The 208,606-nt window shown below is 39.5% G+C and overlaps 11 protein-coding genes and 1 long non-coding RNA gene across 28 annotated transcripts; 8 read left to right on the top strand and 4 right to left on the bottom strand.

Annotated features, from left to right (window-relative positions):
* Nucleotides 1-26,287: 26,287 nt before the first annotated feature.
* On the top strand, nucleotides 26,288-30,340 carry sp7 (Sp7 transcription factor). 2 transcript variants are annotated; one of them, XM_075461433.1, is made up of 2 exons: nucleotides 26,288-26,378; nucleotides 27,620-30,340. In XM_075461433.1, exons 1-2 carry the CDS (start codon nucleotides 26,358-26,360, stop codon nucleotides 28,964-28,966), a joined length of 1,368 nt encoding a protein of 455 aa, XP_075317548.1. In that variant the 5' UTR covers nucleotides 26,288-26,357; the 3' UTR covers nucleotides 28,967-30,340. The 2 variants fall into 2 exon arrangements, with proteins under 2 accessions (XP_075317548.1, XP_075317547.1); XM_075461432.1 differs by having other exon boundaries at nucleotides 26,288-26,393.
* An 8,138-nt stretch (nucleotides 30,341-38,478) lies between these two features.
* Nucleotides 38,479-44,395, top strand: tarbp2 (TAR (HIV) RNA binding protein 2). Of its 2 annotated transcripts, none has more exons than XM_075461436.1 (7): nucleotides 38,479-38,691; nucleotides 40,100-40,414; nucleotides 40,607-40,676; nucleotides 40,836-40,953; nucleotides 41,262-41,389; nucleotides 41,659-41,857; nucleotides 42,664-44,395. In XM_075461436.1, exons 1-7 carry the CDS (start codon nucleotides 38,639-38,641, stop codon nucleotides 42,816-42,818), a joined length of 1,038 nt encoding a protein of 345 aa, XP_075317551.1. In that variant the 5' UTR covers nucleotides 38,479-38,638; the 3' UTR covers nucleotides 42,819-44,395. The 2 variants fall into 2 exon arrangements, with proteins under 2 accessions (XP_075317551.1, XP_075317550.1); XM_075461435.1 differs by having other exon boundaries at nucleotides 42,661-44,395.
* On the bottom strand, nucleotides 43,264-55,350 carry tespa1 (thymocyte expressed, positive selection associated 1). 3 transcript variants are annotated; one of them, XM_075461430.1, is made up of 12 exons: nucleotides 54,959-55,350; nucleotides 53,733-53,917; nucleotides 53,475-53,517; nucleotides 52,597-52,637; nucleotides 51,998-52,051; nucleotides 50,741-50,780; nucleotides 50,213-50,263; nucleotides 49,927-50,022; nucleotides 49,430-49,638; nucleotides 47,164-48,323; nucleotides 45,271-45,358; nucleotides 43,264-44,790 (listed from the first exon to the last, which is right to left on the bottom strand). In XM_075461430.1, the coding sequence occupies exons 2-12, from the start codon at nucleotides 53,869-53,871 to the stop codon at nucleotides 44,660-44,662; spliced, it is 2,052 nt and encodes a 683-aa protein (XP_075317545.1). In that variant the 5' UTR covers nucleotides 53,872-53,917; nucleotides 54,959-55,350; the 3' UTR covers nucleotides 43,264-44,659. The 3 variants fall into 3 exon arrangements, with proteins under 3 accessions (XP_075317545.1, XP_075317544.1, XP_075317546.1); XM_075461429.1 differs by having other exon boundaries at nucleotides 53,733-53,914; XM_075461431.1 differs by having other exon boundaries at nucleotides 53,733-53,890.
* Nucleotides 55,351-57,071: 1,721 nt separating this feature from the next.
* On the top strand, nucleotides 57,072-64,210 carry sp1 (sp1 transcription factor). Its single transcript, XM_075461428.1, has 6 exons — nucleotides 57,072-57,339; nucleotides 57,934-58,007; nucleotides 58,878-60,276; nucleotides 61,403-61,544; nucleotides 61,870-62,060; nucleotides 62,260-64,210. The coding sequence occupies exons 1-6, from the start codon at nucleotides 57,333-57,335 to the stop codon at nucleotides 62,562-62,564; spliced, it is 2,118 nt and encodes a 705-aa protein (XP_075317543.1). The 5' UTR covers nucleotides 57,072-57,332; the 3' UTR covers nucleotides 62,565-64,210.
* A 95-nt stretch (nucleotides 64,211-64,305) lies between these two features.
* Nucleotides 64,306-70,323, bottom strand: LOC142377380 (cell division cycle-associated protein 7-like). Of its 5 annotated transcripts, none has more exons than XM_075461422.1 (10): nucleotides 70,049-70,323; nucleotides 69,833-69,949; nucleotides 69,356-69,718; nucleotides 68,971-69,066; nucleotides 68,695-68,844; nucleotides 67,242-67,385; nucleotides 66,137-66,286; nucleotides 65,001-65,071; nucleotides 64,657-64,793; nucleotides 64,306-64,410 (listed from the first exon to the last, which is right to left on the bottom strand). In XM_075461422.1, exons 1-10 carry the CDS (start codon nucleotides 70,058-70,060, stop codon nucleotides 64,394-64,396), a joined length of 1,257 nt encoding a protein of 418 aa, XP_075317537.1. In that variant the 5' UTR covers nucleotides 70,061-70,323; the 3' UTR covers nucleotides 64,306-64,393. The 5 variants fall into 5 exon arrangements, with proteins under 5 accessions (XP_075317537.1, XP_075317541.1, XP_075317539.1 ...); XM_075461423.1 differs by having other exon boundaries at nucleotides 64,319-64,410; nucleotides 64,652-64,793; XM_075461426.1 differs by lacking the exon at nucleotides 65,001-65,071 and having other exon boundaries at nucleotides 64,652-64,793.
* Nucleotides 70,324-75,057: 4,734 nt separating this feature from the next.
* prr13 (proline rich 13) lies at nucleotides 75,058-78,546 on the top strand. Of its 2 annotated transcripts, none has more exons than XM_075462205.1 (4): nucleotides 75,058-75,302; nucleotides 76,289-76,356; nucleotides 76,462-76,967; nucleotides 77,940-78,546. In XM_075462205.1, the coding sequence occupies exons 2-4, from the start codon at nucleotides 76,341-76,343 to the stop codon at nucleotides 77,985-77,987; spliced, it is 570 nt and encodes a 189-aa protein (XP_075318320.1). In that variant the 5' UTR covers nucleotides 75,058-75,302; nucleotides 76,289-76,340; the 3' UTR covers nucleotides 77,988-78,546. The 2 variants fall into 2 exon arrangements, with proteins under 2 accessions (XP_075318320.1, XP_075318321.1); XM_075462206.1 differs by having other exon boundaries at nucleotides 75,058-75,315.
* Nucleotides 78,547-78,880: 334 nt separating this feature from the next.
* LOC142377376 (poly(rC)-binding protein 2) lies at nucleotides 78,881-92,072 on the top strand. Of its 6 annotated transcripts, none has more exons than XM_075461415.1 (13): nucleotides 78,882-79,129; nucleotides 80,484-80,607; nucleotides 82,068-82,091; nucleotides 82,201-82,233; nucleotides 82,379-82,495; nucleotides 82,577-82,708; nucleotides 82,865-82,993; nucleotides 83,439-83,513; nucleotides 84,217-84,258; nucleotides 85,422-85,521; nucleotides 86,217-86,269; nucleotides 87,568-87,737; nucleotides 88,372-90,787. In XM_075461415.1, the coding sequence occupies exons 2-13, from the start codon at nucleotides 80,539-80,541 to the stop codon at nucleotides 88,820-88,822; spliced, it is 1,395 nt and encodes a 464-aa protein (XP_075317530.1). In that variant the 5' UTR covers nucleotides 78,882-79,129; nucleotides 80,484-80,538; the 3' UTR covers nucleotides 88,823-90,787. The 6 variants fall into 6 exon arrangements, with proteins under 6 accessions (XP_075317533.1, XP_075317532.1, XP_075317530.1 ...); XM_075461416.1 differs by having other exon boundaries at nucleotides 78,885-79,129; nucleotides 85,449-85,521; XM_075461419.1 differs by lacking the exon at nucleotides 88,372-90,787 and adding an exon at nucleotides 90,794-92,072 and having other exon boundaries at nucleotides 78,923-79,129.
* A 41-nt stretch (nucleotides 92,073-92,113) lies between these two features.
* On the bottom strand, nucleotides 92,114-121,113 carry LOC142377375 (mitogen-activated protein kinase kinase kinase 12-like). 2 transcript variants are annotated; one of them, XM_075461414.1, is made up of 14 exons: nucleotides 120,960-121,113; nucleotides 108,542-109,075; nucleotides 105,696-105,879; nucleotides 105,212-105,403; nucleotides 104,458-104,616; nucleotides 101,003-101,161; nucleotides 100,698-100,806; nucleotides 98,461-98,570; nucleotides 97,866-97,982; nucleotides 97,364-97,501; nucleotides 96,137-96,848; nucleotides 95,687-95,754; nucleotides 94,478-94,778; nucleotides 92,114-94,360 (listed from the first exon to the last, which is right to left on the bottom strand). In XM_075461414.1, exons 2-14 carry the CDS (start codon nucleotides 109,032-109,034, stop codon nucleotides 94,274-94,276), a joined length of 2,829 nt encoding a protein of 942 aa, XP_075317529.1. In that variant the 5' UTR covers nucleotides 109,035-109,075; nucleotides 120,960-121,113; the 3' UTR covers nucleotides 92,114-94,273. The 2 variants fall into 2 exon arrangements, with proteins under 2 accessions (XP_075317529.1, XP_075317528.1); XM_075461413.1 differs by lacking the exon at nucleotides 120,960-121,113 and adding an exon at nucleotides 110,899-111,247.
* Nucleotides 96,022-100,413, top strand: LOC142377379 (uncharacterized). The gene is made up of 3 exons (XR_012769508.1): nucleotides 96,022-98,169; nucleotides 98,490-98,594; nucleotides 99,942-100,413. It is a non-coding gene; the product is annotated as an uncharacterized LOC142377379 (long non-coding RNA).
* Nucleotides 121,114-122,895: 1,782 nt separating the features above from the next.
* On the top strand, nucleotides 122,896-149,121 carry myg1 (myg1 exonuclease). Its single transcript, XM_075461421.1, has 7 exons — nucleotides 122,896-123,207; nucleotides 124,254-124,366; nucleotides 128,734-128,893; nucleotides 129,886-130,035; nucleotides 132,897-133,019; nucleotides 137,956-138,137; nucleotides 148,556-149,121. Exons 1-7 carry the CDS (start codon nucleotides 122,947-122,949, stop codon nucleotides 148,743-148,745), a joined length of 1,179 nt encoding a protein of 392 aa, XP_075317536.1. The 5' UTR covers nucleotides 122,896-122,946; the 3' UTR covers nucleotides 148,746-149,121.
* A 5,377-nt stretch (nucleotides 149,122-154,498) lies between these two features.
* On the top strand, nucleotides 154,499-160,637 carry LOC142377374 (leucine-rich repeat-containing protein 3-like). The gene is made up of 2 exons (XM_075461411.1): nucleotides 154,499-154,658; nucleotides 156,544-160,637. The coding sequence occupies exon 2, from the start codon at nucleotides 156,611-156,613 to the stop codon at nucleotides 157,472-157,474; it is 864 nt and encodes a 287-aa protein (XP_075317526.1). The 5' UTR covers nucleotides 154,499-154,658; nucleotides 156,544-156,610; the 3' UTR covers nucleotides 157,475-160,637.
* col2a1b (collagen, type II, alpha 1b) lies at nucleotides 159,882-206,905 on the bottom strand. 2 transcript variants are annotated; one of them, XM_075461409.1, is made up of 54 exons: nucleotides 206,591-206,905; nucleotides 203,074-203,280; nucleotides 201,600-201,616; nucleotides 201,160-201,192; nucleotides 200,298-200,330; nucleotides 199,997-200,050; nucleotides 198,582-198,683; nucleotides 197,878-197,955; nucleotides 195,955-195,999; nucleotides 194,784-194,837; nucleotides 192,916-192,969; nucleotides 191,834-191,887; nucleotides 191,103-191,156; nucleotides 190,955-191,008; nucleotides 190,793-190,837; nucleotides 190,615-190,668; nucleotides 190,415-190,459; nucleotides 190,192-190,245; nucleotides 185,264-185,362; nucleotides 184,890-184,934; nucleotides 184,191-184,289; nucleotides 183,899-183,952; nucleotides 183,644-183,751; nucleotides 183,400-183,453; nucleotides 182,120-182,218; nucleotides 180,844-180,897; nucleotides 179,695-179,793; nucleotides 179,402-179,455; nucleotides 178,844-178,897; nucleotides 178,383-178,436; nucleotides 177,890-177,943; nucleotides 177,411-177,455; nucleotides 177,230-177,328; nucleotides 175,153-175,260; nucleotides 174,986-175,039; nucleotides 174,790-174,843; nucleotides 174,584-174,637; nucleotides 174,250-174,303; nucleotides 171,377-171,484; nucleotides 170,965-171,018; nucleotides 170,743-170,796; nucleotides 169,755-169,916; nucleotides 168,819-168,926; nucleotides 166,743-166,850; nucleotides 166,521-166,574; nucleotides 165,863-165,970; nucleotides 165,353-165,406; nucleotides 165,082-165,189; nucleotides 164,923-164,976; nucleotides 164,549-164,656; nucleotides 163,336-163,624; nucleotides 162,858-163,045; nucleotides 162,351-162,593; nucleotides 159,882-162,185 (listed from the first exon to the last, which is right to left on the bottom strand). In XM_075461409.1, exons 1-54 carry the CDS (start codon nucleotides 206,682-206,684, stop codon nucleotides 162,039-162,041), a joined length of 4,473 nt encoding a protein of 1,490 aa, XP_075317524.1. In that variant the 5' UTR covers nucleotides 206,685-206,905; the 3' UTR covers nucleotides 159,882-162,038. The 2 variants fall into 2 exon arrangements, with proteins under 2 accessions (XP_075317524.1, XP_075317525.1); XM_075461410.1 differs by lacking the exon at nucleotides 203,074-203,280 and having other exon boundaries at nucleotides 159,901-162,185.
* Nucleotides 206,906-208,606: the final 1,701 nt, after the last annotated feature.

The raw sequence follows: 208,606 nt of genomic DNA, 5'->3' as shown, positions 1-208,606 counted from the left end.
GGCGCTATTTTCTCTCCCTTCGTATCACTGCGTGCTGCCACCTGCCGACAGCCGCGCCTGTAACGGTGTTTGCTGCTCAGAAGCAGGGAACTGCTCGGTCTGCATTTCGGTCTGCACGGTCTACACAGCACGCAGTGATACAAAGGGAGAGAAAATAGCGCCAAGTGATTGTGAGGTCTGACTTTTTCCTGGGGAACGATTTTGTGATGCAAATGTATTACTCTTTTGAACGCATATTGAAGTTATAATCCTTATTTTTTAACTCTAGAGCTTTAGCATCAGTTCATGGCTTCACCAAAAAGACAATGATCTAAAAAAAAAAAGAAAATGTCTAAACCAGCTAAGAATGAATGAGAATAACAGTGCCCTACTTGAGTCCTGATCTTAGTCCAGTTTAAACTATAAAAAAGAGCATATTCAGTGTACAAAAGACAAGAGTTTGTTACATTTGGTAATCACATTTTTTGTGAACAGTTTTTCCATTTTTTAAGAGGAAACAGATCATTTTGTGATCTCAAATCTGCTGGCACAACTCAAGACCACAAAAAAACAAAATTATGGGTGTATGTGTTTTTAAGTGTGTTCATGAATTCATGTCTCATTTCATAGTTTGGAGAAATAGCATACAGCACATGAAATATTACACTGGGGCACAGTTGTATTCACCCACAAGACATTCAGTTGCCATATTGAGAGCTTCAAGAATCAACATCATGTGTGTGAATTGTCCAGCAAACTTCTAAATGACGTAAGTAAAAATATTACCAGTACTTCGATATTAGTAAACAGATTATGATTGGGCAGATAAAATTGATTTTAAATGTGCACTCAAGGTTCTGAAACACTTTTCCTCTGTACTAAAGACATTTTAGTGATATCCTACTTCAGCATTTTTTAAATCTTAGCTCTTAAAACCTGAAAAATCCAGATGTGAGGTTTTTTGCAACATCAATCTTTAAAAGCTGACAGTTAGCGAACGCCAGATAACATTTCTGTGGCCTGCAAAGGCAGCTCTCCTACAAACTCATGCCTTCTCTACCTCTTTTTTGTGCTTCTCTGATCCATTTTGATATATCTTTCACAGGAGATACTGAAGCAAAGAGTAGAGAAACTGATACACTTTGTAGCTGATGAGGGCAAGACAGTCCAACAGCCTGTGAGGTTATGAGTAAAATGTATCTTGGCATGTTTATTAGTGGGGAAAGACATTCAGATGCGTCTCCCTCTTTAAAGAGGATTTATGACATCAGAGCAACACATCATTAGTGATACAAGCGACAGGCTCCTCCACCCTGTCTAGCTCCCTTTTCTCCTCATTCTCCTCTTCTCCTCACTTTAAGCTACATAAAAACAAGGATGACTTCACAGCATGGCTCTGCAGCTACAGAGGGGAAGTCATTAAGGTATTCTGGGTTAACGAGTAGGCCAGCAGGATATGCAGACTTCAGCAGAAGCCTCAACCAGCAATGAGGGATGGCACGCATGCAGAGTAAACTTCCTCGGTCTCATTGCTTCAAATGTATTGCAGTTTTAACCAAGTTGGACAGTCAAAGCACGATGTGGTGTGATCCACTTCCAGAGATATAAACCTCCAAAAGCTGCACTGATCTGCACATTGCATTATGCCCATATATTACTCATGACAGACAATCCTAAGATTTATTAGGACTTATTACTAATGGTTGTCTTCTTTAGTTTTTACAGTTTTTGGCCTATCAAATGCAGGATACTAGTTTTATGCCTCCATATTCCTTTTTGGAAAATGACCATACTAAGTTTCTGTGTTTCAGTTTTGGGGTATTTAACTGGCATTAATCCGTAAAACTCTATCCTACAAGGACGTAGAAGTGTAGTGTACAGTTGCAGCTCATTAGTTATTTTGGTTAGCTATGTTTCATAATGACATTTTATGACATCTATACATACAAAGTTTTTTATTTTATTTATCTGCAGCGACAAGACAAGTGACATTCTTTTTGTTTGATAAACAATCAGTTTAAAAAGAGTGAAGTTAAAAACTGTTAAAATTCACTTTGGTCACCTAAAAAAATAAAAAAGGTTGAGATGCTGATAGCAAATGCATTATGCTGTGTAACAAACAATGTATGATGAAGCTTGTCATGATAGTTATAATATATTTGTTATTAAAAAAAATTGATTAATTGTAGAAGTTTTTGGGGGGTTTTTTCCACAACTTTGCATTTGTTTGTGTAGGTAGTTTTTTGACCACATGGGGACAGTAGAGCTTGGTGAAACATCTAACATTTTAAGAACAGCTTACAAAGAAGTGTATATAAAGCTATGTAGCATCATTAGTATAGATTTGTAGATGTTTGGCCAATCTAAGTCCAAATCATTTTAGCTTTGTTTAAGCTTCCATCAACTCCTAAGGAAAACGTTTGTCACAAGACATTTTTTATGCTTCTTTGTCTGCTGTTTGGGAGTGAACAGCATAAAATAGTATAAAATCAGTTTAGCAGATTTCTTTGTTGAAAACAGCTGCCTGTTGCTGGTAATTAAACTTGTATGAGAGATTGTCCTCCTCTCCAAAACGTGCCCGTGGGTCTTAGCCTATGTTGATGCAGACAGAAATGACTGATAATTGTGCTTATGCAGAATATGCGACCTCTAGTAGTCGTGAGAGCAACTACAAGTGAAGTGTAAAAATGGTGTCCACGTAGGTAACAGTCACATTACAAAAATGTATTTTTTAGCCCTTATCACGATTGTTTTCCAACTACACAAGTGGGAGCTTTAGTCTGAAAATACTCAGATATATGCTCGTATATCCTTTCTGCCATTTGTAGGGGCAGTATTTTAGAGGACACTGTTACGGGTCATATTTTAGTAGTATCAAACTATTATACTTATTTGTATGTATATGCTAGTGGAATTTGTTGTAATACCATTAAAATTTGTCATGAAAAGGCAATCCAATCCTAATCTAAGATATATTAATTAGTACAGTTTTAATTAAAGATCAAACTACTGACTCCATCACGAATGATGACTGCACTCCAGGATGAAGGATCTTTATTCTGTCCTCCTCCTTCTCACCTTCCTCTCTTTGCACTCACTCCCACTCTGTCTCTTTTAAGGTCACTATAGACTAAACTGTGACTTAGTGGAGACCGTCTCTAATTACTTTGTAGTACAGTCACTACACCCCTGTCATCGCAGGGACCTCACCATGACTGTGGAGAGAATCCTTTCACTGTGTGTGGCACTGACTCATACTGTAGGTATATACATAGATTCTCACCTTTTGCCTTTTGTTCATTCATTTTGTTAATCTTGCTCTGAGATTATTTTCATTGGCAAAGTGAGTGATGGTTTCTGTCTCTTGGTGTTTGCTTCTTTCTCCACATTTCCATCCTTTCTCCTCATCTCCAGTCAACCACAGTTTATGAGCATGACTTGAATCCTTCCTTGGTTTATTTCTCTCACCTATGGATACATTACATATATAAATACATACACCTACTGAGTATAGATCATCTTAAACTGAGCATAAGTAAAGTACATGTACTATGTATACCCTCTGTTTTTTCCCATCCCTGTCAGCAGTTTTATGTCCACGATGTCTCAGTCGTACCAGTTATGGGGACACTCACACTCAGTGAGCAGTGGTGATGGAAGGACTATGGCTAGACAAAACAAAAGAAAGGAACAAGGACATGTAAAGCTAATTTACTGCTGACAGGATATTAATAACTTTTCCTCAGAGGACTTTGGTTTCTTAGGTTTCCTCTCTTTATTACAGAATGCAACAACAATGTTTAGCTAAGCATTTGACCACATCGTTTGACTTCTCTTGGTTGCCGTCTTGGACTGGAAATGTGTGAAGCTGATCAGTCAGTTTTTCTTGGAACATATGAGTCATTGGTTTTTTTAAACGTCTCTTAAAAAACAAGCAAAAAAAATAAAACCTTTAGCACACATATAGGACATATATGTAAGACTCAGTGAGAGTAAAATCAAATTTCATATTAGATACTTATGAATCCTTAATTTCTGACACACAATGTAGCTTCTATTCACCAGACAGTATGTTCTTTTATTCGGTGGTAAAATAATGCAGTGGAGCATGTGCGGATATATGTCCTGTTCTGACAATAAATCGTGCGTGTGCATAGAAAATACATAGTTGGCAACTATGTAACATAAAATGTTGGAAGTGGTCTTCTATGGTGTATTTGGCATACACCGGAGGATAGTTTTAGCTGGCTGTTACGCCACAGACAGGCAACGCTTTTGCTAGATAAACAGAGAGTCTAATGGGTAATTTGGTGGACATAAAGAGAAAGAAAGAAGGAGAGGAATGGGGAAGGGAGATGGAAGGGCAAGAAGAGGCCAAAAGAGGAGAAGGGAGGTCTGCAAGGGGGGATTGAAAACATATGCCGTGGTCTGACTGCTGGTCTTCCCCCCTTTGCTTCATCCAGACAACCACACACAACAAAGAAGGGAGATGGGCCAAAAATGGTGTGAGGCTAAGTGCGAAGGTGATGATACATGGGCAGTGACTGGCAGTATTTTATGGAAGAAAGATGGCAGCTAACAGATGCTAAACAAATGCAGATGACTGAATGGGCCCTTATTGCAACATGCATGAACTTTATGTTTTACGTTTGATATGTATACATATGTTGATGACAGAATAAAACCAAATAGGGCTTGTGTAAGTTTGCCACTAAATTCTACTCCTTGTATATCGAGGGGCAAAGCAATACGGTTGTCTAATCCTGAAGTTATAAATGTGATATAAGTACAGCAAATAACATTAAGTAACACACAGTACATATATTATTTTCCCTCTATCTTGTGGATTTCTATACTAACAGCATTCTAATAAAGATCTGTGATATTTTCCAGAGGATTTTCATTTTTAGCCAGATGAGATCAAAGCTGACTCCACTCAGTGCTTGAGCAACACATACTTAATATGACAAACTGGCCAAATGACAAAATCAAGCTCTTTTTTATAGTTAGTTTGATGTGATCCCTGATGTCAGCATTTCTTTTTGTGCTCTGCCAGAAGAAAGTCAAACCAGTCTGGATTGTGTGGCTATGTTGCCCAAAACTAACCAACAAAGTGGTGATTCAAAGGTATTTCTCAACAACAATAAAAAATAAAGAAAACCACAGCTAAGGATGAAGATGACACATTACACTTTGATTAAGTTGGATCACGACACACAATATGGTAAACGTGTCAGGGACAGCAAGTTACTTTCCAGCAAACTAAGGATGCCATTTAAAATGTTATTCAAATCAGCTTAAACTTCATAACCAGTTGATAATATGTCAAATACCGAAACAAAGAAATTGTACTTGAAAAATATATGCTCATTGTGAAGTTGGGGCAGAGGCATTAATATTACTGTGATTTATCTCCTTCTCTTTAACAACAATCTTTAAGTGTTTGAGTACTGAAGAGACCAGCTGCTGGAGTTATGAAATTCAAATGTTTTATTGCTCTTACTTGATAGAGGATTCAAGCTGCCTGTTGTTTTTTCTTTGTTTTGCCATGTACTAAATGTTTTCAGTGACAGATCTGGACTCCAGGCAAGCTATTTTAGCACCCATACTCATTGCTGTTATATGTTATATGTTATATGTTATATGTGCAGTGTGGTAATTTTCTTGCTGAAATAAGCAAGACAATACCCTCTGAGGGCTAGAGGATCATGGCCATTTTCCCTTGTATGAATAGAATTCTCTGGATTCTCTGAAACTTGAATGACTGTAGAGGATAAAAAAAAATAGTATATACTTAAAAAGGAAGAAAAAAACATGAAGTTTCTCAGTTTCAGCAGTTTATGTTTGATGTATGATGTCTTTACATAATTTCCATTAACATTTTATATGGAACTGTTCAATATAAACTCTTTAAACTTCAGATCATCATGGCTCAGAACTGAAATCTCTAAGATTTAAGGCAGTGAAGTTGCTCAACAAAAAATGAATTCTTTGTCTAAACTTCATGGGAATTGCTGCTGCACTGAGTGAATCTTGCAAGCTGACCAAAAGCTCACCTACCATGGAAGCTGCAACCTCCGGGAGTGCTGGGTGAGCCCAGGAGCTGGCCTCGCAAAGTCTCGGCCAGACTGCAAACCAACCGGAAGCTCACATGCGATGGAAGCCAATCGCTCCGGGAGCTTACCCTGTTCCCAGCACTATTTTGCCTGGTGCTCCTAGAGTTAGCAGCCACAATCTGCACTACTGAATGCTAAAGCTTCTCATTTGACCTTGCTTATTTGCTGTGTTCTCTACCCAGCTTGTTCTAACTTCTTTGCTTACTGTGCTTGCAAATTAGCTGTACAGCCACACCCTGCAAGCTGTCAGGGTTGGTTCCTCCAAATAGTCTATGGAACATACAAGCTGTCTGATCTCACCTTTCTGAGGCTTTAAGTGGTGATGTGATTCAAAGCAAATATCCACAGCCACAGTATTTGCTTATGATATGTCTTGTAACACATGAATAAAACTTGTGTTACAAGAAAAAGGTTAAAAAAGGTTAAAAACTTTATTTTTTAGTAGAGGGAGACTTCAAATAAAGAGATGTCCCCACTCTAGGTTTTGGTGGAACACGTTAAAATGCCGCTAAATTACAATGAATTTGTCATTAAAAATGTTTTTGAAATCAAATTATGTGTAGATAAGTATGTATGGATGAATACTTTGTGATCAAACTATTTTTTTTTTCATCCCACTTTTCAATTATGTTAAATCAGAACATATTTTCTCAAGATTTGAAAATGCATTGCTGGAGTTGAATAACAAAACACAATGTCAGCCTCAACTGTTATAAAAATGTGTTCTTTGTACCAACGACTCACTCCATTCATGTCATTTATTGTGGTACTTTTCTTGATTCACTACAAAAAAAAAATCAATTATTAATGTATGTCCAAGTAAAACTGTGCCAACATGCGCATGTCTTCATGAGTACGTATGAAAAAATGTGGCAGTTTGGAAGTTGCCCACCTGTGTAACGATTTTGCTTTTGTGTGTGCATGCACTTGCACAAGTGTGGCCAAAGTGTGTTTGTGTGCTTGCAGTGATTAAAGTCATGATCTGCAGCAACAGTGAGAGAGTGTATGTATCATCAGCGTGGTAATGGTAGTGGTGGTTAGAAAAGCATGGGGGAGAAGGGGGAGGAAGGGGTCGGACACAGAGAGACAGACGCCAGCCTCGGTTTGGATCTGAGCCTGAGGAGGGACTGTGGCTGACGGAGAGTGGAGGGACGGGGGAACGAGGGAGAGAGGGAGAAGAGGAAAGAGCTTTTATAGATTGAAATACTGAATTTTGGACACAAGACGAGAGAGGGAGGCTGTGTTAGCAATATTAAAGTTGATAAAGTTGAAGCTGCAGAAAGAGGTGGCAGCAAAGCAGATGAGTTACATGGGAATGGCACACTGATGTGTAGAGAGGCAGAAGGAAAGAGGAAGTAAGGAGGGAAGGAGAAAAGGGGAAAAGAGAAAGAAGGAAGGGGGATTGTGTATGTGCTTGCTGATGGAGGGATGCCGGACCTGGAGAGTGAGGAAGGAGAGGAGGAGGAAGAAAGAAGGATAGGGGAGGCTCATTAACCAGCACGAGATTGGAGCCTCAGTGGCTTGCTCTCATTCAACCACACTCCGCCTTTGATGAGGGCTGGATCCTCAAGCTCAATCAGTCCCACATGAGTCCAACTGTGAGGAGAGGGAGACAGAGAGGCCAGGAAGACTGTAAGAGGGAGACAGAGGGGGTGGTAGGGATGGAGATAGAGAAAACTGAAGGAAGGAGAGAGCACAGGAAAAGAAAGAGAACACATCAGATGGTGTAGAGCTTGAGGGGGAACGAAAAAAGCAGTAGAGAAAACAAACATCAGGACACGGGTGAGCGGTCTTTTGAAAAGCAAACTACTGTCCAGAATAAAATTGTTTTTATAACACAAAAATATTTGAGTGGATACATGCGTCATTGTGAGGAGGAAAGAATCATAAAAAGAAAATACACGGCGATGTTTGTGACTGTGTATATATTTCCTACACCCTGAACATCACCACTGTGACCTGAATGTTTGCACCTCTCTGTGTTGTTTACTGTGCGTCAGATATTCTATATTTTGTACTTGTGTGTGTGCGTGTGTTTAACTCAGCAATGCCATTTTAAAAATTAGAAACAACTATATGAATCCATATAAGGAAGAAGGATGTAGTGTCTTATGAAAATTCAGTTGTATTAAGCAAGGAAGTAAATACATTTTTTTGTATTTCTATTTTCCCACCACCCCACCAGGATCTTGGATAAGTTTGCCCGGTTTCATATAATGGGTACGTTTGCCGACTTGTCCAAAATGTAAAAATGTCAGAGTTCACAGTGGTAAATTCTGGGATGGCCACGTATCCGTTGGCTGTTGTTTTGTTTTTTTTGTTGGGCCACGTTCTTGTGACACGACAGGAATCACAAGCCATGAATAGAAAAATATGTAAACAATAACAAGCCATGTATGTTTTCGCAACTGCAAGCCAAGAATTTGTAACACTTAAACCTAGCCATGCACATTCACTCTAACTTTATCTATATGCTTTTAACCTGAACCATTTTCGGTTGAGAATGGAGTTAAAAAGTTAAGAATCACAAGTTGAAGTTGAATAAGAAATGTCGGATAAGTCTTTCAGTAATGATCTGCCGCATAAGGACACATGGACTGGCAGCTTCCCCCGTGCCCTTCTCCATCCTTATATATGCCCCATATATTACCTTTAAATGGGCAGAGCATGGACAAGATGCAGCCCCAAGCACCGTTTACCCTGTTTCTTAAGTGTAAATATATGGTTCTTTTCCAGTGTCATAAGACAATCCTGGCAGCTGTGCTCAGACAATATGCAATGAACCTTTGATGACAACTGAACATTTGGTTGTATTAGTTTTTCTTTAAATATGGCACTTTTAGCGCTTGTTGCTCAAGATAGATTTAAGAAAAATACATTTTTACTCTTTTCTTGACTTTATAGTGTGGGGTGTGATAGTAAAGCAAAGTGCGCCATGAGTTGGGATTTCTGTTTTGTTAAACTTTTTCTGTCGTATCAAGCTTCTGCATATTTCAGTATGTCCTGTATGCTTTCTCAAATATGTTGATCATCTCTAACAGGGTGAAATCTTTGGTGAGACTTTAGTGATGCCTGAATTGAAAAATATTTGAATTATAGACAGGCTTCCTTTCGTCCATAAATAATGAATGCATGCCGTGCATCAACTGAGGTAACAGAACAAACAAATTACCGTCACGTTAAATTCATGAACATTTTAACTAACCCATTGAGGAGAATAGCCACTTACGTTCAGGACCTCAGACGCAACTGACATACTTTCAGAGAAACGCTTCAGAGGTTTTGTGCCGTTGCGGCTGGTAGCTGAAACAGAGCTTTGGAGAACAAAAGACAGAAGATTTGTGGAGGTGAAATGTGAAGAACTAGCTGAAACAACTACTGTACACGATTATGGCTTACTCATTTTAATATTCATGCATCGCCTTATAGTAATGTCACAAGGACACTACCCTTCACAAAAAACAGTAGAGACATATGTTACCATCTACTAATTTTGACACTGTATTTTGAACATGTGGACAAAGTTGCTATTGCAGGTTCTACTCAAATATCCAACACAAAAGTCAAAAGTGTAATTCCTGAGGGGATAAATGTAAGGAGAGAGTTTCACACACCTGTCGGAGATTAGCAGTGTCAAATTCCATTTAAACAAGCACATTACTAAACATCACTCAAATTAAGAAATATGTTGTTTGAATGCACTGAATAATCTAGGATCATTTTGACGGTGTCCAAGAATGTCATGCATTAATCAAGAACTAAGACCTCCCGTCAATCTTTGTAATATGAACATGCAGTGACACACACATTTAACCCAGAACTGAAACAAATCACTGTTGGGGCATCATAAGACAGGGCTAGCTGTACTTTAAAACTTAAATGTGCTTTCTTTGATCTGTGTAGGGCTGCATGTGCTTTAAGAGCTTATAAACACGGAGAATTCTGTCAATGGTTTCTCAACTTGCAATCATTTTATTTGTTTTCAGTGAGCGAAAAATTGGGCTTTTGACCCTCACCGAGCTCTCTCGCTCACTGTCTGTGTGGGTGTTTTTGTAGGCAACTAAGTTTGTGCTCTCTTGTATAAGAGTAAGAAGAGAGATATTGTTTGTGTGTGTGGGTGTGTGTGTGTGTGTGTTTAGTGAATGTGACTGAGTGTACGCCTGATCGTGCGACTGGCGTGTGGCATGGCGTCACTGCTGTGGATGAATGTGGCAACATTTAGTGGCTCTCTCGAAGCTCAGGTCTCTTTCTCTTTTTCCTTTCTCTTTTTCTCTCTTTCAACACCACATCAGCACTAGAGCGCTGAGGCATCATTACCCCATTACTGCGTCTCTGCCAGAATTAAACTTACCATCTGCTCCCTTCCTTTTTTTGTCTTCGACGCAGTGTTCTGCAGGAACCAATTAATTGCAGCAGCCATGAGGGTTGCAATTAGTAAGTGTTTAACTAACTGAAAACATGTTTTTCATTCTGCTCTATTGTTTGCTGCCCTGTCAGTGGATGTAAATGTTGATTTATCTAATGAAAGACGATGAATACGCCCACATCAGATTGTCTTGTAGAGGAAAACTTAAAGATAATCAACCATTACATCAGCCATCAACAAGCTAATATCCAGTCATAAGATATCTGTTTTATATGTTGTGCTGCTTCTGTATAGTCAGAGAGGAAGGCTATGAACTGGATGGTGTTATCTGGATGATAACCTAAAGGCTTCATGGTTGTAACTCTATATTCTCCTGCTGAATCCCCTCGACCACTTGGCAGACGTATAGAACTGAGGTTACTTTATTGGTTTTCCTAATTGGTGCCAGTTTCCATTTTCATTTCCAAAAATTACACTGGCCTCCTGTGTACTCTGCATGCATCCACACTGTGTGCATGTTAAAGAGACACTGACAGACAAAGAAAGGGCGAAAAAGAAACACCGAGCTAGAGGTAGAAGAGAGAAACTCTTCTGTGCTGCATATGTAAACGTATGCAGCAACTCTGTGATGACTGTTTGTGCTTTGTTCTGTTTATGTGTATATAATGAGTCATCAGTGATTGGCCAAGTTGATGTGGTCAGCAATGGAGGCTGAGGGAACACTTTAGAGTAAGTGCATCAATGGAAAAGAACCTCACTGGGAGGGAAAAGGAGGGGAGGGGTGCAGGGGGAGCACAGCAGATGAGCACATCATTCCTCCAATTGTAGGAGTAAATTACACAAAAATACACAAAACTCACCACAGTTGAGCACAAAAGCCACCATGATGGGGATTCGAAAAAAGAATATGTTAGATTTAGATAAACACACGTGCAGGGGCTGCAGGAAAAGTAAACAGGGTAAAGAATTTTCTGGGATTTACTTCTGGAAATGGTGAAGTTGAAATGGTGGAACTTAAAAAAGCATTAGGAAAGATGTATCAAAAACAAAATGTGATCTGTTGCTGCTCGCCAAGTATTAGCTCGTTTTGGGATGTAGTACATACACACACAATAGGAGGGGCTGAATAAAGGAGGATCCACTGCCCCACTGCTACACCCACTATGACCCATTATTCACTAGCTCTTCCCCGTAAATGTGATAATTATATGCTTGCCCATTCTTATAACAACACAAATATACAAACCATGCTGCTTCTGTTTATCCCTCCTTGTAATTCCTCCTTTATTTCCTCCAGCACTTGTAGTTAATCCATTATAAACCAACACTATTATGCTATTAAGCAGTTCTGTTTTATGGTGGCTTGTCAGGGGGGACATCTACTGATCTCAAACTCCAAAAAGCAAGAAAATCAAAAACATAAATCAATCATGTGAACTTAAAAAAAAAAAAAAAAAGAATTTTCTGGACACACGTGTGCGTCTGGGCCTCTTTGCTTGCATTAAAATATGTGTACGTGTGCATGCGCGTGCATCAGTGTGTTTGTGTGCGTGTGTGCTGGCAAGCCAATGCGCCATTGTGCAGCAGCAACCACAGGGCCTCCTCCCCCCCACCCACCCACCACAACAAAGAGCAATTAAACGCCGCTGCCTTGCCAGCTGAGGAGCCAACCGCCAGCCACACTTCCACAAACAGGCAGATCTGTTTAAAAACCAAAGGGGAGAAGCAATAAAAGCCAACCTACTGAGAGCAAGCCCCTACCATCCCATTCCACTGATTCAAACCAGAGGGTGGCTGGCAGGGTTCACCCTATCAGTCACTATCACTGTTCAGGCCGGATTACCGGCAGATGTGCAGGTTTACATGCAAAACCTGACCAGTTTGATACTATGTTAATGTTAAGTGTATATAGCCGCCAGAGGGTTGAAAATAAACTTTACCAGCAACTGAGAAACACACTTAATCGGGTGCGCTAACACTACATATCAAAGATACACCCAGCTGCATTACAGGGTTTTAAACAGGAAAAAGGAGCTCAGATGGACAGTGTTCCTCAGCATTTGTTCCTGTATGTTTCTGTCAATGACAGACTGCTGGATGCGTACATGGAGCTGTACTGTTTGTTTGACCTGCTAAAGATCTATTTAAGGATTAAAGCCTTTTCTCAACCACATTAAAACTGTGGAAATGGTAGCACACAGTGTACCAGCTCGTTTCGTTCTCTCATTTTTTGGCGTCAGGCACCTACTATCGACTGCATAATCTGTCTGTGTTTTGCATAATCCTAGTGTCCCTTTTATGTTGTTACTCACTTGTTGCTCATATTTTCAGTGGTGGAAGGAGATCCTGTGTAATGTTTAGGTTACTTAATTAAAATGTAATTTACTGAAGGTAAACTGCCGAGTAATGTTATCATCAAAATGTATAAAATGTATTATATCGATATAGATTGGATTAATATTATCAACGTGTTGAAGTGTGACTCTTGGCTATTGAAGCTGGCCGTTTTTAGCTCTTTTATATACTGGAGTATCATTCATTCATTTAGATGTAGTTTAACCTATTCATTCCCAAGACTTTGTTTGAGGAAGCCTTCATTTTTCAGCCTCTTAATAAACAAGAAACATGAAATAAAAAACACGTTGATGTCACATCTGGTGTCGCTCCAGGCCTGAAAGGTTTAAGGACATATGACCCTCTCAGGTCATAGTAGTTTAAAAGAACTACAGTCATTTTCTGAAATGGGTTGGAGTTTACAACGAAGAAACAAAGAGTAAATGCATTCCACCATGTTGTAGTTGTACATATCTGCAATCGTATTACAAGATTATTTATATATATTTTTTTTAATTAAAAAGATTTATGAAGTGTTGTATTATTTTCTAAAATGTTGTTGATAATTCTATTTGATTTTAAGGGAACACCATGATGTCCATCTGCAGTCAGAAACATGGAGATGAATACATTTAAAATAAAAATCACAAAAAAGACGTAGCTTTTAGTTTCAATACTTTTTAATATGTGGTGTTATTTATCAACATCCCAAACATTTTCAGTTTTACAGACACGGCTTTGCGCAACTCCTCTAGTTTGTTTTTGGACTTCTTGTTCCCCTTTGACCCCAGTAGAGGGCAGGAGTGCAGGGACCTGCCATGAGGCAGCTGTGGAGCCTGTCCTTGCCCTGGACTAGCCCAGCCCACTATAGCCCGGCTCGGCCTGGGTTCAGCGTGGGCCGCATCGCGGTGTCTCTGGTCAGGCAGCCTGGAGCCCTTGGGCGCTGGCAAGGGGTGCGGGCGTCCGGGAGGGGCCCCCTCAAAAGCCATCTACGAGGGGCCACACCCACACGGCCATTACGGTGGAAGCTGTTCTGGGCTTCTCCCGAGGCCGCCCGCCTGCCATTTTTAGAGCAGCAACAGAGTAGACCACATGCTGTGGCTTCAGGCAAGTGGGGGGAAGGAAGGTTTCTTCTTTATTTTCAGTCAAAGCGCAATGGGCTTTGGGAGAATTTCTACATTTGCACTCCAGTAGAAAGAGTCAGTGTGGAGCCATTGTTTATCTCTTAGATTAGCTTGAAAAAAAGAGACCTCCTGATTAAGTTTATACCCCTTGTTCAGCAGTGAGGTACTTTTCATTCTGAGGATATAAAATTCCCAGTACCTTTAATTCATCTGTTTTACTTGTGTGGTTTGGTGTTTCTCCCAATCATAAAATAATGAGATGAACTGTAAGTATTTAACTTAGTTCCAAGATTTTGTGAAATAGGTTAAGGTTGGTTTATACAGTCCTGCACAGTCTCAGTGTTTTTCAGGCAAGTGTGTGGGTGAAGCGTTGGGTGGTCTAAAAGAGAGAAGACTTGAGCTTCCTCTTGCACACATATGGTGCGGCTTGGCCTTTTTGTTTTCATTTTAGGGGTTTTAGCTTATAAGAAAGTTTGTGCCCTTTAGGTAAGACATGCTTATTTTACCTGCCTATAATATCATTCTATTTCTGTATATGTATTTTTCAGCCCTGTCCTCTCACCATTTGTCTAAGTACTTTCAGACTTTGTCCAGTGTAGCCTTGCTCTGCATTAAAATTTGTTCCTTTTGAATTATCAAACTATAGTTTTGACAATCTCGATCTAGTCTACAGCCACTCCCATTCTAACCCTGTTTTTGCTTATCTTGATCTCCTCTTGCTTATTGATAAGTACTGCCAGGAAGTCACCACATCAGTCTCCTCTCCAAAAGAGGAAATACAAGTCAAAAACACTTCACTTCTGTTCCACACAATCACTCAGAAGACGGGGACATCTGATACTCTTGGTCACCCGACTCAAACATGGAGGAAAAACGTACTCTTTTGACCCACTTGAAGATATTATCCCTCTACTGCAGTGCAGCCTCTCATAAATAAACGATTGTTCCAGATCTCCAAACCACATCATTATGGCACTAAAAAATCTAATGTAAAGCTTTGAACGCTCCTCTGTAAGGAGTAAAGGAGCTGTAGAGATGGAGGCTTTGTCTTGTGAGTTTCAGACCACAGAGCTGGAATGGAACTCACAAGGGAGCAAAAAATGCAAAACAGACAGAAACAATCATAGTTATGCTACAGGCTCTCACAATGTGAGATTGTGTTGTGAAAAGTTTACTCCATAAAATCTAAAAGAATACAGATTATTATCATTTACATTTTATCAGTTGTTTTATAAGGATGATTGTCATCATTATCATGAGACAATTAACTTCGCCTGTTGGGAAATGTCATGATAAAAAGATTTGAAAGGTGAGGTATTGATAGAACTTCTGTTATAAGGTAGGACACTTTGATAAGCACAGAATGAGAATCGGGTTATATCACTGCAATAAAGAGGGGAGTTCATTAGATAAAAGAGAACGGAAGTTATTTCCAGGGTGACGGGAGACCAGAGTTGACTGCTAGTGGCACACACACGACACATGGAACAGATCACACGACGCATGGAGTTGGATTTGCCCATACAAAATAAAGAAACCCAAAAGAGAAAACCTCAATTTACTCCCTTTAAAAATCCCTTCCTTCTTTTTGGCAGGGCTCCACCATAGAGTAATGAGCTCCCACCCAAACCTCAGCACCAGCTGCTGTCGGGGTCTGGGGGCACTGACTAAATATGTAAAAACCAGCGGGGGTAGAGGGTAAGGCGGTCTGCTGTCCTGGTGGGTACAAATCAGTAGCTTCTGATATGACAGTGTTTAAAGAAAACATTGAATATCTAACAGCAAAAAGCAGCTAATTGACCTGAGGGATCACAACATGTAAACAGGCTTCACTGATAATTCTGAGTTATTTCTACCCCCTGAACACAACCACACTTCACTTAATCATCTAAAACGTGAATTAATGCAATGGTGTTTTCACATGCGGCTGCTTTGCTCCTTTTTCCTAACAGTCTTTACTAGTCAATTTTCGGGAACAGATTTTTAACATTAGCTGCAATATGAATTACATTTTTAATCTTTTAACACAGTAAGAGGGAATTTGTACTTTAAGACCAAACAGTTCTGAGGACATGATGAGAAAAACAGGGACTGCAGAGCTCCCCAAAATACCAAGAACCTTTAAGGGCTTTTCTCTGGTCGCATTCACAATGTTGAAGGGACATAACATCACATTGTGATTCACATTCTTAAGACACCTTAGATTTTTTTTGTTGTAGATGTTGTTTTATTTATGATGGATTTAAGCAACTTATCTTTAAAAGCAGTTGGGTCTTTGAAAGCTTTGCGACATTCTGAACACTGAAGAATCCATTTTGGCAAGTTTAATTCTAGCCACAATGATTCATCATCCTATACAGGTGAGCTTTAAGTTTGATGACAGACAGAAATGGTGGCTCGCAGAAACCTCAAATGGATGCTGATTTAACATCAATAATCAGAACTGGCAACCAGTTTACTCTTCTCCAGACTCCCAAGAGTTTCAGTTATAGATGGTACCACTAAGTCTAAACCAGACTTCCCAAAAACGATCATTATGGGACGACTCCCAGGTCGCATGAGGGAGTCAAACAGTTTATAGTCTGATACCGGAAACAATATTTTCCTTATGACTTTATAGTCTCAGGTGCTGTTTACACATACCCGGGTATTTTGATAAACGAAGACCTTTCCCTTCGTTTGTGCCTTTCGTTTATACACAAACGGAGTTTTTTCCTCCGAAAACGAGGCATAAAAAAAACTCCGGCAAAAGTGGAAATTTTTTAAAAACTCCGTTTAGCGTTTGTGTATAAACTGGTTGAAAGAGACAAAAACGGAGTTTTGGGCAATAGGAGGGTTTCACGTGACGTCACAGTGCTGCATCGCGAACGCGCGAAATCCAGATGGATGTCAGGAAGTGAATTCTGCCCATACAACTGCAAGCAAGATGACCGTGTTTTGTGCTGTTTACGGCTGCTCCAACCGTTCTACCCGAGAAAAGGACAAAAGTTTTTTTTAGAATACCAAAGGTGTTCGTACACAAAGGTGAGAAATATAAAAAGCTAACAGAACAACGCCGTAAAAAATGGATTTTAAACCTCCGTCTGCAGTCGGGAGGAGCAGAGTCTGTTTACTCTCGTGTCTGCAGCGACCACTTCGTCAGAGGTATGTTAGCTAACTGCTAACTTTGTTTTTGTGGCTGTGTTTATATAGCATTGGGGTGTTTTTAAATACTCATTTACTTAGTAATGATTATTAAGTTTACGGTAGTCTAATATGGGCTTCATTGTGACTTTTTAGGCGTCCCTAGCGCTTTGGGTGACGTTGAGTCGGTAGACTGGGCTCCGACGGTCAAGCTCGGTTACGAAATCACTAAGCCAAAATCCGAGCCATCTCTTCAACGAGAGCAAAGGATGATCTAATGTTCCATTCCCACTGATGCCCTCTGATTGTGGGTTGTCAGCTGGATGCTCGGCTGTCTGCATCAGACCCGGGCTCTCAGCTGTCTCAGCTGGAGATCCAACATAGCCAATGCACATGCCGACCGTGTTTGTTGGTCCTCCTTGAGCTTCATCCTTTAATAATCATTACTAAGTAAATGAGTATTTAACAACAACCCAATGCTATACAAACACAGCCACAAAAACAAAGTTAGCAGTTAGCTAACATACCTCTGACGAAGTGGTCGCTGCAGACACGAGAGTAAACAAACTCTGCTCCTCCCGACTGCAGACGGAGGTTTAAAATCCATTTTTTACGGCGTTGTTCTGTTAGCTTTTTATATTTCTCACCTTTGTGTACGACCACCTTTGGTATTCTAAAAAAAACTTTTGTCCTTTTCTCGGGTAGAACGGTTGGAGTAGCCGTAAACAGCACAAAACACTGTCATCTTGCTTGCAGTTCTATGGGCAGAATTCACTTCCTGACATCCATCTGAAAACCGCGCCCCCTTACGACCACGTGACTGAAACCAAGCCCCTATCCGCCATGTTGGCAGGATGCTAGCGAGAAAACGCCATTCTCTCCGTTCGTTTACAGTGTACGCGTGTGTTTTTAAATCAGTAAGTTTAAACATTCCGGAATTGCAAGAACATGCCTGGAAATCACTGCGTGAAGAACTGTACAGTACCTCACATAATACGTTTGGGAAACATAGGAACAACGAAACACATTTTTTCGAAGTCCTTCCTGTCAGCGGTTCTCTATTAGGCTTCTGATTAGCTTGTGTGGAATTCTCATTGTTCTAACACTGCCACCGTCAGGCTTGGCGTAATTTAACAGCTCTTGATAGCGTTTTTATGCTGATCAATGTAGACATGTTTTTTTTTTAAAACGGGGCTGTGTGCACCTAGTTATTTTTGCAAACGAAGGTTAGAAAATATGCGTTTATCAAAATACCCGGGTATGTGTAAACAGCACCTCAGTCACAATATTTCAAACTCTTCTTTAATACGGTATCATGTCATTTTTGAAAGTAATGACTGCACTTGGAATAAAAACAGAAGATCAAACAAGGATTGCAAAAATCAAGGCTATAATCCGATTGACCATCCCAGTCTCACAGCAAAACAGGAAATAGACATGAAATAGAAAGCTATGTATTTGAGTGAATTCTGTATTTTTTTTTCTTGCTATTCAGCACGGCTTTCAAATAATTGTATTTCAGTAGAACACATACGTAGTATGTTCAATACGGGCAGGACTGGTGTATGTGCACTAACCATGAATATTTTTCTGACCCCAATAATATATATTTTAACATCTAACCTTAATTTTTGTATGACTGAAAACAGAGGAAAACAGTGACAGGATTGTTAAAAACATTGTCTCGGATTGTCTTTTCTGTAAGAGTCAGTGGCCTAACATCATCCCTCTATTTCATATTTAATAAAACCAATAGTATGCAACATGTTTACATTGTCATGGAGCGTGACGTCACAGGTGAACAATGTCATCAAGCAGTGGCACCTGGCAGTTGAGTATTATTGCTTCGCAAGAACATGAGTGGACATTAAACGCATCACGTAAGCTGTGTCTCTGCATAAATAAAGAGAAAAAAGAGTGAAAATTATGGCCATGGTATGTGATATATTTGGTATAAACTTCAATGTTCTCCATGGTGAACCAATGAAGCTATTATACATTCCGTCATGAGATTCAGTTCGGATTTACAGCAACGTTTTTTTTCGTGACATACAATGCTTGTTGTTACATGTTGCTTACCAGGCACCCTGCAGTGTCCATTCAAAGGAGTAGCATCTTAAGAGTCCCTCTCATTTAACAAAACATGTATAACGAGATATTGAAAGACACTGTCATTGCTGGCATTTGCGCAATCCTGAGCAATTGGATGCATGACGCCTGCTGGGGTCATTAGGTGGCCACAGGTCTCCTCGACAGACGGGGAGATTACAGGCCAGATGTCTTCTTGTATACAGCATGAAGGCGGTGGACTGGGATTTGTTTGGGAGTAAATGGACTTCTGTATTTTCTAGAGCTGATACTTGTGCGTAATACTCAGAATGACAAACAGCATAGTCAGCATGTTGACCAATATAATAACTCATTTGTCATTCTGGAAACAGTAAAAGTTTCACATAGAGGAAAACAATTATATCTCCCAGTACAATGTGGGATTATTTCTGAGATGTGCGGTCACAGACACAACACAATGATATGGAAACATACTAGACATCACTGGGGGTGGGGATGTTGTTTTAGAAACAAGGACGAAGAAACATTTTGCCTCTTTTTTCATTTGCATTTACACGCACTGGGTTACTGGTCTGTGTCCTCATTGTTACATGTGATTGCCACCACGTCTGGGGCCTGAACATGTTGTGTCCACTGGCTGAAATGCAGTCTGCTGGAGGTTGAATTACTCAAAAACCACCAACATGCCCCAAAGTAGAGACAGATCACTCAAGACAGGAAGGTCATTTTATTAAAACCATGTTGCCGTTTTTCATGTTTGACTCTTAAAGGAATAAGTGACCAACATCTAATGCCAGAATCAGCAGCATCTACAGCCATACAAATGAATATGATATTCACAAGTCCGTTGTATAACTCGCTCTGTCTCTCTTCCTCCCAGTCTTGCTGTCTATATGTCTCCCTCTTTCTCTCTTCTCCCCCACTTCTCTTGCTTTCCCATTTTCCGTTGACAAGCTCTCTGAATCTTTGACCACACAGCCTGGAAAAATAGCACGAAGTCATGCTGCACGGCAAGTCTATCCCTGACCCTGATTCCCTTTCACCACATTTCCATCAGCAGCAAAGTAAAACACATCTAATCATTTCAATTTTCCCCCTCTGTCGCAGTATTATTAACATTGTTAATTTTCTGAGGGTTGCAGCCTGGAGGGGAATGTCAAGGGAAATGCATTATGGCAAAATATTCCATTGATCCACCATTATACACACTTTCATGGTTGCTGTAATGGCCTAATGATACAGAGAGGGCAATTTAAAACCAATGTAGAAAACAGAAGGCTATTCAACATGAAAAAAAAGATGCACTAAAAACGTTCATGTAGTGTTAATGTATAGACTTTGTCTAATATCTTAGGAGCTACTTTGTTTTTTGCCTGCAAGCACAATACAGACATGCCTAGCAAGATATCCTGATACTTTATACATCTATACAGTAGCATCTGTATATATATATATATATATATGTGTGTGTGTGTGTGTGTGTGTGTGTGTGTAGCACATCAACGCATTTTAGGGGTTTTGAGTGCCATTTCATTACATTAAATAGAACCAAAAAGGGTTAGGATCAAGTCTAGCACAGAATATAGTTCTCCAAGAATACATGACAATAAAACAAACAAACAAACAAAATTCATCATATTAACACACAACACATCTTGAAGCATTATAAGCTATTTCATGTGACTAGCATCCGTGCTGTACGAGAAAGATTTAGATCATCTTACAATCTTTAGACAGCTTTTCCATGTAATGAAAATCTGAAAATCACTAAAGCTGAAACAAAGATGACCTCTTTTTATGTTTTCTGGCAGAATACTCATTATAGGCTATCTCAAAATGATCCAGGGTCTGAACCTTCAATAATTCTCTTGAAAGCCCCTTTTTTTAACTTGAGAAATAAGCCAAACTTCTCGAATATACATGTTTAATGCTGCTCCAACATAACTTGGTATTTATTTATACTTGAATGCCAGTGGTGATGGTGATGCTACAAACAAATTTCGTTGTAAACTCTGTTTAACAATGACAATAAATAATATATCTATCTATATCTAAAATGAACAAAAACATGGGCGGTGAAATATTCGTCATTCTTCTGCACGTTTGTCTCAGCGTAAGAAGATCACTGGTTTGAACCTCAGCTGCAGAACATTATATGTGGAGGTTGGAAGTTCTTCCTGTGCCAGCACAGGTTTTCTCTGTTATTTCTCCCAAAGTCCAAAAAACCTAATCGATATCTTAACTGCAGATTCCAAATCAGGTGCGACTTTAAGCATGAAAAGTTGTTATGTTGTGTCTATGTTGTGTTACACTCATGATGGACCGGCATCCAGTCCAGGTGCTGTTTATCTCTCGCTGATGGGAGCTGGGTAAAGCCCAAACAGGATGCCTTAAGTTGAGTTCAGACAAGATTTTCTCAATTAGATGAAATTAAAAAATACTTTCTTTATCACAAAGGGATATTCTATGATATTGATATATATATAAAGATATCAAGATAGAAGATTGTTGTATTGGTCACACTACTCAGCTGTCAGTGTTAGCAGAAAGACTCTCTCATGTCATTAACATTACAATATTAAACAAATAGCTCCAGGTGATTTTGAGGGTTTCACCCTGTCGTGTCCCCTGACCATCTCCTACGCTCTCATTGGCTGCAGCTTCTCACTAATGACTCCCCCAACAACTCATCCACCGCTGACCCCTTAAAAATATCAAATACATTCGAAAATATCAAATTGACTAGGAGGTCTCTGCAAGCCTCACAAATCACTTCTTTGTAGCATTCACACACAGCGATTGCTGACCACTGATCTAACCACAAATCTGCTTCAAATCTGGGCCGTTTATCTGTAGCCTCAAACATTTGTCTGCAATGCTAAAGTTGGACATGAAATTCTGAAGTTAGCGTGTAGTATGGGGGAAAGATCTAATAAAAAAATAAAATAAAAAAACGGTTGATAAGAAGAAATTTTTTTTTTTTAAATAGGACCAAGCACTCATCCAAGCTTTTCCTACCTCAGACACATCTCAGAATTCAGTGCAGATTTGTAAACTAGCAATCATTTTTAAAGCTAAGTTTACGGTTGCTATTCTCAGCCTCTCAAATGGTGGCACGTGCCATAACTGACATACTGCCGCTTTGGTACTATCATGCATCTCCTGATTTTTGTAACTTGTTGTGCACTGTATGAGGTGCGTGTTTGACAAATGTCTGTTTAGTAAGCCAGTTATCTGTCTGCTTTAAAGTCCATGTAAGGTTAATGCTCCAAACTTGGTGACTCAGCCAAATAGTTAAAAAAAATACCACACAGCAACTTCCATGAGAATGAAAAAATGTGTTTTTTGTGGCCCAAAATTATTTTCGATCATAAACACTGGCAAAACTATAATCACTCAATTTGAATAAGAAAGTATTTAAGCTACAAGCCAGCCACTGAAAAATAGGCTGTAGTTAAACTAATAGTTTAAAAAGTAGTTAGTTCACATTTTAGGTCCCCAGAACGTTAAAAGGTAAACTTGTACATCCCTGACAAAGGGGAGTTTATATGCTTAGGTATGCATCTTTGCATGATTGACAACATCTATCCTTTGATTGGTCGAGAAGACATCTCCACTCACGAAAACACTGGATGTAAGCGAATACTGGGAGGAGTTTTTTTCCTATGGAGTAGAACAACCAACAATAAACAACTTGACTTGTTTTGCACAGAAATGTGGATCTGTCCTGAATATGATTGAGAGTGTTTGTAATGGACTGAGTCACATGACTTCCTGTTTTCTTTCTTGCTTTCTTTCTTTCTTTCTTTCCTTCTTTTTTCTTCCTTTCTTTCTTTCTTTCTTTCTTTCTTTCTTTCTTTCTTTCTTTCTTTCTTTCTTTCTTTCTTTCCCAAAGTGAAGTATTGTCTGGGGAAAAAAAGGTTTGAAATTCTGCCAGCGGTATTCAAAATGAAGACGAGCTGGATGCCAAAGCTTGGGAACAAACTCAGAACTGTCTGTAATTGATGATCATGAAATGTTGTCTGTTATGTACAATAATATATAGCCTCCTGCCTACAAAAACAAACAAGACCAGAAGAGGTCAAGAAATGAGTTAGTTACAAAACTGTATGTGCATTATGGATAACATTTCAGTAACAAAGTTTTTTTTTTGTCAAAGATTAGGTTCATTTATAATGTCAAACACAATAAATATTGCTACTTATATCTGAGATTTTAAATTGTCCTGAGAAACCAAGTTTCACACTTTCCTACTGTAGATCAACTGCACACTGGTAAACTGAAGCTCTACTGAGGCAATAAAATAATCAGTCTGATGTAGCTCTGGATCTGTTCTGAGGCCACTTTTTCAGGTGAAAAAGATCAATAGGCAAGCCAAGTTTGAAGTTTTTCAGTTAGAAGCCCATCTAACTACCAAACACACTGGTAAAGTCAAACATATGTTGGCATTTTTGGTTACTTGAAACACAGACATCTTTGGTAAAGCTGAGATCCTCCCACTGTGACCTTCACCCAGAACATTCTGAGGGCAACAGGCCACTTGGTATGACAAAGAAGCAAAATTTTTACATGCAGTTTCAGTCAGAATTAACTAGAAAGGCACCAGCAAATTTGCAAAAACACAGAAGTCGCAGGGATTAAACTTAACATGACAAGTGATAACTTTCGTTCATTCACCAATCACATGGTAGCCTATTTGTTGTATCCCTACCGTCTGGTGCTAATGATGCAGCTTTGCTATAAAAACCACCTGACACATCTGATAGCTGTCAGATGGACAATAACTATCCGTATAAACATGCCCACCCAACGCTCGTAGGTTCATCAAGCCTACATTGCCTATACCCCAAAATCTCAACCACACGGGGTAGAAAATAGCATATAGAGCAGAGAAAGCTTTTTGAAGAGGCTGTTAAGAACGTAACGCATTCTCTAATTATAGATCTCACTTAGTCTCTTTTGAAGAGACTGTAAAGAGGAACACGCCAAAGTTTTAGATTACTACAAGTCTTATAAAAATGAGGAAAAGCAGCCCATTGCAGACCACTTTGCAACAACCTAGAAGCCTTTTTTTTATACCTCCCCTGTCATTTCACTTAAACGTAAAACATTAATGAACACTAAGAAGAAAAAGAACATTTCACTTAAAGGCTTGTACCATTGACAGGCCATGTGTCAAATGAGAGGGAAGGGAAATGCCTCAGAAAGTGTGAAATGCCACGTAACGTAAGATAGATAGATAGATAGATAGATAGATAGATAGATAGATAGATAGATAGATAGATAGATAGATAGATAGATAGATAGATAGATAGATAGATAGATAGATAGATAGATAGATAGATAGATAGGTTCATGTGACTGCAAGAGTGTGAATGACTTCAGAAACCTTTGTTCTTCCACTCACACCCCTTCTGGAATAAGAAAATAAAGCAATGAAGGTCAGTTGGAGAGCAGACTGCCAAATATAGCCGCTGTGTTCATGTGAGGGCCAGACTCTCCAGAACGACAAGCCCTGTTCTGACCATGCCCTGTAATTGAGGAGAAAATAAGGACAGAAATTATATGTTTATTTTTGACAACAATTTTAATCTTCTGTGCTCTCCTTCAGAAAACGAGACGCCCACAAAAAGGCGCTGAGAATCTGTTTTATGCTGGAGGCTAAGACTTGAGTTTTTTTTTTTTACCTTTTTAGTATTACAATAAATGAAATTCTAAAATGAAAAGTATCCTTCATTTGAGAAACCTTAAGTGAATCTCAAAGAAAACAAACTGAGATACATCCACACCGTATACATCACACTGTAAGCATTACTTTGTTTGGCATTAAGTATAAACTCTGTAAATCCTCTAATTAGACACAAAGTCAGTTTATGCGGTTTTACTTTTCTGTTAGTAAAAAGCTCCATGCAAATGATTTGCCATAAAACAGGATATCTTTTGCCATAATATCTTTAATATGATATTTCTAACAGGTTTCTTTTTGTTTCTATATGAATATTTGATGAAAAGAGAAGTATTACGTGACAGAAAAGAAGGGAATAAATGTTAGAAAGCTTGTCATATTCCAATGTTGAATATAATATTTTCAATATAGATCAGATTTGAATAATTTTCTGGAGTTTTAAATAAAACATTAAGGCAGTAACATTTATAAATAATAGATAAATGTAGATTTATGATTCTTGTCACGGTTTACAAAAGTTTTATGGACCACTCCAACTGGTTAACTCTCATGGAAAGTATTCTGAACAGTTTTACCAGCATTATTTTTTATATTCTTCTGCTAAAAGTCTGGATATGTTGCAGCTTTATTTTGCATTTCTAGAATTTTTTTCCATCTTTCTGTTCAAACTCTTCTTTTTTTTCCAACAAAGTTTGACTTCAGGAAACTATCCTGGGCTGTCATTTCCCCTCCTCATTGTTTAAATTCATTTAATTTGATGTGATAATCTCTTATTTATTTTATCCACCGAGTTAATCCTTTTCTTCTTCGCTTCCCTCTGTAGTTCAGGCTCTTAAACCATCACACTAAAGTCTAAAAAGGCAGTTAACTGCATTTAAGAATATTGGAAACAGAGACAGGGTTGAAACCAGAATAATAAAATCTCGGATATAGAAACCACAAACTCGCTCAGTTTAATTTCTCTCATTTATGTGGCGTAGGCCAAGGTTTAGTGTTCTTTTGTTATTTCTCCTCACAGAGAGAAAAACCGGGAAGACATTTTTTTAGTCGTTTACTTCTATCATCCTAGTTACTGTTCACTAATTGTGATATGACGAATAGCATTTGTGTCATTATGAAAATGCTCTAAATCGTCAAACTGAGTAAAGAAATCAGTGCGGATCATTATCTGAAGACATTAAATGTAATCTTTTCCGTCGGACTCCGCAGGACTAATCCTAGTGGAAAGAAAATAAACTCAGGGAAATTGAAATAGCGCATGGTGATTGATGAGTGACCCATTCATGCATTTGTACTAAAAAACGATTCGACACTCTCGTTTGGGGAGGTGGGATGTCCTCGTTTTAGCCACCAATCTCCGTCCATTTTCCTCCATCTTTGGGATTTTATTGCTTCTTAGCGAGTCTTCAAAGAGCCCATAGCCTATAATTAGGGGGCGGGCCCCCAGTGCCTCAAAACACTTCGCCGCGTTAGAGCCCGACTTCTTCCAAACTGTCCCGGGACTCAGAGCAGCGCCTCTCCCACTCCCCTCAGTTTCCTAAGGATTTTGTTTCTCAGGGATGGCCGCATCTATTCTGGAGGTAGGGAATGTAATTGTAAGTAAATTCGGTTTTTTTTCTTCTTCTCTTTAAGACAAATTAAACTTTTTTCAGTGAATAATACATTTTCAGTTTGACTTCATAATAAAGTCGTGCTGTGGGCAAACTTTGTTCAGTTTGAGGGTATTTAGTGTAGGATCGAAATATAACGGGAAAAGTGTAACGATATTAGGATGTGCGTTGAGATGGATCTCAGATTTAAAGAAAGATGACATAGTTTCACTCAGGATGAAACTTTACAACTCACATTTGAACCTGTTAGTCTCTGTCAAAGCCTGTGATTAACATTTCCTCCAGGGATTCCATTTCTGAGAGCGAACAGAACATTATGTAAAGAAGAATGTAAAGAAACATAGAATGTAATGTAACAGAATGTAAAGTATTTTAGTAAAAGAAGATTATGACCAATCACCTCTGGATGGGAAGTCAGACCGCTCTGAAAGATTATCATTTACATCGAAACAAAATTTAGGGAATATTTGAGATTATTGTACATAGAATATACAGTTTTATGCTACAATTGAAAAATAAAAAGTGCTGTACGTTAGAGTTGAAAGAAATCCCACCATACTTAAATGAAATTCAAGAGTGAGAGATTACAAGTATGTAAACTCAGAAATACAGATACTGTAATGTTTTGTTTGTTATATCCATGTGTAGTTTGTGGCAAAAGCCAAGAGATAATGAATCTGATAGGTTTTGCTATATTGTGTGTAGCCTGTCAACGAAGGGAAGTAGAATCAAGAGAATAAGGAACAATATATGAAAGTTTTTCACTTCAAAAGTGGTAAATATTTTGCTTTTGAATAGGACACATGAACATGTTTTATATGTGTAACAAAAATTATCATAAACAGATTATTGTGACGCATTTTACAATATTTCATCTAACGTATTTTAAACAGTCAATGTATTGGGTATGTATGCATGTTGGAAATGATCTTACAAAGAGTTGGGGAAATATTTAATTAATGTACACTTAAGTATAGCTGGTCAAAATCATTTAAGTTCAAACACTCAGTGAGTGAATTACTTCTTTTCTGAGCAAAGCAGAACATCCACCGCTTGAAACCACTTTTAAAATTTGGAGAGCAGGGAAAACCAGCGGTGGCAGTCAGACATAAGTTTTTTATTAGAGTTGACACTGACAGAAGTAGCAGTGGCAAGCAGCCATTTCCTGCAGACAGACAGGCTCATTTTTCCTCTTGTCTCCTCCTTCCCAGGAAGACTCACGCTATGGCTCCAGTCCTCTGGCTATGTTAACTGCTACCTGTAACAAGTTTGGCAGCACAAGCCCTATCAGAGATTCAGCTACACCCAGCAAAACCAGCAGCAACACTCCAGTAAAAAAGCCTTACGCCATGACCTCTGACCTTCAGACAGCGAAGAACGGGCGGACGACAGACGGCAGCAGCCTGGCGGACTCTTACACTGGCTCTTTCACCACAGCTGGAGGAGGAGGTGGTGGGCTGCTTACTCCCACTGGAAGCCCTCCTCATTCGGCCGGAGGCTACACTACAGAATATAACCCTTTCTCCCACTCCTTCCAGACTTCGGTCTCCCAGGACCCGTCTCTTTTAGTGTCAAAGGCCCACGCTACGGCCGACTGTCTTACCAGTGTCTATACGTCGCTGGACATGACACACCCTTATGGCTCCTGGTACAAGGCTGGAATCCACCCTGGCATAACTGCTGCTCCAGCTAATGCCACTTCTTCTTGGTGGGACGTTCACCCCAACTCCAACTGGCTGTCAGCAACACAGCCCCAAGCTGATGGGGGTCTCCAGGCTTCTCTGCAGCCTGTGGCACCGCAAGCATCCCTTAGCCCGCAGCTTCCAAGTTACAGCACCGACTTTACACCACTCAACCCAGCTCCATACCCCTCTGTGGGACTGGGCTCCTCTTCACATCTCCTTCAACCTTCCCAGCACATGCTGCCCCAGGACATGTACAAGCCTAAGCCTGTGCCAAGTGCAGGGCTTATTGACAGTCCCATGGGCCTCAAGCCTGCTCGGGGATCAGGAGGCTACAGTGGAGGGGCTACACCCAGCAGGTCATCATGTGACTGCCCCAACTGCCAGGAGCTGGAGAGGCTGGGAGCCTCAGCTGCATCCCTGAGGAAGAAACCGGTCCATAGCTGTCACATCCCAGGCTGCGGGAAGGTCTACGGCAAGGCCTCCCACCTAAAAGCTCACCTGCGCTGGCACACCGGCGAGCGGCCCTTTGTTTGCAACTGGCTGTTCTGTGGGAAGCGTTTCACCCGCTCTGACGAATTGGAGAGGCATGTGCGCACCCACACGCGGGAGAAGAAATTCACTTGCCTACTGTGTAACAAACGTTTCACACGTAGTGATCACCTCTCAAAGCATCAGAAGACCCACGCAGATTCTGCACTGCAGGGTAAAGCTGTAGCTGTGGAGGGAGACACAGATCCTCGGAGTGAAGAGACCGCAGAGCTTAACTCCAGCGCTGTAACCGCCAATCCTGTCGCTGACCAAATCACCAATGGAGATGAGAAGACTGCCACACCTAATGGAGTAGAGAACAGCAGTGGATTGTTGGAGATCTGACTGCATTAAGTCTTCTACGCAATGTTATTTTGTGACATTATAGGCTTGATTTTTATGAAGAAAGATTTGCCTTACAGTTAAAAAAAACAAATTTTCTCCCAAACATACAAAGGATATGTTGTGTGGAAAGACTTGATTTGATAAATGACTGAACATGTTGCAGGTAGCAATCACTTCATTTTCTCTGGACCACACACACACACAGAACAAATATGAGTCAGTCTGCAAGCAAACAAGCACAAAAGTAGACAGACATACAATCAAATACGCACAAAGTACACAGCCTAGCCCTGATGTATATGAGCATGAATATAACATACATATGTGCACATTTGCATGCACAGAAATAACTATGAGCAAATGTGCAAGCATATATTATGTATTCATGCATACAAGGGTACCCACAAAAGTATGCCTGTTCAGACACACATACAAGTAAACATGCTCATGCACACATTTTGTAGTCTGCACACATTTTCTGCCTTTCAAATGAGACAAACCACTGGGGAAATTTAATCTGCAAAAGCAGAAGGAAAAGAGTTCTGAGGCTGCAAAAGGAAAGTAGTTTTACAACAAGACTTATGGTTGGGATGACGGAGCTGATGGAGCATTGCATGCCTGGAGAAAAATCTGATTTACAGCCGTATTTTGATACTTATCCATTATTCTTGAAACAACCAATGGACAGTGTTACTTGCAGCTTGTACTTGTCAAAGACATCCTGATGTAAAAGATACTGCATTTTTCTTTTGTTTGCTTCTTACTTACTGTCTAATTTAATTTCGTATTTACACAATTAATCTAATTTATGTCTTAAATTATGCACATGGAAGATTATCTTGCACCCTGCAGGAAATATTATACCTAAACAAAATGAATGGTTGAAGTTAAAAATAAAAATAAAAATAAAATGCATTAAATTAAGACTTTTTTTCTTATTTATTAGTTATTAGGTGGAGTTTTGGGAGTATATTTTTAAAGTTCTATTTATAGATACTGAAGCTTAATGTGCGTGGTAACTAAATTTGTATTATCTTTTAATTGTGAAATCTTCTACACCTGGCAAAGTAATGATTAACAAGCGATTCCTACTTTGTAAATACTATATGTTGACAACAATATATAGATTTTTGTTAGGTGTGCTATTTTTCAATTTTTTTTTAGGTTTTGCCTATGTTATGTCTAACTTTTCACCATGAAATGATGTCTATCTTACTTCATTTAATAGACAATAATCATAAGGGCTTAATTTCTATTTGATTGCTGACTTGTTATCGAATGAGTGTAAAAAAAAAAAAGTAAATAGTAATGAAGCAATGCAACTTTTAAAGGGACTCAAGTTGTGAGATTTATGACATGGAATCATGAACATTTTGGTGCTTTCAAGAGTAAAGAAACTTTTAAAAAAAAGATCATCTTTGTTGTTATTTCCTACACAGAAGCTTTCTGAGACAACTGTTTGATTTTTATATTTTAAAGAATGAAAAGCAGTCATTCTGGGCATGAACTTCTCTCTTATCCTGATCTCCTCACTCACTGTCCTTTTCCTATCTTTCTACCTCACCATGGCCAAGCAAATACTTTCATTATCTTTTGCAGCACAAACAAAGCTGCTCACTGAATTGAAGTCTAAACTCCACACAATGACCCCCTTTCAGGCATCCACTGTAGTTACACTCAAGACAATTACTCCACTCTCCTGCTTCAGAGGGGTAATTACTGAGAGTGATGTTCCAGCAGAGTCAGGGGAGAGGAGAAGAAGGGATTAGGACAGGGGAGATGTGGCTGCATTGTTTATGGAGGGAGGCGGTCAAACAAAGGACCCCGATTAGGTCAGGATGCATGACCAAAGAGGTGATGTAGGGATACAAATGCTGTAAAGACGCTGAGCCAAACATCAGCTATGTTTAAGATTTTGTATATGGTATTTCCGTATGTTTCTGAAAGAGTTAACAGTCACAACAAGTGGCACTTGCATGTCTTTCTGTGCAACGTTTCTGTCAGGCTTTTCCAGACTAATAAAAATACCAAAGGTGGGAGGACTTCCCACGCTGCTTTAAAAGTAAGATAGCCTTAGGACAGCCTAAATGAGCCCACAGACAGATGTGTTTTGCCATGGAGTTGCATCAGATATGGTCAGAGTGACTCTATGACTTGTTAATGACCTTGTTGGTAGCAGGTGATGTAAAAGGATGTCAAGAAAGGCAAGCATAAGAGACAAATCAATGCAAATATTCTATGTCACTTTGGTAAAATTTTTGATTTACCTTGCAGTCCAAAGAAATAAAACTGCAAGGAAAAAAAGAAACACTGGCTAAATCACAGAAATGAAGAAGAGACAGAGCAGCTGGAACCCCCCTGAAGCTACAACTCTCCTGTTGTAACATTTACACTTCCCAGGCTGCATGGTTCCAATTTAGGGCATCTAATGAGCTGTAGTTGAGGTCAATTTATATAAAATGTCCCGGGGCCGAGTCTGTCATCAAGGACCAACATGTTTATGGTGGTCTGAAGTGGGCGCACGGTCGAGTCCACAACATAAAAAGGCAAACATGGGGAATGGGTATGGGAGGGTGTGTCAGGCCAAGGGTTGAGGGGGGGGTTAAGAAGATGGTCAGTGGCTTTTAAAACCTCTGCAGCTACTGGTATTTTCGCCTTTTAAAAATACACTCCAACTGCTGTGGTGGTGGCATACTGTAGCCTTAACTTTATTTTTACTTCTTTTATTTAGAAAGCCAGGAAACATTAAGTGTTGCTTCAAATAAGATCATAAAAAAGAAAATATACATGCAGTGACACAGAGAGGCAAAAGCAGAAACTGGACAATGTGTTCCATATGGTTTGCCCACAAGTTCCCATTTAGTCCATTCACACAGTCAAATCATTGCAGACTTAAAAGAACAAAAAAGGTTATTGAAGTGGTTCCCAGATCTACCTGTTTAAGCCATCAAATATCTCATTTCCAGTCTAATGCAAAGAGGATACTTTAAAACATGCTCTCATGGTGTGTTTTGTTAAGCTGTTAAACTTGCTGAGTCACACAAACTTACTCTTAATGAGTTACTCCTGAGAGAGACTCGGATTGCATCTCTTTAGAATAAAAGACCTCATCATGATGTATTGAACAAAATGCTAATTAACCCCATTTCCCGCTGTTATCTGGTCCTAACTGAGTAGTCAAGTAAAACAATTGACTGTGTTCTGACATAGCCACAGGCATGGGTGCCTGTCCTTCCTTCCAGTGTGTGCAAGGCGGAGGTACCATTTGAGGCATAGGAGAGGACAAAAGCACAGGTGTCTGCAGGTGTGACTGGGTTTTTGTGGCAGAGTTCGATAGGGTAAAGAATGTCAGTATAGCCAGAGGCTCAGTAGCCAGGTAGTAAGTAAAAGCAAGATAAGGCTTTTCTGGCAAAGGGGAAGGTACACTGATCGCAGTAAACCATAACATGACCTGGAGAACAGAAGGGGTCAGGTTAAATAAAACAAAGGTTAAAGAGGAAAACAAAATAGATAAGAAAGGACAAGGGGTAAAAAGGTAAAGCTATCTTGCAAGTGCACTTTATGTCCTCTTTTCTTATCAATTTTAACCATCATTTACATGTCAGGGGAAGGAAGCAGCAGCATGTCACAAAACAATGTGCCTCTGTGATTAAGTATCATTGGGTGTTTTTTCTCATTTCATCTCAAAAATCCTTTTTTTCTGGCTTTCCTTTAATGCATTCTACATTGAATGACAGACAGATATAACATTATAATAAAGGTATGATAATGAGGATTTGTTAAGGGACTTTCTATCAGTTACACTGCATTATATTCATCTCATATTCATGCATGTTTATCTGTGTGTGTGTGTGTGTGTGTGTGTGTGTGTGTGTGTGTGTGTGTGTGTGTGTGTGTGTGTGTGTGTGTGTGTGTGTGTGTGTATGTCTGTGTGTGCTTATGTTCACATGCCTAGAAGTGACAAACCACACATATGGAAAACAGACAAATGAAAAACCATACAAATATGGTGGCTACAAACTCAACACAGGTTTTCTGACCTTCTGTATGTGCTTTTGAGTAAAACAGGTGGAGCTGGCAACAGCTGGCAAATAACAATTACATATTTCTATCAGACTGAAAAGTAACACAGCTGCTGCAGCCAAAGCAGAAAGGAAAGCTAGCAAAAAAAGAAAAAGAATGCTGACTGTGTGAATGCGTAAATTGATCTGATTAATGCCACTGCCCCATCACTGATGCACAATATTCCAGATCTGATGATGTACAACTTCAATAAATGAAGTTTGAAGCATGAGATAAAGTTTTATTCTGTGAGAATGTGCAATTCTGGTTATTGTTGTTGCTCTTTGTACCAAATAAAGAACAAACAGAAAAGCAATTATGAGAGAATGGAATTAGTGTAAATGTCCAAAAGACCATTTTTACTATAATTAAATGATTAAAATGGTTTCAGTAATAAATTGTCCAGTGATTTTCATTAGCCTAGTTTTAAAGGTTTTCTTAAAGCAGATGTGAACATGAACATGAACATACATCTTTCGATGTGAGTCTGCCACGCTGTGCACACATTCTCTTAGAAAACAGCAAGTAGAGCAGGTTGACCACTCTTTGGGTCACTTTAAACCTCTCCAAAACAGCCTCAAGACCTCCAGGAAGAGGCTGTTTATTTGAGGTTTTGAATTCATTGTGAACATAAATAAATGGTACAAAAGTGAACTCTCTATCCTTGCACTGAGTTCCATTCATATTGTGGCAAATGTGCACTAGCTTGAGACATTACCTCCTGCCTCTCCTCATGGTCCAATATGATTTATTATTACATTGGTGATTAGGTTTCGGCTACCTTCATTTTTAACTAAACAAATAGCAGTCCCTTTGTCTTGCATCATCAAACTTGAAGTGATTTTCATACTTCTAATCGTATAATGTTACAGCATTTTCTGGCCTGAAAATTGTCTTTAAAGTTTAAATTCATCTCTTGCTGCCCAGTGCACCAAATGCACCACTAAATGAGACCATTTTGTTTATAGGAACTGTGGGAAGGTTGTGGGTGACTCTATGCCCCTTTAAAAAGATAATATGCTTCCCATTTAATGGCCTCCGGATGACAAATTGCTTCCAGGGGAAATTTAGGTTTAGAAAATTGCATGTGTGACACGTAAAGACATATCTACTCAACTTAAGATGTTTGACATCCATAATTCAATTATACACAGAAGTAGGTGCAGTTTGAGTTCTCAGAAAAACCACATTTGCTCAAGAGGGCTGAAGCAAGTAAACACGCTGTTTATTTATAAATGTGTATTTTTCACCCTGTTGTGTTCATGTATGAAATTAACATTAAATGCAAATTTTGGGTAGATTAACAAAAATACAGCAAGAGTGCCTACTGTAAAGCTAGTTGGTTTACGCAATTTTCACCACAATGGAAAGTTTCTGTCTCTCACAAGACAAGTAGTTTGATATCTCTTGGACATAGAATTGGAAAACCACTCAGAAAATTAATGGCCCATAATAACCTAATAACTTTACGTATATCTAAAGCATCATTAAAGTTTTCTTTCCTTTTGAAAATGCTTACTATCTTGATGGTATTCTGACTGACGAACAGCCCAAACCATTCCTGTTTTCTTTTTTCTTTTTTGTTTTCTTTTAGCGCAAGCCACTAAATACTTCCTTGGAACAGTTATAGGGAAGGGTTTTAAGAGACACAGTGAAAGGAGGGTGCAAAAACACAAAATCATCAGGAGAAAAGGTAGAGAAAACACAGTCAGAGTGTCCTGCCACTAACAGCTCAGCGGTAAGTGAGAAAAAGAGAGCAGCCAAATAGCAAATTAATCTGGATCAAGATCAACAGAATGAGGAAACTGAAGAAAAAAAAAAAGACAGTCAGGGAGGAAGGAGGGAGAATGGAGGGAGAGACAAAATGCAGAGAGAGAAGTGAGTGATTTGCGTTGGAAGCGGGAGCAGGGAGCCAGGGTTGGCAGGGTTTTGGTGGAGGAGTGTGGTGGTTCAGAAGTCCTCCAGCGCGAGGCGCCAGTGTGTCCGGCGGGGGCCCTGACCATGAGCTGCCTCACCCCCCCAGAGCCATGGCCACAAAACCCCTTCCCCCCTTCACCACCAGCACCACCACCCATCCAGCCCGAAACCCACTGGCAGGCAGTGCTTCACTGAAGCTGCTGCTGCATGTTTATTTAATATTCTGAAGAAATTGAAATATCTTTGTGGCTTCACACACATACATGCACAATTACGTATACACATACATACATGCACACATGCATTCACACACATTACCACCACAATATATAAATAAATAAAGTAGAGTAATAATGTTCTCTTGATCTGTGGCCAAGAAAAGAGCTGGAGAAAATCTTTTTCAAATGGTGTTTTCAGAAACGTAGAGGGAGGAGCATAAATGTCTGACACTGCATGTTGCGAGAGCAGGCGGCATGTCTTCCAGTCTAACTCCCACAGAGAGGAGAGCGCATTAACATAGTGGTTGACAAACAAGAAATAGTTTCCATGTGACAAGAACAGGGAAAATTAACTGTATTTAGTGAAGTCGATGTTATTCATTTATCTTTCTTAAAAAGTAAGAATTGCACATGTTAAGCAGTTTAGCAACTCAGAGTGTGTGGTCTGTGAATGAGAACGTGTATATGAGGTGTTTGTGAAGTGTTAAGGGAACAAATGTGCATGCCAGCCCTTTTCAGTTTGTCTGCGTGTAAATGCATGAGGGCACGTACACGCACACATACACAAATACACATCCATAATGAGTCTCTGATCATTACAAAGCAATTCCTGCAGACAGAAATCCCTTAAACAGCCTTGGTTTTGGTCTCCATGCTATCCCCCCTCTGTCTCCTCTCTCCTCAACAGCCACCAACCACTGCTGCTGCCAAAAATAACACAGGAGCGCCACTCGAACCCGCGCCTCACCACAGCACAGCTTGGCCACAAGAGAGGGATCAAAACACACACAAAAAGGGAAACACATCATATTGTGGAAGGAGGGAAGAAGAACATTCATACAACTCTGTTCTTGAAGATATCTACTGATGATTTTGGCGACCAAAGAACCACACATACTAATGCACCAGGCCAAGACGGGGAAAAGGAAAGTGTGTTTGGGGATGTGTGCGTGTCCATGTGTGCATGGCTGCTAAGACGGCATTCATGTCTGATCTCATTCAGTCAATGATTTAACCACCAGCTCAATAAAAAACACTTACATTATCATGTTATAGGCCAATAAATTAGGGCCTCCAGACGACAAATGAAGGCGCATCAAGGCTGAAACTATATGTAATGAGTAGGAGGGGTACACTCTGGTCACATATTAATCATGCTGCTTCGATTGGAGGTTTGAGAGTTCAAATGGGAGACAGCTTTACTCACTGTCATGGCCAGTTCATTCAGTGTTGCATTTGGCAAAATGTGCTTATCCACACTGACACATTGATGCCAGCAGATGAAGCCATCAAAATTTTAGCTCTATTTCAATGGTGGCCAACAGGGATTTATGAGCAAAGCATCATGGGATTAATTGTCAAGCCACAGATATAAAAGAAAATCAGGGGAAGGTGGAAAATGTACAGAAATATTTTATGGAAGTGCTGTTGCATTCATTGGAAACGTTGTGGGTCCAAAGGATTTAGAGGGTCTGCATGGTTCCTTTCACAGAGGCAAACAGATCCAAACTAAACAGAGAAACTGGACTTTATGGTGCTGTCAGCCTGTAATATTATTAAATCATGAATGAAATATAAAATATGATTTCCTCACAATCAAATTAAGCTGGCTTTAATTATAAATTGACGGAATCTTCCCTTTCAGCCCACATAACTCACATAAGTTAAGTTTGGTCAGACATCCAAGGACTGTTGCCTTTTTAAAAACATCTGCTAATGACATATTATTTTATTCTTTTTTTTGTTTTGTCTTGTATTTTATCAAACACTACACTTCTCTGGTTTGTTGTTTAAAGATGATGATATTCAACTCATATTTGTGGTAATTTAATTCATGTTCATGGGAATCGCAGTAATGAAATTTTTTTGTATTTTATGCACCTTTGAACTTTGCGTGAAAAGTGGCTTTATAAGAAAAGAGTTACTATTGTTATTGTAGTATGTACTACAGAGAGCTGTAACTCTATTAGCTTTTTGAACAGATATCCTGCAGCGTTAGCTTTGTCGGTCCACTAAACCACTGACATTTCCCTGTTTCTACACTTGTCTTCAGTGGAGAAGAAGACAGGTGCGTAACAACTCAAGGACCTTCACAGTCACACGGACCAAACACAGTCTTGACAGCAACTGGGAAGATCAGTGACTGAATGTCGCCCTCCTCTGGTTCACTTCAGGCATGTTAAGTTTTGCACACGAGTCTGATAAGAATAAAAGTCATCAAGCAAAACAACAAAAACATTTGCATTCAAAAAACTGTAGGCAGAAAAAAAATATAAACTGTTGAACAATTGCTTTCATTATACAACGAACAAAGCATCTATTAAGCAATGCAAGCATTTATTTAAAAACCAGGTAGATTAAAAAAAACTATATCTTCTTTATCTATTTATTTATTAATTTAGTTATTTTTACTTTTTGACATACTGCAGTTGTCTGCCAGCTATAATTTCTATGTTTTAGCTGTCTAAGTAGCTGTGAAAAGGATGACTTATAAAAGTATGTTAGCAATTCATTTTGTTGCAGTTTAATTCGGCAACATTTTGATAACAGCTGTGCCAACGACTGTGGCACAAATTTACATTATTGTAAAATAATCTGTTTCGTGTCAATATTGATTCTTGCTGTTGTGATGTGAAAATTGTCTGTAAGGTATCTGCCCATATACCTGCACTGAGAACATGCATGTAAGCAAGAGATAGTTTTAGTCGGTAATGAAATGTCAGCGTTGAAACCACATGTACACTACCCAGTGAGGGTAAAATGTCCTTACACAAAATATAAAGCAGTAGCGCTTTAGCTAAATTAAATCAGCAATTGTTTAAAATATATTTAAACTGTTGATCAATTACTATTGAAAAAACAGATTTCTGACAGAGAGAAAATTCTAGTATTCTTCTTTTCTCAATTGTTCTATTATCAGCATTACTATATCCTTGTTTAAATACATATATATATATATATATATATATATATATACATAATATTTTTTCTTAGATGGGCTATAGTCGGAAGTTGCTGTTACAGAATCTACCTTTTCCTTTTTGTTTACTGATCCTGTGTTGTTGTGTGTCCTCCTAAAGCTGGTGGGATGAGATATCTCAAAGAAGATGAAGAAGGAAAAAGGACCTTTGAATAATGTTCAAAAATGTATTTATACTGGATTTACTTTTATATTTGTTGTGTTTTAACACAACACAAGCCTCTTCCATGCTCATTGTTCCGTGTTATTTGGTGTACCGTTTCTGCATGGTGCGCCTTGCTTTGAGCCACTCAGGAGTCGAGGAAGTCATTACGTCATATTTGTGGGCCGAAGTCTGTCGGAGCGAAGGGGGCTTTCTTCTTCTGCCATTCGTATGCCGTAGCCTCGTCATCTGTTTGGGACAATAATAAATGCCATCTAATGAAAGCAAGTGTTAATTTTGGTGTGGGGATTCGCCATCCGAAACAAACCGGCTCTGTCTGCGTGAAATAGGGAATGAACGACGAGACAGCATCGGACAGCTGGAAGAGAAACTCCGGGTGCTCCAGGTGAGGCTGCTCAGAGGCTAAGATAGCGTAGCACATTCCCAAGTAAGCCTCCGGAATTAGATAGGTCCTGTTATTTGGAGATTTTCTGCCCTTTCGAGGCCCCTGATGTTAATTCTGGTTACCATAGTTCTAAACCATATGGTAAAATGTCACATACAGTAGCCCTGCCTTCAATAACCTCCATCTTAACAACGACAGTCTGCTTTTAATCACTTAGTTAACTTGAATTATAGTTGATTACTGTTTCTTATGATATGTACTGTAAACGATTGCTCATTCCATAAATTATGATGTCCTTGTTGGTCATAAGTGTGTTGTAACCTGAAGAGCTTCAGGTGGTCAAACACCGAGGATAAACTTAATACACGAATTCTGATTCACACTATTGAGATGAAACCATTCAAACGTCAAAACATTCAGCTCATTTAGGAGAAAGGTTTCTACGTTCAACTCTCTCATGTCTAGGATCATTTTTAACATCTAGGTCATTTAAATTAATTGACAGAATCTTCAAATCGTCTTTTCTCAACTACAAAATGTGTCTCCCTCCACATACTTCGAGTTAGAGACACTATTCAAACTTGTAAAAATGTTTCAAATGTTCACAAAACATTGGGTTCTCCATCGTTCAGACAAATTACACTGCAGGTTTGATAACTGATTCAGTCAAATTCAGTGTTTATAATGGCACTCAATGGGGAAGGACTCTATAGTGCTAAAGTTACAGTTAACTGGTAGATTGAAAAAAGCTAAAATCCCAAAAAACAACGACAATACCACACTTCAGATCAAATGTTTCACAGATGATTTGGTAGGATTATAACATGTTTTATACCTTTTTTGCAGTAACTAGCCACAGATTCTGTCACTACTAATATTAGAGGACATTTACCATATTCATACAATTCCATTCAGGTCTTCAATGAGTTTTTAAAAATGACATATTTTTTAGCAAGTTTAGCTAAGATCATTCAGCTGCCATAATCCAGAAATCTGTATTAACACTGTTTTTGTCCAATAAAACGCATTCTGTAGTTTATGTTAGGTTAATTTATGAAGAGTTCTTTACGGTGATGACTTTATACATTTAACTGTTTTCTATAATGATTTGATGTGCTTGCATGTAAATCTGAATGCAAAGACTTGGCCACCATGCAATCCTGCCTTTTTAGATCTGTGTAAATTGTTTTTGGAATGAGATTGGCTAACTCCCACCATCCAGAAACATGCAGGTTAAGTTAATTGGTGATTCTAAACTGACCCTAGGAGTCAGTGTCAGTGTGTATGCTTGTTTGTCTCGTTTCTCTCTGTGGGGCTCTGAGATGGACTGGCGGCCCGCCTCTCTCCCAATGGTAGCTGGAACAGCTATTTTAGCTCGTCTCATGCAGGTTTTCTTTCCTCCATGTAGTATTGAGCAAATGCTGGCTGTGAATCCCGGAAAGACGCCCATCAGTCTGCTGCAGGAGTATGGAACGCGGATAGGTAAAACCCCAGTGTATGACCTGCTGAAGGCCGAGGGACAGGCCCACCAGCCCAACTTCACATTCCGCGTCTCCGTCGGAGAGATCAGCTGCACCGGCCAAGGGCCCAGCAAGAAGGCAGCCAAGCACAAAGCAGCTGAGGCTGCTCTGAAGATGCTCAAAGGAAGTCTTGGAGGTCCAGTTGGAGTCGCTGTTGTTGTGGACGGATTTATTGGGGTCGACGTGTCAACTGATGGAGACTGGTCAGTGTCGTACTTTCTTTTGAGTTTTTTAAGAAGAAAAAAATGTTGATCTAGCCATTTTTGACAATGCTCTACGCATCTAATGACTAACTGATACGCAGGATGTTTCGACACTGAGCAATTGCAAGACAGAGGTTTGTGCGGTTTCAGTATTTCGAAACAGTGTTTTCTTTTATCTCAACTTCTGTGTAGCTCCCCGTCAGACATGAAGACCTCGAGCAGTTCTCAGCAGTCTGAATGTAACCCTGTAGGGGCTCTTCAGGTAAATAAACTCATTTTGTTAGGGTTAATGTATTGTTATTTGCTGTCTATTAGTACATGCTCAATTTTTTTCGTGTCATGACAATTTTTGTATAGTTTACAGTTTTTTGTACACTTTCTTCTTCTTTTTTTTTTTTTCTTTTTCTTGTTGATTTGTCAGGAATTGGTGGTGCAGAAAGGATGGCGATTGCCAGAGTACACGGTCACCCAAGAGTCTGGTCCAGCACATCGCAAAGAGTTCACTATGACCTGCAGAGTCGAGAGATTTGTAGAAATTGGTACTTTCCATAATGTAAAATTCGTACATTATATTTAACATGTCATATACACCCTGTCCTCATGGATTCCACAGACATGACCATCACTAATGAACAATTAAAGTAACCGCGCTACTGATGAAATAATATTAATGGAAAACGACTAATTGAAACGGAAGAAAGTCACGTCTTTAATGTTAGCTCTCTACTCTGATAAAATTATACCAGTTAGATTGGAGGAGATATGAAATCTGATATGTTCTTTAGGATTTTATGTCTTACTGAATGACAGTCAGTGAGTTGATCAGTAATCTCCTGTTTCTCTTCAGGAAGCGGTACATCTAAGAAGTTAGCCAAGAGAAATGCAGCTGCTAAGATGCTGTCGCGTATCCATGATGTCCCAGTAGACCTGAGGAGCAGCAATGATGCTGACACTGAAGAGGATACGTTTAACGTGGTGAGAGCCAAATACAAGTTACCACAGTTAATTATGAAGCATCGTTAAAGGAAACGATGCACAACTTCTCATATAAAGTTACAGGTCGAAACAACATTCTCATACAAAATCTATTTTTTATTTATTCTTTTGCTAAAGTTGATTCTCCCTTGAATACTATTTTAGCAATGTAGATTATACCCTGTTCACACATTTATACCTCATTCATTTTGCTGCCCGTATTTTGAAAAATGTCTGTTAACTGCTGTACCCTCAACCCATACGCACAGCACTTGGGGAACAGCAGAGCAGAGTTGGGCAAAAGTAAAGGCTTTAGCTGCACATGGGACTCTCTGCGTAATTCAGCTGGAGAGAAGATCCTCCAGCTTCGCAGCCACCCTCTTGGTATGCCCTCTGACTCCAACTTCTGCTCTTTGCTGAGTGACCTGTCTCTGGAGCAACGCTTTGATGTCAGTTACCTGGATCTAGGTGAGCTCACAATCTGTTGCTCACTTTCACTTGTGCAGAGCACCACATTCCTGCCAGACTGACGGTTGATACTGACAGAAATAAAGAGACTTGGATATCTTGTCTGTTTTGCAAGAAGTTCTAGATTGGAGTTATTAGCACGTAAAAGTGAGCTTTGGAAACTCCTAAGTCAGTGGAGGTGTCTCGCTGCTGTAACATTTTGTTTACACAAGAGCTGGGCTGTCATCGGTTCCCAGATTTATTGCTGCCTCCCCAATCTCCACCAGTCAGACACGGGCAAAAACGTTTGGAGTGTTTTATCATTTTTTTTGTTATGATTAACATCCTGTTTTCTTTATCTGTGTTTATTAATTTGCAAAGTACGTGCTGTCATTAATCTTATCGCGTTTTTGGTGAAATAACTTGCAATGTTTTGAGCACGTATCACTCACAACACGGAACGTGACCTGGCTTTGTCCCTCAACCAAAAAGTTCATCATCTTCTTTTAATTCTGTTTCGACTGGTTACCTAGGGTATGATATGTATTGCTAAATGCTGCAAAACCTCAGATAGGAAGTAAAAGCATTTAAGAAGCATACATGTCATCGTAAGTCGACTAAGATTTGCAAACGCCAGTGAAATCTGAATCTGAATCTGGTCTAAGTAGGAATACGTCTGTTCATACCCACTGATGTTGGAGACGCCTTCTCCTTTATCCAAAGCAGTGATGATGTTGGAAATATATATTTTCTGCTAAAAATCTGACAGAATCCCAGCGTTTAGAACATGTACTTTAGACTAATTTTGTTCCGTCTTGTTTCAGAAGAGCGCAGTCTCAGCGGCCTGTGTCAGTGTCTGGTAGAACTGTCCACACAACCAATCACTGTGTGCCACGGCTTTGCTCCGAACGTGGACGCTGCTCGAGCCAATGCAGCTCACAATGCACTGCAGTACCTCAAAATCATGGCAGGAGGGAAATGATGGACCTTGTTGATTTCCTCCTCACAGACTCCTACTCCCGACAACACATTGCCATCATATGTTACCTCTTTGGACAACAGAGGCGTTTTGTGATGAATATAGACAAACGTAAATTACCTCAGATTGGAAAATAGACACTTTATCTGCACTGAAATTAACACCAGTTCTTTTTTTTACTCCTTCTGATGTCTGATAGGTGCCAGTGAAGATTTAGTTGCTTATGAACTCATGAATTTGTCACAAATTGAGTGCTTTTAAAAAAAAAAAAATCATTTTTACATTTATTATCCATATCCTCCATGGTATTTTCTTAATTGTAATGTTTTAAAAGGTATGTATTTGAAAATATGCACGGTGCTTTTTCAGTGAATTTTATGTCTCAAACAACAACGAAACACATTCTGTTGCAGCAAAGAACTGTAAAGCTCAGAGGGGGTGCTTGTAGATAATTGGGTATAGGAATCACTGTTTATTGGTGTTTTTTTTTTACATCAATGGAATTGATGTAAAAGAAACTCCAGCATTCCTTTTGTGGCGAGAGACTGCTAAATAAATCAATTATTTCAAAATGATTTAACAAATGACTTTGCATGAGTCTTTACAAATGCAACTTGGTAATTCATTCGAACTGTAGACACTCAAACCGTTTGTCACTGTCGTGTTCTTACTCTTTAGCCATGGTTTCTTTGAGATTATAAAGTCAAATTAGTTGTATATTTTTGGAAATCGAATCGTCCTTGTCACGTTTCACAGTCATTAAAGTTGCGCACTTGTGCCTACTTCTTTGTATTGGAGTGCGGTATTTGCATTAGGGGTACTATTTATTAACTATCTTTTTCTGTTGAACAAAGACACAATTCAGCTGAAACAGGAAGAGGTACAGTGCATCTTATGAGGGAGCTTTGTATCGCTAAAATCATTAAACATACTAAAATCTCTTTTTAGCTTCCATGTCATACAACAGACAAATAAGGATATCACGTGTTCTCATGTGGAGTTGAATTATTATTACCTCAGTAATTCTTTTTGTGTGCAATGCCCAACACAGACCCGCCATTTTCCAGATTATTCTTTATGTCAATTTGATGATGAATATTTCAAACTGACAGTGATTTTCCCAGATTCTATTCTGCCTACCTGGTGTGACTCGATGTAAGGTTTTACTACTACTAACTTACCTGACTGTAGTTTCGTGTCGGTTGATTTAAAAGAAAACTTACACTCGGCTGCATTAAGTACTGGAAATAAAGTCTGGACTACTTACAGTAAGAAACTATCTTTCTGCACTGCAGGCTTAACACATTTCTTTACATCACACTTCTGCAGGATGTGACAATAATTTTGTTCCAAGAAGAGGAAAGGAATTTTTTTTTCTCAGATTACTGAGACAAGGAAGTTAAGTGTTTGTTTTTTTATTTAACTTTGGGTGCTGACACTAGTAATGTGAATGCTTACATTCAATTTGAGAGACCACATTGTACTGACAGATGCAAATGTTGGACAAAAAGAGATGTAAATGATCATATTAGCTCCACGGGAAATTGTTGCTGTTTTCAATAAAACATTTTTGTAAGTATTACAGTTGTGCTTCACTTTATTAAAGTAGTCCTCTTAAGATATAGTCCACACTGCGTTGCATCAAAATGTTTACTTATTCACAATATTCTATGATTAGTACGAGCACTTTCTCCCGAAGTTGAAAATCTTCAGACTGTGTCCTCTGAAAACTGCACATTTGAAGATATTTTATTCATTTGGAGATTTTTTGTTTGTTTGTTTAAGTCCCAACTTGGATCCACTGTCATTAAAAAAAATTAAATGTATAAACAGTAAAAAGGTTCTCAGGTATTGCTGTACACACTGGCCTCATTGTTTTTCCATAATCTACTGTGTCTGTCTGCTGAGGGGCTGATGTCTTCGTCTGCGTAGCCGCTGCTGTCGGACTGCATGCTGTCACCCCGAACCACTTCACCTATAGAAACACACAAACACAGTCAGTTGTGCTCCATGTGCTGCAAACTACAAAACAAATCCAGCTGCAGTCTGACCTGAATTGGCGCAGGAATGAATACACCTGCACAGCGACCTGTATATGCACGTGCCTGTCAGAAAGCTCCTCTCTGGAGCTCACATGTACATCTGTTTTTACATCAGTTTGTCTGAAACCTTCTACAGTGAGCCCAAAGTGAAGTATCACTTTGTATAGCACGAAAGAAGAAGTATGACGAGAAACATTGTGTATTTTCAGATAATGCATGGGTGGCTGGTGTTAGCTGCTTACACCCTTCTCTTCACACATTTATAATGGTTTTAACTATGGTTTTTGCTAATTAAGTCAGCAGTGTGATGACCCCACAGACTGCACTTGCGCCTAAAGTTAAGTTATGTTTCTGTGAAATGTGATCATGAAAAACACATACAGTTGCACAAACAGAATATTGACATGCTCTACCTCTGTTATGATGTCTTTGGGACAGTGGTGAGCTGGCTGTTCTTGTAGCTTCTGACTGTCCAAAATCTTCCTCTCCTGCACTATGCACCTGTGGACACAGAAGGTATGAAGTTTATTTTACATACTGTATATCTGGTTTAAGCCTCCTCCACCAAAGAGACTACACCATGAGGAATTGTAAACCATTGGAGCTGAACAACATATCATTTCATCATCAAGATCACATTGTGCACTTATACATAAACTGACAGATGCTCTGTGGCCCATCATGGAGCTCTGAATAAACCTATTTACAGAGACGGAGTTTCAGTAAGTGTTTCATTTTCCTGTCCCTGATGTATTTACATAGGAGGTTTTGCAAGCATGTCAGTACAATGATCCTGCAGTACCAAACACATTTCAGAAAACACAAAGCCAAATTCTGAACTACATAACTGAAAACAAAGTTACATTACAGAACAGATAACCATGAAAAGCTGTCCCTTATTTTCCGTAAAGTTGGAGTGCCGGGCCACTTCTCTAATCACCTTGCAAGCCTTTCTTATACCTTCTTCACCCTCTCAGCACTGTTTGTCTTGTACCCTCTTTCTCTAATCCATCCATTCATCCACCCATCCATCCAACCTCCCCAACATCTCATCCCTAAACCATCACATCTCTCATCATCCAAGTTGGCTCAGGTCATTCATCTCCTAACATGGAACCCTCCAAGCCCAAGTTCAAAACTTCAAGTCCATCTGCTGCTCCATTCACTCGAGCCAATACTCTTTATTAAACCAGTAAATTCACATTGTTGTGGCACGGTCCTTACAATTGAAGTGTTTCCTGTTTTGTGTTTTTAATTCTGTTTTCTATGAGCCGTGGAACTAACACAATGTGATAATAAATTTTATATAATATAATAGAGGTGATGAAGATGGATGTGAGTTAAAAAATTTAAAAAAAGATAGATGATCGAGATTGCTTTCAGGCTTAGTTTTCTTTGTTTTACAACTCACTCATTATGATGTGGCGCAACATATGTTTGAAATTTCAAGCCTGGAGTGACACACATGGCACATCAACATTTTCAAGGCAGATTATTTTATCATTTTAAATATAAATCAGCTTTAAATTAAATATAACATGATAATTCATCACTCTGTTTTTCAATTTGCATTCATTCTTGCTCCACTTTTAACTGACGTCCACTGTTATCATTCATAGTTTTGTTAGTTTGAGCCCTCATACCCTTTTGGGTTGTATTTTGTCAAATGTTGTGCCACCATATTGTCTAACTGCGTGACAATGACCAATTAAAGTCTCTATGACATAAAAAAATGTTTAACTTTAAAAAAAAAAAAAAAACGTTTTAGCTCATAACTAAGAACAGTCTTAAGAAACAGTGTAAAAGCAAAATATGATAAAGCAACTGTGCTGGCTGTTCCTGGAACATCAGGACACACTACTGTTACTTTTGACCACGTCTTTTTTACACATCTGATCACACCATAAAGCCATGCTTGACAACGCAGTAAACAAAACCAGCTGTGAAAGGAGCATATTTCATGTTTAAATATGACTGTTTTTTCAATTTCATTAGTTTGAACCCATTTACAGAGTTGGCCTTTTCTTGTCTTTTCTGTTATGTTTACTATGTACTTTAGCCCATATTCACGTATAGCTATCAATTTGTCACGTTGATTCATCTATGAAATTTAAGAATGATCTTTGTTCCACCAAAATCAACCTGACCATCGTGTGAGTGATACAATAAAGCCACACAAAAAGCTGTTCGGTGATACTGTGCAACTTATCATCACATTGTGAGTGATGTTATATATCTTTCAACATCATTCAGGCTTAGATTTCATACATATTCTAAATGTGAAGTGCTGCTGTGAAACACTTTACCTCCTCCAGCTCGAACGAGTTAACCTGCTGACGGTTACTGGGGATGTGGCCCAGGCCAGGATGTGTCATTGGATTCAGGTACTGTCTCTCCCCTTTTTTAAATGACTCCTCACACGCCTGCATCAATGAGACAGGTGAAGCATGACTGGAATCTGCTGAAGACAAAGACACATCTTCCCCTTCCAAGCCGGTCACAGTGATGCAGTAATGAGGATAGCTGCTGTTCTCCTGAACGTCAACAGCACCTCCAGAAGAGGCAACGTCATCCGTCTGCGAGTCCTCTTTAGTTTCAGAGATTAGGATTTCTGTACACTGTTTGTGTGATGCAAAGCACGATTTATCTATGCTTTCTGTCACAGAGGAAATTTTAAATGAACTGTTCGTGCTGTGTGTGTTTTGACAGAAGAAAGGTGCCTGGTGTACACTCTCGACTATCTGCGGGCAGATTAGATCATAGGTAACCATGGCAACAGGACTTAGCTCTGTTGTCTTTGTGTCACTTTGAATCGCATATGGGCCTGGCTCCAGCTGACATGAGGGCAGATGTTCTATTTCTATCACAGTATCTCCTGATAATGATGACGCCAGAGATGTTCTTATACTGTTACTCATGCCGTCAAGACTTGTTTCTATGACACTGGTCTCCCCAATATCAGCATTATCTGTTTGTTTTTTGTCCTGCAGCTCTTTATGATAGATTTCATTTTCATTCTGATGAATGTCTCCATTCTCCACAGTCTGCTGTGCTTGCTCCTTTTGTCCACCACCTGTAAACAGCCTCACATCCACATCTGAATTACTCCTTTTATGTTCTCCCAAATCCAGCTTTTTGGCAGGTCCAGTTTTGACTTTCAGGACAATATCCACAACTTCAGGAAGACTAGATCTTTTCCTGGGTGAGGGCTGCGGAGAGGTGGAGTCTGACCCACGGGGAGAGCCAGTGTAGAGACACATCTTGTTGACAGTGTCTTTCAGCCTCTCCACTGGAGAGCGCGGCTCACTGCGAACGCCGGTCCTAAACCGTTCGATCTTCTCCAATGGAGAAGAGAAGTTAAACTCCGGCGTGGCCAGTTTCTGCAAAGGAGTGCGCGACACGTGGGAGTAGAGAGAATAGAAAGCATTGGCCATAGCTGTGAGCACTTGAACTTGTCTGAATCGACCTGTGAAAAGAAAAAGAAAAAAAAAGAAATAGAATTAGTTCAAATATCTCATTATCAAGCAATATCATAAAGAGACTCTCATGTCCAGAGGTTGGAAGTAATGAAGTACAAATATTTGTCATTGTGATTAAATGGAATTTTCACGTATCTGTACTTTATTTGAGTAGTAATTTTTTTAACACAAATATCAGTATTTCATATTCCTTATATTTTCAGTAGAAGCGTCTTACTTAAGTTTTAATTAGAGCTGTATGTTCAACATGTGACTTCTTAGTGTCAGTGTCGGGGTAAATGTAAGAGTGGGTCTGTGAACCATTTAAACAGCTTTTCGCTAGCCTACTTTAAGAAATGTTAAAAACTGGACTAAAGATTCATTGTTTTGTTTGTAACTGTTATGTTATATATAAAAATGTATTGTCCCTAAATTGAATGGTTATCCAAGAATGCATCCTTGGTTTTAATATATTAGAAGGAAATAATCAATTATTATAATTTCTTTGCTTCACTGTGTACCTTTCCAACATCAAGATCAGTTTTAACTAATATAGAGGGAACCGTGACATGAAATGAGTTGACATAACAATCTCCTCTCCTATTCACTGACACTCTACAGATGTAACAGGCGGTAACGATGACACATATCTAAACACAGAGGAGAGATGCAATTTGTCATTTCTGTGACAAGAAGAGCCAATAACTTTTGACTTAGATGAAACTTATCCAGAAAACACTGCAGATGGCGCAGATTTGATGCAGTGAGTTGTTCGTCATCCATGGCCTCATTTGAGCTGTCTGGTGAGATGTGAGGATCAGTTGGCATAGCTCTCCAAAGCTAAGCTAAGATGTGGAATGTTATTTATTTTTTTGTTTTTTTTCTTTTTGCTTTTAATCAAACTTACAATTAAAGTACATTTCAGAGCCTTCTCTTTTTCCTTTTACTTAAGTAAAAAATTTGATTCAGTACTTCTACTTTAGTCAGTCTTTTCTTTTTTTTTTTTTACAAGGGTATATGTACTTCTGCTCAGGTAAAGATTTTCTAATGTTTTTTTTCAACCTCTGCCCTTGACAAAGTCCTACTGAGAAGTGTAATAACTCATTAGTATTACTGGCAAGAGATAGGCTGGGGTCTTCCTCTCGAATCCGCCGTATCTGTGAATCCAGGAAGAGGCGGAAGTTGATGCCCTGAGCCTGAGACGGAAAGGTGAAGAAGCGAGGAGGGATGCGCACTGTGACCTGTGGCTCTTCGCAGCCAAAACCCAGCTCATACAGAGTATCCTCTGCATTCTCTGAATACAGCTCCAGGACCTCTGGCACACTAAGAGGGGGCGATCAAATGTTTTGCACACAATTGTAAAAGTTGTAACCAGTAAGGTCTAATGCAAACACTGAAAAGAAGAAAACTGTGGAATAGAACAGAACAACCATGCTATGGTTATCAAGGTAAAAAGAAAAGAAAAAAAGCCGGCAAAAAGACTGATACTAATGAAGATTATTAATTTAAGAAGCTTCAAATAATCAAATAGGCCATTCAGAGACAAAGAGCCTGGGCACTAGTTTTCATATCTTTAGAATGATAAGTCTTTTTAAAATATTGAAGCCTCACCTTGACACAGTTTTCCAGGTGGAGGAGGAGAGGCAGCTGGAGGCCATGCTGTGGCCCAAGTTCAGTGATGGCAGACATAGTCTCTGACGAGGGGTACTACACACAGGACACGTGAAAGAAGTTGTGATGCCTATAACCTTCAAATTAGTTGAGGGACAAATGCCTCGCTCTGATTTCGGCTTACATCATCAAAAGCAAATTTAGATAAACTGTATGCCAGAGGAACAATGCCAAAAAAAATCATTTGGTCTCTTCATTTTGAGTAAAGGAGGGGTTAACAACCGACCTGCTGGCGAGTCTGCTGCGCTGCGTTTTGAAGGAAGGATGCCGTGCCAGGCTTTGTTGTCAGTGCAGAGGAAGAAAAAGAAGAACAGACATTTTATTTAAGATTCTTAAGACTTATTTAGTCAATTCAGGGGGTCATGTGTCTTGTGCACAAAAGGTCTTCTTTGAAATCCTTAAACAGTTAAAGAGCATTATCAAATCTGCAACTCATTATTCAACAGAACCAGCATCAATATGCAGGGATGTGAAGAAACTGGACATGTGCTTTTAACTGGAGTAGTAGTTCCCATTTCTCCGGGTTTTAACAAAGCAAAATGTAAGAAATCGCTCATTTGAATGAATTATGTTGTTGTGAGGTCATCGGGAAATGGAGGTAAACCTGTAAAAGGTGGATATCAGCACAGTGACCATGCCTTCATATGTAATCGATGGGAATGTTTACTAGTTTCAGAGTAAAACATTCTCCTTGTTTCATGTTGTATGTTATTTCATTGTTATATGATAACAGCTCATTACGGTTGCTACTCACCCAGCTTCAGGTATAATTTCTTCACTGCTTAAAACAGAAGCTGGAACAAAAGAAAAAAAAAGGTTTCATGATTAAATAGATGTATGTAAGTTTATTTCCAAATCTACATAAAGTATATGTCTTTATGCATGAAATCAGTTTGTTGCCTTGGTCATTTTGAGCCGTCATGTTCACAGGAGCTGAAACATTAGAACCAGGTACGTTAGGTTTCATTCACGCGCCGTGCTTATGAAAGATAAGGTGATAAGAGGTTATGCAGGTATTTTCATACCACAAAACTTCCCCTCTATCCTAACCTTCCTTAATTTGCAATTCCACTATCAGCCTTTAGCTCATGCATAAAAGCCAAATAAACACCAAATTCCTGTTTCCTGATTCAATACAATGTTATTAGTTATGACTTCTTTGCATTGTATCAAAGTGCAACCAAAATGCTATCCAGGCAGTCTGCTATCTCTGTTCATGTTCGAGCCTACTTTTTTAAATAACAAGTACTCTGAAAACATAACAGTAACAGATGTTACTTTAGAATGGTTATATTGCAGTTACTATAAACCAAACATTAAATAACCATAACCAAATCACTCCAAATTTTAGACGGAAAACATGCTGCAGTTTCAAAGCTGTAATTTGAATTCAACTAAATAAACGACTGTTTACTCTATTTATTAACAGATTGAAAGTTTCGATGAAATGTGATATTGTTGAGCTAACATCCACAGTTTTGACGGTGAGATCCAGGCATTTCCCATCAGGCCCTGAGACTTTGCAGTCAGTGCAGCCACCTTCATCTTATCATCAGCTTTGTTTACATCGACAAATATTTCTTCAATCTGGTTAAAATAATTTTGATTAGATATTCCACCTTAAAAAGTATACATGGACACTGAGTAATGAGATTTCTCTTTCATGTGCAATGTTCTGCATGCTAATGCACCAGCAGAGAACAATTAAAATTCAACACCAGATTTTCTAAAAAAAAACATTTCCTGCCTCATGCCTCATTTGTTTCCCTCATGTGTGTTTGTGTTTATGTGTGTGTGTATTATTCATGTCATGATGACATAAAGATGAAGATTTCATTTAAAGTTAGGTCTAAATCATGCTTTGGATAAGTGTTAGACAAGTTGTGGTTATGATTAGGAATTTATATATGTCAACTTAATTTCCTTTGAAGTGACGGAAACTTTATGCTGCCTGAGAGCATGTGTGTTTGTGTGTATGCATGAGCTGTGTTTGCAGTGTTTGTGAGCTCACCATCAGCTCCAAGACTCAGGTCATCGGCAAAGTTGTTGGCTTGCAGCACAGACTCTAAAGAAACACATAATCAGTGATTTAAATTTGTGTGAATAATAACACGCACATTTTTGGTGTGAAAGTACAAATGAACGAATACTGAATACTTCCACTTTTCCTTTGAGTATTTGTGTTAATTTATACTCCACCGTAACTCTAAAAGAAACAGTGTGCTTTTTTTTTCTAGGGGTTATTAGCTTTGGATAAGATATACTGTTAGAGGTTTGAGAACTAAGTTGAATAAAAAATCTGCTCCACCACAACCAATGATAACAGTAAATGTAATTAACCTTCCAATTATATATTCTGTACTTTACAGGAGACATTCCTCAGACTTATGAAGTCACTTACTCTGGATATTTGCAAGGAAATTGCAAATAATGCATTTTAAGCAACATTTTCAAGGCTTTGACACTGTAGTGTAAGTAAAGAACCTTTAGACCTTCAACACATAAAAAGTGCAACATTAAACTATACAGAGTTGAATTTCATTGACCTCATCAACGGTGTTACAGTAACAAGGGTCATTTGTGACAATGTTCGTGTCGGTTCATACTCACCAAAACTGAGCTGGCCAATGTTCTTCGAGCAGGGATCTGACCTGTAAAACATATCTCAATTTTTAACATTTTAACACAGTCAGTGTCATTTGCATGATTCTATCGAATATGTGACTGTGTTTGCATGACTGGTTTCATCTGGCAAATGATAGCAGGCTAGTTACAGTGCAAGTTTGTTAGACCTTGTAATCAGCTTTTAATATGCTGTTAAAGTCTGTCAACTTCCTCCTGTAGAAATCTTGCCATAACCACTGGTTACTCCTTTTGCTGTACCTACTCTATCTGAGTATTACAAGACATCTTGGTGTGGATACAAAGTATGTAGCACCTCAACGGCTACCATGATTGCAGCTTCCTTGTCAGTGACTGACATAAGAAACCAAAGAAATAGTTCCTTCTTCCTCCAGTTGTTTCATAACAGAAAAGAAGGATCTGGTATTTCCTATTGTCTTGCTTTAAACCACAATCAAATTTTAGAAACATGAAATGGCTCAATCTGCCTTTTTTACTCAAGGGCTTGCATCTATGTCCTGACACTTTTAGCTCATAAATAATGATAATGAGACAGATCACATGAGAACAAACTGCCAACTTTTCAACAAAAGGTCAGATCAGTGCACTCAGTTTGTGGTTTTACAGACTGAAATCTATTTTCCCCGATGGAAATATAAGTATGCATCATCTAAGACTATTATGGTGAACAACAGCACTGTGGCTACCATGCAGAACTGTCTTCCTGTAGCAGCTGACTTCAGAGTTTCCACTCTCTGTTTGTTATATGTTATCTACTTTCCAGTGAATTACACCTTGTCCTTCAGCACCTGTGACAGTCAGGGTTCAGAAAATGTTATCTTACAACAAAAAACAAGGTGACTCACCCACAACCAAGGAGCCAGCTCTCAATCTTTCCTGTAAAGCATCCTGTGGAAATAACACACATGAGCAATCCTCATTAAAGAATCATGTTTTTTAAACTGTGATTACGACTTAGGATTTTTACATATATGATGTTTCAGTATGTATTTGTAATAGTTAGACATTTCAGTGAAAGGAAACAGAGCACAAAACACTAATTGGGGGTGTCTTCAAGGAGATGTGTGGTAGGATTCCTCAGAGAACCCTGAGTTTGCTCTCACCGTCAGAGAAGACATCGTCGTCTGCTATAGAGGCAGAGGGGAGGTCGCACAGCAGCCCATCAGGCTCCTCCACAGTGGGCCACTGTCGGCTGCTGTTGATCCAGGCTCGCCGCCTCACTGTGGAGGATGAGCTTTCCATCGCCTCAGTTCACTGTTAGCTAAGAAGCATGGTATGGTTGAAGCTACTGAGACACAAGGACAGACATGTAATGTAGCTTCAGGTTTTCCTTAACTTTGAGACTGATGGCATTTTTTATACTGGCTTCTATTATATTGAGTTTTTTTTCTGCTAGCATCCTTTAACATTAATTACTAGCTAAATCCATGCACAGGAAGTGCCCTCATCAACTCTACTAACTTAATCTGCTGGCAAAATCTTTAAATGGTTGCCCATAGTGGGACTGTGAAACTCTGACAGATGCATTTTGCATGTATCAGCTGCCTACACTACTCCTCACCATCTTTCAATTAATGTTCTGTCTCATCATTTTGAATAATCACCGGTGTGAAAACATTTCATTGACTCATATTTTGAATGATGGTCCTTTATTTATAAAAGTCAGTCTAACTTCACACTGGATACAATAAATACAGCTCTGTTGCATCAAGCTAAAGGGAGGCTAAATTAAAAAGTGATAACTAAATAATGTTTTTTTTAGGCGGGGAGCCAAACTGACAATGACACATTGCAACAGGTGATAGAAATCTAAGTTACTAAAACTAAACGTTTACAGCAGAGTAAACAGATTGAACTACTCATACACTTAATTAAATGATTATGATAAGGCACATTGAACAGCAATAGAGAGCAGACGTATACGGAGACAGTGACTGATAGATCCAAATCATTTCCAATTAAAACATCCAAGGGATAGACAGCGTATGCGTCATTTAAGCAATGTGCCAAAGAGGCTCCATCAGCGCACACAAGTTTAGGTTAGATAAATACAGCGTTAAGGCACATTGAGGATATAGCTAATGATTAATACTGATAAGGATTATAGGATACAACCGACTTTATCTACATGGCTGCGGATGAATTATTCCGTTTTTTGTTAGTCCATAGCGAAAGCCTCTTAAGAGTATACCTGTGGATCTAACCCATGAAATATGAATTTTTGCGAACCGTTGTAATCATCATGCAGGAGTGTTGGCTGTGTGTAAACATGTTCGGAATTTTGACACTAAATAGCGATAAAATCTTGACAAACAGAAAGGAGCTTTACCTTCATCGAATATGCAGGTCTCCAACCATATAGGCTACTAAGACTGGGTTGAAGTCTCAGTTCTGCGTCTGTGGCGCTCTTTCTGTCGTTTCCTGTAAACGCACTGAGGTATCACAAACTTCATTTGCAGCCTCTGCTGAACTGACTGTCAAACTATAGCGAGCGTGCTGCGGCTTTGTCGATGATGGAGAACGCGATTACGGGTCTCTATTGATTTCTGCTGAAGTGCGTCAGCGTTTAACACGGCGGGCTGAAATTGTGCAGATCACCGCGGGTTGAGCTGGCGCCTGTAGGAAGTGATTTTGCATATAATCTGAAACACAAAAGTTATCAGCGTGGGACGCAGCTGCGACACATCCTGCAGAGACAAACGCACCCTGAAACAGGTTGCTGGAAATGTCAGAAGTAAAAGCTGGCTGAACGAAACAAGTGAAAGCATAATGTAGTGTGCGCAACAGAAACACATGACCCAATTACAGCAAAGCAACTACCAGCAACTTATTATTGCTTCTGCATTTCATTCAGCACGAACAAACGTTATAAGTCTGATTTCTTTTTTCTCACAAGTAGTTGTTCAGTTATGAAAGAAAAACCTTTATTTCTATTTTTTCTTTTCAATAAAAGAGCCTTGTGCTATAACAAGGCTTTGTCAACAACAGTCTGACATAATTTATGTTTTACATGATTAAATAGGCTCATTTTCGGTTATGCTTCAGCAAGAAATTTTGATCAATTACGCCTACTCAGATAAACCAGCGTCATTTGTTGCAGGTTTCCTTTACTAGTCATTTGGAGTGACATTTCAAAATAAGATCTACACTGGAGTAACCCGTTAGTAAATATTTATTGGTGTTTCATCCAGTCTGAGAGTTCCTCAGACATTAAGAATCAATGCTGTGAGGTACACTGAAGCTGAATTTGATACATTTTTTTAAGTTGTTGCAAATGTTTACTTTTATGGAAATGAAAATTGGCCTGAGAATTTCTGCTTTAGGCTGGTTGGATTTTTGCACTGCACAGGGTAAACTGTGACAAGCATAGGAGGTGTGGTGCATAGGTTAGATTACAAAAAAAAAGTGTACAAAACATCAAAAATTAGCTTGGGAATATAACAGTGAAATGCTAATTATAGATACCAACTCACTGCAAAGGACTGATTAAATAATATATAATTATGGGGATATTTCTATGGCTGCCAGGTCAAGAATGTTTTACTTAAAGGCAGGTAGTTTCTTGAAAACAGACCCAATGAAGTTGGTGTTGTGAACAGTAATAACCATGTGTATGACAGACTGAAGAAATGTCAGTGTGTGGCTTCAGACAACTGCAAAAGATTCCTACAGTGGGAATGCGCCTGTTTGGGTGCAGACCTGGCCAAAGGATGGACTCCACCCTCTGGTCTGTTTACATGGGCACATGTGCAGCTTCACTGACAGCCCCCTCACAATTCCCAGTGATAAAAGCCCTCCCACAAAGCAAGCGATTCTCCACTCCCAATGCGGTTGCAGCCAGTGTGAGAGTGTAAAGGGGTTCTTCTCCTCCACCCTGGCTGGCTCCTCGGCTCCTCCCGCCTCCCTACTGTTTAGCTATCCACCGACCGCCATAAGGGAGTGGCCAGCGGCCACGGAGGCAAGACTAATATACCCAGTCCGCCCTCCTTCCTCCTCACATCCTTGTTCAAAGCTAGAAATGAGCCTTGACATCATGTCTCTTTTGAATGATAAACCAGTCTTTCAGATTAAGCAAAGGAAATTATCAGTATGTACGTGGCCTACTAACCCGTGGCGCCGTATGTGGAAAACAGATAACCCAACGTCAATCAGACTCAGGAATGCAACCTACCATGCTTGATCCCGCCCAATTGTCCGCCTTTGGACAAATCACATTGGTTGGTTGAAAGTCATTGACGGAATCGAGATTTACTATTGGAAAGAAGGACCAATCCTTCACGAGTTGCTCTCAAAGGGGAATGCTTCTTTTAATTATTGGCATACTCCGACAGTGCCACTGCTAGCGTATGAAATTAATTCGGAATTTAGACTTTCCAGTTTTTTTCCCCCGTACAATAAATTAGTAAAGGCTTTTTAGGTTTAATTGTTGTACTTTAATAATACCTTGAATAGTCAGTTGAAACTGAATTAAACTAAAATTCAACCTGCGCCATTTACAATTACTACAGGAGGTTGAGTTTTATTGGGATAGCATCGACATTTTTCTTTATCCATCGATCCGAGAAGACATACGCTGCACCGGTGTATAGATTGAACGCACCCTTACTCCTCCTTGAAAGGGAGGGGAACGTCAAGTTTGTGTGAAGTTGTGAAAAGTTGTCAATCCGAAAAAAGAGCAAAGAAACTCCTCCCGTCTTCAAATCATGAGCAGTAAGTGAACTTTTAAAACTCACTGGCATGTTGTGAGAATACCTTTAACTCAACAGTAAGAAGTAATATCAAAGTAGGACGTTTCGTTTGTGTCAACTGTCGTAAATATGATACTGTATTGTTTCCGAGCTGCCGTCTGAAGCAGTTTAAAAGTGACTAACTAACGTTTCTTCAGCGCTACTTGTTGGTACTTAGCTAACAACATTTGGCCAATTGACCAGAGGCTTTTTTCTTTTAACTGACACCACTTCATGTTGAGGTATATAGCTTTATCTCATTACAAGGACACAGATTACTAGTTCTATTTTTCGGAATAGTCGGATCTATGTCGACTACTACAGCTAGTGTTTAGCATTGTTTCTGAACATTACTTGTGGTGAGTACATGTTAGCTTAGCTCAAAAGCTAGTTGGCCCTGTAAGTTCTTGGACATGGATTTCTTTGCATTTCTTGCCAATATCGCCACACAGCAACTACAAAACCGACGAGGGCTAAGTTATTTGAATGATTTTGACCGTTTTTATAGTTTTTTCATGATCAGGGTGGTGCTTTGCTGTTTTTAAAAGTTGGTGATCTTACAACTCTTCTTCCGCAGATCAGCAGCAGGGTGAAATGGCCGCTGTGGAGAGCGGTGGAGGATTCAGTCAAAAGCGAAACACAAATTCACAAGTAGGTTAACCAGTCTAACAGACTTGCTTTGTAGCAAAATCACATGATTGTCAGCCTGATCGGATACGTTTTTGCTTCTTGTTGGATTGATTCGGTGGTTCGTCTGTATCGGGACCTGTGCTGGTTGTTGATTTTCTCCCCAGAGCACATGTCACTGGGGTGGGGAATGGGCAGGTAAATTTCGCCCACACGGGGTGTTCCCGTCAAACCCCGGCACTTAATGTTCGTTTCGCTCGGCCCATTTGGCTGCCCTTGGAGGGGGTGGCTAGAGGAGTGTGGTAGTTTATAGGGCAAAATAAAGTGTGGGAGGGAGATGGGTGGGTTTGGGGGGAGGGGAAGCCGAGCCCGCCGCTGCTCCTAAAAAATGTGGTCCCTCCCATACCCCCCCCTCCTCCCCACATGTCTTCTCTGTAAAGCCCACTCCCCTGGAAGTACTGCACTGAATTAGCAAAGAAGTCTTTAATGCAGCCCTACATCTTTATATTGGAATTTACTATGTGAACCACACATTTTTGTCTTTAATTTAATTCTAAGACACATGATTTTAAATGCATTTTAAAACCAATAAAAACTGTTGTACTTAGAATTAAATTAAATCAAATTAAAATTTCAACCCAGGATCCTTCACTTTTAAAATGATTATTTTAAATCACACATAAAACCCCTTTTGTTTGCTCCTATTTTTTTTCTTTTAAATATTTGACTGTAACTGCTATAATTGTTGCTGTAAATACTTTTTTGTTGTATGGTGACAGCATACTACTTTAGTTTGCTGCCTCGTGTTTCAGAACAGCTTTCAAGTGTGCTTAAAAAAATGTTCTGACCCTATAGATGATAATGTCTCTTGATCTTAATTTATTCTTTCTTTAGGACTCCCAGCAGCCATCCCCTCTCGCTTTGTTGGCAGCCACATGCAGCCGAATTGACACCCCGGGAGAAAACGATTCCCAAGCAGACCAACAACAAAATCAGCAGCAACAGCTTGAAATAAACCAGGGTGTTTTCACTTCCAGTGCCAATGGCTGGCAGGTTGTCCCTCTCAACATGCTACCATCCTCACCATGCTCAGGCTCCAACACTGTTACCACCGATTCCTCAGGAGTGATGACCGGAGGAGACACCGGCAAAAGCAGACAGGTGCTGTCGCCATCAGCAGTTGCTGTAAGCACTCAGGGTCAGCAGCAGCAGCAACAGCAATATGTAGTAGCTCAGGCTCCATCGGTGCCAGGTCAACAGGTGCTCACCACTCTATCAGGCATGATGCCCAATATTCAGTACCAGGTCATACCCCAGTTTCAGACAGTAGATGGCCAACCACTACACTTCACACATGCTCAGCAGGACTCTGCTATATCCACTGCAGCTGGACAAGGGCAGCAGTTTCAGATAGTGTCTTCTCCTAATGGTCAGCAAATCATAGCGGCAACCAACAGAGGTGGTGCAGCAGGAAACATTATAACCATGCCGAGTGTCCTTCAGGGAGCCATCCCCATACAAAATATTAGCTTAGGCAACGGTGTGTTACAAAACCAGACCCAGTTCCTGGCAAATATGCCAGTTTCTCTAAATGGAAACATCACTTTGTTGCCCGTCAGTATGGGTGCTACAGGGGGAGATGCAAGTGGTGGCGCAGATACAGGGGGTAACCAACTCCAGCAATTGCAACTGCCAGTGTCTACCAACAGCGGTGCAGGTTACATGACAAGTGCACCCACTATCACCACGCAGACCTCCTCTTATGGAATTACCCAAGCACAGAAGAGTAATGGATCGATGACGGTGACCTACCAGCAGAACCCAGCAACTTCTCTTGGTGTCCCAATTCAGCCAGACAACAGAGAGGGGCAGCAGCCTCATCAAATTCTTATTCAGCCTCAGCAGATTATCCAAGGTGGAACACCTCTCCAGACCATCCAGGCCGGTACGGTTGCGACGGCAGGTGGTCAGGTTTTTGCTGCTCCAACACTCAGCCAGGAAGGGCTTCAAAATCTTCAAATTATGCCAAACACAGGACCCATCCTTCTGCGCACTGTAGCCCCCAATGGCCAAGTTAGCTTTCAGACCATTCAGATCCAGAGTCCAGCCGGTGCACAAATTACGCTGGCTCCAATGCAGTCTCTACCCCAGCTTGGCCAGACTCAGGGAACTGCTGGTGCTGGAGCAGTACAGATTCCAAGCATTCAAACCATAAATCTCAACACACTTGGAAGCGCTGGGCTGCAGATGCATCATCTGCAGGGAGTTCCCATTACCATCGCCAGCACGTCAGGTGAGTCGGCAGCTTGCTTTTCAAGCTTAATTAGTATTGGGCATAAAAATTGTGATCAGTCTGAGTTATAATAACATGCTGCAAATCAAATCAATAGTTGGGGTGTTAAAGAAGTTTGTGCTCACTAGTTTGTATGCCATTTGGCTTTATTTTTAATTATTACTAAATGTTTCTTCCAATTATTTTTATTTGGATCAGCATTGAAGGTGTGCCAAACTGAGATGAGATTGGATAAGCACCCTCAGAGATTGTAGTACATGCAGTTTCATCTCTTGATTTGATCTAATTTGCACTGCTGTGTATGATGTTTAATTCTGGTTCAACCTGTTCAGCTACCCCAATGTTTTCCTGAACCCTCAACTGCTCTCCATGTGTTCATTTTCTTTTCCTTCTTCTTCATGGTGACACTGCATCCCTTCACATGGTCACATTATACTGTAGTTGTGGATTTGGTATAACTTGTGTGCTGTAGCAGGGGTGTAACTTCATCCCTCCCATCATTTAGGTCTTTATTATGTCCCCTTTAATTCTACCACTAGCCTGTTTGCTTTCTAGTCGGCATTTGATCAAAAACTTAACATTTGTGAGGAATTGCTGAGTCTGCTGGCTTTTATTAGGAAATCATACGCTTCCCATCAGCTACTTATGTAGCAAAGTTAGTTTGATCTACGGCATTACAGAATAGCTGAGTGTTCTCAGTCAGAGCTAACATTAAACTCTGGTTAAAGCCCAGAGGACTCAGGCTAATCAGCAGTAGACCATATATTTATGTTACTTCCAGTATCATGTTTAAATAGTCTGTCATGTTATTTGTGGAGATAAAAGTTTGTTGAAACCCTGGGTTTGATATTTTGGTCTGAGTCTTAAGAATTAGGGAACACACTGAATTCTGTTGTGTCAGATGCAAGTGACAATAATACGTTTTCTTCTTAATAGCATACAATTAAACATTAGAACCGTTTTGGTTAAGCTGCTGTTAATGAAAGCTCCAATTAAGGGTACCTTTAAAGCTCCATGCGGAAAGGGATAGTTTTTTGCAGGGAAGATTGGAAGTTAAAACCAAAAAGTTGTTAAATCACCATCTACATTATCTGACACTTAAGTGTTTACCTCTTCATTACTACAGGCGAGCAGGTGCTGCAGACAGGTGGAGAAAGTTTGGATGACAGTACAGCTATGGATGATGAGGATATAAGCCCACCTCCACAGGGTCGACGTAACCGCAGAGAAGCGTGTACCTGCCCCTTCTGCAAGGATGGAGAGGCACGGTAAGCAACTGATACCTGTTACTACTGCTATGTTGGCTAAATTTAAGGCTTGAGATTGCAATATGTATCGCATTTGAATCTCTTTTTTTTGTCAATTGTCAATATGATTTTGACACTTAGTAGGTTTATCAAAAACAGCTAAATCCAGTGTTGTGCATTGGGAATTAGTGACATTTAGTGGTACGGTTGCATATTGCAGTCTCCAGACTGCAATAACTAAATCCCATCTTGCAACTATTTTACAAATTCTCATTGACAACCAAGTTATTCTACTCTTTATTTTAATATCATGGAAAAATATCTCTCTCTCAAACTCATCATGCAGCGACCCAAACAAAAAGAAGCAGCACATATGTCACATCACTGGGTGTGGGAAGATCTATGGCAAGACATCCCATCTCCGGGCTCACCTTCGCTGGCACACAGGAGAACGGCCCTTTGTCTGCGCCTGGTCTTTCTGTGGCAAACGATTTACCCGCTCGGATGAGCTTCAGCGTCATAAAAGGACACACACAGGTACTTTTTTGTAAAGGAGAAGTTTATTTGCTGTGTTATAGAGGTGTACTTGCCATGTCAAAATAGGGTTGTTGTTGGTTTTTTTTTCCCTGCTGCACATTGTAGAGTCCTAAAGTATAGCTGTCTTAGTCAGTCACCAAAGAAGTATCAGGTGCTGCTTGTTTATGTGTCTTTTTTTTTTTTCCTCCTCCATTTTCAGGCGAGAAAAGGTTTGTTTGTCCTCACTGTCCTAAACGCTTCATGCGTAGCGACCACCTCTCAAAGCACATCAAGACCCATTTGAACAAGAAAGCAGTGGTTGTTACCAACAGCAGCAGCGCGGTCTCAACTGAAGCTCCTTCTCCAGCAGCAGGAGAAGCCAGCACAGAAGCAGTGTCGCCCAATGACCAGCACACTATTGTCACCATGGAAACCTTATCTGCAGAGAGCCTAGCTCGATTAGCCAGCAGTGGTATCAACATGATGCAGGTGGACCTTCACCAGATCGGTGGCAACAGCTTCTAAAAGCAGCGGAGGAAGATGGTGGATATTGTATTTGGACTTACGTGGTCAAAAAGGGCACGATACTGCAGAAGCTCTCAGAGGCCTCAGACAGATGAGGGGTCTGGAATGCAACACAACAGACTCTAATTACTTGTAGAACTGAGACAGGAATTTCATATCCATCTTGTATTTAATTACCTGTGGCATTTAAGGTTCGAAGGTGGATGCTTTGCATTAAAAATGTTAGGCTAAAGAAATCACTGTAAAATTCTGTTTCCCCTGAACGGAAATGGCTTCACACTAACATTTGTCCCACACAAAAATCCAGCTTTAGTCACTCATTTGTGGGATCGCAATAAACGACGCAGGTCGGCACACTTCGTGTTGAATTCGTAGCTGGTAAAACTCGTGAAAGCTTCTTCAGTGAAGAGATGTCACTTTGTCGGGTTCCTACTTTTTTATGGGGCTGTGAGTTTTGTCAGTCAGCCCTCTTCACCTCAGGAGTTTCCTGCCCGAACAGACTGGGCTGCTGTGTGCAAACTGCCCTACATCATCCTAAAATGAAGAATTTCCTCATAAAAAATCAAAACCTTTAGCTGCAAATATTAAATAATCAGATTACTATGGTTACATAAGTGGTAGAACTGGATGTGTTTACAAATTGGCATTTCCAGTATCATAGGAATTAAGTTGATCAAGCGTTACATGAGGTCACAGCTGGACGGGGCCAGAAGCACTAATCTGTGTGAGGATATAGGTGTCAGGGCACTGAAATCCTGGGGATAACTCTAACCTCTTTTGTAAGTATAAACATTCAAGCCATCATGCTTTAATATCTGTATGATAGCAAAGCATCATGTTTTTTTTTTTAATTTGTTTTTTTTGTTTGTGTGTATAAATATATATAAATTTTTTTTGTAAAGGCTATAGAAATTCTTAGGACAGTCAGGATCATCTTTCTTGATTGCAGGAAATTGCCTTTCGGTTGTCTGAACCCTGTAGTGTACAATCAATCTTAATCTTGTTACTTATATATATATAAATATATATAAAAATTTGTAAACTTGAGCCTTTCTGTCGTTGAACATGTTTTACAGTCCAGGTCTTCCAGTTTTCTCTCCCCCCCCACCTGCGGTATACTTATCTTAGACTTTTACTCGCTGTCACAATTTTATTTTTTTCCTCTCCGTTAAACTATTTTGTCGAGTCATTTATGGCCAGAGTGAAGTATTTTGCAATAATGTCCAGAGAGCAAGAATTTCAAAGCTCAAAACCAAAGGTTCATACTTATTTTATAAGGAAAACTTGGAACTCTTTTTGGTCCACAAACCTAATACTAGTGAAACATGCTTAAGTTATAACTGGAAACAATTCAGCTCGAGGCAAACATTGGATACGCTTCCCTTTGTTGTCCAAATAAATGAGTTGCAAAATGTATTGAAAGAAAATGTGCTTTCCATAACTTTTTTTTTGCTTTACAATTATGCTTCGAGAAACACAATTGTAACCTGTGCAATGTATGTTTAAAGATCTCTGAAAATGAATTAAGTTCTTTGGACAACAAGTGCTCTTATTTTTTTGCCCAGTTTTAAATGAGGGATTTTATATTGTGTGTTTATACAACTACTGCAAATGCCAACAGCTGGATTAAAATGAAATCCTTCTCATTTCTGTGGAAACTTGTGCTTCAGCATACACTTGCAATACACACACACACACGTAGAATTGGTTTAAAAACAAATTTATTTGTTTAAAATACAGGTTGTGCATGTTAAAACAATACTTCCAACAGTTTTTGAGCAACTGCTCCTCCCAGTGTTAAAATCACATCTCTACATCCTCCTCACCCTTCAGTTTTTCACGGAGGCTGTGAAGAGAGAAATTCATTTAAGATATTGTCATTTCCAAAAACCAAAGTTGGTCTAAGAGCATAATAAGATTTAGTTTAACTTTTTAGGATGCCATGCATTACTCGTCTTCCAAAGACACTATGAAGCCCTTCAGATCTCTAATGCATTTTCCACTGTGCATGAAGAGTTAGGTGAAATCTATGTTGCCGTTACATAACGACACTTGATTTAATCAAACTGAGTATTAAGGAGTCGTACCCCACCTGCTGAGGTATGAGTGGACGTCAGAGAAACCATGATACTGAGCCAGCGGGAACAGGATGCCAGTTGGGCAGCGGCCCTCACGCTGGCGGCAGAAGCTGCAGTTACAAATACCTCGACATGGAGGACATTTCCACTCCTGAAGAGAAAACATTTCTCTTTTTACACAAGTTTAAAATGTTCTCAGAAGGATTGAAAGTACCATCTGTCTGCATAATTAACAAATGTAAACACATTTATTATAAATTTGGCAAATTTAGTAAATTGAAAGCCACATCATATCAGTGCAAAGTTTCCCAAGGTTCCAATGCAAATGATGAACAGCACAGAGACTAAACCAACTCACCCGTCAGCATTTAGAAGCGTACTGGGGTTGTTCATTTTCTGGCTGACCACTTGATAAAGACGGGACAAAAACTGTTGATCCGACACAGCACACCGTTTCAATAAAAACATTTTTTTTTTTTTTTTTTTTTTTTAAAGCTGACTCTTTGAAATTTAAAAATTCCACAGATTAATACGATTTTGTCTGACAACTAAAACTCACACACACACCAGGATGAAAAGAAAGCAGACCTGAATTAATGACTTTTCAAAAAAGTCCCCCACCTGGTTGGACGGGTCGCAGGCATAGTAGTCTTTCATTAATAATATTATTATTAGCGTTGTTGTTATTAATAACTGCTCTGCTCAGACTCGTGGGAGACGTGGTTGTTTCCTGCCGTTTCCATAGCGATAGTGGAAATGTTTTTTCAGCGTGAGAAATGCAATGTGTGGCGGGAGTAGGTGACAAAAGACCGAAAAAGCGTGACTGTCACGCTCGATGCGTGAGACTTGAGAGCCCTGATGTCATATTCTCTCTCAAGGTATCCTGCAAATGACTTTCTCTGCGGTAGCTTGACACCGATTTTGGTCGGAATGATTTAGTCTACAGTGGAAATGGACAATATGTCCTCGACAATATAGGCAGCGACTAGCTTCTTCAGTACAGTTGCACTGTCCTGTCGGTCTTAATGTCTATTTTCACCTGTTTAGCAGGAGAGGGGCTGTCGGATATTTTCCTGGTGGAATTGGATGTGGTAGCCGCAGCGGTCATGTCACTGCTCTCTCCAGCACTCCATATTATCTCTTGGTGATCTACACACGCACTGACGTCGCACCGCTCATACATGATTGTCATGAGACACTCACAAACACAAATCACGCTTTAGTAACGCAGTCTGTTTGTGGAAAAGTAACAGTAATCTAATTACTATTTTTGCAATTATAATCCCTTACTTTACTCGTTCCTTGAAAAAGTAATCGGATTACAGTAACGGGTGCCCATCACTGGTGGAAATACCTGGTCGTGAACTGAAGACGAAACATTACGTTTCCTCATTTGACTTTCATAATCTGTAGCTGTATGATCCAGATCTGTGTGTAGATTGTTCACAGTGTGTGCAAAACATCTGAATGGGTGTGGTGTATGAGAAGTCTGACCGGATCAAGCAGCGCTTTCCTCACATCCTCCCCATATCTGTTCCTCAGGCACGGCCCACAGAACTGACCCTGAATCCCACGACAGTCCTCACTGCGACAGCACGTCTTTGTGTCAACAGTTTTCTGGCGGCACTGATGGCACGTGGAGCCCTGAAAATACAGCGCAACTTACAAGTAAGGAACACACTGGAGGTTAATGTGAGGTTAGCATCTTGTCCAAAGACTACATTTCACCATGAAGACAAGGAAAAATGGGGACACAACACATTAAGTAGGTGGTCTGGATCCCTTTGTAATCAGATCTAGTTCAGGTGTGTGCATCTGAAACACTACAAGCAGGTACTCCCTCATTTGGAAATAAGTGGTCTATTTTTGTTCATTGAGAAATAAATACTTCTTATAACCAACTGTAAAACCGCAGACCTGTGAATCAAGTGTCATTACCCAGCAAAAGTACAGTGCATCTCAAGCCACCTGCCATTTCTTTATATTTTGCTTCCAAGGAGCCAGACTTTGTTATCTTTTAGACTAGTGTCCAGCAATAGTTTCCCTGGGGCATTTATTAAGGATATTTTAAAGCCTTTCACTGGATATTGGCTTTTTTTATTCCCCCAGTCCTTTTGAAAAAAAAAAAAAAAAAAGCACCTAACTGAACATGCGTTGTATACATGTACGCAGATAACTTAGCAAGGAACCAATTTAAAATCTCATCTTCAGACACTTTGTTTTTAGCAACTAGATGCAAAAATGCGTAATTTGTTCCCATTTCTTTAGTTGAATCTATGGAAAATGCCAAAGATAACACAATTTAACAGACAAATTGGTATTTGAAGCATCAAGGTGATTCCTAAAGGGGTATTAGAGTATATCTGGCATATCTCACTACAGTGAATCCTTTAAAAATGTTAAGGAAATGGACACGTAGAGGACAAAAAGAGGACATGATCTCTCTGCTTGCAGATTTGGATGAGGCCTTTGTACAGGAAAAGTACTGCTCAGTTGCTGATGCCCACAGTGTGTCCAAAAGATCTTAGTGGGAAACAAATTTGATTTCCCAGTAATCTAAACTTAGCCTAATAGAGTTTAAGTCAAGCTGTGACCTCACTGTGACACTGTTGTACACTTTGTCAGTCATATTGTCCACGACCAGCTGAAGCTCATCTTCTGTGATGTCATCGACTGGACGGATTATATGAGGTTTGCTCTGATTAGGTCGTGGGTTGCCACGACGCTTTGGACTACGCCGCACCTGAAAAAGAAGATGAAGCCGATGTTCCAATTAGCTGGAAGTTTTACATGCACATTGGCCCCCTAATATAAAACACAAACTATGTAAAGCGTCCTATTATTAATTACATACAACAAACACAAAATTGTTTCCAGTCTCTGCCATGTTCATTCAATTTCTCTGACTTTTGCTAAAGGATTTTTATTTTATTTTTTATTTAACCAGATAAAAGCCCATTGAGATCAGGATCTCTTTCACAAGGGTGACCTGGCCAAAACGGGTCAGCAGCATGAGACATAACAGCAGCACGTGTCAAACCAGATTACAAAGAATGACAGATAGAATAAAACAAACAATTTAGAGATGCAATCGTGATTTCATACAGAGACGTGGGAGCTGTAGCACAACCAACAATTTAGGATTTGAAACACAGGCACTGTTCAATGGATTGAACAGCCAAACAGTTAAATATTCAATATAAACACAAGAAACTTGTGCTAAAGAAAATAAAAATAAAATAAAATAAAATAAAGGACCAGACTCAGTGAATAATTCCCTACACTCCGTATTATATAGATCAATGAGCAGTGCTGACCAACATATCATTGGGGTCATCAGGTGGGAACCTCCTTTCATCAGTGTTTCGTCTAGTTGGGCCCACGACACCTCCAGGAGGCTAGACAATGACCACTGGTGTCCCAGAGTCACCCCCCTAATGCCAGCCAACACTGCCCCTCACACCACAACAACCATAATCTACCTCAGCCTCTCACCAACTGCACACCAGTTACAGCGGGGTGGGGATGCAAACCCTGGTTCGGGTAGGGGTAATGAAAATATAGAGGGTGCCAGAGGTGGAGGAAGGACAAGACACACTAGCAGATTCAGCAGACAAACTCACCTAAATAGTACTATAATCACTAAAATACCAGCAAAAACAAAGCCATACAACTCGCTCTCAACAACTGCACACCAGTCACAGCGGGGTGGGGATGCAAACCCTGGTTCGGGTAGGGGAAGAAATAAAAGAGGTAAGAAAAGCAGGAATGGGATTCAAACCCTGGTTCGGGTAGGGGTAATGAAAATATAAATATATATAATATAAATATCTATTATCGATGCAATGATATGAAAAATGGGGCAGTTCAGGCACGCTTTGTACCAAGACTCCATTCAAACAAGAACTGATAAAATCAAATAAGGTCAAACTTGTTGTAGTGTAAAAACATACAAAGTCTACATTATTGACAGAAAAAAAACCTGATCTGTCTATTGTACAACTGCTCCCTTAGAAGAATGTTTCAGCTGATGATTAAATTACTTAACTGACCTCCAGTAACTCTTCCTCCAAGCTGAGCTCCACGTCTGCCTGAGGGGTTGAAGGATCCTTACTTCCACCCATAGACCGGGTCTGTCTGCGAGATGCCCGCTCTGGGTTCCTCCTGGACTCCCCTCCAGTCGCTGCAGAGTGCGGCGGACGCTGTTAATTGGATCAAATCAGTACATTGAACCACAAAATATAAATATTCAGAACTGTACTGCATTTTCAAAAACAAATACATGGTTACTTAGCTGAACTGCATCACACGTTTTCCATTCGACTCACAGAGATTCTCCCTTTGGTTTTCGGATTGGCTGCTTGGTTTTTCAGAATCGCTGCTCCTCCCTGCATTTTCTGCAGATCTGCCATGAGCTGAGCCAACTGAGGATAAAATAAAAAGTGGGGTTATTCACAACTTGAGCCAGAGTCACTTGTCACACATCAACACCCCTGACTTTATTGCCCATTTCTAATCTGCATAGAAGGAGTAAAGTAATAGTGGCCCTATTGAAGAAACATCCAACTAACTAAACTTAGTCATTGTTCAGAGTCCAGGGTGGTTTCCTACAGTTCTGAGTATCTATAAGCGATATTCATTCAAACCTCTTCTTTGAATACAAAGTGTAACGCCCCTGTGTGATTTTCCAAATACTACGTGTTTCTGAGTCACCATTGCTTTGTTAGCCTTGATGTTCTCCTGCCTTTTGACCAGAAAAGTGTCTGCCACATATTCCGAATCAGATCCAAGCTCCTCAGATGGAGAAGGCCCAGTCACTGCCGTCTCTTCAGCCTCAAATTTGACATGTCTCGCAGTCTTTGTCCTACGTCTCTTTCTTGGTCTCTTCACTCCTCTGGTTATTGACCTTTTCTCTTCCTCCTCTGCATCCTCACAATCTGAGGACCGGTGGGCAAAGGAAGGAAAGCGCAAAGCAATCCTCATCCTGAAGGGTTGAGGGATAGCAGGTGGTTGAGATGTAGCTTCCTGTTCCTCGGGGGAAATCTCAGGCTGGGCTTCATGTTCAAAATCTGAAATCTATTGGAGAAATAGAAACGATATGTTGTTTAGCTGTTAACAACATACTGGCATTTTTTATTTGACAGGGTTATATTTTTCAACAACCAAACTGAACTCCAATTAAAAGCGTACCGTATCCTTGAGTTCAGTGTCAGAAAAGCCATAAAATGTCACATCATTTTCAGTGTCATCCGCAAAAACATCCGCTAGCTCCTTTGTGAGGGAATTCATTCCAACTACAAACCCCACCTGAGAACAAAAATGTTGACAAAAACCGCTTGAAAACATTACTAACAGGGGTTCAGTATACATTTAGCTATACAAATTGTTAATAACGCGTTGTTTTACCAGTTTATCCATGGCTTGACAGTTGTGAGCACTCAAAGTTTAGCTAGGTTGTCCCACGCGCACTTACACCTTTAATTAGTCTGATTGAAAGTTAGGTGCGCTTGTTTTGTAGTGTTAATCAGCATAACCACAAACACGAACATTTAGCCGGGGTCAACATTTAAACTCCGCCCTCGCAGGTTAAAAAAAAAAAGGGGGAAAAAACTGTTTTAAAGCAATCTTTGTAATAGCCTGGCTGACGCGTCCACAATCTCGATGAGATGGTGGTCTGGGAACTAGGTGTGCATTTTCTCGTATTTGAGGCGTGGTTTACGAATGCCTAGAGCCGTTTATTGGGCGCTACGAATGTCTATCAAATGACGTCAGGTTCTTCCCATGCTGCTTTGTGCGCGATTCATAGCCAATTGTATCACTTATACCAGATGACGACAGAAATTCGACGAGGAAGAAGAAAAAAAAGGAAAATAAAAGGAAAATTGCACTCTAAGCTACTTAAATTAACAACAAAGTAGGCCTATATGCTATATTCTACATGAATTTTTATGTTGTAGAGTTGTGAATTTATTTTGATAATGGAGAAATTGAGCAGCCTTGCTTTGTTGTCTACAGTAGCAGATCAACCCTCATCTTACTTTGAAGCTCCCGGCTCCCAGAAGTGACGTCAACGAAGCTTTAGCAGCAGAAAAGCTATCAGGCTTGTGTTGATGATAATAATAAACTCCTGGACTATGTACAAACTTCCAAATGCATCGTTTTGTGAGTACAGACCATATTTGTACTACTGTAGAAGTTTGGTGTCATGGCATGTGATTTTAGTGTGGTAATTTTGGAGATGCTGCCAGGGTCCGTCAGCGCTTGTACTAAGCTATTCGGGATAACTCAGTAACTCAACTGATGTTCAGCCAATATCGGAAAAACTTAGGGTGGGTTACTTGGCTGGATGTCACGGTTCAAATGACCCTAGGGTGAATCTACTCCGAAACACTTTCTAAGGCTGCATCGAACGGTAACGTTGTGTCCGCTGTCATGTTGGATTAACACTCTACAAGCTTCGGTGTAGCGCATGGACGTCGTCATCGTCTTGCTGCCCCCCCCCCCCCGTTCTGTGATTGGTTCCCAAACTCTGGCAAAAATAAGGGCGGTGGTTTCCAGGCTGACTTTGCAGTGAGAATGAAATCGAGCGCAAAGCAGCATGGGAATTCCCAGGCTATCTTTGTAACACATTTAGAACAAAGTGTTTCTCAACGAGTTAATATAGAGGATAAATACAGACAGTCAAAAGTTTCATATAACTTATTATTTTGATTAATATGATTATTGATTGAAGAAGCACCTATTTTCAGCTGCATTTGAATAAAGCTCCAAATCTGAAGCTTGAGTTTCAAAACTTAATCATATTTTAACTACTGATTTTATCTGATTTTATCTACTGTTCTTATTTCTTTCTTTTTTGTTTAAATTTTAAATTGTGCTTTTTATTTCTACTGTTTTAATGTCTCTGTAAAGTACTTTGAATCACCTTGTTGTTGAATTGTGCTATACAAATAAACTTGCCTTTCCTTATTATTCTTTTGCATGTTGTACAAAGCTGAAGTAGATGTGGCTGATCTCAGTTTTGAATTTGTTACCCCAAGTTCTCTTGGGGCCATTTTTGTGGAAGATAGTGATAGTGGAGGTAATTTAATATTGTGGACAACGTTTTGAACCTACTTAGAGTTAGCAGCAGTTAGGATAAAAATGAAAATAAACCCATGTATGAAAAGGGCGGGTTATTGTGAGAATTCATGGTAAGCAAGAATATTGCTTGCTTGTATATTTATTTTCACTCTTTTGCCATGGTTATGGTTACATTCAAGGATAGGCTATGAAGTGTTGATTTCAATGTAAAAAAAATTGTATATCTATATGTGTGTGGGTGTGTGTGTGGATAAATGAGGAACTTATTTTGCTATCCTTGATCTACAGTAAACAACACTACGATTTCCGCAGCTCCAAGTGTTCCACCTCCTTTGCTCATCACCAATGTGCCACTATTTTCAGTTGTCCGCTCACAAATGTACTAGAATAATCTTCTCTTGCATATGTGAGGGGGCAACTGCAAACATAATTTGGACCTGATTGTTCAAGGTTCATGTCTGTAAACAGCTAAGAAGTCCAAACATACCTAATCACTTTATCTCAGTGAAAATGGTTTAAGAAGTTTGAGGGTTTTTAAAAAAAAAAAAAAAATTATTACTTAAAGAGCATGCATCATCCTCATTTACAGGTTCAGAATTGTATTATGGATGTGTACTTACAAATAGTTATACATGCTCCAGACCTTGTTTATTGAGGGCAATCAGTTTCATTGCAAAGACCCATTGGCTTCTTGATGTACGGTAACAAAAAGAAGCAAGTACACTAAACTAAACTACTGTAAAGACTGCTGTTGCTCCAGTTGTGATATCACAGAGCAACAGGGGCCACTTTGTTCACAGATAGGCTGAGGTGAGGCCTGCTAATGTGAAAACATCATAAACAAAACATCCATCCATCCATTTTCTATGCCCGCTTAATCCTTCAGCCGGGTTGCGGGGGTGCTGGAGCCTATCCCAGTGGTCATCAGTCGAGAGGCAGGGTACACCCTGGACAGGCTGCCAGTCCATCACAGGGCCACACAGAGACAAACAACCACACACACTCCTAAGAAAAACTTTAGAGACACCAATTAATCTAACATACATGTTTTTGGACAGTGGGAGGAAGCTGGAGTACCCAAAGAGAACCCACGCATGGGGAGAACATGCAAACTCCACACAGAAAGGCTCCCGCTGGGAGTTGAACCTGGAACCTTCTTGCTGTGAGGTGACAGAGCTAACCACCACACCACTCTGTAGCCCCTAAACAAAACATTTTTAATCAAATTATGTAGACAACTTATCAACATCAGAGTCAAACCTGCAAGTCTATCTGTCTCAGTATTTTAAGAACCAAGCGTGAAGTAGCCTAAATAAACATTTGTCTAAAAATAAGACCAGACAAACATATACAGAGCTTCCTTCACTAACTAGCGGGAATAAGTGTCTTTCTAGTACATTAACCGTAAATGTTTGTGCATCCTGGCAAATAGACACAGAAGTAGTGGATTTTGTTGTCTTGATTCCTTAAATGTGCTGTGGAATACCAACCTGGGACAATGTAGTTACCAGCTACAAAACTATCGTGCTCCAGCTTTAAAATGGATTAAGTGTTTCTTTATGTGTATCTATCGAGCAACTAAACACCACTGAGACAAATATTGTTAATAGTAACCAACAGCAGCTAAGACAGGTTACCAAATGGGAAAAAAAATGGATTCAATTTCAGCTGTGCACAAACTATTTGTCATTTATATGGCTGGGTCATATGTAACCATTAAATTGTATATTTAACTGAACTGTGTGTCCATACTTTTTTTTAAATTGTGGGCCAAAGGCATTTTGTTGTTTGGAAAATAGAGATCCATGTTGACCGCGAGTGTTCCTCTACAGGCTGCAGGCAGACATTTACCTCAGCGAACTAGGTTCCTCATCCTGACAGCTGGCTCATTGAACTACAGTTTGCTGAAAATAAGTATGCCAACTCTTTCTTTTAAGATAACGTATGGACCAAAACCAAAACAGAAAATGTGAAGTTTTTCTTTGGAAACTCTACATAAATTGGGAAAAAAAAATCATCCAACTCTGATTAATTAAGGTCAAAACTAAAATGTGATTTCATTGTGAAAAGCACGACGGATTGGAGTTGTTTAAGTTCTTCTTCTGATAATTACAGATGTGTGGTGCAGATTTCAATGACTGACTGATAATAGTTTCCATGGTGCTCAGATTGGATCGTGTTTGGATCTCTCGACTCAAGTTAATTCCCATTTCCTTTTGTACGTTGCTTTGTTATATATTATATATTTTTCAGTCTGGATTGTTGTTTTTTTTTCTTTTGAGAACAAGGGTATAAATATAACAGTCTATTTAATCACATTCTGACCTGAAGCTAATGTGGGACTTGTTTCTTTATGACATTGAGCTGAAAGCTTTTGACTCAATGTTTCAAGCTTGGAAAGATCTTTAAGAGCTCCTAACCGATTGCTTAACTGTGACCTGGAAGCTTGATCAGCTTGTGTTGTGCGGATTAGTCACCGTTTATTCTTTATGCTCCAAAACGTTTCCCCCCTTTGAGTTGACCTTTGTCAAGAATTAAACTCTTCTCTTTATCACTTTTGACACTGCTTCATGGTACATCGCCATCAACTTTCAACTGTGTCTTGTGCGGGGTAAATGTCCTGACTTTTATAACATCACATTTTTTTCTGTCTTTCCATTAGATACTTTCATAAATAGCCAATGTACAGCAATAAGGTTATGTGTCTGAATTGTTTGGCTGTATATTTGATTTTAGATGACAAGATGTAAACAAAATATATTTGAAAATAGCAGTTAATGCTCCATTAATGGGCTTTTGAAAAACAGGCATTGTGGTAAAGCACAAGAAAACCATTGGATTGGTCTAATATTTGTAGACGATGGCTGGTTATGTTAAAGTTTTGCAGTAAGTCATGTAAGTGAGCAGTCATTCAGAATTTCTTCAGCCATTTTTTGTGACTGCATTTTAATGTTGGAAAAAGTTTGTATAACAAAATCTGCAATGAATCAATTCCATTTTTTATTCTTACACTGTTCTGACTCAGTGGGAGACATGAATGGGGCAAATCATTTATTGGTGTGATATCAGCTCTTGAATTTTTCTTTCTTTGACATTTCAATTAAAGCAACTATTTTAAGATATCAACACGACTTTAGGGAAACATCCTTTTTCATTCTGTCTTTTAAACTGTGAAATAACTGTTTGTTGGTACATAAGTAGAAAACAACTTTGCGTCTTTCGTGAATTTAATAAGGATCTGCAACTGTACCATGACGTAATGATTTAGGTGTGACCATGACGTATTTCAGATGTGTGTGTCATGCGTAGCCCCGCCTGACACATCCTTTTCTAAACATCACTGTCAGGGGTTGGGAACGTTTGACATCGTGACAGTCTTTTGTGCCATGGATATTGGCTGATCAACTTTTAATAGAGAGAATGCAGCTGAACTTTCGCCATTGCGTACACAATGTGTGTTTGTTGTAATGGAGGGCGTGGTTTCCTCAGGCTTTTTCCCTCCCGCAGCTTCCGTGCAGCTCAATGCGGAAGACAAACACGGAGCTCTGAATTCCCGACAAACTTAGTAACAACAGAGGTGAGTTTCACAGGTAAATCCACAAAATATCACACTTACTACTTTTGTGGGACAAAATCGTTTAGACTTGAAACAACTATATCTATATTTAGGGCGTGATGTTGCACCTGTTATGTAGAGTCGTCAAGGAATTACACCACATTTTAGACGTGTAACTGTCTACTACAGAGTGTCGTGTTACCCCCTAATGACTAAGTTTTATGTCGTCATTTAGTTGTTGTAACTGTCAAAACTCTTGAGGTAAAAAAAAAAAAAAAAAAAAATCAATGATAAAAGTTGTATAGAAGTACTTTAAAACAAGGCTTCTACAGGTGTGGGCGTGGTAATGTTCGCAGGTGTTTGACCACCATTACAATTAGTTTGAAAGTCTGAGGTGCTGTTAGGGCACCGAGTTATTTTGACAGGTGTTTTGAATATTTAGTCGACTGTCTATATCAGTGAGGTGGACAGAATATAACAATAGATAGAATAACCTGCATTGTTCCCAATGAATTTGCTTATCAATATTTTCTATGATAATCTTGAGTTTAACCAAATCTAATTGTGAATTTTGGCACATTGTCAGCCAACGTCGATCAGATATATAACAGCCTCCAAGTTCAAGGTCTCTATGTAAACATCCACCTATGGCTTCCACCTTACATTTTGAATAATATCACTGGGTGGTTTTCTGTGTTTTAAGATACAGGTGTGCTCTGCTTCTCTCTCTAATGCTTGACAAATCAAGTGAGTAGAGGACACTATTCAGTATTTTAGAAGTCCGGGAAATATTTTAAAGTTTTTTTTTTTTTTTAAATTATTGGAATATTTTTTGTTTTCAAGCAAAAGTAATGATGTGATAAAATGTTAAAACTATTTCAATTCAACAGCTGCAGATTTACCCTTTTCCCCTTCTTTTTATTGGGTTTTGAATGGAAAAAGATTAATTCAGTTTTGTTGTTTTTATCATCTCAGATGTTTAAACTGCATTCTGCTCGCTTCTATAGGATTTAGGTTGAGACCTGACGTCATAATCTGATCAAAACTATTCAGAAGAACATGTGGCCAAATCAAGGTGGGATTTACAGTATTGTAATATTATGGACTAGTTTTATATCTACGTTCTAGTAAAGGTGGTCTGAGGTGTAAGTTGTTTATATGTGCTTTTTATCGGTTTTAGGTCCTCCTCCTCCAATGGGTCCACCAAACCCTGCCTTTCCTCCTGGCTACAACCCTGCATGCCCTGCTGTCCCTCCACCTGGAGTCTTCCCCCACCCTCCAAACCAAGCATACCCAGCTGGTCCGTACCCAGCTGGTCCGTACCCAGCTGGTCCATACCCAGCTGGGATGAACCCAGCCATGGTACCAAATGCTCATCCAGGGTCGATGCCTTATGGAGCTCCTGGGCCTCATACTTATCCTATGGCCCCAGGTGGATATCCGGTGGTCCCTCCAGCAGGTGTTTACCCTGGCCCATACCCACACTCTCCAAAAGGGGGTCACCATAAAGGCCATAAAGGCCACCACAAAGGTCATCATCATGGAGGGCTCCATCCCATGGCTGGAGGGTTAGCTGGGGGACTGGCAGGAATGGGAATGGGGGTGGCCGGGTGCAAAGCCAACAAAAAGATGAAGAAGAAGATGAAGAAAGCACATAAGGGGCACGGGCACCATAAACATGGCAAGGTACGGTTGGATTTAAAGTAAGAATGTAAGATAGTGTAAGAGTTATTTCTAGCAACCCCTCCTGCAGCTACAATATTTACACCAGTAATGGAGAAAAAAATGCAATTTGAACCTGTCCAGCCCTTTTACGTCATGTCTGTACTGGAGAGGCACATCACTAAACAGATGTGATGCACGCATGGCTCCACTTGCTGCACACCTAGAGAGACAAAATACAGTTGAGGATCATTACGATTTACATTATTCTTGAGGTTGAAGATGATAAAAGATTATTATTGTTAGGATCGCTTGTCTTGCCAAGGAATATCTTAAATGATTTAAAACTAGTCTGAAGATTGTAAATTGAAAATAGTGACGGGTTGTATAATTACATTTTCCAAATAAAACCGTACATGCAGAGAGAGATTTTTATGAGGGACAAACTCCACTTTGATGGTAAGATTTGAATAAATAGCTATAAATGCTCATTAGAAATTCAGCCATTCAAACCATTGAGAGAGGTTGGACCAGGCAAAGTTATTTTTTCCTTAAAAAAGACTGATGCTGTTGCCATGGGGCATGGACTGCATGATCTGCAAGATTGTTGTGGTGTTTCAAGATTTTATCTACATGAATGCCATTACCCAAGGTTTTCCCAACAGAGCGTTATATGTTCAATTTCCCTGAGGGAACCTTTCAAAGGGATTAATAAAGTCGTCAATCTATCTTATTTACCTCACCTATCAGTAGTTCTGATGTTATGTCGAACAGTAGGAAGAGGGGTACATTGTCTTTTGAACCAGCTTTTTGATTGTATGACCCCATGTGAATAATGGGAGGTCACTGTCATCCTTTTACACTGTCCGATTGACAGTAAATTTAGCCTTTTTCAGCTGCATCTTGAATGAAACGATACATGTTGTTTTTGTTAAAAAACATAAAACAGAATTTCTAAACAACTCTTGAATAATTAGATTGTCCTTTTCTTCACAGTCCTCCAGCAGCAGCAGCAGCAGCAGCAGCAGTAGCAGCAGCGACTGAGGCTCCCAGCCCAACATCCGCCTCCCTGGATATGCGGCTTTCCAAAAGCGCAACCTGACTGATCACTATATAAACACAAAGGGGACCCATATCACTTTGAGCAGGATTTGCAGTATTCTATATTATCTTGCAAAGTTTATTTATGACACTAAAATACATCCTGTTGCAATTAATATCATGTTCATCTGTATTGGCACTTAATCTCACCAGAATTTCCTTTTTGGTTTGTGGTGTTTAAATGCTTTGTAGTTATAGACTTTTGAACTGTTGCTGCTTTTTAAAAATTTTTATTACAATGTGCCAACACATACACTGTCAACATTTTCAACTTTAAAAAAAAAATGTTTTACTTGTTTTTGAACATAGGAATCAATGCATTTATTAGACTACTTGTAAAGAGGTGGAGAATAAGAGGAAAGTGTTTGTTTATATTTGTCTTAATGTCTAATGACTTAGCATTGCTTTGGGTCTGAATTTAATCAAATCAAATAACAAAGTTAAAATTACTAGAACATTCCATGTTCAATAAAATCTGTTTAATAAATGGATCTTAATAAGATGTCCATGATGTGTTCCTTTCCTACAGCATGGTCCTTCCCAAGATATTGTAGTAAGCTTCACGCCCACTAGTGGATCTTTAAAATAATGTTATTATATTTTAATTCTAATTCTCAACATTTTTTTTTTACAGTGGAAAACCACAAACTTTTTTTTTTTTTTTACAACAAATGCCTGATAAATATAATCAGTCAGTCATGTCCGACAACAGACCCTATCTGTTGTGACGTTTTTTAACTAGTGTAACAATGTTGTTTTGTACGCAATAACCACGATTGTCAATGATGTCCTTTTATGTAACCTGCCATATTGCAGTATAACAAGTTTTGGATGAAGGGACGTACTTTTAGGGCATCTCAGGGCCAGCCTCAAGGTGGGGGCTTGTGATGGGTGAAGGGGGAAAGTTCAGAGGTGATAATCTTGTTGTCTTTGTGTAAAGGAGTGGAGCTCGATCTCACATCACTCTTCCCTCTTCCCCGAGTCCTTTCTAAACTCTCCCCCGGGTTTCTACCCTCCCAAACCTCTCCCCTTCTACCCTAACAACCCCAACCCTCCCCCCAATCACTTTGCAGCGCACGAATCAGGTGAGTTTATTTTTTATGTGAAGTTTTTTTCCTCCTTATATTTGTTGTTTTGATCAGAAGTAGCGGAAAGAAACGCGTCCGGCAGCTAGCTACCGCTTGTGCTAATAGGCCGCATGATGATGAGCACGCAGTCTCCGATCACACTGGTTTGACTAGCTTAGTTGAGGTAGCCACGACGTATAATAATTTAACAGCACATTTAAAACTAATAAACTATGTTTGTCTTATAGAAGTGACCAGCATACTCTTCAACGGAGGCTACCGGTATTTAATCAGCTATTAGTGATGTTTGGCGAGTGAAGCTAAAGTGTTAGCTTTGCTAAAAAGCGCACGCATGCTCCATTCATTTTCCCCAACTCAGCGAGCCACCATGATGCTAATACAGGCTAACAGACTTACAACTAGCTTTAAAAATTAAATGGTCCTACTTCAGTTTAAACAACACCACCAAATCATGCAGTCAATAATGTTCTCTTTGACTTAACCCGTTATATTGTATGTTACATAACTGTCAGTCGGTCTGATGAGTAATGGGGCGGGGGGGGTAATTTAGCTCACTTTTGTTGATAAACTTGCTTCAATGCTAATGACGAGGGCGTCGTTAGCATTTGACCATATGCTTTTAAACTCTCGTTTAGATGGCTTTAAAACTAATCGTTTTAATTTATTGAGGTAACTTGATATGGAAAAGTATTAAGATATTTGAAATGGATGTATACATAACAGGCGGGATAGCGCTTAGTCATTTTTTTCAGAATCATGGTCGTAGTACGCACCAGTTTCCATAATCATTTGAGTTTACATAAATTATGTCCCAATGTAAATTGTGCACCTATCTTTTAATCATATTTACTCTTGTGGAGAATCTGCCTTTGAATATCTGGTACAACCATAACATTCGTACAAATTTTATATCCAACCTCAATTTAAAACAAAGGTGCAGTCTTTTTTTTTTATTGTTTGGCTTAACTTTATATGTCAGGATGATTGTAGTATGATAACCTCAGCTACCTGGATAAATGGGATCCAGAAGCTTTCAAATAGCCTACATTGTGTATGGTTTACTGTTAAGTCTGTGACCTTGTAACACTGTCATATCTGTATACAGCAATGCTGTACTGTGGGTAGAAATGTCTGAGTTGTTTCTATGAACCCTAGACATTATATGTCAACCAATTCTAGACAGTAAATGCTTCTCTGAGCTATAGAGATAAGGGCATCTACCTTATTTGCCATGTGAGAAGTTGGTGTCAACAGGCAATGTTACATAGTACTTCTCTCATGAGCTGAATCATGGTGTTTCTTCCCATATTCCCTGTGTATAATGTTGTATGTGTTTGCTTATGCTCCTTAGATCCATCTCAGTGACCAAAGACCCCAGTACTGTACTGACGGCTACAGTTGCAGTTATGGACTCCGGTGTGATTGAAGGCGGGCTCAATGTCACCCTTACCATTAGGTTGCTCATGCATGGCAAGGTGAGGTCACCCATTAGCTGCTTGTTTGGACACTCCAATATCGAATAACGTTTTATTTATGGAAATTAAGTCTTGCCATTGGGATTTATGAGAAACAGGGGCATAGAAGGGATGAGACTGGGTATTGGCTGGATGATGGGGGTCAGTATTATAAGACAGTGGAATGATGACTTTGTTGGATCTCCTAGGTTTCAGCTTGTAGTTACCTCTTGTCTAAATGTAAATCTGCATGTAATGTTATGTACCTAAATACCAATATGTGCAAAGAAGACCATAATAATCAAATCAGCCGTTATATCCTCTATGACTTCATAATTGTGGTAAGTTCTCTGTCCTTTGTCCTGACACGCCAGGTAGTTTGTTATACAGGACCATCTGGGATGTCCTACATTGTAATTGGTTGGAAAAGGATGGGCACTTACAGAAATCACTTGGCATGTGATTGGATCAACCATCTGTCTACAGACTAGCTATCGTGGGCAAGCTTGAACCAATCGGATCAATGAGGTTTTGCGAAATAGGGAAATCAAAGCGTCCACTCTGTGAGTTTTGACACATGAGCTGGCTAGAAGTGATGACATGCAGCGAGGGGGAGTTAATATCTTAGTTTGGAGGGAAATATGTTTGCTGGCATTAGGAGGAGTCACTTAAAAACAATAATGCTGTTAGAGTGATTAAGGTACATTGTGTTATTTATCGTTGAAAATGTAAATGTGCCACAGGGAATGCCAAACAATCATATGCTGGTTGATGTACAGCCTGGAATAACTCATTCAGCAGGATCGAGGATTTAATTAATTGTTTAATGTTATCCAAACAGTCTTGTTGTGTTTGTATTAATCGTATGATTCAGGTGTCTGTATATATGCGGCTCTCACAGCTGGATCTGAGCAGGGCATCTGGCATATGTGCTTCCTAATGAGCTGTTTAAATGATGTGTAGACTCTACCTACACAGCGCATAGCTACAAAGCACCTTTTCAGATGATGCATCATTCATCTCTGAATGATCATAGAGTAGCAATTTTACATTTTATCATGGTCACACTTTAAGAATAAACAGCCAGGAGGTCATTACGCAGCATTTGTCATTGATCAATCTGGCAGTCATGATTGTTATATTTCCATCCACTGGTCATCTTGTGTGTCCCACAGTAGCCTGTTATTGTGGTTCTAAAAGTGGTCTTGAAACAGTCATTATCAAATCCATCTACTGACCATAGCAAGGAATAGTTTGTGAAGAAGATGCACTTAAAGATAACTTTACTTTGTGTCCTACCGATGTTGAACGCACTTATTGTAAGTCGCTTTGGTTAAAAGCGTCTGCAAAATGACCGTAATGTAATGTGTCCTGGAGTGTTGAAATGGTAATGGGTCACTTTCTGAGTGTTTGTAATTGCTTGTTAAATTAAGGAAACCATGGTAACTAAAGTTTTTATTTTTTATTTTTTATTGTTTTAGGAGGTTGGAAGCATAATTGGAAAGGTAAGTTTTTACATAGTATTTGAAATTTTGATCGTCTTTGATTATTTGAAGACTTGTCTCTTTTGAAGTGATGATTAATCTGGCTTGTTTTGATATTCTCTGCTCGTAGAAAGGTGAATCTGTGAAGAAGATGAGGGAAGAGGTGAGTTCTTTGATACCTTTTTTGCTGCTGGAACTATGGTACAACAGCATGTCATGTCATCGTTTCTGTTAGGCTGCAAGGTGATGTTGTAGACTCATCTTTCTTTCAGAGGGCTCTAAATGACTTCTTTTCTGTTTGTATGTAGAGTGGGGCTCGCATCAACATCTCTGAGGGCAATTGTCCTGAGAGGATCATCACTTTGGCAGGTCCAACCACTGCCATCTTTAAGGCATTTTCCATGATCATTGAAAAGTTGGAAGAGGTATGTGTTTAGTTTGCGCATCAACAGTGACCAGCTCAGTCACAAGCTGGATTGACTTAACTCTTTCCGTTTCTTTGCCAGGATATAAGCAGCTCAATGACAAATAGCACAGCTACCAGCAAGCCCCCAGTGACCCTACGCATTGTGGTGCCTGCCAGCCAGTGTGGCTCCCTCATTGGGAAAGGTGGCTGCAAGATCAAGGAAATCCGAGAGGTGTGCTTCGTGAACAGCATTTAATACAGAACATCGACACCAAAAAGAATCTCTTCGTCTTTAGCTGTCATTGCTTTGCTCTATTTCTTATTGAGCACGGGTGATTCAGAACAAGTCTGTATTTGTTATCTCATTTCATCCACTTGTGTGTTCCAGTCAACCGGTGCTCAGGTACAAGTGGCAGGAGACATGCTCCCCAACTCCACAGAGCGTGCCATCACCATCGCTGGCACTCCCCAGTCAATAATTGAGTGTGTAAAGCAGATCTGTGTGGTCATGCTTGAGGTAAGTGGACTTGAAGCAAATGAAGTTGCAGCTGTTGGTCTGCACCTGGATAATCCAACATACTTTGATCTCCGGGTTTTCAGCTTCTGTGCGTTGATATCGATAAAAGACATTTAAAGCTGATTGACAGGATCAGGGATGAAAAGATGATATTAAAATATTTGCAAATGACTATTCTGTATGTTTCTTTCACTTCTTATAGTGTATGTCTGAAGTTGATGCCAGAGTACAGAGTTTAAGTATACGATACCAACTCCATTTCAGTGGATTGTATTGATATTAGCACCTTAAAAACAGTGTTAGCTAAAGTGTTTACAGAGCAAAAGCAAAATTTAGACAAAACAGCCAAGACAAAAAGATGAGACTGAAAAATTTATCACCACTAATTTAAGAAATGAATGCTGTAGATATTAATCTATTAATACATACTTTGTCTTCTGTACAGTCTCCCCCTAAGGGGGTCACTATCCCCTACCGACCCAAGCCTTCAGGATCCCCCGTCATCTTTGCTGGCGGACAGGTATGAATGACGCTCACAGGGTCACATGATTTGTTTTTCAAATGTTGTCATTGCTTTAGTTATTTGTCATTTGGGTTTCTTTCATTGTGAGATCCATATTTGATGCTAAACTTTTTGATCTGTGATTAAAAAGGCTCTTTAACGCAAAATAACTGATGTATGACTTGACAAGAGCTCTTGACAGGAGTAATATTCACTAAAAAGAAGTAGCTACAGATGGTATTTAAGTTCAGAAAACGGTTGCTCTTTGGTTGAAGCATCAGCAACTCCAGAAAAATTATCGTAAAAGACGTGGCCTATGGGACTTCCTCAGTTTGTTTCATTGTGTCAGCTTTCAGAATACGGTGGCCCGTTTCCCTGTAATGTTGAACTGAACCTAAACACCTTCTGGTGCTTGTATACTTAACATTACAAAGTCTTTTATCTTACTAAATGCTTCTTTTTTTATTCTTGGAAAGAAAAACAAAACTTCCTTTTTGGTTTTCCTTAATTCTACTTTTATGTCTCTAAGGATTTCCCTTTTCCTAGAAATGTGGAGACTTTGGACAAGACATCCATGTTCTTCGTGTTAAATAATGATAACTCAGTTGAGGCTTTGATGGGTTGTGAGATTTGCATTTCAAGAGTGATGTAGCTGGAGAAGTAAGTTGCTCAACAAAATCAGATGTGAGGCCTTTGAAAGCTTTGTTTTCATATGTTTCAGGCATATGCTGTACAAGGACAGCACGCGATTCCACAGCCAGATGTAAGTGCAGTAGATATTTTTACATGACGCTCCCCACCACCACCTCTTCCACCCATAATGTAAACTGTCCTCCCCTGAAATGTTCAGCTGCCCGCAGCGAGTTTTACTGTTGCTGAACTTGCCCCTGTTTTTATTTATTTAATTATAGGTACAGTTGTAATACTTTTTATTTGAACCATTTAGAGAGCAGCAGTGTCATGTTACTTCATATTTGTGTAGTTTGTCCATTTATATGAGTCAGCTGGTAATCTAATTGACATTTGTGTTTGTCCAGACTCTCCACTGTTCCATGAATAATAATAATAATCTGTCCCTGCTGCCCACTTTTTTTCTTTGTGCAGTCCTGTCTCACATCTCATTCATTAGTCTGTCCTAGATAAACCTGTTGTTCTCCTTTCCGTTTTCCACTCTGTGCTCTGGTCACTTGTTGCTAAATACAATTACTCTTTCTCTCCTTTTTTTTTTTTTTTTTTTTTTTAATGAATTTCATCAAGATCATAGGATGTGATAGATTATATGTAATTAGTCTTACCTGCCACTGACTGTTGGCATCTGAACAGGGAAGTACGAGTCGGAAACAAAATGTAACATTTATTCAGTTTATAGTTTGTTTTGCTAAGGCCCTAAAGCTATGTGATTTAAATAGTGTGATTCGTTTGCATCAGTTTTCAAAGCCTGGAAAGGGAGACTTAATCTCGTGATATCTGCCTTCTCTTCAGCTGTAGCTGTGATGCTAAGGTGAAACTGTCCCAGTTCATGTTCAGGTCATGTATTGGTTTTGGTTAGGAAATCCCCTGCATGTTCAGAGCGCCCAACCATGTGTATTGTGACTTTGCCCTGACCCAGAAGACTACGAGAAAGCTTTACCAAGAGATGCAGCCAGCGCATGAGAGGAATACGTATTCGGTACCCCACATAGACCCCACAAGTTTTATAACATGCAACAATAGACATACACCAGTGATCCATGTTTAGTTTTGTGGAAGATTAAGAGATGTACACACCACCAAAGTGACGTGTGTGAAATCGCTCTTTTATTTTTTTGGAGCTTCTTTGTGTAGCTGTATGTACTGACTGTGAATTTTATTTGTTCTGTTTTTCCCTCTTCCTGTGTTTTCCCATTTCCTCTATTCTCTCCCTGCCTCCTCCTCTCACTCTCATAGTCTTCCTCTGCTGCTATTTCTCCACAGCTCACCAAGCTTCACCAGCTGGCTATGCAGCAGAGCCCTTTCCCCATTGCACCAAGCAACCAGGGATTCACTGGTATGCAGCACAACAAGGCACACTCGGCTGTCATTGCAACATTTTAAGCGGTCAGGCTCAGATTTTACCCATTCCCGGACTCCACGCGTAAAACCACTAATGTATTTGCTACGTGTGTATGTTTCACGAATTTTGCAACAAGCAAAACTGGAGATGGTGATGCCTGAAAGATGAGCACGCACTTGCCCCATAAATGACATTGTGTACGTCAAATTGCTTAGGTTATCCTCTGTCTTTTACAATTTAGACTGAATTAAAATATTGAATCTTAAGAAAGTAGATGAACAAAGTCTTTGCTTAAATACTAATTTAGTTATTTTTATTTTTTAGAATTATAGTCACTACATTCTTATCCGTAGTTATCATTTTCATGTATCCAAAGGCCCCATTTAGAAATGCTGTACATAATGTAACGAGGCAGCACCTCTGAAAAAGCTGATACTCACTTGTGTAGTGGCATAGATGCTCACTGGTTTTGGGTCAGAGAAATTCAGTCAATCTGGGTTAATTTTATCAAAAACATCTGACTGTTATCACCTGATCAGTTTATTATAAACGGACATCTATGACATGAAAATCTCCACTGTCACATCTTTCCTCTTGGCATTTTACTCCTATTCACATCATTACATTATCTTACTGAGAACTTATTGTGGTAATTGTTCGTTTAAGATACTTTTTTTTTTCTCTGTCAGGGATAGATGCTTCTGCTCAAACCAGTTCCCATGAGATGACCATTCCAAATGATGTAAGTGTTACATGAAAGTAGTTTTTAACAAAGTTACGGCTTGTTATCTCACATGCTTTCACTGTTTAAGGGATCAAATATGGGATATTGCGAGGATCCCTGTTTCTGGCTGTCTTTTCTATGGAAGGAAACTCAGCATGCATCCTGTTTTATGTATTAATCTGTTACACCTGTAAAGTATTGCATTCCATTTCTAGGGTAATATTTCCAAGTTGCACTAGAGAGTGTATTTGTCAAATGTATTATGCCCCAAAAATGGTTGCAGTCTGGATAGTTGCCTTAAAGAAAGGGGTTACAGTCTGAATGCGAATTGTCCTGTTTCTGAGATTTGAGCGGTTTGAAATGCTGACCACCTCAGGTTTTCAGGTTTCACTTAGGTTTTGGTCTGAAATGTTACTGCTCAGGTGTGACCCAGTATTTTCCTGAGAACATATATAACACCACACCTACAACGATTATACCCCAAAGGGGGGGGGGTTACTCAGGGGATTGTCTTTGGGCACAGCACCTGCTTGTGAGCAGATTCTGCTCCCAGTTACTGAAAACTGATCCACACAATATGGTGCAACATGTTGCAGTATACACTGTCTTCACATGGTCTACAAAGCTCAAGAGAGAAGCGGGAAATTGAATTCCCTGAAGTGATGACATTTGAAGCAGTGTCGGTTGGTTGGCCAAAATCATCATCGTAGAAACTGGCGTTTGTTTGTTTTTTTTGGTTGGTTTCGTTTCGCATCCTGCGCGATGGGTGCATTTGACTAACAGGAAAAGCTGCAGGGAAGAGTGTGTTAGTAGGTCTGTCTCCACAAGCAGCTGTACGACCAATCAAAACCCAAAAAGGTACATGGATTTGAAATGTTTCAAGGATATAAGAAACGGCTTAAAAGTGAAATAGAAGTTGAGACGGTATGTTTACGTTTGTTTATGCAAATTGTGGTTCCTGTACAACTTCTTCTGTAGCTATTTTTGTGGTGTCGGGGTGCCATTGTCTCAGTAGGGACATCTAATGTTAGAAAGAAAAGTGCAGTGAGTCCAACGCTCCTGAAGTGCCAGTATGAAGGTTTAGGGTGCTGTGTTGACCAATAATCAGAGTTACATCTCAATTTTGAATGAGGCTGCGTCAGCTACTTTCAGCATGACTAAACAAGCTAAAAGTTTCCAATGAGAACTTAATGGGAATCCTGACATTGTCATAAGTGGATGTGTGCTCAACCCATGAAAACATAAACCAATTTATGGGGAGCAAATTGTTAACATGGGCTTCTATCCCTTAACTTTCCCAATCTTCTTCACTATAGCTTATTGGATGCATCATTGGCCGCCAAGGAGCCAAGATCAATGAGATCAGGCAAATGTCTGGTGCCCAGATCAAGATTGCAAACCCAGTGGACGGATCAACTGACCGCCAGGTTACCATCACAGGCTCTCCTGCCAGCATTAGTCTGGCAGAGTACCTCATCAACGCCAGGTGAGATAAACAAAAAAGTGCAGCCAAGGGTGCTAGAACAGGCCGTAGCTTTCACTGTGTTGTGTCCCACTTCAGTTATTTGTCCGTGCCGGATCAGTTTAGATCATATTTTAGTCTTTAAATGTGAACAGAAAACGCAAATCACAAATTCTGTATCCATCACTACTGTCTGATGCTGTTGTGCTGGATCAAATTTAGCCACTTGTCGCAAGACTGCTTTAAAATAACATTTTCTGAATCTCGCAAACAGATAACGTATCTCCCAGCTGCATCAGCCTCAATAGTTCTGATTTGTTTACAGATTTGGTTAATTCCACTCAGATGTGATTTATTTCTTTTTACCTGATAATCATCTCTGAGGTGTTGGTTCACTTTTTCTGCCCTTTTAATCCCACTGATCATTGATCCATCACTACAGATCGTAATTGATATTTTCCCCCCTTTAATTTTGATTTATACTTTAATTTGAAATGAAAGTTCTTGCCTTTTGGTCACATCCCTGAGTGATTTTTATCCCCCGCACCCGACCCCAACCCTCCTCCCACCCCTAACCTTCCCCACCCATTGCTCACCAGCCTACCCTGTGACCCATCCCGACTGTGTTGTCCCTCTCTCCTTGTCTCTCTTTCTACAGTGTAGAGTCCTCTAAACCTCCTCCCTCCTCCTCCTCTTCCTTGAACCCTGAACAGACCAGCTTGTGCCATCCCTCCACCTCTACTACTACTACTACCACCACTACTACTACTACTACCACCACCTCTGCTGCTACCTCCTCCTTCCCCTCCTCCTCTTCTTCCTCTTCCTCCTGTGTGGTGCCCCCCACAGCCTCCATCCCTCTGTCCTTGTTGGCTCCTGGGCCGCCTCCTCCCTCCTCCTCCTCCTCCTCCTCTTCCTCCTCCACTGATTCCCTGCTCCCCAGCTCACCTGCCTGTGTGTCGAGTCTCCTCAGTCTCAAGCCCCTGCCTCTCCTGGCCCTCCATGTTGTCAGCGGGGCCAGTAATGCCCCACACCCAATCCCCACTGAGCCCAAAGTCGCCCCCGAGCTGGGCTCCAAGTCTAAAAGGCGAAGGCTCTCCCCTTACTAACGAAGGAAACATAAGTCATCTACTACTTAAGTGCAGGCAACGCTCTTTGTTGTCTGTATCTGCACTTGCTTTTGTATGTGGCTGTGCCATGCCTCGCTTACTACAGAGAGCAACCCCTCAATACAAAACCAGAGAGTTGGTTGATGCCATATTTATAAAATATAGCTTAATTTTATGTCTCTTAAATAAACGGCAAGTTGAGTGTATAAGATTTTTAAATGATTTTGAACCTAGCATGTACAGGGAATAATTTCACTGATTTACGGAAGCATTTCTCAGTTTGTGTAAGCTCTGCTCAGGTAGCGGCACTCTTTAAGATGTCACTTTGTATTTGTTTGATTAGCTTCATTGTAGCTTATTTTTAAGTGACTGTTGTTAGCTGACAAAATAGACTGTGTGATGATAACTTTATTTTATTATATTATGATTTTTTTTTTTCCCTTTATATAAGAAATAGCGGTAATTTTAATTCAAAATGAATCTGCCCTCAGGTATAAAAGCCACCAAATCATCCTCTGGATCATGTTGATATTAAAAATTGAAAAACACCCAATAGCTTCAGCTAAACACAGCTTCATTAAGAAGCAACCAAATCAGTGAATCAGATTACGTTGTTAAACACACTTGGTGTCTAATTGTTTAATTTATGAGTTTATTATGTGTGTTCACGCTCCTACTACATGAAAGTGTTCTACACCTCTCATATGCCTGTTGATATAAAGCTACAGCTGGCCATTTGTTCACTTAGGTTACCATAAAAATTGTAAACTGGAGGAAAACAATCAGTTTTTTTTAATGATCGAGGTTGGGGAAAAAAGAAAAGCAACTCCCCACGCATTGCCAGGCATGCAGTAGGGACCACAGGAACTTCCTTTTTCTTTGCCAGTTAATGGCCTGACACCTAATTTACTGAATAAAATATGTTACCATTTCTATTTTTCGCTCTTTTTTTTTGTGGGGGGGGCACGATTCGAAAGACTAGTGACAACATCTGTCCTTTTAATGTCTGTTGAAGAGATGTAATCAGCATTCATTCCTTGGTCAAATGGCCCTGCAGTACTCACTTGTACTTATCAGCTCCGGCTCTGATCAGCAGAGATGGAAAATCTTCCTTTCCAATGCAGTGCTACGAGCTATCAAAACAGCCATAAAAGCCTCCTTTTCATCTCTTTGTAAGTCGTGTGAACCTTCGTTTTACCCACCGTTTCTATCTATTCACCTTGAAGCGGCAGTTAAGCATGTTGAGTTTGGTTTGGTTTGAAGAAACGCAGAAATAAGATGCAACCCTCTGTACTTCCTGCTGCTGTTTTTTGACGTGCTTGTGATGCTGAGTATCACATACCAGACCAAACCAAACAAAAAGGCAAACCCACCGACTTGGAATGGGTGTACTTTTTGATTTTTGGACTGCTGATCAGGCAGACTGGTCACTAGAAGGCGTCACAATGGGTTTGGGACGTATATGTGTGTGTATATCGTATATAGATTATTATATGATTTGCCACAATATTGTCTTGACATGTTATTGTTAAAGCAGTTGATCAAGGAAATGATCAAAAGATTGAAAAATGGAAGAAAAAAAAGCGAGTAAATTGAAATAATTAGCTGATCTTTTTTCCCAGTTTGCAATGTTTATGCTCAGCTGAGCTTCAGTGGCGTGGCCCCTCTAACCCAGCCTGTGGCTATTTATAACAGCACCATTTCCAGACCTAAAAATTTCTGTTTTCAATCTGATTTTTAAAAAGCTCTTGGCTTAGAGATTTCTCCATTTTCAGTAGGAGCCCAAAAACTGGACAATAATTGTTTTATATATGATTTTCAATGGTGATAGATCCAGATGATCTTGTGTAGGAATTTTATTCTAAAAATGTAATGTACAGTAAATGATATTGACGTTTTGCCTTTTCTGTCTGATTGCATGCCTTCCTTTCTCTTCTTCCCTGGTCTCTGGGTGTCTATCTGTTTCTCCAGGCTTTCCTCTGAGGCCACAGGATTGTCAGCCAACTGATAAGACACTGCATCTGCACTAAATCACAATTTTATATCATCGGCTACCATAAAGCAGTCAATGCTACTGTCCAACTTCAGAGTTTATATATTTTACCGCCTCTTCCTCATTTGAAATCATGTCAACCGCCACCTGTTTGATCCGCAGAGTTGATTATTTATTTTCTTTCGTTTTGGTTTTAGTCAAAAGAAGAAAGCAATTAGGTTTTAAATTCCCTTTTTGTGAGTCGAGTTGGAAATTTTAAAGGTTACTTTTTTTTTTTTGGATGGATCTCTCGCTCTCTTCCATTTTCTTTCTTTGCCACGACGGAGGTGTAGAGTTGGTAAACTCTGATTAGGCATATAGATTTAGTTCTGTACATTTTTTTTTCTTTAAAAAAAGGAAAAGAAAGGATAAATAAAAGTATGAAAAATAAGCATAGAGTGACTGTTTTATTGTTTTACTCTGTTTTCTGTTTTATTTCCTCTCTCAGTTCCACCAGCCAGTCTGTCCATTTCTTGTCCATATTTACTTTTAAGAACAAATGGCGTCATTCCCTCATGTCACCTTTTTCGACTTAAGTGCTTGTAACACGGATTACACGAGTGTCACTGATGAGAATGCGTTGCTGTCCATGCACTGTCACTAAATATATTTGGTTATGATGGCAAATGTTCTAACACTCAAATGCATTTATTCAGATAATTTGATATGTGTATTACAATGTCCCCTTTTCTCCTCTACATGTCATTCCGGTCCCCCCCCCCCTCCTGGTCCTGAGATCATGTGTTGATATTTTTCTGGGTTGGGAGGTTTTATGGGGTTTGGGCTCAGCTCAAGGGATCGGAAGCAGAGGGTTATCCTCGCTTTTTTTTGTATAGACTGATACATACTGGAAAAAAAAAAAAAAAAAAAGTTGAAATCTTTGTTTTAAATGGAGGAATTATTATTATTATTATTATTATTATTATTATTATTTCTTTTTAATACCAAAGGGGGGATTAACTCCCGGACACTGATTTGTCTGAAATGTGATGAGGCTGAGAAATGAAACCATGGATTCTCTGGAACTAGTCAAAGAAAGGGTTGTGAGTTAACACTAGATTCCTGCTCTTTGCTTTGCTCGATTCAGAACTTATTTTATTTTTTATTTGCAGGAAAGAAACAACTTTTGTGCACGTTTTTGAGACTGTAGACCTGGGTGCCACAACATTGTTTAATAAAAATGCAGAAATAAAAGATGTGAAATGCTCAAACCACAAATTCTCTTGAGAATTCTGTCATCTCTAGCAGATTAAACACACTTGTTGAGATTTTACAAGTTGGATTTTATTTTTTTTAACTGTTTCTTAAATATATTTATTGTACAGTTACAGTAATGCAGTATAAAAAGCCAACATTTCAGTTCAGAAGGGAGTCGTTTCTATCGGCATCATTATAAACGTGTACCACCATGATCGAGACACTGGAGGGCAGTAGTCTTGCTTTTTGGCAACATTTAATCCTGATGGGAGGATTTCTAGCTTTAAACCTCGGGGACACAAATAGCTTAAATATGCTCTGTAAATGTAAACTTAAAAACATGAAACATCCGACTTCACAAAATGAACCACGAAAGCTGCATTTCTTTTAGCTTATTGAGTGACCTGATCAGTGATCGGTAAGTGGACAGGATGTAATGTGCTGTTGAATGCTAAGCTTGAATGCACATTAAGAGGGCTGTGAAGGGGCACAAATACATCAGCACCACAGTTTTACTTATTATTCTGTTTGTATTGATGGAGCCCTCCAACGTGTCTGTAAATTGGCCATCAGATGGCTGAGATTCCAGCTGATGGGGGAGGGTAACGCCAGTACAAACCTATGAACAATAATCAAAGCTTGTAAAGCTTTGTAATCTTAGTTTGTGTTGAGTGTAGGCAAAGCACGGCATACTTTGGAAGCCTACAGAAGAAATACAAGTTGGTTCCAATATTTTCACAATATTTTCCCCTGATTCAATGAGACAGAGATGAACCACTAACTGCTCTGGGATTTATTGGTGGAAAATAAAAAATCTCCGAATCTGCAGCAGAAATTCAAAAGTACGTTCCAGACCAAAAGTTTTCAGTTTCCTAAAATGCTCTCATGTGTTTGTTCTTTGCTGGCACACAATAAATGTTTGGCTGCTTTTGTGAGTGAGTTGAACAACGATGTAAGTAATATTTCCTTAAGTAATTAAATTTTATTTTATTTTTTAAAATCTTTTTGGTGCTTCCTGTCCATGTTAAACATTTGGTTATCGGTTGTTCAACTGCCACCTGTCTCTTTCTACATTTCTTCCTCCATGGATTGCTCTAATATTTCATTTTGATTAGTCACAGAGGGTTTTTAAAATCAGAAGTATGCAATAGGCACACGTTGTCCACAAATGTACTTTTGATACAAGCCCAAACATGGGTTTTTCTGTGTTTTGTTTTAATTCATTAAAAGCTGCCATACTAACAGGGGTGTGGTAGCCCGTCTGCAGTAAATGGACCCAAATGTGTTACCAGAGCAGACATATTGCTTTTTTCTGTGTTCTTGATGCTCTGACATGAACAGCAGTTTACATTCTACTACCAGAAGCTTTTTGAGGTTCAAATAGAACTGTGCCACCTACTGAGAAACATCAGCACCTTAAATTATACAATCTCACATTTAGAAAATTTGTTCATTTTACAACATCTCCTATTTACAATGATTTTAAAACACAGAAGTAGAAAATGGAAACTTAAACCATGACACAAATATAAATAAGTGTAAACAAAACAAATCAGATGTAAACATTTGTTTCTTCACTCAGTTTTCCGTAGAACAATAAATAAATTAGTGCATAATGTTTCGAGAGGAAATGGATTATGACAGTCATTTCTCATAAATTAAGTACAAGGAGCGACATCATTGGCTGTTCCACAAATGTCGACGATTCAAACTGGAAAGTGTAACAGAAGCCCTGAAATAATCTCGTAATAATATTTTCATGACACAGTGTAAGAAAAGATGACACTGGATTTTTAGAATGGAGATAAAAAATAGAAAATCAACATGGAAAATGAGTAGAGACATTAACAGACAGTCGTTTTCATGGACTGAGGACTCTGTTGTAATTTGATGCATTTTTGCAAAGCTGATCTTGGGCCTGTTGCTATGGAGAGATCACAGGGAGGTTGTTGCTTTGTCAGCTGGGCTGGTGGTCCAGTGAAGTCTCATGTCACTATGAAGTGTTAAATCTCGGAGGTTAATGAGATTCTTCCTTTTTTTTTTTTTTTTTTAGCACACATATAACAACATTGCAAGTCAAGTGTTTAGAAAGACAGATCTTGATTTTCTTTCCTCATTCGGTGACCCTTATCTTGACTCGGGGTGTTCCAATGTTTTTAAGAGTGAAAAACGCATTCAGAGGCCGGATCTGTGGGTGTCTGAGTGGGTCGATAGTCAGGTTTTCACCAGTTGGTTGGAGGTTGGCTGGGCTCTGCACTGCACGAATGGTCCAGCTCTGCACTGTCACAGTCCGAGTCATCATACAGGCCCTGGTTTGGAGGAAAAGCATGAATTCTCTGAGTCAGAAAAATGACAGAGTCTTACAGGACAGTGTTTGAGTATCTGGGGAATCTCTTTACACACATACATTCTTTTCGTTTGCCTACCTCATAATTATGCTCATTTGAAGCAAGCTGTGTCTTGACTTGTCGTAGAACAGCTTCCTTTTCGGACAACCCGTCAGAGCCCAGCTGGGTCGGGTCAGATGGGTCGGCGGGAATCTCAGAGCCCTGAGACAGCAGGTCGTCGCTTTTGTAGTCCAGACGCTCGTCTGTGTTGGTGCTAACCACGTCGGGTGTGCCACTGTGGGAGTGGTCAGTGGTGTTTCCCTCCTCTCCATCTGAGACCGATAAGTTCTCTGAACTAAAGGTTGACAGGGACTGGCATTTTGTGATGCTCACAGTCCGCCTGCGTAGGTATATAATGGATGAGATCATATGGACATGAACATTTAAAAGTACCACATAGTAGACAGAGAAAGAAAAAAAGAGTCCAAGCTGAGGTTGTATCCTGTCTGGTACATTTTGGTAAATTGTACATAGTACTCATATACTCTAGTGTAGCTTTTTTCTAGTTTTATGCTGAATCCAAACACCAAGCAAGTTTTAAGTATGAGATGTATTCACTGAAAAAAATCAATAAAATATAACCTCCAAAGCAGCATAGCTACATATTGGATTCTTTAGCTAGCTTTCAATGCATACTGTAGTACCAAAAATGCTAAGAAAGCACAAATGTGATATGTCGAAGCTGTAACAGCAAGAGAAATGAAAAACTGTGCCGTGTGAGTCGTGGTGGAACCTTAATGCTGACATATAAAGATATAAAGTGGATCAATCTAAATCTTTTTTTAAATCTAAGATGCAGTCACATTTTAAAATCGAGTCAGATTACTTTGAAGTAGTCAGCAACGTGATCCACTAAATTACAAGTAAAATGTAATCTGGTTACTCCGATTACCTCAAAATCAAAGATGGGAAATATTGTTCCACATAATCGAAAAAATTGAAAACATTTAAAAGATTCCACAAATGTGTTTTTTTTCTCAAATTGGATTTCAAAAAATTTATAATCAAAAAATAAAAAGCATATAAAATCAAATTACCCTTGAAAAAAAACAGTACTGGCAGAAACAATGGGTGTACTGCGTGTAATTGGCAATATTTGAGAATCTGTGTCTCGTGCTACTTTCAGTTTCTGGTTAAAGGCCCCATGATGGACTGTTTAGGATCTTTTGTTTTGTAAGAATGCACCAGAAGAAATTCAAGTACAGTTAGTGGTCTGTAATTATATTTGAAGTCTTTTACTATTCTTACCGCCTCCTGGGCAGCTCCACTTCACTGTCTACTTCTCCCTCCTCTTCCTCTGATGACACTCCACGTCTCTGTGAAGAAAACGAGCAGCAACCAAGTTTCAGTGTTACCGTCTTGGACTTATTCAAGCTCGGATTTCTAAACCGCTCCGTGAGAAAATCAAATCAATAAATTAAAAAATAATCGAAAATCAAATAAGTTGTGGCAGATTACACACCAGAAGGTTTTGGCAACTCGATCAAAGCCGATTATTACTTTTGACATTTCGCTGAAACTGATTTGTAAGTTTGTGAACATCTTCAACCCAAGGTAGCAAAAATTCAAAGAAAATGGTTTGATTTTCCCAAAGCATCTCCCTGCTCATTAATCTTTGCTCCCTTTTTGTTCCAGACAGCAAAAATAAATGTATGAAAGTGGGTCACATCAGAGCAGTCTTCACTGCCAAAGTCTCACCTGACTGCGTGTCACGGCTGCCCTGTAGAGCAGCGCTGCGGGAGTGAGGCGTTGACTTCTGGGTGAGCGTGTGATCGCTGTCCCATCCTCCTTCTCCTCTCCCTCATGGGGGGCACGAGCATTCCCGAGTACAGACGTCCTCCCTGCAGCTGCCCCTCTGCCACATGGTGAGTCAGGGCTACTGGAGAATGGAATGGACGCTGCATCCTCACTGGGCGTGTCACTGCGTGGAGGCGTTTCTGCTAGATCATCAGTCCCCACACCCACGTCGGGCCCATCCTCTGGCCCATCAGTTCCTCTGCTCTCTTCCAGCCCAGCTGAAGCGCTCTGACTGCCTGATCTGTCCAGCCCCGGCCTTAGCTGCCCCTTCCTCCGGCCCTCAGCTTCCAGGGTAGTGGAAATGAGATCGGGGCTGGACGAGGACATCTTCTTGAGCAGCAGGTCATGCTGCAGGCCTCTGAGGGCTGCGCTGGGGTCTAGACGGTACTTGCTGCTGGGTACGGAAGAGGTGGCGTTGATCATTGCTAAAGAAGAGGAGAGAGTGGCTTTAAGCTGAGCCAAGTCCCCGCTGCTGCCTTTGCCAGACTTCCTGTAGCGGGGTTTTCCTCGGCGTGAGCGTCCAGGGGAGGTAGAGCCTTTGTTAGGGATGGTGACCTGGGTCATGGATGAGTCCAGTTTGGGGAGGATGACCTCTGACTTTAGTAAGTCTGGCCTAAAAAGGAAAAAGAGACAATTAAAAAATAAATGGGGAAACTTTTTGAAACTTTAAAAAGCATTAACTGCTTATTAGTTTGTTGTTGGCATTCCTCATCTTATCAACTACAGGATCGATTTGATATTTTGTTTATCATCAGTAACACGTTCCCTAACCTGTCTGTGTCAGCCATACATAAGTTCACTCGGCTCCTACTGCGGTCGTAGGTCTTTAGAGATTGGTCATGAGTTAACATTTGAATCATTATTTTTGAATTATTAATCTTGTAAAAAGCTAAATAACTTAATCAAGTAGATGGGAACTGTCACTAAAACAAAAGTGTAGTGTTACCCTGGTTTGTAAAGAAGGACCATGTCAGCTTATGAAGGGTCATGGCTAACTTTGATTGCTTCTGCACAACAATGTCAGCAATCCTTTAACATTAGGGTGCATGTAATACTCATTTGCATCTTGTTCTAACTTCCACCTATTTAAGCTGCAGCTGTGAATAACTGTATCCCTTTCTGTCTCACCTCTTGCTGTGCGAGGGCAGTTTCTGAGGTACATTGCGCTTCTTCATGAGCTTCTCCATCGAGTTGGAGGAGGCCGACTGTCTGGAACTGTGGTGCTTAAAGCAGCCCGGGTACTTCTTGTCCAGCGAATGCTCCCTCCTGACGTTTAAACACAAAGCCATTACCCTTTAAATGATGGATACTGCCTCCCTCAGTATCCATCAGATATCGATGGGTTCTGAGTGAGGCACATGAGAGCACTTTATCAGAAGCAATGGCCTTTTGTGACCAGGTGTAATTGCCATTTACTTCACATTTCAGATAAACCTCTCCATGCTCTTTCATTACAAATACTAATAATTCAAATATAAAGAAGTGTTTAGCACAAAGTATCTATATAACTAAGACCATTTCATAGCCAATTTTACTGATGCAATATTGTGCACCACACAAGGGCTTCTTTGATGTAAATTATATCATCTGTTACTTTGAATAGTAAGTAAGAGCAATTTCGTTTTCATACTTGAGCAGCTCTTTCTCTTTGATCTCCAGCTGTAACATTATAGCATTGAGCTCCATGTAGAGGTTGTTGGCTCTCTCCAATTTTCTCTCATAGTGCTCCCGGATGTCCAGCGCATGCCTGTATGCAGAAGAAAATGGGGCAAAAGGTCATGAATTTGCAGTTCCAGGTTGTTGCTCGATGGAGCAGTGTTGTAACTGTTAATTAAACCTATATGCTTTAACCTTTATTTAAATGCACTCATGATATTTTACATTCTTTCTGCAAGAGTGCCCTGGCCACAACAGGCAGCAGCTCATCAGTCATGGTAACACAACAAAACATACACAATATAGATCAAGTGTATATGTACATTACTGTAGGTTAAAACAGTACCAGAATATTCAATCCTGAAAAATTTGAACACAAATAGGCCAGCCTGTGGGTGGTTTAAAATGTCCTTAAATTCATTAAGCAAGACCAAATATTTTGAAGATGACTTTGTGAAACTGCTTTTTCTCCAGCTTGTATTTGGGGTGGGATGTCTGCCTTTTCACAATTAATCTTAAATGGAATAATTAATTAATGTTCCATTAGTGCCTGAGTCTGTTTTTCCAACCTGAGTTCTTCTCTGCGTCTCTTGATCAGCTCCTCATCCAGCCTGTGAAGACACGTTCCCTCAGATTTGATCTTCTCAAAGTGATGTCTCACCTCATCTCTCCACTCCACCTGTTGGAAGACATAAAACAAAAGGTAATGACTTAGGATGACAACACAGTTCATAATTTCAAAGGGAAAATTTGTCCCTGTGTTGATGGGGGTTCGGGAATAGCTTTTAACTGCCCTTGTTATCATGTAATAATACTTCTTCCACTATTGATGCCAACTTAATGACGACTGATGAGTCGAAAAATAAAATAATAAACAACTAATTAACATCAATAATACAATAAATAAGATAAGCAACAATTAAAAATCACTACACTTTCCTTTAAGTTAGTATGATCACGAATATAGATCTGAAATCAGCAGCATATACTACAGCATAATGGAAATAAATAAATAATAAATAAGATTCGGATCAATTGTAACAACACTTTCCCTTTCTGCTCGCTTCATTATTTATTCACAGTCTAATATTTAGCAACATGGTTTTTCTCCAGTTGCTACAACAATTTTCTAAGCACCCTTTCATCTCCTGGATAAGCTGCCACTTATCTGTTTGACTTAATAAAGCATGACTTGACTTCATTTGTCCAACATTAACATTGAATGATATCAATGCTGTGAGGAAACATCACTGCGCCTTGATTAAGCAAAAAAAAGGTTTTTATTTGCAGAGCAGTTAGGATTCTTTTGTGTTACTGAAACGATTCTATTAGGCTGTCAGATGGTAATCAATACACAAGAAGCCAATCTGAACATTGACTGACATGACATGAATATAAAAAGAAAGAAAGAAAAAATAAATGCAGCGTGGGCATTTTCTCTGCACAGTGAAGCATGACAGCTGTTATCTGATACCTGTCATATCAAAGGACAAAAGGAGTCAGATTTATGGGTGTGCGCATGCACATGCACGTGTATTTGACTTATAAGTGTGTGTGCATATCTATCCGTGCATGAGAGTGGCTCTTCTTAATAAGCTAATGGACTCTGTGCACAATCTTCTATGTCTCCAGTCCCCTTTTTCCTCCTCTCTCTTTGCCTCTGCACTCTACCATTAAACCAATCAATACACTCCAGCAGCAAATACTTCTTTCTAATGTCACAAGAAAAATCCATTATGGGGCAGAGAGGAGAAAACTGGGGAGGGTTAAGGCGGGGGAAGGGGGACAGGGAGAAATAAAGGATCAAGGATAAGTGGAGAGACTGAAAGAGGTTTATGTTTTGCATCAAGATATTTAACCAGATGAAGAAGCTTCACAAGCAGAATAAAATCTTGTTTATTTTGTGTGTTTGTGTGCATGTGTCTCAGAATTATATATGCTTGAGTTATAAATGGATCTGTAGTCCCTTTGTGACTGAGCAGAGACAATGTTTCCCATACTATTATACTTTTCTAAATCTCCTGTCCTTCATCTGCTTATGTTTTTGCAGGGCTCCACCACATTTGCAATGTGCTTCCATCCCCCACCCAGTCACAGGTAGACAGGCACCCTCCTTCCCATCACACTTTGACAAGATGGGGGATGGAAAAAAGATTCTTCCTTTGACCCGTGGACTGTATATAAAAGACCACAAATCAGCACTCATATGTGACATAGAAAAAAAGAGCCAAGGAACCAACAATAATGCGTTGTGATTGAGAAGGCAGGTATTATTAGTGGACTCCCGAGAGACCCGAGGCCCCTGTGCAGCTGCGCACTCTGCACTGCGTGTAGTTACGACAGCAGACTGGAAACAAATGGCAGCAGCTTGACAGCAAGCTGAGTGTCCATAATGCTGGCAGTTGTTGATAGGAAAAACATACACACTCGTGTACTTAATCTAAAGTTAATCTATTTATCTGTTTGATGAATGACTCTCCTGCAATTGCACACATATAACAACATTGTAAATTAAAAGCTGTAAGACCTCATTCTCACGTTCTGTCTGCTTTCTGTGTAACGTTTAAACTAATGAAATGAAAAATATAATGAAATGGAATAAACTAGGGGTCAACTCTGTGGCCTATTTTTTAAATCATGCTAACATGTCACGTGCCATATCAACACTGAGGGAATCATTGCCTCGTCCTGCTCAAGAAATGCCTTCTTAATTCTAAGATAATTCATTTTGACTTGATGGAGAGCAAATTTCGCAGTCCTTTTCTTGCAAGGACAGAAAGGAAACAAACACATAAAGGGAGCTAACCTGCGTCTGAAAGTAAGTTTCTTGGGGAGTAGACAGTATATCTGCCGAGGCGATGTCCAGATGAAGGAGGATCTGTCGAAATGAAGGTCTGTTTCTTGGCTTGCAGTTCCTGAGAAACAGATTAAACATGTTTTATTAGCTCCCTTCTTTTAAAAATCTCTTTTTTACGTAACTTTATGTATATTCCTCCATTAACTGGATGACATTTCCTATCCTCTACCTTTTTAAAGCTTCTCACTGCACCCTCTTCTCTCAGAGATTTATTTTATTTTCCTCCCTTCATCCCCCTCTCCCCCTCTCCTCACCAGCACTGCCTCAGGAGCAGTTTGAAGCTGTCCGGACAGCTATCAGGTACGGGCAGCTGCAGACTGTTGTTGCCCACTCCCCAGATGATAGCAGAGGAGTCCACGTCCTTGTAGGGCACCTCCCCTGTCAACATCTCCCACAGCACGACGCCGAATGACCTGCAGACAGACGTGGCACATTTCCACTCAGACAAACTGATAATGATGTGGAAACAGATGAAAAGGCAGAATGAAATGTCCCACTGTCAACTTTCAGTAAATAATTCTTATTTGCTTCTAATGAGTTTTATATGAAAACGTTTAGTCTCTGCTTACAATTTTCTTTCATTTGAATTATGTTCAAGATTTGTTTAACCGTTACACACTGGTAAGAAACCAACATAATGCACATGCAGTTATGGTTATAATATTGTACAAAATCGGTAAAAGTACTGACTTAGGTCAATTAATGTGCCTGAAAATATAGTATGCTGTTAAAGGCTGATAGACTTTACTGCTGTTTGGTATAGGAGCATGACAGCACGCCTATGGGAAGGGTAACTACGGAAAGTCTGTTGCTGATGACTCCCTGGGTTACCATGGTGACTTTGCACAGTATCCAGTAGCATTACATGTATGACTGGGGGTGGGGTGGGAGTGTGTGTGATATACAGTAGTGTTTACATGTTTATTTTTAGAATCCCTCCATCTCCACGCTTCATGATGTTAATGCACCAAAAAGGAAAAGACTTCATTTCAACACAGTGCCTGAAACTTTCAATTTACAGCAACATTTCTCATCTGTTCCCTCAATTTTTATTTGAGACCAGCAAAATGAAATGAAAATTTGTCTTCATTCTGCTCATGTTAGGAAAAGGATTTAGTTGATCATGATATACATGTGCACAGCACAAATATAAGCTCATTTAAGGAAAACAAAACTCTAGGTTTTTTGTGATGAACATTAATAATATGCCATCAGCTGACATTTATCTTAACTATTACAATATTATCCTGCATTGTAGCGGCGGACATAATTATATGGTGATTGATCTGAGGCACTACAGAAAAATGAAAACAGCGGATAACATACCAAAGGGATCATTTATCAGATAATTCAAAATATTTTTGAAGCACTATGGCAAAAAAAAAAAAAAAATCATGAGCTATTATGCATTTAATGAATGAAAAAGATTTTTTGTACTCCGCAGAACTTGAGGGATGAGTTCGATGAAGCGCTGAGTCCTACCCTGTTAAAAAAATTCGCAATATTTCAGCTTTGAAGCCAGGGATTTTGATCCGTTTTTCTAAATGTTCTTGTAAAAACTCATCTTGATATGAATTATTTTTAGTATTCATCATACTATGTAATTCACAGGCAGTCGTTAAGATACTTAAGATGGTTAAGAAATCATCAGTGTGCAAAATACTAATTTAGACATTTGTCTGTCATCTAACTTTGAGTGTGACCAACTGTAAGAGACAGTCGAAGTCTGTCATTGGGAAAAAGACCACTGCTTTTTGGAAAGTCACCCTACTTGTGTTGCTATGCAAAAGTCCTCACCAACAACATGTATAGATATTAAACATAGTGTCTTAAATCATCTTTTTTTTGTCTTTTCCATTCTACTGTGTTTCTGTGTTTGTTGAGCTGAGGGTTTCTGCTGCATGCAGATTTCTACACGGGTATTTACTCAAATACATTTCTATTAGTGATGCTCCGATCAGCATTTTTTGGACCGATCACCGATCACCGATCACCAAAATCATGATCTGCCCGATTGCCGATCACTGCCGATCATGGAAGGAATCTGACATTTCCATGCCTTTCATCTAGCAGAGAGTGCACCATTTATAGAAATTAAACCGCCAGAGGTAGCTGGGGACATGTAGAACAAGAATCTGGTGGAGTTTGCAGAAAACAATTGTTTTTTTTATTTTCTATTAATATTTTAATCTGCCCATAAACACCATTCATTGGGTATGATTTCAGCATCAGATTATTAAACAATGATGCAGTGAAATGACTTGAAAATCACCACAGAGGTAGCTGGGGACATGTAGAACAAGAATCTGGTGGAGTCGGCAGAGAACATTTTGATTTGGTTCTAAATTAATTTTTCAAATCTGACTATGCAGAAATGAGTTTGATTCTGAATATGCTTCAATAATTTTGTTCTATCATTTTGTTTTAATCATTAAAAAGAATGTAGTAAAAAAACAACCAAGTAATGACAGGTGTATGTATTCCAACAAATGTAAAATCAACTTCGATATAGATTTCTGAGTTTACGGGGTGCACTTGAATGCACCATAAATCCGCTCACACACTTTACCGTACAACGCGATGTAAACGGCACTAGATTTTCAAGTGTAGCTAGCGCGACCGTGCCTCTCCGAAGCGCAGATGGCGTGACCGCAGTAAGTTTCACATCTTTCTGACACACTTTGAAGAAATTCCAGACAGGAGAGGTCATGTTGTCGAGATGCACTGTAGAGGTTTTGCCTCTTCGGTTCTGTGCACACGTCACGTACCACATTAGAAAGTGGTTGCTAGTAATTTACGTCAAAAAAAAAAAAAAAAAAAAGCTGGTAATTTACGTCACGTGATCGGTTTTTTGATCGGCATATTTTTCCGATCGCTGATCAGGCTATTTTTGGGCATTATCGGCCGATCATGATCGGCATCGATCGGAGCATCACTAATTTCTATGAAATTAAATTGGAGTTGCCAGATATTATATTTTTGGTTTTGTTGATTCGTAGTGTCCAATGTTCAGTGGGTTCACGATGGAGACTACGTGTTTTTTTTTTTTTTTTTTTAAATGTAAAAAAACAACATCATTTCTACCAGCTGTCACTGTATGTAACAAAACAAAACTAAATGTTTACAACATATGGAGGTACTTAACTACAGCCTCTTATTTATCTGCTTCTCTTCTTGTTGTATGAACTACTACCAAGTGATTTACATAGATTTAAACAAAAATGTACTATACACACCCAGGCTTTGCTTTCTTTCTACATCAAAAGCTTTTTAATCCTATTTTCACTTGTCAGCTAATGCACTGCTGGCTCGTGGCCAAACCATCCGAAGGTTATTTCAGCCTCTCCTGAGCACTGCAGCATCTGGCAGATCAATTATTAAATTAGCCAGCGTTCCTTTCAGGACAGAGAGACTGATGGAGGGATGTAGTATAGGGAAACGAGCGAGGCAGAGAATGTAGGGGGGGATCATGGCTTAACATAGGGCAACCCATCAGATATGGTAGAGACCCTATAGAATTTCATGTAATGAGATATTATACATCATACTGAATAGATTTTCTGGGAACAGGATCCGTCGCTCTGCACTGTAGTAGACTGCAACTAATGAGATTCTATGTTGATTCTGTGGCCGATAAGAGAATTCATGAGGGAAATTTTCAAGATTTCACCGGTGCAAAAGGACAAGTTAAAAGGGTTACGACACCTACCAAATATCCACCTTCTCTGAGACGGGTTCGTTGCGGATGACCTCAGGAGCCATCCAGGCCACAGTACCAGCGAAAGACATCTTAGTGCTCTTGTCAATGAGCTCTTTGGATGTGCCGAAGTCAGAGATCTTAACTGCATCATCATAGGTGATCAGCATGCTGCAATTAAACATTAACATTTCATAACATTTACATTTTATAGTCTGAGTTTGTTTGTGAAAATAATAAAAAATAAAGTCACAATCAGACATTGAGACATTGGGTTGGTCAGTCATATTATACTTTATCACTCTATGTTTTCGGAAAAACCTGACCAGCGATGTGGTAGTTAAGGATTTTGAGTAAATAAGCCCCCCCCCATTCTTTATTTCAAATCATAGCTTCATGATTTGGCCAGACAGTGTATCTTGCTAAAGAATTGATCATCATTCTCAGTGCTGGTTACCAGATGAATCTGCAGCTTTGCAGGCTAATTAGGAAAAAAAATATATATATTTCTGTTAATCTTTTATCATGTTTTTGCTCTTTGCGCATTTCTGCTCCTCTTTCTTTGTAACTCTGTGTATACCAAAATGACATGGAGTGAGATTCATCTTGCTGATGTGTTTAAATCTCATTCAGTATCTTATCTATCTTTATTGACCCCCATTTTAATTCTAACTCTTTCACAGTGGGTTTCCCCTGACATTGCTATTTATACTCTTATCAAACAACCGTAGTCACAGTAAAACTTTACCAATTCTGAAAAACTCACTTGGGTGACTTGAGGTCTCTGTGGATGATCTTGTGGAGGTGCAGATAGTTCATGCCACCAGCGATGCCCATGGCCCACTCCATGAGCAGGGATGGAGTGATCTTTCTGCCCGCTCTCAGCACTTCGTACAATTGTCCCTGAGCGCAGTATTCCATGAGGATACAGTAACAAGGAGCCTGGGTACAGATACCCCTGAGGGAGTTTGAAAAATAAAAAGTATGAACAGTATGGTAAAGATAGAAAATAGGAGTTTTTCCTGTGTTTTGTAAAACCTGAAATTTGACTAGTTTTGCTTTAATGCGTTAATGTCATCTGAAAGCCCAGTTAATAAATCATTATCAGTGAGCCACTTTTCGCTAGCTCCAGATTTATGCAACACATTGTGCTTTCAGTCATTTTCACATGGATGTCAAAAAGCATTGTCAATATCATTGACACACTCAATTCAAATGGTCTGATAAACCAACTAATCATTTCTACTGACTTGAAAGTGATGATGTTGGGGTGTTTGAGCTTCCGCAGGTGCTTGATGTCGGTCTCTTTGATGTTCCGCACTTTCTTCACAGCCACTTCCTGTCCATGCAGTTTGCCAAGGAAGACGGCACCCTGGGCTCCACTGCCCACCCACTGAAGGTCCGATATCTCTTCAAATGGGACCTCCCACTCCTCTGAAGAAAAAAAAGAAGAAGGAGACAAAGCATTAGGTTGGTGAGTTTGTCCGTGTAGCTGAATACAGAGGGATAATTGTGCTAGCCTTCACTGCCAACAGATCAGTTTCACTTGCATGATGAAACTTAGCTGCAAAATCGTGTTTGAAAACTGATGTTGCATGGTGACGTCTCAAACTAAACACCTATTAAAGCCCAAACATGATATGCTCCTCAGTTTTTTTTATTTGATATGTAGTGAGGCTGTTGTATTTTGCCCTTTGTCCAGGCCATTAGTACTCACACAATGTTCAAGACCTAAAAATATCAACAACTATTGAATGAATTCTGAAATTTGGACAGGAATCTATGGTGCCCAGGGAATGAATACAAATTGTTTAGATTCTCAGCTATCTCCTTTTCTACCATAATAAAGATGACATTTATGGTTCAGATGGAAACATCTGGACAACTTAAAATGACAGCTTACAAGGAGAACTCAGACATTGCTACATATATTCAGTGTCCCCTAAGGTTAAAATCAAACAAATTTGATGATCCTTTGACTTTTTGTCAAGTGATGGCATTGAGTTAAAATCTGATTTGTTATCAGTAAACAGTAAAAGAAATCCCACTTCCAACAGCTTCCCTTTTCTAACATGTAATGCGGAGTAGCAGCTATTACCGTGCTCATACTAAAGGCAAACATAGTGAGCAGGATAACTGCTAAGTATCTGGATGTTGTCACAATGAGCATGTCAGTATGCTGATTTAGCTCATTTAGCACAACTGTGACAAAGTTAACTGTAAAGGACTCGCAGGTGTGACAGAAGACCAGCTTAAACAAACATAAAGATAAACATAAAGGGGTGTAGAAGATGGCCAAAAAGCTTCCACTATAAAGAACTGGGGGTCAGTTCATGTATAACACAAAAATATCTTTGTAAAATGAAAACAAAATTTGATTAAATGCACAACCTGTACATAATTCTGCTGTAAAACTTTAAACATCTGACAGTAAAACCTGCTGGAAGCCTCAAGAACACAGGCCCTCAGCTGATATCTTGTTCTGCAGTTGAACCCCACCTTAACCCAAAACTCGGGTGCGCAGGCAGACCGACAGTGAGCTCTAATCTCCTGTGGGTAATTCTCCCTCAGCCTCCTAAATCCTGCTTAGTGCCATTGTGGGGCTGACACGAAACAGGGGTCCAACGCTCAGGAGGGGTTTGGAGGAAGGAGAGGATTTGAGAGCCTAATGTGGATGTAGAGTGAATAGAGAGGTGGAGGAGCAGTACTGATGGTGATAACTGTGTCTGGAAAGAGACAGGAGGGGGATTCCCCTCGGGTCAGAAGGGGTCCATGTGGCTGAAGACAGGCTGTTAATCCGGAGAAAATATACAGCTTACTCTGCTGCTGCTCTTAACCCAGGAAAGAAGATTCAGTAACATTTATCATATTAATGAGGTTGACACAAATGATTGATGCTTTCAAGTGATTAATTGAGGGCTTGGCCTCTAATGAATCTCTCAAATTTTCCACAGTAAAGACATCAGACTGCTTCTGACATATCAGAATTTTCTTTGGCTCTGCTTTGTTTGATTTGAAATATTGAGCAAATTTAGCACATAAACAGACACCCCTCTATCCCTCAGACCCAATACAGGACATACGATTTTCCTGCCTTCTGCTGTGATACTTTCTTCCTTCCAGTCAAAGGTTAAGAATGAATGGGGCTCGTCATAAGTTGGGCATTCAATTGCAAAAGTCCTATTCATTTCACTTTTATAATATCCGATTTGCTGTCATGCGTGTGTGTGATTCAATGTGATGACGAGGAGGAGAGAAGTGAGGTGCAGATGGGCTGGGAGTGATAACAGCACAGGATGAAAAGGAGAGGAAGGGAGACAATGAGAGGTGGAAGGAGGAGGGGAGTCTAGGGTAGACATGAAAGTAAAAACAGGGTGATAAAATATCAGAAAGGAGAGGTGTATAGCTGCCACCTACTAGCCTGATGTGAGATGCTGTATTTATTTGATCAGGCTTTTGTTTGGCATCTTATCTAACTTCATATGTTCATGTCAATGCTAGCTATTAAGTGTTTCTATTTGTGGACGTGTTTATGTCTATGTGCATCCATCTTTGGGCGCGTGCTCATGTCGGTGTGTGTGTGTCAGGTTTGTGTTAATAGAGATGAGAGGCACAGGGTCAGAGCATGGCCATGCATAATTCATGAAGCAGATTTGGAAGAGGAGTCTCAGGGGAGCCCTGCGCTTTTGTAGTGGCTGCAGACATAAACAACGCAACGTCACAGGGAGCTAGTTTCACTGGGGGGTGGCAGTGGGAGGTGGGCGCAAGCAGGCAAATGGATGGGAGGGGTGTATCAGGGGAAAATAAGCCCTTTGCAGCTTTGATAGAGTCTCCTTTTCTGGATGCAGCTAGTTCATGTCAACAAAAGTGTTTGTTTACAATGTGGCCTTTGTGGGAGTCATTTTCTACCCACTGCTTAATGTAATTAAACAGGGAGATAAGATCATTTAATTAGCATATCAAAGCTTCCCTCTAGAATTAAATTGGAGCGAGTGGTTGCTTTTATTGGAAAACTAAAAGCCACCATTGATTGTACTGCACATGGAGGTGCTTTGTGTGCACTTTATACAGAAATAAATTTCATTGCTAGACTCACCGTCCAGGCCATGTTTGTGCTCGGTGGAGTAAGCCTTGCCAATCATAGTCCAGACAGGCCGTAAGCACCCAAACAACCCCTCCAGAAACCCTCCTCCCCCTCCTGTGGACTGGCACTGCAACCTGGCATCACTCGCCTGGCTCCTGACCACAGAGCTGTCCGGCTCCTGCCCCTCTCCCTCTGTCCTTCCAGGGCTCCCATCATGGTCATGGAGCTTCAGTACACTATTGGCAAAATGCTCCTGTTGTTCTTCACTGGGTGTCTGGTTGTGTCCGGCAGGCTGCCCCTCTCCTCCTCCACCCCCTGGCTCGATAACCCCCCCAGTGTCTATGGAGAGAACATTTCGGAGGACACACTGAGTCGGGGTCAGGTCCATTTCTGGGGTGCAGGGTGTTTCGGCATCGAGGCGGCGAAAAGATGGGGGATCAGAGAGGGGACTGTTAAAGCCTGAGAGGGATGGCGAGGAGGCCCGAGGTTCATGAATGAGAGCCATGAGGGGTTGTTGTCATCAGTATGACGGAAGAAGTGGGAGCCCTGACGAGACCACACAAAGAGACAAAAATATTAGAAATGAAATGAAAGCTAAAATCATTATATCTGCAGTTTGGAGACCTATATAAGTAAACGCTTTAGCAGTGGTTAATAAGTCATCAGAAATAGCAACTTGGTGGGGTTACAGTTAAGCCCTTAATGACCCAGGTCTGATCCAAGCAGATCTGACAGGGATGTGAATGCAGCCAGAGAAGGTGTACCCCCCTGAGGTGTGATAAGTGTCACAGAGAAAATGCATTTCAAAGATGCTATTCTTTCCAAGTGCACAAACTTATACTGCATATAAACTAGATGAAACTGATGCAGATCACTGCAGAACAAAACATTATTACACAAAATGTCACATACTGTTATTCAAAACATTCGTAATCTTAGGCACCTCTCATAACTAAGAAGTAATGATCTATTTGGTGATCTCTTGGATGAAGGTAGAGATAGGTTATCTCTGTGCTTGTGCTTTGTATATACCATATGGTCAGCACACTGACACAGAGTTATGATGTATGTCTGAAAAGATCAAACACAAGAAGTGTGACCTGATTCGGGCTGTGTGGTTAATGAACAAAAGAGCCTCCTGTCAGCACCATAAATCTGAGAGACCCTCAGCTGAACACTAGCTTTGAGGAAGTGCACAACAAACGATATGGTGCCCCTGTCTTAGGTGCCACAGCATCACAGTGAATACTCCAACTAACTGCTTTTTGGCTTAACAAGCTAACGACAAATAATACTAGTGCTCTACAGGCCAAACGGTGACACAGTTGGTTGTTAACATGGAGCAACATCCTTGATTTGATAAAAAGGATAAGAATAGATGCTGATAATGAGAGAATTCTGACGGCTTCTTCAAAGCTCTACATGTCTCCAAGGACAACAGCGAATACATGCTTAGCAAGGAATGAGAGCACATAATTTTCTCTCAGAGCTTTTTAAAATGTACTCCTCTGGTGTCTCTGATGAGCAGGACAAAGATTATAGGTTTTACCCACTCTGCTAAATAATGACACAAATCAAAATCATTCAGTGGCAGCAAAATTGGGATAGTTTACATGGTGCAAGACAAATCACACATGTATTGTTTTAGTGAAAGCAGAAGTTAGAGCTTATCAGTTTGTCACTGGGAAGTGCACTTACAGTGTTTTACATAGCCTACCCATTAGTATGATGGTCAACTTGAATTAGGCCTAATTGTATCTTCATGCTGTTGGACTATCATATCAACCATACCGACACTCCCACTTTAAGTAATGTGCCTGGCATCTGGTGTATGAGCCAAGTAGCCTAGTTCTATAAAATCACATATTATTGTCCATTCTTATAATAATTATATAGATAGTCCAAAACGGGAGTAATAGATGAGATTCATTAACAGAGGCACAATCATAAATCTCAAAGTAAAAAAAATCCTGCTCATTATAATTTTCTGCACCAAGAGGAACCCATCTACTGAGACACATCTGGTGTAACACATCATTCACAACCGACTGATCCCGTCTCCTAACAGTCTCCGCTTTATTTATCTCACTTTATTTATCTCGAGGTATCAGCTGCGGGAGCAGTGGGAGTGGGCCACGCTCCGTTACAGGCCACTGCATAGTGGATGTTCCGGAGGCGCATCATCGCTTTTCTTCCCATCTCCAGTGCATCAGTGAAGCTTCGCTGACAACATTTAAGTGACATTCAAACACGATCGGACTGTGTAAAATGGAATAATAAAGGGAAAATGGGGGATTTTCTGAGAAGCCTAGCTGCCTGGTCCTCTTCTCTATCACCCCCAGTGAATGCTGCCTTGTAACGATTCCTACCTCAGTGCAGACAGCTGGAGTCCATCGCTGGTGTTTCCTTTAAGTTTGGGATTCTAATCTAATACCACGCTAATAATTCTTCCTTCTTGGGTTTGTCTGTGTAGTCAGCATCCGCGCTTCCTCCTCTTCCTCCTCCGCATCCAGTGGGGTCCCTTAGCAGCGGATGGATCTGTGGAGGTCCGTGTCTCTGCCGCGTTAAATCCAGCAAACGGTAAAAACAGCTCCAGCTACCCTCTCTTGATTCGCTTGTTTTTTTTCTACACCGCCTCCTTCTTATCCCCTCTGAGGATGCGATCTGCGCACACTCAGGAATTTATACGGCACCGTCTCATATAGTAAACACGACCGATGAGGAGAAGGGGAGAGGAAGGATGAGAGAGAGCCAGGCAGTATAGATGTCCTCCAATCAGATGACAAATGCGCTGTGACGAGCGGCGTCCGGTGAGACGCGGGACGAGCGCAGGTAGACTGGCTCTTGTGAGAGCGCGGCTACACTTTCGGGCAAAGAGGCGGGGGGTCAGCCGGTATGTGAGGTGATCAAAATGATGTCATTCCCAAAGCATGCAGCATTTGACTGGACAGCACCATTTAATCCCTTCAAACCCTATTAACGCCCTGTGTATGGAGGTCGCTCGCTGTAATTGGTGCATAATCTGCGAGCTCCTTCTGCCACAGCCTGGACATGAGGGAAAGACGGCAGGTTTTTTATCATCATAATCTCCAATCTCTTCTGACCCATTTCTCTGAGACAGAAAGAGTGGGACAGCACACGAAGAGGACCTAAATGTGACTTTCCCCAGGCGTGACATGTTTCCCTGAGCGACTTTAATTAACCTGAATGACATGAATTATCACACTAGCTTAAACAACTTTCCGCACAAAACTCATCGTTTCAGGTTCCAAACACATGAAGTAAAAATAAATTAAAAAAAACCAACATCTTTAAAGACTCCTGCTTAAAATAAATCTCTTCAAGGTGTTTCCATGACCTCCCAGCGAATTCATTGTTTATTCATAATCTTAATTCATAATGTTTTTATTATTGTGTCATGCATGAAATTATGCACATATGGGCCTGCAACACCAAAAAGCCATATAAAACTAAAACCAAGATGCCGCCTGTTGAAAAATAAAGAAATAACAGTAAGAGTCACCATAAATACTCAGATTTTTGTGTCTTCAACAAAATGAATGTTGCTCATCTAACATCCACCTTTTGTGAGTGACATCATAAATATAAACCAAATACATATTTTGTTCTATCTTTCTGTGTTTTAAGAGAACAAACGCAACTTTTAATCTTAATAACCAATACAATGCATCGGGATTTCAGAGCTTGTGCTTTTGATACACATGGACAACAAATGACAGTAGCTTGTGTGCAATACAAAAGAAAATGACGCACAAGTTAGGGAAATCCTGCAGGGCCAGATAGACTCTGCAGCCCAACTGTGAGATCATGAAATCAGAGCAGAACGAGAAGAGACGATATGGCTGACATAGATGTAGTGTATGTGAGTTTGTGAAACAGCAGGAGATCCCGTGTCAGAGCTTTGTATTTCCACACAGTCCAAAAGGTTTCAGCTACATGACCCTTTTTGTGAACTAAATCCAAATCCAGCCCTTATCTCCCAGATTAAGCCCACGTTGAGCTTAAACCCATAACGATGACCTCATCGTGCTGCTTGTAGACAGTGGGGGAAACCCAACAAGTGCACAAACTGTAACAGACCGGCACAGATACAAGCAGCGAAAGCCTCTCTGTACACTCTTCTTTTGTTTTTTTGTTTTTGTTGTCATGAAATAAAGATGAAAAACAGATCACTGCCTTTGATACCATCAGAACAAGGACAAAAGAGACTGAGTCATTCATTTTCTACATTAAGCCATCAAAATGTCCATTTTTTTCTGGATGCTGTTGGGAATAAAGAAGCAATGAAACCCAAGTGCTTTTCTATGTACTAGGCTGATTTAACACCTACGGCAAACAGAGAACAACAGCAAATTAACAGTAGAGCTATCTTCATCCAAGTGATGGAATATGCGCCCACATTTTCTGCTAAATATTCTAATAAATATAATAGATATAGTCAGTGAGTAAGGCATCATAGCAGTATATCTGGATAATTCATTCTTCGCATACCAATTTCCTAAGTGAATATGCAAAAAAGCCATGGCTAAAAATGCACTTTATGAATGTTTAATGCTGGTTTTAATATCACATGGAAAAGAAAGTGTGAAAAAATAAGCGGCTTTCATCGTTACTGCTTTTTCTTGCCATCCCTATCTACAATTCCTCTCCTTACTCTGTCTTAAGGCAGTCTGAACAGAAACGCACTAGCTCTCTTTTATTACTTTTCCTGAAAACTTTCTCCATGATTTATTTATTGGAGCTTGCATTTGCAAGACGGCTCCTCTTCAGTGATCTTCAAGCCTCTAAGGATCACAACTGCTTCTGATGCCCAACAAACAGCTTCTGCCTCTGTTTTCTGGCTACTCCACCAGAAACAAGAACAGATTGAACGCCGCAGGGTATCACTCCTGAACAGACAAAAAAACACCTTCACTTTAAAAAACATTGCACCGCAGATTTTGAACGAGCTATATTAGCAGTAAATATCCAGCAGAGATACATTAATTTAATACATCACAAAAATCAGACTACTGAGAAAATGGCAGCCCAGCCCAACAAATCCAAATAGCTGATGTAAAATGCTGCATTGCTTGGCAACATGCATCATTATCTGTAGGAGGGAATTAACAGAAGCCTGCAGTGGAGAATGTCAAGAGGAATGTCATGTGTATGCGTGTGCATACCTCTGACTCCGGGTGTACAGTATGTTGCGTGAGGCCCAGTGCCAAGTGAACACAGATTGTCCCAGTCCGGTTAGGGGGAGGGTGGCAGGGGAGAGGTGTGTGCGCATGTTTCTGTGGTTGAATGTGGACGATAGAATGAGAGGGAGGGCAGCTTCTGGCTCTTTGGGGAGCCTATTTATGGATTCTCATCGAGAGCCCCTTGTGTTACTCATTGTCACTTTCACTCATACACAGCTGAATAGGTGGCCAATCATCAAATCCACTCAACTCGATTCCTAAAGGGAATGTTAACAAAGGACCAAAGATAATTGCCGTTCTGCTTTACCATCTTATTGACTAGAAACCAACAGCAGAAGAGCAAAAAGTCTTGCAGATTCCTGATGAAAGATGAGTAGGTGTGTTTCTGCTTTTGGTTGCTTGTGTCTTCATTTTCACTACAGAGTTCACTGGGATAGACTGAGATTGGCCAATAGCATCATCAATCAGGTTGCCACTACTGTGCGCTTCATCCATATTGCCAAGTGATGGGATTCATTAAGACTGGCGCCAACCTCCATTGGTGGGTGGACAGAGGAGGGTGTTGTGGGTGGGGGATTCTCCATTTCAACAGGATGATCTCACCGCCTGTCTGCATCTCAGGAAGAAGAGAATTCATTCATGAAGTTCACCCATTCACACATACGCGTGCACACACATGTGCACACACATCTACAACACGCTTCTCTGAAAGGGATGCAGAGGAGACAGTTGTGCCAATGAGGCAATATTCAGGTGAGATCATTGCAGGATGTCAAGCTTCCTCCTTCCTTTTTGAAAACTCTATACAGGCTGAGTGTTGTCTTGCCTTGCAGTATTTGACCTTTCCTGCCTTCCAGCAACGAACATTCAGATAGAGAACAAATACATTACTGAAAATTAACATGGCTGTAACTCCACATCCATCAGACATGGTGGCCAGCAGATAAATAGGTGTAAAATATTCACTCTTCTTTTTTTGGTCTCACATGTGGAAAAACGGGGAATTTTTAAATGCCCACTTAGTTCACCTGTGGTTCCTAAATCTGCATGTCTGTTATCATAGTGCCTGTCAAGTGGTTTTTAAGAGCTTTCTCAGTGAAAACAACTGCCTGCAGCAACAAAAACATTGTCAACCAGAATAGTAGAGACCAACCAGAAAACCAAAGCAGAGATCTGAAACTTTCAAATGTTGCCTCACGTCAGATGAGAAAAAAAGCCATTTATAAATCTTTTCTTTTAGATTAGGCCTTGCTCTAAAATTTGCATTTCAAGAGAACAGAATATTTGTAGTCCGTGACAACAAATTGTAGTGTTCATATGTTTTTACAAAGAATGAGGTATTTTGATGATAATCAAAACTCAAGAGTGGTTTCAATGCCATATTTTGTTTTTCACTGGATATCACACAGCTTGCATGAAGAGACATTGTATTAATAAGATTACAAACCTATAACTGTGACAATGTGAAGGGGTGGCATTGCCCAGCATCCTACAGTCTGTGTTGGACCACAGTTTCTGATAAGCACGACTTTCTGAGATAATTAGGCAAGTTTATTGTTTCTGATTAGACCATGGATGTGAGCACAGAGAGAGTGGTCTGCCAGCTACCATAAAGACAGATAAATTGTTTAAGCACTCCTTTGTCTGTCTGCAAGTTGTTGCTGCTAGTTTCAGAGCCTCCATGTGAGACATAAAGGTCGGTAAAGGTGTATTTCTGAATGGTGATTAAACACTCGCCCACTGCACTCAGAAGAAAAGGTGCTGGTTGGATCAGTGTAAAAAGGGTTTTAATTCAATTTTCATTCATAGTTTTGATTTCTTCTTTTATTCCTATTCCATATTATATTTTTAGTCTTACAATTTTCAAATCAATGTTCACGTTTTTTTCAATTGTTGTTTGATTAAAATTATGTACCACAGCCCCATTTCACTGAAAAAAGGAAAAACATCTTTAAACATTTACCACATGTTAAAAAAAAGATCAATTTTCAATTTTACAACTTTCTCAGTGATGAGTTCTGATCCAATAATGAGTCCCCCCAGAATTTCATGCTTCTCACACCAGATGTTACTTAGAACCATTGGAGAAGCTGTAAATGAAAATGGTTTGGAAAAGGGGATAAAAAGGCACTTAAAAAAATACTTAGAAGGTGATTGGATAAACACTGTCTATTATCTACTTGTAGCCCTGTGACAGATTGGCAAACTATCAAGAGTGTATCTTGCCTGATTGCAGCCTGGATAGGCTCCAGCACTCTGAACTGAATAAAGCGGGTATAGAAAATGGATAGATGGTTGAATCACCAACTTTCACAGGCTGGTTTCAATTAATTAGATCAATTGAGAGAGGCAGTTTGTTATTATCAAATTTAGTTATAATATCTTATCCAAGAGGAGAAGACACTGTGTTTTTTTTTTCTTATTTCAGTGAAGAAATTCTGTTCACATCTGACCTAATTAATGCTACAAGCAACTGCCCCCTTACTCACCCCTTAAGGGATGGTTGCCATTGGTGGCTGTCACTTCTAAAATCCACCTGTAGCACACGGAGTGGTTGGCTACAACTTGCTGTGGCCAGACCGCAACTGCATTTGTTTGGAGCTTGGCAAGACTAATTTTCTCTGGATCCTGACTGCATGAATCTTTTGAGAAACCAGCTCCCTCACAATATAGTCATTGCACATATTGAGGAGACTGTGCTGGCTGTACAGACTGAGAGTACACCTGTGAGAAATATCTGGTCCTTAATCAGCTTCATGCTTCACTGTATTATCCAGCTAAAGGCTACATATAATTATCTGTACATTTTATGCTGGTTAAGTAGCAAACAGTAGGTGCAAACACTGAAAACGGCAGTTTGACGTGTCTAAAAAAATGGTGAGGACGGTGGCAGTAAACCAAAACAGAATAATTGAGGGAAGTTGATACTTAAAATTTATAGATTTTGGGATAATGGCAGAGAACACACAAACAGTCATGATTTCCATTTCTCATAAACAGAAACTGACAGGCTGAAGCCATTTCAAACTTTATAGTTGTTGATAGCTACAAGAGTGTCAGACGAGTGAAGAAACATGTCGACTCATTCTGTCATACTCTAAAATATGCTAATCAAAAACTTAGATAAGTCATTACTTTGATCTTTCAAGGAGATTAGAGACACGTCTGATTTTCCTTTGAAACCTCATGAGGAGCAGGGAGGCAGTCGGGCAGCCTGCTGTTGAGAGCCTCTGGCAGAAAGCCAGTCAGGAGAGGGTTAATAACTATAAAGGGGAGGTTGGAGAAGCCTTCCTGAAAGTCACATGGTCTGTGCCGAGAAGGGGGGGTGAAAGAAGATTGGAGGGAGTGGGTGGGTGGGTGCAGGGGAGGAGAGGGGGAGGAGTCTGGAGCATGTTGCCGTAGAAACAGAATCCTCAGTTGGCCGGTGTGAAGTCAGAAGCACAATATTAGGCGGTGACTGCACATATATGCTGGTGGTGCTATGAGGTAGGTGGGTGGATTGGAGGGATGGGGGAGCAGCGGTGACTCACGCTGGAGAACGCACTCTGCATTCTAATGGATGTGGACGCACTCACACACACCTACATCAGCTACATCACCTTCAATCCTCAGTCCCCCTCCATCTTAGAATCGCCCATTTCTCCCCACTAACTACGATATAGCATGGATCAGCGTTATCCTGCACCACTCTACTTCTGAGCATATAATTAATTCATTATGTCACTGGAAAATCCATTAGCATAAGTTTTGGTGGCTTCACTTGCTTGTGTTGATAAAGGGCATCTATTAGAGGGAACCAACTGCTTAGACAGACAAGAAAACTACACCCATGTAATTGGTGATGGTATAATTGCACAGAACACATAACAATTAAAGAGATAATATGTGTGAACCATGCTCAAGATTATCATTGGATTAACCACACTTCTCAAATACCCTTGAGGGTAGTAGTTCACCAGCTGGTCCAGAGAGGTGTTAATAATTATATTGACCATTTTTATGCTGTTTTTTGGGGGGAGGATCTTTTCTTTTTGGCTGAAGGGAGATTGGCTTGTATCTCATTAGATTGTGGAGAAGCCGTCCGTGTTAATTAATTTTTTTTCTCAGGGTACAAGACATAAGTGCCAATAATAAATATCTTTTTAACAATATATGAGGTGTAAAACCTTCAGGGCTGATGAACATCTATCTGTTTTTTAGCACAATATATACTACTACATTGTGATATTAAACAAAGCTCCTGTGAAGAGCATCAAAAGACAGGTTCAATAAAAAAAAATAATTGGACAGGCAATATTTCAATGTAAAGTTTAATTTAAAGCAAATATTTTTACATCATTCTAGATGTTTTAGTTAGAGGGATAGTTATTTCTGTCTATTAATTAAAGTTTTTAGGGAACATTTATGTGACAATTAGTCTTATTAGGGTAATCAAAGTCCTGCTTGTAAAGGTTTTCTGTCAAGATATGGTTTTCTGTTGTTTGTTTGACAAACAAAGCATACTTTCTGCTGTTAGCATCAGCCATTGCTGTGTTATAACACTGGGAGGATGTGATGTCCACTGACCCTATAGCAAATAATTGACTCTTGATTTAACCGTGTTTTGCTTTTCCTTTTAAGGAGAGCCAGAGCAGGTTCATTTCCCATCAACGCTGTGTGTAAAACTGGAAGCAGTAGGGAAAAAAAAAAAATCACAGGCACTGTGACGTTTCAACGGTCACCACCTACAACTGTATCTCATGGTTAGAGGGGAGCCAATGGGGAACAGGCTGGCAGTCTAACACAGTGCTGGCTGGTCAGCAACGTAAGATGCTGTGGCTGTGGGTTGACATTAACCCAAGGTTTCTCTTTGCTTGTGACTATGACTCATTTTGGTTTTGGGAAGAGGTAGTGGCTGCTGTGACATCTGCAGTAAAACAAAAAGCTGGATGTCCTTTGAATTCTTTACTTCAGACTTTCTCTCAGATTTTTTGTTTGTTTAAGCCAGAGGCTCGTAGTGCTTTTGACTTCTAACTCCTGTCAGAATGCATCAAATACCAGCTACAAGTATCTACCTGTGACCCCTAACTCAAATTTATGGCCTTAGCACTGATGTGTATTTGAAGAAGTAATTTTTTTTCCTCTCATATTTAAGATAACTTCCATGTAAAAACCAGACAACTACTGTCCATAGAAGTAACCTTTGTTCTACTGTGAATATTTTTAGAATTTAGTTTGTATGCAGTGCCATGTGATTGATGTTTTCCACTTCATTTTAATAAATTTCTTTGGTCTTTTTCGTCAGTGTTATCATCTTATTGCGCATCACATGTATCTTATTCGTCTTGATTTAAATGTTTTTGAATGTTCTTCTATGGTTTGTCTGTTCTGTCTAGAAAATAAGACATGAGATGATCCTAGATTTGCCTAATATATTCTGCATGGCATTGTTTCCGTTATTAGTATTCTGGAGGAATACCAGTCTCCAATTATACAGAGTTATGCTAATTGCCTACTTCACCGGATCTCATATTAGCAGTATTAAGAGTCATTAATTCAGCTGAGGGACAATTACTATTTGGGATGATACTGTGATGGAGCTGATATTCCACTGAGATTTTTGGATGTAAATGACAGGAGCGACAGAAACCAATTTAAGTATGGTTTACTAATGATATGATGAAAAAAAGTGATTCATGTTTAATTAAGAGGCAAACACTCGTATTCAGGAGTTGATTTATATTCATATGTTGTTATTGTTTATTCTATGCAAATGTTTTATATATAGATGGGTGGTGCCGAAAAGTTACATAAGTCCATAAATGGTCTAACAGTGACACAATTTTAGGGATTTTTCATGTATCATGACGCGATTGAAGTATAGACTTTCACTTTAATTTCAAGGGGACATCAAACAACATCAACTGTTGGGCCATCAACAGGCTGAAAAAGTTAAACACACTTATGATGGCTCATTTAACACTTTTATTATTCATTAGATATAATTAGATTATATTCATTAGAATAAGAATAAACCTGCAAGTTCAACAACACCGACAGGCGTGGAAGATCACATGAGAAAGCCAAGGTGGATGTTCACTGAATTCTTTCCTTGTATAAGAAATGTATATTCACAACATCGAAGAAAGTCAAATCCATTGTGGAAATATGTATAGATAAAATTACACTGTTCAAATACTCATGGACCCCAACTGTTAAACATTACAGGTAGAGAAAGGCTCCTGTTCTCTCACAGTTAAAGAGCCAACTTTAATTTAACCTCCATGACAGTTCAGCCAGTAGCGTCAATGCAGTGCACTGTCCATGGTGCTGATCGTGAGCTACAAGGCCTTTATGGAAAGTGCAAAATGTACCAGATTTATTTACTAATTCCAACGATGTAAATACATGACAATGATAAAGGTGTTAAAGACTAGATAAACAATTTCATGTACTTAAGTTTTAAATCTATATATTTTTTTCTTCATATTTGATCATCTTTGACCATGGAGCTCTATATAGATGGTGATCTTTCATGGATTAAACATTGCTTGTGTAAATATTTACTTTTTCTCAGGGAGAGAAACCTCAATTTCAAGAACTATTCTTACAAAATTAATCTTTTCATCATTTAATATTAAGTCTTAAAGTCAGTCTGAGACAGATACAAACAAATAACCAAAAAACACTGTTCAAAGCAAAGTACAAGTTATTCTTCTTACTAGTATTATTATTGTTGTTATTATTATTAATAAGTTCATTTATTTTTTTTACCAAACAGGACTTTTTTGGTTTTATATTATACACGTAGATTGTCCCTAAGAGTCGACTTCTGAAAGTCTTTTTTTAAGATACACCCACACCTCTCAGGCAAAAGGACTCCACCCACCTAAATCAATGTTTATTGATTTCATTACGCTAAAATAAAGACTTGTCAACGTGCCTGGTGATTGTGAACTGGTAATTTGCGATGGAACAGGTCTGTTAAATGACTGACCCGCAGCGCCACCTGGTTTTTTTTCCCCCCAACAAAACCAACATCTCGTCTTACCCGACTGGACTTACTTTCATGTCTCAGCCTTGAATGTCACTACATTGTCCTGAAATGAAGCCTGAAATTACATTTCAAAACAACAAACATGCGTGCAATGGTAGTGAACACTTGACAGGATATTAAAAGCATCGAAGGTATGAATAATCCACTGCAGGAAAGAGTGTGCAAACAGGACTGTGGTAGAACAACCTACCTTTTGCAGGCTTGTGGGGGTTCGATAGCAAGACGCAACTGTCTATCCACTGGTAGCTCAGCTTGTAAACAGGAAAGACGAGTTGTTTGTTTCACACGGGAAGACCCCGGAATCATCTCTGCTCAGTCGGTCTACTTCGGGGGCCCCTTCTGGCTCATTATTTCGTCAATAAACCTTGAAGGTAATGCCGCGAGAACGTGATTTGGGATGGGAACTGAGCCAGACACTTCTATTTGCTCTGCCCAAACCCGGTCGCAGTTCACATCTGCGTTTATAATTGCATTTATTTACAAGAAAGACATAAATAAATAAATATGTGTACAAATAAGATACAGATTTCTAAAGTAATCCATTCCAAAGCCTAAGTAGTTTTGTGCTTATTATGCGTTAAGCCTATCATTAAGCCTATTATTAAGAGGCTAAACACTTTAGTATTAACAATAGATATATTGGACGTGCATTTTGTTGTAGATTTAATTTCAGATTTGCAGTTTTCCCCATCAAGCTCCTTACAATAATGGCACAATGAAAATATGTTTGGAAATACATTTAAAATCATTAAATTGAAGCTCACGTTTACTGATAGAACCCAGCAGTCAGAGCTCCAACACAGTCCTCTACAGAGATGGTAGAAGCTACCTCAAGGAGCAAATGTGGTCACAGAACTGCATAAGTCAGGCATTTGTTGTACAGCGGTTACATCTCTGTCCAAGGAGCTGAGATGTTGTATATTACGAATAAAAGTTATACAAGCTCAAAGGCATAGCATACTAATACTAACTTTTACATGGAAATAGCACAATGCCCCATACAAAAATACAAACAAACAAACAAACAAAAAATAATAAATATACGTTTTGTTCCCAAGAGCTCTGGAAAACAACTACATTTCCATTTAAGTTGGCACACTATGTGAAATGTAACCATGAATGTAGTTATTTGTCAATTATGTAAACCTATCTTGCTATAACCAATAATTGACATTGTTTTGGAAAAAAATAGATAATCCCTTTGAAATTAGTGCCAGCACTTTCACAATGTGTTCCAACTTTTTGAAAACAGGTTGTGCTGTAGACTGAAACCACTTAAACCGAACTCTTTCAACAGAACCCTGAGTTCTGTGTTTGGCGAACAAGACACTGCTCAGTCAAAACAAAGACTCAGAACATTGGGGAAGAGATGTAAAGGTGGCAATTCAGAGATGTATTCCAGTACAGGTACTGTATAATGGAGCAAAAGGTAACAGCAATAACGAATGGCATGCAAAGCCTGTGAGACTCACCCCGAAGGACTTTAAACTTGAAGCTGCTACAATTTGACCTAATTTTCTAAAAAAGAAAAAAACAAACAAAACAACATGAACAAAATGTGGAATAGATCTGAAAAAACTATGTATTGCACAAAAAAATAATAAATGTGTAAAACCCCAAACATTAACACTTGTCATCAAAACGAACTAAAAAGCATAAACTATTTTAAGACATAAAATCACAGTTTAAATTCTGTACAGATCATTGGGTATTATTTACATTTTTAAAATGTATGTTAAATGACTGTGAGAGATAAAGCGGTCTTAAGTTCATTCGAGGTAAGATATTAACACATATTTTTTCTTTCTCTTTGAACTGTCTAAAGTTTTTTTTTTTTTTTTTTAATTAACATTGAACTAAATCCATTAGACAGTCTCTGACTAAATGCTGTTTATCTTCGGGTTTGCAGCGCCATCTGCTGTAGCGGAAGTACAGTGAACATTAAAGTGCATTCTGACAAAAGCGTCCAAAATCACCCTTCTTTTGTTCACTCCAACTGACCATACTACTGATATCATAATAAGTGTGACTTATTTAAAATGCATCAAAACAGGCTTTAGAGACAAAAAGTACAAACATTGCGTATCCTTCTTCAATTTACGCAACTGGGACTCCATATCCGGTCCGGCTACCAAATCTGTCCGCCGGTGAGGTTTCTCGTGTGGATAATTGTGTGAATGTGGCATTTACGTGTAGTTGCTGGTAAATTAACAAAACTCACCTCTTCAGCCTCCACCAGCAAACGTGTAAGTACTTTGCAAAGGTTACATCTACAGGCCAACTGCAGCTCGTTACTTGAACCGCGATACATGTCAAGTGTACCCAAGAGAGTCTGCACTGAAAACATGACCGTTAAAAAGATCGGAACCCACAACGGCACCTTTCACTGCGACGAGGTCCTGGCCTGTTTCTTCCTCCGTCAGTTACCTGAGTACACGGTGAGTACCACACACAGATAGCACTGGTTGAAGCAGAATTTTTGAGGTGTATTACATCCGCACATGCTGCTGTTTAAATATAATAGTAGCCTATCTGTTGTCACCTGCTGCAGTTCAAATAGTGTTGGAAAGCCACACTGTGAAGACATCGTCACGTTTTCACTCAGCATTTGCTAATTTTGGGGGATTTTTCAAAGTTGTTCTACAACGACCACAGTGTCATGCTATAAGATACCAAAGGGAGGTGCTGCTGTACAGATAAATTAATCTCCCAAAAATATTAAATGTGTCATATCTATGTTTAGGGATGAATGCCATTGTGAAAGATCACTCAGTCTGCCATAATACCTACTTTACTGTTTCCACATGTCTTTTAGGGTTATACAGCCTTTTGCCTATTTTCTGGACTCCCTTTTTGTGAATGCAAACAAAAGTTGTAATTGCATTGAATAAATTGTTTAATTTGGCATTTCTCTAATTAAAAAAAAAAATAAAATAGTTTCAACACCAAAGTATTACATCATAATAAAATATAGTAAATTCAACCCCTGTTGCAAAAAAACATATAAAATAAGAATAGCTATTATATAGATAGATGGATGCTTTATTGATCCCGAAGGAAATTGTAAGATAACAGTACTGTTAAACGTGAAAGAGTGCCTTCTACAGTTTGGGTCATAAGATAATAACCAGGCTTTTATGTGATCATGTAAGAGAATGATCTGTATTAGGAGTAGAAATACCACATCAGGTAGGTCTATGTTTCTATGATCAGATGGAGTAGTTGACAAACTCATAATCTATCAATAAAAACAAAATGTTAATATGCATGCAAATTTCACATGGCATTCATAAGGTCAGAACTTACAGAATGGGTTTTTAAGATAAAACCTTAGGTCTATGTCGTTGGTCCTGTTATGGACCCTCACTTGTAATGGTCTTGAATTGCAAAACTCACTTGATGCATTTTAATCATTGGTATTCATGACATTTTTAAATGATCTATCCTGATGAAGTCTCTGTGTTTCTTCCTGCTCTTTCCTCAGGACGCTGAGGTCGTTAGGACCAGGGACTCGGCAGTTTTGGCAGAGTGTGACATTGTCGTAGATGTAGGTGGAGAGTTTGACCCAAAGAGACATCGCTATGACCATCATCAGAGGTGCACTTCTTGCAGTGATCTGTTGCAAACATGATATGTTCATTTGTCTATTGTTTTATAAATTTGATACATATTTGGAGTAGTGGGAACTAATGCTGGAGAATACATCTTTTATTAGCCATGAGAGGCTGTGGTAATCATTTAGCACGTATGTTTAATATGGTGCAGTTTTTTTGTTTTAATTAAATTTTTCTTTGAACCAGTATTAACCTAATACCACAAAACAGTTGTATTAGTGCTTCTGGGGGTTTAGTCTGAGAGTTCTCCAGCTCCTGTGTCCAACTACTGGCTGTAGGTGAGAGTGTGAGAATGAAAGGTTGTCCATAGGTGTTGTGATGGTCTGACAGTCTGTCCAGGCTGTATGCCACCTCTTGTTCAGTGTCAGCTTAGATGGGCTCCAGCCTTCTGCAAGCCTGAACAATCAACAGTAAAGTAGGTCAAGAAGATGAATGTATCGAATACAAAGCAGTTGTTTGTCTAGTTGTTTTTTTTCTCTTAGTTCTCAAGTAATTATGTGACGGTTTGCAATTGTCTTTTAATCTTCATCTGTTCCAGAGTTGTTATTTCACCTAAATGCTAGACATATTAAAACCAAATTTGCCAAAAAGTTACTGTAAGCTGTGTAAAATGTAAGTGTAAATATATTATTTCATTCCTGTGTTTAATTGAAAATGCAACAATGGCAACATCTCAAATTTCTAAACTGAAGAATTTTAATTGTTTTGGGAAAATATTTGCTCATTTTGAGTTTGATGGCAGCAACTTGCACCAGTCGGAAAGCTTTGGGGAACTGAACCTTTGCTGTAGGCTTGCGAAGAGATTTTAAGAATTTCTGCTTGATATTGGAATTCAGCCGCTCCATAGCTTAGGGGCTCCTTTCTTGTGTTTTTCATTTATTAATTTTCTAATTGCTAGTCATTTTCACGAGGTGACGTTAAGCCTTCTGAAGGAAGCCCTGAAACATGCTGCTCCAAAACAAGTTTATAGGATTTAGTATTGATGGCACCTGCACAGATATGCAAGTTACCCATGTCATGTGCCTCATTCCTCGAGAGATTACGTCTGGTTCTCTAGATTTTCTAATAATATGATTTACTTAGATGAGCAAATCCCCTGATTCTGTGCAGTTTTACTTTGAGAAATGTCGCTCCTAAGTTGTTGAAGCATTTGCGCAGAAAATTGTTTATGTTGCGCCCTCCTCCCTGTGTTTACTTCTGAAAGACTCAGTCTCTCCGTAATGCTCCTTTTGTATCCGGCCATGTTACTGACCTGTTGAAGATTAACCTTGCTGATCATGTAAATTTCATCAGATGTTGTTTGTAGGTTGAAAACGTTGTAAAATAGCGAAATTTGCCACTTCGAGATAAGACATTTTGAAAAATAGCTTCGGGTCACAGGTGGAACTTAATATTACAAAGATTGATTCCTCGTTCCATTTAGATGTGCCAGTGTGCCACGTCTTTGAGCCATGCATCCTAATTAATCTCATCTATTAAACCTTTTAGTGTGGCAACATAATCATGATACAAATCTCCAATACATTTTTTTGTCATCTTGAGATATTGTCATAAGAGATATTTTTCATTAACTGGTGTCTAAGAATGAGAGAGTAAATTTCCCTGTGGCTTTTGTTCTGGCTTCCTTGAAGCCCCCTGACTGCGCAAAATTGCAAACGAACGGCTTCCACATTTCCGCGCAAACGTTCTCCCGAGTGATTGCGCTAGAACTCTCATCACATTGAATTATCAGCCTATTTCAGGTGTCTTGTCAACTTAATGTTCCTGTTGATAATAAGAAATGGCTTATATGTCCACAGTGATAAAGATATGTCAGCGCTCTCTTCCTGGCAGGCGGTTAGCGATAATTAGTGCTCCTTTAATTGAAGGCCCCCCTGCTGTTGTTTCACGAGGCTCAGAGGCTGCCAAGACACCGTTGGGGGGCCACAGGAGAATATGGCTGTCACTCACATCCGCTGATGGTTGTGATGAAGAGAAAGGGATGCAAGTGGGCTGGATGTTGTAATAAGTTTGGGAAAGAGTTGGCAAGAAACCATCCGACAGATAAAGCTGATGACAGCACGGGTCCAATGAAATTAAATTAAGCATTTAAGGAAATGAAACCCATATAGGCCGTTCTTGTTACCTAAGATGGTTCAGACTGTTTGTAATCATGATGCTTTGTGATGCCAAGACGACTCCTTCTGCTTCAAACAGATAAGGAAGTGATATAAATCTGACTTATCTCTGCAAGAGAGCAAACAAGTGTTTTTTCCTGTTTCATTTACCCATCAAGACCAGATCCAACACAAGCGTTTGTCACCCTCTGAGACCGGAAGCTCAGAGGGTGCTCAGCAGCAGTTGCTTGTGTCTTCTTTTCAAACCTGCTAAGACATTGAACGAATTTCATCGAATTGTTTTCGAGACAAACAGCCATTAAAATAAAAAGATTAACATAAGGGCTAAATCTAATTTGTACCATCTCCCAAATGTATTTTTTAAATTGTAGCTTTCTACTCTTTTTCAGGGACTCGGAAAAAAATGTTTGCAGAAGGAAAAGAAAAGAAAATTTTGTCAAGGATGTCAGAAACCACTCATGATTTAGGAGGTTGTTTTCAACCAGTGCTGAGGTTTTAGAATGCGTTATTTATTATCTTTTAAAGGGAGTTCCCTGCCTTTAATCTTATTAAATGCTGATCATGAACAGGCAAATTGCCTTGATTTGGATCTCTGCTTGTTTGTCCCCAAAGACAAAATGGAACGTTTATGAGTGCATTTTTCTCATGAAACGACTTAGAATATGAGAAATTGTTTCAGATATGGAAAACTTTAATCCTTAGGATTCTTAGGCAGAAAGCAAAATCGCTACTAGAAGCAGCGGTGGTAAGAGTCCTCCAAATAACCACTGAGGGTAATGGAAAAAAAAAAAGCACTAGATAAGGTCTGACAGGAAGCTAGACGGCTGTTTACCCACAGACGAAATGCTCTCCCTGCTCCCTTTCTGTAAAGACATTAGTATATCTTTCAACATTGGTGAATGTGAATTTTCCTACTTGCCATCCCCAGTGTATTGAAAGAGTTAAACCCATATGAATTTGTAATGCAGGCTTCCTCTTCTCCTGTGTTTACTGAGAACCTGAATATATTGTTATGTGGGCACAATTTATTTATTTATTTATTTATATATATATATATCAGGTTCTCTTGCATGTCATCAATGTAAGTCATCATGCAACAGTCAGACACAACATTAAAGTGTTGACTGGTAGAGTGAATAGACTGATCATTGGGATACTCCTATGGATGTTACGTCGTACGTCTAGCTCAAATATTATTGAATACAACGTGTTTTTTTTTCTCTCATTCACCCTCGTGTCTCGATAATCAGCATAGAAATGCCACGGCACAACCAATTAATGGCTCCGATCACCCCTGACTTCCCTTGCATGTCACTCATTCATTTGGCGGTGTGTTTTCCGCTGTGCTGTAGCCCAAGCAGAGTAATTACGACTGAATTAAATGACCAGCAGTGGCTCGGTGCTGGAGCCCACCCAGCTCAGCACGCGTGAGGAGAGACTTCCAGCTGCTGTGTCCTCATGCTGACAGACACACCTGAGGAAAAAGAAAAGATATGAGTGCATTTGTATTGATATTTATAACAAAAACAAGTAATGCTCAGTATACAACTAATGTAGCATTTTAAAGATCAGCTATTGGGGGAAAAAAAAGTTAGGTTAGTGTTGAGCAAATCTAAACCTAAAGTTTATTACCTGGGCCTTGGTTTTAGGAGTGAATATTGAATATTATTGCTCAGTTGACAATGCATTCTTTTCAGCTTAGATTATTTAAAATAAGCTGTTATTGGTCAAAAACAGCTGAAATGGTTAATTAATCGCCTTTGTAGTTCCAGATAAATTTGACCAATCATTGCAGCTCTATCATGGAGTATTTTTGTGTGAATTTTTAATGAGCTAATTGTTTCTGTTGGTTATAAGATTTGGATGCATATTTAACATTGGTGATCATATTTGGTGCTGATATACCTAATTTTTTTTTACCATATTAGTTTAGACACAGAGTTATTCATGCAGTCAAAATGGAAAAAAAAATGGCTGGTTGCAGCCTCTGTAATGCTGTGATTTACATCTATCCCCGACCCCTACTAAAAAAGTCCTAATGGACCACTTTTTTCTTTTTGATAGTTTACATGTAATAAAGAAAAACTACTCAAGCAGATTATGAGGAAACCCATCTGTTTTAAATGATCTTTTTCCATGTTGCTGTACAGAAAACTTTCATAGTCATAAAATTTGGGTTTAATATTTGGGTTTCTACTGCATTCAGTGAACAGGTTGTCCTCCTTCTCTTTAGGACTTTTGGAGAGAGCTTCCACAGCCTGTGTCCAGAGAAGCGGTGGGTGACCAAGCTCAGCTCTGCCGGCTTGGTCTACCTTCACTTCGGCCGTCGACTGCTGGCTCAGCTGACACAGCTGAAGGAGAATGACAGACAGCTGGAGGTGCTCTATGACAAGGTGAGAGGAGAAAGATGGCGGGATTTTAAGTACAGTACCTCTTATTGTGTTTTATTCCTTAAACAAACATTTCATTTGAAACACGTTTTCCACTGATCCCCTGACGTCACAAAAGTTTGCCTCAGTTAGTGAACCCAACCTAAACAGTGCCTGTTTTATTGTGAACTTGGGAGATGGATAAAAAGAAAAAAGTAAAAAAAAAAAAAAAGTGGGAATGCTCATCAGTTACTGATGAGATTCTAGAAACAGGATTTAAGTGCACTTTGATCTTATACATGCAACAATGTAGGCAAAGTAACTTCTCAAAGTTCAAAGACAGAAAACTTGTAATAGATCCAGAATGTTTTTCTTTTTTTTTTTTTTTTTTTTAATCATCTTATTTCTGATGATATACCTGTATCAGACAGTTGGCAGTAGAGTCTGATGATCCCAACTATTTCATGCTTTTAAGCACAGCTCAGCCAACAGGCCACACTTTAAGCCCGTTTAATCTTAGGTCAACATAAATATTAGTGCTATTAATTCACATCTTTTTTGGGCATTTGATGTGTCAGTTTCTTTAAAGCCCACAGTAATCCTTTTATTCACAGCAGGGGCTTTATTTATTTTAGAAGTTGCATGTCTTTTCCTTTGCTAGTTCATACAAATTGAACCTCGATTTTTGCCTAAAGCTTAGTTCCACTTGCAAGCTTGTAAAATGTCAGCTCTTTGGTGATTGGTCCTGCTATATACAGAGGAGTCGCCTCTTCAGCACTAAATATACTTCTTCCCCTCTGCCTCTTTTTCTCCTTGCATGTTTGGGTTAACTGTAAAGTGGCATCTCTTTTCCATCTCTTTTTTTTTTAGGCTTAACATTTTAATTGCCATTCTGTAATAAAGGTGCATTTATCTTCCTAGAACGTTTATGTTCAAAATGGGTATAAACTGTTTTGATCTCGCATCATTAGAGTTTTGTAAACTCCACTGTCATGTCTCTTTTCAACTTTTTGCAGCTGTACGAGAACTTTGTGGAGGAGGTGGATGCTGTTGACAACGGCATCACACAGTGTGAAGGGGAGGCTCGTTACGCCGTCTCTACCACTCTGAGCGCACGTGTTGCACACCTGAATCCTCGCTGGAACAGCAAGAGTCAGGATACTGAGGTGAGTGCATGTACTGTTTACCCACACATGCAGCATGCAGTTTGCACCTCATCTGTGTGGATCTGTGATATAAAATTCCTTAATTTATTTATATTTCTTCATTTATAATGTTGACATCAGTGCCTGGTTTTCCACAGTGTGACTCATGACCAGACTAAATGATGCAGTATGTCAGGTGCTGTGAATATTAGATTAAAATACAAGTATGAATCATTGTGTAACTGTGCCACTCCGACAAGCTTTAACCTTTGATCTCCATCAACGAAACAGAGTTTTTTTTAAAAAGCCGAATTTAATGAATTTGTGCATTATTGCACTAGCAAAAGTCTTCTTGGCCTGCCGCTGCACTTTAAATCTCAGCTGCATTTAGGATCTGTCACACATGCAGATTATTTTACTAGTTAAATCTTTTTGCTTATTGATAGGTAAGAGAAAAACATGCCCATCTAAATCCCCTAAAGTCGATGCTGATGTCCTCAAATTGCTGTCAAAGTGCTTTCTAAAAATAGTCAAACATATTGAGCTACCGCACAAAGAGGAGCAGAAAAGCTTCATATCAGAAAGGAATGGAGCTGGGTGTATGACAGTTTTGCACAAAAAACAATGATTAATCAAACAGTTATCTGACTGAAAGCTTCAGCCTACTGATTGCTAGCATTCTCATGCATTCAGTAGCAAAAGCTGAAATATACATATCGACCCCCTCGGGGAAAATCAACCTTTTCTCCTCGTTAGAAGTTATGAGCAAAACTTTTAGTCTGACCAAAACTGGACTTTAACCAAGATAATTAGAAATCTAGCTTCTCCAAACCAGGCGAACATACCAAGATTGTGCGGTTAGGAATCAAATCGGTCCTGCTCGTATTCTCTTAACTTAACTAGTGCTCTTCATATGCTCCAAAGTTAAATCTAGTTGTAAATATAGTTAAGTGTTTATTGATACACCCCAATTCCCAACAGCTGCTCTCAATCATAGACTTTCCTGTTTATTTCTTCGGATGGCTAAAAGCATCAGAAATTATCTTCAGACTAAGTTTCAACTCAGGTCGCTTAAAGCTTTTATACACTTAAAAAAAAAAAAAAAAAAACACCATTCAAGTAACTTGAGTAACAGTGATTTCAGCTTTACTTTCATGTAAGATGATCAACCACAGAGAGATAGAAGCAGCAGAAAGTCTTTATTCTCACAGTCCTCAGCATACCAGCATTGAACTTCAGTCAATAATTTGATTCCACGGTCATGCATGTGTACTTTTACACGGTGGTGCTATGGCTGTATCTATTGCACAACTCAACTATGCCGAGTCTTTGAGGAGAGTTGAAAGGTAGTTTGTATGCTGCAGCTGCAGAATGGCGGCAAATATAGAGGAGGAGACCAATTTGCATACTCTTAGATCCATACATACTAAATCATACTACAGTGTAGAGTTGTATCCAAGCCATTTAAGGGGTGATAGGATAATTTAATGGAAAAACAAATGTCTTGATATGTAATGTTGATGAGCAGAGATTAGTTTTTATCAATGCATGAAATGAAGCTTCAAACAAGAAAAATCTATAAAACCCAAACAAGAAACCCATACAACAAAAATGATACTTATCTTTTGATTCGCTTGTAATCTAAGAGAAAGTGCATCTAACCGATGTCTTGAAAAATTTCTAATCCTTGAATAACCCACCATCTTCATAGAATGTGAGACGTGAGATGCCTGAAGCCCCGTTGAATTTTCTGCTTTGATAGTTTTTTCCACAGAGGGAGTGCTTTGTAAAAGAAATCTCCTCTGATGGTAATCACGCGCAACTGGCAAGCTGTAGTGAGACCAAAGTACAAAAGGGGTTAAAAGTGTTGTGGCTCACAGCAGGTGCAGTGCAATCAGTGTCGAGGGGTTCATTTTAGAGACTTGCAGAAAAAACAGAGGTTCAGAAAGGACATGATGACACTTCTCTGTCTGGTTCGTGTGAATTGGGAATGCATGTAGGGAGAAGGCACCTGTTTTCAGTAGACTCTCATCAGATACTTGCAGCCCAGCTCTACATGTGTGTTGACTATGTCTAATATTTTTTTTCCATTGTAGCGGCTCTCAGGGGACTAGCTGGCCCTTTTGTTTTTGTCTCCACATTTCAGCTAATGTGATTATTATTCTTGTCCCGCCACCTCCCTCCAATTTCCACACCAACTGTTGCTTCAGGGGAGTCATCTCTGAGCTGTAGGAAACATTTATGTTAGACTGACCTGTTGAACTCTCAACGGTGACTTTTTGTAATAATTGGAAAAACCTAATGGATTTTCATCTTCTCTATCCATGACTGCTAAAACCCAGGGCTACTGCAGCCTCCTCAATCAGATGCATACAGATTAGACCTCTGCACAACGTGCTGTGTGTGGATGTGTTTGTGCCTGTTTTTTGTTTTGGGCTTTTATTTTCTTTTGTCAAGCTCTCGTGGGGTTTCTCCTCATGAGGCCATCAGGGACAAAAGTGAGGGCAGACTCTGTGTAGAATATGACAGGAAGCTGATGAAGCAGGGCTTTGAGGATCAGCAGAGAGACGGTTAGACAAGACTTTTTCACCCCTAATTCATCCGACACACAGTCTCACGACCCACCAGTCTAGTGGAATTCAGACAGTTTGATAGTGACAAAAGATGTGAATAATCAAAATGGTTTTGAACCGCCAGTAGGTTTGCAAAGTTCATTCAGCTCTGTTTTTTATTTTATTATTTTATTTGAGTGACACCTGAAGTCCAATTAGCTATATAAAAAAAGAAAAAAACATTTCCATATTATGGATATGATATAGTTTAAGCCTTGTATTCTATCTCTGTATGTGACTGCATATGCATGAATGTGTTTCTATCACCAGGAGGGTTTCAGAAAGGCTCTGAAGATGGTTGGGGAGGAGTTTCTGGACCGTCTGGAGTTCTACAGGTCCTCCTGGCTGCCGGCTCGTGTGGTTGTGGAACAAGCGGTAAAGGAGAGACATCAGGTAACAGGACTGTGTACATGCTTGTATTGCTTTAGCACAATTTATCAGCAGCAGTTTGCTTTTCATTTCATTCATTGTTTGATAGAACAATGTTTTTTTTGAGAACTAGATTTGCTGGTAAAACAGAAAGTTGTTCATCCCACATTGCTGACTGATAGGGTTTTAAATTAAATCCTTATGTTTGCTTTAAAGATGAATTGGAAGAAATATGATTGTTTAGTACGGTGCCAGGAGGGCCATGATCTTTTTTTTTTTTTTTTTTGGTATATTTTACCTGGATATTTTGATAATGCAGGAACGTCTGTTGACAATGAAGAAGATAAGAGCATGCCTCCCAGTCAGTTTGGATTCTCTGTCAGTGTTGTGGCATGAGGGTAGTTTTTCTTTTTGCAACAGAGGCTTTTCACATTTACACTTTTACCTCGAGATTTATTTTCAGTGGCAGGTTTTGTTTACTTAGCAGCTGGAATCTCTAGATTCAAGAAACCACAAGAAAATACGTTTCACCAGGCTCTAAAGCCCTTTTCAGACTTACGATACGTACCAAATTAATAGCTTTATCAATCTGTTAGAGCAATGGGATTTGTAAATTCAGGTATTGGTCACTTTTGCATTCACGTTCGTCATGGCTGCATTCAGATGCCCGTGAACTGATTGAGACAAGTATGGTGTGTGTGCACAGTATTTGCCATTCATGCAAGATTGGACATTAGATCAAGTGAGGTTTATCACTCATAGAAGTACTCATAGAGTCAGTTTAGTAACATGACACCATGATAATAATTGGCATTCCAAGCACACAGAGGTTGTGTAAAACAAAGCAGCCACTTGTCTATGTGTTTAAAAGTGCTTAAATTAAAGTTTGTGTTGTACTCATGACGCTTAAAGGTGGGGTAGGGGTCCTTTTTCTGGAGCATTTTTTTTACATATTGCTTGTAATACTCTTCACACCCCATTGTAACCAATTAATTAAAAGTTTTGACACAAATATGAAAAGTTTTAGTGGCCTCTAGGACGTACAATCTAGGAAAAACAGTATCCAATCATCCTGAACAGACCGTTCAGGATGATTGGATTCTGATGCCGTCTATCAAACTGCAATCTGCTCCTCCCTCCCCCTCCTTCCCCCTGTGCGCGTACCCTGCTCCGTGAACGAATTACGCGTCCAGAAGCTTGGCAGGAAGCTAAACTAGAGCCAGCTTGGCTAGCACCTAGCATTATTAGACGTATAGTTAGCATATACTAAATACGGCAACGATCGATGCTTGCTGTCAGAACAGCGCTCTTGCACCTTCGTGCTCGTGCGTGTTCATGTACTCTAGAGGCGTGGCTTCGGGGGTAAAGTGAAGAAAAGGGGTGGGACTTTTGACCTGTGTATTTTCAATATGCAGCTTCGCTGGACTCAAAATCCAGGATCTCCTACCCTACCTTTTAAAGCAATACAATGTAACTTCTCAAAAAGCCCATTATGGAGCTCCCCCTACAGGCTGTTCCGAGAGCAACTCTAGTCCGGTCTCTTGCTTTGTCGGCCTCTCTTTCTCTTCCTTGCTTCATCAGTCAACGTCTTCTTCTGTTTCTTCGGTGCCTCTTCCATGATGATCGTACTGACAATGTTGCGCTAGATTCTATACTTGGAAACTGCATAGATTGCATTATAGGAGGCCGATTGTGCACGTTTATTTTTTTCAATGATGACTGTCTGTCTGTCATCATATCCTAATTTGTAAAAGCATCTGCTAAATGTAATGTCTGTTGAACGTAAAGTACAAAAAAAAAAAGTACCCCCCCCCCCGACCAGGCCGCGGGAACAAATTGCAGAACCAAACCGGTCCTTGGTGCTGAAAAGGTTGGGGACCCCTGGCATAGGAGACAGGCCAATCGTAATATTAAAACTCATTCTAGCCGCACAATTTTTCAAGCTGTTATTTTAAGGTAGAAATGTTACATAGTATTGCTTTAATTGTAGTACTTTTACAGCGTATTTGTTATCAACCCAGCTAAGGACATTATCTTTTACTTTCCCTGAAGACATTGTGTTTACCATGACAACTGTTTGTCGGATGAGAAGCCGCACCATACACCAGAAAAGTTCTTACAGAGTTCATGACAACATGCTGTTTTGCCATTGAAATTAGGGGTGGAACGGTACAAAAAACTCACGGTTCGGTATGTACCTCGGTACGGACCCTACGGTTCGGTACATTTTCAGTACAGTGCCGAAGGAGGCGTGTAGCGAGGTTCGAGCACATGTAATAGATATCTGAATCCTGCCTCTTCTACAGTGGAATATGGGCGCATAGCAGATGCGATGTAAATTCCAATTGCTTCGGTAATTTTTTTTGCTCTGCATGTATTCTATCCAGGGGTTGATGTGAGACGTAATTGGTCGGGTCTTTTCATGGTTCTATAGAACACATACGCATCTGACGGAGGTATGTGGTGGTCGGTAGCTACGCCCCATGTCATGCTATCACGGCTGAAATGTTTCCTCATACCACACAGACAGAACCGGCGCGTGTTTAATAAGTTAAACTTACACGTTGTCTCCTTTGTCTGCGGCGTGCTGCTCTCCTTTCTTCCTTCATGAAACGAAGAAGTATCGCCTGCGCTTGATCCTGACTCTCTGTGTGCTTTTCCAGCCTCGATATTAGACGCCTGATGCGATTGTCCATGATTAATATCACCATCATGCAGTCCATGAAAACAGTGGCCTCCCCGCTCTCCATATTAGCTTCTTGGTGGTGTTTTTTCTACTTTTACCGGTTTTGTTTTGTTTTGTTTTTGAATGTAGCGCTAAACGGCTAATGGCTAACACGTCACTGACGCAGACGGCTGCGCGCGGCGCATCAGTCCCGACTCATGTGCGAATGCAGACTGAAACAGCTCCGCTGGGGAAGGACAGTTATCAGAACGAAATTCGAGTAGGACAGTTCTGATAACTGCGTTCTTATAACTATTCTGTCCGAAAGCGTATATCCACAGCCCTTTTACAGACAGCCGTTCCACTTCCTATTCGCCCCATTATAAAAAATTTGGCTGCAGTTCAGTTGATTTTCTCTGGGGGCTCTGGCGAGCGAGTGCAGAATGACCATTTTCCATAGGGTTGGCGCTAATAACTCAAAAAATGTCCCCGCTAGCGGCTGAAACCTGAAAATAATACTGTGATTTCTGACAGAGGGATGTAGATTTATATCGAAAGTACAATAACCTGGGAGTTATAGCTTTCTGTTTTCTTACAGGTCTGGCATTTGCGAGTCAGTATCCGCTAGCATCTAGCTAACGGAATCTGAAGAACGCACGGCTGATTACGACCGGCTGCTTTACGGCACTCGTCCACTGTGCCAGAGTGCTAACCTGGTGCCGCTAACAACAACCAAAGCTAAACCAGAGGCTAGTCAGAGAGTATGTAAAAGGGCTGTGCTGAAATCTGTAACTATTTGAGCTAACACCTCTCTGCTAGCTCAGCGCTAGGACTGTGGCATCACCGTAAAGTGATGCCACATGCGTGACGTCACTCGGGATGCAATACTGACAATAAATGTGTATTTTAAACAAATCTAGTGAGTCTAAAAAATCAAACCAAGTGCCGTTTGAAAGGATAATCCTGCCTTTAGGAAAATTAAAATGAAAAAATATAAAAAATTCTATCAAAAGCAATGGCTGCATCTAAGGTGGATTTCATAGTACCACCATAGAGTTCAGCATGCTCTGCACTGCTTCGTTGGCGCCCCTAGAGTGCAGTACCACCCGGAAATAGCCGCCAGTTTTCCCTCTCCTCATAATAGAGACTCTCTGGTATATCTCTACGGACCAATCAGAGCTTGCATGTGGCAGTGTTTAAATGGGTCCTGAAGGAAACTCTTGCAAAATAACAGTTCCGCGTTCAGAAAACTTCCGTACCGTGTGTATTCTGCGTGGAAATGCGCGTACCGAACCGTGACCGTGGTAGGTGAGAGCACTTAAAGATATAATCGGACAGGTAGCAGGAACCACAGCTGCAGCTCATACGTTTTTGAGCCCAGTTTCTCTCATTCATTTGGTTCAGATGCAGAAAAAAATGGCTTGGTGCTACAGATGGGTAAAACCATGGAGAAGGAAAGTTTGGACCAAACTGTTGAATCCTCTAAACAGCTGATTAGAAGCCAAATGAACTCATTGCTACTGTGTATGCTTGCCTGGTAATATGACTGATTTTAAAGTTATTTGTATATGTTGCTAGGTCTGATCTAGTCAAATTTTTATCACAAAATTTTGAGGAGAAGCACCAGAGTGCTCGTTCAGACATAATACTGACATGTGTAGTCACTGTCTGATAAATGTGAAGCGCTAGATGTATAAAGGAGATTAAGTTACATGTTTTTGTCTTCAGCTGATTGTTTTTGGCCAAAATGGTTCCTTATACCGGCATCCACAGACAAGGTTTAAGTGTGACAACCGTCAACAAGCTAATAAAGAGGTCAGCATAGTTGCTGCTGTAGCACTATTTATACTATAATTTAAGATGGATTAAAAATGTTTACTGAAAGAAGAGCAAAGAACGACAAGATGCCTCCACTCTTCTCCAGATTGACTTTGTTAAAAGCCGGAATTTACCGCTTGGCTTCATTCTGTTGATCTGATTGGTTCAAAGTAGTCAGATGGACTGTGATAAGCAGGTGATTTATCCAGCCTTTTTCCCAGGCACCTATCTGCAAAAGCTTATCAGATGGTTCTCCCTAAAAAAAAAAAAAAAAAAACTATCTGATTCGTCAGGTTGTACTTATGTATTCAGTGCTAAGAAAACTAGATACTTTATTCTGGTCCTGCAGTTCAGTTTCTGTTAGACTGTATAATGAACTATCATGTCTCTCTTTACTAAGAAATGTAAAATTACAGGGAAAAAACATTATTATTATTTTTTTTTTTAGTTCTCTGTCCTTCATTCTTCTTTCTTCAGGTGGATCCCAGTGGGGAGATAGTGTTGTTTTCTCAGGGTGGGTGTCCCTGGAAGGAGCATTTGTTTGCTTTGGAGAAGGATCTTCAGGTGGAGACCCCCACCAAGTTTGTCCTTTACCCGGACCAGAATGGACAGTGGCGGGTCCAGTGTGTCCCTGCTGGGCTCAACACCTTCCAGAACAGGTAAGGTTTTTTTTTTAATCAGGAATCACAAAACGCACAAATGCAACTTGATTCTAAGCATGTTTTCGTTCTGTTTTATTGAAGATACTTTAAAGGAGCACTGCGGTATTTTCAACATTAAGCCTCTTTTATAAGTCGTCTGCAATGTTTTAGAACCCCCCTCACAGCTTTTTTGAATTTTACTGCTGTCTCCGGTATTTGCCTAATTTTGATTCATCTCAACCTGCTTCAGAATGGCATGTGCATGTCCTAAAAGGTCCGTAAAAGCACCATAAACGTCCGTTTTCAGAATCATCAACTCACTGGAGTGGTTACTGGTGTGCACTGGTAATCCATATCAAATGTCGTTGCGAAAAGTTGCTTCTGTTGTGTTTTATTTGGCAGCTCGTTCATGCTCCAACTATTTTCTTAGCCACCTCAGAGCCGTGGATAAACTTCCGCTCAGCAGTTGAATCTGACTTGCTATACTCCACACCACTTGATGGCGGAGTAATATCAACGAACATCCAGTCTTCCATAGAACTCAATGGGATTTACAAAATGTCAAATAAAACACGACAGAAGCAACTTTTCACAACGAAATTTGATATGGATTACCAGTGCCACCAGTAACCACTCCGGTGAGTTAATGATTTTGAAAACGGACGTTTATGGTGCTTTTACGGACCTTTTAGGACATGCACATGCCATTCTGAAGCAGGTTGAGATGAATCAAAATTAGGCAAATACCGGAGACAGCAGTAAAATTCAAAAAAGCTGTGAGGGGGATTCTAAAACATTGCAGACGACTCATAAAAGAGGCTTAATGTTGAAAATACCGCAGTTCCCCTTTAAAGGCTGTTTCTGCACTACATCGTACAGCTTGTGAATGTGTAGGGAACACTGTTTTAGAAATCAAGCATGCAACACTTGCAGGAAGGTTGAGGCACTGACTCCCACATGGGAAATTTCCCCAATTGACAGCCACATCTTCTGAGTTTTCCACATTTGTGGGACTGAGTTGAGCTCTCGTGACGGAGACAACCATGGCGTATGATTTAACTTTCATGCTTACTGGACCATCTGACAGCTACTCACGGAGGATTCACGTACTATCCAGTGAGACAGGAGCTCTTACAAGGATAGAAATGCTTGTTTGTTGAATGAAGGCGATACTTTAGTCACGCAGCGGCTTTGTTCTCGCATTGCTCTCTCAGGAGCTGAAAAGATGTAAACATACCCAACACCTCAATAGAGCCACCTGAGTCCTTTTTTCCATGCACACCCCTCTCACTCAGGTGTTTCTTTTTTGCCTTCCTGCCGTTAATTAGTAGCCTGGCGACGCCATCCTACGTACTTCCGCCCAAAGATTTTGGCTCCGCACATAGTCTGGCCAAATCCCCCTACCTCGGTTCGCTCAGTGTTTTGCCAATCAGCAAACAGTTGCGATGGTGACGCAGAACTCACGCGCGGAGTCCATTGTAGTCCATATAATTGTAGTTCAACCGCAGCGGAAATAAACATGGCGACGGAAGAACGCTAGAAGCTATCCATGAAGTTGTCTCAACTCTGGAGAGCATTACACAATTAAAACAAGAGCAAGAGGAATGCCTCGTCAATTTTGTTAGTGGCAAGGATGTCGTAGCTCTCCTTCCAACTGGCTTTGGGAAAAGTTTGATTTATCAAATGGTACCGGTATAATGAAAGCGGATGTGGGAAGCGTGATTCGCGAGCTAGAGCCTCGCGAGAGTAAGCTTGAACCTCGGCGCATAACCTACGTCCTTTCTAAACATTACTGACTGGTTAAGGGAACTCCAATGAATTTAAGTTGCTGAGTAAGGTCCCACCCTCCATGGAAACGGATTCCTCTTGGGATTTTCCAGACTGTTTGACGGAGTCAACAGTCGGCTTTCGCCCAGGCTAGTTAATTAGACCCAGTGCTTCAAATAAAGCTAGCTGACATGCTCTCTATTTGACAGATCCTTTTATTTACAGTTTCTACTTGTATTCTCTCAGACTTTTTTCATGGATGTCTGTGAACAACAGTCTATTGTATGAAATTTACATGGCACACCATTATTTTCTCACATCCTTCTTAAAATATGAATGCAATTTTTACTGCTCAATTTTTTTTTAAATGAAAGCAATGATCAAATCACAGGTTTTCATGTAGAAATGTTTTTAGGTAAAGCAGAAATAATTATTTTATGCTACCAAAGAATGAAAGATTGTTGCTTTCACAGATTGCTGTGGCACATGGAGGTGTGCTCGGCCTGTATCAGTAGATTAGTGTTTTTAAAATTTGTCCACTTTATTTCTGAAACTCTGCTACTCATTCCTACTCTTATTACTTTTGTACATTTTCCTTCTTTTTAATATATATGCTAATATATGTATTCCTCCTCAGCAGGCGTTTTAAATCTGTTTGTGTGATGCTTTGTGACATGTGTTGGTGTCATACACACACTTCTTATCTCCCCATACCATGTACATCGGCCCCTGCAGCTGTTTATAAGAATTTCTACATGTCTTAGCAGGAATGATGTTTTGAATCCTCAAGCTTACAACTTCAATGAACAGTGTATCTTCTATGCTTATGTAACCATATTAGCATTCTCGTTTTGTTCCACAGTACGTTATTGGAATCATGACAATAAAAAGACCCCATGAGTGAATTTGTCAGTTGACTAACACCTTACCTATGTTCCTTTGCCGCATTCATCACCTGGAGAGTCTGTTCGACTCCCAATGTGATAAATAATAATGCCATCAGTGTACGCACTGAAGTTCTGTAGCCGGTGTGTTGTCAATTAATTAGTTTCCTTTTTTTAGTATCTATGTAACATCTATTTGGTCAGTAAAACACATTTCAGTTTGATCTTTCATCAGAAACTGACCACTGGCTGCTGAACGTCTGTTTTTGTATTTTTCTAAGATGCATTGTACATAGCAGGCTGTTCCTTTTTACCTGGATTTTACTGTTTAAAAATGATCAACTTCACCAGCAGCAGGTTTTATCAGCTCTACTTAATTAAAGTTAATTCTATAAAAATGAAAATGTTATCGGTCTGCTCTCTGCAGCTGGTGTCTGAAAAGACAAAACACTAACAGCACTGCATAACTATGAATGTGTTTTTGTAGTTTATCAGGGACATTTAATTAACATTTAATATTCAGTGCTGCTTATCATTTTTTATTTTTTTTAGGTGTGCTGAAGGTTAATACAGTGCAACTATAAGCTGTAATCCTGAGACGGCAGTAGTTGCTTAGACATTTTTGAATGATGCTTTTGCCCCTCTTGAGTTGGAATTGTGTAAAGGTAAACCTAATAAGACATGATAAGATCGATCCAGATTCATTAAGTAGATTTGTAAAAATGGCAGCAGATAATAACTTGAAGAATGAGGGAGGCAAAGGTCATTAGTTTTGTCTGTGTATCAGCTAATGAAGTTTGAGACTTGAGTCTGTGTTTTTATATTCACGTGTCCCAATCCTGGTACTATGAATCATAGCAAACTGAAATAAACATTATCTTCCACCACAGTGATGTCCCTCATGTACATAATGTACAAAAATCAGCAATATCTATTCTCTGTTTTTATTAACTGTCTGCAGCGTTTCAGGCTAATTCTATTATTTACCAAATGATCAGCTGATTTGAATTCGACCTTATTGTCTGTCATCTTCTGTCTTAATTGTTTATACCTCATGGGGGGAAAAAAAAGTTTTCACTTGTTTTTTTGTGTGAGAAGTTATCATCAACTTCTGCCTCCGTAGCTTTTATTTTGTCATTCCATCTGCTTTTGGAGGATTACTGGGAGACATATTTATCCACACCAAAGGCAGATCCATGCTGTAGAAAAAACTTGATAGGAAATCTGCTATCTTGTGTCAAACAGCTTTTCTACCAGGTGTCAAAGAGAGAAAGTCCCTTGAAAAGCAAATTGTAAAATAAAAGTAAATTAAGTCACTTTGTAATCCTTGAAAATGCAACAACTGGATTGTAAACCTCTTACTTACACGCATCATACAACAGATTTCAACATGTATAGCAACGCTGTAAATTAAACTGAAGCTGCTCAGCATAATGGACAATACTGCAATCTTCAATCAAAGGCTTCAACAGCTCCGCTGTGGTTAGGAATGATACTGTAGTCTTGCTCTTTACCATGACTGTTTTATTTATATTGACTGTTAACTGTCCTTTAATTTAATTTCAATCATCACTCATTCATTACTTTTATATAACAATATTATTTCCCTTTTGGGAATAAGAAGGCAATATTTTGTTATTGCTGCTTGTAGTATGATAAAATGTCACCCATAAATGGCATCAAAAATAGTTTGAATTCAAGGAAAATGTAAAACTTGGTAATGCTGTGTGCTTTGTGCTCATGGCAACCATTGCAGGTTTTCCTTTTTTTCTTCTTTTTTTTTTTTAAGGATCGGCCGAGTAGCTTATAAAGACTAGTGGGGCAATGAGGTCTCGTCTCTAGCATAAGCCCTCCTAAGCACCTGTGCTTTAAAGGTATCGTTGCCTATGACAGAGTTTGCCCTGGTGTTCTTTTTCTCCTTTCTGGCTTTCACAGGTCTCATTACTGATTGTGGGTTGCTTGAGAGTAGTAGGAGACCTGAGCACATCATGTCCACAGATGCACAGATGTTGGAATAGCTTTTGACTCTCCTGGTCTGACCAGTTGGTGCTATGTTAGATACCTTCTATTTTCACCTCTTTCCGTAAGGTGCCTTTTCTCCATCTCCAATTAGTTTTTTTTTCTCTGCTTCTGCTGTATTTCTGACCCATAATAACCCTCTTACATTTCATACTTTTTTCCCCCGTCTGTCTTACTCTCTTCCCAACAATCCTAGTTTCCTCTCCTTCACAGCTCTTCTTCCTCTCCCTCATCCTCCCCCTCTCTTGTCTCACCTTTCACACCTTCCACCCTTCCCTCCCTCGCCTCATCCTTCCGCTAGACTTGTTTTTTCCCCGACGCTTCAGAATTTCATCAGACGACGGCACGTTTGAACTAAAAAAGACGGGCATCTGTTTACGGTCATGCAGCACCTCAAAGGTTTCATTTAATGCAAGCATGCTGGCTGGTGGGGAGCTGCATGAGAACAATGGCGTGTGAGATAGATAAAAACATAGCTCCAGATGGCTCTTTCTATGGGTGGCCTGCTTCCTCCCAGTAGGCTTATGCCGACTCTGCAAAAGGGGTGTTGTTATCGCCTGTGTCCCTGCTACTGCACCTGGGGGAAATGGGTCTAAATTTATCTGCATCACATTGCTAGGGAAATGTGTGCGGGGAGAAGGAAGATGGCAGTGAGAGCATTCCTTCCTTAGAGACGTGCTGTGTAGGATCATGATACTATAGGTTGAAAGCAGCAGGATCTGAACCAGAAAGGTACACGTTTATCTCTTAATGAGCAATAGCTGCTGTCAGCTATCTGTAGTGGACCCCCGCAGGAGCTGAAACTCATGTTGGTTTTCTGAACCTTGTTTCCTTTCTCCCCTTCTTCTTTCTCTTATTTTTCCTCTGGTTATCTTAAGTAATAATCTGGCAAATAAATGCCAGATAGCAAGGACTGATATTTGTCACAGTTGCCTGTCACCAGGTGACTTTTTTTGCATGCCATACGAAAAAGTCTACTACATTCAGTCAACTAAATCTAGTGCGGCAGGTCTTTAGAGATGTTTTATTAACTAAATTAAACTCTAAAAAGATTTTAGAAAAACTTCTTTCATCTATTTTTTTGCTTGGAAAAGTGTGGGGGGGGGGTCAAAATTGTGCTGAGGAAATGAATTAATGTTATTTTCCTTCAAAATTTTCCTCATTTTGCTCTTACTCAGTCTGTCTCAGTTTGAAAGGAGTGAATGTTTGAAATGGACCAAAAATCTGTTACTCAGAAATGTTGCCCATGACTTATTTGTCACCAAGCTACAGGAAATTCAACACCACTGCATTAACCTTTGGGTCCAAATATGTTATTTTGATATATAGCTGTTTACCAAGATATTGAGTTATACAATCAATATGGGCTTAAAGTGCAGACTCTGTTTTGGAATAGCTTTTGGGTATGCAGAACCCTCCTTTTTTTCATTGGCTCAAATTTTGTTTTATAAACTAATAACCATAAATTAAATGTTACTTTTTAGTGATTTGATGTGAATCCTGCCTGAACTTTGAAGGCCATGGACATCACTAATGAACGAGCTTGCTTGTTTGTGTTGCTTTGTCAAGCCTTTCCTGCAACTGTCTTTAGTTGTTGTTTGTTCAAGGGTCTTTTTGCTGTTAGTTTTGTCTTTAGGAAGTGAAATGCAGCTTGATCAAGATGCGCTCGGTATGCTTTGAGTTATAGTCCATCTGTACTATAAGGCCATTGTGCTGCAACTTTGCTGCATTTGGCTGAATCTTAGCAGTTGCGTTATCACTTTACATTGTCTATGTCACATCATCAACAACCACTAGTGACCCAGTGCTGTTGGAAGCCTCAGCTCATGCCATCACACTGCCTCCACATGTGACATTGTATGCTCAAGTGCCAAGCCTTCTCTATACTTCTTTGTATACTTAATTGTATACTTGTTGTTTCTTCCTGTCCATTTGGTACAGGTTGACCTTAGTTTCATCAGTGCAAAATGATGCTGTAACCTTTTGAACATCTTTTTAAGAAAGTCTAATCTTCTTTAATTCTTGAGGCTTATGAATGCTTTGCACCTTGTGGTGAACTTCTCTGAAGGTGGCATTTTAAAATCCTCTCATTATGACAGACTTTAAGGGCATATCCTCCTCCTGAAGAATGTCCCTCACTTGGCTGGATCGACAATCGAAAGGCTTCAGCCGCCATTCATCGCTGTTGTCCTCTGTGGAAGTCAAGAACTTTCTACGTGGTTCATCAGTGAATCTATGTTTTATTCTCATAATGAACCGCACACTGGTTTTGGCCATTCCTAATGCTCCCGCTTTCTCTGTTGGTTTTGTTTTGTCTTTTTTTCGTAGCCTAATCAAGCTTTCATATAAGATGTGGTTTTCTCTGCGTCTGCCACGGGAGCAAGGTGCAGAGCAGAGGAGGAAGATATTACAAGGACGTGCACACGCAAATCGTGTCCAAGTTGTGGGCAACCAAAAAGATATCCATGTAGTAGGTACTTTTTCCAGCTGGAGACTTGGATATAGGATCTATCTGTCACATTGTCAGAGGAAAGCCCTGGCAAAACTTTTACTGAGGAGGAGGAGACGAGCAGCACCTAAGAGGGTGTGGTTGATAGTATCCTCGTGGAAAGACGAGTTCAGAGTTGAGGCCCATCCAGGAGCTCCACGCGTACAAAGACGGGGCTATTTCAGGCTAATTAGTGAATAGTTTAACAACCAGTAGGAGAGAGTTGCACAGGGACTCACAAAATTTAGAGTCAACTTAAGGCAGCCATTACTCGGAACAACACATGGCAATTTATCTGAGGTGGGCAATTTGTTGAGATCTGCCAGATTCGCTCAGAGTAGACGAGTCAACCTGTCCTCACAAAGCTCTGTGGGCTCGTTGAAATGAATCTAAATGCAGCGCCGAGCGAACAGACAACATGCCCGACCTTCTCACATCATGTAACAAAGATTTGAAAGGGGCAGGATTTGAAAGCATATCACCACATCCTATGCAAAAGCCCCCAGAATGTGCTGTTTGACTTGTATTGAAAACTTCTTTGGCCACATGTTGTGCAACATTTGTTTCAACATTTGTCCAACATTTAGGCCTCCGAAAGGAGGGTCGTACACACTAAAGAGTTTTAATGGACTTCGGACTTTAAGCCTGTATTCATTTGATGATTGGGGCTTGAATGATTTTAAGTATATGTCTAAGTTGATGCAAATGGGTCATATATGTGAAACTAACTTTGTATGTACAAATAGGTCCTGTGATCATCTTGGAGAGAATGATGACACTAAGTATAATGTCACTGATTGCATGCAGTTTTTAACTAATGATTAAGGGTCTCTTGTCTTCAGTATACCTGCATAAGTGACTTCATAATCATTGTTATTTTTATTCTAAAGAAGCAATTATTACAAGTATCTGTCTTGGTTGGATGAGGAGGGGGTCTACTTACATTAGATGTTAATTAGCTAATTGTGGTCTTATTTATAGAATGGTCATCCAGAAAATGTGAGTTTCCTGGCCTGCCATAACAACAGCAGCCATCATCCCCCTCCTACTCCTTCCCTCATTACCAGCCCTGCTGACCTTTCCTCTGAGCTAATTTTCCAGTCGCACTGTGGAGCGATCGATTGGTTGATTCTTTAACAGTGATTACACAGTAGATTTGCCATGCTCTCCACCCCAGGCTGCCATGTGACATTGATAATGGATGCACCATTGTGGACTTGACACAATGGTGTGGAGAATAATCACGTTTTTTTTTTAACGTGTAAAAGCACGTGTTTTAACATTTCTGATGGTTGACTGCTTCATCCAGCTCAGTATAGCAGTTGTAGAAGATGCTACTTGTATTCGAAAGGTGCAGAATGTCCGAGTTAAAAGTTTTTTCAAAAGGAGAACAAGCAAAAAGCTTCCCTCTCTTCAAACTGCTGCCATGTTTGACAGGCGTGACATTTCTGACAAATTCTAACATGCAACTCAATAATTCAACATATATTTGACAGAGAGAGGGAGCAGTTTTTTTAGCATGGCAGACTTTAAAAAAAAAAAGAAATTGTAAGCTGAAGGTGCATTTATTCTGCTTTACCATCAAATCGGGAATGACAGACGCATGGTCAAGGTAACTAGTAGTAAACATTGTGCCAGACTGTTGGCAGATATGTGTGCTACATGCAGAAAGCGGCACATGAGCTGCTCTACGTTTTCATGACTTGTCAGCCTCTGTTCGCCACTTTCAGAGACTCCGTCAAGGTCCGTTCATAAAGGTTTGCAGTGCTAACCTTTGTAAGATTACTTGTTGACTTCGCTGTCACAGTATGGCTCGCCTGGCTCTTTGTTGACTTGAGATTTTCCACACTGCTGGAGAAGTATGAAGCAGATTTTTTTTCTATTGCTCCATTTGCTTCTCTGTGCAAGGGTTTCTGAGGCTGCCGTTGGATGGCAGCAACTTATCTCACGTTTTCTGGTCACTGACACTGAAAAGAGAGAGTAATAATCCAAGTTTTTGTGCAAAACTATCTGGAAATAATGGAAGAAATGCATTTTAAGGTCATTGGATGTCTTTTTTCTTATTATGAAGTGTATGCAATTTTAAGTTGTGCTGCAAATAAATATATATATATATATATTTTTTCCTATAGTTTCCTTAAATCTAAAGTGACAAAAAAACCTCAGTTCCAAAAAAGTTGTAACGTTGAAATGTTTACAAAATGAAAACGGAATGCAATATTTTGCAAATCTTTATTCTCAGTGGAACATTGAAACGCATCAAATGTTGAAAGTGACACATTTTACTGTTTCCAGAAGAGTATATGCTCACCTTTGATTTTATGTCAGCATTTTACACAGTGTTCCTAGCCTGGGAATTCCCATGCTGCTTTGCGCACGATTTCATTCACACTGCAAAGGTAGCCTGGAAACCACCGCCCTTATTTTTGCCTGAGTTAGGGAACCAATCACAGAACAGGGAGGGCAGCAAGACGATGACGACGTCTATGCGCGACACCGAAGCTTGTAGAGTGTTAATCCAACATGGCAGCGGACACAACGTTACCGTTCGATGCAGCCTTAGAAAGTTTTTTAAGTAGCTTAGAACGCAAGTTTACTTTTAAAAAAGAGCAACGTTCTTCTTCTTCCTCGTCGAATTTCTGTCGTTCTAAATACGTCATTTGGTATAAGTGATACAACTGGCTATGAATCGCGCGCAAAGCAGCATGGGAAGAACCAGACGCCATTTGATAGACATTCGTAGCGCCCAATAAACGGCTCTAGGCATTTGTAAGCCACGCCTCAAATACGAGAAAATGCACACCTAGTTCCCAGACCACCATCTCATCGAGATTGTGGGTGCGTCAGCCAGGCTAGCATTTGGGGGGATTAGAGAGGTAGTTATGTTGCCTGTTCAGTGTGCAGTGCACAACCCAAAGATATTCAGTTAGATTTAACAAAAAAACAAGTGAGAAAACAAAATGTCCACGTCTAAGAACCCGTAGCCAGCTAATTATGATGCTACTGCTTGATAAGAGACTCAGAGGGAAGATACAGTTATTATCTAAGATGTTGTCTGTTAAATTTACAATCAGGTTATTTATTTATGTAATCTTTTCTTCCATCCACATTTTATTTATGTTATTTCTGGTCCTTGACCCAGTTGTCTCTGTGGCTCTTCTTTGCTTGTGTGTACATCAATGTATTTTGCAAAAATAAGATGTCAACAGGAAGTGAGCAGCTGACAACCTATAGTGTCCATCTGTTAGCTAGCTTACACTTCTGTCCCCCTGTCCCAGGCTGTCCCTGCTGGAAGAGTGGCGCGGTGTACGAGATGAGGCACTGTCGGAGCTCAGCGGGATTAAGGATTGCATCTTCGTCCATGCTGGAGGTTTTATTGGCGGGAACAAGACCCAGGAAGGAGCCCTGGAGATGGCCAGAAGGACCCTGCAGGCTGCCGCCCAATCCCCAGCAAATGGAAGCAGCTGACCTGTTAAAGTGGACAGAAAATGATTTCATCCATCAGTCAGTATTTAGATAGAATGGTCAGGATTAATTTGTTAGTTTACTGTCATACAGATTGTATGCCCCAGCCCGCCTGACAATGTTTTGTTTTGATGTGGAAGAAGAGGGATAGTACGGAAATGGAAGCCAAATAAGATCAGAGCAATCTCTAAATACTGCACTGAACCACTCTGGATCATACATAATGTTCACTAATGTTTAATCTTTTCCCTCTACCTGTTCTTGTAACTGAACATCTCTTTTGGTTTTTAATTTGCAAAAGAAGTCTATTGTGGATTACATTGTGGTCTTTTGTATTCAGTACAGAGTAAAATTTAGCAATAAACTGACATCTCACTTCTCTTGGTTTTTATTCATCCAAGTTAATAAGGTGCCGTCCGACAGACCAACTTCAACATTCAAAGCCTTTGAATATCACAGCCTTACCTTTTCAAGGAATGATTATATAGACACCTGGACAGTGGTCCACCGCCTTTCATTTCCAGCATTGCTGACATTAACCACAGCACAACAAAGAGACTACTTCCGCTGGTTACAAGATCAAAGCGTCAATAATGAGGCTCTATTATTTCAAAGAAATTGAATTTCCAAACGTCACAAAGAGGTGCTCCTTGTGGCAGCCGGTGTCGTGATAAGGTTACTGGCATAGTCAATTTCCCAGTAATAAAGTCAGGGGATGTAGCTTGAATTTTCTCATTAATACTCCAGATATTCCCCTAGCTCTACCTGTTACTCCTCCCTCATTGCGTTTTCCATGAGATTGACCTTCTGCTGCTCTTGCTGTACAATATTTCTTTAATTTCATCGCTGTGCATTTTATTTTTCCATCATTGTGCAACGCTAGTGTCATTGTGTAAATGCCCCAGAGGACGAAACCTACAGCTGTTCACTGTGCTTTTCTTCATTTATTGTGCTCACTGGAGGAGACTGCATTTTCACATCATACTATCCTTTATTAGTAATTGATTTTTTTCCCTTTTTGAACCACAGGTGCTCTCTATTATCAGACAAAAACCTGATTTGAAATGCAAACATTAGATGCTTGTAAGTCAAGGAATGTATCAGAACAATATAGCTCATATTCTGTCATCTGATCTATTTTTAGTCTTAAGTTTCCCTTTTAGCTGAGAGAGCAATGGCAATTTTTAATAGCTGTGGAAATACCCGCCTCTTGTTCAATCTTCTTTTTTTTCTCTTTTTTTGCACACAGACACACAAACATTTAGTGTTATTACACTGCTCTCTCCTGTGCTGGACAGGAGCCAAAATCTCAATCCAATCTATACACCTTTGTGACAGCCTTTTATAGTCACGTGGTCCATCGTGTAATTGTTGCCAACTTATGTTGTACTGTTTGTGGAAATGCAAAAACATAACCATTTTTCACAGCTTATCTCACTCTACGAAGCAGGATACAACAGAATACAGAGGCGCATTCATCACGGTGGCGTAATTGGAGATGCTCCGAGATAATCATCACTACGAAAGGAAGAAAAACTGACTTGCAGCCAAATATGTATTGATTTCAGTTTCCAGTCGCCACTTCACCCATGCATGCACAGTCTCGAGCTTATTCATGATCCAATGCACTTGCTTGATTGCTGCTCACTGGAAATCCCTAGATGCTCTGAATGTTATTTAAATTCAAAGTGTCCTTAAAAGCTCAAAAGCAATTTGTGCTTATTTATTTCAGGCTACGTTTCAGGCTAAGCTCTTTCCTGTCACACACATTACTTACAAAGCAAAAATTATTTTAAAACTTTGTTTTGTAAGCAGGGAGGATTTTTCCATCTGTGCTGTGGTTTCTAATGACGCAGCAACAAATCAAACCTTTGTGTTTATCCTTGGTCGTAAGCATTTTTAAGATGACTCTGGCCCTGGCAAGTACCAGTTCACCACATTGTGAAAAAGGCAACTGAGAGCCTCAGCAAAACACCTGCCCTCAACCTGACCTGTTAGTAGATTCAATACAAAGCAATTGACAACCTAGTCACAAATGTTCACAGCTCTTTTTTTCTTTCTTTTCAAAGAAACCTCAGGCCATTCTGCTCCATGGGAACACTCACCAGAACACGCCTATATATGTATATGTGTGTGTAGATATATACAATATGTATACATACTGTATATAATATAAATAATAGAGTAAATATACATATGTATGTATATATATATGTGTGTGTGTGTGTATTTGTATGTACACATTTCTTGCACTGGCTTTTAGATTTTTTCCAATGCCTTCATCAGTTTGCTTGCGGTTAATTCACTTTTCCCCTTTCAGGACTGTGACCAAACCAAGCAGCTGATGCCAAAAAGCTTCACTTCACTGGAGTCTGGTTTTCCAGCACTGCCAACAGTGTAATCGGCAAACTACTCCTAGGCACATACTTGTTTTTTGATGTGCCTCCTCTTATATCATCCTTGATGGGATCTCCGTAACCACCTCTGTTCCCTGTTCGCATCTCAGCTTTTTTTTTCGTCATTTCAGTTTTTCTTCCTGCAAATTGAACTTCTCACCCATCATAATGCTTTTCACTCTCCATTCACCAGAAAAAATAGACAAACACTTTTTTTCGCAGTTGAAGGATTTTTCTCTCAGTCTACATGTTTTCTCATTATTCAGCCTTTTGTTTAGTATCTAACCCCCCCCCCCCCCCCACACACACACACACACACACACACACTCCACCACACACACAATTCATTTTGTCCACAACCTTGTCTTTGGCGGATATGGAGACAACATCTTGTCAAGGACAAGACGTTCACAAAAATCCATCTGTAAAGTGGGACAAAAAAACATTACAGATGCAGCATTCTGCATGATATTTGTTGGGAGTGAAAATGCCATAGGCTTTCGCAGGCTGATGGAAGCAGGACAAGCTGGGGACACAGTGGTGGGATATAAGATGCCATCATAGCTGTCAGACCCATCCTTTCCCTCCCTGTGGGCTCTTCTATAGAGGGACCGATTGTTGCTCCTTATGATAAAAAAAAGCAAGGAAGTGCAATGTTCTTGTTCTAAGAATAAACCCCAATGAATAATATTTTCTCTGCTATATATCTATCTATATATATATATATATAAATATATACATACATAAATAGTGTACTGTTGTGCCTCTTTATGTTTCCATGCTCTTGTTATTCAATTGGAAATTCCGTGTGTATGCGTGTGAGACTAGGTTGGAGTGTGTCCTGCCTCTCCCGTGTTTGTAAATTAATGGATAAGCTGCTATGCTTGTCCAAGTCAATCTTCATTATTAACTTGATATACAGTGGCTCTCTGTACACTGTTACAAATGACATCTCTCTCTCTGCATGACCTCCAATACGAAGCATGGACAAACAGGGGAGAACAGACTAAGGGCATCTTCCCTCCAATGTTCTCTTTTAGCTCTATCAGTCAGCACTTCCATTTATCCGACATTGACAGACGCAAAATAGTATTTTTCTGTATGGTGTCATATCTATTGTAATTACAAAACTTTGCAGGTGACGTGTAGCTTTCAGAAAGTCTATGACAAAGCAAAAGCAGAATTACAGAAATTGTTACCAGTCTATTACATAAGAAAAACTGAATTAACATTGACATACATGTTCAGACCTTTTACTCAATAATTAGTTGAAGCACCTTTGGCAGCTATTACAATCTCCCATGATTTGGGTGGGGGGGGGGGTTTCGAATGGTCCCCAAGTTGCTCCTGCATTGTTTTAGCTGTGTGCTTTTGCTTTTTGTCCTGTTGGAAAGTGAAGCTTAAACTGAGTCACAGGTTTAAGTGCTCTGGAGCAGGTTTACATTCAGGAATTCTCTGTACTTTGCTCAGCTGAACCAGCGGTCCCTGCCGGGGATAAACATCCATACAGCATGATGCAGCCTCCACCATGCATCACCTTTTGGATGGCATTAGGCAGACCATTAGTGGCGCCTGGTTTTTCTCCATATTCAGCTGTTTGAATGAAGGTTAAAAAGGTCTTTCATTAGACCAGGTAAGTGCTACTTATTCAGTTGCCATCCGCTGCAAACTTCTCACATATTAGACCTTGAAGAATTATGGAGGCTTTCTTTTACCAGCCTTCCTTAGATATTTGCTACGGCACAATCCTCTCTTTCTGCTCTGTGTCACATTCTTTAACCTCATGGCTCAGTGTTTGCTTTGATATTTATTGTTAAATGTGAAATGTTTTGCAGGTGTGTGGGACTTCCTCCCAAATACACCTCATGATTGTGCTTGCAGGTAGAAATGACCTGAAAGTAAATTAGAAGAATGTAGAGCAACTGCATATTAAGTGTAAAATGACATCCATCCGGATATTGAATGCTTTGTAAAAATAGTGTATTTTGTCTCCTACTATGATCATTTTTTAACTCCAGCTAAATGAAGATATCACTTAAACCCAACCATGAAGTGACTAAATGTGTCCTCAGGTGTTTAAGCTCGAATATAACCAAGGCAACCGGCAAATAATGAGTGTCTGTTGTGTGGCATTATGAAATTTGGCATATGTTGGTCTTGAACACGTTCATGAATAGTCAATAATTGAGAGAGTTGGCTCAAGATATTATCCAACCCTCCTCCAACCTCTTGAGATTGACATGTGGTCCAATTTGGAAATTCTCATATGACTCGTTTTTCTCTCTTGCTAATTGCAGGAGTGGTACTTTACAGGACAACATATTTGAAGGTATGAACAAAAATCCCCAATGCAATCGTTTGGTAGTAGGATGATCTAAATTTCAAGTATCATAAGAAATAATAGGGATTCTTACAGGAAAAATGAACAAGTTGACAACTGTGTACCACCAGAACACTTACCCTACACCTTGGCATTGAGACTATGTGAAACTGAAACACACTTTCGTCCATAACACATTCCCTCATTTGTTGTTTGGATGATGGTTGTAGCCATGGTGAAGCAGGTGTTGAGCCATGAGGTCAGGTGACTGTGAATGTCAGAGCGTATGATTCATGACATTTTCCTGCATATTAAAGTAGTCAGAGAGCACTCATGCCAGGTCACAAATGTGTCATGACTCATGAAGGTGATCAATCAAAACAATTTTGTACTAATTTGTATTGACCTCTTCATCATCTCTTTACTGTGAAGGTCAAAGATTCTGATTTCTCATATTTTTCATATCCATCCATCCATCCATTCATTTTCTATACCGGCTGAATCTGTCGGTCGGGTCGCGCGGGTGCTGGAGCCTATCCCAGCGGTCATATTTTTCACATCGATTTTTGAATAAGGCACGAAACACAATGACAGTGAAGGGTTCTGAGTACTTTTTTTGAAAGTACGATAGCCTAGAATTCGGGTTTCGAGAGATGTATTAAAAAGCGTGATTATTTAGCATGTGTATTTTGCCTCCGTCTTCTAACATTTATATATGTGCCTGTGTACTTCTCTTTGATTAAATCGTGTTTTTCTGGGAGAATGATTTTCAGACTTTAATTATACCGAAAGGTAATTAAATTAATAGCTCGGTGCAGGTAACCAGCGTGTTCTTAGAAAACCGATATTGATGCCGATGGCTTGAAGAGGTGACGATGGCACACCCCTCGTGTTTGTTTTTGCCTCTTGCACGCACACACACACACACACACACACACACGCGCGCGCGCGCACACACACGCACACACATGCACACGCACGGAGGGAGTGAGGGAGAGTTTGCCCCACATCTTTATTGCTACAACTGGCTCCACCGGTGACACAGTCCGCGATGAACCACGGAGCAAAGCTGATTCTCTTTGAACGGCATCTTTAAACATGGAGCGACCCTGAAGAAGATGATTTTTCCCCCCTGTCTGTAGCCCGAACAAACCCAAGGAAAAATTGGATTCAAACTTGATAAGAAAACATTTACTTAAGGTAAGTTTGTTTCGCGAACATTTTGTGCCCGTTTATCCTTAGTTAGATTTTTGTGAAACCGAAAGTATACGCATTTTTTTTTAGTTAGTTCCTGTCTGAAATCGTGTATTTCTGTTTCAACATGCATAAAGTTAAGCTTATGGTGTGAGCACTGAAGACGATCAGCAGAAACAATACAACAACACAATGTTTTGTCATTGGAAAGTTGAAAAGTGATGCAGAAAACAGATATGTGCTTTGTCCGCAACAAACAGATCTGCTGTAATCCGGATTTCATAATCTTCGGATAGTCCAGTTGACCGGTTTACCCAGATTAATGCATTTTAGTCTAAATACAATTTCACCGCAGACGTTTTGACTTCTCTACGGGTTAATCTTAAAACGTTAAAGTAGGTTACCAGGGATGACCGCTTACATTAAAACTTATCTACTGTCCTGTAGAAAATGCTCAAACTGGTGAAATGAAATGGAATCACCGCTCTATTTGCTTTGGGAGTCTCTCTTCATCGCTGTCTTTCAACCTTCCTCGCTCCCGTTTTAATTCATGCAGCATATGATTATTTTGTTAATCAGGGATTTGCATGCATCACCATTCAGTATGTTAATAACGGACACGAGTGGTGCACAAATCCTCACTTCAGTTTAGGAGACACACAGACCACTTGATGGGCTTCACAGAGCTGTTACCCAGGCTCCTTTGGGCATATTAGCCAAATCTAGGCCACTCTGTTAAGTCTGGGTTGATGTCTTTAGTGTATTCTGTCTATCCCGGAGAGTGGAGACATATGACAGCTTAGATTTTATTATAAAAGGTGAAGGTGCTTGACATTTAGGAGGATAGTCTTCTAATCATATTCAAGTCTCTTGTGATGTCTGTCCTGAGCATCAAAAGGCTGTACCTCTCTCACGAAGACCTGATTGGATTGTCTGAGCAAACTGCAATGACCCACGCTGTTTAAAACCAAACACACAGCGCAGGGAAACAGATGAGACTCAATGGTTTTAAAAATACTTCAACTCATATAACACATGTAACATATCCTGCAGTAGTTTTGCGATGCCTTTTTACACTCCTGACTGCAGGATTGGGGAGCAGATGGTAATACCCAGACTACTGCTGGGTAATTTTTTTTCTAGCTTTGTCCCTTATTGACACTGTGGAACTCAGGCAGGATTGATGTTCTTGTCCTTAATAGTGTAACAGGCAATGCTTGAGCTATTGATCCCTCCACTTTCCAGCCTCCATCTCTACAAGCACCCCTAACGCACCCTTGGAACATGATTAAGGAACTGTGGTATCATGGGGAAATAAATAGAGGAGTATATGAGATGAGCATGTATTGATCAGCTTAATATGACACCTTTCTCCTGGTCCTGAATTTGGGCTGCTGGAAGGGCACAACACAAGTGGGGCAGGGAGGAGTCTAGATAATCATGTCTAATGATTTATGTCCTTCTATTGAAGAAATGCAAGAAGGGTTTTGAACTTTATTAGATCACTTAAACAATCATTACTGCTGCTTAGACTGTGATTAAATTTTTGGAAAATCACTGCAATAAAATACGCTGATGTCTCCTCTAAAAGTCCAATTTTAACCTGCACCATCAAATCTGAATAAGTTACTGTGCAATGTGCAGGACAAGAGGTATCTTCCTCCACAGGAATGATCTTCTCATAGATTTTAGTGCAGCGTCTGTTCATACAGGTGTTTTTTTTACTGAATAAACCCTTATTTCGTCTCTTCAGCCACTAACCTTCTTTCCTCTTCCTCTTCATTAACATTCTAATCCTCCTTGTGATCCTCCCGTTTTGAATGCATGTGTTTGTAAGTTTAGAGACAAAGTAATCTTCTTCCGACTGACCCCTATTCTCTCATTCTATCAGATTCTCCTGGTGCATCGGTGTGAGTCTGACTGGGACCTGATGTGTGTCAGGGGGCTATGGTGAGGCAATGTGCACAGGCTGGTGTCAGGAGAAAGGTTCCACTGTCAGTGGACGAAGAGGAAGGGGGAGAGGTAAAGGACAGGATCTTTCCTCATGGTTGCAGGTGTTTTATTTGTTCTCGGCTCTGTGGGGTCAAGCGACCTCTCAGTGCCCAAATGGCTGCCATTGTGCCTGGGACACTGCTACCGTGCTGTGCTCGGATGCTGGGCTGCGGGAGATTCCAGACGGGATCCCACCAGAGACCGTCATCCTCCACTTGGAACGCAACTACATCCGTAACATCCCAGAGAGCGCCTTCAGCCACCTGGTTCACCTGCGGGACCTGTACCTGTCCCACAACCGCATTGACTCTCTCGCCACTGGGGCTCTGCGACATCTGGGGCCCGACCTGCGCCTGCTGGACCTTTCGCATAACCAGCTGAGGCAGGCCAGCAGGGAGGAGTTCGGCTCCACTCGCGCAAAGACTCGGGTCTACCACAATCCCTGGCATTGTGACTGTGCCCTCCAGGAGCTGATGGAGACGCTTAACCTGGAGCCCGAAACAGTGAACGGGATCATCTGTGAGAGCTCTGTGCGTGGGGTGGGTGAGGGCAGCAGGTGGGATGACCCGGGGTCACAGGGTGAGCATGCAGGTCAACCACTGGTCAAACTGCTGCATTCTGGAGTGAACTTCTGCAGCCTTCAGAGGAAGACCACTGATGTAGCCATGCTGGTGACCATGTTTGTGTGGTTCTTTATGGTCATTGTGTACGTTGTGTACTATGTCAGGCAGAACCAGGCAGAGGCCCGCAGACATATGGAGTACTTGAAGAGTTTACCCAGCCCATGCAAGATGCCCACTGAGACAGATACTCTGAGCACTGGTTTCTGAGCTCGGCTGTCATTCTCTATGGAACGTGACTGACGTTGAAGAGTTGCTGTTAACAAAGTGTGGAAGATGCAGACACAGAGACAAAAGACAAACATTTTGACAGCATTCTGATAGAAATATTTCTTTATATTTGTTTTTCTAAACATTTTTTCAAAGTTTTTCTCATTTCTAATGAAAAGATATGAAGAATTTGTTACACTATCTGCACTGAGAAAAGAAGACAAATACAAAAGTGTAGCAGAGGTAAAGATCTAAAAAGAAAAAGATTATTTGAACTCAATAACCTGTCAGCGTTTGTAGTCCCTCCTTTCGTCTCCCACCACCTCTCATACTGTGCTCTTTTATCTTTCATTAAGCTCTAATCAGGGCACTTTGACCAGGTGACCCTTAATGAACACTTGAAAGGCACTAATCAGTTGGAGTGTGCTTGTCAGGTGTGCATACTCTAATGTGCGTCCTCTTCTAATTGCTTGTTTCTTTTGAGCGTGGATTGTGTGAGCATATGTGATATTTATGTGCACTGTTATGGCCTTTTTTACTTTGATAATTTAGATTTTTGTGCAGATGCTATTTAAGGCTTTCCCAATACACAAACATTACACCATTCATTTCCAAACTAGTGGAGTGCTGCTGATCTAATTTTTCCCTCTTAAAGCCATGAGAGCTGGAGGTGAACTATTTTGTGTGTAAGCTGCTGCAATGAGCTCTTAAACATATTTGGAAAGTTGCATAAACATACATTTAATTGATTGGTGCAGAAAATGTCAACCCAGTTTAGGGATGGATTCGTGGTGCTGCCATTTATTCTGACAAAAGCTGTTAGTTAATCTCTCGACTTTTTGTTTGTTTGTTTGTTTTTTAGCTCTCCCATTTTCTTCACTGGCTCTATCATAATTAATTCTGTTTTTCCAACCTCTGCAAAAATAAGCAAATCATTTGATATTAAATTAAGTTGTTTTCTCCATTAGAACATTGAATTTGTGCAATGTTAAAATTAATGCCAGTCCTGATGTGTGTGCTTTAAGTGCACTGGATATCTTTCCCAGCTTTCAAGCACATGTGGAGCAAAACCTGACTGGATTAACAGACACATTTAATCGGTTTTAATGGGCTAAATTGTAATCTTATTTGCTGTGGCAATACCTTTGAAGTATCCTCTAAGTGGAACGTGTATGGTATGAATTAATATGATTTTTTCACTTTTGCATTCAAAACTGTAAAAGGCGTCTGTCAGTCTGTTGGTTAACATCCTTGAAGATGCATTTGGGACAGCATTTCCAACAGGTTCTGGGATTATTAACAGTAAATAAAAGCTAAAAATAAACAAAACTATGTTAACCTTTTAAAATTTCCCCTCAATTTATTTTGTACCCTGTGAATTACTGGATCAATTGAAGTATAAGTAGAGCTGACATAATATAAGATATTCAAATATTTTGTCAAAAGAAAGGAAAAAGATTTTTTAAAGAGAAAAAAGTCCTTCACTCAAATACATTTTTGTTTGATTGTGTGTTTTGTTTCTTTTTTGATTCATGAATTTCACTAAAAATTAAAGTCTAGTAAGGTGAAGAGGAGAGTCTGTGACCCTAAATGGTCAAAAAGTGCAATCTAACATCATCGCAGTGTCAACAAAACAAAATTGTATTATCACATAAGTATTACTGAAATGATATTTCTTTGTTTTTAATTTAACTGTTGCTGTCAATGCAAGTATATACTGATGTCCCCATGTGTAATTTCGTTTTGCAAAAAAAAGCTGAGGCTTATTGTGGATTAATATTCATAACTTTTTCAAATCTTTAAATTTTTTTTCCTGACACCATCACCATCACCATCAACTCAAAAAAGAATTCATGCAGCATCACAGAGCTGCTAAAAAGGATTTGATGTATGAGTAACATGTGATTTAGGTGTACAAACTTCAGCGTGTTCATGATATATATATATATATATATATATGTATATATGTAGAGCGAGAGAGAGAGAGATAGAGAGAATATAACTGTACCCAACTTTATCTGATAATTGGTTTATGATAAGAGCTGAAGCAGAGCTTAGAATAGGTCAACTCTGTGTTAAATGTAACGTGTTAAATGTAGTGTACATGTTTTGTAATCCTCAGAGAAAGACTGGTCCCAGTCTGTGTTGTTCACATGCTGTGAAATACAATCAGTTGATATTGTTGTTTGTTGATGAACCACAGGCTAAAATAAGATAAGGTGGACTCTTCTGTGACTTTCCAAACAAAACTGTGTGGACAAACTTGTGAAGCAATATTGGCGTAAATTTACATGAAAGTACGAGTATTTTTGTGTTGCTGTTTGTCAAAACCCATACATCTAATACGTGTGCCTCAGTTTAGTTTCCTAAAATGGAGTCTGTGCAAATAATAGAATCTTGAACCACATTTTGCTTCATGATGCCGAGAACTCAAATCTTAAAAAGCAAACATGTTCGCTGTGCATTTTTTTCTGTGGGTATTTCTTTTTTTTTTATTGGTGATGTATTTTTGTCCCAGTGATTTGTTTACTTTCCTGTTTGTTTACCAAAAAATGATTCAAACAAGGATCAAGTCATAGATCGGAAACAAGTACATTAAATAATAAACAAACTATCAAAAAGTCATTTCAAGGAAAAAAATAAACAAAAAACAAACAAAAAAAAAACAGCAAATATGCAAAAAATAAAAGAAACATTGCTCTAATATGTTCATAGAAATGCTTCTAAGTTTTATTGCTACCGTAGGTTGAAAAAAAGGCAAGAAGATGAATAGAAGCAACAGAGGTACAGGAAGACATTATCAATTCACAGAATGAGCTGATCACGGTTGGCAGTGTTTCCATTTCTGCTTTACCAACGTTACCATGCATTAGCGCTACAAGAAATGATCGGAAATATATCTTACATATTCAGGTATATGGCATAAACCTTCACCCCCTCCTTCAACTCAACTTTTTTTTGAGCCCAACATCCATCCAACTCTCCTGTGCCTTTTTCTTTAAAATCTCAGCTGAACGTCAAGTGGAATTAGCGCACAGCAGAATGTTTAGGGGAAAATAATTTTTTTTCTTTTCAGGAAAATAATAATAATAAAAAAAAACACTGCCCCAGATACTTCAGCGTGGGGGGGGGAACAAAACAGAACATGAATAAAAAGCAATGTCAGCCTGTTACTTGTTTTGTCTTTTATTTCCAATTTACATTAATTAAAACGTAACAAAAACAAGTCAAGATAATAATAATAATAATGCTATCATTATTAATAATAATACTATTATTAATAATATAAAATATACACAACCTCACACAAATGAACCCTCTGCGCTGGCTGTGGAGCCGGAGAATCAGTCAAACACACCTGAACTCACTTCTCGTGTGTGTATGTCGGCCGTGGCAGAGGACGTGCGGTCTGTGAGGGGACTGACAGCGGGGAGAGGAATGGGGGTCACCATGAACTGGGGGCAGCACACTGGGCTTTCATGACCAAACTTAATGGTCACACTGATTGATTTTTTTTGGATGAGGCATTGACATGTCTGCCTTGGAGAAGTTTTTGTTTTTCGGTGAGGTAGCTTTAAAATGCCTACAAAGGTACGGAAACTCAAAGGAGAATAAGTTTGTTCCCAATATTGTTGATTGGAAAAATGAATTGGGCATATTTGTTGTCATTAGGAGGTTGAAGCAGGAGGGAGGAGGGGCAAGTAGGGACATTTATCACCCTGAAAACCAAAATCCCAGGGTGAAATGCTCTCTCTGAGAAACTGTATATATATGTATACACACATATACATATATATACATATATACAAGTCACTACATGTGAGTATCTGGTTGTTAAAAAATACAAACTGTTTTACAACAATAGCACCATTGATTTTATTATTATACACAGTAAATTTTGATACACACTGTGGCGGTAGAAATAGGAACATCTGCACTCTACAGTATGTAGCTAGATTTTTGGTTTAAAACATATATGTATTCTTTAGTGGACATGATACTGGAGCGATGTGATGAATGGAAAAGAGGAGGAAGTAAGAGAAGAAGTTGATGGATGAGTTTATTTTTTTCTTTTAAATATGCTTTTTTGGGCTTTTTATCATTTTGCTAAACCCAGTCCTACCACACCTGGGACCCAAACCTAAACAATAAATAAATAGAACCCACACATTGTTATCACTCTTATTCCCTGGTATGTTCATGTACTCTCCTCATACTTCCTCCTTTTTGTTCATAGACATGGGGTAGATGGGGGGACTGCTATTCGCAAAGAGTGAAGGAGGGGCTTTTACAGAACGGAGGGTGTCCTTGGGGTAAGGAGAGCTGACAGGAGGCAATGCTGGATGAATAAGAAATGACATTTTGCCATTTAGTGCAGATATCCTATGGAGTTCAACTTGGAAAAGCACTTTTTATTTAGAAAAGAAGTCCCATTTTAAAAAAAGTGTCTTGATTTTTCTTTTTCTCTTTCTCTCCTCCATTTTCTGAAGCATGCTCCTCTTTCATTTTGTATTTCTTTTTAAATTCCCACTTCTTCTTTCTCTTCTTCTCGATCCCTCGTTCTTTACAAGAAGCAGACTGACCCAACATCAACTCCAAACTCCTGGTCTGCTCCACCGATGTCCATGGGGGCAATGTCAACAAGGGGCAGACGAGAGGTCTTCTGCGACCTGTATTCGATCACTGTCTTACCCCACTGTCCCGTGTGTTTCTGTGCAGAGGGAAATAAACACAACAGCTGTTCAATGACCCAATACCTCTCTGAAAGGTCAGTACGAGATCATTCAGTGAGTGAAAGACAGAGACTAAAGATGAAAGGCTTAAAATCGTTTTATTTCTTATGCTACGTGTAAAGTTGTGAGTCTCTTAGATTTACCGTGCAGCCGTCTTCCAGGACGCTGTAAGTGAAGCGACTATTGCCCTCGGCTCTGATCTCCACTTCGTTGGAGCCCTGCAGCAGAACAGCCTTCTTCAGGTTGCTTGTTGAGGCGTCCATGTAGGCCACACTGTTCTTACAGTGGTAGGTGATGTTTTGAGAAGCTTCAGTGGACAGCAATCTAAGGAAAGTCATCTGAATGGCAGCAGTGTTGGGCGCCAGGCTGTCGTCACCATAGCTGAACTGCATTGGAAGGATGAAGAGTCCAAATGATGATGACATCGTTAAAGGTCTTGAAAATATGACATTCCCCAAGTGTTGCTTAGCAAAGAGTCAGATTACACTTTTTTTGTGCTCAAAACAGGAGTCACAAAAGTTTAGAAAGTTACAGATCCTATTTACTTAACACATAAATGTGTATGTCAGGAGCCAGTCAAGATTCAATAGAAATATTGAATCTTGACTGGCTGACAGGTACAGAAAACTAAAGCAGAAAATCCAACTTACGTGGAATCCTCCATTCATTGTCTCTCCGAACCAGACGTGTTTGCGGTCCTTGCTCTTGCTGGACCACCAGTTCTTGCGAGGAATGCTGGTAGGCTTGGGGTGGACACAGGACTCTCCTGTCTCCATGTTGCAGAAGACCTTGATTGCATCAATGGTGCAACCTTGATTGGGATCAATCCAGTACTCACCTACAGTTACAAAACAAAACAACAAAAAAAGGCCCATCAGCCTCCAGGATGTGATTCCTCCTTGCTTACAAAGCTCCCAATCATTGGAACTGTACTGCATAAGGTTTGGACCACCTGTGTTTTTCTAATATTCCAAAAACAGACTAAATCAGCTCAGACCAAACAATCCCAGGCAGCACAAACTAGATTTGACCCAAATCCTTACTTTGGCAAACCTGAATTCCCAGCCTAGTCTCCGTGCGCTTCATGACCTTACTCCAATTCAAACAATTCCTCTCGGTGTCACTCACCACTCTTCCAGTCAGGATGGCAGAGCTTCAGATCTCTGCAGGTGCGTGCAGGATTCTTCTTGGATCCCTCTGGGCTGCGGATGTTCTCAATCTGATTGTTGAGAGATTTGAGCGTGGCATCAACCTCAGCATCATGCTGACGGAGATTTCCAGCAGCCTGGTCAGCCCTCATGTACCTGAGAGGATCGGGTGACTTCTCAGTCTGACCCAGACCAGCAAAGGCAGACATGTCAATGCCAGGTCCAGGTGGACCAGGAAGACCAGGGGGTCCAGGGTTTCCAGGAGGACCCTGAAAGACAAAACAGGGAGGTGGGAAGGTTAGACCTTTTTAATTGCCCTTCTATGCACTTGTGTGCTGCACAAGCAATGGAACATTTCTCTTCCCTCTTCTCTCAGACTGGACTAGTCCCTCATTTTAATTTGATTTCATTGTTCACTCCTTGTTTCAACAATATTGCAAACAAGTTTTTTAGTTGTTGTATAATGCCCTTCTAATTCATTACTTATCTGTCTCTTTAAAGCCCCATTTGATTTCAAGTTATTGAATAATAGAATCTGAGTAATACCCTTTTAATACCTACTTTAATGTTGTAGAATAAACAGGGGAAATAATAAATATTAAAAAAGCATCTTAAGGCATCTGCATCGCCTATGATTGTGGAGCATAAGGTTGTCACAATATGTCAGTATTAACAACAACTGAAATCCCATCGATAATACATAATAATGCCCTAATTTGACATCAGCTCGAGAAATCAAAACATCACTCGATGCAGATTGTTTACCCATTGTTTACCAAAGTTTACCCTCCTCAAAATAAATAAGAACTAAAATTATTCCTTAAAATTACTCTTAGTTTTAGCCAATCTCATCCCATCATTTTTTTTTGTTCTCATTTGTTCCTATGATCTTTTCAATTGATTAACAATTCTTAGTTTATATTGCAGAGATGATTTTACTTTGTGAGATGTCACAGAATAAACAGTTCTGCTTTACAAAGAGGGACAGAAAGGAAAGGTGTGTATAAGGAGGACTTAGTGAAGTATGCCAGCAGGTCTCATTATCTCATTAATCCAGCTGGAGAAAAACACAGTGTCCCATTCACAGCAATAAAAAGTCTAATTTACAGCAGACCTGTGATTCACCATGTTTTATTAATTTCTGAATCTTCCAAAAATACTAGAAAACAGACAAAGTACTCGTAGGTACTTACAGAGGGGCCAGTATCTCCACTGCGACCTCGAGGTCCAGGGGGTCCAATGGGTCCTGGAAGACCATTTGAACCGTCCTTTCCTGCAGGGCCAACTGGTCCAGGTGGTCCCTACAGATGGAGATATTGCATGAGATTAGATGATCCTTATTATTCTGAAACAGGGAAATTTACAGTGTTACATCATCAAAGGGTATCGGCGATAGAAAAAGCAATAGTCAGTAACTTAAAGAAAAAAGAAAAATCTTATGAGTTTAAAAGTAAACCAAAAAATTGTTCTGACGCTGCAAGTAAAGTAATGTTTGACTTGTCTTTAATTCAAAACAATGTTCTAATTCTTAATTACAGGTGAGTATTTTGGTACATTTTGAACTCACTCTTTGTCCGGAAGGCCCAGATGGTCCAGTAGCACCCTGGTCACCGGCTTGACCCTAATGTAGAGGAAGCACAGGGAAAATCAGTAGGGTGATAGTAACGTAAACATATTCCCCACTAAACCAGATACAGATATATTTACAGTAAATGTGGCTGCTTACCGGGGGTCCGGGGAGACCCTGCAGACCAGTGAAACCTCTGTGTCCCTTCTGTCCTCTTTCACCAGACTCTCCAGCCTCACCCTTGTCCCCACGGGGTCCTTGGGGTCCCTGAGAGTAAGTGGAAAACATCTTAGCTGACCCTTGTTTGCAGAGTGAAGTGCTTGAATTAAAAAGCTTGATTTCACTCTTACAATGACCAAAACCATTTCTGTGTTCACTTTTGTTTGTACAGGCCAGAAGTCATTCCAAACAGTGCACAGGGTATACGTACAGGCATTCCTCTGGCTCCAGCAGGTCCTGAGGATCCGGAAGGTCCTTGTGCACCCTGAAAAAAAAAGTGTCATTCTTAAAAGAAAATATGTACATTTATAGGTTAAACGTTGTGTTGAAATATGTAGAAATGTTACATTAATGCATTTTATAATGGATTTTTAACATTCTTTAATTGTATCTATGTAGGTAATTACTTCTATTCCAACAAAGCAGGTAACTTTCCGTCCTGGTTATTTAAAAGGTCAAATATATTTTCAGTTGCATTTATGGTGTAATAACCCTAAACAAAATGTTATGCAAATGAGATGAGCAATCATGTAGTTCTCAGATAACAGGTCAGTCAAAGATAAAGCACTTGAGACATCTTTGTCTGTGCTTGATATCAGGGCAAAAAATGAAAAAAAAACGTAACAATTTCTTTCTTTCTTCATCCCTTTTTTTTTTAAAGAAAAAAACACTACTGCATGAAGACAGTGACATGTTTGCCAGTAGTGAAGTTATTACTCACAGGCTCTCCTCTGTCTCCCTGTTTGCCAGTGGGACCCACGGGACCAGGAGCACCAGTTCCACCTGGAGCTCCAGGAGCACCTAAAGGACCAGTGCTGCCACGATCGCCCTGCAGACCAGAAAGAACAACAGTAATAAAAAGGAAGACGTGACAACAGGATAATTGCTGTGTACCTATAGGAAGTAAAAAAGTTTTTAAAAATTTGATAATGTTTCCTTTATGGAGCTTTACACTGCACTTGATGAGGGTATGCCGTCATGGAAAAAACAGAAGAAGGAAAGGGGCTACTGCAGTCCAACAATGGCTCATGCACACTAAAAGATCAATTCATTCCACAGGGATATAGACAACTGAATGTCATTTTGTTTGTTAGAATTGGTGGTTTTTTTTAGAGTAGTTCTGACTGAGTAAATTCATTCCATCAGACCAGAAAACCTCGAAACAACAGGTTCACATGACTGGAATCATTGTTGTGCATTCAGGGATGGATAGTTTAAATTCACTCAGGTCACTAATGCTTTCAACATTTCCATAAAGACATTAAGTAATGTTTAAAAACTAATTATAATAGCTGCTAACTGCTATGTTTAATGATGCATAATTATAGCAGCATTATTCAGCATGAAAGACTTGACCCTGTGTATTTAGTGTTTCTCACCTTGATTCCAGCAGAACCATCTCTGCCCGGGGGTCCGTCAGATCCAGGGTTGCCCTGCCAGATGACAGAACAGCATCAAGCATTAAAAGCCGAACCAGATGTCCTACTGAATGCCTATCAGCTGCATAATGAACGCTGCTGCAACTAAACGGATTAATAATACAGTGTAAAACAGACCAAATGTATACTTGACGTAAATAGTGGTTTCAGTCATTTTCTGACCTCTCTGCCAGGCTCTCCCGCAGGTCCAGTGAGTCCAGGTGGTCCAACAGGTCCAGGGGGTCCACGGTCTCCGGGACCACCAGAAGCTCCCTGCTTTCCAGGCTCACCCTAAGAGGAAAGAAGAGGACTTATTCTTAGGCTTGAAAGGAAATCTGTTCATTTGTAAAACTTATGAGACCAGTGATGCCCCCCTTTATTTATTCACTGGCCCTGCAGCTCTCAGGATTGTGCTGTATGTTTAAGGGGATGATGTTTACTGACAAATCCGATTGTTTGTAAACACATTTACAGACATGCAGATATGATAGGTTTTTAACTGGTGATAAGCATTTTAGGAGAGGCATTCACCTATTGTTCAGAGACGAGACAGAGCAGCTTTAACATTCATTGATTAAGTTATCATGGTAGTTTCCTCCTACACTGAAGATACGTTTTATGTTGGAACACTTCCATGTCATTGCCCAAATCTTAAATCCTCTGCTATTGATCCAAAATTAGGTCTGGAAACGACATTTTCAGAGTTGTAGATATACATGGCTTGTAACCGCTTAGCCTGCTGATCTTAAATTTAACTAGAAGACAATAGTGGTCAGTAATATTTGACATGTTTTCTACATATTTTTTGCAAACTGAAAAACAGAAGCAAGCTCATCTTCTAACATTAATTCCACCTTGGCAAAACCAAATGACAGGTTTTATTATTTATTCCGCTTATCCGTACTTTGTATTACATAAGATTAAAAAGGGCAAATTTTGTTCACTTGTATGTTGTGCATGGTTATATCACCCTAAAGAATATACAAAGAAACCTCCAGAAAATGATGGAAACTGTACAGTTCAGTCTGTTATTAAAAGCACATTCCTTGGTGAGATTGGCATCGCTGCTGATTTCTTGGCATCTCCTTCATGCATAGGGATGAATAATTAATGGTAAGGACATGCCCACTGAGATGTTGTAAGTAGGGGACATGGCTCATGTCACATATCAAATAGACTGAGATGTGACATGCTGTACATCAGATGGGATCCTAAAGAAAAAAGGCCTGAATGATATTAGTTTAGACTGTGATCAAATCAGGACAAGAGTTTTTTTGCTGCTGCTTTTTCCTATTCACTTTACTAAGTGACAAAATGGGTGTTTATTATTAGCAGCCACGACTGCAGAGTTGGTAGCGTTTGCACCTTGTGAGTTTGTCTGCGAGTGTGTCATCTTGGCAGAATGTAGCTGTGGAGTAACACACTGATGCAGGAGCCACTGCAAAATCAGCTTTGAGATCTTTGGATGCTGTCTGCATGTTTGTCTGTTTGTGGATCGATTTCATCACAACAGTTAAAGAAACAGTCACAAAACTTTATGGGTATGAAAATCAGGGCTGAGTTTGTAGATCTGACCTATGAATGCAGAGTAAAAGGGGGTAAAATTGGGAGGACCAAAGAGATGACATAATAATGTTGTACATCGTTTGTTTTTCATTTTTAAAAATATAATCCATTTTTTACTTCCTCATTTAAGGTGTTTTTTATTTAAATATTGCAAAAAATCGTGTATCCCTAGTTTAAAATATTTGAAAATGCTACATAGAAATGAATAAGAAGTTCCTTTTACATGCTACTTAAAGTAATTTCCCTGTTTTGCCAAGTGAATGTGTGCTCTTGGAACACACTATTTTATGTATGCATCTCTCAGTAAGAGAGGTCATGATGAGGTACTAATTCCACTAAAGGAGTGACTTAATGTTTCCTGCAGTTAGATTGTGAAAAAGTGTTTGCATATATCAGCCACTAGCTAAAAATCAGTTAGAAAAGATTAGCTATACTATATACTATATGGAGTTATGTCAGTGGACAGATACTGTAAACACTGTAGCTGTGTAGCTGAGAGTAAAGTGAAAAAGATGATAAAAAAAAAGATAGATAGAAGATTAACAAACAAACTACTCGAGGGTGTCACCTTGGGCTACTGGAAATTGTGATGGCCATATTTCAGTTAAAGTATTTGTAAAACAAATAGTTGACACATTAAGCAGTAATTAATTCATTTTAATTACTTGAATGAGAGAACATTATGTTACTTACAGAAGGTCCAGGCAGACCAGGGAAACCTCTTTCACCTCGTTGTCCAGGGAGACCAACAATACCTCGCTGACCACCCAATCCTTGAGGTCCAGAGGGACCGGGGGGACCCTGAGAGGAAATTAAAAATAAGAAAATCAGAATTAGTGAGTACTGACTGATGTGAAAAGTGTCTATTTTTTTTTTGTTCATGCATTTGTTTTTAATTACATAAACATTTTCATCACAGGAATTAGTCCCAAGATATGTAATCGGTGTATATCTTCTCGGATTTGCTCCACCTAAGATTTTATTACCAGTCACAGTTGCACATTTCAACATCCATCTCTCCATCACCTTTCTGTCTACATCATCCTCACCTCCACAGCCCGCTGTTCTCTGAAACCATGTTCACAATGAACACCTGACTCTACGTGATGACTGAAACACACCATTCTGCAGACAATGACTCGATGTGCTGATCCAAGATCTCATATACAGGGCAAAATCTATAGGAAGCAGGGCTCTCGACACAATAGCTATTCAAATGTTTGATTGGCTATCATTTTCCATACAGGAATTGTCATGTGTTTATGTGAATGTAGGGAAGGTAAAAGCCTGGGGTCCAATCATCAGATTGTCACTGTGCTGCCCGGTGCTGCCATATGTCTTGGTCTGCTATTGCAGTCAGTGATGGACACTGACAGCTCTGTGTGTTAATGGAGAGTATGTCCATTACTGATAAAATGGGCTCTCTGAGCTGACAGAGCGACATAAAAAAGACCAGAAATGTAGAAAACAAACACATTTAATGATTTTTTTCTCTCTGGAGTCGCTTTTTAGAGGGGCAAAATAAGCACCCACATGTTGCTCCAGCAACAACTGGAGCAGTGTTTAAAGTTAAAGATTATGTAAAACCCAGTGTCTTGAGTGTTATGCAGAGGAGCATGAAAAACTCACAGGAGGACCATCCTCTCCAGGGTCTCCCTTCTCTCCGGAAGTCCCAGCAGGACCACGGAGCCCAGCATCACCCTGCCTGCCTGGTGGTCCACCATCTCCTCTCACACCCTTGGGTCCATCTTTACCAGGAGGGCCGGCAGGACCAGAAGGTCCAGGATTACCCTAAGAAGTGTAAGGAGGGTGGAAGAGCATGCATTAAAATTCAATTTCATCATTCGTTATTGCTATCAAGACAGTTGGGAAAAATCTATAACAATAAGTCAAGGCATTTATAGATGTAACTCTGATTGCTGCACTGACTTTAGTAAGCGTGCGCTCTCGAGCACAGACAGTGGGCATTGATAAGCTTTTAAGCAATTCTGCTATGTAGCTGTCCTTCTGGTGAGCCCAGTGTTTGTGGTGACATGAAAACAAACTTTACAAGGATTAATCAACAAATTATATCACCAACAAACCTTGTTATCTCAAGATAAGGGCATAATTAATCCGTTATCACTACAAAACGAGGTTTACCATTTTGAGATAATGACAAATTTAATTTATGTTCTCGAGAAAAACATTGCTTCTTGGCTTCCATAGTTTTCAGGTACTAATATGCATTGCAGTGCCAATGCACAGGGGTATATCCTTTTTAATCTTTGCAGCTCTAAACAACTTCTATTAACATACACTGTATCTTTTAACTGTGAAACAGCGTCAGACTTTTTTTAGCAAGTTACAAATATTCTAAACAAGCTCCTTCTGCATCGGACCAACTGTTTTGGAGGTGTGTGGGTGCTGGGGCAGTGAGAGTAAGTGCTTTACAGCTGCCTCCTATGTGGCAACAAATCTGGTGGCATTTAGAAAAAAACACTCCTGTAACTCTTCTGCGACCCATTCCTGTGTTATTATCGATATTTTTTTTTTTTGCTACAACACAATGGGCATATATCAACAACTGAACTCCAAAACAGGCTTTATGGTCAAGTTATCTGGAACCTGAACTTACGTTGGGACCAGGGGGTCCAACTCGGCCAGCAGCTCCAGGGAAACCAGTGGCCCCCTAACAGAGAAAGAGGAATTCAGGCAAAGCCAAAGACAATTTTGCACAATGATGGTTCTTGCATTTGCTACTATCAGGTTAAATCAAATCTACAAATCATTTTCAAAGACTTGAAGGTGAGACACTTTGTGACAAATAAAAGAAAAAAATCTTCAAAAGGTTACTTACAGGAGGTCCCTGAGCACCACGAGCACCTTTAGGTCCAGAAACGCCTGTAGGACCCTGAAACCGAAAACATTCCATGTGTGACAGTCTGATCTGTTTTCTGTTTCATGTGCTAATGTTTGCCTCGGCTAGATTTCACTGACCAGCATGATTCATTCTCACTTGATTTCAACGCCAAGAACGTCCAACAAAGGGAAAAACAAAGACATTTTTTCCACTGATTTGTCTGTATGCAAAATTTTCTTATCATGCAGGAATGACCATCAGTTTCCATCTTGCTATAATAAGTGTTTATCAAAATAAAACTGCAGACACCTATTGTTTAGCTTTGCACCCTCATTATACCAGGATTAGAAAAAGCTGAGGAGCGATGATGCACAGCTAAGAAGCAGTGTACAAGTGTAATGATACTTACTGCAGGTCCAGGGGCACCAGATGGTCCTTGAGGTCCAGGGGCACCAGCATCTCCCTTCTGTCCTGATTCTCCCTGCTCTCCCTTAGTTCCAGGCTGACCATCAACACCCTGAAAGGTGAACAGAGAAAGGTGAGTTTATTTGTCATGGATAGTGCTACTATGTCCTTTGATTAAAGATGCTGTTAAGCTAAACTGTTCAGAAATTCAAAGTCAGATAAAAAGTCAGATTATGGAAATACGTTGCTCTGATTGTGTCTTATCAGTTTCCTTATTTTGTGTCAATGCAATGCTAAAGGAAATGCTGAAATTATGAAGAATAGTTGTACTTTAATTTGCAATAAATCCCATTCAAGGGATTCAAGTTCTACCGCTGCTCTATATTTCAGCTTTCAGCATTGTTTACTTGTGGCCATAGGAGCTGGAGGAGCATACACTTGTTTTGAAGTGGCAAAAAGTAGAATTTACTCCAAAGTCAAGGGAATACACAAAACTGACAAAAGAAAAAGTAACTACTCTAATGACTTATTTTCATTATTCTTCTTTGAAAGAGAACCTGATTGGAGCGGTGGCAGGTTCAATAGCAACATGAAAGTACAAAATACTGAATATTAGCTGCAGCTGTTTTAGGCGCATGCATGTCTATTGTCAGTCCGTATGGTGGTAAGCAGTAAGGTACTGCAGTCTGTTAGCCGAGAGCAAAAATGATTTACACACCTTGTTGTGTTATTAGCCCTGACACAAAATCTATAATTAATCATAGTGCAACCTGAAGGGAAAAAACGTTTAGATAAACTGTGTTGTCACAAATGTATTGGTGAAATCCATTTGGCAGCTTATGAAAAACAATTACTTTATGTCTGTCTGGGGTCTTTGGGGAAAAAGTAAATGAATGAAGGATACTAAGACTTCTGACATTCTACAACTTGATATCTTTCCACACAATTATGTACAGAGGAAACAAGCTAGAATAATTCATTTAGGGGATGAAAGATGTAGAGGCACCAAGACATCCAGTGTTTTCAGATAGTGGCAATAAAAGATAAATAAAAAAATGTGTTGGCTAAATGCCTGTCATCTTGCATCTCCCATAATTAATGTATATTAATGTTGCATTTTAATTTCCAGCTGGTTCAATATATTTTTTTTTAAGGATTTGTGCAACTTTCTTTTTATAGCTACTGATGCAACTGTGTAACTACTCCGATAATAACTGCTTTTTCTTAGATGTTTTACTGCACAGCACAACAAATTCTCAGATAAATCCAGTTGAGGATGCCTCTCTGAGCTCACCCGAACACCATGTTTAAGGTATTTTACAGGATGTATGTGTAAACCAATGCAGATTCAAAACACATATGTGATGTAGAAACTTAAAGCCTGTGTTGAATTTAAAACCTAACTTATATCCAGCGGTTAAATAACTTAACTTAAAATAATTTGCTTTCATTTAGTTCATTTATATGTATTGTTTGTTTTTTTAAATCAGGCACAAGCTATAATTACATATTCAAAGACAAATATTTCTATCTGTCTTATAAACTGCCTAAAGGAGATCCTTTAAGTATAATATATTATTTAATATTGGACATATATCACTAGATATTTGATATTAGTTTCTATCAATTTTCATCATTTGCAAATAATAGCAAATAATTTGAGCAGTGTTTTTAAGTGAAAATAACAACATCAAAAAAAGAACATGACAGATGCCATTTCTTTAAAAGTGTGCTTTCACTTGAAAGGAGCAACACATTTCAAAATAGTTGTGGAAGAGGAGCAAAAAATGACCCCAAATCAAAGAAATGTTGGGGAAGGGGTCATCACTCTGTAACTGTATGAACATGTGAAACGACTCAACGTTAAATTACAAAGTTTTCAGAAATCTCAAAGAATCTGGAAAAATCTCTGTGACACAGGGATGGAAATCTACACTGAATGACAATGATCTTCAGGCAGCACTACATTAAAAACAAAAATGATTTTGTTGTAGAAATCACTGCATGGACTCAGTAACACTTCTGAAAGCAACTGTCTATAAAGACATTGTGTAGCATGCATCCACAAAGCTCTCAATACAGAGTAAAAAACAACAACATAGATCTAGAAACGCAGCTGCTTTCTCTGGGCCTGAGCTCATTTAAGATGAACAGAGGTGATTGGAAAACTGTTCTGTGCTCTGACGAATCAAAATTTGAAATGATTTCTGCAATTTTATGGATGCTGTGTGATCCAGGCTAAGAGAAGAGAGACCACCTGGTGTGTTATTAAAAACCAGCAACCATAGCATGGGGGTGTATTAGTGCACATTGCACAGGTAATGTGCACATCTGTCAAAACCCCATTAACGCTAAAGGATATTTGCAGGTTTTGGCAACAAATATGTCTTGTCATCAAAAAGACGCCTTTATCAAGGAAGGCTTTGAGTAATATAATTCTGCATTACAATATCATGAATCATCATGACACAGTAAGGGAGTTTTGGTGCTAAACTGACCTGTCTGCTTTTCACACGCTTACAAAGTGTTTTCAGATGAAGGAGAACTGTTTCAAATTTTAAATGAGCATTATGGGGTTTTTTTCAAAAGAAAAAAAAGTTTCAACATTTGACATGTTGAGTACTATTTTCAGTTATAGCATTTAATGATCTGGTGCAAGGCATCTTAAAATTGTCCAAAACTGAGTTTTAACGTGTGTTTAAATCTGTGTTGTTGTAATATTTATAGTAGGATAGAAATCTCCAGCAAACTGAAGTTAGTTTAAAAATGAAAATATTTCCCAACTACTGTCATGCTGTGGTTCAGGAGTCAGGTTTTTCAGATTTTTACAACGTCACGGTAAGAGACAGTCTTTAGTGTTGTTTTTATCAGACTTACAGGAGGTCCAGCAAAACCAGCAGGTCCAAGAGGTCCAGTCTCTCCCCTGTCACCCTGGAAGATAAATAGAAATAAAATAAAAACACAAAGCTTAGGTCAGGTGAGAGACATTTAACTTCAGCGTGGATAGTGTCTTTTAAAACTACCATCAGTCATTTTTAAAGTTGGCTCTAAAGTAAAACTGACTACTGCAAAGGATTTAAAAAAACGTGAGGTAGATCGGGTGAATTATTTATCTACCCAGACCTTTTTTGGATTACAAAATATGGGAATTTTCTCAATGGAGGCATCTCATTCTTCTAATTAGCTGATATCAGTTAACCGCAACACTTACAGGAGCACCGCGAACACCAGCAGCCCCAGAAGGACCAGAAGGACCAGATTCACCCTGCAATAAAAACACAACATCATCAGCAACACACGTTGGACCATAAACAGCTGTTTTGCACACACAGTCACTGACAGACATGACATTTATGCCCTCAACTGTTGACAATTTCTTGTCATTTAAGTGTATCCAGAACAGGAAATAACACCCACCTTCTCACCATTGGGACCACCAGGACCAGGAGGTCCAATGGGACCAGTGAGACCCTGTGACAAGATAACAGGATGTTTGAACCAGACATTGAACAGTTTGCTTTGTCTTGAGAATATATAAAAAAACATTTCAAATGTTTTATTTTAAAGATTCAAACTGATTTGTCTGTATTCAACAATGCCTATTGTCACTCACTCTGCCACCATCTTTGCCTGGAGCACCTTCAGGTCCTTTCTCTCCAATGTCACCCTGTACGAATAAAAAAAAGAAAAAGTCAGTCACCTGATAAGGGAATAGGCATGAAACTTTTACATATTTGATGTTTACTTAATATTAATAATTTTGCTCCCTTCATTACTTACTCGGTCTCCTTTGGGTCCAGGAATGCCAGCAGCTCCTCTCTCTCCAGGCATACCCTGCAGGCCAGGGGGTCCCTGAGCTCCAGCACCACCAGCAGGTCCAATGGCTCCCTGTTATAGATTAGAGAAAAAAAAAAGACATGACGATGACAGCACTGAGTTCAGACTTAGACTGAAAAGCTATTTTAGATTACGATACACTGAATAACTGTATCTGCAGCAGGTGTCTAAAAATGGTCTAAAAACAAGGTTTTTGTATGTTATGTTGTCCTATTATTGCTCGCTTTTGCTAAGCATCTGGATTTATATATGTTTCAAAGACACTAAAACAGCTAAGTCTCAGAGTAAGAGCACATCCATTGATTCAACACAGATCTTTGCCGTGCCATGTTGTGTTCAAGGTTATCAAAGGATTTTAAAGATAAAAGAGGATGGTTAAAATAAATGGTTTAAATGTTTTTGTTTTGCTTCTTCTTAGTACAGGACAGAAGAAAAATTAACTCATTATTTTATCGGTTTTAGAAATAATATCAATACACACAATACACACACATAATATATATATTTATATACTTTCTTCTTTTGATTACAGGTCCCCTATTAATTCTGTTTTATCAGGGCAAAATCTATTGCACACATCAAAGCCAGACAAATGAAAGCAAATGGAGATTTTTTTCTTTGATTTTTTTTTTTAAAGTGACTTCAGCTGGTCCACTCTTGGTCAAAACTTGTGAGGCTTATCAGCAGCACATGCTGCTGCAGCCTCAGATACACAAACACAATATCTACTCCCTATTTCCAGTCATTAAGGGAATCAGCAGGGCTCACACCACTGCAATTTTTAGCTGTGTGTACTTTGAAACTGTTGTTTAATCTAACTTGAAGGGGTAGATGACTGATGTACCTCTGATGTAGATGACTGTATCACTCTGCAGCTTTTTTTTTTCATCTACAGATATGTCGCTTCATCCCCTTCTTCCATCCCCATCACACTCACACTGGCTCTATAATCCTCATCCTCTCTAACCGCTCCTGTCTGACCTTACAGGAAGAAAATCTATAAACTGGGATTAAAATCGGAGCAGATAACAAACCAAAAATGGGAATTGCAGCCACTGCTCTGAGCTCTTCCTCTACTCACAGTGCAGTGGTGACAAATCACTGCTGTGGCTGGAATTTACTGATTCCAGAAAAGCAAGTAAGGCTATAGCTTGATGGGAAATACACTGAGCTACCAGCAGGAATGGGGAAAAAAATACATTATTTTTTAAAAACTGTGCTTTGTGGACTTGAATGTATGATTTGAATGTCAGTAAAACGATTTTGGATCATACAGAAGCAAAGATAATAAAAGCGGAAGGTTGGGGAGTGACATAAAACAAAGGTCCAGAACTGAACTGATCCCGGTTTGACTCTGACAGCTGTCGGTTCTCCAACCCTGAAGCCAGTACTACCAAACCTCTGTTTTGTGACAAAACAGTGTCTACTTGTAACCCTTCGCCAGACCCATTCTTTCATGAATTTCACAGCAAAAATCGGAGAGTCAGAAAAGCAAAATCGAAAGCTGAAATGTGATTTCCGCTTTGCACTCTTGTTAATCATCTCACAACCACAGGCTCTAATTTAGGAAGAAGCTGCCTTGGGCATCAAGGCACCCCAAACTTAATTTGTTTTTATGAGATAAGATGTTCATCAACATCAAGAGAACTAAACCGAGGTGCTGTTTCATAAAACAAATACAATCTAGACTTCCGTTAGACTATCATCTACAGACGAATCAGGCAGGAGCCGTGAGAAACAAGGTACTTTAGCCCCTTATCAAATGACATTTTTAAAGGAGATATCAGTAAAATAGATGTTAAAAAAAAACACACTAAATCTGCACCTCAACTCAAAAACACCTGAGGTAATAACAATTTTAATCAGCAACTCAGAGTGTTCTGTTTCTGTTGTTGCATGCAATAGGAAAAAAAAAAAATCTGGCATAAGTACTTCAGAAGCATATTTTCCAGTTGTGTGGATGCACCTCAGGGAGCAATATTCAATAATTTGAAAACCTTTCACTGCTTGCTGGACTAACCTTGGGTCCATCAGTTCCAGGAGTTCCAGGGAGACCTCTGGGTCCCTGCAGACCCTGAGGACCAGCAGCTCCTCTCTCTCCGGGGAAACCACGCTCTCCCTGAGAAATGACACAGCCATAATTAACTCTGATAATCAGCAAACTGGAATGCAATGAAATCAAATGAGCACTGTAAACTTACTCTGGGTCCAGTGATACCAGCAGCTCCCCCCTCTCCAGGTACACCCTAAAAAGACAGAGAGGTCAGGACAATGTCATATTAAAGGTAATAACTGCTACTCTACTACTACCTATGATAGATTATGCTATATGAATGACTGATTTACAGCAATGGATAAGTAGTGAGACACAGATAAATACCAGATGTGTAAAAAAAAGGACCGACTTAAACCATCTTACTGTCCAAAAATGACCCAATAACTGGGTAAATACTTTTCAGCTGTTTGATGGTTAAATGTATCAATGACAGAAAACTGTTTGTCTCATCAGTGTGTCCTCATTGTGGTCATCATTGTGTAACTCACTTTCTACCTCTCATATTGGGCACAGTCCAGCATTCTATTTAGAGTCTTTCTCTTGAAGATTGGGAGAGAAAATTCTCTGTTTATGCTGGCACTGCGTGACCTTTCAAGCTAAATTTCATCATACAAGAGCACCAACCTGGTCTCCGGGTTTGCCTCCCTCACCAGGAGGACCAGGAGGTCCAGGAAGACCCTGTTAACAGGAGAGAAAAAGTCATAAACTTTATTCATTGAGGCCGGCGGGCAGAAAACAGTGGAGTTTTAATTGCAGAATAAGAACCATTTTTAAGTATAAAACATTTCTATGTATTTATTACAGCAGTTACACTTTATTCATTTCCAAAATATACAAGCCATAGCATAGAGCTAAATAAGTTTTAATGTATTGACACAGTGTATGTCTATATTTCTCAGTAGCAACACATCTTGCTCTTCATTGATATTGTGGGAAACGCACATAGAAATGTAAGAGTATCTGTAAAAATACTCCAATAAAATTCTCTTAACTTCAAAGATTTACTGCCATATAGAGCACGGTGTACATCAATATGCTTTCTGACTCAGTTCGAGAAAAAGCTACATTGATTCATCTTCTTCTACATAGCAGTGAAGGTAAAGGCAGACAGACTCACCTGGAAGCCTGAGGGTCCAGGCTGTCCTTGCTCTCCTCTCTCTCCAGCAGGGCCCTGAACAGATAATCCACAATTCATCATCGTCACATTCTATTATCAGGGACAATTTAGCTAATTTGGTGGCAAAATACTGAAAAATGTAAAATTTTTGATGATGAGTCGATTCAACATTAGTACACATTATGTGAACATGGTAGCACTTAATATTTTCTTTGAAAAAGTAGGCTTTGTTTTCTTCAGCACACTGAAACACAAACTTCCAAACAGTCTGAGGGTCAGTAAGTCAGTTAGGTGTCTAATAATTGCCAGACAAAAGTGTCAAGGACCTTTTTCCCTGAAATAGCTCTTGTAGAAGGAATCTGGGAAATTGAGTTACTGAAGGGTACTTATATGTGCAGACTTAGAAAAGGAAGAGATATCATCGGTGTTAAAGCTATATAGAGTCAGATGGAGATACGTACAGCAGGGCCAGGGGGTCCAGCAGCACCGGTTTCTCCATCTTTGCCAGGCAAACCCTGAAGAGAGGGGACAGATAGATATCATGAGTTAAGCCAAAGCTAGAAGTGATGCTATTAACAAGACAAATTCTGAGAGGTATGAATTAGCTTTTCAACTTGGTTCTCATGAGAAAGCTGAACTAATACATAATTAGTAATACACAATACACATAATACATCTGATAATACATAATGAGCAGATCAATGAGAGTCAGAGTTTAAAATATTTGGAGCTGAAGTCTAAAAACACAGTCAACGTTATTTTCACATGTTATAGCTTATTGGTCTCCTAATTGTGTGTAGTCCAAAGATGCACACACCTAATTAATTCATGCTTCATATAAATTTCAATGCTTTGAAATCAGTATTTCAACCTCACCAATTGGTAACAGGGTGCTGAGTTTAATAGATCATAAAATAAAAAGGATGTAATAATGGCTTTATGATTTATTACTCTGGCCCAATCAGAATCTATTTGGAAAATGCTATTTGTATTACTTAATGCAGAGGAAGTTAACTTACTCTCAGACCAGGAGCGCCACCCAGTCCTTTCTCACCAGACTTGCCAGGTTCACCCTAATAACAATAGAAATAAAATGCAACTGTTAGTCAAAACTGCACTTGTACATTAAATGGTACAAAAGTGCTCTGCAGCACGCCAGATGGTGCTGATCAGGTGAATTATGTGTTGATTCAGGGACCTATTTTCAGCATGGGCAAATCAAGTAAAGGCATCAAGTATTACCAAGGCTAAAACTGACGTGTTGAACAGAACATTCTTGCTAAATGAAAGATTTTTTAACACAGTTACTTACAGTTGCTCCTTTGGGTCCGGGGAATCCCATGACACCAGGCTGGCCACGGGCTCCCTGAGGGCCGGGGGGACCAGGACGGCCATCCTCACCAGCAGCTCCCTACAAGTCAAATTAAACATAGAGCAGAGGATGATTAAAATGTTATAGAATCTAAGCAATGTACTGTAAAAGTAATCATATAACTGACAACAAACTAATTTGAGAGGGAATGGGATAATTGGATGATTACAGGGATGCACAGTTGCTCAGATGATCTGGTCCAAACTGAGTCTGGTTTTTCAGAGTGGCAGTGAGCAAATAAATGCCCAGTGTTGCCTGAGGATATAAAACTGAAACTCATCTCCCTTAAATGTTCAATTTTATCCCATCTCCTAAATAAATAACCATAATAATAATAATAATAAAAACTCCACAGGGCAAAATCCAGATAAAAGCAAAAAGGTTACTGCACAAATAATCTCTCAGTCTGTCCTTGTCACAGTCATAAAAAGTGTTGTGTTAATGTTATATACTCTAAAAAATGGAAACAATGTTCATAACCTGAAAAATATGAAAGGAAATATGCAAACATTAAGCAGCAGGAGTTTCAAGTTAACAAAATGAGGAATGCACTTAATGAACGCACAAAAATGATTGAACCTCTCATTGTTTAAACCTGTTGGCATCTACAAGAGGACCTGTTCCACTGAAAAAAATTTACTTGGGTTTTAATTGAGACTTTTGGCGTAAATACAGTTATGTATGTAGGACTCACATCCAAATTAACAGTAATAACATTTATAATATTCAGGATAAAGAGTTCTAAAAAACAGGAACTTATCTGGCAAAGGGAGGTCAAAGTGAAGTTGAGGAAATGTTTTTAAATTGTGTGAATGCAACATGAATAAAAAGCAGGCTTCGGTAGGAGGCGGGTAGATAAGTGGTCCATAAATCTCCTGCAATTCAATTTGATGAAGCCACTTTTGATGTATAATATGATGCTAGTACATTTGGTAAATTACAAGACTCGACCTAGTGTAGTTTCAGCTTATTTGAAAAACCAAAACACACATTCAACCCCACAGACACACACAAAGTGGTTATTTCTTCATTAACAAAGACAACGATAAATGCATCGTTGTCAGAGCAGAAAGGAAAAAGTGCACTTACGGAGGGTCCACCTTTGCCCTGAGGTCCAGCATCTCCGGGGCGACCAGTCAGGCCCTGCCAGAGGACAGAAGAAACACAGAAGAGATATGGATGAATCATCTGACAACTCTATGAAGACATGTGCTAGAGAGAGGCAGAAGCATAGAACATATGGCACTGTGGGTAGCTGCATTTATAGGGCCAACAACATCTTTGGACAGAAATGACAAAGAACATAAATGAGAGAACACTGAAGGTTGTTGGTGCTCATGTCACACATATGATGATAATGAATACATTTAAAGAATGATTAAATCTCAACTCAACTGATATCACCCCATCAAAAACAAATTATTCCTATTAAGGAGTACTTACATCCCTGGAAACAGTTGTACAATGTATTTTGTGGTTCTCGAGAAGCTTTGGGGAGAGATTTATAAGCATAACAACTTTACCTATTTAGTCTGTTTATATGCTGAGGAGTACTACTTCAAATGTGAAGAAAGTTGTACGAAGCCTTTTGTGGCAGAGGGAGCTGCGCCAGATGTAGTACAATGATTCAGCAAAAGCAGCATAAACTTCTAATCTTTGTTTGCACATTTTGAGGTTATGTTAGCTTTTGCCAGCAGAGGACAACCAAACTGTTGATACAGGGTGATATTATTTATGTATCTGAATATTGTTTCTTAAAACTGCCACTGTCAATTCATCTATAACAGTTTGCAGTGTGGACATTGAAGTAAACATCAAAGTATTTGATGAATACATAAATTTATATGCAGAGTGCTCTCACTGTGGCTCAAGCTTGTTAAGTTTGTGGACTGTGGGTCACAGGAGCATGCTGGCTCCATCCATCCATCCATTTTCTATACCCACTTAATCCAACTCAGGGTTGTGGGGGGGCAGGAGCCTATCCCAGCAGTCATTGGGCAAGAGGCAGGGTGCACCCTGGACAGGTCGCCAGTCCATCACAGGGCCACACAGAGACAAACAAGACAACCATCCACACTCACTCCTAGGGTTAATTTAGAGTCACCAATGATAGAATCATGTCTTTTAGCAGATTAATCAATGCAAGGGTTACTAACTGATAATATCTTGGCATCTACTGGTAAATCTATGACCATTCAATTGAAGAGTTTGTACTTTGTAGCTCATGAAAATGATAAAAGTACAAATAAGATCAGCACAATAAACATACTATATTAAGTCCCGGATCAATAGGCTGAATATATTCAACTACAATCTGCACTATTGAAAAGATAGGATGGAATAAGTAGGTATAAAAGAAACATACCCTGGCACCTGGAAGTCCAGGCTCCCCAGGACGGCCAGGGTCACCATTGGCCCCCTTGGGACCACTGGCTCCGGAAGATCCACGCTCACCGGGGGCACCCTGAATTAGGAGAAAAAGAATACAGCAGGTGGTCATCCCTGAGGAGCTGAGACAATTTTCAACCCTGAGGAATTGAGTTTCCCTTTTAATAGTGTGCAGGAGTTTCATTGACCTTCTGGAGATGAGAAGATTAAATTCTGATCGACTCATTTTGGTTTAAATGAAACTGTCCTGGGAAGATAATGTTAAATGAGATGTTAGCTTTGGAGATATGGAACATGTAGGTCAGTGGTGCATGACAGGGTTATGAGCTATGCTGGCACCTTGTGGCTACATAGTGGAATTACACTGCAGAATTGAGGTTTTCAAGTGAAGCGAGAACTGACAAATGGTACTTTATGTTTTTCACAGAAAAAAAAAATCTATCATCTATGAGTCTTTAACTGTTTTGTTCAGCACTGATCTGAGTTCCATATGCACTTTGAATAGGTGTCAGACTCATTATGAGCATCATCAACCACATCCTTTATTCTTCTATATTTGATTTGAGAATTATCATGAATACATGAAATATACCTTTCAGAGATGTGTTTAGGCAGCTGATTTAATGAAATGTTCAGAATAAAGCAGGTCAATAATATGAAAATTTTAAAATACCAATATTTTCTGAAAATGTACAGATTCTTTTGTCTTAGTATTTGAAGGGTGACTTCCCCATTAATCAAGAGTCTTTCTCTCATGATTGAATGGGTTAATTGTCATTTGACTATATCTTTTTTCTTATTATGCCCTACAAATCTTCTCCTTAATGATACTTTTTTGCTCTAATTCTTGGTCTTTGATGAAAATGAACTGAAAATTGTTTTCAATATGTCATTTCTGCAGACTGAGGTCAAATTGGTTATAAAAATAAATATTAGTTTTTCTCTAAAATCTTTATAGTTGAGTCTTTTTTTTTTATGATTGATTGTGAAATTTATGAAATCAAGTAGAGTTAAACTGCTGAGTAATTTGTGCTGTGGCTTTTAATCAACTTGAATTCTCCAGTTTGTGACAATACCATGATTAAATGATTCAGAAATGTTATCTGTATTTCCCAAAACCAAAACACCCAACCTGTAACAACAGACACATCAGCTACATACATTTTTTATCAGCTCCTCTTTCCTCCACCAAGGTATGTGTGCCCTAAAAGTGCTTCATAATTCTTTTTTTCTTTTTGTTGCTGTGATGAGACTCACCTTCGGACCAGGCAGACCATCTTGACCAGGGAAACCACGGTTACCAGGGGATCCCTGAACAGAAAACACAAAATCTGAGAGTTGCTTATCTCCAAATGTGCAACACACACCAGTACAGACCAGTAGCCTTTTCCAACAGTAACAATATCCTTAATGAAGAAAACGTTTTTTTTTTTTTTAAAGTACAGGGATTCACTGAGGTGCAATAAAATAACCAAGTTTTGAACAATTTGATGGTACTTACTCTCTCTCCAGGAGGTCCAAGTGGTCCCGCAGCACCAGCCTCACCCCTGGGTCCTCTCTTCCCTTCTTCTCCTTGTAGGCCAGGTGCTCCCTGAAGACCAGCTGGTCCCTGTTAACAGAAAGTGCCAGTAATAAAGGATTGCATATTTCCTTCCATCTTAAGTTTGGGATCTTTTCATACATAAAATGTTTGAAGTTCCTGGTACAGATAAACCATCAGGGAATTCAGGGGCGAGCAATAGAAATCAAAACTCACAATTTCTCCTTTGGGTCCAGCCTCTCCCTTGAATCCTGCAATTCCTACATCTCCCTAAACACAGAAAGTGGGGAAAAGACAAAGAAAATTAGGAGAAAGCAATGGCTTATTATTAATATTATTATTATTATTATTTTTTTTAATTATTATTACTATTATTATTTCTGTGATATTTGACTGTTTCTTCATATGAAATTGAAGCGATTATCACTTGTGCAAAGAGTGAACATTTTTCCAAGGTGCACTAAAATGAGGTATCTTTTGGTTAAGGAACGAGTCAGTGAGTACATACAGATGTTCCTTTTGGCCCAAGAGGTCCAGTTGCTCCCTGAGGTCCAGGAGGCCCCCGAGGTCCTGGGAAACCAGGAGCACCAGCGATACCATGAGCACCCTACAGAGAGAGACAGAGAGGGAGAGGTGTGAAGTTAGTTGGCTTGTCACATAAAGATCCATCTTACTAAAAGTAGATTTAAAGAACAATGAAGCCCTTTCACAGATATACTGCTTTCCATGAATCTGGTGGCATCTGAAAGTGTTGGTGTCATTTGTAAATTACACCCCTGGTGCTTTTCTGTAACATTTTGAGACAGTTGGACCAGGTAGGACCATGAAGCATATTTGTATCACTTTCAACACTGCATCTAATTAGATTTTATTTTTGGTAAAGAGCTTTTGAAGCAGTGACAACAGTAGACTGTGCCGGAAGAAAAAGTGGTGTACTTTAGCTTCTGTAGTATGAAAACAGTGATGACAGGGGCTATAAAGTTATAAAGTCACAAAGTTAAACTAACACTAACTGAAAGTAAAACTAAGTTCCACATCAATTCAGATGCACATACAATGCAGAGCTCTCTGTTTTATATGCAAATGGATTAAAATGTGCATTATGTCATGTGTCACTCGAAAGTCAATTGTAAAAAGACATCCCGCAGACATATGCAGTTAGAGGGAGGCAATTTGAAATTTACAGCAAGAAGAGTTTTAAACTTACAGCTGAGCCTTTAGCTCCAGGAATACCATCAGTACCAGGGTTGCCCTGTAATCAAAAAGAGACAAAACAAGTAAAACCACTGTGAGAAGTCATTCTAGGTTTTGTCTGGGCACTGACTTACCTAATTAGCAAGGTTTGGTCACATATAGTCACAAACAGTCTCTTTAGACATCAATTGTCTTTGATTATCGAACACAGAGTGACTAAGTGGAATACGTTTAACACTTTAAACATAAAATTATTGTTGGCATAGCCTTTGTGAAGCTTCTAAGACTACGGGTATTATGAAATAAGAATTGACAACAGATATACAGCCTTGTTATAGTACATATTCCAGATTTTCTTCTCTAAATTCAAGTTCATATATCACGTACAGAAGCACCGGAAGGCCCGGGTGATCCAGGAGTACCAGACTCTCCACGGGACCCCTGAGCTCCCTCCGGTCCACGAGCACCAGTAGGGCCAGCTTCTCCCTGATCACCAAACACAGATGACAAGGATTATTAGCTAGATTATGTTTTCATTATCAGTGACCATCCCCTTAAATACAAAACAGACAATAAGCAAAATAAGCAACAATAGCGGGTGGCTATTAAAAACAAACATCAGGAGGTATGATACATTTTGCCAATAGGCTTCTACATATACAGCAATTAAAAATAGAACAATGTCACTAGATTAAAAAGACGGGAGGAAATGGAAATGAATTTGCATACATTTATAATTATGATTAACAATTGAATGATATTTTTCAATTTCTTACATAATAGTCTTAAACAAGCAATAGACTGGAGGATTTATTTATCAAGTCACTTATTCAGAGCCATGAAGCAGAAATAAACCAAGGTACTGCAAATTAATGTTTTAAATAATTTCTGCAAGAAAACGATGCATTGGGTTAAACAGGAGAGATCTTTTGTAAAATAAAGCTTTGTAGGCCAGTAAAGCAAAAACACAAGAGAAATTCGAGCTTGTACATGCGCAGACAGACTTGTGTTTGAAAAGAATTAAATTAATAAAATCTGTAAAGACATTTTTATTTGTATTGGGGCTCCAAGGAAAGATGATGTAACTCATGGTGGTATATTTGTAGAATGCGTTTCGCTGGTTATAAAAAAACCACACATCTCCATACTATAATCAAGTGACTGGTAATATGAGCTGCCCATAAACTAAGATTATTAAAATGTTCACACTGTGATTTATGGGATGCAACACTGAGCCAAAAAATAAAATGAATAAAAACATATGCTTGGCAAGAGCTTTGGCATTTCCAGCTGATAGTTGTAGACAATTAATCAAGCAGACAATCTAATAATGTAAAAGTGTTCAACCAGTCTTTTTGTGTTGTTCTGCCATTATTGGCACAAATGTAACAGTTCACTCTCTGCACCATATATCCAGCGTACCTCTGAGCTATTACTTTTAATTTGAACAAAATAGCACTTTCCTAATATAGTATGTAATAAGCAAAATGATACAGTTGTAGCCCAAATTTGTGTCTCCATCATGTATTTGCATATGAGATAAATAGATAAACACAGTTATTTCTTCAGTGCATTCATGTGGTAAATGTATTACAGAGCACTCCTTTGAAACTTTATAAAAAAAACTTGACCCAAACTTCTCCTTTTCAAATAATTTCTGACTTAATCAGTATCATATTTGTTGCTGATGCAGCTCTGTTCTGTACTCTGGGGTCTTATCCTGCTGCTCTTCCTGCCTCAGAATGTGGAAAGGTAGGGACGCCCCAGAAAATAGCATTATGCCTACATATCAAATGCCATAAACAGCTGCTATAAAATACATATAGTTATAATAATTTTTGACAAATGTTTGACAAATTTTTGTATTTTTTCCTGGTAAAATGAATTTAAAAACCTAGCTAGGGCAGCAAGAGTAGAAAGTATGGTCCAAAACAAAATATTGAAAATGACCCTCTTGTAAATCATATATTACACAGTTTTAGAAAGGTGCTACACTAGTAGCAGCCTGCTGCAGCGGCTCTGCACATATCATGTCTTTCTTTGCATCTTCTTGAGATTTTTTTTCTATGCTGGCTTGGATGTTTTGCTGCTGGAATGATTTCAGTCGATTTTCCGGCAACAGAAAAGTTGTTTGCCTGTGGGAGCAGCTGATTGTTTAAATAAATTTAGGCATTATTTAGTTTTGTAATGCCTAAATAATGCTGGAAAAAAAAATACCAATTACTGATTAGTTGAAGAGGAGACACATGGGATTCAGAGCAGGAACCGAACTGAGAGGAAGGAGGAGAAAGTTTAAACCATTTCTTCCCTCAATCATAATGGGAAATGTGAGATCATTGGCAGACAAAATGGAAGAACTTGGAGCCCTTACAGGGATCCAGCAAGAATATCAGGAATGCAATATCATTTGTTTAATTGAGACATGGCTACATGAATGACTCTAACACCTCTTTACCTGGCTTTCAGACTATATAGCCAGACAAAGACAGCAGAAAGAGAGGTAACAGTAAAGCAGGAGGAAATTCAGTGCTGGTTAAAAACAGATGGCGTGATCCTGGAAGAGTCATTGAAAAGGAGCGACTCTGCACCGCAGATGTTGAACTGTTGACACTGAGTTTGTGTCCATGTGGTTTACCAAGAGAGTTCACCTATGTTCCTAGTCGACACTGTGTGTTACATCATCAGTTAAACTGCTGCCAAGCTACAAAAAAACAAAATATCCATTCATGGCAACATCTAAAGATTTCAGTCATACCTCTGTCTCAACTGCGCTTCAACTTTGCAAAAGTTTGTCCATTGATTCTGATCATATTTTTATTACTTTATTGTGTTATATTTCCATCGCAGTAGTATTTCTGTAAAAACAATTTTTACTGCATTTTATAAGACAAGCACTAAAATTTATTCTTGAAGTCAGGTACAATATAACTTTGAAGAAACAAATTAAAGCTAATTGATGTAACTTAGATTTCAAAATGTTTAAACAAATAGAATTTTGTGAAATTTTGGTTTGGACAAATTTGATCTGATTGGAAAGAGTGCAAAACCCCCCTAAGCTAAGACCTAAATCCTGGTTCATGCTTCTGAAGTTGTCTCTAAGCAGTGTCACCTTTCCAGACATCTTGCTTTTACATCTCATGTGGTTAAGTGTCATTTCGACTTCCAGTTTCAGTCAATAAAAAAGATTAGTCCCTCTCTCCCACTATACACACACACGCACACAAACAAAACTAAAACTCGAAACTTGAAAAAGTTCCATCCCCTGCACAAGGACTTTCTGAGGAGCAAAAGAATTTGAGGGGAAAAACTGTGAAAAGTTCCTGCAGTCAAAATAAATCTATACTTTAATCTTGTGTTAGAGCAGCCAAACAGAAAAGTAAGCATCATGAATGACAAACTATATTTATCAATAAAAAAAACCCACTGAAATTAAATATATTAATATCTTACAGAGTAAAACTACAAAGAATACTAAAATTCTTTATTGATAAAGTAAATATTGGCCTTTTATATGTAAATTATAAATAATTAGTGAAAATATTCCAATTCTCAGAGTAGAGTGATTATGAAAGCTTGCCTTTTTTCTCTTCCTTACATAACTATGTCTCTTCTTGGCAGAGCTACACAGCTCTGCTTATTCTCTACCATAATATTACAAGTATTACCACTGAGACCTAACCTTTTAAATTCCTCTTTGCTGTGTAAGAGAATGAACTCATCCACATTTGACCTTGTTTAGCCTGTCAGGGAAAATTCAAATGTAATGGAGAATAAAAAATATAAATTAAAAAATAAAAAAGATCAACACTGTGGATTTAGTTAGATTTCTGAAAGAAACAATAATAATGCATATTATTTACCTTAATCTGAAGAAAAAAAAGTACTCATAAAATTTAAATCTATGTGGTCATTAAGATTAGAGTTGAATACTTATAGTATGTAGAAAGAAATTGGACAAAAAAAAAAATCCCTTTCCTGTCTTTTCAATGTCTCTCCAAAGTGTGTTATCCAAACCCAAGCACATATTTTGTAGGCACTTTGATTTAGCACTGAAAAAATCTTGGGCCTCTATTCAAAGGAACTATTCTGAGAACCCACCTCTTATGGAAACAAGCCAGAGATTTAACTGCTGGTATGCAGCCTCGTGGTGCTGAATGAAATTCCACTGCTCTTAGACTGCAGCTTTGTAGATTTTGCAGACCAAATAGAATGACATAATAGAATCTGTACATGGATGCAAAAGTGACGATGCAGCCCTGTAGATGGAATATTTGCATCTTGGCAAGCCTATTGTCAGCGCCAATATTTTACTGGTTCTAAAGCCAGGGTGAGTTGAACTAGAACAAACTTCTGCCAGTTTTTGAATTATGTAAACGATTTTCAGCATTTAAGAGGCTGCAGCTTGACTGTGCTTGTGAGGCACAAAACAACGGAAAGAAAAACTAAAACAAGGCTGCATTACTTTAACTCCCAGTGGGTTAACAAGAGGGTTTGATCCAGCAGACAGTAAGTAGATTCCTGAAAGCACAGCAGAAGCATGAAATACGATATTTTAAATGTTTCCCACCAGGAGACATTCTTTGTTATATCAAACAGTCACATAAAAACTCGCTCACACTGAGGCCCATACCTCCTGCACACAAACAGAAAACTAGACTGTGTCTTATAGCGTAACTTGGTAAAATCCAGGAACACACACTTCCTTGACCTTAGCCTGCCTCGACTACTTCAATGGAACCTCCAAGATTTTGAGAAGAGATACTCCATTCTCAATTCCTTAAAGATTTTTCCGAACAATAAAGTGGCTTTAGGAAGAAAGCAAACCACCATTGCAGAACCTCTTGAGCACAGGATTTAGTCTGTCTGCCATGTAGGAGGAATAAATCAAATGCAAAGCAGAGAGAGGGAACAAAAAAGAAGAAAAAGAAAGTGCACTGGAATGAGAGAAGAAGAGCATTTTAAAAACCCCCTCCTCCCAATTTTTCCACACGGATGGAGCCAGAGCTGCCTTCTCCAATTTCACCAAAGGATTTCATCTTGTCCCCACAAAATCCTCCCTGAGCAGGGTGCAGCCATTTTAGATATTAACTTTTGTCAGTAGATTTAAGAAAATCTCACTCCAGCTTCATAAATTTAAGACTTTCTTTGTTGTTTTGTTGAGAGATATTCTAAACTATGTAACTAGAAACTCATTAATGCTGGGAAGTTTAACAGAAAGAACTGGGCAAATGCTAAGACACAGAAGGATGAAAACAAAAGTAACAACAAGGAGGAAGCAGTGGCAACACTTGACACATTACTAACGTGTGGCTTACCTTTGTACCAGGAGAGCCAGGGAAGCCTGGAGCTCCGGCGGGACCAACAGGACCCTACAGAGACAAAAACACAGTCTGTTAGCTCAGCTATTTGTCTCTTACACATACAGGTCAGACTCTGTGTGATGAACTGAGGGTGAAAAAAGAAACAGACACAGGCACTCCCAAGGATGTAAATGCAAATGATGAGAATTACATACACAACATTTAAAATGATACTTACGGGAGGACCAGCAGGACCAGACAAGCCATCATTTCCACGTGCTCCCTTGAACAGAAAAAACAATGAATTCAAAGGTCTTCGTTGGTGCAATGACCTAAAGAGCTACTCTGAAAAGGGCAATGAAAAACAAAAGGCTTTCAAAACCATCTGTTAAGAATTTCATGTGGGTTTAGTGTCCAGTTGAAAAAGATGGCACCTACAGCAGCTCCACTGGGTCCAGGACGTCCTCTCTCACCAGGCAAACCACGAGGTCCCTATGCAGGCAAAGGAGAGGAGAAAAACTTTTTAATTAACGTTCTTCTTACAAATGAATGGTTTGCAGTTGTTTTTTTATTATTTCTTTTAAGTGACGTTGTTGTGTGGTCACCAAATACACACCATTGGTCCATTTGCGCCACTCTCTCCGGGAGCACCAGATTCACCCTAAAAAGAAGGAAGATTCAGCTCTTACACAAGAAGTGTTGTGTCTAAATGCATTACAAATTGTGTATCCAAAGAAAAGTCTGACACATTGTTTGTGTATTTTTTCTGTATTCCTACCTTAGAACCCAAAGCACCAGTCTCTCCCTTTGTACCATCAAGACCTGGATAACCCTGAGGGTGATGAAACAGAGAGAGCACAGTCAGAAATCTCGGAATAATGACACTAACCTAATTGTATCAGAAATCATTAAGACAACAAACTCACTCTGTGTCCCTTGATGCCAGGCAGACCAGGAGTTCCTGGAAATCCACGAGCTCCCTGTGATGTAGAAGGAGGAAAGATGGAGATCAATACTCAGTAAGAGGAAAGAGGATGAAGCTGCGTCCTTTATTCAACATGATCGCATACTGTTTAAACAAAGATGCAGATTGCATGACATAAGATGCTCTCAACATACACAGTAATAGAAAAATAAATGGTCCAAACAGATTCGTTTTCCAGTTTATGCTTGGATATGGACCAAATGGAACCACAAGCTTGCTCTAATTCTTGGCTTTAGAAAGCTGGTGACATTGCAATCATTAAAGCAATTTCCAAATATGACCACTGTTTTTAAGATTTGTCACTTGTAACAGTTGTGTGGGCAAGTGGGATAGCTGTGTTGTATTTAACAGAAATACAGAAAGTGAAGATACACATTCTGTACTTGAAACAGAAAACATAGCAATACTGTGTCTCTGTTGTTATATTCATGAAATACAACATTTCTTTTATTTATTAACTGAAACTTTGTGAATGCACTTTTTGTTTTTTTCTTTACACAAGATTTAAAAAAAATACTTTTAGTTACACGAAAACACACTGATTTAACCAGCGGTTCGAGGAGAAACTAAACAAAGGCAAACAGTACGTCAAGCGAGGTTCCTGTTTCACAAATGACTCATTGCTTAAAATGAGGATGAGTTATAAAGGATCGGCAGATTGAAATAACTCACCTGAGGTCCAGAAGGTCCACGTTCACCTCCTTTGCCAGGTTTGCCAGCCTCACCCTAAAACAGAGACGGACAGAGATACGTATTACTTCCCTGTTTTTTGGGCAGCATTGCTTTCCAGATATTAAAAACAAACAAACAACAGAATAATAATGTTTAGTTAATGTAGTTTGACACAGAAGAAATGTAATTGTTCCTAGAATGGGCATTCCTCATATACAGCCTAATCATGTCTGCTGCCATCATGTGGACAAAGGTAGGAATTACATTTTAAACTTGATGACCCCATGTCAATAAATGAGCAATAAAAATCTGTTTCCTTACCGTAGATAAAAACAAGCTTCGTAAATCACTTAAACATGTGCTGTTCCACTCTATGTGTAAGGCTTATAAAGATTACTTCATATTTTCTTACTTCATTACTTCATATTTTCAAAAGTAAAAAAGACCTGTTTATAAGTTGTACATTTTGACATGCTAAAGAAAATTAGAAGTAATTGTTTTTGCTGTATTCCATGCAATAAAAAGTTTTATTTTCAATATTTAGATATTAGTTATCACTATGCACATTACTGATTTTCCTAGTGGTTTAAATGCCTAATTAGATTAACACACTTTGGTTCAATTTAAAGAATTGTGTGAGTCGTCTTAGAAAACATGCAAGACAAAAACAGCCATAACAGGGGTAATATTGTCCAAACTTAGATTTATACTTTACTTTAAACTCAAAACAAATAAAATAAAACTTTGAAATAACTATCAAGTAATGTAAAGACACATGCAGTATTTGTGTGAATATACAAAATAATGTTTTGTAGGCCTTGGGCTATAATTATGCACTGAACAGCTGTTTTTCAGTTAGTGAAGTCCCAAAAACTACAAGAAAGGCAGAAGTTTGTCTTTGCTGTTTGTGATCAGTTCACATTAACTTTAAGCCTTCTGAGATGCTGTCATTGATTCAGTCACAAAAGGCCAACGATACGCAACAACACACTAAATGAGCTCACTATCAAACAGCCTTGTCAGAGTTCCTGCAAAGTAAATGGGATATAACATTGTAAAAAATATGCAACAGTCCCACTTACATCTTCTCCAGGTTTTCCAGGAGAACCAGATGGGCCACGGGGACCCAAGGGGCCCTGTAAATAACAGAGGAAACAAGCAAAGGTGAGCCAGAGTTTCCATTCATAATCAATAGAGGGTAACAGCAGTTTTATCTCCTTATTCTCAGGGGCAACTCCTGCTGGCCTATTCTCTCTGATAAGCCCTGACAGAAAAAGAAGGAGTCCAATGAGACACCCTTGAACATGTGACCTTGATAACCATCTGACCTGTGTATGTGTTAAACTCAAGGTGGCACAGGGGTGTGGGGTTCCATCACAGCAAAAAGCTTCCCAGTGTGAATCTCGGCTGGGGCCTTTCTGTGTAGAGTTTGCATGATCTCCCTATGCCTGCGCTGGTTTTCTCTGGATACTCTAGTTTACTCCCACAGTCCAAAAACAAGCATGTTGGGTTAACTGGGAATTCTAAATTGAGTGTAGGTGTTGTTTGTCACTATGTCAGAAAAGCCCTGTGGTGAACTGTTGACCTATACAGGGTACACCCTGCCCCTCATTCTGTGACGGCTGGGATGAGCTCCAGCCCCTGCAGTGACAGTGACCAGGATGACGTGGGCATAGTAATGATGTTTACTGCTGCATTAATCAAATATATCTACAGCTCACATTAATCAATATCTATTTCCTTGAATCATTTTAGGAATCTGCACATTTTTGCACAAATTTGCACTCAAATGAATGAATCTTTTTTTTTATCTCATTAGATGTAAAAACATTTCTAAACAAGAATATCAAGTCAATTATTTTTTTTACTATTTTTTTATTTATATTTCAGTGAGAAGGGAGCTGAGTCAGCAGGTTTTCTAGGAAAGATGAGGAAGAAAATAAGATCTGTAAAAAAATTCCAGTCTCTATTGTTTCTTGACGTTCTTAGTTCAGGTATGTTGATAAATATGTTCTTTGACTGTTGCTCTGTGTAAAAAGATTAATCTCTTTGTTATTCTGTCCTAACCGAGAAGGGAAACAAAACAACAAATAACTTTATGTTGAATTACACCAATAATATGAGGGATTCTATATTTTCTTCATATCTATATATTTTCTCTCTGTAATTTGTGTTTTTTCTATTATTAAGCTAATAGAAACAGCAGGTAAAACTCTCTGCTCAGTCTTTCTCAAGACACTTTTAGCTTTTGAGTCATTCTGCCAAAGCTTGCCAAAATAGTCACCCCTGAAATGATTTTCTGGAACTAAGTTTGATTTTAATCGCACCTAATGATGTACTGGCACAATTTAAAAGTAAAAGACATCTCAGATACTCTGTCAAATGATCTGAACTCCACATAAGCAGATTAGCACAGCAGGGGGTAAGCCTGGTGCTGTCTACCTGCTGAGGGAACAGGGAGAAAAGTCTGATTTCAGTAAGCTTTGGGAGGGATGAGGTCTTGGGAAGGGGAGAAAGGAAGGAAGGAAAAAAAAAAGAGGGGAAAATAACTTTGTAAAAAAGCCCTGCTTTCCACAATTAAATGACAGATTTAAGTCTCCGATTTTGAGTTTGAGAGACAAGAAATTAAGGACTGACTGAAGGGGGCTGGGGATGCTGAAATAGAAGCAACTGGTTTGTAAACGGGATAAGTACATAGCAGTTTGTCACTGGCAGAGAAATTCAGTTTTTTATATACATAAAGTTAGCAGTACCAAGAGTTTCAACATTACCATGAAATACAGCATAACATAAATTCCTTTCGTTTCAAATTCCAGGATTTCAAAAATCCTTCAAAGATCTGAAACTGAAATAAAGAAAACCCAAAGAGATTATGAGAGGGGCCAGTGGGAAAGTGCTAAAACAAGTACAGCTAGCCAGGTAAAGGAAAAGTACAGTGGTGAATACTTACAGATTGTCCGGGCTCTCCAGGCTCTCCTGGGTTGCCTTGGAAACCTTGTGGGCCCTGAGATGTGGAGAAAAGAGAGAGTTGGTCTGATGAGAAATGTGTTTTATTCACCAGTGGATTTGGCAAAAGCTGAAACTATTTTCTATTGGGTAATAACTTGTATGACAGAAACACTTGTTTCACCTTCCAAAACATTCATTTTGAGCTTTTTTTATTCAGGTTTTTGATAATAAATTATCATTAGGTTTCAAACAGGGATATCATGAAATGTTGTTCTATACTTTTTATGATAATTTATATACCAAACAAATAATGAAAGCACAAAAAATATTATCAGGTCGATTCATATTTATTAGAAAAGTTAGTTTTTGCCCTTGGTCACAGGTATAATGACAGCAGATAAAGAGGTACAAATACCCTGAACAGGCTACATATTACATAATTATTTGTCAATTTACTATCTAGAGTACACAGTCAGGCAAAAAAATGCAATCATTAAAAGCATCTCTACAGCAGATGCCAAGTAATCCTTTATTTTAATAGTCTATTATGTTTTGGGATCCTATGTAAAACTGGCAAATGTGTCTAAATAGAAAACATATATCTAAATGGGCTTATCAGTGTGATAAACCCATCAAGTAGAGGCAGGTCAGGTGACATTACCCACAACTCAGAAGCGTTATACTGCTGCCTGCAAGGACGTGCAAAAAGAGCTACAGGTAGGTAGTAGTTGAAGGTTGGAGCGGAAAAAGGAAGGGTGTGGTGTATGTGGGGCGTAAGCCCAGTAGGCAGCATGAAAGACAAATAGTCTGGTGTTCTATAGTATGTCTGGGTTGTGGCACAGGAAATAGCCCTGGAGCCGGCAGCTGGGAGACAAAAGTATTCTTTGAGTGCCAGAAAACAGGAGACACTGTCATTTAAGTGAGGGCTGAGTATAAACATTTATCTCTGATAACCTTTGATATGCAATCCTACCAGATGGTTGCAAAGTTAGAGGTCAAATGGGGGTTTATATTTCTATTTAATACACTAGAGGAGTATGTGATGTGTACACTGCAACAAGCACTTTACAATTAAGAGATTTAACAATGGATGTTCTGTGTGTGAACAAATACAGGATCACGTCTACAGTTGCTCAAGAGTATGTTGTTTTGGAAGTACAGGAAGTACTTACAGGTGATCCGTTGGGGCCAGGTGGTCCTCTAGGTCCCATAGGGCCCTAAGGGAAAGACAACAAACCAAGACACAATTTCAGGATGACAGATAACCCCATCCTTCACAATGAAAAGTGCATAAACACATAAATGGCTCTAGAGTACAATTAGATTTTATATTGCAGTTCTGTTTAAGTGTCTTATGGGGAATGCCTGCACAGCTATCCCCTTGAATTGAGTCAGAAGCAATAAAAATATCACCTGCTTTGCCCCGAAGCTACATAATACTCAACAGGTCTACTTGTCAAAATCGTAAATCTTCAGAAATTCCTCAGTGGCATTCAGACCTTCTCTTCCTTCTAATGCTTCTTTTCATTTTTTTTCAACACTTCCTCATATCCTCTTTTAGTGTTTTTGTGCTTTTCTATGTCATCAATTGTGACGTCTTACTCTCATAAGTGAGGTAGCAAATGCTACATAACTTCCTGCACTCTTATTTGATGAGAAAAAGAAAAGAATAATGTTCTTTTGTTTGGTGTAAGAAAAAAATTCCATAAGGATTTCAGGTCTCAACTCACACACACTCAAAGGAAATCAACTGTAAAAAGAAGGGCGGGGTGCAGTAAGCTTGTGTCAATAAAGTTTCCAAGATTTCAAGGCCTTCTTCTTTAAAAAAAATAAAATAAAATCTTGATTGGGATTGCTCATGACAGCTGTTCTCTTGGATAGAAAACATATCCCTTTCATTAGTCTTGTTTTTAATAAACCCTCGTTCAAAATTCAGGGAATGAAGCCAAAGAGAATGTCACAGTGCAGCGCAGTGGTCCTCTGAAGCGAATGAAAGTCACCTTTCAGTGTGTGTTGAAAGCCTTCACCACAGTGGACAGAAACTTATCAATGGGGCTCTATATGTTCAGGACATTTAAATGTGTATTTGAGGTACTGTGCGTGCACTTTTCAGAAAGAGCGCTGTTAGACGGTTATATATGTATGTGTAGAATATAATATAGGAGTACTGTGTAAGTGCTTCGGGGTTTATAAGCTTGACTTGTGATCTAACTTTACTCCAGCTCAGCTGCTCTCCCCCATGAAGCTGGAAACTGCCAAAGTAAACGTGGGCTGGCTTCACAGGCACCCAATATTGTGGTAAGCTCTCAGACAGACATGTGGTGGGACCATCAGTAGGAGTAAAGTCACACCGACTGATGCTAACCGTGGGGATCTGATCGACTCCAGTCGCCCCCTCTCCTACCCTCCTGACGTCTCAAACGTCTGCTGGGCTGAAACAGTGCCAAACTGTTCTGTGGCTCTTTAAATAGCTCTCAGTATGCTCCTCACTTCACTGCAGGCAGGCTGCCATGCCAGCTAACCCACAGCAGCAGCAGTTTTTTGTGAGCTTGAAATATGATGACGATCAGTAGCTGTTTCCTTGGTTTATAGAACGATCCCCCTGTTCTCCATGTGAAGTGTTTCGTTTCCATCAGGACTCAAGACTTTGAGTTGTCCTTTCACCATTCCTGGATAAAAATACTTCCTTTTACCCTTTAACCTCATCCCAACACCATTTATAAAAAACTGGAAAACACGTCGCTAATGCGAAGAATCACTGTCTTTGTTGTTTCTCTCAGTCCTTGATGAGTTTAAATCCTGCATGGAGAATGATGATGGTGTGTCCATCTCAACCATGTATTACTTCACTTGTTCCTGTAGGGATGTTAATTATGTTCCTCCAAGATGGTGTGAGTTCAGATCAAAGGCAAAGAAGAGGGTGCGGAGCAGATTCTGGCCATTGCAGGTTTTTAGCCCGGGTCCACAAGCAGGGAAGACTTTCTTAGCCTTTCTCAGCACATGTTTCCAAATGCGTAGCATCTTTGCAGATTCAGCTCATCTGACTGTAAAAAAGAATATGGCAGTAGCTGCAGGTCTCATCATGGCTTGCTCACCATTGGTCCTTGCATCACACCCATCTGTGCACCGCCGGCTTTCTCGTCAAAACCCCCCGCCATCTGAGCAGCAAAGTTCTGAAACAGACAAAAGATAACAAATCAGTAGGATGCTTATGATAAATAAATAAATAAAAAAATCACATCCCATTGAAATTAAGCTTTCAGTCCCTCATAATCTAATAATTTATCCAGGCAATAAATGTGTTGTCATTAAATTGAAGGATGCAGGGTCATTTTGGCAGCTGTGAAAATCAGGTCTTAATGGATTGTCTGCAGCAGATTGTATCATGTGAATCCTGATACAGACAGAGGAGAGACAGAGGGCATGTGAATGGTTTTCACAAAGACACCTCTTGCTCCACTCCCTAGAAAAAGGCCCGTTCTCTTTCCTTCCTCAGGTCTCACATACCACCTCCTGCCCTTCCACCCCTCTCTCCCTCCCATGAATCCAACTCCTCCATTCTCCTGCAAAGAATGAGAGGCATTCTATCTATTCTTTCTCTGCATGGATGCTGATGTCTCTCTGGCCCCTCTCCCCACTGACGGTTTCAGACAAATCTTTTGTGTTCTTGGAATATCTCTTTGCTCAATTTTACCCCTGTCTCTGGCTATTCCAGCCAGTCACACCCACTCTTTGCCTTAAATTGGTGTCAGCTCATTCAATGCAAACCCACCACCCCTGGCAGTCATGCGATACTTACTCCACCAAGGCCAGGGGGTCCATTTGGTCCTGGAGGTCCAGGGGGGCCGGGATTTCCAGGGGTGCCAGGCTCACCATCTCTGCCGCGGGGACCATGACCTCCCTGAAATAAATGCATAAAATAAAAATACATTTTTGAATGCAAACAAAAAGGACAAGAATATGTTTTAAAACTGTGTGATTAACAGATTTTTAATGGCTTATGGCAAATAAATCAATTATCTCTTAATTAACTTAAAAACAATTATATAATTAACTATCCAAAATAGAAAAATATTCAATCTAAGAACCTCAATACATTAAACTTTCTGTCATTTAACTGATAAAAAAGACCAGTAACAACAAGATATTTATTGTTATATTGCTGCATTCTGATGCATAAAAACCTTTGACTACTACACCACTAATTCTAAATTAAATGCAGATACAAATTTGTTCAAGAAAGCCTGGGATAATGATTGTTATGATTCAGCATTTATTAATTTCAGGCCAGAGTGCAAATCTTTGTGCTTAGGAACACTGTATAAATCATTACATAGTTACTGGCAGACAAAACACTACCAGATAGTGTTTGTCAGCTACTGTTGACAGTAGCCTGAAGCTCATTTGAGCTGTCTCCAAAGTGTACTGACAGTCTCACATGAGAGATGCTGGCTTCAACCTGTCCTGCTGACATCATAAAGTGAGCCATCAATACAGAAACATGTCATTTTAACCTGAAATTTAAAGGATAAAAAACATTTTAAATTGCCAAAGAGTACAAAATGCTTTGTTTCTGTAACAGGTTGTAGACCATGCTGAAGACTTATCAAGCCAACTCAGACTACCTCACATACTTCTGTGCGTGTAGTGACAAATTACCCTGAAAGCAGATCCAAAACAAAGAATGTGTTGAACACTTAGCAGGCTGTTTCTGTCTCTGTTAGCCAAAACCAAATCCACCTCTTGTTTAAATCTGCATAAACAAGATACCTACATGACATAAACTTCTCGCCTGCAGCTGCTATCACATCCTTGCTGTTGCATTAAGGAGACAATCAAAGCCTGGCGAATTCAGCAATGCTAATTTCCCGTACTGTGTGAGTGTGAGGCCTCTGAGAAAAGCCGAGGTTTACATAATGAGTCTCCGACAATCTCACATCTGTTAAACAACCCAGACCACACAGCCAAATGGAAAGGACAAATGACTAGTTAGACTGAGTTGCTCAATGAAAGACTACTATTCTCCAAACCTGCAAGCTAAAACACATCCCCCAACCCACCCTCCAGGACCCACAGCTTTCTGATTCAAGAGGACATACTGTACTTGTTAACAGAGCAGAGTGTGGCTCTAGTTTTTAAGATTCAGTGGGAAAAAAAATGTTTTTAAAAGGAGGGTTTGGGTATTTTTCTTATTTCAGCTTATATCAAACGAACCCTCTCTCCTTTCTCTCCTCTTGGTCCACGGGATCCTTGCTCTCCTGGTGGGCCCTGAGTGAACAAAAAATGGTGAAGCAGTCAGTAAGTTCAGGTGTTATTTTTGTACAAACTCTGCTACTGCTCTGTTATGTCAGTCTCTTGTTCCAGTCACAGCAACTGGCAGTTAAATCAAATGCTTACATGGCCCTCTCTCTATCATACAGGTTGTAAAGAGTCTTTACAACAGCAAAGTTGTGAAAACCTCCTAAAGAAAAGACATTAAGTAAAAAAAAACATAAATGCACAAATAGGTGCATACCGTTGGGCCCTGTGGTCCTCTTGGTCCTATAATCTGGAAAAGAAAATGGAAAAAAAAAAACACATGTCATTTATATTGTTTAAAAAACTCTCATTAATCTCAAGGCATCTCCTAAAGCTTGGTTAAGGGAAACATTATCTTTCTCCTATCACAAGAGACTTGTTAATTGCTAATCTCTTCGGGGAAAGCATTACGAGACACATACAGTAAACAATGCCCTCTTATTTCCTGCCATGAACTTGTGCTCCCTCAGAAGGGTAAAGCATTTCCAGGTGCAGCGCAGCAGCAGCAGGAAGTTTACTCTCTCTGTTGCTCGACGATGGCCTGTGAGGATCTTTATGGGGGACTGTATGTAGGGCTTATTGTGCTTGGCTGTCTGGGCTTAATGAGCCTCACTATTCCTTGTCTCTCTAACTTTTGCTTCTTTTTGGAAGCCAGCGGTGTTGATGCTTTCAGTTCATTCTTCTCTTGATACTGTGTTTACAACAAAATTAAAATTTTTGTCATTTAAACAGCCAGAGATAATACTGTATGTTCGGGATTAGTTTATTACTAACAAAACATATGAATACCTTATAAAATAGGACACACTGAAGAGGTTATGTAGAGATAATTTTCTATTACTATATTAACTTGTGAATTGCATTACTTGGGTAACATTTTCTGTGCACAATGGTAACTTCTATATTGTGTATCTTTATATTTCAGTATTTCCTGTTCCCAAATACTTCCTCATCCACTAGCTATCCATTAGGGTTTTATTCTTACTGTTCCTGTGAGCTCTTAAACTCCCGAAGACAGCTAACAAACAAGCTTTTCCAAATCAAAAGTTATATTCTACCTCTGTGTCTTGTCAACTTACATTTGTAATGTCTCCTGGTTCGCCCTTCTGGCCCTGTCAAAGGGAAATTAGATAAGAAAGAAAAAATAATAAGCTGGTAAGAACATTTCTTTTTATTCCTTGTGTTTCCCCAATTGCATTTTAAACTCTACACCTACAAACACCATTTAATGAACAGTTTTGATAAAAAATGTGCAATCTTATCAGCAAACTGTTCACAGCAAAAGGTTGAACGTAAGTATCCCCTTCAGTGCTACTGAACACACAAATATTACATACAATGTAAACAGGAAATGACTATTATCAATCACACAAAGCTCTTTCAAATCAAAGACTCATCCAAATCCATAAAGTACAGGGCCCTCTCGCAGCCATGATAAGAGTCGGGGACAGACCCACTGATAATTGCAAGGGAGCCTTAGTGACAGACATAAATAGTTTTAATATCTTAAGTGTCTCACCTTAGCTCCAGGTACTCCTGTTAGGTGTTTGTGCAGGACAGAGATGGAAACAGATCAGTCAGTGAACAGATCACACAAAAACAATCCACGTGGGTTACACAATATTTCCCAAAAGTAAATAAAGTATACTTGTGCTGTGAAGAGGTTGAAATTTCACAGACTATAACTATGTCAAAGACCACCACCAAATCATGCCGTTGGTACAGAAAAAGCCCATTAGGATTGTATGGTTGACTCGCCATCTCACAGACAGAGCTCAAAGCAGAAGCAAAGCAGCAGCAGATAAAAGGATATGGCAGAAAGCAAAGGCAAAGCAGTAGCCTGTGCTGAGCTCGTGTTTCTAGTCACATTAAACTTCATATGCTGCCAGGCAGAGCTACATGTTAGTGTTCTTAGTTCATTGTTACTGTATTGCAACTCAAAACAAGTTAGTATTCATGAGCCATGTGAGCAATATTAATACATTCATGTAAGCATTCTTTAAAATAGGGCCAGGTATCGTTTTTACGTTCAGAAAGAGTTTTTTGTCAACATTTTTCTTTGATCAAAAAAGGAATCTTCTCAAATGTCAATTGTTGTCTCAATACAGATTGGAAATATGATAAGTTTAAAAGTGGAACAATGTTGATTTGAATCAGAAAGTGTCTGATCAAAAACAATCAAACAAGATTATAAATCTGACTTTGTAACACTTGAAAGTATTGGATAGACATAGACAGGTTACTTTTAAGTAAGTATAAAAAATTTGCCTAAGTTTGATAGCCAGCCCTATTTGTGCGCTGTTGATAAATGATTCTGTGCATTTAACTCCTTACAAAGCACTTCATTATGCCTAGAAATTGGTACATCATAAAAAAGTTAAATCAACAAGCATGCATTGCAAACAGTGACACCTCTGATTTCAGTGATGCTCCTCAGCCTATTTTATTTACATTTCCAGAGCTGACTACCAGGGTTTGAATATTGGGGCCTTTGTTTATCAGGAAGCCATGGCACTTTAAAAACTGGTGAATAGCCTCCTTCAAGTAGTCTGGACTCTCAGAAGAGAGTCGGGGTATTTTCTTGCCATCAGATCTGCAGAAATCCACAGAGAGGATATAGAGTAGAAATGTGAAGCCGTGTCTGCTTGACTGAGGTATTTCCTTAATGACTCCCACATGTTTTCATGATACTCAGGGAAAGAGAGAGTATTCAAACAAGATGGGGCCAAGGTGCGCCAGCTATGGAAAAATGGCGGTAAGGTTAGCATTATGCTGAAATCTCGTCAGATGTGTCACTGTTGTTGTGCATTTCTTTTCATTTGTTTGCTTTGGGGACAGAAAACTATTCAAATCAAAGGCTGACAGAACTTAAACAGCATCTTGTCAATATTTGATAAATGGAATATTGCCCATGTTGTTTTCTCCCCCAAATAAACAATATGATCATGTACGGTAATTTATTTATGAGAGATTTGAGATAAATAAATTACAACCCATGGGTGGAGGCTGGTCAGCAGCGCAGACGGGGCAACACTCTCCAAATGGGATTTCAGGTTTGGGGCAGTCTTTTAGCTCCTCGCAGACAATATCATCACACAGGACAGTTCCAGTGTCACACACACAGATGCGACAAGGCTCTGGCTTCCATACGTCCTTGTCGCTATAACGCTGTCCATCTTGTAAACAGCTAAAAGCATCCTCTGTGTGTGAGATCACAGTGATGGATACACAAAGGTCCGGCAGTTTGTGAAAGAAAAAGGAGATTAAGTATCAGATGTGAAAATCAGTCACTTAAACAATTTGTATTCACCACAAAACTTTTGAGATATGAAGCGAACTAGTCATTGTTTTTTCCTCAGCTGAGAAACACACATGGAACCAAGGCTCCACAGATACAATTCAAAGAGCCGAAATACAAACATTTTCAAAGATAGCTTACTTAGTAAAAATCCTATTGGATACCTCACTGGACCGGTTGGGATAACTGTGCCACAGTTGATCTCAAACAGGGCAGATAACCTGGGATAAAAATCTGCATGTGCACCTTTACAGTTAGTGCTGCTACTGAGTACTGATTTGTGCCACTGTGTGCTGATTCATTTAGCCATTTATTAGGGCTAAGGCACATCCACATAAAGGCACCATTTAAACATTTAAATGATTAGTCAACTGAATTACTCTTAAATGATTTGTAATAATAATATTATTTTCATCCAGACAGACAGTTTAACAGATAGAAATTCAAGCTTACTATTAGGAACAATATTAAAAATGGTCAAATTTGAATGGTTGCACAGGCAAATGTGTGCCATTTTTGTTTGAAAAAAGGTTTTAATATTTTTACAAATAGTTTTAATTTATGCAGCTCTTGTCTTCTAAAAATGCATCCCCCTTGTTTCCAAAGTCTACTCCACCAATACATGCCAATATTGGTAATTGGATTCATACATGCAACCTCTAACATGGACACAGGGTGGCAGTGTAACATCACAGAACCAAAGTCAAACTGAGCGAGACCTGCGAGAACCTCTAAACACTTCACAGGGACTGTACACCTTACGCAAAAATTCTTCAACAAGTTAAATGTATGGCTTGTTTACATTGTGGGAGACACTCCAATTTAGTGCTCAGGGGACAAACTTTGCATTTAGTAACTATTTTTTTTCTTAGTTCACAGCCTGGCAAAGAGCGTGTAACATGATGGAGGTGGGTCTTGATTGAAAGCAGCTACTGTACACGGTCTAAATAACATCACTCAAGAAAATCTAGCAATTGACATACATGTAATTAGCAATATCTATGTTTAGTTTCCAGTCTGGAAGAGACTGGCAGAAACAGGGGGGCCAAACACCTGCTGAAAGGAACGCTTTGATTGAAGTCGATGAACCTGTGCAGACGGGTGAGAGAGGTTGACGCAGCAAAAGAAAAAGCCTTAGGGTACGGACCACTGAGAGGCTGAGAGGAGAAGGTGCAAGCACAGTAGCTATATTTACCTTTGAGTACTGCTTAAGTCTATGTAACCTAACGGACCTCAGCACCAATGAATGGGGTCTTTCTAGAAAGGGACAGAGAGGACAATTCACAAACTATTGCCTTATATAAACACGGGGTGCATTTCAAACCCCATCTGGAGACCATAGCTGTGTCAGATGCCAGTTCAAACACGTTAGAGAGAAGAAAATGGTAAGCCTTCATGTGCATACCCGGCTGTTTTGATGATTAATTTTACAGGCCTGGAAGTTCTATCAAATGCCTGCACCTGTTTTTTCACTGACTGAGATATGAACAATTATCCTGATATGGAATATTCTAGGACAAGGTCTCCTCTATCTACTTGAGAACTGATGGACAGCTGACTTTTCGTCACTGGGGATAATTTGAAAGTCTCCTCTTCTGAGAGTTGGCAACCATGCTGTTTTCCAGGGGAGATAAATGAACACGTAAAGGAATCCCAGGTGTACAAAGCAGACATTAAAGCCTAATCTTTTCTCAGTTTTAGTAACTTTTTGGCTTTGATCCCGCTGTGCTCCTGCATGGTTACTATTATCTGTGGACTTATGACCTACATGATCAGAGTGATCAAGAACTTTCTCCCCTATCACTGACTCCAGGCCAGTATGACTAGTGTGCTGAGGTCACAATCAAACCTCTTAACTACTCCAGTGTCTCCCCCCAGAAATTCCTCCTGCAGTTAGGAAAGGAGGGCTTGCATTATATCCAGGGACCTATGTCTCTGAAAGGGTAACCTGACACTCTAAATTGCTTTAGCACAAATATTCTCCCCCTTTTTCTCTTTGCTCTGAGAAAGCACACCTTTTCTTTGCTTTAAAAGCTTAGTAGTCTTGATTTGTGCAGTGAAAAGACATTGTGTCTCAGAACTACAGACAAAGTCTCTGTCTTATATTTTTCCAATCACCTCTCTTCCTCCCTGGCTCCGTCTCTCTCTGGACTAACTGTCAGAGCTTATGGGTAATCTTCCAAGCAGATGGAAATGCTGAAATCATATGGAACATTATTTCTGGCCGATTGTTGCCTCAAAAATGTGTCTCGTGGGTGCTAAAATTAATAAAAATGACAAAGAATACCTCTCCAGTTTTACTCAAAAGAAGAGAAACTAAAAAGTCTTTAGGTTTGAAAAAAGATAAACAAATGATAGGCTTTTTAATGATAAGCAAATGAAAATGAGCACTTTGAATGTGTTTTTTAAAGGATATTTCTGTGATTCGTCCAACTTTTTGCCTTAACAAGCCAGGATTTGCCTGGATGCCCTCTGACAGCGATGGAATGTGAACACTTTTCACTAAAGGCCCTTGAGCCCGACCACCTTTCCCTTTTTATGTATCCCCTCCCCCTTTCCTCCTCTATACTAAGTGAATCTGCCTAGTCTGTCCAAGCCCCTAAAACACCCACAGGTGTCAGGCAGGTCAGCTTTAAGAAAGACAGGGGAGGTAGGTAATGGAAAGAACAGTTGCAGAGAATTAAAATATCTATCTTGTGTTTTTTTTTTTCTGTTTTATTACTATTATTATTATAACAACACGTAACTGCGTTAAGTTAAACGGGAATACATAACAAAATAAAATGAATGTAAAATAACTCCACAGAGCCCAGCAGATACTCCAGATACTTCGAGATACTATTTCGCGTAAACGTCCAAAAGCTCTCCATCCATTTATTCAGTCTTATGCGCACTCAAGATTAGAAAAAAAATAATTAGATCATACCTTGCACCTATAGAATTATCATTACCCTTAGCAGAGCGAAGGCTCACAGCTGCTTGTTAGTCCTACAACTTTTTTTTATAGATCAATGCAATCAAATGATCGTAAACTCTGTGCGTAAAAGTTGCTACAGGTGATCAAGTCTACCCCAATTCAAAACCTCTTTTTCAAGTTCAGATACACTGCGCTACGATAAACATCGGAGAAATTGACCATGTGAAAACTTCTCTGTTTGCACTTTGAAATCATGTTAAATTTTCTTCATCAGAGCAACAAAACTGTCACTTACGGTCTTGATCCTGCTGACATCTCACAACGGCTAATAGATACACTTGGGTTGCTACAAGTAGCAATACAGTCCTGGAATCCATAAAGCTGAACATGTCTAAATATTAGACATGCAGGGTCCCTATGAGAGAAAGAAGGGTACGAGGGGAGCAAAGGCTTCTCTCAGTATTTTGTGTTTTGTGTCCCCGGTTACAAAAGACGGACCATTCGATATTCACTCTTCCCAAAAGACCGATGGGGGAATCCAGCGGCAGGACCCGGACCTGCAGCAGAAACTCAGCACCGACCACTTCAGGCCAGAAGCTGTAGTTTTATGTCCCCGTTGCCTTCAATGAATCCTCGTATATTCCCAAATATCAGTCCGGCCCCTTACCCCCTGTCAGGTTGAAACCTGAGCCCCAGTTTCCCTCCCATTCAGTCTCCCAGGTTCCATTATTCCAACCTCAGACCACTCCTTTCTCCACGTGCTGAAGTGAGCCCAAAAAAGACTGAAACTTTTTTGTCCTCCCTAATTTCAGAGTCCGTCCCCTCTCACCCCCACCATCTTCAACGACAGCATAGCGATCAGAAAACCTGTATACGCTAAAAGATGTGAACATTAAACTGCAAAACTAGTCATTACAACACAATAACTTTTTAAATAACCTGTCTGCTACAGGCCTATATTGAAAATGTTTTTCATAATTGCACATATGAAAAATATTGTTGTTTGTGTTTCAGAACGCAGTACAACACATGACACAGTAATTATTAAGGCCTCGTCTTATCAACAGAGAACGTCACACAAAAGGCATTCTGAAATACAATAAACCATCTAAAATGATAAATTCACTTACATGGTAATATCAGATCTGCGTCTGAAACATTGAACACACAAGGAATTATGATGAAGCCAAATAGTCTCAGAATTCCCAAAACCTTAAATTAATTACATGTTGAGGGAATTTTTTGCTCTCGTCATCACTGCACATTCAGGTACAATAGGATAGGAATGACATCACACCCAAGTTGACCCAGTTCCAGTGGCAAGATTGAAAACCAGTGGGATTCACTTACACACTAGCTTTTATTAGAAAAACTATTTGATAACAGCACGTTATGCTGTATTTTCAGTGCAAACACTATGACAATATGTTCTTCATTGACAGTGGTTGGACCACACTACGTGTGCTGGTTATTTAATGAGACAAAGAAGTAAATTGTGTTTTAAGGTGCCTACCACTAGTTGTAATGAGGCAGTAATGTTGAATTTTTAGCTTGAGACTGGAGGATCCTTTTGATTTTTTTATGTCTGAAATCCAACTTTTGGAGAGTGTTAGGTTGATTTTTCCTACTGGGACTTGAAATTTCCGACTTCCAAATCCAAATGTAATTCACCAATTTTGGCATTTTGCTAGCATGGTTTGGACCCCTATTTATCAATACAAAATTGTTCTGAATGATTACCCCTACCCTGTGACAAATAAGGTGGGGTCTCCCCTGGATGACAATGCACCCACAAGGATGTCACATCCCTCCAGTAGAATTCTACAGACTTACAAAATCAGTGTCAGTCATCATTAATGCAGCCAGTTCATTAAAGTTATTCTGATGGTGTATAACATTTTATTAAGACCCCAAAAGATACCCGTCTTCTAGTCATGTGAAGCTGCTGTCTTTGGAAGGGGAGGATTTTGATTTGGCTACAGGTGGATACAGGGACACCTCAAGGAGGAGTATGGGAAAAGAAAGTATCACCATGCCTGAAACTAAAGGCCTGCAGCATGCAGACTGTCACACAGCAGTGACTAGATAATCATATTTTCCTAAAGTGGTGCTCTGTAACAGCTGGGGAGATTTTTTTCTTTCCTTTTTCTTTTTTTTTGTAGAGGAAGTTGGGGAGCCATTTTCTCCAACAATAAGCTTTATTTCAGGTTAGAACATTGAAGAGATGTCATCCTATTTTCTTTATTTCACCCATAGTCATGGTGATCAGAAACTGCCTCAGACCTGGCTCTGGTGCCATATTGGATCTGTG

Source organism: Odontesthes bonariensis, chromosome 3, assembly GCF_027942865.1.
Source record: "Odontesthes bonariensis isolate fOdoBon6 chromosome 3, fOdoBon6.hap1, whole genome shotgun sequence".
NCBI lineage: Eukaryota > Metazoa > Chordata > Actinopteri > Atheriniformes > Atherinopsidae > Odontesthes > Odontesthes bonariensis.
The sequence above is the reverse complement of the archived record's forward strand: the minus strand, read 5'-3'. Positions and strand labels throughout refer to the sequence as shown.

Coding starts and splice junctions, on each gene's coding strand:
- tespa1 (XM_075461430.1), bottom strand. CDS start 53,871: ATGGAAAGCTCATCCTCCACAGTGAGGCGGCGAGCCTGGATCAACAGC. Junction 50,264..50,740: donor GAAATTATACCTGAAGCTGG/GTGAGTAGCAAC, acceptor CTGACAACAAAG/CCTGGCACGGCATCCTTCCT. Junction 50,023..50,212: donor CGCAGCAGACTCGCCAGCAG/GTCGGTTGTTAA, acceptor TCCTGTGTGTAG/TACCCCTCGTCAGAGACTAT.
- myg1 (XM_075461421.1), top strand. CDS start 122,947: ATGTGGCATTTACGTGTAGTTGCTGGTAAATTAACAAAACTCACCTCT. Junction 133,020..137,955: donor CGGTAAAGGAGAGACATCAG/GTAACAGGACTG, acceptor TTCTTTCTTCAG/GTGGATCCCAGTGGGGAGAT. Junction 138,138..148,555: donor CTCAACACCTTCCAGAACAG/GTAAGGTTTTTT, acceptor CCCCTGTCCCAG/GCTGTCCCTGCTGGAAGAGT.
- LOC142377375 (XM_075461414.1), bottom strand. CDS start 109,034: ATGGCTCTCATTCATGAACCTCGGGCCTCCTCGCCATCCCTCTCAGGC. Junction 98,571..100,697: donor AAACTTACTTTCAGACGCAG/GTTAGCTCCCTT, acceptor GTCTTCCAACAG/GTGGAGTGGAGAGATGAGGT. Junction 97,983..98,460: donor AGACGCAGAGAAGAACTCAG/GTTGGAAAAACA, acceptor TTCTGCATACAG/GCATGCGCTGGACATCCGGG.
- sp7 (XM_075461432.1), top strand. CDS start 26,358: ATGGCCGCATCTATTCTGGAGGTAGGGAATGTAATT. Junction 26,394..27,619: donor TGGAGGTAGGGAATGTAATT/GTAAGTAAATTC, acceptor CCTCCTTCCCAG/GAAGACTCACGCTATGGCTC.
- tarbp2 (XM_075461435.1), top strand. CDS start 38,639: ATGAACGACGAGACAGCATCGGACAGCTGGAAGAGAAACTCCGGGTGC. Junction 40,415..40,606: donor GTGTCAACTGATGGAGACTG/GTCAGTGTCGTA, acceptor ACTTCTGTGTAG/CTCCCCGTCAGACATGAAGA. Junction 41,390..41,658: donor AAGAGGATACGTTTAACGTG/GTGAGAGCCAAA, acceptor CCATACGCACAG/CACTTGGGGAACAGCAGAGC.
- sp1 (XM_075461428.1), top strand. Junction 60,277..61,402: donor TACCATCGCCAGCACGTCAG/GTGAGTCGGCAG, acceptor TCATTACTACAG/GCGAGCAGGTGCTGCAGACA. Junction 61,545..61,869: donor TGCAAGGATGGAGAGGCACG/GTAAGCAACTGA, acceptor CTCATCATGCAG/CGACCCAAACAAAAAGAAGC.
- LOC142377380 (XM_075461422.1), bottom strand. Junction 69,719..69,832: donor ACACTGAACTCAAGGATACG/GTACGCTTTTAA, acceptor TTTCTCCAATAG/ATTTCAGATTTTGAACATGA. Junction 67,386..68,694: donor TGGAGGAAGAGTTACTGGAG/GTCAGTTAAGTA, acceptor CTTCTTTTTCAG/GTGCGGCGTAGTCCAAAGCG.
- LOC142377376 (XM_075461415.1), top strand. CDS start 80,539: ATGGACTCCGGTGTGATTGAAGGCGGGCTCAATGTCACCCTTACCATT. Junction 82,496..82,576: donor TCATTGAAAAGTTGGAAGAG/GTATGTGTTTAG, acceptor TTTCTTTGCCAG/GATATAAGCAGCTCAATGAC. Junction 83,514..84,216: donor TCATCTTTGCTGGCGGACAG/GTATGAATGACG, acceptor CATATGTTTCAG/GCATATGCTGTACAAGGACA.
- LOC142377374 (XM_075461411.1), top strand. CDS start 156,611: ATGTGCACAGGCTGGTGTCAGGAGAAAGGTTCCACTGTCAGTGGACGA.
- prr13 (XM_075462205.1), top strand. Junction 76,968..77,939: donor GGCACCATAAACATGGCAAG/GTACGGTTGGAT, acceptor TTTTCTTCACAG/TCCTCCAGCAGCAGCAGCAG.
- col2a1b (XM_075461409.1), bottom strand. CDS start 206,684: ATGTTCAGCTTTATGGATTCCAGGACTGTATTGCTACTTGTAGCAACC. Junction 190,669..190,792: donor GTGGCGCAAATGGACCAATG/GTGTGTATTTGG, acceptor TTGCCTGCATAG/GGACCTCGTGGTTTGCCTGG. Junction 183,752..183,898: donor CTGGACCCAAAGGAGAAATT/GTGAGTTTTGAT, acceptor TTCTGTTAACAG/GGACCAGCTGGTCTTCAGGG.